The 275,700-nt window shown below is 42.1% G+C and overlaps 13 protein-coding genes across 20 annotated transcripts; 5 read left to right on the top strand and 8 right to left on the bottom strand.

Annotated features, from left to right (window-relative positions):
* Positions 1-215: 215 nt before the first annotated feature.
* LOC310997344 (sodium- and chloride-dependent GABA transporter ine) lies at positions 216-5,582 on the top strand (the record flags this gene model as incomplete). The annotated part of the gene is made up of 13 exons (XM_083987019.1): positions 216-342; positions 715-849; positions 964-1,168; positions 2,913-3,045; positions 3,127-3,261; positions 3,437-3,540; positions 3,658-3,782; positions 4,392-4,504; positions 4,593-4,733; positions 4,852-4,951; positions 5,220-5,320; positions 5,411-5,493; positions 5,579-5,582. 13 exons carry the CDS (start codon positions 216-218, stop codon positions 5,580-5,582), a joined length of 1,506 nt encoding a protein of 501 aa, XP_083843145.1.
* Positions 5,583-6,675: 1,093 nt separating this feature from the next.
* On the bottom strand, positions 6,676-25,308 carry dhrs11a (dehydrogenase/reductase 11a). Its single transcript, XM_083986368.1, has 7 exons — positions 25,111-25,308; positions 9,874-10,083; positions 8,517-8,611; positions 8,050-8,179; positions 7,830-7,922; positions 7,673-7,738; positions 6,676-7,583 (listed from the first exon to the last, which is right to left on the bottom strand). The coding sequence occupies exons 1-7, from the start codon at positions 25,240-25,242 to the stop codon at positions 7,542-7,544; spliced, it is 768 nt and encodes a 255-aa protein (XP_083842494.1). The 5' UTR covers positions 25,243-25,308; the 3' UTR covers positions 6,676-7,541.
* Positions 25,309-26,586: 1,278 nt separating this feature from the next.
* On the bottom strand, positions 26,587-32,769 carry ggnbp2 (gametogenetin binding protein 2). The gene is made up of 14 exons (XM_083986204.1): positions 32,671-32,769; positions 31,663-31,782; positions 31,018-31,098; positions 30,614-30,867; positions 30,082-30,180; positions 29,429-29,542; positions 29,106-29,315; positions 28,826-29,000; positions 28,534-28,722; positions 28,291-28,417; positions 28,043-28,168; positions 27,782-27,930; positions 27,488-27,700; positions 26,587-27,381 (listed from the first exon to the last, which is right to left on the bottom strand). Exons 2-14 carry the CDS (start codon positions 31,753-31,755, stop codon positions 27,178-27,180), a joined length of 2,034 nt encoding a protein of 677 aa, XP_083842330.1. The 5' UTR covers positions 31,756-31,782; positions 32,671-32,769; the 3' UTR covers positions 26,587-27,177.
* Positions 32,770-37,798: 5,029 nt separating this feature from the next.
* On the bottom strand, positions 37,799-39,295 carry pigw (phosphatidylinositol glycan anchor biosynthesis, class W; the record flags this gene model as incomplete). The annotated part of the gene is made up of 1 exon (XM_083987293.1): positions 37,799-39,295. One exon carries the CDS (start codon positions 39,293-39,295, stop codon positions 37,799-37,801), a length of 1,497 nt encoding a protein of 498 aa, XP_083843419.1.
* Positions 39,296-40,304: 1,009 nt separating this feature from the next.
* myo19 (myosin XIX) lies at positions 40,305-55,677 on the top strand. Its single transcript, XM_083986611.1, has 24 exons — positions 40,305-40,514; positions 41,856-41,991; positions 44,124-44,272; positions 44,966-45,079; positions 46,500-46,632; positions 46,726-46,795; positions 46,936-47,038; positions 47,698-47,794; positions 47,915-47,991; positions 48,093-48,183; positions 48,382-48,547; positions 48,791-48,864; positions 48,955-49,076; positions 49,293-49,406; positions 49,693-49,869; positions 49,956-50,093; positions 50,192-50,299; positions 50,403-50,473; positions 50,563-50,642; positions 51,260-51,414; positions 52,232-52,361; positions 53,065-53,150; positions 53,244-53,567; positions 54,171-55,677. The coding sequence occupies exons 1-24, from the start codon at positions 40,482-40,484 to the stop codon at positions 54,282-54,284; spliced, it is 2,862 nt and encodes a 953-aa protein (XP_083842737.1). The 5' UTR covers positions 40,305-40,481; the 3' UTR covers positions 54,285-55,677.
* Positions 55,678-55,843: 166 nt separating this feature from the next.
* On the bottom strand, positions 55,844-57,652 carry znhit3 (zinc finger, HIT-type containing 3). Its single transcript, XM_083987420.1, has 5 exons — positions 57,518-57,652; positions 56,831-56,862; positions 56,674-56,730; positions 56,277-56,354; positions 55,844-56,147 (listed from the first exon to the last, which is right to left on the bottom strand). Exons 1-5 carry the CDS (start codon positions 57,583-57,585, stop codon positions 55,954-55,956), a joined length of 429 nt encoding a protein of 142 aa, XP_083843546.1. The 5' UTR covers positions 57,586-57,652; the 3' UTR covers positions 55,844-55,953.
* A 5,847-nt stretch (positions 57,653-63,499) lies between these two features.
* On the top strand, positions 63,500-70,300 carry vkorc1l1 (vitamin K epoxide reductase complex, subunit 1-like 1). Its single transcript, XM_083986353.1, has 3 exons — positions 63,500-63,697; positions 66,883-66,992; positions 69,223-70,300. Exons 1-3 carry the CDS (start codon positions 63,507-63,509, stop codon positions 69,447-69,449), a joined length of 528 nt encoding a protein of 175 aa, XP_083842479.1. The 5' UTR covers positions 63,500-63,506; the 3' UTR covers positions 69,450-70,300.
* Positions 70,301-74,787: 4,487 nt separating this feature from the next.
* On the bottom strand, positions 74,788-86,633 carry gusb (glucuronidase, beta). The gene is made up of 12 exons (XM_083986791.1): positions 86,350-86,633; positions 85,373-85,558; positions 85,106-85,287; positions 84,056-84,198; positions 83,758-83,945; positions 82,285-82,437; positions 81,698-81,876; positions 81,408-81,554; positions 80,320-80,404; positions 78,520-78,696; positions 77,484-77,619; positions 74,788-76,152 (listed from the first exon to the last, which is right to left on the bottom strand). The coding sequence occupies exons 1-12, from the start codon at positions 86,566-86,568 to the stop codon at positions 76,001-76,003; spliced, it is 1,947 nt and encodes a 648-aa protein (XP_083842917.1). The 5' UTR covers positions 86,569-86,633; the 3' UTR covers positions 74,788-76,000.
* A 29,891-nt stretch (positions 86,634-116,524) lies between these two features.
* On the bottom strand, positions 116,525-125,109 carry ca4a (carbonic anhydrase IV a; the record flags this gene model as incomplete). The annotated part of the gene is made up of 8 exons (XM_083986593.1): positions 124,988-125,109; positions 119,981-120,025; positions 118,943-119,107; positions 118,707-118,852; positions 117,220-117,312; positions 117,049-117,115; positions 116,797-116,960; positions 116,525-116,704 (listed from the first exon to the last, which is right to left on the bottom strand). Exons 1-8 carry the CDS (start codon positions 125,049-125,051, stop codon positions 116,525-116,527), a joined length of 924 nt encoding a protein of 307 aa, XP_083842719.1. The 5' UTR covers positions 125,052-125,109.
* Positions 125,110-127,926: 2,817 nt separating this feature from the next.
* On the bottom strand, positions 127,927-173,262 carry mtmr4 (myotubularin related protein 4). Of its 7 annotated transcripts, none has more exons than XM_083987113.1 (20): positions 173,223-173,262; positions 167,459-167,563; positions 149,995-150,084; positions 145,324-145,440; positions 144,098-144,127; positions 143,398-143,480; positions 142,271-142,437; positions 142,046-142,142; positions 140,018-140,131; positions 139,292-139,491; positions 138,371-138,499; positions 137,714-137,825; positions 137,317-137,512; positions 137,030-137,215; positions 135,789-135,959; positions 135,337-135,491; positions 132,894-134,394; positions 132,637-132,747; positions 132,434-132,522; positions 127,927-130,177 (listed from the first exon to the last, which is right to left on the bottom strand). In XM_083987113.1, the coding sequence occupies exons 2-20, from the start codon at positions 167,459-167,461 to the stop codon at positions 130,000-130,002; spliced, it is 3,729 nt and encodes a 1,242-aa protein (XP_083843239.1). In that variant the 5' UTR covers positions 167,462-167,563; positions 173,223-173,262; the 3' UTR covers positions 127,927-129,999. The 7 variants fall into 7 exon arrangements, with proteins under 7 accessions (XP_083843239.1, XP_083843238.1, XP_083843240.1 ...); XM_083987112.1 differs by having other exon boundaries at positions 167,459-167,566; positions 173,223-173,253; XM_083987114.1 differs by lacking the exon at positions 173,223-173,262 and adding an exon at positions 169,028-169,145.
* Positions 173,263-174,993: 1,731 nt separating this feature from the next.
* On the top strand, positions 174,994-181,650 carry hpda (4-hydroxyphenylpyruvate dioxygenase a). Its single transcript, XM_083986041.1, has 14 exons — positions 174,994-175,143; positions 175,337-175,363; positions 175,572-175,634; positions 176,393-176,497; positions 176,656-176,698; positions 176,792-176,874; positions 177,895-177,984; positions 178,088-178,194; positions 178,799-178,876; positions 179,138-179,300; positions 180,106-180,177; positions 180,324-180,446; positions 180,538-180,654; positions 181,314-181,650. The coding sequence occupies exons 1-14, from the start codon at positions 175,141-175,143 to the stop codon at positions 181,425-181,427; spliced, it is 1,188 nt and encodes a 395-aa protein (XP_083842167.1). The 5' UTR covers positions 174,994-175,140; the 3' UTR covers positions 181,428-181,650.
* Positions 181,651-181,773: 123 nt separating this feature from the next.
* On the bottom strand, positions 181,774-258,317 carry rnf43 (ring finger protein 43). Of its 2 annotated transcripts, none has more exons than XM_083986039.1 (9): positions 256,739-258,317; positions 209,696-209,809; positions 189,213-189,287; positions 188,965-189,099; positions 188,353-188,454; positions 188,062-188,232; positions 187,817-187,940; positions 185,997-187,532; positions 181,774-185,491 (listed from the first exon to the last, which is right to left on the bottom strand). In XM_083986039.1, the coding sequence occupies exons 1-9, from the start codon at positions 256,958-256,960 to the stop codon at positions 185,466-185,468; spliced, it is 2,505 nt and encodes an 834-aa protein (XP_083842165.1). In that variant the 5' UTR covers positions 256,961-258,317; the 3' UTR covers positions 181,774-185,465. The 2 variants fall into 2 exon arrangements, with proteins under 2 accessions (XP_083842165.1, XP_083842166.1); XM_083986040.1 differs by having other exon boundaries at positions 187,838-187,940.
* A 6,239-nt stretch (positions 258,318-264,556) lies between these two features.
* Positions 264,557-266,707, top strand: supt4h1 (SPT4 homolog, DSIF elongation factor subunit). The gene is made up of 5 exons (XM_083986594.1): positions 264,557-264,723; positions 264,965-265,071; positions 265,152-265,207; positions 266,262-266,315; positions 266,422-266,707. Exons 1-5 carry the CDS (start codon positions 264,655-264,657, stop codon positions 266,487-266,489), a joined length of 354 nt encoding a protein of 117 aa, XP_083842720.1. The 5' UTR covers positions 264,557-264,654; the 3' UTR covers positions 266,490-266,707.
* Positions 266,708-275,700: the final 8,993 nt, after the last annotated feature.

The raw sequence follows: 275,700 nt of genomic DNA, 5'->3' as shown, positions 1-275,700 counted from the left end.
AATCTGAGGAGCTTTATGACATGTGTTAGCAAACACAGAGGTTTTCCTCTTTGTGAGTGCTGAAGCAGCTGCATACTGAAGCGTTTCTGCTAAGCTAATCATTAAGGATAATAAAAAGGAGGGTTATATCACCCACAGTCACTTAAATTCCAGTCAACTTTTCCACCGAGCTTGGGTCAAGACGAGCAACACTGTGGTGACAAAAGGAGCAAGACATGGATCAACACCTCAGCAGACCAACATGGAGCAGGCAGATAGAGTTCACTCTGGCTGGCATCGGCTACGCTGTGGGTCTGGGCAACGTCTGGAGGTTCCCCTATCTCTGCTACAGGAGTGGAGGAGGTGAGACAACTAGACAATTCATCCTCAAACAGAAATATGAAACTAGACCCTCTCTGTAGACACTGCATATACCTTGGTCTCTAAATTTGGTCCAAAAGTTCACATAATGTGTTGTTAGTAAGCCTGGCTTAGCTTTCTGACTGCGTTAAAAAAATGCTCAAATTGTCCTATTTTGATCACAAGTTCTGTAATTATTTCTGCACGTGTACAGATGATGGGAAATCTGTTTATGATAATTAAACTATAAAGTTACTAATGACCTGGGTCTTGATGACTTTCTTAGAAGTTAAAGATTAGAGGACACCATAAAACTGTAGCCCTACCCTGCTTTGCTGGCATATTATACGTGACATTTGACTCATTTCCCACCAGGTGCCTTTCTGGTGCCATACCTGTTCATGCTGGTGGTGTTGGGGATCCCTCTGCTCTACATGGAGCTGATCCTGGGCCAGTACATGCGGAGAGGGCCTGTCCACGCTCTGTCTAATGTCTGCCCACTGTTAAAAGGTACCATGTGCCATGAATGAATGTTTCCAGTCACATACATGTGCAACATGGATATCTCCCCCTGACTGCATTATGAAAACATCATTTTGACATCATTTTTTGTCAAACCCGTAGGAGTGGGATTGGCGTCAGTGGCTATCTCCTTCATCATGTGCACCTACTACAATGTTGTCATCACCTGGGCCCTTTATTATCTCTTCAGCTCCTTCCAGGCGCCACTGCCATGGCAGAGCTGCAACCACACCTGGAACACACCTAACTGCACCAGCCATGCCACCAACAGCAGCTACTCCTCCACAGCCAGCCAGGAGTTCTTCAAGTACGTTTCACTGTGTGGGAGAATCCAGTACTGTCTCACAGAGTTACAAACCTACACTAGATAATGATTACGTTACAGCAGGATTATAAAAACAGTGGAATTTGACAGGGGGCTATGTTACTTATACAAAACAAATTGCTGATTGTGTTGCTGGTTGAAAAAAAAACTAGTGGTAGCCTATACATACATTTTACAATGTAAAACTGAATTGAAATTGTGTCTTATCACATTCGTGGGGGAGATATCAGTCAAAGTAATTGAAGTTGAAGGTTAGTGATAAGATGTTGGCAAATAGATAGTGTGAAATGACAAGACACTTTTTTTTTCCTTTAACCTTTTAACTTTATACACAGTCTAATGTCATGTGATGATGACAAGCTGAGTTTCATAATAACTGTGAATTTCTCATTGTGAATGGCTGCTGTTTGGCTGAGAGTGGAACGACAGCTTGTGTTTTCTAATTGGTTTACTGATTAACTTATTTTACTTGAAACATGTGGGAATAGAGTGTAAGTTAACCCAAAATGTCAACAAGACTAACTAATGTTTATTGGTGGTGAAGGCCACACTTTCACACCGACTCCTTTGGAAATCATTCATTTGTGAGAACCCAGTTAGAGAGCTACTACTGTACAGACACAATCACACCTGACTCGAAGTCTAAAAACTCCCAGGCCTTTGGACTGTGGAAGGAAATCCACGTGGACATGCAAAAATTAGTCCTTTTTTTTCGTAAAGCATCAGCAGTAACAACTCATCTCTGCACATCAGAGGAAACTGCTTTGTTTGCGTGTGACAGCAGACTCAGCCAGTCCACACCCTCACACTTTTGGCTCTGTTAGGCTGCAACACTTTTGGTTCATGTCCAAAATTATCGTTTGATCTTAACTATTGTGTTGCAGGGAAGCTAATGATTGAAAAGAGGTTAGAGTCACAATGAGGGCAAATTAGGATAGAAGAGTTTTCATGTTGTGGAACATTTTCTGCATTGAGGTAATGTAGGTCAACATGTTGTATCACTTATAGAAAATTATCTGGAGATGCACAATGTAATAATTTGTCATCCCTGACTAGTGAAAACATTAGTGTTTTTTCTTTTTGAAATTTAATTTACTTTGAGGGTTTGGACAAATTCAAAAGTTTCACCTGTTGGTAGCACAAGATGAGAAGTCAGGGGTCTCAGAGGTCCAGGTGCATTGAGGACCATTAACATCTGCACCAAAATCTGTACATCTTTCTTGAGGATGTTGACTGTATGTGTGAGAACTTGCACCTGCTAGACGATGAAAGGGTATGAGATCGCCAAAATCATTAGCAGCTAACCTCTGCACTTATGTCAAACATTCACTGTTAATATTATACACTGCCATAATCCTAACCCCATCATTTTCATTCAATATCTGGCTCTGTAGGTATTGTTATCCCCAGTCTAGTCACATGACAATTGACCTCATCTGAATAAAATCTATTTTGGTTGCAATCCATGCATGAATATAAGTACATTATGTAGGCTACATGACATACTAGGAGTACCGGTATGTTATCCTTATGGTAATATCAGAGGAAAATACTGGGGAACACCACATTCATTAGCAGTCATGAATACCTGTTTTATGGTAATGAACCTAGATGTTCAGCTGTTTCAGCCTGTGAGAAAATTTTCTTACATTGAAATTCTTGTTTTCATTTGTTTTCATTTCTAACCTCTGCTTCTTCTTCATCTTGTTTTCTGGCATCTTTGAAGATATAAGATGCTGCAGCAGACTAGTGGAGTGGAGGAGTCAGGCGTGCTGCGGTGGGAACTCTTCCTCCTCCTCGTCCTGGCTTGGATCATTATTTACTTCTGCATCTTCAAAGGGGTGAAATCAACGGGCAAAGTGAGGAAAGAAACAGAGAGACAATGAGAGTGAGGAGAAAGTCTGACAGCGTCTAACACATCTCGTTGTGTCTGTGTATAGGTGGTGTACTTCACGGCTCTGTTCCCGTACATTATCCTGATTATCCTGCTTATCAACAATGTGCAGCTTCCTGGAGCATTAGATGGAATAAAATTCTTCATTGTGCCAGACTGGGAAAAGCTGCTCTCAGTGGAGGTAAGAGAGAAGAGAGAGCACTCCAGGAAGTGGAAATAAATAGATATACTGTTTCTGTCTGACCTGACCAGCACGGTCAGATAAAGATTTATTGACATAGATATCATTATTGGTTCTGGCAGTGACCGGCTTTTATAAACAGTTGTTGTTGGATGAACACCCCTCTGTGTTGCAGGTGTGGGTGAATGCTGCAGCTCAGATCTTTAACTCCATTGGGATTGGTTTTGGCTCCCTCATCGCCATGTCCAGCTACAACGCCTTCAACAACAACGTTTTGAAGTAATAACCCAGAAGTCCTCGTCCACTCGCCCCCCCCCCACCTCCTCAGTGCTGATAAAAATGATTTCTGGGCAGTAAGACAGCGGTATAAAGAACATCCTCTCTCTCTCCCCACAGGGACACCCTGACCATATCCATCATCAACTCCCTCACCAGTATCCTGGCAGGCTTCGTCATCTTCTCTGCTTTTGGATACATGTCTCATCTGCAGGGTATTCCTGTCAGCCAGCTGGCTGTGGATGGTAAGAAAACAGTGATAATAAGATTAACTGAGTTGGCTTTGATTTGGAGAAATTCGCCCCTTCCCCTAGTTAGATAATAGAATAAATACTACGTTTTGGTTTATTTAAAGTATTATATCAAGTAATGTATAGAAGAAAATATTTTATCCATGTGAGGGATTTTAATTCAGTATCCTTAGAAGACAGTGTTCCTCTTCCAGGTACTGTACATTTGTTATAGTCATTTTTGTAGTTGAGGTAATCAATAATTCATCAAGCTACAACCAAATGAAATATGAGTCTTAATGGCTAAATAAAATAATCAATAAAAATAATTCAAACCAACATGGTTCAGTGAAAGTTCAAACTGAAAAAAAAAGCTATCTCATGAACCACTCATACTTTACTGCTGTTACAGAAACTGATTGATGTTCTTGACCTTTGAATCAAGAGCAAGTTCTTATGCTGACATGATGCATGCAATGTCAATCATCCATACTCTATTGTAAACGGCCATACAGTACCATTACGGGATGAAAGCTGTAAAAACACTGTCACAGTTTCTATGATTTCATGTCACAGTTCATTCATTTTGAAGGATGTTAGTGCATTGACATGTTTTGTTTCCAGGCCCAGGATTGGTCTATGTTGTTTACCCACAAGCCTTTGCCAACATGCCAGTGGCCCAGCTCTGGGCTGTGATGTTCTTCTTCATGCTGCTTTGCCTCGGACTGGACAGTGAGGTCGGTCATTTTAAAAGAAAAGACAGGATTAACTCAAAAGTTCGTCTACACAAAAATAACACTAAAATAATTTTTCTTCTGTTGCCAGTTTGCAATGATTGAAGTGATGGTGACCAGTCTCTTGGACGAGTTCTATCAACAAATCATCTCATTTTTCAAGCGGAAGGAGCTGTTTGTTCTGGCTCTTTGTGGTGCCGCCAGCCTTTTAGGAATTCCTTGTGTCATGCAGGTATACACACTTTCACTGACTGAGCAACCTCTAATCATATTATCAATCAAACCAAACTGCAACAACTTCAGTCTCATTCCTTCATACCATCCTAAAGAGTGTTCCTCTGTCTGTCCAGGGGGGGATCTATGTTTTCCAGCTGATGGACCATTACACTGCCATAGTGTCCATCATGTTCCTCGCCTTCTTTGAGGTGATAGCCGTCTGCTGGTTTTATGGTGAGCAAAACATGAACATGAAGACCAAGTCATCATTGTCTCACCTAACACCTTATTTGGTGTCCTGTTAATGTGATGATACAAAGTTTCTTGGAAACTAGACAACAGCTCTCTATGATTTATTTAAGCCAATATGTAGTATCCCATTTTAGTTTTCAAAACTACCATGCTCTAAGAATCTGTCAGGTTGCAACTAAAAGAAGCAAAAGAGGCTGTCAGTGTCTGCTAAACCGGCAAAGTGATGTCTAAAGACATTTTCCTCTTGTAGGCGTGAATCGACTTTCAGACAACCTGCAGGAGATGACTGGAAGAAGAGCAAATATCTTCTTCAGACTGTGCTGGCTGATAATTGCTCCTGTACTGATCACTGTAAGTCAGGGAGCTTTTTAAAAATATATAAATCAGCAGGATTTCTATTCTAAAGTGTCACAGCCGTTAATGAAATGTTTGTTTCTGCAGGTTATCCTAATTTTCTCCATCATCCAGTTCAAACCAGCCCGCTACGGGGACTATGTCTTCCCTCCCTGGGCTCAGGGGGTCGGGTGGGTCATTGCCCTGGCCTCCATCATTTGGATTCCTTTCTGTGCAATTCACACATTGTGGGTACTACCTGGCTCACTCATGCAGGTGATCTATATTTAACATTTGCCTTTTCTCCTTTATCAAGTCACTGCATCTAAAGATCATGTTCATATAAACCCAAGTTGTATGTTAATATATATTACTGCTACGCTTCTCCAACAGAAACTGAAGCAGTCCATCATACCGTATGGCCTGGATGAAAAGACAAAAACACCGTATTATGAGAGAGGGGGGACTGGGAGGGACAGTCATCCAGTCATAGCTGTCATCAGCTCCAGCATGTTTGTACGTGAAAAACCAACCGGTCAGACAAACTTCTGATCGTCTACCTCTGAACTTTGCACCACCAGTGCACCATGTTCACCAGAAATTGTCTGTCATCAGTCTCTTAAACCTCAAACTTCTGTAAAAAATTAAACAGAAGTGTACTATAAAAATTATTTACATGATTCTGAAACGTGTTGCTGCATGTCTGCAGTGCAGATAATTTTAAATGGCCATTTTTTTGTAAGCCAGTGACTTTGATTTGAGATTTTGTTGAACTTACTGTTTGATTATATTGTCCATTTTTAATATCTCAGGATTTTGTGGTCAGATACGTGTTTAGAATCTGTTATTGTGTGGATTTTCAACATCTGGGCGGCATTTCCTCTGCTGTCCGCTCTGAACTACAAGGGAGTGGCAACCCAGCTGAACACATGCTTCACTGTTCTTATTTGAGGATTTACATTGAGAAGAGCGCCATCTTCTGGCCATGTATGTTGATACAGTCTTAAGGGTTGACAAATCTGTGTTGAGAAAAGACACAGAAGACTTACCAATTACATATTAGTGATAAAACTATTTAATATTCTCAGTTCAAACAGTTGAACTTCCCATAAAACATAAAAGACTTTGGCCCAATTCGATGTGGCTGACTCATTTATTAGGTCAAATGCAACAGGGCACTGCTGATAAAAATGATATATGATGATGGTTAACAGATGAGTATATGGGTCATGCAACTCTCTTGTCATGTCGTATGAGGTGTAATAAAGACATGCCACAAAGTCCACAGCTTGTGTCGCGTTTCTGCAAAGGTCTGGCGAACACAACACAACACAAGTGACATTTGGGGAACAGTTTTTATTTATTAATTTAATGAGAAAGTTCCACTGAAAGGTACACATCTCTAAGGTATACATGTGCACTGAATTAGTCTCCTCGCCTACATGAGTTGCCAGTGTTTCTGTCTTATAACGCCGCAGAAATGAATCAAAAGTGCAGAAGAACTGAAATTACACAGGCAAAAGGTGGATTATAGAAACCCATGTGCTTATCAGACATCTCTCTCTCATAGTTTTCCTGATTTTCTTATATGGGGCTGAAAACTGGATCGATCCAAACAAGGGTAACTGGATGAGTTTGTGAAAACATATGGTGAGTACAGGTGGGAGGATGGACAGACCTTTGACGGTTAGATACAGTGAGTATGAGACAATATTGTCTATGGTTAGTGAGTATGAGACCATGTCTATCTATGATCAAAAGTTAAAATATTTATGTAAAAAAAATATAAACAGCAATTACTCTTTCCATTTAATTTCAAAAAAGATATGTCATATGACCTACAAAAACAAAAACAGAAAAAAAATGTGCAATCAATGGCATACTTTTCCCTCTGAAGTGATGGTCGTACAGATGACCACATAGCACAGCAGCAACTCTCCTTTGTTATTTGTTCCTACTGTAGTCTGGACTCAGCCCAGCTCAGGACTGGGCGCGATAATTCACAAATACCAGTTTGCTTCATTCAGTAGTATTTTCGTAGTGGTTTCCTAAAGTCCACACCCTTCATTTCCTTGCACAGCCTCCTTAAGGCTCCAGCCCTCCTTGACCACATCCCTGCAGATCCAAAACAGCTGTAGTTGATTTGTTGTATCCCCCTCCCCCCTCCCGTGCCCAGCAGAGGTCGCTAAGGAGTCACCGTGGCTGCTGTCTGCTCCTCCTGCAGCTTCCCGTTTCACTGCTATGACACCTGCTCCACTGGCCTCATCTGCACATCTCCGATCTGATAACGGGAACAAAGAAGATCAATACAGAAAGCAAAACGCACACGAGAAAGGTATGAAAAGCAAGAGAGGGTTAAGAAAGACACACCTGGACATGAGGAGGGGCACTGAGGACATATGTGACTGCACTGGCTATGTCTTCTGCTTTCAAACACTAAAAAAAAAAAGTTGAGACAAGAGGTGTAAGTGATGGAAAAGTACCTGGGTTGTTTTTCATTTTCTGAAACACATCTGGTTTCTCTTACTTTCATACTCTCATACACTGCAGCTGCTTTCTCTGGATCGCTGTTGTGGTGCCGGAAGGCAAACTCGGTCTCCACTATTCCAGGAGATATACACTGCAGAGGAGAGAAATGAGGGAGAAATGTACTGCTTATTGCTGTCACGAAAACACAGTATCTGATTTCAAAGTAAAGACCTAGTGACTGGATTCATGGATGTGACCCAGGCACGCTCTGAATTTACCGTGGCTCTGATGTGGGTGTTTGCTTCTCGCAGCTCTTGTCGTATCCCCTCAGTCAGAGCAGTCACAGCGTATTTCGTGGCACAGTAGAAATGCTCATCAGCACTTGGTACCATTCTGTGCCCACCCATACTGTAGAAGATAATAGAAGAAGAGATATAAGATGTATTTTTTTTGTATCTTCAACCTTGATTGAAGTCCAAATCGAGCCTGTGATTTATTTGTCATGTCATTTTAAAACGCTGACTTCCAAGGCAAGATTTCTCACAACGTCAATATAAATCCAATATTACTACGATGGCGATGCCAAAATGCTATCAGTTTGTCCCATGTCCACCAGGGGCCAGGTGGTGGCTTTGCTTAATGCCCGCTGGATTAAAAATCACTTGAACAAACTGACCGAGGTATTTTCAGATTTATCTATACATTCGCTCTGAGATTTGGAGACAGTTTGCATAGATTATCTTACCTGTTTATATTGATGATGTGGCCATCATCCACATTCCTTTCCTTCATTGATTTGTACGCCTCACGTGTGCAGATAGACAAGGCTAAGACATTCACCTGCAGAGGAGGGTGAAGACGGCAAACTTCATTCAACCGTTCATGTATCGGTCTATCTATTTATGATGCAGAGCCTAATTGTGTTATATTGTGAAATCACATGAAAGGATGCCCTGTGATAACACTATCAGATTAGCCGACTGATGTTCAGTGGGTCAGTGTGTTAGACCATCTGAACCCGCTGTCCCCGTCCAGGCTGTGGCCTCTAATCTGCCCGTGCAGCGGCGATACTCATAGATGGCAGGTTAAAGCCAACGTGGTGTCAAGATAGGGAGGTGACCAAACAAGGTCAGTGTACAGATTAAACACGGGCTAAAAATACACGGCTGTACACATTCCTGTGTGCTGCCATGACAACAGATGGACAAAGCATTACGAACGCAGGACTCTGGAGACTTCAGACTTCAGAGCAGGGGGTCTTCACTGGTCAAGAGCTCAATGAATCAGAATGTAAAGTCCCAACAAGAGAAATGGTTCTGGCTTTCATTAGTGGCCCTCTTCTGTGCCAGCACTTCTCCTCAGAGCCATTGAGGCTGCCTCAGTGAGGGGAGGGGAGCAGGATGTGTGTGTGTGTGAGAGTATGTGTATGTGTGTGCAGCATGGGCGTAATTTATGGGGGGGTTAGGAGGTTTATACCCCCCCCCCCCAAAAAAAAAAAAAAAAAAAAAACAAATTCAGCCAATATAAACAGTCATAATTGGTTAAGCCCATATTCTGCTCAGAAACATAATGAAAAGAGCCACAAGGCCAACAAACAATTTTAAATAGTTGGTTTGTCATATAAAAAGGAGAAAAACGACTCCCAAAAAGGAGGTAATAGTCATATCACTGAGTTAGCAAGTGAACTGTTATCTCAAGTAAGCTGATTTGCTAATGACTAGAGCTAAATCTAGGGGAGGACATTACATATAATGGTGGTAAATGACTGAAATACCTTTTACTACTGTAACGCTTTGTCCTTTTACCAAGGTTAATGATTTTGCAGTTTCCACGCATTAGGACACATATATGCTGACTTTTTTTGCTTATAAAAAAAAAATCCCTATATGGACAGAGATCTTAACCCCCCCCCATTGTTTAACCCAAAGTTTAAGGCCCTTTGTGTGCAGGCCTATGTGTTCAAACATTTCTGCTTTAACTCTTACAGTACCCTACATCCACTCTAACAAGACACCAGTTTCAGCTGCCGATGAGATAATTTTACCCATCCCCATTACAAAGCCTTCTAAGAATTAATGTTTGTGTGTCTGTGATACACCCACGTCGATCATGTTCCTCCAGCCCTCTGTCTTTCCGCTGAGCAGGGGCTCGTTGTGGGCCAGTCCGGCATTGTTGATGCACACGTCCACGCCCTTGTGTTGGGTCTTGATGGCTGAGAACATGGACAGGATCTCCTCCTCATTGGACAGGTCGCACTTGTAAGGGATGAGCGTGCCACTGTAGCCTGCACTCTGACACTCTGCTGCCAGTTTCTGAAAAACACAGAAGACGGAAACCATCAAATATATTTTGTGTGTGCACACACCCATGTTACGATACTGATGGCAGACTGATGCACCGACTTCTCACTGTGACATGCACAAAGGCAAAAGTCATGCATTCATTTACCTTTCCTATTTTATCTCTTTATTGTCTAGACATCTTATATTCTTCAGTGATAAAATGATAAAACCAACTCTCTGCAATGGTTCAAGGGCAGAAAATAATCAGGTTAAATTGTTTACGCTGAATAATTTTTCTTTTCATTGGTTTAGTAAAATGTTTAAACAACCCCCCTGCACCCAATTAATTTTACTCGGTTTAGGCCTGTTTAATCTATTTCAAGTGTTTCTATGGAGCATTTTTATTCTGTTTTGGGCTTTTTAAATCAATTTTAATTGGAATATTAAGCTCGATGTAAATGCACCTACTGTTAGATAAGAGGAAGAAATGATTAACCTGTAGCACAGTAATTAAAAGTCGTAGTCCTCCACCCTACCGACTTAGACTATGAGAGAGCAGCGAGGAGATGCAGCCATAAAATCAACCCCACATCAGTGGAGGGCCAGTCACCAGTGTAACCACAATCACTCCAGTGTGATTACATTGTTTTCCTGATAATACCAAAGAATAGCTTTAACCAAATCCCACCTTTAACCAAAAAGAAAAATCCAAATCATGACCCCAGATGACGAGCAGTGAGCTCCGGGCTGATGGGATGCCTCTGTCTTCAGGATACAGCTGGGCTGAGCCTGCAGCAGGACAAGCGGGCTACACTCCAACCAGGTCAGCTGGCCGTCCACCACTGTGGGGTTTGATACAAACTGACACAGACCCCCCCCTCCCCTGCTAGGCACAGCTGCACCAGTCACCTGATGTCTCATCCTGGGTGCCGGTCAGACAGGAGAGGCGTGGGTGACACAGGGCTGGGCCGGTGGCAGACACGGAGGATGCATTGTCACACACTACATACGTGTGACCAAGAGGATTAAATGTCCAAAGGAAAAACTGATCCTCTAAAAACTTCAACATAAACTTGTACATTCAACAAAACCTAGTGCACCTGTGTTGGCACATTTGGAGGAATGGTTACAAGAACATGAAGTTGCAATTAGATATTTTCAGCAGAGGTAAAATAGCCTGATGGTGCTTACTCAGTCTTATGTGATCTTTATGCTTATTTATCTGACACATCTTCACAACTATCAACTATCCCTTTAATCTGCATCACCTGTTATAAACTGGTCATTACATAATATTAGTTAAATAAACGTGGAGGAAGTTATTATCATTTTCCATACAGATGGTTTTTAGATATTTAAGCTTTCTCTGCGTAAAATATATTTTTAGCCGACTGATTTAACTGTTTAGCCAGTATTTTTAGCAGGCTAAATATAAAAAGGTCAGGATTTATTTGTACCTCTGCCTCTCTGTGGATGAAAGCAACAAGTCCATGCCTCAAATAAGCTTTGTGACTAATGTGGTAAATAGCAAACTGAGGTTGAACAAAGTTGACATGCAATTTACATCAAATGTTGCATGTTAGAGGGTTGGACTGGTCCTTCCAGTCCTGTTCAGCCATGCAATTAACAGATTTGCATAAACCCCTCAACTTTTGAAACTATTTCTTCAAGGCCTACACAACGCCATTTGCCCATGAAGACATAACCACACTTTTGTTTTTGCAAATTTCCTTCTGTTGAGTAGGCTACTGTAGGTATAATGCAGCAGGAAGTATATAATTATTACTATACACAACTCACAGTCTGAAGCACTTTCTGGAGTAAAACTAACTCCTGACAAGAAGCAGCATGATCTCATACCTGGAATTTCACGACGACGTACATCCAGAATTTACATAAAGTGTAAAGTTGTCATAGTGTGGATAAGTGTACATATAGACACTACATTATGCTAATCACAGCTCCTACGGCAGCCGCTCCTTATGGAAACTACATAGGCTATATGCTGGGAGGCCCACTCTTTATGATCACAATGAAAATAGATAAAATGATCACTTTGGTATTTTTCTTAAAAAAAAAAAAAAAAAAATGTAATGTGGGTGAATGTATCCTATCTCACACTTGGTGTGCAGATTTCCCTGCTCTTCCTCTAAGCTGTTTAACTGGGATTATCCAGAGAGAAGGCATTACCCGAATAAAGCTGTCAAAAAGCTCAAACACTGAAAACACTTGTCTCATTTGTAAAGACTAAAACTAACTCTTCTGACCATGTTGTGTAGAGGTGGAGCTCTCCCCTCTGTCCCATCCCTTCACTGTGAGTACTGTGTGAAGGTGTGATCACAGCTCTGCTCCTGTTAAGTATCTGGGCTGCTTTTAGTCCCTGCTCTTAAATTCACACTTGCCTGAATCCCAGGAGGGAGAGGCTTTCAGGCCGGAAGGAGAAGACAGACTGACTAATGGAGGGCTCTTCTTCATTCAGAAAGGACGTTAACGTAAAGGGAAAAGCCAGGCCTGTCTTTTGTTACAGGGAGAGAATGAGTTGTTCTACTCAAGACTTCAGCGGGAGCAGCACAGTAAACAGACTTGTGATCTTGGTCCAAGTACAGGAAGTGTCAGGCTGTGAATGTGGGTGTGTGTGTGTGTGTGAGAATGTGTGTGTGTTCTGGCATCAGCTGTACTGCTGCGGTCAGTACCAGCTCTTTCTGGCCTTGCCTACAGAAATGGCATGGCACTACACTTTTCTGCCCACAGGCAAGTCTGAAAGTGCAGTGGCAGCAGCAATATAGTTGAACATGTTGTCAACACACAATTCATAGTTGAACATGTTGTCAACACACAATTCATTCATCACAAACCAAACAGAAAGCAAATATTTTCAGGTTTTGGCATGCTTTATGTGTATTAGCATCATGCTTAGGGCTGGGTATCGCTATCAAGTTGATTTGATTCCAATTCACAAGGTGCTGATTCGATTCGATTCGATTCGATATTGATTCATTTAGAGACAAAACTAACGTTGCAAATTGTAAAAAGATTAAACTAACCTGACTAATCTAAACTGATGTTATATTAAAAATATTCATGTTTACATTAAATTGAGAAGTAGTTACATTAATGCACATATATTTAACATGACCAACTCCAGAAGTCAACAGTGCAACAGCATGCATTAAAAGATCGATTTGAGGATTTTATGAATCGATATCAGATCTTTCAACTTAAGATTGATATGAATTGGAAAATTGATTTTTGAAACCCAGCCCTAATCGTGCTTGTAAAGCATTACAACCACAAACTATGTCTTGATGACACACTTCCACAGCAGTCCAGCTAAATGAGCTGTGGTGAAGTAAACCTGTAGGGTTAGGTATGTCACAGGACAAACCCACATCAATCAGAATGGACACAACCAATGACATCATATAACTATTTTTCTCTCAAAGCAGCTTGTGTTCAACTACTCGGTGTGTGAGTTTTATTTCTTTATGTTTTTTTTTTTTCTTTGAATATCGATTACAAAATATTTTACAGGCACAAACCTGTTATCATGTCACCTGATTCCTCGGTTACATACTATGGTTTGGTCTTGTGGTTATGAAAGACTGCAGAGACACACAGACCTCTGTAACTCAAATAAAAATCACTGTTTGCAATTACCCAGACGGTCGTGATAAGACCAATACTGAAAGATAAAAAACTCTTTCAATTCTAAAGACAAATCGTGTTATAACAGGTCATAAAGCCTTTACATGCGACAGTAATGGTTGTACATACATACACGCACATGGCACTCTCACACATGAGTGCATGCCCATATAGTTACATTCATGGTCTGTAACCCCTGCGGCGGGCTGTTATATAAGGTCCACAATGCAACGGACATCACTGTCCCACACCATGTTCAATCATTCACCCACTCACGTGGAACTGGTGCAAGTGGACCAGCACAACAGCACTGTGGGGAGTGGGGGGAAGGAAGAGATAAAAATAAAGATGCTAAAGCACTGAAGGCAGACACGCTCCAAGAGGTGAGCCAGATCAATAGTACGAGGCGACAGACATGAGCAGAGACAGCTGAGAAATTATATTTGTCTCCGATTGATTCAAGAGTTCTCCCAGACAAAAGAGGACTTGTATTTTAGGGCGCCGTGCCCTCCTCTTATTCTCAAAAAGAAAACTCAAAAGATGTAACAGACAGCCATTATTCGGCCAGCGTAGCCCCTCCCCTCTTCATCCTTCCTGTCCTGTCTCTTAAGTACCTGTGACACACAAAACAATTTTGCCTGTCATAATGCATTTTCATCCTCATTACAGAGACTGTTGTCCAGTGATCACAGAAAGTGTGCAGAAGGAGGGAGGAAGAGGGGGAGGGAGGGTTGGCAACCAGAAAGTGAAACAGAAGGAGAGAGAGAGAGCGGGAGAGCAAGAGAGAGATAACAAAACCTGAAGCATACTGCATTAAAACTCATGATAACACATTCAGATCTCAGTGTGATTTACATTGTATGAAGGCAAGAGATCAGTGGCAGCGGACAGCCGTGCACGTACAGCAAGTATAAACGCTGAAACGTCAGAATCCTGTGCTTTACCAGAGAGCAAAGATGGTGTTTGAAGCAACGGCAGGAAACATCTTCATTTAATGTTTGAGAAAAGGTCTCAACAACAGTAACACATCCAATTGTGATGCTTCATTCTGCCTTCAAGTCTTATCACTCATGATCCAACTGAACCGCTGTTGTGCGATATAAAAATAAACGAGGAAATTCATGTTTCGCCCGAGCAACTAGTCATGAGGGGGTCAAAGGCGGCGGCAGGCTGTATAACAGAATTGCAGCGCGGCGGAGGGGACGGTTGTGCCATTATCTCTGCTTTACACACTGAAAGACTGCCACTAAAAGGTCTAAAGGTTGAACAGGGCGGTTTTTACAGCACTTCCCTCAGGACAGCCTAATCAAGCCGAGGCAGATAAGGAAAATAATTACACTGCTTGTTAGTAACTACATTCATTGACAGACTTCTGGGGAGTTCCAGGCGTTGAAGTATCAGCCCATAAATATCTGCAATTCAAAAATATAGTGCTGCTGGGTGGTAAGTAAACTGCAAAACACTGTGTATGATTACAAGCACATGACATCTCATGTTTGGCCTGAGTATTTGTTGGCTTAAATGAAAAGGCTTTTATAATCCTGACAGGCTAGAGACAGAGCAGGCAGCCAGGTGTTGTGTAACAGACTGGTGTAACCGGTGCCGTTGGATGTCATTTTCCCAAAGTGATAAAAAAGCAAGAGGCGGAAGCAGATATTTATGCTAAATAAGAAAGTAAATGATGTGAGGGTGACATTTCTGCAGTGCCTCTGTACTAGATTAACTACACAGAGCCGCCTTTACTCCTGAATTCACATGGCTGTCAGATGATGAAAAAAAAAAGGCTTCCCATCTCTGTTGTTTGTAGTTGAAACATGCTGAGGGCTGAAGATTTCCTCTCATGAACCAGCATGAAGCGCATGCCTCCTCCATGTCCTGTCATGTGTTTTTGCTGCACCTGATGCTGGCTGTTGGTAAACTGACTTCGCTCTCAGCAGCACGGGCCTGTAGGTGGCCCTGATGCTGCCTCCCAGACAAAATCGTGATGCATGCTATGTTTATGATGACTTCAGCTCCAAGCACACACACACACACACACACACACACACACACACAAAAAACACAGACACAGACGACGAGTCTCATGGAGACAGCGTTGATCTGACCAGGTCCAAAACGAAAAACCTTTTCAAAGTGGGCCAGCCTGGACCAGGTCTATTCAGCATGTGAGGTTAGAGAAGCCATAAAATGTTTCCAATATCAAACAAACACCCAGCAACAGATCCAATTTGGCTGCCGTCGAAGCCAAAATCTAATCTAATTTGCATACTTTCTTGTCAACCCCCAACCCCAGATGAAAATATTGAACTGGGTGAACTAAAGTTGTCTTTGTGTTTGTGTTGTAGATTCAGAAACTCCTTTCACCACAACGTGCTCTCTTTCTCACGCTGCTCTCTCTGCTACAAATGTACACCCACCATTGTAATTCATTAGAAACACCACTCTGACCAATAAAAGGCTGAGGCATCGTGTTCTTGTAATAGAACAAGTGAAATCACGACTTAAAACCACATGAAATATGGATGTGATGGTGTATACGGACCAGTATTGTGTGGACATGTAGGCTATTTATATTTATTTAGCTAGTTTTCTGGATTTCAGTGGCACACTATGGATCTCACAACTGTCACAAGCTATGCTGTAGTCATCTCCTTATATTCGTATGATTTTACAATTTCAATGTAACTCACCAATTAGGTCTATAGTACCTAACTTAAGTCAACTAACATTGACACACTGTAAGCAAGTGTTTGCTGTACTGATATTTAAAAAGGGGGAATAAGAGCACAAAAAGAGCGGAAAAATTATTATTGTAAGATCCAGATGTAACTATAAGAACGAAGAACCCTGGTTGCTGGGGTGGGTGAAAAAGACTGAGGAGAGGTGGAGTAAAAAGTGGGTTACACTACAATTAGGATCACAGGAGGTTTAAATGTGAAGGTGAGGAATTATTTATGAGCCGCAGTCCATTTCTATTCTAAGTTGTGTCTAAGGCATGATAACTTACCAATGTGCTTATCTTGGGTTCTCCTGGGTATACATTGCTTTATCCACACCATTTGATGTGAATGTGAATTAAAACACAATGTCATAAGCGCAATATTTAACTCATTATATTTGTATATCTTGATATGAACTCGAACTGAAGCTCCCAACCAGTATCTACATGAGTTTATGCATTGCGCTGCTGCCACACGATTGGCTGATTAGATAATTGCATGAATGGGCAGGTGTACAAGCATTCCTAAAAAAGTGCTCAGAGAGCGAGTGTACATCCAGTAACAAGTGCGGGCCTGCTGCTGCTGTTGCACTTAGCAGCTACATGACATCTCCTCGTTTGCACAACAGGCATCTTCACTCAAACACACACACACACACGGAGAGGAGCTTTCCAGCAAGTCTTCAACAGGACAGGACAGGACAGGAAGCACCCCACCTATCATAGCAGGAGGCCAAGGAAGGAACGTCAGCGCCAGTAAACCTTACACCTTGAACGATAAGCCCAGAGAGGACAGCACAGTGGTTGTGCAGGGGGAATGACGCATGGGGGTCGCTGAGCTGTCTAGACAAATCAGACTGTTAACTGTGCAAGACCCAGGTGATCCAGCAATAGCAAGTAATTAAAAACACGTCTGACCCAAGAGTTTTACGTAATTCATAGAGAGCGCTGTGAAATTTACCTGATTTAAGTGCTTTTTCCGTTTAGATTAATGTGCAGCGATTGTGCTGGTGGTGCAGTGCTGCAGTTATACTGGTCTGAGAAATGCTCTTTGACTAATGACTTATGGAGAAAAGAGTAGGTATATCATACCAGGGTTTGAGTGGAGAGGCGCTGCAAATGAAATTAATCAATACAACTGAAATCTTGATATTAGATTTGGCCTGGCTCTTCTACAGGCATCAATCCATCAGTCTTGCACCCACTGCACCTTCCTGTTCAGCTACACAACAGAAAATTTTGCGCAGGCTGTGAAAAACTAGCCAGAAAATAAAAAAAAAATAAAAAAAATAAATGAAGATGAATTTTAAAAACGGCAAATGTAGTGTTGAGGTTAGTAGTTGAAATGAGCACATATTTTGTAATAGTTTCTAAATACATGACAAGAATGTGTTATTTTTAATCAATAACTTCATGCTCAATCCATTCAGATATTCTTTTGGCTCTTATCATATGGGGCAGTGAATGAAAAGGCAGGTGAGTAACTGCTGCTGAGGCTGCAAGCGGTAGCAGCATGCAGGTTGACACTTTGGTTTACAGTATCCTTTGTGAGACTTTTCAGACGGTGGAAAAGGTTTGTCAGCACAGGTCGCCTGAAACACATACCGGTCTGCTCTATATTATCCAGCTCAAAAATGAGAAGCTGATATGATATGATATGTGATATGTGATATCTAATGAGCTGACTTTCATCCTCTTATGTAGATGTTTGACTCAAAGATGTTTTATTGGATTGTGCAACAATACATGTTTTTAATACATACATGTGTTTTTTTTCTACCCTTGTTTTGGCCTTTCAAATCACGTGAACCTATTCTGTAGCCGGATAAAGCAAATGCTCCGTTACCTGCATATGGATAACAGATGCATTTATTCAAATTAATTTCTCATCGATCTATCTGTATGCCATTGATGTCCCTATGGACTGCTGCTTGGAGGATTCATACATGCTGTTATTTGGTGTGCTGCGAACGTTGGTTCTCTTGGGGGCAGAATCCATGGACACACGAGGGATTATTAGTTAGGTATACGGCTCTGTCAGCTCACAGCTCTGATGGAAAACATGCAGTCAGTGGAAAATTTTTCTGTATGGGTAAGACAAAAGCTTGTGAGCTGAAGAGCAAGTGTGCGGGTCAACGCAGCAGTGCAGTGATTTCTCACTCAGCCAACGACCAAACACCAAAAAACCACAATCAAAGTGATGCAAATGTTCAAGGAAACTATATTAAATGCAAAAAAAGGTTGGATTTTTTTGCAATACAATGTGGGTTTGGGAAATGTCCAAACAACCATCGATCTGCAAATTTTCACACCATACTACAGGAACATCAACAAATAAAGATACATAAAGAATCAGGACGCAAACTAAAAGAGAGATAGAAACAGAGTGAGGCAGAGGGTGTGAGACAAAGAGAAAGCTGTCTGACCTGACCCACTTCAAATCCTTTCTAGAGTGAAATCTATTCACTGTGAATAGATGGGCTGCCCAGACACAACCAACAGGAGGTGACTGAGACAGCTTCGGAGTTGTAGACAGAGAGACACTGCCTGAGTTTTGTTGTGTCACCTCAGCTTGTGAAGCATGACTGAGCACCTTTTAGCTCCTTCAGATTGGGCACCAAATCAAAGCTGGTCAGCCAAGGTCTCAAATTAACCTTCTGGCTCACCTGCCAAGGGCTTTGAGTTTTATTTTAGAACTTACTCACTCAGATAAAAGTTGCTTAGGCAAGTTAAAAAAAAAAAAAAGTGTAAAGGCCTCTGCTTTGTGAAGAGCTGCATTAACAGGCAGCCAATCAGCAGCCTGTTAGATAAAAGCTCAATCCAATACTGTGTTAGTCTATAGTTACCAAGTCTCATAACATTGCAGAAACTGACCACTGAGTTCAAATTACATAATCTAAAAAGATTTTACGGGTTAGAGAGATGTTCATATGCAAATCCGCCTTTCTTTAACGCTGAGCTCAATCATTTGACATCAGTAATGATCCTCTCTCTCAGGGCATCTGTTAAGCAGAATCTCTTCCCAATCTCTTGCTCTCTCTGTACAATCTCTCTGTTTTGCACTAGAAAAATCACAAATAATGTTGGTTAAATTTATCTGATCTAAAATTGCAACACCCAAAGCTTTGCGTTTTGACAGACGCCTCTGCCCTGTGAAGCCTCAAAGCACCCAGGAAGTGACAGCTCACTCTATTAAATGGACTTAAAATACTAACACCTTTTTTCCCCATCTAGACAGCTATATTCCATTCACATTAAGCCTCAATTAAAATAAATGTAGCGTGTGGCTCTGTGACTACTTGCAATGTGTTTTGAACAGTGAGCTAATGTTAAGATAATACTGGATTGTTTTTAGCTGAAAAAAGGAAAACTTGTGTATGTAGACTGCAGCTTGATTTGCCACAGACTTTTATACAACACTTACAGGATGAGACAGCTGCAGTCACCACCTCTCAGCAGCGTTACCTGAAGGCAACATCAGCAGCAGAGGGAGGACACAGAGGAGAGGACCGATAGTGAGCTTCACTCACATCAGGAATATAATCTTATTTATTGACATTTTATATTTGTGTCCAGAGAGATATTGAGTACATATGTATACTTCTGGTCTAAACGTTATTGTCGCTGCTGTAGAAACTATCTTTTAAAATTCTTTTCTTTTATTCTTTTTAAAAAAATAATCAGAATTAATATGCGTATCAATAAAGACCGTCGTAAGCCATGTTGTATTTATGAGTTACAATATATGCACAATATTATATAACTATTCCTGATGAGGCAACCTTCACTGTCTCACTGCTGCAACCTCAACATCAGCCTGCAGGACCTTAGGGAAAACCTGCACTAACACTAACACTCAGCATGTGACTGCTGTGCGGTCGGCTCGCCTAATGGTGGAGGAAGTCAAAGCAGCTGTACAGATGCATACACTTCATTATTATTTATAACAACAAGTCATACCATCATCATTGCAATATTGAACTCTGATACTACACACATTACAGATTTCCCCTCATATCGCGCTGGCCTCATACTGTAGGCGCCCCCCTGAATTTGATTGATTATGCGACAGACCCCGCCCAAGCCCAACCTCTGCCTCCCCTGCCCCACAGCAACAGCAACACTGGCATTAATCTCCCCCACACCAGCCCTGCAGAAAATGTAACACATAAAGATGAATTATGAGCTATACTGTAGGTATCTGCTGTATAAAACTTATACTAGCAACCCCAACAGCAAATACTTAAGATTTCATTAGTTAAAGGTAGGGTTGGAGATCCTGGAAAAACAGTTCTACAGTAGCAGGCCACATTTTGAAAAATACACACGTCAAAAGTCCAAGCCCCTTTCCTCAGACTTTTCTCTGAGAACAACTCCGAACAACTTTTTCATGTTGCGGCTTCAGGACACTTGGGTCAATACAGACGAGCAGTATGGAGGTATTTGGATGTTTCATAGTGTGTGTTTTGGACGATTCAAAAAGTGAGCACAATCCGCCGCCATTATATGAAAATCCATAACTCCAAAAGTTATCCAAACCCTTCCTTGGCATGACGGCGAGTAGAAAATTGGTGAATTATCGATTTTGGGTGAAGTATCCTTTTAAATTACTTGGTTGCAATCGGGGTGTGGAGAGGATTTCAAGCAATTCGGTAAACAAAGCCACAGAATAAGATCCACAACCCTACCTTTAAGCTGCACTTGTGAAAACAAGTTCTGGGAGCAAACTGATTTTTACTCCTGCCTTGCTACATGATAGGTGCTATACAGTAGGTATTGTCCCAGCCAAATGTAGTAAAGGGTAGTCTTAAATCTAATATATTTGTTTTTAAATCAGGTAGTATTAAAAGTTGTGGTGATCAGCAGCAGAAGTGCATACTCCCATAACTCTCCATTTACTACTGCTTCACATTGTGCTGGGTAAGCAGATACTATAAACCCACAGATATGAGCTATGTGGGCCAGACCGCCTTCATGGTCCAAGTAGAAAAAAAAAGAAAAAGAAAAGTGACTAGGTGTACTCTTCCTACTCAGTTTGATGTAAGCTCAGACATAAAATCCTCCTAAATTGCAGCAATCTCACAATATGTCCCTCCTCACCACCACTCGACTCAGCTGCTGCAGCGTTAGCTTGTGCTGAACATGTGCGTACAACATACAATGGCGCATTTATGGACCACACTGTCCGAAGCTCAGGGGCCACGTTTTAAACGTTTTCTAACCTCAAAGAATAAATACATTGTGTGTGTGTGCACTGTGAGGAGATTTTTTTTCTTCTCTTCCAGCTAAAGAAAAGCTTCTTCCCTCTGGTTTTTTCACAAGAGTTAATGAGAAGCTGTGTTGCTGCTTCTTGGATGCGGCCTCGCCATCTCCATTCCTGCACAGAGGCCATGGTGACCACACGTCTCTCTCCAGCTCGCTGCTCCCCCGCTCCCTACTACATAGTCTCACTGACAACAAAACAATACTGCTGCCACAACTCTTCACTCCCCTCTGTCCATGTTTTAAAAAACCAAACTGAAACTTATAACATTTGAACGCATTTCACCTTTTCCATCATCGCTGTTTGATCTGGTCATTGAGACCGGCTGAGAATATTGCAGTTGGACAATCTGATCATAAAAGCTGTATTTCCCCACCAAACAATAATAATAAAAAAACACACCAAAGGGGAAGTTAAGAACAAATACGAAGTGACGGACACTTTGCATCCCCCACTAGCAGCATGCCAGGTTTGGCACAACTACAGCAAGAACCCAGTTTACAGCAGAGAGAGTACAATACTGGCTTTGTCCCCCAACTCACACAGACATCTCTCTAAGGTCTTGAACGAGTGATGAAATCTATCGAAGAGAAGAAGAGATGGAAAACTTGTCACTCGGTACAATGCAATCTTTATGTGTACTTTGGCCTCGCGTCAGTTCAATCTAAACTTTAATTTCACATATTACAAACCACGATAAAAGGGCCAGGAAAGATTACAATGGCTGTGATGTAATCGGTTCTTAAATGCGGTCTGACACAATGTAAAAGCCGTATTAAGAATTTAAATGTTGTGACCTTGTTTTTAGTCTTGCACAAGTCACAGACAAGCGTTTAAACTAGCTACAGCAGTTAACTATTGACAGGAAGGATCATGTGACCAGAGTATGAATGGAGGGAGGCTATCTATTGTGCAATTCACACCCACTCTGTGCATGTATGAGAGCATGCGTGTGTGCGTGCTTGTGTATGGTCAAGGTGGGGAAAATACTTACATTTGAAAAACAAGACATGACTGAAATTAGGAGCTTTTTCTTTAACTGCTATCAAGAAAAGAAAAAAAAAAAAAGCAAAACAACATACAGTTCAGGTCTGTTTATGTTTTCATACTTTCATTATACCGTCATCAAAAGAATTCCTGAAACAGATGTTGCTGCCATACTCATGTTGTTGTTATTCTAACTATGTCAACGCAAACTACAGCAGTAGGATTGACTCCAACAGCCACCGCACTGAACCGAGGTGGAACAATGAGTCATTTGATCAAGTAGCTGATCGCCAAAATATTCAGTAATTGTCAACAACAACTAGGCCTTTTTCAAGCAAAAGGAGCAACAGCAGATTGAAAAGAATTTGTCATGGCTAGGTGCATTAGTAGGTGTGTAAAGTGTACTGTACAGGTTGGAAAAAATTAATGATTCATCTGATTGCTACTGTAAAATAATACTGTGTAGTTCTAGTTTTATTCACAGGAGTGAACAAGCATGTACTTAGGTGACATCGACTGTACAGTACAACAACTGAGTATAAAAATATGCCGGCGCTGTTAACAACCCCAGGCATGTCAAGCTCCGCAACTCTGCTTTATGAAAAACACATTAGCTGTGTAAAAGAAGGGGAGGTGGGGGGGGGCTAAACATAGCTGTAGTAGGCATTTTGCAACCTAGCGCTAGAAGCTAGAAGCTAGGCCAACTGTGGAGTGAGTGAGGAGAGTAAAGGCTTAATTATTGGCTGACGAGATAAGCAAGGTGCTGCTGTGCCTTATGTGGCTTACGGACAGTAAGAGCTAGTGGGGTGGGGCCACTGACATTTGCCCTGGAGGAGGCGACGTCCACTTTTAAATCCTGCTCCCATCAAAGTCTCTTTGTGTGAGGTTGTGTGTGTCACAGAAGTTGAACTACAACACCACAACTTAACACGTTCAAAATGCAGCTGACAACAAAAACTTTCAGTCATAATGGGAACAGAGTTTTAAATTAACCAGGCTTGTCTTTTCATATCACAGTGGCTGTGATTTAGGATCATTGTGTTGTAGCTAATTAAGCACAGCTCAAGGGGAGGAAATATGAAATAAAAGGAGTATATCACTTTATATACTGAGATTTATATGGACATACACAGTCACATATGGTACAAATGTAGGTTTTTGCTCTATTGTCCATTATACACTCTCGACAAGACTTAAAGCGTGAGGGTCCCGCCCTGACTGTCTTAAAAGGCCGATGGGCATCCACCGACACCTCCTCTTTGGAAACTGGTGAGGTAACGTGACTCTACCTGAGCAGGTTTATTACTAAACCCTGGCAGTGAGTCAACTGGAGGTTGACAGGGCGACCTACTACTTACTGGCACACAGGACAGCCAGTACCAGGTAGTAGGTGTCCTCCTCCATACTATAAGAGTCATTTAGCTGACACTGAATAATAACTTGGAGCTCTTACTGCTGCTACCCCTGACCTCTGACCTCACAAGAGTATAGGTCAACCAGAAGAAAGTGTTTTATTTTTTAAGAAAAGGATTAATAACAACAGAGATTATTGCAGATTAGGTGTGTGTGGGTGTAGGAGCATCACTACTGCCTCATTTGGTGGGAGGTACTGGACTGTGTGCCATCACATACCACCTCAGTGTTGCATACAAGCCAACATGTGACATCCCAGTCTTTCACCTCATTGTGATTTAGCTTTGATTTACACCTCTGTTATTCTTTATGGTTATTTTAGATCAAGTTTAGTATTATATGTCACCTTTGAGAGACGTGTAGGGGTAATGAGACACTTCTTCTTTTGTATAGTTAGTTATCTAATAGAATAACACATCAGACCTATTAAATCAGGGCTCTGGACTAACTAACTAACTTTTTTTTTATTTAGTAGGGGCACAGTGGCCCCTAACTTAAAATATTAGGAAAGCATGCAGAAAATCTAGGGGCGCACACTGTAAATCGACTTGCAAAACAAATATTCACATTCCCTTTTCGTTCATGATCCTCACACACATTAACCTGACACCAGATTTCAGATTACTTGAGTCGCCTCTGATAAAATAAAATAAAATCAAAACAGCAAATTTACTGGTTGCACATGTGCAAGCAGATGAAAAATTGACTTGCACTGTCTCAAATTTTAGGGGCAGTCTAGAGCACTGTTAAATCCAACAATTAAACAAAGCTACAACAGCTGCTTCCGTAGCCACATTTGTTTTGCTTTTTTTTAATATAAATATTGACCAAGGTCGGGGCCACCACCACAGGTTTAGTTTCTTCTGGCTGAAGTTGTTGTAACAGCTAACGTTAGCTAGCGGCTAGCTCGTTTGTTGAGCTAGCTATCGGACCGGCTTCACACACACACTTAGGCTACTACACACACGCACACTTACACGCACACACAGCTGTTAATGACAATGAGTAAATTCAATAATCATTTGCCAACCTCTATTTTGTCGACATTCCTGGCACAGCCGACGACCCTCATGCCTTGCTGGACCAGCGCCCGGGCTGTAGCCGCTCCGATCCCCACCGAGGCTCCGGTCACCAGGGCAACTCTGCCTTTCCACCGCTCCATCTCCCCCGGCTCTTGTGCACTGCGAGGCGGCGTCCGTCCGTCGGTCCGTCCGTCCGCCTGGTCCACCCGCTCAGTTCAAACTGTCACGGCTTCTGCAGCAGTGTTGTCGTGTGCGATATATTCAAATTGGTGGGATGATATGATGATGATGATGCTGCAGCGGCGGCGGCTGTAGAATTAAAAAGAAACCCTCCTGTCTCAATCAGCGCAGCAGCAGCAGCAGCAGCATCCAGGGCAGCAGCGACCAGCAGTGTGCGTGAGCTGAGCTCGTCGGATCCATGCGCTCCTCTGGATGAAATATGAAAAGCCCCGGAGCGTGTAAATGTTTGGTTCACTTCACCTCCCACTCTCATTTTGAGCCCTCGGGCTTGGAGAGGTTATCTACCGCCGCCTATTGGAGAATACTATAATAGCATATAAATTACTTTGCATGTTTCCTTCACGTGTTCTCCATAATGAAAGCTTTTTACTCAGGAAATTAGATATTTTGTACTTAACTGTCTGTGACCAAAACGTATTAAAACACTAAGCGATTACTTTAACGCATGCTATAACATTAGTATATCAAAGTATGTGATAACATATACATTACTCTGCATGTTTCCTTCATGTGTTCTTCATAATTAAAGGGTTTAGTCAGGAAATTAGATATTCTGTACTAAACTGTGCTAAAACGTATTAAAATATGAATCGATTACATTAATGCATGATATTATGCCATTACTTTTAAAGTAGAATATCAAAGTATATAAATTACTCTGCATGTTTCCTTCACGTGTTGGCATAATGGAAGGTTTTAGTCAGGAAATTAGATATTCTGTACTAAAACATAAAGCCATTACATTTATGCATGCTATAAGGCCATTACTTTTAAAGTGGTATGTGTTTATTTTCCACCTTTCAGGTTGGAGAAAGTGGCTGGCTTTTACGGAAAGTGCTGACATTTCCAATGCAAACTGTAAACAACATCTCCATTGTTGTACCAATTACAAGATAATGTGAAAAGTTGATAATTTTTTCCCTCGATTGTTTTGCTTTTACCGTAAATGCACTCAGATGTACAGATGGTGAAACAGGGCAACAGATGACAGTTCATGTTCATTTTGATTGCTCTTCATTGCTACCATTACTACTACTATTACTTCTTTTTTTTTAAAACTAAAACTCATCCCAGACTGTGATATACCTAGGTATCAATTCAATTTTTTGAATTGATACCTCAGTGTGGAGACGTTTACTGAATGCTGCTCCAAACTCAGAGTAAGAATAAAAGTATTTGTCCATCTTATATCTTCACAATATATATATATAAAACTCTTAAGGTCAAGAAAAAAAACAAATGTATAATGCATACTAATAAATATTCTTTATTTAGTAAATTTTGCACATTGCGCTCTTCAACATCACACCCAAATCCTTATTACAAATGGATGTTTATTCTCTGTAAAATCTTTATATTTAGAATTTCTGTACACATTTAATGGTACAACTTTACAACTACACTGAAGTGTCACCAAAGAGAAACAAAATAGAAAACAGAAAAACAAAAAACAAAAACATAAAATAAGACTCCTAAAATTTATCCCTAATGTCACAGCTTGCAAAGCTTGATTACTGATTCCACTGTGCTTACCCAACAACCCTACAGAAGACCAACAAATAGCTAGGCTTGGTCAAAGAGAACAATTACAGGTGAGAAAGTGGCCAAGAAATGAGACAGGAAGGTGTTGGTATACAAGTGCAAAAGAGAGAGAGAGAGAGAGAGAGAGAGAGAGAGAGAGATGACCAACAGAAAGTAAGAATTACATTTACTTTAAGGGAGTAATGACTGAACAAGACACCAAATTTAAGTCAGAATTTCATCTGTTCTATTCATGTTGCAGCAGTGGTCATGAGTGTTTTTTTTTTCCCCAGGGGAAGATTTCATTAGTGCAGTTAGTTGACACTGGTGGTGGCAAACCACTTTCCACAGACTGGCTTCCTCTGCTCAGTGGCACGGCAGTAGTTGGTGAACTTTTCTTTCAGGAGCTGCCGATACTGGTGGCGGTTGTTGTAGAAGGATTTGTTTCTTTCTTGAAATGACTTTATTTCATCTTGTGTCAGGCCGCTCTCTTCATCCGAACACACCTCTGAATCATCCTGTAGGAAAACGACAGGAGCACGGGAGGTTACCGGAGTGCAAAGATTAACAGCACACTGACTACGGTCTATTTCTCATCATATTAAAATGACATTTCTTACTAACCAGAAGTCCCGCGAGACTTATGTTGGCATCTGAAGGCCCAGGGGGGTCGCTCAGGCTCTTTTGATGTGCCGCCCATGGTAACCGTAGTGCAATGTTGGCAAAAGTGTCACCACATAAGGAGGAAAGGATTTCTTTGGTTCGGCAAATGTGCGCTGGTGGTGGACCGTGGCCTGTTGTGTTCCCCACTGACATACAACCTTCACCCTTTTGTGCCTGCAGAAATACGCATTCTATAATTGGTACACAGCACATCTTTGAATGGTCTGGTGAGAAATATCAAGCTTGTTCTCTCACCTGATCGTTGCATAAACCTTTGCCCTTCCTTTTCTTCTTTTTATTCTTCCACTGAGTGTTTCCCTCGGTATGTTGCCAGCAGTCCACGCAACTGTCTGTTGCATCCTCCTCCTTCTCTCCGGCACAGTGATTGGCATTTGGGTCATCGCCTTCAAAAAGGGTCAACAGAAAACCGACAGTGACTACACTGTGGTGCATGTTTGAAAAATACCCAGAAATAGTTTCAGAGTCATAAGCATCTGAAAGCCACTCGAGTCTGACCTGCTACATCATGGTTGCAGATTCCCTCGGAGCAGGCGACTTCGGAGCCTTCTCTTGATCCCATCTCGCTGCCCTCCATGCTTGAGGAGTAGCCACAGTCACTGCCATTGCTGTGTGGCGACAAGTCTGGAGGAGTATTGACAAACATGGATCATTGTTTGTCCTTAAAATTATCTTGCTCATACTCTAAAACCCCCATGCATATAAAGGTTTAGCAGCTTGTGGAGATTTCCATGTGCAGTCGTTACCTTGTTTGTTGCTGTCTGAGCAGCTACAGGAAGTGCTTCCATTAGTGGCGATGCCCTCCTCGCTGCCGGCCTCCTCGTCGTTGCTAACACAGGCCTTGCAACTGCCGTCCACAGACTCAAGAGAGCCCTGCAAAAGACCAAACAGGACATACAGAAACACTGGTTAAACAGACATCTAACTTGAAAGACGCGCTGACATCTTACATAATGATCGTGTTGATCTTTGCGTTAGTGGGAGATTACCTCATCCAGGTTTTTGTCCTTGTCCTCTGCCTCCTGTTCAGTGATGTCACAGCTGCACTTGTTTTTGCGTCGATTTTTTCGCTTCTGCCGCTTTTTCTGTTGCTTCAGCTCTTTGGCCCGCTCCTCCTCCGACAGCTCCTCTACAAACTGCTCCAAGCGACTGATCCCCTGCATTTTCTCCACTGCCATCTAGGGGCAGGATAACAGATATCATTATCACACAACCTTACCACACTCGCCATCTGATAATCATTTTGGTATTACACCACACACAGGCTTAGAAGTTGTATACCTCAAAGCTTTTTCGTAGTGCATCAATTCCCAAATGGAACAATATCTGCCAGGTTTGCTCCTCTGCCCGTAGTTTCTGCCAAATCCTGTGCAGCCGCTCGTAGAGGTGAATACCCAAACAAGTGAGGACTTCCTCTTGTGCAATGTCAATGGTCTTGGCATGTCTCTCTCTGCGTCTTATAAAAAAAGTACATAATTAACATATGCATACAATTAAAAAAAGCATCAAAGAGCAATAGAAATAGAAATAGAACAGCAATCACTGTTAAACCTTTACTTACTCGTAGCCTCCTGCAAACTCAGGCTCTGCACGGCCAAGAAGGTGAGCGATGAAGTCCGTTTCACAGCACACATGGATGTGGCGCTCGTGGGGGCAACAGCACAGCCCTTCGTACAAGGAGGCACAGTAGCCCTTCTCTTTAGTGCAGTCCAACTCCCCCACCAGGATGTTGTACGCCCGCAGCACTTTACCCTTGCAGTCGGTGCAAAACCTGAAGACAACAACATAACAAGCAATTATTCCACTTCTGGAAGAAAGAAAAAAATTCTGATAAATGTTGGGGGGGGGGAAAAAGAAATAAAAGGCTATGACAGTCACAGTTACCTGTGTTTACGCAAGTACGTCTCCAGCGTCTCTAGGAGACAGGCACTATCAATGAGGACCACCTCATCCCTGCACTCCTGAGACATCAGCTCCCATACATCCATCCAGCTTCCCCTGTCAGTAAAAATACAATTATTACAGACAACCCATATTACTGTGATGACTGTTCTTTTATGGCAGAATTTTTGTGTAACATTTAGCAGACACAAAACAGCATGAGCACTCATTACAAGTGGTGTTTCTGGCCACTTGGCACGTATCAAGTAAAAAGTTATCAACTGTCCAGGAAAACAAAGAAACAAACAAAACAACAAATTGCACAAAGTGATGACTCAGACTCTGAAAACTGGCATTCTGGATCCTGAAGACAGAGCTGAGCCATCTTTCCAAACTAGTGCCACCCTCTAGGGGGGACACAAGCTGTTCAAAGCAACATAAGATGCTACATATGCTGTCTTTCAGTGCAATTTGTAAGAGACTAATACTCTGTACCTCATCACTACTGTATGATTTCATAGAAGACAAGTTAAAGACACTGGCCCTGTTTGCTGGCAATAGTTACCACTTTCACCTCTCAAATACAGACCTTCATGCCATTATGAAAAAACACAACACCACACAAGGAAACAGATGGAACGAGGCGCAATACTCACCCCAAAGGTTTAGGCTTGTGTGTGTCTAAGGAGTGTAACTGGCACCGCTTGTTCTTTTTACTTTTAGGGATGGCATCAATCATGTCATTCAACTTTGGCCTGTAAAGAAAAAAATGTAGCACAATAATTACTGTATTTGTTACTGACCATCATGTCAGTGCCAAGATACTGTACCAGGGCACCATAAAGTACCATATCATATTTAACGCATAGTCTGAGATTCATGTATTTAATCATTCTTGCCATGGTCTCATAGGAATTAAAATTCATTAACATGCATTTGAAGTCTGCTTAAGAGGAGAGCAGAGTGTAGAGGTGTTTCATTTGGTACAGCATTATCCTGATAGATTACTTAAACAAGACCAGAAAACATTTGTTGCTGATATTACAATTTTAGTTTTGGTTTCAAACTAAGATATATTAATATTCATTAAAGCAGTTTTTTGTCTGACCTTTTCCAATACATAAATTTTATCCTTTTTGTAGTAAAAAAAAAAAAAAAAAAAAAAAAAGAACATTTTAGAAATCATACCCATGGATGTAGAAGAGGGTGTAAAGCTTCTTTACATCTGCTAGACAGGCCTTGGTGACAGAGAGCATGCCCGTGGGTTTCACGCTGAGGGGCTCCAAGGCTGGGTTGCCCGATTCAACCAAATGTGAGAGGAGGCGCTCCACACTTCGTCTGCAGCCCACGCATGGAACCAGTTGAAATAATGCACTGTACACCTCTCTGGACGCCACCATTAGAGCAATATTCAAGTCCTGTTGCTTCAACTTGGAGTGATTCTAGAAACCAAGGGATCAAATCTGTCACTACTTTTTCGACAAGTCACATGAAAACCAACCACAATTTTTTCGGCATGCATAGAGTAGCAAAGAAAAGGCCTCCATACATTTGATTAGATACCAGTTTTCACAAAATTTTAATTTTCTCACCTGAGAAAATTGTTTCCAATGAGAAGTGTTTATTTCTTGGCTGTCAACATCCATGACAATGTCAGAAAATTCCATCACCATCTGACAAGATGAGAAAACACAGTTAACATTTATCAGTGTACTATGTAACTATACTAACATGTCTTGTCAACTTTTAAAAGTATATATATATATTTTTTTAGATGCATGAGTAGCAGATGTCACTAATCAAGTCAGGACTGTCAGGATCATTTGTATAATCACCATTAAACATTCCTGACACTTGGTGATTGGGAAGTAGCCAGTATTTAACTGAGGCATGGGGCAATAGCAGTCCAGTACACTATGGAGTAAGACTGTAATGTAATACTGCATCTGCAGTACTGTATTATATCAATAAAAATAACAAGCTGTTTGGATGCCTAATGCCAGATTGTGTAAAGTTCCATCACGCAAGCGTTTATACTGTTAGCTTCTTTTATTAGGCTGTATAATTGATTGTGCACCAACTTTTGCAAAAGTGACTGAATGTTATTTTTTTCTTCCTTGAAACAGGGTGGCACTTCAGGGAACTGATGGACTCCTAATATCTCATGCTCATGGTAGAGTCTATGATCTTAGCAGACATGCTCTTTGTGGTCATTAATATTGAAAAGCCTTGCTTACCGTGAGAGTATCGTCGATGTACAGGGGAATCTGTCTGGTGAGAAATGGGTAGTCATCTTCCCCTTCCCTGCAGATTGCCACCAGACGTGCCATGACTTTCTTCCAGTCGGTGCAGCTCGCCTGCAGGTGACACAAACAAGAGACCCACTGACCATTATCTGACAGCAGCACAGGCCAACTTACACCAGAGCTAACGCTAATCGATTGCAGGTCACTGCAGGGGCTAGCTAAAACATCACCTTGTCACTGCTGTGAAGCCTTTTGCTCACACCTACCTGGCACTAAAACGCTAAACAATTATTGCCATGTGTTAAAAGCTGACAGCAGCTGCTTTAACGTCACTGACACTGCAGCAGTACATACAGTTCTGCCTTGACCCAGATTTAACTAAGCTAAGTTAGCAGAACAACCTGGGAAGCGACGGCTAGGGTGGAAGGGGAGGGAGGGATATTGTCTTAAATATGTTGTTTAAAAACATATATAAACACGTTTTATTTAAAAGTCACCAGATTTTGAGAAAAAGTCTTCACGACTGTGTCTTTGTGTAAAATTAAAAAAAAAAAAAAAAAAAAAAACTGCAACCGGCGGCTAGCCAGTTAGCTCACTAGCTACTTCCAGCTGCTAACTTACTGCGGGTTTTAGAAATTGAGGAAGCCGGTCGGTGTTATTTTGTGCACACAATTAAGTTTCAAATACCGTAACAAATAAATATACATGCATATTAGTGATAATATAGTTTGTCTGAGCCCTGTCGATGCCAGCAGACTTGGCTATCTTATTGGTTAGCATAGCAAAGCAAAGCTATCCCTACAGGAGCTAACGTTAGCCAGCCAGCCAGCCTGGATACGGCTAATATAAAGTTAAAGTAGGTGACTGGCCACTTAGCGACAGCCGCTCTCACCAGCGTCTGTAACTAACTACTGTTTACGACGGGGGAAAAAACGCACGCTGTCACTTTGTCACGATGCAGTCGCACACAACTAACTTTAAGTCAGTGCTCGTACTTACGTGTGTTTCTGAAAAGTTCCCCTTAAAAATAAACAAGTGCGACAGTAGTGAGTGGAGCTGCTACGGTGGCGGAATCTTCATGAGTGTTTTCACCTTTGCCCTGTGACGTAGTCGTGACGTGTTAACGCGCGCGGCCTCGAGGGGGCGCGTGACTGATTCAGAATTTACAAAAGTTACTTCATTGATCCCCGGTGGGAAATAGCCTAAATAAATAAAATGTTATTACTAAAATAAATCAGAATATGAACAGAATAAAATAAGATAAAACAGAAGGGACGTTTTTTCTTTGTTACAAACTCCTGGATAGCAAGAGAAATCCACACAAATTGACATAGATACATAAAATAGTATTACTAAAATAAAAGCAGAATAAGAACAGAGTAAAATAAGATAACACAACATAGAATACGAATAAACAAAGAGCCTCCGACGTAGTAGCTGGCCTCTAGGGGGCGCGCGACTATTCTTCTTCTTCTTAGTTTAGTTTAGTTTAAGTTCAAGTTTATTTGTATCAGGGACAAAATGTACAAAATATCATTAGTCTCGAAATGCATTGTACGGGATTTTGCTTACGAGCTACTTTTATCCGTGGTCCCTGGGCAGGTGAATTCTTCTTGTTCTTGTTCTTGTTCTTGTTCTTGTTCTTGTTGTTGTTCTTCTTCTTTTGTTCTGAGTCCGATTATTACCAAAGACGGTTTATAAACCAAGACTCCCCCACGAGGAGTGCAGCTTCCTGGACTCGTGGGCTTCTGCACGGCCACGCCTGTTTAGAGAAAGGTCGAGCCGCAGCTGGAGGCGCTCTCACCCTCCAACCCACGCCCCCCTCCAAACCACACCACCTCCAAAACACGCCCACTAACGCTAACCCTATCGCTGCGTGGTTTGGACGTGGCGTGGTTTGGAGGGGGCGTGTTTACGAGCGACTTGGGGTGTCGTGGGTGGCTGCAGCTAGAGTGCCTATAGAGATTTGCCTAGTATATCTCTCTATAGGCACTCTATCTGCAGCTAGATTAGCCCTAACCAATCATAACGAACAGGGGCGTGGTTTGGACGTGGCCTGGTTTGGAGGGTAAGGGTGGGGGGGGGGGGGGGGGGGGGGGGGAGTTTCGAGTGAGTGGCTGCAGCTAGAGTGCCTATAGATATATATAGTCAGATATGCCTATCTCTCTATAGGCTCTCCAGCTGCAGCTAGATTCCCTTTTTAGGCATACTCGCTGCAGAATGGGGGGGGGGGGGGGGGGAGTCAAGGTCAAGTCCTGCCTAGAAAGCATAAGCTAGAGAGTAACGACACCACCATTGACTCCCGTGTTAAGGGTTTTGCGCCCCGAGTGGCAGGATATGGGTGTTGCAAAAGCGCCCAGAAAACTCATTCACTCCAATGCATGTGTTTTTAGGTGTCAGGGTCAACATGTGAAACATTAATGTAGACAACAGTTGTTGTTTTTTTTACTAGCCTATGTGTTAATATTCATCTGTAAAGGATCCACGATGATGCTATTAACGTGGGTGATCTATAAATGTCATATCATATATCATTGAAAATACCACACTTGCTCATTCACCAACAATGCAGAGATGTCAGTTCTTGGGCGCTTATGCAACACCCACGTTCCGCCATAGGCGCTTCCACTGAACCAACGTGTCCTTACTCTCTTCTCCAGTGCTCTAGTCAAAGACGGTTTTATGTTTGCTCTAGTCCTGCCCACTTTCCACCAGAGTCAGCCCCGCCCACCAGAGTCAGTCCTGCCCAGTTTCCACCAGTCAGCCCCGCCGATTTTTTTTTTTTTTTTTTTTTTTTTTTACTTTATTGCAAACAAATGAATTTAGAAGCAAATCGAGCAATAATCCCTTTTTTTGTGAAAATACTTTTAATGATTAAAAACAAACAAACAAGAAAACAAGGGTTAAACACAAACAACTTATAAGTTTGTGTCCTTGTTTTTTTCCACAAGACCTTCCTGCAGCTACAATGGCCGACCAGGGCGCCGCCCATAGACCGTATATAAAGGAGGCGCCGCCATACAGCCAAAGACGGTTGGTCTATGCTCTTTATATAATACATGCTGATACAGCCAATCCATACCGGAAGTCTCAAGCGGAAGTTAAAACACCGCTCCGAGCTAAAACAAAATAAAAGCATGTACGTTTACGTAATAATTCTATGGTTTTTTTTAACATGTTTGACTGGTTAATTAACTCTGCAGTTTATAGGCTACTGTAAAACTCAGAAGATAGAAGCCTACAAGTTGTAGATCATGGATAGGCTATAACTTAAATATCAACGTTATAAACACACACACACACACACACACACACACACACACACACACACACACACACACACACACACACACACACACACACACACACACACACAGTTTGTAACCGCAGTTGGGTCCCTCGTTGTTTTGTTTTTTTCTTGGGTTTTTTTTTATTTACTATAGCCTATGTAAACACACTAGGACAGATGGACGAAGAGATCTCGTACACAAATAAGCCTAAAAATATTTATCCAAAAAGAATAACTTAATATTCGTATCATCATCAATAGCCAGAAAAAAAAGCCCCTGTCCTCTCCCCGATGGATATCTACTACTTCTACCTAGCAGGTTATGATCTTGGATCTTTTCTATCAATGGGCCGGCCTGCACCGAGTAGGGGCGGCGCTGACTCTGGTGCAGCTCCACCTCTGTGGTTTCGCAGCTGGCGGCGACGGTTGGCCACGCCCATTTAGGAGACAGGAAGTGTCCATTTCCATCATGGCAAAAGCCTCTCATGGGCCATCTTGGTAAATAGAGTATCTTTGGAATTACTTCATTGATCCCCGGAGGGAAATTTTTCTTAGTGAGATAAATAAAATGTTATTAGGTTACTAAAATAAATCAGAATATGATCAGAATAAAATAAGATAATAATAAGAATAAATAAACAATATAATACTATAATTCACATAGCCTACATGTACTTGGCGTTTTTATTTATTTATCATTTTAGTATATATATATATTTTTGGGGGGCTTTTCATGCCTTTATTTGATAGGACAGTTGAGAGAGACAGGAAATGGGGGGCTGAGAGGGGGGGGAATGACACGAAGGATAGGGCCTCTCGATGCGGGATTCGAACCGGGGTCGCCTGCAGTGAGGACTACATGGGGCGGGTGCTCTACCAACTGAGCTAAAGAACGCCATGTACTTGGCGTTTTTGATTTCAGCTTTTATGTTTAGCTGAGTTCTTGGTACAACTAACTTCTATCGAGATTTGAGTAGAAAAAATGTTTACCGGTAGTTTAGTTTAGTTTATTAATTTAATAAGGGACAGTGTGCAATTACATTAATCATTTGCAGGAAAAACATGAAAAGATGGTTGCACCAGATTTAGCTCACATCTAATTTCCATCTGTAGTCCCTACACATAACATAAAAATGATAAAATACACAGAATACACAGACCACAAGCTACTATACGAAGGTGAGGCACAATTAGACAATAGACAGCACTTAGACAATATCGAAACCTGTATGAGGTAGGCAAGGTGCAAAGTGCTCATAGCAGCAACATGTTGTTTGTTATATTATGTGTGGTGGGCAAAGTGCAAAGTGCTCATAGCAGCATGATTATTCATAGTAATGATAATAATAAATAAATATGGTAATAGTGAAAATAAAACATAACAGTTGCAACAGTGGCAGACATACCAACGATGGTACAAAAAAAAAAAAAAAAGACCAGCTATGGTTATGTGACAGATGTATCTGTGGGACAGCCTGACAGCCTGACAGCACCATCTAGTGTTGGCAACTTTGATGAAAAAAGCCATTTCTTTGTGGCAAGACAGAAACTGCAATAGTTTTTGTTGATCTTCAGGTCATTAGGGAGACTGTTCCTTTCACCAATGGCCTTAACAGAGAAAGCTGATTTGCCAAAGGTTGATTTTCAAATTGGAATTTTACAGTCTCCACTCGTCGCAGATCTTAAAGCTCTTGTTTTTTGTTCTGAGCAAGGAAGGACACATTTTTTCAGTGGAAGAGGAGCTGTATTATTAATTATTTTATGAACAAGGCAGATGTTAGATAGTTTGTACAGACATTATCAAAACTTAGTAGGTTATGTTTGGCAAGCATGTTACAGTGATGGTGCTGTCTTGGTCAATGCTTGCCCATAAAGAGACCTGATTGGATTTAGCGTAGTGTGGTTGGCCTGAGACCAGCATGGCATACAGCATCTCAAGTAGGGAAGTATCATGGCATTGAAGTGCATTTTAGCAGCACAGGATGTTAAGGAGTTCCCGATGTGACGGAAATTCATGAGGTTTAAATTCAAGGCATTTTTTTGATGTGTTTTTTAAAGTTCAGATTAGAGTCAAGCAAAGTGCTGATGATGGTATTTGGGTGATGAGTAGAAAGGTGCCTGTTCTGTTAGTTTGGTAGATAGAAAAACACAAATGCAACACTTAAAGCAGAAGTAAGTGATATATTTGTGTTAATATAAGTCTTAAATAGTTATATCTTCCGACAGCAATCACTTACATAGAGTGTTTGGACCGAAACACGGGTCTGTCAGTCACTCTGCTCTGCTCTGAGCCGAGGAGAAAACATTTATCGTATCCTACAGTTTTTATCCAATGAGGAGAGAGAACGGCATGCAGGGCTGTGTGTGCAGCCAAGGGACGCCGTGAATGTGGTGACGTAGGGACGAGGACTGTTATGGTGCGTTCAAGGAAACTCGTATTTTTCCGACCTGTGAAGTCGTACCAGTTCGATCTGGTACGAGTTCACCGGTCGGAAGTTACGAGTGGCCGTTATAGTGACTTTCACAGGTAAAACAGGTCGGAAAAACACGAGTGGGTTGCCTGGAACGCTACAAAGTCGTAAGTTGTGACTTGAAGCTGTAATTTACGATTTCAAAAGCCTGCCTGGAACGCAGCATTAGCGAAAACGACCGGACCACTTACTTCTGCTTTAACAAAGTATGATTTAAAATCCATATTTATTCAGATTAATCATAACATGAAATTCATTTAAATAAACATTATGTACAATATCTTCAGCATTTCAAGTAACATTTTCTCAAAACATCTGAATTTACAAAAACAAAAGACCAAATCCATACACTTTCAGAGATGTAATTTCACCAGAATTTCACTGTAATTCCACAGACATGTAAAACATATACTGCACAGCAATTCGTGAACATGTACAACAGCAAAATACACACTGATGATGAAGAGCCACAGCTAATTGTGTCCACGAGTGAGTTGGTCAGTCCTGTCATGACATTGGCAAGTAAGAAAAACAACAACTGATTCCTGCTGATAGCTTCGACCAGGCAGAATTTTTCAGTTTCATCCGTTTCTCTGTCAGAAGCCGAGTCTGATTGTTTTTTATGCAAACGCCACGTTGAGGGCACATAGCGACAGCCTGACGTTCTTTTGGAAAACAGTACAATTATATCAACAATACCAATACTGGAAGCAAAAAGCAAAGACTGAGCAACAGTCCAGATGCAGTAAGGTAGGTTAGATAAGCGGCGAGACACAGGCTCCACTAGTGTCTGACATACATACAGAGCAGCAAACAGCGCAGAACTAACAAAGAAAAGGTTAAAAACTACTATCACCCACTCCTTTACAAGAGACCTTGGCTTCATCACATAAAGTCCAACTTGAACCCCAGCCAGGTAGATGGCTAAATAACCGGCTACAGAGAATATACCCTCTTTGTTTGCATACAGAAAGCCCTTTTCTCTTTCATTGTTGTGGATGATGAACTCCTTCAGCCCAGATTTCTCCAGAGTGAACTGGTAAAATCCGCTGATCAGAAGAGAAAACAGCCATGACCAATTTTTTATCGGTAAAACAGCCAGCAGCAAAGAAGCCAGGACTCTAACGACGGCAAGTGTGAAGAAGAAATTCCAGTGGGCGCCATATTCTGTCACATGCTCCTGGTAATCGATAATTTTGATAGACAGTAGTCTTCCCATACCGAGAACAACCAGTGGCCAGACAGATACGAACTGCTTTGTGATGTGACTTAGCTTGAATCCTGAGATGTTCCTTCTCCGTACTTCTGGACAGACAAGAGCGTTTGCAAAGACGTATATTCCGACACCAATGTCCATAGCCCCGGTTCCATAGGCTTCTGTCTTGCCATATCGCCTTGGAAAGATACTAAAGTCTACAGCAAGGATGCAAATAGCTGTTTCCACATTTACAAATGCTCTAAAAACACTCACAAAGGGGACCTTGCTGAACCGAACATGGCTCTGAAGGAAAGCGTTGACGATGTCCTTTGGGTGATGAGTTGAAGACAGGCTGCTGGTATGGTAGATATAAAAACATGCACAAGCTGAAACAAAGGCGAAGGTGATGATCACCTGGGGAACAACACCGCTCAGGACGGTGCACGAGAGGACGAAGGGGATGATAAGCACAGAGAAGTCCAGGAGCAGGTGAGAAATCAGAGGCAGTGGCAGAGGAAGAGATCTCTTGGTCTGAAAGTAGAGGATGAAAATCAGTCCTCTGATCATGAAGAACTCTGGCAGGAGAAATGTGACCAGTCCGACCTCCTCCAGACTGGTCCCATTGAGATCCCTGACAAAGGCTTCCTTCAGCTCCTTTCGAGACATGGCCTGCAAACAACATACAGTAATTCATTATTTAACTGAATGAGACACTAAATTAACAGACAAACTGGATACTCTGGTTAGCACATAATGACAGCATCCATGTTAAATAAATAAGGACAATGCTACACCATTTGATTTTGAGTGATACAATTGTGTGTTTTTTTTTCCTATCCAGCCTGAGCCAGGGGAAGTTTTCAAATAAAGACATCAAATAATGAGCACAAATTAAACGTTTTAGCAGCTTTCTTGTTCTTAGAGTCAGATATGTTTGGGATACTGTCCAGTTTCATTTTCAAAAGCTATAAATGAGCGATATTAACAGTACTATTACCTGATTTACGTTCAATCTGCAGTACGATCTTCTATATAAAAACACAGTTGTGTAGTTTCAAGGAATTTACCACGGGTTTGTCGTTTAGGCGTGGGACAAAAAATACCTGTTCTACAGCATTTCTGTGTAGTTTGGAGCTCAGTAGATGCTGTGTTTAGAAAAAGTCTTAAGCATGAAGCTACATGAGTTGAACATGGATGTAACGGAGTTGAAGCAGTTGCTCGCTTCCGTGTTCAGTTTCATGACGCGTTCAAGGCAGCTCGGATTTCTGACAACTTCCGACCGAACCGGGACATGTGTTTATTATACTGTCTATGGGTTTCCAGCGTCCTGTCTGTTAACATTAGAAAAAGCACATTTTCAATCTTGCATCATTAGGAGATTAAGTTTTATATCAATTTCAAGAAAATTATAAATGCAGGGTGACTTTTAGCGTGTGATTCGCGACTTTTACACTATACACAAAAGGAAAACGCAACGTATTGATATTGAGGTCATTTCAGATGTTATGTGTGTAAATAAAAAATACAGCAAAGTTTTGGAATAAGAGTTAAATAAATCTGGACAGTGGTGGAGGTGGACAGCTGGGCCCATGGAGCATCAGGAGGACGGGGCGGGATCCGCGGGAATAGCACATGAGTGACTCAGTCAGTCGGACGGCAGGAGGAGGCAGAGGCAGTCAGGACGGGAAGTTGTTGTCCTTGAGGATTTTGAAGTTGCAATGGAAAATGTTGACGTTCGTGGCCGCAGAGTAGAATAACCCCAACTCCGTCTTCATCTGATTTAAAACACGTTTCTTATCTAAAGGTACCGTCTGTTGTTTTAAAGCAGACACGAGAGTAAAAGGACAAATCAATGAGTTGTGCGGACGACCGAGGGGGAGCCGCGGTAAGTTTGGGACACGGGAAGACCCGACCACAGTTTCGCAACTGGTGGTTTCTAAAAGTTTCTTTTTCATTTTATTTTTTAAATTTGGTGAAAACTAACAGTAAATAAACATGTTTAACTTTTTTACCTGTAGCGCCGTTATCATTTTCTACCGGTTCCTCGTTTTGATTGGTCAGTTCATTTTCAAACGCTTTGCAAAATGTATTATGAACCAATACCTGTGGCCGAATAGCAATAACCGTAATCCGACGATTAATGCGCCAGGATAAAAATAGGACCGAAAATGCGTGGACTGAATGACGCTAGGAGTGACTAACCTCATAATATTTAGATAATGCCTTAAAGTGGTTTAGTTGTCATTCACTACACTGCTACATACTCTGCTGCAGTTTGGTTGGTGAGCAGCATCAAGAAGGTTGGAGGTGTCATAAAACTTGAGAAACTGCTTCCCTAATTAATGTCTTGTTTATTATCTACCTGCACATGGTTGTTCTACTTGGATTATTTAAGATTTAGACACTTTCTATAACATCATAGTGCTGCATGAAACTTTGTAATGTTGATTTTACTATAAGCCTAGGTGTGTTATGTGTGTGTTTGGTTCTCCAGTTAACTCCAGCTCATTAAGACCATTTAAATTGGTTTTAAATAGCCTCACAGAATGATGGGATGTAGGCTACCTGCTATTGGATTAATTCTGTCTGAACAAGTTCATCACCTCAGACTGTTGACAGTCCTCACTCAGACAGGCTGCAGGTTCATCCAGATCACGTAATGCTGGCAGGAGAGGGTAGACTTCATTTGATGGTCTGAAGTTACTGAATTTCTTTTAGATATGTCACACTGATCAGTAAATAAGACCATTGTAAAGCTTCTATGATGAATCAGTGTAAAAATGAAAATGTAAGAATTATACTCACTTCAGAATCATAATCTGTTATGATGCTCGACAGATCTAAAAAAAACAAGATTAAAACGTGTGCATCTAATCGCTTTGAAGTGAAACATTTTAAAAGCTCTGTGACCCAGAAATATGTTTCATGAGTCAACAGAACATTTGACACTTTGATGCACAAACAAAGATTATATTAGTGTGTTGCTGCTGCTGCTGCTGTAAGTCTGGAGAGAAGAGTGTGTCCTTTTGAAAATACTGCAGAGTGGCAGGTTCAGGCTTGATGTGGACATCAGAGGTAAAAGAGGTGTTGATATTGGCAAGATAACACAGAATTTAACAATTTCCCTTCCTTCCATCATGATCTTGATCTTGATCTTTAACGTTTTGTTTTAGTGTCTATAAGAAAGTTTAAAGCACCATGTCCTCACATTTGGCTTCATACACAGGTGAAGGGATTTGTCCACAAAGAGCCGTCCCTAAATGATTCACTGGATGGAGAAATTCAGGCTTTCCTCACTGATGAAGACCAACTCCACACGTATGATGACCTCACTAAAGTCAACCCTGTGACACCTACAACAGGTAACTAGTGAGCAGCATGGAGGACACTTGAGACTGTAGATGCTCCAAAGTACTTTGGTAACATGATTGTGGTAATGCTGAATTACATTTGAATAGCTCTTGTAGCTGATCTCTACCATTATATGCCTGCATGCATTAAGTGTTGTTTGATATGTTGCATAAACTTTGCCTTTATTTACAAATACACAGCCAGTGTTTTCTAGCTCATGTCACCTTGGACTGCAGCCAGGGTACGAAATTAAGAAAATATTTTGGGGGCAATTTTGGCCCCCACAGTCCAAAAAGTGGGGGCATTTTCAAAATATTTGGGGGCCATTTCATATATATATATATATATATATATATATATATATATATATATATATATATACACACACACAAAAACATAAACTAAGCTATATAAACACCTATCATAGTCTATATAAACGTTATAAATAATGGGTTATATAAAGTTATGGTTGGTCAATATTAGATATTAGATATTACCAGTAATATGAGAATATCACTGGTAGGTAGGGCTGGGCGATGTGGGGGGGCTGTTGTGAACTCAACAGTCGTTCTGGGGTGAGCAGCCAGGGCCGTTGTATAGGGGTGAAAGGTGATGATAATTCTAGGGGCCCATGCAGCGCCCAGAAGGCCCACAAAAATCCCCAGTAGTCTAATCTTTGTATAACTGAATTATTCTGCATAAGACCCTGACTAATACTCATAGTAGGGGTGTGCATTGGCACTGCCCTCACGATTCAATTCGATTACGATTCAGCAGGTAACGATTCGATTCGATTCTCCGATGCATTGCAATGCATCAAAATTCTACTGCACTCAACACAGCAAATTTTTCATCAGTCATGAGATATTGAACAAGAGATTTTATTGGCTTCTATGTGTGTATTATCACTCTCCTGTATCTTTGACATAAATGTCATGAAATAAAATTGAATGGTATGTATTGGATATGGCATTTAAATCACTTCTAGGGCTGCCCCCAAAAATTAGCCTTCGCAGGAAAAAACAAACAAACCTTTGGAGCCGTGTCTCAAAATCAATATGAAAGACTATGGGGCTTTTATTTTGAAGGGCCAGATACAGGAAGTCGTGACACTTGTTGTTGTTTTTTTACACGGCACGGCAGGTCTCTCTCTCTCGCTGCATCAGAGACCCCCTGACAGCCTGAGCTCAGTCACTCACCCTCCTCTACTGTGTTTATCGGTGATAAACGGGCATACTGCCAGTAGTGACGGTAAAACCAGACCGGCTCGTTGAATCTCGGACCCAACACGGCCGGACTCATGAGCGTTAATTAATTCTCAACCCGACCGCGGGTGAAAAAAAAAAAAAGGAAAAAGAAAGCCAGCGGCAACACTGTTACTGCTGGTGCTGCCGCTTAGCAGCTACAGGCTGCGCATGTCGTTGCTCCGGAAATGCCCCCGGAGGTAATTTGGGGGCAATTTTGGCCCCAGGATCATGATTTTTGGGGGCATTCTTGGTCAAATTTGGGGCCAAATGGCCCGTGGCCCCCGCTTATTTCCGACGCTGACTGCAGCACTTACTGTGTATTATTTACCCACGTCAAGATAAAAATCTGCTCGGATGATAAAAAAAAAAAAAACTAATGTGTGAATGTTTTCTGCTCAGCCAAAACGCTGCAGTACACACAATGCCAAGTATTATTCACGTGACAGAAACAAGGGCTTGATTTACTTCACTTTTTTTCTCCACAAAACCCAACAAATTTAGTTTTTTTCCTTATGCATTTGTTCTATGATTAGACCATACTCTAAAAACTAGTACTTCATATTTCAATACGTTGCTTCTCAATTCAGCCCGTGGGGAAAAAACACAACTGTGCAGCTTATTGACAGCAGAGGTCAGAATAACAGCATAGGATTACTATGGTGTATTTTCTGTAAAAGTCTATTGTGCTTATTATGCTTCACCTAATTATATTATTTTATGTATGTATGTATGTCAAATCATTTTATTATGTAAACATTTCTTTTGCCATTTTAATGCTGATGCCTTCTCTGGAGTTTTTCTGTTCCTGCCTCTGGTGGTTATCAGCTGGCCTGTTTATTTTAGTGTTTTATATAGTATCTAATGATATTTAATGTTTTAATGTTTTCCCCTGGCAGTGCTGAAATGCCTGCAGGCCAGGTACAGTGTGAAGGTGTTTTACACCCATGCTGGCTGCACCTTGGTGGCTCTCAACCCCTTTCAGCCAATCCCAGACCTCTACTCTCTGGATGTGATGAAGGAGTATCACTGTGCTCCTCAGCCCCAGGTATTTACAACTGCCCCACTGTCATGCAGCTAACCTGTGAACATTTCTTCTTTGGGTTTGGATGAAAGTGCAATAAGCAATATTGTGGATGGTGAATAGTTAGGCTGGGGTGGCTACACTATAAGAGTCTGGCCTTTTTAAAGGGATATTTCCTGGAGTTGACCGATTAGATACCATGAGTTTGTCAACAAGTTAAGAGTAATCATTATTTCATCAATACGCTTTTCCTCCAGAACAATTATAGTATCATTGTCAATTTCTTTGTAAAATAACAACATAATACCACCAATAACAGTAACACCTCCCCCCTAAATAATAAAAAAAGAGGAGGGCAAAAACTTAATTCAAAGTTTGAAAAAGTTATAAATAAAAAAGGAGGTATAAGGAGGAGGAGGAGAGCTTAAAAGAACTAGTCAGAAAGTGTCCTGAGGTTGCTCACACAGGCAAGGAATGACTGTCATCTGATAGAGAAGTTTTCTGGGGAGTGAAAATGTATCAGTATGTTTGATGTGTAACAACTTTGCAGGGTTTTATGGTCACTTCAAACATAAACTCTGCTCTGTTCCTCATCTGTCTCCTTTAATCAAGAACAGCGTCAAAGTCAAACTCATTAAACTCTGCAAGGCGCCGGCGGTTCAGCTGGAGGTTGTGAATGCCCGGCATCTTAATAAGTCTGTACGTCCTTGTCAACAGGAGTTCAAACCACACATCTTTATTGTGGCAGAGGAGGCCTACAGGAACGTCAAGGGTCAGCTGGAGCCAGTGAACCAGTCCTTGGTGGTCAGCGGTGAGAGCGGTGCTGGAAAGGTAAACTAACAGAGAGTGTGCCATACCTACAAGCATTAACACCACATACCACACCAGTCAGGCCAGTGTCACAGCGTTTAGACTAAGCTGATTAGAGGTTCAAAAAATGACTTCTTTCAAGTCTTTGTGTGATTCATGTCTTGTAAATTATTACTGTAAATCATTACTGCATTTTTGTAAGCAGAATGCTGGTCGGTATTCTTGGCTGTTGTTCTTCACCCAGTTCACTAGTTCACTATCTTAAAAGTAGTTTGGATGTTTGCATGTGTTGGCACTTTCAGCTTAGTTGACATGGTGTGGATTTCACAGGAAGTGAGTGGTTTGTTTTGAATAAACAGAACCTGACATGAGGATGTTACGCCTCTGATATCATTGTTTTTTTTAGTAACTTAACTGCACTGGTGACAATTTAGGCTACAGAAACATCTGACTGCAAATACTAATTGCTCACATTTCATTGGTTAAAGCAGATATCAGTGGAATGTTTTTGTTAATATAAGTCCTAAATAGTCCTATTTTCCGTCAGCAATCACTTACATGAAGTATTTCAGCCTAAACACGAGTCTCTCCGTCACTCTGCTCTGCTGTAACCCGAGGAGAAAATTTTCCTTGTGGGATACAAGTGTTATCCAATGAGGAGAGAGAACGGCATGAAGGGCTGTGTGTGCAGCCAAGGGATGCGCGTGAATGTGGTGACGTAGCACGAGGACCAATTGATGCCTGACAAGGGCGGGGGCTGCTAACTCATGGTGCGTTCAAAGAAACTCGTACTTTGTGTTTTTCCTTCCTGTGAAGTCATACCAGTTCGATCTGGTACGAGTTCACGGGTCGGAAGTTACGAGTGGCCGTTATAGGGAACTTTCACAGACAACAGGATGGTAAAAACACGAGCTACGGGTTACCTGGAACGCTACCAAGTCGTAGTTGTGACTTGAAGCTGTAACTTACGGTTTCAAAAGCCTGCCTTGAACGCAGCATTAGCCGAAACGGCCGTGAAGCTGATATCTGCTTTAAGCGAGAAAATAAGAATAATTCACTAGTCACGATGCTGCTGTCTGATGATGATGGTTGATCTCTGGGGAAAACATTGCAGCAATTAGCATCTGGTAAAGAGGATTATGCCAAAAAAAAAAAAAAAGAATTATATGGGTAGAGTTGAAAATTAATTGGCAACAGTTTTGATAATTGGAATATGAAACAGTATAATTCTTTACACAATTTCACATTTGAGATTAGATGTAGAAACAGTAAAGAGATTCATCAATAAGTTTCAATAACTCTTGTTAACTACAGCAGTAAAAGGACGTGATCTCAGGAAATTACTTAGTCTCAAGGTTAGTAGAAAGAGTCTTTAGTTGTCCAGTGATTTGTTTTCTCAGGCTGGGGTCTAACTCCTGGTGAATGATTTGTTTCCACACAGACATGGACGTCTCGCTGCTTGATGAAATACTACGCCACTGTGGCAGCGTCCTCCTCGGTGGTGAAGAGTCAGGACACGGTGGATAGGATAGAGAGGAGGGTGCTGGACTCCAACCCCATCATGGAGGCTTTTGGTGAGGAAACAAATCGCTGGTGTGTAGTTGTAGTTGATGTGGGAAACGACAGAAGCGCACACAGTCGCTCATCAGCTCTGTAATCCTCATTAGGCAACGCCTGCACACTGCGGAACAACAACAGCAGCCGCTTCGGAAAGTACATCCAGCTCCAGCTCGACAGGTACCTGCTGCTGCTGCTGCACCTCCTCCGTCAGATTCAGCACACGTGATAACATCTGCCACATGGAGTCGCATCGGATTATCAAAGTCAGCAATATGTAATTTAATCTGTTCAACATGTTGTTTTCTTAACACCACAAGATCTCAGCTGCTGGTCGGAGCGTCTGTGCAAACGTATTTGTTGGAGAAGACCAGGGTGGCCTGCCAGCCGGCACATGAGAGGAACTTCCACATCTTTTACCAGGTGATTTTTAAAAGGATAGTTCACCCAAAATTCAAATTGCACTCATTATCTACTCACCCTCATGTCGACTAAGGGCTGGGAGAAGTTTCAGAGTCCTCCGTGCCCTCTCTGAGTTACAGGGGGTCTCGGCATAGCAGTGCATGTCCATATAACTGTTGCAAATGGATACCAACTGTCTTCGTAACAAAAAGACACATCAAAAAACATCCAAATACCTCCATGCTGCTCGTATGTAGGAAGAGGAGCTTCCGCTACAAACAAGCTTGAAATATAGACATATTTAATTTATTTCGGAACAATTACGCATTTCGGTGCTTCAATACAAGACGGACATTACATACAAGCACTATGGAGGTATTTGGATGTTTTTTGGTGTGTCTTTTTGTTACGAAGAAAAGTGGTATCCATTTGCAACCGTCATATGGACATGCAGTGCTGCACGGAGCCCCGCTGTAACTCAGAGAAGCCACGGATAACTCTGAAACTTCTCCCAGCCCTTAGTCGACAATAGATAATGAGTGAAATTTCAATTTTGAGTGAACTATCCCTTTAACAGACTACAGCCTAAAGCCCTACTCTGACTGAAGCTCTAATAAACCAAAACTCATCTGCTAATGTGTTTATCCTAATGTCAATGCTGTGATTGTGTTGTTTTTCAGATGATAAAGGGTGCCACAGATGAGCAGAGAAAAGAGTGGAAGATGCCACATGGCCAATGTTTTGCGTGGCTGCCAAATGCTGAAAAAACTGTGGAGGGTTGGTCTATTTTCCTGTACATTTTGTTTTTTTTTCTATTTATTTGTTTTTAACAAAGCTAACTAGTTTTTCCACTATTTAAAAAAACAAACAAACAGAAGTTCATTTCATGTTTTGCAGAGGATTGTTTTCCTGAGACTGTCGAGGCAATGGTTCATCTGGGCATTTGTGCAGAAAGGCAGAGACAAATATTCAGGGTAAGATATTTGATCTCCAACTTTCAGTGCAGTTTTGTTTGTCGTTTTTGAATATCTTGATTTCTCATAGGTTTTTTTTATTTCATTGTAATGCTTTACAGATAGTAGCAGGGATTCTGCAGCTTGGGAATGTGAATTTCTCCTCTTCGACGGATGAATCACAACCTTGTAACGTAGAGGAACAGTCCAAAGGTATTGGATATGATTCTATGTAAAATATTTCAAATAACTTGCTTAAAATATCAGTTTCAGTTGACATTGAAAGCTGATATAAACACGATATCAAAGATCCCATACATGTTGTACTTTTATGTGTCATGTTAATTGGGAAGTAAATTCCACAGCAACATCAACAAACACGCTGCTAACAGCCTCCTGCCTGTGTTGCAGACTTCTTGCAGAGGACTGCTGAGCTGCTGTGTGTCCCTGCTGAGGAGCTGCAGACGTGTTTAAGAGTGAGGACTCTGAAGGCGGGGAAGCAGAGTGTGCTGAAGCCCTGCTCCCAGGCCGAGTGCAGCATGAGGAGAGACTGCCTGGCCAAGGTCATCTACGCCCAGTAAGAACCAGGATTTGATCATCACAGTAATGCAGCCGTTTATCAAACTGCGATGGTGCTGCTACGTGATCATGACCGCCCCTTTCTGTGTTCGTGTGTTGTCAAACACTCCTTTCCACCGAACACTCAAATGTGAAACCATCATGCCTTCTTGTTTTCACTAAACAATGAGGAAGATGTCTGATAAATGATATGCACTTTTTATTACCCTAGAAATAAAAGCGTCTCTTTTTTTTGCTTCAGATTGTTTGAATGGCTGGTTGCATTCATCAACAACAGTATGTGTGCTGACAAGTCAACATGGTGCAACTTCATAGGTAAGAGAGCATGAGTATTTTTGTGACTATGTTAAACATCTTGCGTTTTTCCTTGAACTCACACAATCCTTTCCTCTCTGTTACCTTCAGGAGTTTTAGATGTCTACGGGTTCGAGTGCTTTCAGATCAATAACCTGGAGCAACTGTGCATCAACTACGCCAATGAGAAACTGCAGCAGCACTTTGTGGCCCATTATCTCAAAGCCCAGCAGGTTGGTGTGTTTCCATGCAGCGAGATCTCAGCAGAGCCACAGGTCCTCCGATGCTAATCTGCTCTCTGTGTTGATGTCCAGGCCTCAGTCTAATGAAATATCTTATCTCTTGAAAACAAGAACTTGCCACCCTTTGTGAAATAATGTATACAGCGAAGAGTTGGGTTTCATCCTTGAATGAAATGAAAATGAATTTGCTTCTTCCTGTTCTCCCAGGAGGAATACGTGTCAGAGGGGCTGCAGTGGTCCTTTGTCAAATACCAAGACAACCAGAGCTGTCTGGATCTCATCGAGGGGAGTCCTGTCAGCGTGTTTTCTCTTCTGAATGAGGTATCCTGCTCATTTTCTTCTTGTTCAGTTATTTATATTACTATAGTATATTATGTTATTTTTAATTTTGCATCATTGGAATCACATTTTTTAAAGTTTTTTTTTTCTTTTTACATTAAAACCAGTTGTATTTAATAAAGATGTCATTTTTTTGCAGCCTTTTTCAACGTTTGTTATTACCATGAATAAGAGATTGCAATTATTCTCTTGGTTTGTTATTGTGAATTATGAGTGTGTATCTATAGTGAGACGCTGTCATACATCTTTTTTTTTGCCTGTTCTGTAGGAGAGTCGTCTCAACAGAGCCTCAGACTCCAAGATGTTCAGGGTTCGCTTGGAGAAGGAGCTGTGCGATAACGTCAACATCAGCTGGGACAAGTTCAGCAAGGTGCCGCACTTTGCTGTGGCGCATTACGCTGGCAAAGTGAACTACCAGATACAAGGCATGGTGGAGAAAAACAAGGTGAGGAAAGCTTTTAAACTGCTTTTCAGAGAAGCCGAACACTCTGGTCCATCCACTCATCCTCCACGGGATGTTTTTTGTTTTAGGACCCGGTGCCACCAGAGCTCAACAGCCTGCTTCAGAAGTCTGGAAACTCACTGCTTAACCAAATATTCACCGACAAGGAAGCTGAAAACCTGACTTCGAAGGGGCTCAGTAAAGTCACTGTGGTCTCCAAGTTCAAGGTGGGAAACGGCTAAAGCCTTTTTAACCAGAGTTACTTGTAGAGTTCCTCCTGAGGGGATTTACTCATGGCACTGATGATGTTAACGTGTGATTGTAGAACTCTCTGGAGAGCCTGATGAAGATCCTCCACACAACAACTCCTCATTACACTCGCTGCATCAAACCAAACCCAGACTGCAAGCCACTGACCTTCAAAAAGGAGGAGGTAGATGTTCTGCAGATGTTTAATCATCTTGTTTTTGAGAGCCAATCCTTTATATATTCACAAGACAGAGGTGTTTTCATGGATGTCTCCTGTCTGCTGTCAGGTTATCATGCAGCTGGAGGCCTGTGGGATTGTGGAGACCATACACATCAGTGCTGCTGGCTTTCCGATAAGGTGATATATACATTTCCTATGTTCAACTTTTAAATATAACATTTTGTTTCTTTTTGGATTTTTATTGACTTGTCATTTTTGTTGTGCAGAATTCCTTTCAGAGGCTTCCTGCAACGTTACGAACTCATTGCAAAATATTCAAATTTCAAGTCGGAGACTCCTTATGTTGGTAAGTACACTTTGTGGCTGCGTCCATAGTATATAGTCAATTTTGGCATGCTGACTGTGGACATAGATTGATTTTCTCTCCTCTCTTCAGGTCTACAGGTCTATTCTTCTTTCCCTTCACTAGTCCTCTTTGTATATGCTCTACTCTTCTTGGGATCTTTTCAATTTGGTCTATAAAAACAGGATTTTCTAACAAAATTTACAACTCCTTATGAACTTCGAAGGTAAATGCATGTACCTCTGACTGTCAGCTCTCGCTTTGCATGTTGTTAAATATTATCTAATGCGTTTCTTTTCTGTAATTATTCTTGATCTTTTTGTCTTGACCCCACTGTTCAGCAGCTTTTGTGTTCAATGAACCTGCTCACTAATACTGAATGCTGCCAAATAATGAGTCAACTCTCTCCATCTCTGCTCTCACTGTTTTGATGTGAACTTGCATGTCTTCAGGTTAAATAAGAAACACTGAATCCACACTAATATGATCCGTTTATGGACCCTGTGCTGTTGTCTGTGTGCTCTCAGGCTTCATCCACTGAACACATTTACCTCACTGACTAATATACTGTTACTGCTATCTGGGGACAGACTGAAACTCTAGTGTCCTCTCCGTCTCAGGTTTGGAGGCTGACGATGACGGTCTTCAGCGTGAGGTGAAGAAGCTCCTCAGGGTGGTGCTACAAAACCAGGCTGTAGACCCCTCACACTGCCTGGAAAAACACAACTCCTGGGTGCACTGTGGAAAGACTAAAGTTTTCCTCACCCAGTCAATGGTCTGTCATTTACATAAAGTCATTTCACACTATATAAATATACTTTTTGTATAGAAATTCATAGAGAGGATAGTTCTCCCAAAATTGAAATTTCACTCATTATCTACTCACCCTCATGTTGACTAAGGGCTGGGAGAAGTTTCAGAGTTATCCGTGGCTTCTCTGAGTTACAGGGGGTCTCGGCGTAGCAGTGCATGTCAATATAACGGTTGCAAATGGATACCAACTGTCTTCGTAACAAAAAGACACACCAAAAAGCATCCAAATACCTCCATAGTGCTTGAATGAAATGTCCGTCTTGTATTGAAGCCCCGAAATGCGAAAGTGTCCCGAAATGTGAAAGTGTGTCCCGAAATGCGAAAGTGTCCCAGTTCATCCAAATTTGACGAACCGGGAAGAGGAGCCTCGAGAAGCTTCCGCTACAAGCTTGAAATGAAATATAGACTTATTTAAGGGCTTAAATACAAGACGGGCATTACATACGATTAGCATGGAGGTATTTGGATGTTTTTTGGTGTGTCTTTTTGTTATGAAGACAGTTGGTATCCATTTGCAACCGTTATATGGACATGCACTGCTACGCCGAGACCCCCTGTAACTCAGAGAAGCCACAGATAACTCTGAAACTTCTCCCAGCCCTTAATAGATAATGAGTGAAATTTCAATTTTGGGTGAACTATCCCTTTAAGTCAGTCTAGTCATGTAACTTGTAGTAGGTGTTGTTAAATGCTGTGTCACTGATCAGAGCGGTAAAGCTCTGAGTTAGCACCCTGATCTTATTTTTGGAGGACTGACCTGTCTGACCTTTGTCTCGCAGCTTGATTTGCTGGAGGATCAGAGGAAGAAGATCCTGTCTCGGTGCGCCTTCTCCATCCAGTGCTGCTGGCTGCGGTACCAGCGCCGCAGACGCCACGCCCGTCGGAAGTCTGCCATTGTGATCCAAGCAGGTAAACTCTTAATACCCCTGGCCCCTGGCCCCCGGGCACTGCAGAGTGCAATCAGCTGTGGCCCTATCCTCCCGCCGAGAGACCGATTGGCCAGCAGGAACCAGCTGGCGGCGTCTGTACACAGTGTTTGCAGGCTGACACTGTTTATCCTTTCAGAAGCAACAGAAGCGGCCACACAGAAAAGCTCATCTGATTAACCGTTAATGGCAGATGTTCTTTTGATACTTCCCTCTAAATGGGTGTACTCAGAAGTTCCCCTCCACTATGAGTTAAACCAGTGTTTTTCAACCTTGGGGTTGGGTCTCACGTGGGGTCGCCTGGAATTCAAATGGGGTCACCTGAGATGTCTAAGTAATTGATTAAAAAAAAAAGAATTACTGATTTTTTAACTAATATTCTTTTTAAAATTATGATTTAAAACACCACACACAATCTTAAACAACTGTATTGTATACTTTCATTTTCTCAAATATAAATCGAGTTCAAATAAAATGCAGCATATAGAAATATCTGAGCTGGCGCATCTTGATTGACAGCTGCGATCACAAGACTGCACATGATCGCGGCCTCGCCAGAAATTTGGGATGTCAGAATGGGGTCACGAGCCAAAAAAGTTTGGAAACCACAGAGTTAAACCAACTGTGCACAGATTAGACTTGCAGAATGAATGGCCTTTTTAGATGTCTTAATAACTGTCTTGCAGCGGTGAGGTCCTGGTTGGTCAGGAAGAAGGTCAAGAGGTGGAACAAAGCGGCGACAGTCATCCAGGACACCTGGAGGAAGTGGAGGGTGAGTTTTTGAAATCACATATTGTGTTTTTTTGCTCATTCTTCAGGTGATAATAAATAAATATAAACAATGGCTGTTGTGTTCTCGTGACAGGCTCTATTGAAATCCGTGGCGGATGCAGAACTGGATGATGCAAAGGACCTTGTGCAAGAGGATGTGCCAGAATTAACCCCCGTTGTCAGGGAACGCGGCTCGGTGCAGCTCTCCAGCATCCAGGAGCCTGTCACGGTGCGGGGGTGGCCCATGGGCCTGGCTCTGGCCTCGGCCCCCTCCATCACCGTGTCTCTGTCCGCCACGGGCTTCCAGAAGATGATGTCTGTGATGGCTTCGCTCAACCTGCCCTCCAGGAGAGGAGAGTACAAGGTGGAGACCAACCAGTGCACACAGGGGGTCGCCTCCATACGGGCTCAACCCAAGGTAAGCAGGGTATCCGCGGGGTCTTGAAAAGTATTAAAAGGTGATAAATCAATTTGGGGAAAATTAAGACCCTTAAAAAGTATTAAAAAGTCTTTTCACGACTTTATAAAGTCTTAAATTTTGAAGGTTTTTTTTTCAGAATTAGCTGTCCAAGAGTTTGAGTCCTAAAAAACATTGTAAAAGTGTGTGAATTTATTCATTTAAAAAACAAGTAAGTAAAAAGTAGATTTTTTGAGTAGAGTTTTTGTTTTTTGAGAGTGGAGCAATGTTTTTTTTTTGATAAACTTTGTCTTATCCCAGCCTATTTTGAATTCTGTAGCATCATAGTGGTCTATAGTCTTTATCACAAACTAAAACTGTTACGTTAAAAGTGTCACTGATGTAAATGGTTACAGCTTGAAGTGGCGGTGAGGTATTGAAAAATATTGAGAAGGTCTTGAAAAAGTCTTAAAAGGGTATTGGAATTAACTTCAAGATTCCTGTATATACCCTGGTAAGAGCACACCCGCACAAATTCAGTTCAGTCTTACTTTCTTGTCAGCAGGTTGTTTTTTATGATTTATTCTATTGAGATTAAATAGTTTTTTTTCCATTTCCACACAGGGATCTGTAAAGCTGCACTGTCAGCGATCTCCACTTCTTTATGCTGACAGGCACCCAGACCTGAAGACTGACGTGACAGGGTTCAACGAGATCCTTCTGGAGAAAACTCTGTGAAAATAACATTAAAGGCTGATTTCATGGTTCCAGGTAAAAGATAATCTGCCAGTGAGGGGACACATTATGCTGCCATTTTGCTTGTTTTGTATCTGATTTAAGACAGAAAAAAAGCAATTTTATTTTAAGGTTGCCAAAGTTTATCTTACTCAGTGTTACACAAGGTTGTAAAAAATCTGCACCATTGCATGGAGATTATTTTCAACCTAATGCGAGGTCAGTTTGTCACAATCTTGGCTTTATTATCCGTAATCATCTGCAGGAGCTTTTTGGTGCCAGATGTTTCAAGATCATCTTAAATGCAAAATCTCAATCAGTGGATTTGTAAACAACACTACCCTCTACATAGATAAGGCAGGTACAATTTTTCCACCACCTTTCTAAACGCTACATATTGAAAACAATGAATAGGGGGTGTAAAGATAATCATACCACTGCAGGGACAAGAAAAGCACATATCTTTGCCCCTTTGTGATCACGATCACAGCACCTTTTAAAAACAAGAGAACTGCAGGATTTTGTCTCATTATAGTGTCTCTGAGAAATCTGATTGTTGGTAAAAGTATTGGGCCTTTGACATGTGCCTTGTTTGATCTACACTCAAATGACAAATGGGCTAGTACAAATATCAGTATAAATATTTATTTAAGGTGATTATTTATGTGATTTGTTTTTATATACTGTATGTATTTTGGGGGTGTATATTCACAGTGGTGATTCAGTTGCAACTGTGACAGGTGATGGGGGAAAAATGGCAATTAAGCAAGTATTGCACATGTAAAGCACATATTGCACAATTAAAACCACACACCTGCTCACTCACTGCAACAGACAAGAAAAAAAAATCATGAACAAGCAAACGCATCACTGATGTGAAACAGGGAAATGACGAACCCAGGTTATTTCGTATTGCTGCTTATACTACGTAAGCCACATGTTTGACTGGACAACTTTCTCTTTATGTTTCTATCAGCTGCAGTCCAAAGCTATGCAAGTACTGTGTAACACACCAAAGTCTTTGTTCACTACAGTGTTGTGTGTGTGTGTGTGTGTGGGAGAAAAGTTGATTGTTTTTTTTAAGCTGACATGTTATTTTCACTGACAATTTTGAGATTCAAGTTTTTTATGATGGAAAAAAAATACTAAACATGATGCATGTAACTTGTAACTGTTGTTTATGTTCTTAGCTTTTGGTGCAACACACCCACAGGTTCAGCTCTTTTGACTCCTAGCATGTCTTCATTGGCTTAGTGAATAGTTTCATCTCTTTTTACTCAGCTGTTCACATACATGTGCATGCATCAGGATCATTGTTCTGTTTAATCTGTTTTTTGTCGGGTGTACCAAGGGATCTGTCTGCAAATTTTGATAATATTTAAATGACTTCTTGAAATAAATGTGTTGTAAATTCTCTGATGTACACATTTTCATTATATCTTGAACTGTTTCTGCATGTTATCAGGCATTTCAGTGAGGAACTGATGTTTTTAAAAGGTAAAACATTTATTTAAACACAGTATACTGTACACCACATGAAATACATGGCATAGTGTGGCTTATTGTAAGACATCATGTGTGTGTATATATATAGTATATACAAAATAATTTTCCTCTGCAAAAATATCAAAGTAACCTGGTTAAAGAAAAAAATGCTAACCCAGACACTATTTTACAAATCACGGGCATCATCAGATTTTGCTCCATTTTCAACAATTTTCAAACACTGATCTGCAAACTCAACAAACAGAGGCTCCTGCATTGCGGCTTTCATCACGTCATTTTTGCTGTCTGCACTGTCAACAGAGCGCAGTAACTGTCTCAGATGGGGGTTGCAAAGAAGATCTCTCAGCTCTTTGGACTGCCCTGTAGAGGAAACAAAACATGAATTGACCACATCTGACACATTATAAAACTTGAACGAAGGAACATTTGCCATGGTTAGAAGTAGATGAAAGGCAATACTAGATCCTTGATCCAATACTAGATCAATACCTAATAGCTGCAGCTTCTGCAGAGGCACTTTGTCAATGATGTCATCTTCACGCAGAAGATCATCAACACTCCATGGCTCTGCAAAGACAACAAAAGCAAATGGAGCATTTCACACACAAGGTTGAACTCTGTTGATATTTCAAACACCGTCTGTCAAAACAATTGCTATGATTGAATTAGATTATTATTTTTCACCACCTTAATTTCATCCCTTTCAACTCACTATCCAATCCTTGTAAAAGGTGGATACTAGTAAGATTGGTGACAAGTTGTTGGATAAGTATTACATATTACCATAATAGCCTAATTTAGTCCATGTTGCCCACACCCATCTATATTTTGGATACACTTCTACATAGTGACACATAGAGGGATTATGTGAGAACTGGCACCATACCTGTTTGCTTCTCTTCAGATTCAGTGGATGGGGGCTGTTCAACAGGAAGGCAGGTGTCTACGGAGAGAAGTAAATAAGAAGTTTAATACAAGTTTACTATTTTCTTCGAGCATGTCAAACTTCATAATGTTCAAAGATTGAGACGAAACTAAGATACCTTTATGCCGCTTGTAACAGCCAAGTGAACAACTGCAGGGGGGAAAAAAAACACCTGGATTATTTTTTCCAAATAATGTATATGTTTCTATATTTTCAAACACAGATTTCAAGTAGAATTTACACTGGTGTATCCAAAACTAAAAGTCAATGTGAAATGATCAAATAATCGATCAAATTTAAGGCAATTAACTTTCACGGAATGATCATGCTTGTGCGTAAAAATTGACCCACAACAAATCGCGAAGCGGTTTGACCCGCACAGGCTGCCGTCACATGTGGTGCTCTAAATAAATAGTTTTCACGTGTTATAATAACAGCCCTCCTTTATTACTACAACACCGTGGGGTGGTCTGTATGTATATATACATTTAATTACAGAGTTCCTCATGTTGTCAGTCACTGTTTAGAAGTCAGTCATGTGTTTTCAGACGTAGCTCAGTGCACTGTACGCACTTCTCTAGTGGACATGCTTTTTTTTTTTTTTTAGTGCTAGCTACTGCTAACTTACTCGTCTACTAATCGGAACAACTGAAATGATTAGTATTCTATTATATCAGATTTTGTCTTAAATATATAAAGAAAATTGTTTCCTTAGCTCAGACTTGTAGCGTAAATAAGACATTTAGCTAAAACAAAGCTAACCGCAGATTCGTTAGCTAACTTGTTGACACTTGAAGTCACTTACTATCTTATTTTACAGCCTGGACATCTGTATTTTGGTGTCTGTTCGCTGCAAACGCTGCATAGCTGCATCTTCGTTGAGTGGACGACGAATAAATCCTTCAGTTTGTGAATGCTAGCTGATGGTATCACATGTGTGATGAACAGGAAATAAATATTATCATTTCCGGCTGGATCGACCCTTTCAAAATAAAATGTGGCTGAATTCCGTTAGGCCAACAATGATCAAACCCACACACAGCAGATGAAATGCATGTAAACTTTTCAGCCCTCATTTATTTAACTTTCTACTTACTACAGTTTGGTGTCCGGGTTTGCATACCGCTCCTCATGATACACAAAAAATATGATCCTACTCATTCCCCCAGAGAAAGAACTGACACACAGTAGGGAGACATTGAGAATAAAGGTCAGGAAGAGAAATGGTTGTGATGAAAAATGAAAAAATGAAAGAGATTGAGGGATAGATTCTGCAATAACAAACAATAAAACTGTGACAAGGTAAACCAGATGTAGAAGTAGTTTTCATTCCACTCTGAGCAACACAAATAAAGGAATTTAAGTCGGTTTAGCAGTTAACACAACTTTTATTGAATTAAAATACATATAATACCTTTAGTACCCACAAAACTGAAATTACTATTTCCATCCATACATCTCTATATATATATATAAGTGTTTATCAAGCACACACACTACTGACCTATATAGCTCAACACAAACTATTCTTGCACAGCTGTAATTTGAGAGTAGCAGGTCTTGTTTCAGGGTAGATTGTGGAATGAGGAGCCGTCTCGTGACCAGTTACTGGGCATATTCCCGCTGTCAGAGCGCTCCGTTCACTGGGACAGGACAGGAAAGGCAGAAATCCAACATGAATCCAGATCTGTGGAAATCAGAAATAAATCGTCATCACACATCCTGCATTTAAAGGTATTTTTTTTATGATAAACCTGCAGATTATTATTATTATTATTATTATTATTATTATTATTATAAGTCATTTTTGCTCCATAAAATCTTAGAAAATAGTGATATAAATATATATATATATATATATGTCCATTATTATTTCCCCAAACACATGTTGACATATTCTACCTGTGTCTTTGGCAACAGTGACCACAACAGAGCAAAGATGTTTTAATTTAATAACACACAGTATTTATTCAGATTCTTTTAATACACTATGTCAGCATGAGTTATGGTGACAACTAATCCAATTTCAATGTGCCAAAAATATCATCAGTTATAAAGGCTGTGCAAAAATAAAAATGGAGGATGGTTTAAATTTACCCTGACACAAACAAAGAGGTGGACTCACTCAACATCTGAAATGCTTGATGCATGGCTCTACTAAGCAGAGAGTTCACAAAAGCAGCCATTGTTCACCTCACATTTATGGATGTCAACTGCTGCTGGACTAATCTGCAGGATGTCGTTATGTAAATATCCAAATGGCAGGTACAGTAGGGTTGGTTTGTTTTGTTTTTTTCTCTCTGGTTTTTTTCTACCACAAGGGCCAAGGGTTGTGCAAACAAGACTTTAAGCTGCGAATAAAGACATTTTCCCACACAACAAGGATGAACTATTACCTGTAAACATCGAGTAAAACCATCAAGACGACGAGCTCTTGGTTCTCCTGCGTTTCATTTCGCTGTTGTGAAATTTCTCCGCGATCTTCCTCTCGTGTCCCGAGGGGGAATGGCGGTTTGTGTTCAGCTCGATCTCCCTCTTGGATCTCCCTTTTCCACAGGCATGGCACGAGTATTCAAGCAGGTTGTAATAGTCGTATTGGTCGTAATGGGCCTCTTCGAAAGAGACAAATCTTTCCATATCTGTCGCCATTTGGAGAAAACAGGAGTAAGTTACAGCAGCTTTTCTTCCCAGACGAGTCTCAGCAGTGAGAGTAAACAGATGATGTCACCCTGTGTTTATATACACGGGATCACGTGACCGCGGCAGCTGTGCAGCTGCAAGCTCAGATTCAGAAAACAAAGTAGCCTACACGGAGTATAGTTTTTATTGAGTAGCCTACATTATGGTATTTTGTTTTGTGTTTTTTTGTAATTTGAATGTTTTTTTTCATCTCCAGAATTAGCTCCAACTCGTTTCGCTTATTAATCCTGATCATTTTCTCATCACCATGCTCCACCCCTCTTTTTTGTTTTTATGTTGTTAATGTTATTGTTATATTGTGTGTAGTATACAGGCTATGAAAAACCAAACAGCATTCATATTAAACCGGTGGCTGCAATTAAGTGTGCAGTAATAACACAGTCTAACGTGTCATCTTGTTGTTGTTACAGGAAGTTTGAGGGCGAGTCTATGGAAATATATCCAAGGAAGTTGCAGCCATAGCTCTTCATAGCTTGACTGCTCTCAGTTGCATTTTGTATGTATCCTCACCTTTTACAGTCTATGATCCTCACATGTGTTTTTTATGTTATGTGTTTATTTATTTGTTCTATTCATTGAAAAAATAAAATAAGAACAGTTTAATACAAAAAATGAAAACTTTTCACCCCCTTTTTTTTTCAAGAAATCTTTTTTTAAATTAGATGATGTAAAATAAATGTAAAGATCATAACAGGCTACAGAAAAGCTGTGCTGTACAGTGGCATGCAAAAGTCAAAATGTATGTTAAGAAATTCAAATTTCATCTTCCACTTGCTTAACTGTTCACATTAACAGAAATTTTGAGAAGGGTTGCCCAGACTTTTGCATGTCACTGTAAATCATATGCACTTATTAATCAGTTAGATGGGTGCGCCCTGCTCCAGGCAGCTACTTGTAGGGGAGACTGGGGATGGTTGTAACAAAGGGATGGTTGTAACAGCATCACTTTCACCAATCAGAGATAACATTAGAGTTATGTGATCAATATCATGTGTACGCATTCACTCCCTGACATTTCATGTGAATTTGCATGGCTGTGTCAATAAGTGTGTAGGTTTTACAGCCCAAAAAACACTTTTTTTAGGTCAAAAACTAATATTTTGGACCAAGCCTATAATTTTGACTAGTATCGATACCGTTGAAGTTTGAGTTAGGTAACTTGAGATAAGATGAAAGAGCAGGTTCTTAGGTAAAATATGAGTCATTTCATCTATGTTTATTTTAAACCACCATGGTGGTACAGCTAGTCAAACAATGGCTGACAGGTGTGGGGATGGTTGTTACACCTTTTACCTTTGTTGTTTTATTACTGTAAGTGTCATTAAGACTTGTCACCATCTTTCCTGGGATTGATCTGCTTCTGACCTCCTGTTGAAGGTTTCCATTCATACATGTTCAGCATTCACTGGTATTATCAGAATATGTTCTTAAGGACAGCTTTCTAATGTTAGGATCCCTCTTCCTTTAGCTGTCAGTGATGAATTCTTTTTGTTCATACTGAACCATAGGAAGATGCTTTAGTGTTGGAACATGCACAACTCAAATTTTCTGGAAATCTTATCTACTATATGTGATTGTGAAAATTAAAAAGCTGTTAGAAACACATGATCTTTGTGAGCTTTACAAAATATTCACTGAATACGTTTTTTTTTTCTCTTAAGCCGGCTGGTTTAGAGACACGTTTCCTGACTCTGACAGTTTACAAAACATTGACTTAGTTGTCGAAACTGGCTGTTTATAGATGCATGTTTTTTTGATTTGGTCTCAGTTTTTAGTTTTTAATCTCACTGTTACAATTTACCCCAGGCTGTCGTACAACCTACCCTGGTAGTGGGGTAGGTTGTAACAGTGGCACTCCTTGCATTTGACATCAAATAGTGAATTCTGTGATATACTTTGAGAAGTTTAGGGCGTTGCTATTTGTAGAGGACAAATGAGGGTACTCGAGAGAGCCCTACCATGAACACTCTGCAAGTTATGGGAGCTGAGGCAAAAAGTGTTACAACCATCCCAGGTCTCCCCTGCCCTACTGTTGTTCCATTTTTTCTTGCTGCTTTATTGACAACAACACAGGAATATACACATGGATGAATACAGACAAGGATAAGTGTATACAACATAAAATCATAAACACGCCAGGGAGTTTAAAGGGGACTATTATGCAAAACTCATGCACTTTTCCATTGCTTTAGTACACTTATTTGCATCTGAAGTGCCTCCCAATCCGTTAAGCATAAGTTTCGACAACTAAGTCAGTGTTTTGTAAACTGCCAGAGTCAGGAAACGTGTCTCTAAACCAGCCGGCTTAAAGCAGATATCAGCTTCACGGCCGTTTCGGCTAATGCTGCGTTCAAGGCAGGCTTTTGAAACCGTAAGTTACAGCTTCAAGTCACAACTACGACTTGGTAGCGTTCCAGGTAACCCGTAGCTCGTGTTTTTACCATCCTGTTGTCTGTGAAAGTTCCCTATAACGGCCACTCGTAACTTCCGACCCGTGAACTCGTACCAGATCGAACTGGTATGACTTCACAGGAAGGAAAAACACAAAGTACAAGTTTCTTTGAACGCACCATGAGTTAGCAGCCCCCGCCCTTGTCAGGCATCAATTGGTCCTCGTGCTACGTCACCACATTCACGCGCATCCCTTGGCTGCACACACAGCCCTTCATGCCGTTCTCTCTCCTCATTGGATAACACTTGTATCCCACAAGGAAAATTTTCTCCTCGGGTTACAGCAGAGCAGAGTGACGGAGAGACTCGTGTTTAGGCTGAAATACTTCATGTAAGTGATTGCTGACGGAAAATAGGACTATTTAGGACTTATATTAACAAAAACATTCCACTGATATCTGCTTTAAGAGAGAAAAAAAAAAAACGTATTCAGTGAATATTTTGTAAAGCTCACAAAGATCATATGTTTCTAACAGCTTTTTAATTTTCACAATCACATATAGTAGATAGGATTTCCAGAAAATTTGAGTCCTTACCTGAAAATTTAGATTTGTGTATGTAAAATTAGGATAAAATAATTAACAAATTAATCAAGTAAAATTGGGAATTTTTGTTTCTTTATCAAATTCAGTCTCCCAACTGTTGTTCCTTTCCTCTTTTTTTTTCCTGCTCAGAAGACACAGAAGTATACACATGGATGAATACAGACAAGGATAAGTGTATACAACACAAACATACAATCATAGACAGTTAGGGGGTTTAATGGTGACAACAAGACAGAGAGAGAAAAAGAAATACGTATTCAATGAATATTTTCTAAAGCTTACATCATACAGCTTTTTAATTTTCACAATCACATAGGCTATAGAGGAGATTTCCAGAAAATGTGGCTTTGTGTAGCCTATGTATATATATATATTTTTTTAAAATAATTAACAAATTAATCGAGTAAAACTGGGAATTTTAGTTTCTTTATTAAATTCAGTGTCTTTAAAAAAATAAACTTTATACAATACCGTTGAGCCAGGGGAAGAGAAAGAAATAAAAGTATAAATATACAGAGAGTATATAAGTAGTATGTATAAAAAATGCATTGAAAATCATATTAATATAAAAAATATTATCCAAAATAACGTTTGTTTTTAAAGCCTTTGGCATTTCTTGTCCATTTATGTGGGTGCTGTATTGATACATTTCCTTTAAAAAAAAAAGTGTAAAATTTGGTTTGCTGTCAGTCCATTTCTTTTTGTGTATATTTGTTTTCAAAGTAAAGAAAAATGTCCCTTTCATGCAGATGTACTGAATGTCCAGTTTTCTTTTCAATAACATTGTGTACATTCAAGTGAAAAAATAAATGTGCAATAGATTCATACAAGCCACAGAAATCACATGAGTATTCAATATCAAGTTTAAATCTCTCTATTGTTTTGTTTTTTTGCTGGATACATTTTATGTATAATTTTATCAAATTCAGTGCCCCTGTTGGTTGTTCTTGTTCCTCAGCTGAGCGGCCAGCCCCGCCCCTCACGGTGTGGCACGTCCTGACGCTTTTCCACGTCGCTGCTCCGTCTGTCTGTCTCACAGGCGGCGAACTCGCTGCGTATGTTTGCGTGCGTGTCTCCAGCCTAGGCCAGCAGAGAGTGATGGCGGCGCCCGTCCTGAGAGTGTCCACCCCTCGGTGGGAAAGAATAGCCAGGCTCCTCGTGTGCCTCTTAGGCATATTATTGTCTCTTTATGCTTTTCACGTCGAGAGGGAAAAGGCTCGGGATCCGAGTTACACGGCGATGTGCGACGTCAGCAGCTCCATCAGCTGTTCAAAAGTGTTCAGCTCAAGGTAATTTGAATTCAGCAAAGAGCGCCGACAGTGGCGCTCAATGATGAAGCTGGGGCTGCTATTGTGGCAATCTGGGGAAGGGCTACCCGGCTGCCCCCTCCCTTTGCTAACCATAACTACATACAAACATGCATACATAACATGCTGTGAGCTGGATGCAAGTTGGAATAGTTTGTGTGGGACAAGTTAAGCTGTTAGTTGGTGTGTCATTTAATAAGCAGCAGCAGCAGCAACCAGCCAGCCACCCGCTATCCAGTTAGCTCGGCGAAGCTAACGTGGCTAACCGTGAGCTAACCCCCTAACCCATGTTACTGTACATTTCTTTAGCCTGTTAGCTATCAGCCGTCAGCAGCAGAGTTTTAAATTATGAGGCAGTCATATCGTAGCTGATTGCTTACGTTGATTTGGCCCCGTTTGGTTTTTATTTACGAGTGTGTGTAAGGATAAAAAACATCTGTAACACAGCAACTTGAGCACAAAAGTTACAAAAGGTAGCTCGCCCAGACTGACGATATTATGTGTGTGTGTGTGTTGGTTAACTGGATGAAGCCATTCATTCATTTCATTCATTCATTCATTCATTCCGCAGACCTAAACCTAAACCACAGTTTACTGAAGTGGTTTGGTGTTAATGTTGATAGTTTCTGAGGCGGTAATGTAACTTTTTTAAAAACCAGCCAGCCTGCAGCTCACTGGAGCTGTCATGCTGCTGTCATTAGCTGTCATGCTAATGTCACTTGCACTGCAAAAGCTAAGGCACTGGCTGGCAGACTGGCAGTCATTGAGTCCAAGGGGTTAAATCCTACTACACCCTGGCTCTTACCTAAAGGGACAGTGCATACATACATACATACTGTACATACTGTGGCTGCTGCTCCAGAGGTCAATGGAGGGACCTGTAACATTGTGAGCTAAACCTGAATGAAAGTTTCTCTGCAGCTTAACCATCACATATTGAGAAGTTGGTCCAGCTGCACAGATAAAGCTGCTGCTGCTGGAGGTTTTTTTTGATTTACACTATCACTTCACTTTGATTCACATTCAGATTTTGTATTAAGCCTTTTAATAACTGAATTTGCGGTGATGCCAGCTGCACCGTGGGCCTGCAGCTATAACTGAATAAAGTGGATCTCGCCTCTTAAAAGTCGCCGAATGAATAGGTCTGTGCAGGTCTTGAACACGTACGTATAGAGCAGGAATGTGACCTGTTTAGGACTTATTACATATTTGTTCAATGAGTGGATGAATTGCATGTAAGAGTGTCACCGTCAATCTTGTCACCCAAAGTATAAGGTGTTAACCATTAGAGTAGTTTTGTATTTAAAGGGACTGATTTCAAAAGGAATCATAAAAGTTAGAAGAGTTAGGCTAAATCTAAACAGTCCTGGTTTGCACCAGTCTTTATCTCTCATGGGACACAGATAATATCCTATGTTTGGCAATGCTGCTTTATTCTATTTGTTTTGAATATTTTCTGCATGTCTCCTCAAGTGTTTGAGATAAAGCATGAAACATTAGCCTGAATGTCTGTTGTAGTAAGTTATGTAGTTAGTTAATTGATAAGCTTGAAATTGTTATTTAGTACGTGCAAGAAGACTAAGATAGCACAAATTGGTAAATGAAATGAGGTTGATAATCATCAGACGCCAAGAGATACTATCACATCATCTTGTTTTTTCTTTTTTTTTTGCTTGTATTGTGGCTTTTAAACTTGTAGCATTCCTAAGTTTTACAACTATTCCTACCAAATATTTGATTGAATTCAATTTAGAGGTTGATTGTGGTTCTTAAGACAGTTACTCTGAGGAACAATACAACATGTTTTTGCGGTAAATGAGAGGAAATTAAAGTTATTGAGTTAGTGGAACCAACTTTCTTATCTGCATGCTCTTGCTGCTGTGTAACCTAACATTAGACATGGAAACTTTTTTTTACAAATTCATACTGAATTAATTGCAGTCTTCACTTTAAAATAATAACAATATAACAAACATAGTGTATAGTGTTACACCTACATTAGCTGCTTTACATAAATAACTATGATCAGTGTGTGTTCAGGTAGTTTCAAATCATCTTCTTACTATGATGAAACTCTGGACCTTGCTCATTGATTTATTGGACATCCTCTCATTCACTAATTACATTCACTTTCGATATGTTATCTTATACTAGAAATTACATCAATGTAAATCTTCTGTCTTGTACTCTGCTGTGTTTTTCCTTGAAAAAACATACAAATGTGTTGCAACAAAACTTCAGACAAACAGTCGGACAAAAGCTTTCAGTTTTATCAGAAGAACTAAGTGGAATATGAGACCTCATGTGTGTTGCCTGGTTGAAAACTATCAGTGTGACACACAGCAATGGCATTAACAGGTGGTGTCAAGAGAGAATAATTAACTTGGTATCACAGTCGTTTCACCACTCAAACAGACAAATTAAATGTCACCCACTTGAGACGACACTAAAGACTTCCTAAATAAGAGAGTCAAGCAGTTATGGTGTCAACACTGGATTCATGTGTGTGATTATTCAGGTCGCAGTAATAGCAGTGTTAGTTAGCATTCGTTTTGTCTAGATTGGTTGAATCTGGCACATATATATTAGCGACTTGCCAATCCATCACTGTGAACTGTCTTCATCAATTTCTCAATTGATCCACCGGCTATTTCAATACATTGAGAACTAGCAAAACTTTCCCTTGTGGTCGGTTCTCTCTCTGCTGAGTGATTTGATACTTTTCATAGTTTTATATCATTGTAACTCATCATTGTATTAGTTTGGATTCAGAGAAAGAGTTTGTTTTGTGAGTCAACATCTTTAGACAAAGTAACACGTCGAGAGTAAATAACAAGTCATTTGAGCTCTTGTTCATCAGTTGTACACAAAAACGGTTGTCTGTAAATAGTCATTTGTCTATCCAGGCCAAACCTCACCAACCTGGTATTTCAGGTTCTTCTAAAAACTTGGGAAGTATTTCAAGGAAGTATTTTATCATTTGGCCTTCAATCTGGTTGCTGTCAGTTTTTTTTTCATTTTGAATCATTCAGTATGACTCATTGGGATTTGATAGTACTCAGCTATAAACCTTCAGCTGCACTTTTCCAATACATTTCTGCAATAAAGTTGTAACTTCTTTCCTCTTTGCTCTTTTTAAAACATTTTTTATCTTGCTGTCCTGTTAGGTGGGGTCGAGGATTTGGACTCTTGGGCTCAATTTTTGGAAATGACAGTGCACTGAACCAACCCAACAGTGTCTATGGGATTGTCTTTTATGCCTTTCAGCTCCTACTAGGTAAGAAGCCATTTTATCCTGAGTAATCTGTTAGTATTGCAAATTCAAGTCACAAATCTCCCCAGCTATTGCACTGGTATTTAGTGCTGACTCAGTACTTGGCCTTTTCTCTGTCAGGGCTATATTTGACTAAACCTGACTCACATGACGTTGTTGGCATCACATTATGCCATGTATGAATATGATTATATAGTTAGGTGAGAGGCTGACTCACTTTGAAGCTCACCCTGCTGAACTACAGTCGACATCTTGTGTTCTTCAGACCAAAATCTTAATTAAAGTGTGTCCAAGGAAATTTCCGTAGGTGGAATTTCATGATATATTTAACATAGAAGAATACATAATACCTTCAAGTCACACCTTAAGACACACCTCTTCAAAACTGCCTACTCCCTTTAATCCCAATAGTTCATCCATCCGTTTAGCCACCTGTATGTTCTGCTTGTTTGCTATTTGTATATTTATTATTTGTATATTTTGCTACTGTACTGTTCTAATGTTATCTATGTGTAAGGCGACCTTGAGTGCCTTGAAAGGCGCCAACAAATAATATGTATTATTATCATTATTATTATTATATTATTGAATGGCCCCATCACTAAACGTATATACCGGTCATGGGTAGGCTCTATAGTGTGGGGATAAAGCTTGAATTTTATTTATACAAACTGTCACAACATTACTTTTTCATTACTATTTATCGGAAATTTTCTTGGACACGCTTTAATTGATTAATATCTAATGTAGAAATTATATATTAGTCCAGTGATAAACAGGCCTTGTTTTGCTGAAGCTACATTCTGCTTTAAGTTTGATGCCCAGATAGTAATACCGTACTTGTCTCAGTCTGATTCATTATTTCATATTTCTTCCTATGTTATGATGTGTTGTAACTCGATGGTTCCTCTATAGCCACCCCTCCCCTGATTACAGTGATGGTGTTGCTGACTCAGTCATGCTGCGTTGACATGTTTCCCTGCCGAGTGGTCTGAAGACTTGCCTGGCCACCTGGCGCTGGCACAGAACAAGAGGTTCTTTTAGCCACAGTAGTTACCACTCATTTGACTGACACAATAGCTGCCCAGTTAAGCCAAACAGCAACGGCGGGTCAAGATTTCCATATTAAAGTCAACGCCACCCAGTTTTCAGAGCCTGGATTATTCACAGCCTTGGGACTGTCCAATATTTGTGAGTAGGCGTTGCTCCAAAAATCAGCATAACCACCAAGGCCCTAAATTCTGATCACTGGCACTGAACACAGCTGCGGAGTATTGTTGGAAAGGATTTCGCTGTTGACCCAAATTTTCACAAGCACATAACATTAACAGTTTTGTTGAACCTTTTCCCAAGACAATCTGTGCTGCTCCTGTACTGTACACTGCAACCAGACAGTGATAGAATATATGATATCTCTTTGGATAATCCAGCAAATTTAATTAGACTGCTTCATTACACTGATCTAGATATCATTAAAACTTAAATACAATACAATGTGTCCATGAACCAGTCCTGCTCATTAATTTTTGACATCGCCCCCACAATGGAATAATATACACTCCGAGATATCAATAGTTGCAGGAAACATCTGTTACAATGGAGACATTTATCAGCTTTAACATTGTATGGAAAATATTTTTGTGTAACTAGACCCTAGAAGAGAGCAGATGTGTATCATATGTTTTTATTTCCCATGGTTTACACTGTGCTTTCATTTTTTTAAGAAACTTTTTTACAAATTTATAATGTGAAAAAAATATTCTAATTGATCACAGTGAGCAAGATGTGTCGTCACGTCACCACGCTCACACATATGCAGTTTATTGATGCCCTTTGGGGTCATGAGGCAAGTGGATTAATACAAGGAAAAGTTGAACTGGGTACTTAACCAGTACATTACAGTTTCCTCTCAGGTATGGACCAACCGTGGCTCATACTGTTGAAGTCAGAGAGGGAGGACGAGGTAGATGAAATAACTCTAGCGTGTTGAAATGTCACCACAAGCACCAGCAGGGAGGAAACGCGGCCTTACAACTATGACTGCAGCTCATGTGACAACAGAATAGTCTGACCAGTCTATTCAGCGTCTGGGCTGAATGTCATCACGAGGAGGCTGATCGTATAAATAGAGAACTGTTTGAGGCCAGAAGACTCATCAGGTTGCCTGATTGTTTCAAGGTTGTGTCTTTTTTTTTTTTCTCCTAAAAGCCTTAGTTTGTGTTTCTCACCGTAGGAATGACTGTCAGTGCAATGGCCGCCCTTATTCTCATGACGACATCCATCTTATCGGTGGTGGGCTCGCTCTACCTGGGCTACATCCTCTACTTTGTCCTAAAGGACTTCTGCGTCATCTGCATCACCACATATGCGCTGAACTTCATTCTCTTTATTCTCAACTACAAGCGACTGGTTTACTTGAACGAGGCCTGGAAGCAGCAGCTGCAGGCCAAGGAGGACTAAGCTGTCGAGAACGGCAAGAAAAGTACGACAAACAAACAACACACAAAAAAAAAGAAAAGAAATGTGACCTCTGAACATTTGACTTGCCACCAGGAGACCTTGCTTCCAAACAATGTTTATTCTGCTGTGTGTTCAAAAAAAATGAAGAAATTTAACTTAAATGTTGGGCCTGACATCTCAATGTTGATTGCAAACATGGAAGGATTTGTAAGTGAAAGGTGATTTTTCTTTTAATTTCTTTTACCTTGTTTAACATTGTACTCACTTAAGGAGGGGACTGGCTATGTGTGCGTGTGTGTGCATGAGTGTGAGTGTGCGTGTGTGAGTGTATGAGGAAATGCAACAACCCAAGCAAGCAGAGGCAGAAGGCCACAATACAGAACGATTGAGGACAGCTCTCTTTTGAACAAAGGATCGCAGAATGGAAGACAAAACAGGACGTTAAAGGGGTTTTACTTGAAATGGTTAGAAAGGTCCTATTACTGCACAGCAGATCTGCACTAAAAACATGGAGCCGAATAATGGGTCCCACAATTAGAAAAAAAGAAACACTTGTTAAGGTTATCGTACAGTTTGCAGCAGATAAAGTTCAATGGCAGGGCGGGGGAACAAAAACGATTAACATTTATACAGAATTGTTTTTTTTGTTTTGTTTTTTTCATGTTTACACTTTGTAGTAGGTTTTGTTATTTTGAAGAGGACCACTAAAATAAACACGGGACAATGTGAGATATTGTGTGTAGATCAGTCAGGTTGTTTGTTTTGCAATTCTGTAAATAGCTGCTGAGCAATATTCCAGGCTAGATTGTGAGTTAGTGTTGACACAACCTTTAAGGTAAAAAAAAAAAAAAAGAAAGAAAAAGAAAATGGAGCGGGGGGGGGGGGCGGGGGGGGACCAACAGGAGAAAACGTCAGTTCAATCTGGAACAAAACGATGTGATGGAGGTCACAGGGAGGTGGAGGAGTCTGAAGATGTGCCCTCGCGACATCTTCTGTTCTGCCACCCTGGTCAGGCATGCAGTTCAGAGTCGTGTGGATTTCTTTGTTGTAAGTGGTAACCGTCTCACCTGAAGCCACCGACACAAGTCTTTTAAACGGAACCGCCGGTTCTATTCACCAAGTTTGCATAAAGGTACCCTCACCCTTATTTTCAGTTTGGTTATTGTGTGACAAGCATTCCTGACCACCACACAAGTGGGATCCATAAAGACTTATGTGCCTAAAGGAGTGTTAAGGTGAACTTCCTTTTTTTTTTTTTCTTCTTCTTCTTTTTCTTTTTTTTTTAAATGTTTCCTTTTTGGGGGTTGGGTGGGTGGGGCTCATTTTATTGTCACAGGTCCAAGGCTTTATTTTTCTGATCACAATTTTTTGTAAATTAAGATACCAGTGAAGTGTTTGTCCCTCCCTAACAGAGTCTCATGAGGTAGCAAAAGGCTGCTACACTGTGATTGTCTGCTCAAGAGTAGAGTGGCCTGGTGGCAGAAGCATCTCTAATCTTTTCTGTTTCTCTTGCTTTAATGTTCATCTGGCTTTTTGTTCACTGTCCAGGCCTGTATGCATTCGGTGTCAATTGAACAGTAACAGTGATCTCGCCAAGCTGAGTTACCGTTCATTTGCAGGACGTGAACAAAAACTTGGAAAATGTTATACTTTGTTGACACGAACGGTCGAAGATTCAGTAAGAAAACAAAACAGTATGTTTAAGCCATATGTGGAGTTCGGGGGAGTTTTTTTTTTTTTTTTTCCTTCTTCTTTTGCTCCAGTAGCAATGACATCCAGGCTGCTGATGGTCACACTGAAGCTTTCATTAAGCGGTTGATCTTAGATAGCAAGGTTTGTACAGAGATGGATCACAGTCCGGGGGAAAAGCAAGCACAGCTCGTACTGGCTCGGCTGGAAATTCACAATATTGTCACTTCAGTGGCAGGGTAGGACCATCGTCTCTCTTCCATCCAGAACCCACTGATTAAAAGTATCCTACCTGTCAGATGCATGGTACACTATCTCCTGGCTTTAAGTATATGTTGGCCATCGGACAATCTTACACACTGTCAAAGATCTATAACAGTCGTAGTAATAACTGTAATAATGTGATTCATCTGTGGTGTTAAACCAGCTTGTTAATAGTTTCCGTCACTGCTCGTCTCTACATGCCCCTTCATGTTTTAATCGAACACAAGTTCTCGCTATAGACGGCTGTTTTATAGGGTACAAGACTCAGACTGTGAGCGTACTGATGACGGCAGCAGTCGGGGAAGTCATTTCAGTGACATGCTTTCTGTGAGACATGATGTCATCAGTTGGAAATTGAGGTGATAACTTCATTTCTGGGATATTGTCAAAGTGAAATTGTTGATCTGTGTTTCTTACATGTTGTGACCCATTTACTACTTCTCATACATACTGTAGGCTGTTTGACGTCACTGTTGACCACTTTCCAAAGCAGATTGTTTTTTTTATTGGTGAAGTGGTTTTTCCTACATTTCATTCAGGCAAGACAGGGGTTTCCATTTATTTAACCCAGGGATGACGTAACACTGTAAGAGACTGGACATTTCCATCCCTCAGTGAATGTCGTTTAAACTGTTTTTTTCAGGTTGTTCAACACTTGTATAGGGGTTTCTGATAAATGTGATCGATATGAATGCTGATTACAAGAGTAACTCCGAACCATCAGATTTGCTTGATTTTCAAACTTTCACTTCATTCATTTATTGAATTATATACATGCATTTCTACTCCGCAACATCTGTAAATGGACTTAAAGAGTGCAGTTTCTCTGTGAACAAACCCTAAATCTTTGCAACCTGGATTGTCATGCCATATATATATATTTATATATATATATAAACCCACCATGAGCCAGTAGCTGTCTGTAAGAGAAACTCGTGAAAAACACCATGATTTGCTTTGGAAATTGGTTGCCAGTTGGGCGACTGGTTGGTGACATGTTTGGTAGTAAAGTGGCAAAAACATGTGAAATCTCAGTACAGTCTTTTAATGAACTGCATTGTCCTCCATGTAACATTTTTAAACGTTTCCATCATGTCTTGGCAAGTCATTTTTAAGATCTTCCTTACACAGTATTGCCTGGTCAGGTTTACATCAGGTTATTTTTCATCTAAACTCAGAATGAGATTCCACAACCACAACACTGTTTTGTGTTTGTCCTTTTTTCGGGGAAATCCTGTGCACTCACACATAAGTCAAGTCTCCTATGGATTCACTTGCACAAGTCAAAGTTTTTTTTTTTTAAATGTAGAACAGTCAAACTGACATTACTTGATAGTTTTTTTTTTTTTTTTTTTGGCCACAACTATGGGCCCTGTGAGTGTTGACCATAGAACTGACAAGGGTACATTAGGTAGCCTACAGTATCATTATGTTAATGGTTCCCGTCATATGCAAAGCCTATCACACTAGTTACTTTCAAGAGAGGGTTAAGGAATTTGGATGTTAAATGTTTGGAATCTTTTGCTGGTAAAAGGATCACCATGTTGTGTGATGATTTAATGTGAAAAAGGTCAAAAGGACTGATACTGCATTTTCATGAAAATTCATTTAGGCCCTGAGGTATAACTGCCATGTTAGTTGCATCACCAATGCCAACAAAAGTGCCTTCTGTTTGATCACTAGGCCTTGAGCCAAAGACGAGCAACAGTAATAGCCTTGTAAAACGAAGAATGGTAACTGTAACAGGCACTTCTGCTTGCCTTCCTTAAAAATGCAATTGATAAATTGGTAATTCCCAAAGATTTAATATCCAATGTCAGTCAGTGCAAAAATCCATTCAGAAATTGCCAGACAAAATGCCCTGTCAAATCAATGGCCGTTCCTTTTTTCCTTCCTCAAGTCCACTATATAATTTTGATCTTTATTTGTCTAGCTAGGACATGTTTGTTAGCTAAAATTACACTCTGTTAAACTACATTGATTGTATTGTTCTTTTTCATCATTAATTATGCCCTTTAGCTGTATAGACTGTTAACATTCTGGGTTATTTTAGTTAAAAAAATAAAACAACAACAAAAAAACGTTGAGGGGTTGGAGGGCTAGGAATCCATGTGTCAGCATAAAATGTTTATTAAATTTCTTTGTGGAGGAAAACTTACTGGGTTTGCTTCTGTATTGCCAAATATGTTTTAAAATGCTGTATTTTCTTACATGGAAAAGTGTTACAGGAATGGTAGGAGGGTGCGAAAACGTAATCTGTTTAAATCCATCTTATCTTAAGGGAAAACTGTAGAAAAGGTTGACATGAGTACATTTTTAATTGTGTCATTGTCATGTGGAAATTATCTACCATTAAAACATTCCCTCTGAAATGCCCATGTCATTATAAGTTATTTGAAATAAATTAAAAATGTTGAGTTCACAAGTTCGTCTTAACCAGTCTTCAGATGCTTACAAGAGAACAGGAGCAGGTTTAGTTTACTGTAATCACTCCTGTTCATACTGGCTGTTAAGCGTCCTCTTTCTAGGAAAAAATGTTCCGCAGTGTTAATATCTGTGTTGCCATACCTCACAGGTCACTAAGGAAACTATCTGTTAAAACAAAAAACTAAATTTGACTCTAGAAATAATAAATGAACGCTGTCCACTCAGTCTTACCAAGTGACTCACTCATCAGAAATTCATTTTATCTTAGGATAAAGTTCAGACGTCATTGGAAAAGAACAAGGTCTATACTGCAGATTCTGTTCCCAGCTCTTCCACTGGATATTGTGACAGGAGAAATTATTACTCAAGAGAAAAACCTGCTTCGATGTTGATATAGGTAGCGACTTGTTATAATACATGCTTGAAACACTGAGATCTCAATCATTAAAGGCTATGGTCCAAGTAGAAAGTTCAAATATCAACCTGGTTAATCTGGTTCCCTTAGCATTTGGATTATTTATTTATCTTTTTAAAAGAACAACCTTTATTTCAACTGAAGTCCATGTGGGAAACCGGTTAAACTTATTGTAGAAGGTTTGTTACTAAGTATTGTATCTGTTTTTTGTTTTGTTTTTCATTAGCAAAGAATAAAACGTTTCCAGTATTGAGGGATTTAGATTGACTAATGAAAATCAATACTGGCTGCAGATGCAATACATTACTATTGAACATCATCCTCCCATGAGCTGAAAACATTAACACCAATACTAAAAACATTCAGTGTCTCTCCAGTCACCAAAAGAAACTAAACCTTGATGTCAGTATCAGTGCTGGTACTTGTTGAGTTCATTGGATTTGTTTTGTTGTGTTTAACGACACATGAATACAGTTATGAAACACAATTATTGTGTAAACAGCTGTAACAAATCTAAACAAAGCAAGGCAAAGGAAGAAAAAAAGTGATGCAAAAGGTGTTTTATTGTTCCTCACATGTTTTGTTAAGACACAAGATTTTCATCAAATGTTGTGTAAGTGAATGAACTCCCAGCAATGGGAAATACAGTAGAATCTGAATATTTGACCAGCAGTAACACAAAGGTCAATCATGTAATGAGGCCACGAGCAGCAGAGTCACTGATAGTGACGAGTCTGATTAGAGTCAGGCCACCATCAACAATCAACATGTCACTTAAACCTCTAGGTTACAATGTGGTGTCCAAAAGTCTGAAAACACCAAGTCACAGTGATTTGAAGAAACATCATCAAGACAGTGAACGTTCACTTCAATGTCCTCGACAAAACTGTTCTTTGAGCCATGTTGAAAGTGTAAAAATCTTTTTAAACACTCAGCAGAACAGTTTCTCTAATGCCTTCGTACATATCAAAATAGATATTTCTTCGGTTGATTTTCATATATAAAAATAAAGCACTTTTCTGATTAGATTCAGCATTGTAATCTACTAGAACATTACATGTATACACCACTTTAACATTTTTTTTAAAAACACAGTCAGGTTGTTTGCACAAAGCCCAGAAATGACAGATTAACATTCATGAAAACAACTTCTAACACTGGTGTTATATTAAACTCTTGAAACTCTTAAATTGACGTCTTTATGAAAGAGAGGGTTTCCTTCAGCACAGAGCAGGCATTGTGTCTTCTTTCCTTTACAGTGTCCTTTAAAGTAACTGGTTAAGTCCTTTGTCTGCCAGGTGAACGCACATCACCTGACAGGAGAAAAGGTCAGAGCTAATCTCTGGGACTGAAGGATTTGATTGGTTTTTTTTTTTGTCTTGACCTTTTTATGACAGCAGTGGAAACACACCACCTCACAAATCTATGTTATAATATCCTCATAAATTACCACAGGTGATGTCACAAGGAAACCAATCACAATTACTATAAATTGAGAAGAACCACTTGAGGCTGACTTTGATCAGCTTTAAAATTTGTTTATAAATTTCCAGATTGCTGGAAAAACTGAACATAGTGTTGGTGGTTGTTTTATGCAGACCGCAGGAACAGCATGGCTAACTCGTGTTTTATGGTGGTTTGACCTGAGGTGCACACACGGAAATGGGTTCGAACTAGGAAATCATGTGAAACCGACACTTTTTCCACAAGGCATGGTCTGTCCTGGACCGGTCGCTCCAACAGAGGCAGGCAGGTGTCACAGTGAGCAGGGGTACTTGGTCCAAGGTGGTAGTCTGCCCGTCTCATTGGCCAGTCTCCAGTATCTCTCCTTCAGGATGTATGCTGCTGCTTTGGGCTGCCTCTGCCTGCTGAAAACCCCCTTCTTGTTCCCCACCACGCGGGTGATCCCTGCAAACAACAACAACAAGATGGAGCAACGAGAGCCTCGTCACGCACACGGGACACAAGATACAAAAAGAGCCCTTTGTGGGTCAATACGCAGATCGATTAATGTGTTAGGAGGAGATTCGTTTTGAAAGTGAAGCGTGCTGCCTCCTGATTGCCAGAACCCGGAGCGGTAAATCTATAGCTATAAGTAGACATACTGCTAAAATAGCTCTGTCACTGGGGCGTTCGGATGTGTCGGACCGGGGGACAAGCCTAGAAAGTTGGCAAGAAATCAGCGCTGATGTTCGCACACTTCTGAGATGCCACACTGACACCTCATGTGGGGCGTCCTTGGCGAGATGTCCACTGGTGCCAAGTTGATTTTTCCATTGTAATAAAGACAATTTTAGATATAACTTCATACAATGTCTCTAATCTGATGAAAAGTAGTACTTTTATATGATCAATAGATCCTGTTGTTCTCTTTGTTTATACATCATTTTGATTATCCAGTTGGGTGTGCTACTGGGATTTTCACATTTTTATTTGCACAAATATCATTTAGATAACCTTGTGGTGTTCACAACTTTTGTAAGAAATGCTTAAAGAGACCCAGAGGAGTTTGCTTTTGGTTATAAAAAGAGTCTCATATTAATGTGGATGAATCTACATTACCCACACTTGTTAATGGGTCCATTTTCGATAAATATATTGTTTTGTCTATATTGATATTATTATTTGGTGGTCGACTCGCCCAGCATTTCCTAGTTTCGGTTTCGCGGACGCTGCCCGGCAGGTCATGGGAATAACGCCACCAGATCGCTAGTTGGCATCGTTTATGGTCGGAACTACGACGGTATCTGATCGTCTTCGAACCTCCGACTTTTGTTCTTGATGAATGAAAACATTCTTGGCAAATGCTTTTGCTTTCGTCCGTCTTGTGCCGGTCCAAGAATTTCACTGCGCGCGCGGAGGCTCATGGGAAATGTAGTGTGAAAACAGTACTCCTCGTAGTCCCTTTAACCATTGATGTCAATGTTTTTGATATGGAATAATGATAAGTTGTTAATATATATATACAGTATATATGTAATTTTGATAACCTCACAACAGACAAAGCTCAGGTTGTAAAAAAACCAAGTGTCTTCTGACTCCTCCACATCCCTCACAGTGTCATTGGGCGCCGCAGGTGTTATCACCATGAGGCGTTCGCTATCTGGATGCTCTGACCAGGCTTTTTCTTCCTGTGTGACTGTTAAGCTACTTGATTGGTGTTTAGCGAAGAGTGTGGGGAGTTTTTCTTTGTATATACACTGGGAGAGGTGACTGTGTGCGGCTCTGCGGCTCTGTACCTTGTGCAGTCATGAAATCAGCAAAGTTCCAGATGAGCTCGCCGACGACGTACTGCTTCCTCTTCTGGTCGAACACGTCGTGGTAGTTCTGCAGGACGACCCTCTGGTACTCCTCAGTAAACATCATGGGTGGATCCTAGAGGGAGAGAAGAAAAGCTGCCGCGTGAGCAAACTGAAAGAGTAAAATATAAAGACTGTGTCACAGTTGAATCTAGGGATGTCACGATTACTTGTTTTCACAATTATTCGTGGTATTAAACGGCACAAATAATTGATCGTAAAGATTCCTAAATACCATCACTTTCTGAAAAAAGATTATGTCGGAACCATATCGGCAGATGTGCGCCAAAGTAAGGAAGATGCACAGATACTGGTCCATTTATCTAACGTAACACTGAATTGGTAGGAATTTAAATGTTAGCGTGTCATTTATAATTTTAAAATATTATTAAAATAAACTTAAACATTTGGTATAGATCAGGGGTTCCCAAACTTTTCCAGGGCAAGGCCCCCAAATAGCATTAACTTCTGGCTGGGGACCCCCTTTTGGAAACCCACTGAGTTTTGAAAACAGTTAGCAGTTAATGGTCATGATGTCATGAATGATAATTTGTCTGGCAGGCAATTAGAAAGAGGATTTGCTTTTGAAATATATTTCAAAACATATGGAAAAGTAAGTGGTCTTAAATAATTGTTGAAATATGTAGTTAAGATATTTTTTCTTTACATAGCCTATGTCAGAATAAATGTGCAAATATGTAGGCTACTGTAGTCTATGACAATTAATGAGTTAAATATTTCGAACACTTCCCCCCGTGGGATTAATAACTTGCCCTATATTAAGAGAATGTAATTATATTTTGACTGTATTTGATTTTATACATTCATAATGTTGTGAAATTTATTGATGCATAATATACGTGATAATTGTAATACTGTGATTATTTCTCTGACAATAATCGTAACAAGAAAATCTATAATCGTGACATCCCTAGTTGGATCCAGTCACTGAATGTGTACGTTGGTGAATCCTCACGTTGTGAAGCCCCGGCACTGCGTCTGCTCCGTATTCACTCTGGATGATGGGTTTCTGATACTTTCCATACCAGTTCTCAAACTGCGTGTTGAGCTGGATGGGGATGACCTCCAAGTGTCCCGGATCATGGTACCAGGAGAAGTAGCTGTTTACACACACCACATCCACATAGGGAGCCTTGGGACGAGAGGCGAGACAATACATGACTTGTAGAGATACTGACAGTGCAAAACAACCATGACTTTGACTGTGATCAACAATTATGATCATAAATTACAAGTAAAGGCCGAGTGATTTTCCTTTTGTGGATCTTTGTGGATCCGGTTTTCACTGAGAGTGTAGCAGCAGTAATTCGATTCGCCTTGAGAGAGACAATGTTTGAATTGGTGCATTCAGAGGTGCTGTACTCACACAGCCAGAGGCATTTACAAATTACAAACCATTGCAAACTAATCAGTGCCTTTGAGCTACAAGCATCGACCTACAAAATCCTTTCTTCACTGGACAGGAATGTGAAAAACCCTCAGGCATGTCAACAACTTGGTCAACAAACGCTACAGAATTTGAACTGATAAAACTTTGGCAACTCGACTTTTACTTCCTTATAGTCGATCGGGCCCCTTATCTGGCTCACCACAGGGCAACATGTTAAACTAAAGTATGACAACATTCAGTCAAGTCTCCTGCAGCTCTGAGAACAGAAGTATATTTTGCTTTTTTTTTTATTCCAGCAAGCTCTTTTACACACGAGTGGTCTCTCTTAAAATGTGTCAAGATAATGTGGCTGATGCTATCAATGAAACAAAAATTTCCTGAAAGGCTGTCGTCATCTAGTTGTCACATTGTGTATTTAAGGGCACCAATCAGGATTTGGTATTCGAATCACAAGTTGTGGCGCCATTTGTTAGTGTTGCAAGCACCGTCTGTCAGATCTGATCAGACCACGTCCAGATCAAACTGATTAAATGAGTTCAACTTCACAATAGTGACAAGTTGAACTTGGCTAGTTATGTATTCATGAATCTTATGAACAATTTTTTTTTCTAGTGGCCGAATACACAGGATTAAAACGTCTGTCATCAAGCTAGTGCATGTTGCATTTGCTCAAAAATTTTAAAGTTTGGTAACCCTTTAATTTACAGGCCACTAATTACTTGCTAATGTCAAGAAATAGCCAGAAATAACAATTAATTGCGCCATAATGTCTAGAAATAGCCTGGAAATAATGGTTTCATAGTAATGTCAAGAAATATAGCCAAGACATAATGATTGATTGCATAGAAATAATGGTCAATTGCAAGGACTTGGTGGAGAAAAATTCTGGCCTTTCCCAAAAAAATTCAAAGCATGAAAAGCATATGTAATCTTTTGCCTTTTTGAAAAACATGCCATTACTATGAAATTACCTGTTATTTCTAGGCTATTTCTTGACATTACTACACAATTACCTGTTATTTCTTGGCTATTTCTTGACATTATCACATAATTAGCAGCTTGTAAATTAAAATGTTAACAAAAGGTTCAATATCTGACCATAAAACACAAATAGTTAATATCTCACGGTGTACTGTGTCACACCTGTAACCACTGCACCGACACACCCTGAAGTACACATCTACATCAATCCAGCCGGTAACTAAGTTTGTGAAAGCAAGATTTGCAGTGGTTGCCAAGTGGATTTTAACTCTTTAACTGAAGAACAAAAACGTGTGAAATGTGCATGTAGTAAATGAAACAACCGATGTGCTGTGCAGGTTTTTTTTTCCACTTAGGTGTACTGCAGACACTGGAAAAACTCACCCCTTTGTCCCTGGCATAGTTACTGTCAGTGATGTAAGTGACAGGCCGGGTCGAGTCCAGAGCTTTGGTGTGTGTTATCAGAGTCCTGTAAGGAAACAAAAGGTGACTGAGTAATGAATGTGCAGCTTGGGGAGTGTGCATCCTGGGATCATGTGCATTACAATAACAGGATATCGAATGTTCACAACAGTTGCACAAAAACACACCATGCAGCTTCAGTGAATTTGAGTATATGGCAGTTTGACAGGTTCAGTATTTGTTTGCTCTGTTTGTCTCCCTGACGCCTCGGGCGAGAGCCGAGCTCCAGCTGGTAGTGTTCAGGGCGTCTTCATGACGACTCTTGCTGCATTCCAGCCATCGGAGTAAAAAGGGAGAGGCCCTGACTGACAAACAAACCAGGGCCTCTCATACACACAGTTACATGCTTTGGATTTTTTACAGGTTTGGGGCTTTCAGGGGCGTCCTGGTGGCACAGATCTTCTCCCTCTACACTGTCAGCTACATATCCCATAACAGCATAAAACTTCCAAGTATATACAGCTCTGGAAAAAATAAAGAGACCACTCCAAAATGTTCTTAATAAATCAGCCTTATCTCTACATGTATGGCAGCCATCGATTCCAGTGTCTATTGAACTCCAACACAAGCACACATCACTCTACTTAGCTAGAACCAAATCATATTTAATGAGGAAGAAAGATTATAAATATTTTTTTTTTTAAAACACTGCTGCGATTAAAAATTGGGATTATTCCACCAATTTTGATTTCTAAACTCTTCCTAAATTTAAAAAGACCAGAATTTTTTTGTTATTTTGACTTGTTGCCATTTTCTGCAAATAAATGCTTTAAATGACAATATTTGTATTTCCAATTTGGGAGCAATTTTGTCAGTAGGTTATAGAATTAAACAAAAGTGTTCATTTTACTCAAACACATACCTATGAGGAACTGATCATTTTGAAGTGGTCTCTTAATTTTTTTCCAGAGCTGTATATATATATATAAAAAAACATCAGTCACTTTGTGTTTGCACCATTATTTGACACTAGGTGGGTCAATTTAGCGGAGCGCTCAGTCAGAACTCACTTGAAATAATATCCAGCAGGGGGCATCTCTGCAGCGGGCTCATTGGCTACTGACCACATGACCACAGACGGGTGGTTCTTGTCCCGACGCACGAGCTCATCCATGACATCCAGGTGATGAGCCAGAGAGGCGTTTCCAAAACTACGACTGGACCAGAAAGGCACAAAAGACACAGCACACTCTGAGCTGACTGACAGATATACAGTACCATCAAGTCTGTAAGGATGCGTCTGACAATGGATGCGTTGGTCAGTAACAGATCAAAAGAAGGAATGAAGGATGGCACTTACATGTCTTTGATGCCCACTCCCGGGCACTCGTCTATCACTACGATGCCATGGCGATCGCACATCTGCAGGATCTCCTCAGCATAGGGGTAATGACTGGTGCGGAACGAGTTGGCCCCCAACCACTTCAGTAGGTTAAAGTCCTTGACAATCAGCGGCCAGTCCAAACCTTTACCTCGGATCTGACACGTACGATAAAAAGAGTGGATTAGATCACTAAACTGGATCGGATTTATAACCTTTATTTATTCTCGAAGACCATTGAGGACGGTCCTCATTTACAATGGTGTGTCGAGAGAATAACAAATACAGCAAAGAAGAACAAGAGTTTAGATAAAAGAAAATATTAGAAAACAGCTAAGAACAGTGAACAATCATTATCAAGTACAATTAAAACAATTACAATCCAGTGAAATCAGGTTTGAGACAATTTTGAGCTGCTGTACTGATGGGAGAGATTCTAACTTTAACATTTTCTGCAGATTGTTCCACGTGTATGTGTTGTAAATGTCATGAAATGTCTAAAATTTGGATAATTGTTGCTGCTTGGTTTGTTAGTGAAGCGTTTGGCTCCCTCTAGTGGTACTCACATCAGCGTCCTCGTGTTTATTGACTCCGTGGAAATAGAACGGCTTGTTGTTGATGAGGAACTGGGTGCTGGTCACCTTAACAGTGCGAATACCGATCGGCAGAGTGTACACATCTTCATACGTTGATCTCTCATCGGCTGCCATTAAGCGAACCTGGAAGTGACAGTTTCAGAAACCTTTATTTAGAGGTAATTGTGCTGAATGTTCCTCTGGTTAGGAAGCTCCTTCACAAGTTACACCTCCTGTATCTGGAGGGGAGAAATTACTGTAAGAAAAACAACCAACAAGTGGCATTATCACCATTTAAAGCATGTACAGCACACACACGTCAAAATCAAAACATCACTTGACTTCACATAAACCAAGTGCATGTAATTAAAGAAGCTGCTCTGATGCGGATCAGATGAAACATCGATATGTGTCATGTTTCCAATGTCTGCTTGGTGAAAGATGTGAAGTTCAGCATGACACATTAATCAAATATAACTGAGAACATCTGGCAGCTGCCAAATAAGTAGAGGATGGACATGGACGTGTCAACAGTTTATGAAGTAATGAAGTAATGAAGTGAGAAAGACTGTGAGAAAAACTGTGTCAGGAACGTGTTGACTGCTGCCGGGTCCTGCAGCAACTTGTAGCTCTTGCATCTGTTTACACGTCAAAACCAGCTTTACGTTTCTATAACAACGGTCCTGATCTGCTCTCAGACATGCCAAGGCAATGCAATAACTATGTAACTGCACTGCATTTAATGTAGTGGCATATGAAGCTTATGTTCTTTTACACTGTGACATTTGCACTGAACTATTTCATTCACTTTCTAAGTATATTGTTCATTTGAATAATTTTGATGATACAAATAAATTGTGTGTAATTTTATCTGGTAAGCATTGCATCAAGGAAGGTGCCAAAGCCTACCACCTCATCCTTAATAGAAGCTTGTCTTTTATGAGTTCCGGTTTCTGATATAATTCATGATACCATTGTATACATTTTTATTTTGGTCTTTTTTTAAAGACTTTTTAATGTGTGTCTCACAACCCTTTTTTGAACGGAGTAGTGTAATTTTTAATAAACTATGTTTATTTAGGCATTCCCCCTGTACCCTTATGCATTTTCTATTTTTATTGTGTTGTGGAGTGACACCTTAATAAAGGTTGTCTATCTATCTATTTATGAATAAATGTATGAAGTAGGTTTATTATCATTATTGATTCATAATCCAGTAAATGTCATAGGAACAAATAGTGACATCATCTTTTATTAAGGATGAGTAACATAAATTCATGATGACATATCCTTTGTTTGAACACAAGGTGGAGGATGAAGTGTTGTGATCTACATGAAACACAGTTTACCCACACTGACTATAATCAATAAAATAATCTTTGTGAGCACTCTAACAAACCCAACACCGATGCATCTGAAACTTGTATGGATGAAAAATGTACATAAAACAACACAGGTTCTTACCTCCAGAGTGTACAGGTAGCCTGGATTCTCGTGCATCAGGTACGGCCACCACAGGTTGACATCGACCACTTTGAGAACTCCAGACTGGTCGTTGGAGGAAGCCACACAGTGTCTGTCTTTGTCCATCAAAGTGACCTTCACTGTGGATGTGGTCGCACCTTTGACTGATACTTCATATTTAACCAGACCTAAAAAAAACAGGGGGGAAACAGTTGATACAGATGATATTCACTCACTTTATGAATTTTAGTACCATCACCACTGAGTTGTGTCACTGTGTTTAGTTGTATTCATTTACCAATGTTATCCAAGAAGTCCGTCACTACAGTGATGTCATTCACATACGCCTTAGGTGTGGTGTACAGCAACACAGGACGATGTATCCCGGCATAGTTGAAGAAATCAAAGTAGATGTTTTGCACAAAAAAACCATCAGGATACCTGTTGAGCAATTAATGTTTTCTTCAGTATTGTTAGTCCCCACAGACAGAAAACTACACATTTTAGAAGCACAATTCTCTGGATAAAGAAACACAAACAATAGTTAACAACAATGGAGATGAAATAGCAAATGGAGCTCCATGGATCAATCTTGTGTTATGTAAACTGCAAATATACGTATTTATCTAAGTTTAAAACCCTAAAACATCAGAATATTTTTATGACGGTGTTGGTCCATTGCAATGTTTCACAATAGATTATTGCAATACTCTTGGATATTGCAAAAATATTTAGAATGGCAGTAATATCATATTGGGGTAAAATCATATTGTTAGGCCTCTAGTGATTCCCACTCCTGAAAAAATATGTAGTCAGGGGTTCAGTCTAATGACAGCAGATATCGGTGATGTGACCCATTGCAATGAAACCAATGCAGATGTCTCTGGACAATTAGTTGATTAGATGATGGACAAAATTAATTGAACTATTAAATTTAATTATCAATTTTGTATTTTCTTTCCCCAAAATGAGTAAAGCAATTAATTGATTCATTTAATCCAGGTCTTGAAATGGAGTATAATAAGCATTCAGAAGCAGTCGTGCTGGGTAATTATTGTGGGCACTTTTTCCACAATTTTCTGAAATATCATTGTTGTAGCAATGAGTCAGCGATCATGAATATTGTTTGCTGATTGATAATAGCAATGTGTAAGGTTTGCATTTTGTGAAAAAAAAGAAAAAGAAACAGTAATAATTTTTCAAAATCCCTGGTCACCTAACCCATAAAAGATTTTCTAGATCTGAATCAAAGGTTCCTACATGTTGAAAAGGTCATTAAGGTGAGAACACTAATGAAGCTTTTATACGACATCAGTGTCCTAATTCAAACTGTAAAGACTGAGGTTACTTGGTGCGGTCGTCCAGGTGCTGGATGCTTCCTGGAGGGAGCGTCACCAGAGTCAGAGTGTTGTTGACAGCGATGGTGATCCTGCACGGCACAGTCGGGTCCTTGCGGATCAAACTGCCAATCTCAGCCTCAAAGGGAAGATGGCCGCCATCATGTTCGGTCACTTTCACCCCGTTCACCCACTGCAAAGGTAAAGAGGGACGTTAAAGAAGCAGACAACTTTTATTTTTCCAACTGTGACTGGACTGATTAGGAGTGTATACTCACCACCATGGAATAATAGTGAGCACTTCCCACTCGGAGAACAACTCGTGTTCCTTCATCTGCGACCCAGCGGGCAGGGACCACGACCTCTCGCTCGTACCACACCCAGCCAATGAAATCTCTCAGTGCAGGGTCCTGGGTGATGTCGTTGTAGCTGGCAGGAACTGGCATGTCAATCACTGGGCCGGTCTGCAGAAAATAAAACAATACATGTCAGTGAAAAGGCAGTAATTTTCTTCCAACAGTGCAGCTGCTGTTCTGTCGTGAAACTGCACATTACTGTGATGATAAGAAGCAACACTAACAGTAACTCCATAATAATGACAGGGAGTTGTTTACCACTGTATTCACTTGATCTTAATTAATCTATTAGATCCTGGCCTGGGGGTCATGACCTCATAACATAAATCTGAGAGATCACAAGATGATCAATTTAGATTTTCCACTATGTATACCTTCCTTGCTCCTCCTATAATTATTTTCTTTCTCTTTTGAGAAGCACTAGCAATTTTTACATCTTCATACCTAAAAAAAAAGTTAAACACTGAGGAGAAAAGCACAGATCATCATCACTTCTCCACACTAAGAAGACGTCACAGACTGATTCATGTCAAGAGATCACAAGCCATAAAAGTTGGGATGATGGGATCATTGTCTTATATATCATGTTTAAATAGTCTGTATTACCTTGAATCTGCTGAACTGATAAGATGGTAAATAACAGTCTTAGAGGACAGTTTTGACTTTCTATTAAGTTTTTATCTCCACTGATATCACTACAATAGTTCTACTGTGTACTAGTTACAATATTAGTGTTAATCTGTGCAGTGAGTTCTTCCAGACTTTGTTTGCTTTGCAGTGATTTCGGCCTCTACACTGTGTGCCTGCAGCTGGTTGACAATTAACATATTGGAGCCTTATTGAACTTTTTAAACTGCGACCTGTTTCACCACTTCCCCACTGTGTCCTGCTCCGCTCACCTCTGCCAGGCGACTTTTGTACCATGCCCTCTCGAAGCCCTGGTTCCTGTTGGGGGACTTGTCCGCCCTGAAGCTCCACAGTCCGCTCAGCTCCTTCCGCTCTCTGGACGAGGATTCCCGGGGGAAGAGCATGCCGCTGTCCAGCAGAGACACCGCCTCAAACACGGAGCACAGGCCCAGCAAGGCCCCGAGCAGCCACGGTCTGCCCGCTGGAGACATCCTGGGACTGGACGATGTGTTTTCTTGTTTCAGTGCCCAGGAAGAAACACACTGCGCGGTTTACCTTGCTGAGTCAGTCACATGATTTGTTCCACACAGTCACGTGACCGCTGAGGCTGCTGCTGCGTTCAGGTCTCGCGTTGTCTTCCAGTACAGTCGGAAATTTCCAAACTTGGCACGAAATCACCGTTTGTTTAAATACATTTTAAACCCAAGGTTATTAAATGTTTAACATGACATATTTAGTATATGAAGAGTTGATTTGCAAAAGCAGATAACTCCGTTTAAAAAAAAAAAAATTGAAAAAATTTAATTATTAGATTTACACCAGGTGATATCAGTCAAACCAAAGTTGAGTGGCGTTGACCAAGGAGAGGAGATGCACAAAAACAGATGCTTTATTGCTTTATTGAAAACAACACTATGTAAAGAATAATTCAAAAGCATCAGCTCATTTTTTTCAAAATGGCACTTATCTGCTTTTGCAAATGAACTCTTCATATATTAATATTTTTGAATATTTATATTTTAAAGAGGATGTTGGCTACCAAAGCATCTTGTCCAAAAAGCCCTGGTCTTGAAGGGTCAATATTATCAAAATAACTCAAAGAGGCGAAACTTTTATGAGAAATCACATAATTTTTTTCACCACTTAGTACTGCACCAGTACACAAGTGACACAAGATGGCGCCAGACACATGTACATTAGTGTAGGCCTAAATGGCAGTAGCCTACACAGACTGATGCCTTCAGTGACTTTGGGTCTAACAGCGCCTCCTCCCCATCCTCTACTTTCTCTCCAGCCCTAAAAGACCATGGATGGACTGGTGATGATGATGAACATGCTTTGTGGCCAGGGGCAAACGTCTGCTGTCCACCCCCTGTTTGTGAACATTTTGTAATAACACGTATTTAAGAAAAGTACTAAGACAGGTTATAATGTAGGGCAGACGGATGGGGACCCTTGTCATTTGCCATTCCCCCAATCTGCCTCCCCCATGTGCTGCCATCTGTCTGCCAGTGCTTTGCTACTGGTGTAAAATGACTGTATTGTTACTTTCAAAAAAATGAGGTCATATTTTCACCTGTGTTTTGAGCAGGTTTATGCAAAAAGTACTGAACAGATTTGCACTGAAGTTGCAGGGGTGGGGGCATGGGCCAGGGAGGAACCCATTACATTTTGGGGTAGATCCAGATCATTTATTATGAATTTGGTTCCTCTTTTCTCTGAAGTCTGGTGTATACAGTTTGACGTTAACCTTGGCCGAGGTCTGCTCTCTCTGAGTGGCCTTAGTTGTCAGTTTTTTGGTGGCCCAGTACGGCTGAATCATGAGGGAAATAGCCACCATGGGCAAAAGTGTGTCTGGAGAGACTGGTGTCCCATATTTTTTTAACATCGTCGAGAAAGAGATTTCAAAATAACCTAATTTCGATTTTTGAGAATAGGATTAAAACCCAGAAACACATCATTCTCATCATGTACAAGTTTACAAGTTGAGATTGATTTATACAATTTATTGAACAATAGCCTATTATCATAACTGGGGGATTCGGGAAACTGCTTAGGCCTCCTGGTTGCCTTCCTTGCCTATACTTGGTAGGAGGAAGTGGAGAGCGTTGTGTCTGTAATATCCATCCCACATATCCTGATCCCAGTTATATATGGGGAAAAATGGATGGATGGATGGATGGATGGATGTTTGACATAACAGAAAAGTTGTAATGGCCTCAACATTGTCAATGGAAGCTATCCACCATCACCACTAAAAGTGTTGCCAAAATGTCAGGCTATGAATATTCCACAATTTCTATGTGACTAAAATGTAACTTATCTCATGAGTATAAATTGGAGTAAAACATTTTCTTCTCAGGAAAACAGTTTTTCCTTGTCAGGTCAGGGACGATCAGTTTCAGATCATGGTCATGGTAACATCTTGTAGTACAGGCTCCTGCTTCAACTTTAAAACCCCTTGACACTGTCTACCACTCTGCTCTCAGGTTGTTACTTGTAACACTCATCACTTCATCCTCTTCTAAAGGTTAGGTGGTCCTCATTCTCCAAGAGATGTGATTTGCATGTATATTTGTTAATTTACAAATGTACAAACAAGGCACTGTATCTCTTGATACCTCTCTGTCTTATTGAACTTTAATTTATTTTTGGACCTGTTTAAATCGATTTTATCATGACATTGATGATATGAATATGATTTATTTTATTGATGTTATTTTTTTTAATCCTCTCATCAAAATAAGTGTAAATTAGGACTTTATCCTTAATGATTTTAAAGAGAGACATGTATATACTATAGCACACATGGAGCTGACCTTTATTTAACTACTGCTGTGGAGCAGTAACTTGTTGCATGCAGTTTGTCTTCAATCATTAGTTGTTGACAATCTTAGGTCATGAACTGGATGTGTATCCCCCTGCCACACTTCACCCAGTTTAGTGCACAATGTAGGCCTACAGGAAATTTTCTCTATCCAGGTATGTTTACAATCCCAGAGCAACATGAATTTGAGTATGTTTTCTTTTCCCACATTATTTCTTAATCCCTGGGGGAGAGACTCCTCCTCAGACTGTTGCAGCCTGGAAGGCAATGCACTTTCTCTCTATTATTGTTTGTTTCTTGCTACTATTTCTTTTAAACCACACAACCCCCAGGGCCCTTCTCCAAAAAGGTTTGTTCTGATTTATTTTTCTGTAGCTGGAAAACTATTCCCAAGACACAAAGGTAATCAAGTCAAGTGAATTTTATGTTGGAATTTTTTTGTTAACATTATTCTGTCTGGAACATGCAGAGTGAAATTTACTGTGAATCTAATGCACAAACAAGACAGATTTGTAATAAAGTGCTTCAGAGAGTGACTCCAAACTATCCACAGCTTTATATCTGCCTGAAATTAATGGAAGGTTAATGGTGAGTTCAGTGTTAATTTCCTGTCTCAGGTCATTTTCCCAGCAATTCAGTTGGTATCTTTCAAAATAAAAGATCTTTTGGTCTATCTTTGGAGCTATCAACCATCCTTTGGTTCCCACTCATTGTCAGCGACGTCTTGTTCAACAAGACTTTTGTTGGATGGCAGAATTTGATGGCAAAAATCAAGTGCAGTCAAACCAGGAGAGTTTGTTTAGTTTTGTTCTAAAAGGATTAAATCTTAATATCACAGCCTCACCAAGCGAAAGTCTATTGTTAAAGGTGAAACATGTTCTATGACCTTTACAACTTACAATGATCTTTTGACAAACCCTGCATGGTTTCCACTTTTCTATCACTATTCATTTGATTTGAGAGACACTGGTACATTTTTGAGACATCCATGGAGAGGTTTGGGAAGATGAAGTGGGACAGGTTGGTCCTACCATGCTTCACAGAGCAACAAATGACCCGACTCTCAGTATCCATCCACAACCTGTTCACTCCTCACATCACTCTTGTTTTTCTTCTGGGCTGTTTCCTTCAACCTGCAGGCCCAAGCTCTTATTCTGCATAATTTGTTTCCTATTTCTCCAAATCAACTGACAATGTCACAAAAGTTTACAGCTCTATCTCAGTCACGACAACATGACACATCTGTTCATCTCTCATCATCAAACCAAACGTTCAAGGACTAAAAGAAAATAAAGAGCTGAACATTTAATGAATATGTGTTGGATTTGACCTCAGACTTTCACACACGATGAGTCCATACAAAAGACACTCACAACATTTAGAGGAGTTGTGGAAGACAAAAGAGGTCATAATGTTGTCTGCTGGCAGAGGTCATGACAAAAAAGGGCTTCACTTTGAAAGCATCTTAATCTATTTATACCTGTATACTTTGGTTGCTTTCTGTCACAATAAATTACATCGATTAAAGTGAATTTACCAGGATCACATCAGAATGTATTTCACTCATTGAAGATGAAGAAACAACCCTGGCTGCAAAGGAAAATTCAGCAAAAACTGTTGTCATCCTTTTGATGTTCAAGTTATTTTCAGTTTTGTTCCAAACATGACACATCAACTTTGTTTCAGTCATCCCATCTGACTCTGTCATTTTATGCTGTAGTTATTTTCATAGTTGACCTGCTTCTTAACTTGTTCTTACTTTTTTCTGGTTTGTTTTTCATGTTTTGTTTTTTTTCCTGAATAAATTTGTTAGTTAGCAAAAAATAAAAAGCAGTCTTGCAGTAAAAACAGTTTTGAGAGGGTGTTCATTCATGCATTATTGATAAGTAAGCAAAGGGGAGTGAGGGAGCGGGAGACGGAGAAACAGAGAATAAAGGGGGACACAATTCTCCAAAGCCTGAGATTTTGCTGATAGGCTTTTCACAGTCTGTGCCCCCACACTACTGGTACATCAGCACTGACATGTTCAGATGCGAGGAGCAGTCACAGCCTCAGCTCTGACTTCTCACTCTGGTTTAAGTAAAATAAGTTGTTGTCGACCAAAGACACATGCGACTTACAAAAGCACGACATGCAGATCTGGAAAAAAGAGCAGAGACAAAACAAGCTGAGTTGAAAGAACAGAGCACAGCAGTCTACCCAAAGTACAAATAAGACTTGCACACTATGATACTGGTTAATAATCGGACATCTTCTGATAACATTCAACCCTTGATTAGGTTTGAGCTCGGTTTCTTCAGTGATGGCTCACATTCAGTGAAATGAAAGAATTATTAGAAAAGTTATTTTTCTGGTACAAAATCTGTTAAATGCTAAGATAACTTCAGGCATTTTTCTGTTTGTTTGATAAATGTATTTATCTATTGATCAATAAAGAGATAACATGTAAAGTGAAGTGGACAAAGTCCCAATACAACATTATTTTCACGCCTCTGTGAAAACTTCTTCAGTGTCAACATTTACTGCGAGGTGCGCTTCAGCTGTTTATATGAATATCCATTTATCTGAAACCTTTCAAATAATAGCGACCCCGTTATGACAGAGAGCAGCTAATTAACTTGCTCCAGAGTTGTGCGGATGTGCTCATGTGTTTCCTATAGTGCTCTCCACATCCTGCCTCTTTCCATTGTCGACAGAGTCCAGGGGACCGGTCCAGTCTGTTTGGACAAACATTGTTTTGATGGCACGTCTGATAAGGACTCAGAATGAAGTGACTTTGCTCCTGAACCTTCAAACCAGTTTCTAATCTGCTGAGAGACGATATGTCTTTATATTTATTTGTCTGTTTTTTTTAAAGAGACGAAATAAAGTGCAAATAAAGTGCAACGGTGAGGAAAAAGGGGATTTGTCTGCACTGTGCCTTCGTGTCTTACTCACCAATGTCAGTCCAAGCAGAAGGAAGGAGAGTTTCTTTGGCTCTCTGCTTGTACTACAAGTTGTGCCCAGTGACCATGTGTTACAAGGTGAAACCGGTCATTGAAGCAGCTCGCTGCGTGTGTTCTCCCCCGCTCCACATCCTCTGTGGAGGCGGCACAGTGCTTACTTCAACACACAGGATGAGTTTAAACACCTGAAGTAATGTCAGCAGCTCCTAATTGATATAACGAGAACATCTACTGCAATAAAAAAGCATCATAATAATACAACCTAATGAGGGAATACAGTCATCATGTGGTAAAACACTGAGCATAATAGCTCCATAACTCTTTGATAGACATTTTAATGAGGCATTACAGCTAATTTTAGTCACTAGATTATGAGGTGAGTTGAACATTAATAATAAATGTGTAAATGTGTTGCCAAACGATCATAAGATGCAGGAAGAGGCGGGAATTCAGTCAGGTATGATCTGAGTCTTTTATCTGACCTTCCTGCAGTTACACACAGCAGGAATTTGATCCAAATCCAAAGAAGAGGTTCATGCAGTGTTTCATGATATTGCACATTTCAGTTGTGTAATTATTTGTTTTTTCAGTCTCGTTGCATAATATCAAAGTGCTATATGTTGTCTTGGCACATGATTTGTCTTTTTTTTTTTTTTCACTTTGTGTTACTGTCTTGAATGTGAGGCAGAGAGAAGCCCAAATATGGGCGTAGATTCACTGTGGGTCCAGAGAGGCTTATAGTCAGATAGCACTAGTGGCAGATTGGCTGAGTGGGCGCATGCATGGCAGAGTAGGAAGTCATCCCTTAAGTCCCACTGCGCCTCCCTGTGTGCCAAGGTTTCACACTGCTAATGCCCAGGCTGTGATCAGGAGCCTGCAGAACCACCACCACCACCACCACATCCTCAGACAAGATCTGCTCGCTCCTCTGCATTTTATTAATTGCTCCTTTTCCTTCAGTAAATGCAGTGTTGAATTTCAGGAGGTGGTTATCTGTGGTTTTCAGCTTGATTAGAGTGGTTGGCATCTGTTAGAGTGTGTGTCTACGTGTTAGATCTGGTCGTTTCATTAAAAACCAACCATAAGCATTCATGAGGTGGAATTATTCTGTTGTGAATGAACACATATGAAAAAAGAAATCCCTCCTCCTCCTCCTCCTCCTACATATGACATAACAGCAGACTGGTGCAGGCTGCTCCCAGCGGACACAGTAACACAGATGCTTCTGACATCACAGTGTGTGAGATGACAGCGCCTCAGCTGCACAGCCACACAGACCCGCTCGATCGATTTTAATTCCAGTTTGCAATCCTCTCCCTGTCCAAACAGGGCGAAGAAGAAATACGGCATGATGTCTGCTGCTACTGCATCTGACCCTCAGACACAGGGTCGTTTTACAGCACAGAACCGCTATATGGATTACAGCGGTTTCAACATCTCAGCAAAACTCTCTCAGCAAACAGCCTCAGTATCCTGTTGTTTGCAAAATCCTGTTGTCACTGCTCTACCTGTGTAGGTGAGCAACAACCCCAGCTAAAGATTAACTGTTTCCCTGCAACTTGTTAATGGCCATCATCACAGGTCATGTGCCCGGAGCTGTGGAGGGAAACGTAATAGCTTTCACAGGAGCAGAGGTCAGCGACCTCTTTCAGTAGGTTTAGATGCCTCATCATTTTTAGTCACAGGAAGCAGGTTTGTTACTATTTGCTGTTCACACTTTTGTTCCATTCTTGGTTGATTAATAATGAATCACATGACTGCATAAGGAGTTGTTTGCATTAGAAACAAAGCGCTGCAGATACTAATCATGCCCCATACATTCTGAATGAAATTCCTTCCCCTCATCAGCAGGTTTGTTTTAAGGGAATAATTATGGATGTTGGCAGCTTTGGTTTTTTATATTCAAACACTTTGAGAATAGAATATGCATCCTGATTGGAGGCGGGCGATTCCTCTCCATCTCTTCTTGCCAGAGTGGCCGCACAGTGCATAAGAGAGGGAGGCTGAGCTGGAGGGTTGAAGGAGAGGAGGATTGGAGGAGGAAAGATTGAGAACAAGCATTTCCTCGCGTCTTCGCCCATTGTTCTCATGTGGATATCTGAATGCTGAATAATTCATAGCCTGTAGGAGGTGAAGTGAATAATGAATATGTGCAAGTGATTAAAGGATATATGCTGATGAGCTAGAACGAAAGAGTGAGAAAGAGAGAGACAGAGAGAGGGAGCGGGAAAGAGGAGAGGGCTTCCCCCGCTGAGTGATATCTCACCTGCTCCATCAACAGAAAAAACACACACACAATGCTCCAGTACATGAGCTAAAATAGTACACATACATTTCATTGTGTACAAAGTGTTCAACCTATACACAGTCAGCCAGATTTTGCCGCCTGCAATCACAATCACACCATAACACGTCCACGTCCACGTGTTCTTCCTGATGCATTTTCTCCCCAAAGCTCTCTGAATACCCATTAAACTGTGTAAATGGAGTGAAAAGGAGAATCCATGTTTAAAGATGGTGAATAATACATCGCCGCAGCATCACGCAGAGCTGTGTCTGCATGCTGGGGTTTCCTGTACAGGAAGGGGAGCTGGTGCATCTGAGGTTTAGTGCTACCTCGCCCCAACACACACTCTGTTTGTTTGTGTGTGCGTGTGTGTGAGTGTGTGTGTGTGTGTGTGCGAGCATGCAAATGAGTCTCTGTGAAGCTGTGCGTGTGTCTGCACTGCTGACACATCTGAGCCCATGCATGTGTGGTTGTTTTTGCAGAACATGGGTCATTGGTTCTGGTGTTAAAAGTACCTCCTCACATCCACCCACGCAACACCCACCGTCAGGCACAATATTCTAAATATACACCGTCACATGTATGTGGAGAAGCAACACACCCCCAGGCAAGACAAAAGAGCATGCTGCACTTTAACGTAAAGCGATGTAGGAGGGATGTTCATGTGTTGGTTTCATTGAAGCTCTGGCAAAACACCAGGGAGCAGCTCGGCATGTGAATGTGACTGTCGGGCCATTAAGTCAGTTTTTTCTCGTATGCGAACGTGTTCAGCAGCATGTATTATGACAAAATGAGAGGTGTATCTGGCAACGCCTTGTGCAGTGGAGTGAATTGATCTGTGCTTATTTGAAGGCAGCGCTGAGGATTTCCCTTTTTAATGACGCCAAGCAGCTGGGTGCCCATTCAGCAGGGGCTACAGAAATAAATCATACTCGCAACACACAATGCAATGAAGAAATATGCAGGTGTACAGGATTTCTGATGTGCAGTAAAGCTTAGATATTGCGTGTTTAAATCCACTGTTGCTCAGAATGAGAATAGTTGTGATGTTCATGATGTGAAAATAACTGCAGTCAATGTAAAAGGGATTTTTCCTGTAATGGAGGCTCTGCTTTAAATGCTGACAGGAGAAATGTTGTTCAGAGGGGGTTTTAGAAGGATCAGTAGTTTAGAAAATGAACTCAAACAAAATCAAAAAATATTCATAAAAGCAATCAAATCAAAGCTGGATTTATAATTGGATGAATAAAACAACAAATGATGATCAAGAAATAAATAATAATAGATAAAATGATTTGCACATTTCAAAGGCAGGCCCATTATTGACTCTGCTTTCTGCTCTGGTTTGGTTTGATATCTCAAGCCTTTGGCTGCTATGTGCTTCTTTCTCTATGCTCTCCAGCTTGTCACTAACATTGTCCGTCTGATGTTTGATTTTGCAGAAAACAGCTGTCTGCTGCTGAACAGGACAATGATGAGATCAGTGAGACTGAACTTGAAGTTGAGCTGAAGTCTGTAGCTGTTACGGCTGCTCATTGTTCATAGAGTCATGGCTGAAACCTGCAGTATCTGTGGTGTTTTCTAATGTGTGTGTTGCTCGTTCTGATTGGCCCAGTCTCGACAGAGTGGAGGTTCATGCTCCTGGTGTGGGTCAGTGGTCAGAGTGGACCGACGTCCTGCGGTCCTCAGCTGAGAAAATAAATCAGTGTTGAGTGTTCCCTCTTTTCTTGTTTTGAATCATTAAGGCTTAAAGCCAACATGACTCCTCAGTCACATTCCTTCACATGACCTGCTGGGAAAAATACATACAGTACGACTAATCAATGATTTCACAGTTCACATTTGAATGGAGAGAAGTGGGGATGTATCAGAAGTAGGATTACTGGACGAACGCAGGTGAATAAGCAGCACTACTGGCAGAGCTCTGTGTCATGAGCATATTTCCACGTAGGCTACCGGTCATAGTTGTGAGAAGGAGAGATCATAGTTGTTTTATTTGTCACATATTTCTACGGTCATGACATAATTTGTTATTAGAGGAGTGGTAATCCGGAGTAAATTCTGATCAGTGTTTGGTTCCTTTACACAATCGAACACTCAACTTCCTCTTCCTGCTTTGTGAGGAGACTGAATAAGAGGCAGGCGCTGCAGGAGAGCCCTCACCGAGAGACAGACAGAGAGGATGTCTGGGGAGCCATTTCTCATGAAACTGCACACACACACATTCCTTTGCAGGAAAAGGCACATGCCATAGAATCGAGGTCTAAGTATTAAGGGGCTTGCGTGGCAGCAGGTGTTGCCTCATCAGTCAGCTAAGTGACGTCTATCTACACATTTGAGAATTAACATATGATCAAACATGGCTTCCTTAAGGTGAGCCTGGCCCCCTGTGTTTTCCTTTTGATCTAAGTTTTAATGCTACGCTGATTACTACGTGGCGACTGCCTACATGTTTTAGGAGTTCTAGTGATACAGTTAAGGCGTTTCCCTTCTTTTGTAAAAAATCAACCCATTAGCTTTTGTGATGAAGCCTTTTATTGGTGGCATACGTGTCACTCTTCAGCAAGAATACCCTTGTGACGCAATTAAATTCTCACATACACCTCCGCAAAGGTTCGCTTCCTGTATCGCTGCCCATGCATTTATTGTTTCTGGCATCAATGTCGCAAACTATTTCCCAGCTCTTTCCTTCTGCTTGCATAAACAATTAATCAGTGTTTATGATCATATCAACACAGAGGGGTAGCTCCGTCCTCAGATGTCGGTGCCAGCACACTGCACACATGTAGCCGGCCGAGGGTCCCTGCAGAAGGGGTTTTAAAGTCAGCGTGTCCCAGACGAACTCAATACCTGTCTGGCCTGACTCAGCAGACTTATTCTCCCTCCCTGTTGTATCCTGGTGTGCTAAGAATGGTTCTGTGCCATGACGTGACACGGCTTTGGTTCCCATTGTCCCAGGGTGGACAAGGTGTCTCTTACTTTTTCCTCGTGGGGACTTTTGGGAGGTTTTGTCACACAAACTGGACCACTGCACTTTCCTGTGCTTTTCCAACAGTCCTCACATCACGCCTGCTGATGGACTGTACAACACGTAGCCATGGATTCACTACAACAGTAGTTGTTGAAAGAAAAAAAAAAAGACTCTGGGAAAGTAAGTGGGAAACATTCTCATTATGCTCAGATTTAGCAAAGTGACCCCACCACCACCACAGGAATTTGTGCCGATGCATTCTCCGTCCCGGTTTCTGACTCAGTGACACACCCTGACAGATATTAAAAGAGACATGAAAGTGATGTTTTCAGAAAATTCTTCCATGCTAAGTCAGCACCTCAACAGAAGTCTGCTCCATTAAAAATGTTGAGCCAGGTTTGTAGAGGTTATACAAGTCTGCAGGAAGAGGAAGATGCAAAAAAAGAAAAACACTGGAAAGAAACAAGACCAAATAGAGACACCGTTCAGCACTGGCTTGTAGATAAGACTTTTTTTTTATAGCTAGATTTGAACAGAAATCACAGTTACAGATTGCCAGCCACTGAGAAAATAAATACTGCTGCTTCTATGTAATATTACCAGTGTACAAGAAAGTATAAAAACTGTATGAAAATAACAAATCAACATAACAAAAGTCCTTGATACAGATCAAAATGATTGAACACTGATCCTATAGAGGTCAATTTAAGGTTGTGCAATCTGGACTACTTCGTCTTCTAATAAACTTAAATAAACAATGACTTTATCTGACACGATAACATGCTGGTCACTACTGTACATCAACTTGAAGGAAATCTATACGTGATGTTAGAAACAAAATAGGTCACTCCAATATATAGAGAGGGGAAGATTTCTGTGGGACAGAGTGAGTCGGCCTCCTCACGTACCGTCGGTGTGGCTGTATGATGTGGTCAGGCCAACGTGGGGTTTAAGGCTGAAGGTCTAGATAAGGTTACAGTGGCAGCGAAGTTGAGAGGACGATAACCATGAGAGAGTCGTGGCCTTGTGCGCAGACCACCACCACAATAAACAAACCATGGTGAAACATCTGGAAATGCACAGAACAGGCTTTAAGTACAACAGTCCTGTCACATATCTAATCAGATTAGTGCTTTAATCAACTGCTTTTACTCAGATTTAAAAACAAAACAAAAGCAAAGTTACATCCAATCCAATGCATTTTATTTATAAAGCACATTTAAATAAACACAAAAGTTTCCAAAGTGCTGTACAGTAAAATAAAAACCCTAAAAAGGCAAAAATACTAAAGATAAAAAACACAATAAAACATAATGAATAAATAAATAGACTGTCCACCCCAGATAAAATATCATCATGATTTTAATTACACATTGATTCCTCTCAGTCGTCACTTTCCCGCACGTGTGATAATCTTACCAAGGAATATGAAATAGGCAGATGACGCATTGTTTGTCTTATCTCCAGTTCTCTAACTCATTCACTTCCCCCTAAACTGAAAACAAACAATATTCTTGGTGTCTATCTCACATCCTCTCTCTCTGGGATGGGTGCATGTGATGTCACTGTCCCTCACCCGTGAGCAGCTCCTATAGAGACTCATCACCTTTGTCATCCTGTGTGGGCTCGGCTCGTGACCTGGGCCCCCCCCCTGCACAGAGTGTGTCGAGACCTGTGGGTCGGGGTCAGCAGTTCAGGTCTGTACCATACATCTGCAATGAAACAAACTTGATGAGAATTGGACGATGTTTGGGCGGGAGAGATAATGGAAAATATCACTTGGGCGTCAATCTCCATAAGCTGTTTGATAATATGTGGAGGTCATATTCAGGCAGAGGCCCACGCAGCGCTGATGAAGGATTTTCTTAGTCACTTAATCAATTTTCAGTGTTAAACATAGGGTTATTATTATAAGAGTCATAAATTACAAATAATTGCTTAGTTCATGCTAAATATAAATATTGAGGCTTGGAAATTATTACAGTTTGTGAACCACTTTGTCTATTTCTTTTGAAATGAGCTAATCAATGAATCAGCTAGATCCTTTAATGAACCATTCGAGCACACCCAAAATCCTATTTTTATCCTTCTCGTGCAACTGCAGCTCTGATTATGTATTATGATGATATATTAGAGTGAAATACCCATGACTCTTCATTGATCATTTACTGACATTTATAATGACTTGTTAGAAAGTCATTAGGTCATTCATAATAATTAATTTCCTACTTTATATTCCAGTTCAGGTGTTACACATGCAGTAAATTATAGCCCATCCCTGTCATTCAGAAAAGGGTTCCTTCAAAACAGTAACCAATCATATCTGAGGAGTGAATTACAGTAAATCTTAATTTCTTCAATATGTCTGTAGCCACAGCAGGACTGTGAGCTACGTGCTAATGCCAGAATACCGATGACCTGATGATGGCACTAGATGAAAAGCTAAGAAACCATCACTTATTATAGTCATTAATATTCATCCCCAGGGAGAACAAGAATGTCTAAATTGAATTTCATGGCAAGACGATTCACTCAAGAGCACAAATGATGGTGTTGAAGAAAAGGTCAGGGGATCACCAGGATCCTCAGATCTTCTACACTTTATCACATATTCTTGATAGGTATTTACTGGCTTAACTTAAAATTAAGTGTTTTAATTTTCTATATGCAACTGTTCTCATCAAAACCTCGGAAAGATAATGTGCCTTGTGTTGTGCCATGCATATTTGGCACAATAAAGCTGCTTGAATTCTTTTATCATTTAAATAAAACCATTAATTAAAACCTTAGTGCCTTAAATACAACTGTGATCAGAAAGTGGCAGAGAGCTACTGTACTTTTTCAATGTTTCATAAGCTGATGTCAGTGGGTGCACACAAGTGCTCTGAGTCATGTTCATCAGTTTCTCTGTGGAGATGTTTTTCTCAGTGTAGTGCACTAAAAACCGAAAAAAATATTGTGATTAAACTGTAAAAAGCCGGCGGCTGCTGCAATCGGGCTCGTGAGGAAATGAAGTGGGGAAGTAGAAGCTGTGGAGCAGGTTGGCAGACTTCCAGCTGCGGGAAAAGATGTAGACAAGGATGGAGGGTAAACACAAATGTTCCTTGTCTCACAGGCAATTAAGCCCATCTAATTAAGAATTCCATCTATGGTGAAACTGAAATTTAATGAGCTGCTGAGATGTGTAAATTGCTGCCGGCAGTTATTTCATCAGAGATGGTAATGAAAGAAAACCGTTCACAATGTGACGCCCCACCGACTGACACGGAGTCTATACGCTTATACCAAACAACTGATGACATCATCTGAGTCAAAGGTCACGGCCAGGGTGAGTGAGGCAGCCCCCCCCGCCCCCCCTCCCCTCCATCAGTGGCGCCCCTGTTTTTATAAATAAACAACAACTCATTTTTTCAGCCAGTGACAAAATCTCATCCTATTCTGGAGAATAATTCACGGCAGGATGTGCAAATGATAAATATTAATAATCCAGGGGCCCGATGTTTTGAGAGCCGCTCATCTGGGAGAGAATTCAGGATCAGAAAAACCCAAACATGCTTCAACAAATGCCAACATGGCTGTGGGAAAATATTAAGATGTGACAGATTCAGGAAAAGTGATAATTTTTGTATTGGTCTGCACCAAATAGTTCTGGTTGTTTACAACTTAATCTGGTTGCTGAATGATCCCTTTAATAGTCGATTGTTGAAATATGCATCTGTTTATTTTAAAGGAAAGTCAACAGTAAAGATTTACCAGTTTGGTCCCTCCCAAAACAATAAATAAATCATTGACATGCGAAAATATTTGTTTAATAATAGATGATGTTAATGATATGCAGTGGGCTTATTAGATGTTTTAGAATAACCCTTCCACATTGAACACAATGTTTCCATTCTGTCATTTGGATGTGTGAAGTTCAAAGTTCATACTCGCCGTTGCAGAAAAAACAAATTCCAACCACAAGTTTCATTTAGTTTTTTGATCATTTGAAGTATCAGTTTCAACATCGACACTTCAGTTGACAACTGGACTGAGAGAGAGTGTGTGTTATGATCGACAGCTTCAAATCTCCTCAGCGAGGTGTTAAGGTGAGTGGCAGCTGCTGGATCGGAGCGGGGGGCATGTGGCAGAGACGAGGTGCAGACCAACCAGGTGACAATGAATGTGCACTATGTAATATGACAAACAAACAAACCATGTGGCCCACATTTACCATGAGAGCGTATATCAACCTCCTCTATGGCCATTCAACAGGAGACCCTGATCCTCATCCTGCCACCAGAATTACATTAACACATTTCAATATAATTAACAACATGATTTAAAACTAATTCACACATTGTGTTATCTTGTGTTTAAATGAGAAAACACACTTGACCCCCCGCCACCATTAAGCAAACACCCAGTGCCTCCCAGAACCTGTGAACGGTCCTCAGGCCCCCTGTGGGGTCCTCAACACTTTGGAGAGGAGGCACAACAGCAGACACAAGCCTGAGCTCAAAACTTGTATCTCATGTTACAATATCTGTAACTTATATGTGATGTGTGAAGACAGAGTATTACAGCCACATTTAGAATTTTTTTTACAGACTTAAAGCAGATATCAGCTTCACGGCCGTTTCGGCTAATGCTGCGTTCAAGGCAGGCTTTTGAAACCGTAAGTTACAGCTTCAAGTCACAACTACGACTTGGTAGCGTTCCAGGTAACCCGTAGCTCGTGTTTTTACCATCCTGTTGTCTGTGAAAGTTCCCTATAACGGCCACTCGTAACTTCCGACCCGTGAACTCGTACCAGATCGAACTGGTATGACTTCACAGGAAGGAAAAACACAAAGTACGAGTTTCTTTGAACGCACCATGAGTTAGCAGCCCCCGCCCTTGTCAGGTCCTCGTGCTACGTCACCACATTCACGCGCATCCCTTGGCTGCACACACAGCCCTTCATGCCGTTCTCTCTCCTCATTGGATAACACTTGTATCCCACAAGGAAAATTTTCTCCTCGGGTTACAGCAGAGCAGAGTGACGGAGAGACTCGTGTTTAGGCTGAAATACTTCATGTAAGTGATTGCTGACGGAAAATAGGACTATTTAGGACTTATATTAACAAAAACATTCCACTGATATCTGCTTTAAAGAATAAAGTTATAGATTTATGACAATAAAGTGGCAATTTTATTTCCTCCAAGTCTGCCTGGTTCTTTCTGTGGAATATATGCATTTTCTTGCCTATTCTTTTCAAAGTCCTGATGACAATGTGGTGCCGATGTGCCAAAAGATTAAGTATCTCTGTGTTTGTGAAACCTATACTGAAGTACAACTTAAGTATAGTACAACAGGTTAAAATGACTTTATTCTCCTGAAACTATGACTTTATTCTCGAAGTCTGTGAAAACATTTTTTCTCAATGTGGCCCTATACTGCATCGTTCATGTGTCCCTAGGAGAAGTGAAGAGGACCTTAGTTACAGGGAAACTGGGAACCTCACACACAGACACACACACACACACACACACACACACACACACACATGTTTATATATAGTCCTTTACCTGACTAAAAGGTGAATGACTGTTATTTATGAATTTTACATGTAGTTTTCCCTGTGTTTGTCCTGGCGTGGCCCCCGTGTGTGTGCACGTGCGTTCAGTACAGTGGAGAATGTGCAGAAGACTGAAAACCTCTGGATGGATGCAGCAGGATGATAAGTTCAGCACCTGAATAAGTCATAGAAACACACACTCTGTATATCCTTTTATAGCCTCTTTCATATATATATATATATATATATATATATATTCAGTTTTTTGTGTGTGTGTAAACTACATGAGAAGCAGGATGAACAAAGTGATCCTGCTGTATCAGGATGGAGCAGTGAAGTAAAGCCGAGCTGCTCTCTGAGTGTTTCTCCTCTAAAATCACTGCTTTTTAATCTTCCAGCAGAAGTGTTTCCCGCCCACCCCCCACCCCCCTCGTATGAAGATGTATATCACATAGCGAGTGTTTTACACCAGTAACTTACGCTTGAGGCCTCTGTGTCTTATTGCGTTTGTGTGATCTGAGAAATCCTTCCCAATCAACAGCCACGCAGCTATCTGATGCTGACAAAAGTTGTCATCTGCACACTATCAGCCAGGGCAGAATGAGGACACCCACTTGCAGCTGATCACACAGGCAAACAAACAAATGCGGCTTGGGGTATATGTGGAAGGGGTGGGGTGGTAGATAAAATGAAACGCAGAGAGGAGCTTCACCCTGTGGGGGTTCCCGCAGAATCCTTTGAAAAGTTCTCATTCCCAATCAGCACAAAGTCAGCAGAAGCGAGGGGAAAGTGAAGCCCCCTGTCCCCTTCAGGGCCGCAAGGGAAAAAAAAGAAGGTTTGCATGAACTTAGAGCGGACATCTGAGAAGGCTCACAGTGTCCCAAGCTGGACGGCAGAAGAACTAACTGCCAAGTGTGCATGTTTGATACGAGGTGATAACGCCATTTGATATGTTATAATAATAGCATCATGTGTGCCTGGTTAAAAACATAATGAGTGACAGTGTCATATTCCAGCCCTGCAGGACACAATCCACCACAGCACGTGCCAGCTAATTTGCCAACTGCGTTGATTGGATTCTTGCATACATATACATGCAGCACTGCTCTGTGTCTCTGTGTGTGTGTGTTTTTGATTGACTTGGCCACAGGAACAATCAGTAATGCTACCCTCTAAATCCTGCCGATGCGTTCCCTTTGAAACCAGAGTGCTTGTCTAATTCAGCGTAAAATTGAAGAAGTTGAATATGATCTGCGCCTATGGGCCGTGGTGGCACACAGAAGCTCCTGAACCTCATTTGTCTGTCTGATGAGGAAGCTGTTTCTTGTTTTAATGGATCGGCATCACGGCACTCATGACGACCTGCTGAAAGCCCGCTAACAGGAAGAAAAAGAGGTGGAAGTCTTTGATATTTCCTCTTTCCTTCCTCTGCTGTAAAGGCGTCAGACGTGAGTCGGACCAGTGTGCACTTTTGGCAGCCGCCGAGCTACTAAGCAACGCTATGGCTCCTTTGGGAAAGTTGGTGAGGTGGTGTAACAATATATGGAAGATATTTCCTCAGCTTCTGGAAAGGTCAGAGGAGAGGAATGACCTGCAGCCGGCGGTTCATTACAGCCTGAGGACAGCGTGGAGGAGCAGAGGAAGAAGAAAGACATTTGTTAACATGACAGAAGTCTGGCAGCTTGAACCATATATTCCCTTATTTCACTTACCGTAATACATTTTATGGTTTCTATTCAGGATTCAAATGACCTGCCTACAGGGACACACAGCAAATAATACAGCATGTAATCTGGCATTACCATCACCAGTCACTCTCACTATATTATGGCTGTATTGAGTTCCTGCTGATGCTTAACCTAACACTTCCTACTGCTGCCTGTTCACTTTAAAAGGGTCTGACCTGGGAAACACTTGGTGGCTTTTATTGTGAAGAAGTTTATTTAAAAAAAAATGCATCCACAAAACCAGATGTGGATTTACTAATTCGGGAAACTGTTGTCAGGTGTCATTAAAGCTAATTTGAATCTGTGAATGCAGTTTAAGAGAGTATTTGTTAAACCTGGCAGAAAATGATCCTGAATTGTCATGGTTTTTGTTTCTTGCTTCCTGTTTTACTTTGAAGTTTAGTTTAGTTTAGTTTAGTGTCCTGTCTTCCTGTGTTCTCCCCCTGTGACAACCTGATGTGTCTCACCTGTGTCTCATTTCTCCCTCATGTTGCCTATTTAACCCGTGTTTTACCATTATCCTGTGTTGGTTAGTCTGTGTCCATGCCCTGTGTTCCTGAGTCCCGAGTTTAACAAAACCTTTTTGTTTCACCTTACCAGTTTTTTGTTTTGGTGTCCACTTCTCTTGTTACCCTGACATGCATAAAAGTACACTCTAATTTTGAATTAATTTTTCTCTGTTTGATTTTTTTTTGCTCACAGCATCTCCAACAATATATATATATTTTTTTAAAAAGGGAAATTATTTTCTTTTGTATGTAAATTGTACTGTATATTTTGTCATATTCATTAACTCCCACCATTGTCATTATCAACCTTTATTTAATGGGGCAGAAATTGCTGAGACACATTCTTATTTAAGTAGCTCATTAACAGATTTTTGCTGATATTACAAAACAAAACAAAACAAAACAAGTAGCAACTAAAATTGATTACTGGCCTGTTATTGATGAATAGTGATTATCACCTCATTGAATATATTCACATCTACAGGATCAAAATAATTGGATGCCCAACACGACAAACTTAGAAAGTATCGTTGCCCGCCATAATTGCCTCTTTTTTTTTTTCTTTCCATAGTCTTATTTTCCAGGTGGAGTCAGTGGAAAATATTTTGGGACTAAGAAAACAATAATGAAAAGAACAAAGACACAAACAAAAACTGGAAGCTAAGAGTTCCTCCCTTATAAATTGAGCCTGATTAATTCATTTCATACAAAACCTCTAGAGGACTAGTGTGTCATGACGTGACTCAGACCTCCAAAACACAATCCCCTGTGACGCAGGTCTGTTGGACGCTCTTCTATCCTGTCTTTGACTCATTTCAGAAGTTATCCACAGTTCATTTGTGGACCTGAGCAACACAATAACAAACAATGACATGTGATGAAATCATGACATGACAAAAAAACGTGTAACTCATACATACTTTCATACCAGCTGAACTTATTGTATTGGGAAATTTCACTTCTCTCGAATAGCTGATGGAGATTGAAATTAGCAGCTAATGTTAGCTAGTAGAAGAAAGACAGACAGACTGTGATAATGGCAGCTAGACTCAGATGTTTCTGTCAGGAGATGCTGAAGACTGACAGACTGAAAGATCATGAATTTTGTAATTCAAATTGTGCACATGTGTGTAAATAGGCAGTTTGCTGTCATGTTAGTTTTGATATAAGGTGATAGACTATTATGTGGGTTGACAGACAAGTCAGTCCCCAAATACATTTAAAGTTCATTCTGCATTTTCAAAATGTAATATTTAGGAATCTAGTACATGATAACTCTTTCTTTTCACCGGTACGGATAACGATAACTTCCTGTTTCTCATAACCGATGCCGATACCAATTACGATAACATTTTTAATAGTTTATATACACACCTGAAGTTAAGAAAGGCTAAGATAAAGATGAATTTAACATTATAGCTCTGCCTCTGACTGAACACAACAATATAAATGATATCACAACTGTAATCACAACACAAACAAGAACGTTTATGACTCCTCAAAAATCAACATTGTTATTGTTTCAAATTAACTTAGGGGGCAAAAGGACTGAAAATGAACAAAATCAATGCAATATTGGCTAATTAATTTGGCACTAGTAATATAATTATCAAGCTTATCTGCGTATTTGCCAGTAATTATTGACCAATAAATATCAGCCAATATCGGGCCGATAGTTTTGTGTATCACCAGTAACATTTCTAAAACTTAAATGTCAGTGTCATTCATTAATGTCAGTTTCAGTTGCAAACAGAGGAATATGTCTGGATGAGCAGATGTGCCAGTTGTGTTAGCATTAGCATATTTGTTGTTGTTGTTTTTCTTTGAGGTAATGTAGGAGATTATTTTTGGATTATTCTGTTATATGTATTTAAGTGATATTATGTATGGGTTATTGAAGTTTCTAATGGTATATTTGTGTTTATGTTTTGTATGTTGTCATTATTTTGAGTTTGATGTAGAGGATATCCTGTATCAGATATATTTTCATTAAATTTCATTAAAATTATCAGATCATACCTGCAACATACAAGCATACACACATGTCAAGAGCCTGAACAGATTGATTGTGTATGTGTAAAGTGGCACACAATGTAGAAACAAAGACGAAAATAGCTCACAGATATGTTGTAGGCTGAAGCACCATGTATCTATTTCTTATAGGTCTTGTTACTGGATGGCTGTGTGTAAGGTACATGATGTTGTTAACCAGTGACTTATTCTCTGTTGTCCTGCAGGAGGCTGTTAGCTGGATGTCCTGGGTCCTGTTTGCTTTGTAAAGGTAGTTTCAGAATAAATCCACCTGAGCTCCTGCACGTATACATAAAATGAATATTCACATCAGTTTGGACTGAGCAGAGCTCTGCACAGAAAAGTCCAAGGACGTTTCCGTCTCCTGTCTCCTTGTCCTCCATCCTGCAGTTGTCCTTCTGTCTGCACATGGTAGCTGTCTGTGTCTCCTTCCTTCAAAAATATAAATATTGCTTCTTGAAAGGAACAGAGTTTTTTTTTTTTTTTTTTTTTTCTCTGCATCAAACACTTGTTTGATGATGGACCGAAACATGTCCCTTTTTAGCCTCTTTTTTTCCCCCCACTGTGGCTTTATTTGCATTCAAAAAGCAGCCGAGCTCTGTGTGTGGGGGAGAGAGAGGGAGAGTGGAGGGTGTGAGGCAGAGTGCCAGGATTGGCTGCTGGGTAGGAGGTGGGTGGCGGGAATAGGAGAGAGGGAGGGCAGAGTGTCGTGATGTACCAGCAGGCAGCAGCTCCTCTGTTGTCGTTTTGACTGGTCAGAGTGACTCATGAAATTCAATTTCACAAATGTAAATTGAGAAAGTCTCTCACCCCCCCATGGCGCCCGGGTAAACAAGGCGTTCCACCGGCGGGGACACAAATCATGGCGCAATACCAGAGGGGTGGAGTTAATTGTCTTCACAGTCAAATAGGTGCGTAATCAAACACCCTCATGAGTGGATTTGGGAATTCGATTGGTAGCTATTGTTTGGGTTCCAGTCAAATATCCTGTCCAGAAACTGTGCTTTGGACAGGATACGCAACCTCTCTGGCCCTTGGCACATTTTTGGGAATCCATTGGAATAAGTCATAGAAGAGAGCGTAAACGGGGTCAGATGTGAAAACAGGTTAATGTGTGTGATCACAATTCGGATTTCACAGCAGTTCTTCAGAAATCCATCTACTTAAGAATTTCGAGCCTCTCATCAGTTTTCACTTTTTTACAAGACCCCTCACCCCGTGCTCTTGTCTGTGCCCTGAGAACAATGCTGCTGGTGGTCGAAAATAGAACGACTTTGCCGCGTTTTCCTCTGGCTCTTTGTTAGCACTGGTACTTAAGGCACCTTTGTTTCTGTTAGAGGGGGACCGTGTGTGTCACTCCGGCCTGAGCCTTCTTCCTGTTGATTGACGCCACCTTCTAAGTCTGCGCTCAGGTCACGATGGAGCGTCATGTCCACAACAAAAGTGTCCGTGATATCATCTCCCAGGGGACAGATATTCGACAGTTTGTCCCCGTTAGAGGCAAATTTACACAGATAAGATTTGCTTCAGGTGGACTTTTCATATTTGTGTTGGGACTCTCAGACAAAGCCAGCACTTATCTCATCTTATCTCTCACTTATCTATGGGCATCTGGAAACACTTTAGCTCTTTACGACCAAAACGTACCTCCTTTTCAGAGCTGCACACCCTTAGAGATTTAGGCACCCTTGATCACAGACACACACAATAGTACAGTCTTATCAATATGTATATATAAACAACTATCCTGAGGGCTACGCTGGGTTACACCACTATCATGTTATGAAATGTGTCAGCAGTGACAAAGGCGTTTTTCAAGGACAGAATTCAAGGTTTTCTCCCGACAAAAAGGTTGACTGGTGACTCTATAATAATAATATGAGTGTGTGAGGATGTTCTTCACTATGTGTTTAGGCCATTTTCATCACATGTTGTCAACATAAAGACTCACATTCTGTTCATACACTGTCTCTACATGACAGATTTTGTCTGTGTAAAAGGGCATCTGTGTGCGTCTACATACCTCTGCAATGATGCAACTCAGCCAAAACACAATAATACAACCTCCATCTTTATGAATAAAGACAGGAAGAACAACAAAGAATTGTACTTGATTAATGGGAGAGGTGATCTTTTCCGGGCCGGTAATTCCTTAAAAGTTTGCGTGGGCATGTGAATATTGCTTCATAGTGGCCTAAATCACTGATTTGAACCCATTACGTACACGTTTTGTGACTTGTGAGAGGATAGGGGAATTAAAATCTCAACACCTATAAACATAACTGTGTCCACCCTGCTTTTCCTGAAATTCACCATATCTGTCAATCCATCTGAAATCCCAGACTGTGGGGTTGGTTGTATTTATATTTACCACTCAGGGGGGTTGTAAAACAACTTCTGACTCACATCCTAGACTCTAGAGCTGGCGCTTTCCTCCACATCTTTTCATACACCTTTTGCATGAACCACCATCCACGGTGGGCCACACTAATCCAATGCTCCTGAAGGGATTGCTGTGGTTAACTTGTTGTTTCAGCTCGGCTGTCAGACCCTCTCTGCTGTACCGACTCTCATGAATCAGACTCACAGAGAACTCTGTATCCTCAAAATCACTTTTCTACACAACTTAACTGCAACAGCAAATGCATTTAATAGCCTAACTAATTTGAAATGAATTTTATTTATTTCGAACATGTAAGCAAATATAAGGCACACGTTTGTTTGTAATAACATAAATAAGTTATAGAAGCAGGAAGCAACAAAAACATTGAAAACAAAAGCATAATCATTATATTCTATATACATATTCGAAAAGGAGGGAGAAGAAGCAGTGGCTCTGCTTTAACTGCATCCATTAAATCTTCTGTGGCTGTAACAAGGATATTGAACAAATCAGTTAAATGCTTTTTTTCCCCACCAGAGAGTCTGATCTTGCGGTGTAATATTCACTTGTCGTGACTACACCATTATAAAACTTTTTTATGGCTACAGTATGTTAACACTCACAGCAGTTATTATGGTATGGCTCAACTTGGTAAAAAAAAAAGTATTTAAATTCTTTTCACACTATCTTCTCCTCTCTCCTTAACCAAAGCGCTTGTACCCAGGGGGCAAAGCAAAAAAACGGACACGGAGCGTTGTAAAAGGTTTGACACCAGAAATGATATCTAGGAACTTCAAGGATTAAAACCTGGGTGGACAACCCGGTCAACTAGCTGCTGGAAAGCTACAGGGGCCGAAACCCCTTTCTTGGGTCATTTTGCTGGCGAAATGATGTAAATGCAAATATTTAGGTACTACAATGGCATAAATAGTCATACAACTATAAAATTTGGCAGAGAGTATCTTGACACATAGGGAGAGGCACGAAAAAAAGATTCTGGGGTTTGTTGCAACTCGATTTTAAGATATCACCCTCAACATCCCAAAAAAGTCCAAAAAAAGTACTGTTCGCCTGACAAATTCTCATGAAAATTATAATTTTTCAGCACTTCATGGAGAATATGTATGCTTAACATGTACATAGAAAATTTCCTTAATTCATAAGCTTCCATTTGAGTCCAGGATAGCCTTTCTATCTCAAAAGCCCCACTTGCTGTGGCCAACGGTCTTCTCTATCTATCTGTTCACTTTGGGGAGACCAGAAATAGAATGGTTTCTGATCATGCCAGTTAACATGTAGTTTTTCACAATAGGTGTTGCATTAGCCTGTAGCTTTCCAGTAGCTAGTAGAAAGGCTATCTTGGACTCAAATGGAAGCTTATGAATTAAGGAAATTTTCTATATACATGTAAAGCATAGATATTCTCCATAAAGTGCTGAAAAATAATAATTTTCATGAGAATTTGTCAGGCGAACAGTACTTTTTTTGGTCTTTTTTGGGATGTTGAGGGTGATATCTTAAAATCGAGTTGCAACAAACCCCAGAATCTTTTTTTCATGCCTCCCCCTATGTGTCAAGATACTCTCTGCCAAATTTTATAGTTGTATGACTATTTATGCCATTGTAGTACCTAAATATTTGCATTTACATCATTTCGCCAGCAAAATGACCCAAGAAAGGGGTTTTGGTCCCCTGTAGCTTTCCAGCAGCTAGTTGACCGGGTTGTCCACCCAGGTTTTAATCCTTGAAGTTCCTAGAGATCATTTCTGGTGTCAAACCTTTTACAACGCTCCGTGTCCGTTTTTCAAAAAACTGGGATTTTGCCCCCTGGGTATTGTGTCGTCTAAAGCCTATGACTGCAGGTCTGAATCCTGTGTGTGGTGTGGTGTGGTGTCCCCTTGTGTGATTCTGTTCCCCCACAATACTTTGTTTGCTGTTGCACAGAGGACCAAAGTGTATAGGCAGGATGCAAACCAGCCCGGCAGATAAAGATCCCAGTTCACTGTTGGACTGTTCTGTTCATGTTGACCACGTCTGACCTCAGCTAACTGCAAGCTCGGATGTCATTGAGAGACACACTGGTGTGCTTGAGCAGGGATAACTAAATCCAATGACTACTCATTGTTCTACAAAGCTTTATTCTGTTTCTCATTATCTTTAACAAATCTGTATGTAAACTGATGTTCAGTGCTGTGTACAGTAGATAGATACACACTGTCCACATTGATGGGACATAGGCTATGTGCTGACTGTACAAGTGTCTGTGCTGTGTGCTAGCTGGCTAACAGCTAGATTTACTTTTTTTTTTCATGTGCTTTTCCTTTAATAAAAGTACAAATTAACTCCTTGTGCTACTTTGACAAGAAATGAGGAAATTAATATTGGACTCTCTTCAATCGCTTCCTCCAGATTCATATCCCAGCGTGAAAACAAGAGCAGCAGGGGGCGCGGGCTACGAGCTATCTGCTGCTACATCACCTGGAAAGAGGGGGTTATTTTCCACTGCTGCCATTATAACTGACACCTCTGTGAGTTTTTTTTATCACCAACAGCACAATGATCAGGTTAGCAGTTTTATGAATTAGATTAGAGGAGAGTCACAAATGCCTCTCGATGACAGCTTTGGTGAGATCGCAGCATCCATCAACAGGCTGCGTGGGATTTATTTCAAGCTTGAGGTGCAGGAAGTGGGGACATCGCTGTAAAGGTGACTGCTTGTTTTTCCTCTTGCCCATGCACATGGACAAAGACCGGCCCAGTGACCTTTATCTCCAGCTGGCTATCTGATGGGCTTCTGTGTGTGTTTCAGGGTGGGTCACTTTCAGTAGTACGAGGATGCCTCTGGTTCTCCCAGGGAGAATGGTGCCCTTTGTCCCACAGACCCCTGGGACAGAGAGCATTTGAGGGGAGATTTGAGAGTTAGTGAGGTTGTGTGGGTGCTGTCTGTTGACTAGCAGACCAAGGTATCACTGCCAGTTTTTAAAGGGATAGTTCACCCAAAATCCAAATTTCACTCATTATCTACTCACCCTCATGTCGACTAAGGGCTGGGAGAAGTTTCAGAGTCCTTCATGCCTTCTCTGAGTTACAGCGGGGCTCCGTGCAGCACTGCATGTCCATATGACGGTTGCGAACGGAGCTCACTTTTCTTCATCCAAAAAGACACACCAAAAAACGTCCAAATACCTCCATAGTGCTCGTCTGTAATGTCCCTCTTGTATTGAAGCCCCGACATGAGAAATTGTTCCGAAAAAAATAAAATGAGTATATGTTATAAGCTTGTTTGTAGCGGAAGCTCCCAGCACTGCTCTTCCTGGTCCGTCCAAATCTCGCGCGATTTGCATTGACACCCAGTTCACGGCTCCGCAAATCGCGCGAGATTCCGGCAGAGCAACACTGGGAGCTTCCGCACAATGTCTCATGTTCCCTTTCATTTGTAATTTGTATTGTATTTTGTAATTTATTCTGTCCCCCGCATGTGTTTTTTCATGTGGTGGTCGTGTTGTGTTATATGTATTAGAGAGCAAACCAAGACAAATTCCTTGTCACTGGTTGACATGGCAATACATTTTCTTTGACTTTGACTTTGATTTAGCCTACCAAACATGTGACAAACTATCATATTTATTTCGAAGGCAACATGGATGGTCATATTGATGTGTATGTGGTCTGAAATTAATGAATAAAATCTTCTCAAGAATCCTGCTGTCTGTGATTTTTTTTAAGGAACTACTAATGTAAAGATGAAGATGAAGAAATGAAAAACCACTCATTATGTGTCACTTTAGGTCATAAAGGTTAACTACTGGACATGTTATTGAGTAATGATTCTGTACTGATGAAGTAGCCAAACTAGTTCACTAATCATCAAGTTGTGATTAACTTTCTATAAAATTTGATCATGAGTTAATGAAGAACTGATCATTAATAGTTCCTCAGTAACTACTCCTCTGAAATTTGATCAGGGGTTCCTGAAAAACTGACCATTAACTAATAGTTAATTAATCAGTATTTCCTCAGTAACTACTCTAATTTTGTGTACCTTAGTTCCTCAGTAACTACTGTAATTTTGTGTACCTCAATTCCTCACTAACTACTCATTAGTTCTTCATTAGTTCCTCATTAAAGCAGAAGTGAGTGATCCGGTCGTTTTCGCTAATGCTGCGTTCCAGGCAGGCTTTTGAAATCGTAAATTACAGCTTCAAGTCACAACTTACGACTTGTAGCGTTCCAGGCAACCCACTCGTGTTTTTCCGACCTGTTTTACTGGTGAAAGTCACTATAACGGCCACTCGTAACTTCCGACCGGTGAACTCGTACCAGATCGAACTGGTACCACTTCACGGTCGGAAAAATACGAGTTTCCTTGAACGCACCATAACAGTCCTCGTCGCTACGTCACCACATTCACGGCGTTCCTTGGCTGCACACACAGCCCTGCATGCCGTTCTCTCTCCTCATTGGATAAAAACTGTAGGATACGATAAATGTTTTCTCTTCGGCTCAGAGCAGAGCAGAGTGACTGACAGACCCGTGTTTCGGTCCAAACACTCTATGTAAGTGATTGCTGTCGGAAGATATAACTATTTAAGACTTATATTAACACAAATATATCACTTACTTCTGCTTTAACTAATAGTTAATTAATCAGTATTTCCTCAGTAACTAGGCTACTGTAATTTTGTGTACCTTAGTTCCTCAGTAACTACTGTAATTTTGTGTACCTCAATTCCTCACTAACTACTCATTAGTTCTTCATTAGTTCTTCATTAGTTCCTCATTAACTACTCTAATTTTGTGTACCTTATTGTAAAGTGTTACCGAAATTAGAATTTTGGGTGAACTATCCCTTTAAGCATCCACCCCTTGATCCCCAGTGCCCTCCTGATGCTTCATCGAAGAAGCAATAGAAGCTGGAGCAGGGGAATGAACAGGAGGCTTTCATTCAAGCTTTTGTGTGTACTCTTGTGCTGTCTCCCTATAAGTCTGTCAGTCACAATAAGGCTTTTGATTTCTTAATGATGGGGGAGGGTGGGCAAAAAAAAAAAAAAAGGGTGAAGGGGGATGTAAAAAAAAACTTCAAAGGGTGAAGAAGTTTTCTAAAGCACCTGCAAACTGTCTCAGAAGCAGGTGGCCTCAGACTTTTCAGCGTGTTTGTGTGACTCTTGTGGCTTTGATAGTGAGCTGCGGACGATACAACGTTCTCCTGTTCACTTGTGTGTGTGTGTGTGTAAGTGTAACTGGCCAAAAACAGCCTCTATAACATCAGGAACAAGTCAATTAGAAAAGGATTAAAGGATTGGGAGCCGTGCGTGTTCTCAGGCTCTCGGGACAGACTGAAGGGGAATCAGACAGGAAAGTGAGAGGCTCCTCTGTGTGTCTGAACCCACAGACAGACAACGGAGCCAACAGGGTGTATTTTCTAATATCAGTTTCCACAGTGCAGAGATGCGAGGGCAAGACCGAGAGTGAGGCAGGCCAAACAGTGTTTTCATCGTTGGTTCAAACCACTTGAACCGAGCCCAAAGAAGCAGAGGAGACTCCCAATAAAAAGGCATGTAGGTAGTTTATTGTTCAGATGGAACACATTCTCCATATTATTTTTCAAGCATTACAACCTGACAATCTTATACACTTTTAACATCATAAGTAAACTCGATTGGTCATGAACAATTTTGATGCTTCATATATGCATTCAGCACGATATAAACTTTTGCAATACATAAATAACAATAACTGTGCGTCTCATATCAATATACACATTCAATACATAAATACATGTGTACAATGACACAGCATAGAAATATAACTTGATGCCTTATGAAACAATGGAAAATACACAGATTCCTTGCCCGATCATCACAATAAATCTTGCTGGAAAATTGCACAGATCTCTCACTAGAATACATGTTGAGTCCTCCTGGATAAATGAGTGAGAACTCAGTGGGGTGTAATTCACAGTTGATAACATTCAGTGTATCTAACACCCTGTAAATGCAAAACCATGAACACAGTCACATGTTCTCAAGACAAGCTCACTGAACTTCACAGGTCAACAAATGGGAGATGGAGTGACGTTGGCGTGTCTGTGTGTCTGTGTGTGTGTGTCTCTGTGTGAGTGTGAATTTGGCAAACCGTGTGCGTGTGTAGCTCATAGCTAATCAACATCTGGAGCATCAAGACATGCTGATCCATGCGAGTGTTTGAGATGCATGAAAATAATGATGTTGGTTTGAGAAGAGAAGTGACACTTTATGTGCTGGTAGATTTTTTTTTTTTTAAGTGTTGCTGTTTCCTCCTCACGCTGCCGATGCTCCTTCTTCCCTGAGCCGTCACTCACTTTATGATCCTCTATTAGCATTAGCATCTCTGAAGCTTCATCCTTTGTCTCAGGTGTCAGTATAGCCTCCGACCCCGGGAGGAGAGAGACTGCAGCTCTGGTCACAGAAGAGCATGCACACCTCCCTCCCCTCCCCTCCTCTCTCTCTTTTCCTCCCCCTCTTTTCCGCACCAACTGCTGATGGAGTGGCTGCGAGGGGTTCACCTGAAGGCCGTGCCGTGTGGTGTGGTCCTGGACTTTGATAGAAAAGCTCAAACTGCTGACTCCTTTGACCGCTGGCTTTGAAATGGAGCTTGTTTTTATGACTCAGTTCTTCTATTAATAGCCCCATGCTGTTCACATGCCCCATTGAGAACAACACATCACATGCCGGGTCGTGGGGCTGGCAGCGACGCTCAGCGCAAACCATCGGCAACTCACACTGACATTAGCAGAGACTAAATTTACCCGACATTGGACAAGGTGGATGAGGTTTAAATAATGTGTGCAATGTTTGTGTGTGTGTGTGCTGGTGTTTATTTGATAATACTGTGAAAAATTAGGGCATGTCTAAAGGGTCTAGTGATGAATTCAGCTGTCACTTTGAGTGCTTGGTTCCTGCTTTGCTTTATGGCACATTCATAATGTTGAATTAAGACCTACTTCTTCAATATGCATGCATGAATGCTGATCAAACCCTTACGGCACCTTTCGTAAGACGTTTCTGAAACGTCTTTGTCATTTGTGTCATAAGGGAGGAAAACCAGGTGAGTCGTGCCTGCACTACGATGTCGTTGATCATCTTAGCAACCATGCAATGAGGAAGTAACAAACCGGGGTTCAGCTGAAGAGTGATACAGAACTTATTGTGTTCACGGACGTTGCAGTGCAGCACAGGACGCTTTGATCTAGTTGGGGCTGGAAAGTCCCAAGGTTGTGGCCAGGGCAACGGCAAGGAGGGCCGAGCTGGCCAGGATCACCGCACTTCCCGACCGGTACACCTTTCGGCCATTGAGGGGTTGGACCGGCCTGAAAGTACCAACCATTGGCTTTCCATCATGGAACTGGAGTTCAGAGAACGCCTTGAGCTGGAGGGACAAAAGATAAACACACGTGTTACAGTCCAGTTTCCTTGGCAAACCAAAGACGAAATATTGAACAAAAGCACTTTCATCCTAACCTGATCCATGCTCAAAGGGATGGGATGCTCAAATAAGGTCCAGATCACAGCCTCGGTGCAGCCTGGGGTGGTCAGAGAGCCCTCATAGCGGTAGTAGGAGGTCAGATTATGTTCAGCCGGGATCAGCTGTGTCAGGGAGATGCCCGACAGAGGAGTATTGGCATCTGACGACAGAAAAGCCACATATGAAACTTGCAACAATATCTTGCAGCCATGTATTTTTTATTACTTATATTGAACCTCAATACCTACTTGTAGTATTGATTTTTGTCAGAGCCTTGATGATGGGGTCATACTTTCGGTTTGCACTATTGGATGGCTGAAAATGAAAATAAAATCATTTAATTTTCATTTCAAATTGAAGCCGGTTGTATAGTAGCACGTTTAACTTAATTCAAGCAGCAAAGAATCAAAAAATGTTACCTCATAGAAAAACCCAAGGACTGCAACACCTTGTGAGTCGCGTAGCGCTGTGGTCAAATCACTGTATTGTTGCTTCATGTGAACAATGTGCAGCTGTGGATAACACATCGCCAATATTACAATGTGTTTTGTGCAAAAAGCTGAGTCAAGTTTTCATTGTTAGCTCGACACAAATAGTTAGCAGATTAAAAAAAAAGAAAAAAAAAGCACATCAATAAATTGATCAACTATTGTCTGTGTAATCAAAACCTGATACAGCTTGTTTGTCTGACTATAGAGCGCCATTGTTTTCCACACCCATGAACCACACTGTTGCACTGGTCAACATGTTTCCTCATTACAATGTATAACGTGTGCACTGTTGTTTATTTTGAGTCATTCCTTTGTAAGCTGTCCCTCTGCCATAAACACTCAATGATGTGTCAAATCCGCTGCTGAAAATAGCCCCCCCCCCCCCCCCCCCCCCCCCCCTCCACGACCCCCACCCCATACAGCACTAACTGCAGTTTGAGTAACATCAGGGCCCAGCTGTTTCAAGAAAATAACGAGTCTTTCTTTAATGAAAGCCAAAGGTTGACGTCTTCAGTGGGAGCGATTGGGCTTGGAGCCAAGAGCCACTGTGTTATAACTGTTGGATATTATGAACAAACAAACAAGCAACACATAATAAGTGAAGTAAATTGTTGTATAATATAGGAAAAATATGATTTAAACTTCCTACTTCGTGTCTACTTAATGTTAAAGTAAAAAAAAAAACAGGCCTTCTTGTGATCCACATCAATATATCCCTCTTTAAAGGGATAGTTCAACATTTTGGCAAATTGGCCCATTGCCATAATCGCTATAGTCATAGCAGTAGGTTCGTTACCTTTAATTGTCGGTGTAAGCTATTTTTAGAACGGCGGAGCGGAGCGGCAGGCTGCTCAGAGCTACGCTATGGAGGCTAAGGGAATTTCTTGGTTTCCCTCATCAAACTCATCAAATACACAACCCAACAACTCAAAAACGCTGTCGTGGACAAGTTGTGAGCTGCACAATCACCACGCTATGAGATAATAACGGAACGTTACGAGACGGAGCCGTTTTAGAGGTAAATTCATGCAAAACCGCTGATGTGCGTTGCGTTCAGGGACAGTTTTTCAGCAAGCAGACTCTGTATTTACCCTGTATTTACCTCGAAAACGGCTCCGTTTCGTAACGTTCCATTATTATCTCATAGCGTGGTGATTGTGCAGGTCACACCTTGTCTACGAAAGCGTTTTGGAGTTTTGGGATTTTGTATTTGATGAGTCTGATGAGAGAAACCAAGAAATTCCATTAGCCTCCATAGCGTAGCTCTGAGCAGCCTGCTGCTCCACTCCACCGTTCTAAAAATAGGTTACACCGACAAATAAAGTTAACGAACCTACTGCTATGACTATAGCGATTATGGCAATGGGCCAATTTGCCAAAATGTTGAACTATCCCTTTAACAAAGGCTAAGATACCTCCATAGGGTACTGCTCCCCATCGATGGTATGTTCGGAGCCAGGCCCTCCTTCAGTGCCCCAGTGGAGGTGGAACTGGACGGCCTTGTAGGTGTCCGGCAGTCCTCCACCTGAGACGGTGCTGAGATGAGGAACTCCAACCTGAACTGGTGGACACATACGCCAGAGATCAAGAGTTAAAACAGCAGCTTGAAAGCCCCAGTGACTTTTACATGTTTAATAGAAAGTCCACTCACCTGAGTGGCCGTTGTTCTTGATTAGGCCTTCGAAGGTTCGCTGGTAGCTGTCGAACTGGAAAGGAGTCAGACGCTCATCTTTCAAAGTCTTCCTGGTGACCACGTTGATGGGCGACTGCTTTCTTCCTCCACAGTCGCTGTTGGCATGGGTCCACTTCTCTGGTACTGAAACAAAAACACACCAGTTGGACTGATTGCTTTCCATTGAATTTAGGTTTTAGATTGCCTTAAGGTCATATTGTGTATCATGATACATTCAAACAATAGTTTGAGTCATTCAATGCTCATTCAATATTCAGTTTTATCGGCAGCCAGAGATTCAAAGATGATAAGACACGATCAAATTAATTTCATAATCATAATCAGTGGTGAGAGAGCCTTGTGTCCATCTGTGACCCATCAGGGACTCATTCAGCCTCCTCAGCCTTCTACGTTTTTAGATTCCTGGGATTCCGCCACATATCAACTTTGTAACTGAATAAAGTTACTGGCAAGTTTTGAAAAAAATTGGTAGAAAAAAAAAATCACACCCGCATCAACCTGCTCATTGATTTTATATTATAAAGCTATTAAATATCTTAATATCTTAATTGTCTTAAAATAATTGTGTTGATATGTTGGTAACCGTTTCAGACTGATTTTATTGTTATCTCTCTGCGAGTGACAGTTACACAATTCGTACTTAGAACACCACAGGGATCAGTACTAGGTCCTTTTCAGTTCTCCGTGTTTTTTTTGTTTCAGCTCAGATATTTCAAAGTATAATATGAAGTTTCGGTTTCATGGAGTCTGAAACATTTTCTACAGTCCATGTTCTTCTTATGTTGTGATTAGATTTGTGTAAGCCCTTATATTATTGTCTGAACAGGAGCATCCTGTCCACACTTCACTTCACATACTGGTATAATCAGCAACGCTAAACACAAGATCCGGAAAAGGAATGTGTTTAAACCAAAGACCTAAGGATTTATGTCTTTATCTTAATTATATGCACGTTAGTACACTTGATAACTATTGATTTTGTCTTTTGTTACTTACCATTGCACGTATGTTCACAGGTAAACTGGGTCTGATAGCACCAATCTGAAACACAGAGAATGAAATCAATGTTGTCAGCACAATGTTTTGATTGACAAAGTACTGGCAGTCGTTCACTTCTGTAAATAGCAAATAAGGAAAAGAGCATAAACACACACTCTTGTTTATGTGACTGGACACTGTCCAGCTAGATTTTTATGTGTATTTACAAATGTACCATTTTATTAATAGTTTATTATTTTTTTCTTTACTGCAAACAGTGAATTGTTCTCCCGGTGGTTTAAGTCAACTGTTATTCCAGACCATACAAAAACGCCTAACACACAGGAACTGTCTTCCTATTCACAAAGACGCTGGTGTTTGTGCTTTATCTTTCCGTGCTATCAGAATAAACAGAGAGCCAATCTTTTGCATCGGCAAAGTCCCATTCTCACATGTTTGTCAGAGGGTTTATTAATATTTCACAATTGGTTTGCATGTTTCCACCCTGTGCTCAGAGACAAATATCTGCTGCTATCTCTCAAATCAAATATTTATGAAAAACACACATACCATTGAAAAACTACGGGCTGGGTCTCCTGCTCTGTCATTAGAATTGTATGAGGACCTCTCCTGGTGTTTGTGAAGGAAGTCAGTGCTCATGGTTTCTTTGCCATGTTGGTGAGGCTTTTCCTCCTGTTCTGGCATGATAATGGGGAGTGAAAATAAACGAAGCAGGGGGGGCAAATATTTGCAAGGCGGTGGTGGATGGGTGGGTCTGCAGTAAACAAAATGACTTTTTTTGGGATTTGTTTGTGTTTATTTATTCATATGCTTCTGTTTCAGGATGTAGCTACATGTGTGTGTTAGAGGAACGTGAGCAAGCAGAAAAATAAAACCCAGACATCTCTAATGACAGATGCTGAAAGGATTAGGATCCCATGTCAAACCTTGACTCATGTTGATTTGCAAAGTCACTGTCCTCAGAGCTGCAGCACTGAGACTATACAGCTGAAACCATGCAGCCTTATCATAGGAACATTCAGGACACCCTGTGAGTCCTACAGACACTAGACCCAGCACTTACATCCCTTATCTGTGACAATGATATAGTATATATATCAGTCATCAGGTCATGAGTCATGACCTTGATAGAAAATGATACCTGACAAACTGCTCACATTTAACTCTTTCACTGCCAAAGACGAGTTATCTCGTCTTAGCGAATCCAAGCGTAGTCTGCCAAAGACGAGATAACTCGTCTTAGCGTTTTTTTAATGGCAACGCCATGTTGAATGTCTTGCCCTACTCCTCTGTGAAGATCAGACTTGTATCATCAAAATAAAGTGCAGAAAAACACATTTGGATTGAGAGATATAAAAAATATAGCGTGTTTCTCCCCCCTCACGGAGCGGAGCGGGTGTCTGACTGCAGCGGCGCCGCTCCGTGACTCTGGCCGCCGGTGAGAGCTTCGGGGGCGGCGGCGGGGCTCATGGCGGCTCGGCAGCTCGTCGAAGCTCCGCGCAGCTCCGTGATACAAAGCACAAACGTTAGTAACAACAACCCCGTTGATCGCTCGTCGTTAGTCCTCAAGGGCGTTTGGAAAGTCGCCAGATTTTGCGAGAAATCACTCGGATAGCAGCTTGAAAATCCCGCGATCTAGTGTGGATGAGGAGCGGAGCGGACGGCGCCGGCGAACGAGACGAGAGCTAAAGATGGTGTCTGTCTGTTGTGAGCGTCAGCGTACTGTCTGTGGCTGAGTTCAGGGGGCACGTGACGTCAGCCAGAGCTGTAGGCTGTGTGTAGATGTGTGTGTGAGACAGAGAGAGTGAGAGAGACTGCTGCCTGCTGACCAGAGGAAGCTGGATCTGATCTAATGCGCCGTGTTTTCGGCTACAAAAACCTGTCGAACTGATCCGCGCACACGCGCACACACACACACAGACAGACACACACACACACACACACACACACACACACACACACACGTCACGTACGCACATACACTAAAAAAAGGAAAGAAAAAGTTGTAACTCAAAGAAAAGAAAGAAAAGAGGCTGCAGTAGTGTGTGTCAGTAGCTAAATGTTTTGTTTTTTGTCATCAAAAGTCATTTGTCAGTGTTGATTTAGTTGTTGTTTACAAGAGAACAACTGTACAGATGTTGAGGCATCACTAAAGCAAAATATAAAGGAGCCAATTGTACTGGTCCACCTGAAAATGACAGCCGACACAAAAACCTCTTTTTCTCAAGATTTTGGTGCCAGAATGGCATTTTGGGCTAAAGTAACTTATATTCAACCACCAATTTCACAAGACTGGAACAAGATAGAAACAAACAGGTTTTTTTTGCTGGAAAGTAGAGACCCTCATCTTTCCTTTGATGGGTTGAATGTGTATGTAGTAACAGTACATAATATATGGTGGGTCTACGGAAATCAGTCAAAAAGCTGGAAAATGCCTGGCAAGCTGGAGGAAGCTGCTGTGAGAATGGCTGGCAGTCAAAGAGTTAAGGTTTTGATAGTGTATGCTTGTGGTGTATTGTAAATAATAGCACTTTTTAATCTAACTCCACAAAGTTTCACAGGGGGAAATATTTGAGACTACTTTTCACCCCACTACATTTATCTATCAGTTATAGTTATATTTTAATTTTCCACCCAAACATGTGATCACCCTGTGTCGCTTTTTTTGTATTATAATATTGTTAAAAGTTAGTTTCATCTTCCCTTCTGCACTACTATTCACAATTCCCCCTTTTTTTAAACAATGCTTTCACTGAAATGATAATTTCAATACAGAGCATTTATTTGTAAATGAGTATTTCATGTTAATAAGGTAAATAAGCTGCAAACTTCCTCCATCGCTTTAAGTCGGCAAAACCTTTTATTTATTTATTTTACGACTCTCAATGGCTCATTCTCGTTTCGGCCAATCAGATTTCGATCCGCGCAGTTCTCGACCAATCGACGCCTGTCTTTGATCTTTTGTGCCGCAGCGGAGCGAATGAACAATATGGATGGATTTCTATTGAAGTGCGAGCTCCGCGAAGTGGGAAAACTGTCAAGAAGGAAACAAAAGGCAGCGAGAGGAAAACTAACAGCTTGGCAACAATGCTGATCCACGCTGCTGTGTTGTGTGCACCGCTCTGCAGCTCCTCAACACTTCTCTAACTCTATAGGGAGAGTTCAAGGTCCCCAAGGAAATCAGAGAAAGTTTCGTTATTTTGGAGCTAATAACGCACACGGAGGAGATGATGACCAGGTCTCCTCCGTCTCTGCACGTTTTCTCACATGCACATTCTTGGCACGAAACTTTGCCCCCGCTGCGTGCGTCCAGCTGCGGGTCCTGCAGCTCCGCGTGCCGCAGCTGCCCCGAGCAGGGCTGCACGAGCCCAGGTGCACGCGAGAGGAGCATCCGACTCACTGAATATACTAGAGACCCACCTGGGTGTCACAGCGTTTTCAGTTTGTGTCTGTGTCTGTGTGTATTGGTGCTTTTCTTGATGACTAAACAAACACTAGAAGAGACAATAACTCACCCGTGAATGTCGCACACTGATAATTAAGTGGAGGAGTGTTAATGATGTATTTTAGAGCTTTTAATTAGGCTGCATTAGAGGCGTTTAGCAGCATCGTGTCTCAGTCTGAACCGCAAACAAATGGGCTGCGATCCATCCATAATTTATTCTCCTGTGTTCATTAGTCTGCTGATGATTGCATGTGTCTCTTTAAGAGCTTAATTGGACTCTGTGGGGTTCTTGGGTGTCATGAAAAAATGACCATGAACCCAAATACGACCTCATTTTAGACCCAGACGGAGGAGATGGATTTGGAACAAATGAGGGAGCGTTGGTGAAATTTCCTCTATGCGCATTATTAAAGTTCACCTATATGACTAATGACAGCGCGCGAACCAAAATAGCCTTGTCGTTTGTTCAGCAGCAGCAGCAGCAGTCATGGCGTCTTGCTAATTTACTCCATGACAATGTCGCGCTGCCAAACCGCGGGGCTCTTAATGTGAAATTAACGCCTCGGAATCAGCCGCTGTGAGTTTGGAGACATTGGCGCTGCGCAGCCTGACGCGTCTCTCTGCTCTGCGGCAGCGAGGACGCGAACGTCTGTCATTGGCTCAGTGCGGAGCTTGAGCAGGTGCGAAGAGAGAGAGAGGGAGGGACTGGGGGGTGGGGGGTTCTGAGGGGGAGTCTCAGCTCGATGTGGTCCGCCTGCTTCAGTCGGTACTGGCTCAGCTGATGCAGGACCACCGTGCCCTTACGCAGGGAGCAGGGAGCAGGACGCGGGATGAGCTCCGTCGGACAGAGGCAGCGGAGCTCCGGCGCCTCATCATCCTCAGTGGTGATGGACAGGGCAGGTGGAGAGATCCACGGGGGCGGTTTTTTGGCGCGTGGGGAGCCTCGCTTCCATCTGTGGCTCATCAGTGGCTCCGTCATTCATCCTCCCTCAGCCTTTCGCTCTATTTTTGGGATTTCTACCTTTTTTTTTCTTCTTTTTTTCCCGCCCTCTAGATTCCTGCAGGGATTCCGCCACATATGAACTTTCTAATTGAATAAAGTGACCGGCAGGGTTGGAAGAAAGAAAATTGGTAGAAAAAAAAGAAGAAAAAAAAAATCCTGCCCGCATCAACCCGCTCATTGTCAAGCTCCCTGATGCTTCGATTTATTTCATATTATAGAGCAATTAAATTAGTTATCAATTTTTTGTTATATATGTAAAATCACCATAGATTTTGATCAGAAAAAAGAAATATAGGAGAATGATAGAAAAGACGGACTGAAATATTTTTCTTTTCTTTAAAAAAAAAATAGTATTTGTATATTGATATTTAAAAAAAAAAAATCACCATATCCAATTGATTATCCAAATTTTCCCATAATATCTGCAGTCTATATTTGGGACATGGTACTTAATCTATACAAATAAATATAAAGCCATATTTTTTATAATGATAATAATAATTACTATTATTATGAACTATTTTCCAGAAGCCTAATGAATGAAAATGACTCTCACCTCCTGCTCCTGTGCACACGGTCCAGAGGGATGCCAGGAGGACGGGCAGGATCAGCGGCTGCATCTTGGAGCGTTTCTGTCTCGACCGAGTGAAGCAACACAACACAATGACTTGTTTTTTTCCCAATGTGGTCGCATTCTTGCAGGGGGTCTTATACTTATCTATCAGCATACCCCAGGAAAGAAAGAGTGGCCCCTCCCCCTTCGGGCATCGCCTCCAATAAAGCTTTCCACTGATAAGAGCTCCAAGGGGAGGAGGAGGTGGAAGAAGAGGAGGAGGTGGAGGGGGAGGAGGGGGAGGGCGGAGGGGGCCCCTACATCAATGGGCTCCTGGTGAGAAGGACCCAAACCTAATGCAATCATTACTATCATGGTGTCGATAGGCGAACACTTCCTGGTGACGTGAGAGGAACTCTGGGAGAAATCAGTGTGGAGTTAATGATCAATGCGGGAGGCTGATGGCTCCACAGGTGAAGCAGCTACGGTGGCCCCCAGGGGGTTAAAGAGAGAGGGAATATTATAGGATGAGTGGCCCCGAGCCTGAGAAAAATCATCTGATTCTCTCACTGCACATATAAGGTTAGAAAAATAAAATCATTGAATTCCACAGTCAGTCCCAAATGAATCGGTCTGTTCCCGCTCTTCACTCGAGTTATTTGCTAAACGACGAGAAATATGTTTTTATTGCTCCATAATTTAATCAAATGGAATTATTTTATATGTGCATCATTTTTGTCGAATTATTAACTGTTAAAGGGCATCGATTGAAACATTAATGAGCTCAAACTATCCAAGTAGCCTGCTCATTATACAGAGCAGCCCTGCAGTTAATGTTATTAATATTCAATTAGATCATAATGATTGATTGATTAATGAGTAAGTGGTGATGAAATGTTTCAGTTGGTGAATGTGGAGCTCATCATGAAATCATGTAGTTTAAAGTTTAACAGTGATCAGTAGATTAATCATTACAGATTAATCTGAGATAATGCACCAAACTTGTTTTTATTCTGAAAAGTAGCAGCTGTAAAGGAATGCAGTAAAATAAATAAATAAATAATGAGTAGAAGCATAAAGTAATATCATGAAGAACTATAAGTGCAAGTAAAAGTAAAATAAAAAATATTCTTATGTAGGATACTTGAGTAAATTTACTTTATACACATTTCTTCAAAAAGTATTAATAATACATATTTGGTGTTTAAAATAAGATTTTGTGGGTTTTAACATGACATTCACACACAGAGAGCAAGTGTGTTTGAGAGAGAGGGAGGGGGAGGGAGAGATATCAGGTGAAATTTTTAATAAGGTTTATTTTCCAGTCTAGTTCACCTTGTCGAGAAAACCTGTCCAGTCAGTGCAAAGCTTTGCAAAAAAAAAAGGGTGAAAAAAAAGGAAAAACAAATCCCACAATCTCTCCTGAACTTTTCCACAGAAAAGTTGGAGCAGGTGGAGGCCTAGAATACTCTGGGTCTGAATTATTGATCATGCTGAGTGAGTAGTACAGTGAGGGGACACTGGCAGGAGGAGGTTTTCCTAAATACATGAACCAGCTTGCGTTGCTCTTCTTGAAGAATTTTTGAAAGAAAGTATGAAGGAAACTGAACAGCAGCTGCTGGTGGTTTGTTAACATATTATCTTCATATAAACTCATGTGCATGGGTGTGTGTGGCATAACAATGCCAGTTACACTTCCACCCCTCTATTATTTTCCTACATCATTGTCACCTTTAGCACAATTCTCGGACAGGATATAACTGTCGATTGATATTACGAGTAGGAACTTTACTCATTCTTTACCAAAGATCATTTAGAGATGAAGTGATTCATAACAATGGAAATATGCAACACCCCTTTTGATATGACTGGCTCATATTGAAGCCCTTTACAGTCTATGGTTGAAGCACTGGCCTGTGTTTTGCTGATGGGAAAGCTCCATCTGGTGGACAAATTGGAAATGGAAATTCATGTGTTTCTCCCAGGCTGGAACATGGAGCCTTAATGTTGAAACCTTGCATTGTATGTATTGAAAAACCTTATTTAAAACCATTAACAATTGCAAATTAAAAAAATTAATGAAATGAAAAGATGTAACAAATTCTAAACAATAAAAAAGCATGGTTTACAATCTTGCATTGGTCAGTGGTCAGTCTTTCTGTAGGCTACTGATGTACAGACGCTCTATGCTGATTGGCTGTTGTTCATCTTTAAAGCACTCCTAGCTAGGCAAGTGTCTAGATGTCTCCTCATTTTATCCCCCGTGTGCCCATCACTACGCTCTCATCATAACAAATAGTTTCTGCTGGAGGTGCCTCACTCTCAAACAGACCTTGGCAAATCTGCCTTTTCCTTTGCTGCTGCACACTCCTTGAACATGTTGCAAAGTACCTTAAATTGGTTTCTCCATCATCCTTTAACCTATTTAAGCACCTAGTTAGTGAATTTTGTGAATTTGACTTGACTGATTAACTGTTATTTATGCAGTTGTATGCAGGCCCCATTGAAAATGAGGGTCTCCCACAATGGGCCCCAAGTTTTAAATAAAGGGTTAACTAAGAATTAATGCTAAGGTGAACTGTGGCAGGTTTCTCCAGTGGATCATTTTTAGATGAGAATGATTCTGGATTTAATTTTAGGGCCTTTATATGCAAATTAAATTAAACACACTCACCTCTGCTGGTGGTTTAGTCCATCACTGAGGTTTATTTTAACCTCTGTCTGTTCAGCTTGTCAATCTTTGCTCTGGTCTTCATCCATCATTCTTCACATCATTTACACTCAGCTGTGTTATCGGTTCATTTCTACATAGACCATCTTCTTCTGATTTATTGAGCTTTACGTTCTGGTTTCTAATCTTCTCACTGTGGGCATGAGGAGAAATAGTCAAAATAAATAAATAAATAAACATATATATGCAGACAAGGAAACAGGTCCATGATATAATCTTTTATTTTAACCCATGGGATTTAACTTTTACAGTGCATTTCTTTACAACAATTATTCATTAAGTGACAGGTTTTAGCCACCACTACAGATCAGATAACTATGTATGTTACATTTCTGAGCTCCTCTTAACAGATTCTGACTTCATGAACACCTTGTGAAAAAAATCCCAAATATTAGATGAAGGAATCCAGACAGGTTAAAGGATCAGTGTGCAGGGTTCAGTGAGATCTACTGAAATGATTTGTAATGTGATTTCATTAGTGTATAATCACCTGAAACTAGGAATCGTCAGGTTTTCATTCAGCTTCCAATGAGCCCCTCATATCTTCATATGGAGCGGGTCCTCTTCCACAGGCCCTGGTCATGTTGTAGCGCCGTGTTTCTACAGTAGCCCAGAGTGGACAAACCAAACGTTTGGCTGTAGAAAGGGCCACTTTGATACACTTTTATGAGTTTTCCTTTGGAGAGGGAGGGGGATTCAGTTGGTTGCAATCTGCACCCTTGTTTTCTAGATGGCACTAAATCCTACACACTGGCCTTTTAACTAATTCAGCGACGTCCGATCATCCACTGAAAATGGTTAGCCTCATTATCAAACTGAACCATTAGTTAATCTTTAGTTGTCTCAGTGTTATTAAGCAGCTAACTATCTGTACCATTAAAACATACAGAGAGGTGGCCAATTAGAAACCTGCTGCCATCCATAAGAAAGAAAAAAGGCTTTAAAAAGAGACAAAAACAAAATATGGCACTATTGTCTCAAGGAACAACCAGTAGACACAAACACATATTTAAAGGGGACTGTTGCCAACCCCCCCTGAACAGAACGAGAAACTCTGAGCACTTTGTTCAGTCTTCTCTCAAGCAGTCTCTACTGCCAGTTAGCAAATCTGAGAGGTCGTCGTCGTCAGTCAGATGGACATCAAGCTTTAAGTGGACATTAAGCCATTCATTCTCAAGCATCTCAGCAGAAAAAAAAACCTTGAGGACATTCCCTCTTTATCACATCACAGAAATCCAACAGTACCTTCAATTGACTTCTTCTTCACATCGGAAGATGAAGACATCACAGAAATGTGCAGTCTTCCAGCATCGCCACCTTCTCTTTCCTCTTGACATGTCAAACACACATCCCACAAAAACAAACAACGCGCAGCATTGCATCTTTCTACCTATCTATCTCCGTCTCTGTCTCTGTCTCTGTCTGTGCACATCCCCCCAGAACGTCTAATGTTGCAACATAGCTATACTGGAGAAAAGCATTGATAAAGACAGAACCACATTGACTGTGCATATACATAATTTTGAAAACACATTGCAGCAATGAACACATATACAACCCACCAAATGCACAAGAACATAAACTCGATCCAGTTACCCATTACGTATTACATTCAGGCTCTAAGAAAAAAGATGCGATGGCAGAGTAAACAGCAGATTTCTCCCTTTTGCTCAAGTTTGGTCTCAGTTTCCCTCAAATACACAACAGCTAGTAGTGCACAAAATAAGAATACAAAATTAGACTTTTAAATACTGTAGCAGCAATTCCTTTCTTTTGAAGTTGAAAGCCTCCAATAGTACAGGTAAAGGCTTTGGAGTTCCTGACACGTGGAAGGGTGAGCGATTGTCCTCTGAAGTGCGAGACAGTGTCTGTAAGGAGGGTGCAGGTGTTTGGTACTAAAGGTAGGTGGACAGGTTGGATGTGTCTCGAACAGGGCACCGCTAGAGGGCTGAGCCGTGTGGAGGCAGCAGGACGCCGCGGCGCTCCGGGCTGAAAGAGTCTTTTGAGCAGAAGGGGGTTTGTTCTGAAGGAAAACCTCCCACTGCCGAGTCGACACGCCTCCATCAAGACTTCCCCTTCCCTCTTCGCCACCACCCCTCAGACAGTCTCACAGTGCAAAGCGAGCCTCCCAAAGTGTAACAATTCCTCCTCACATTCACACCCCCAACCCCGCGGCCGAAGCCACAGCAGGCTGGGGTTTTACAACGCGGGCGCTCGGCTCCAAATCCGTCCAAAAACGAGCAGGACAGAGAGCCGAGGCGGGCCAAGCTACGCGACGCTGCTCTCAGCTGGAGGCTGTGGCGATGGCCTTCTTGAGCTGCTGGCTGCGGATCTCGCGGGTGCGGGACTCGAGGAGCAGGTCGTGGCAGATGTTGCAGACCAGCACCGGGTCGTACAGCTGCTGGTCTGGGATGGGCAGCTTCAGATGACAACAGTCTTTACAGAAGACATTGCCACAGTTCCTGAACACAAAAAGAAGATCAATTTTTAAGTCAGATGATGGAAGATCTGGTGAATCCCAGAGGGAATTAATATACTGTATGTAATATCAAACAGAATCATCTCTTATATGTTTTGAATGTGTATCATATAACTTAAAATATTAAAATATTGGTAACACTTTACTTGACGCCTATCTCTATAACACATTGTAACCATACTTATAATGAGGTATAATGCAGTTATAACACTGTATAACTATAGTTATAAACACTCATAAATGATCATAATACTTTATAACAATAAGCATAACACACTATAAAGCATTTAATCATGACTTATAAGGTTAGGTTTTATAATACGTTATAATTGTTAACTCACTGACAATGCCCACATTTATAATGCATTATAAATATAGTTATAATCTGTTATAATTGGCTTATAAACGTGTATAACTATCATTATAAACACTCATAAATCACACAAGACTTCATAACAATAAGCATAACGCATTATAGAGCATTATAACTCTATTATAATACTAAGACCTTATAAGCCATTATAAAATGCTCTATGATGTCTTATGCTTATTGTTATAAATCCTTATGATAATAAATGAGTGTTTATAATGAGTTATACACATTTATAAGCCAATTATAACACATTATAACTATATTTATAATGCATTATCGATGTGGGCATTGTCAGTGAGTTACTAACAATTATAACGTATTATAAAACCTGACCTTATAAGTCATAATAAAATGCTTTATAGTGCGTTATGCTTATTGTTATAAAGCATTATGATAATTTATGAGTGTTTAAAATTATAGTTATACAGTGCTATAACTGCATTATAACTCATTGTAAGTATGGTTATAATGTGTTATAGATATAGGCGTCAAGTAAAGTGTTACCAAAATATTGTAATATAAAATATTTATTAGTGCTGATTGAGAATGCAAAAAAATACTTTATACATAAAAACTGTTCAGCAGCAGTAAAGCTCCACTTCTGTTTAAGGTGTAACTTTACAGCAGAGAGTGACTTTATATGATGATATAAAAAACTGCAAATTTTAAACTGATTCAGATCAAAGAGTTTTTACTGATTATGTTTCCTTTTGTTACCATTTAAAAATCAATCAGATATTTCTTATAAATGTCAATAAAAATGTCTCAGGTGATTCTTACATTAACAGATTTAATACATTTCAAAACTATGATGTTTGGTAAACGAAGAATTAAAAGATATTTGAATGCGACGTGCACTCTCGATTTTTTTATTTTCTGGATCGTTACAGACAGTAATAGTGATTGTTGCGTTTTGTCCATCCTCTTCGGATTGGCGCTCTGTCTGTGGACGTTCCTTCCTTTTTCTAATTTGGGACAACTCAGTCTCAGTTTCTCGGCGGAGCATATAAATAGCTCCCTGGCTAACCGAGGGCCTTTGATGCTGAAACCATGGGCTGAAACCAAAGCTTGGTTTATTGCTTTGAAAAAACAAAGCCAAGTGAGTATTTGAGTTGCAGGCTGCCTCTCCGGTATCAAGGGGAAAGGGAGGAGGAAAGAGGAACAATACAGACCCCATGCTGTTGTTATTAATTTATCCTCCAATAAATTTGAATCTACTGAGAACCGGACAATGAGGAGAGACTTAAGTTAAGATGTGATTATTGCTACTGTGCTGGTTCAATGTTTCACATATTGCTGTTAAAGGATCAGATTTTTGATCTATTGGCTAGAAAAAGAAAATGATAAATGATGATTTGCGGTCGTGGTAACTTGTGATGCCACTATAATTTAAAATTTTAAAGTGTCTATAGGCAAATGCAAGAAATAATCAAAAAGTGGACCGTGAAAATGATATAGTATCGTGAGTGACAATAACCGTAATCTAGAACATCACAGTCCCCAAAACAACACTCCAGCTGCCTCATGAGCTCTGAGGTCTGGTCGGTAACTGGTCAGCCATGAATCATAAAGAAGATCCACACTGAGACTTTTATAGTTAACAATTTAATCAGGACGTTTTCCTCTTTGAAAACAAATCCAGAAACTTCTCTCAGCAAACTCATGCGGACGAGTGCTGACTGAGTCGTCTCCAACAGTGATTCTCTGCGCCGCAGTCGCTGTGTTTGTGAGCAAACCAAAATAAACTCTTTGATATTTAACAGCCAAGCTGTTTCTGATACCTTCATCTATTTTGAGGATATGTGATGTTTTACTTATGTTGTGTTGTGTGTTTATCAATGCAGGAAAACCACGGCGAAGCCCCACCTGCAGTGGTGACGTCTCTTGGCTATCCAGAACTCACAGTCACAGTTGAAACAATGGGAGGCCATGTGGTCGGGCACCCACCTCGTGACCTACACACAGACACAGACATCACGATCAGAACAGTGTGTGCTCAAAGCCATACAGGTGAGGGGGAGGAAGGAGGGAGCGGGTGGAGAGACAGAATCTATTAGAGAGACGCTGACCTCTGTGTCCTTGGGCTCCACTCGGTCCCAGCTGCCCTCAGACAGACGGTCCTCGCTGTGGGTGGACAGAGAATCCTCCTCGTTGCTGTTGTCCGACTCCCGCAGACACGTCTGACACGGAGAGAGCAGGGTGAGATCAGAGCAACAGAATATGAGAGGAGAAGATAACTGGAGATTATCATGATTTACTGCAGAAAGGAAAAAGATACTGGGACCGGCATTACTGTCAAAGCTGAAAACAAAAAAAAAACACTCACAATGTCGTCCTCGTAGTCGATGTCTGGCTCTGAGGGAGGCGTGCCGTACTGTTTACTCTCCAGCCTCATCTGCAGCTGTCGCACCTGCTGCCGCAGCACCTCCACCTCCTGCTTGTAACCCGCCTCGATCTGCCGCAGTCGCTGCTGCACGGCGTCCATGGCCACCGGCAGCCCGTCGTCATCGAGGTAGGCCGGGGCTTGGGGCGGCGGCGGGGAGCTGGAAGCAGAGGGCGAAGAGTAGGACACCGGTAGGATCTGGTGGCCCGCGAGGGAGTAGCTGCTGAGGGCGGCGGCGGCGGCGGCGGGGCCACACACGCCGATGTAGCCGGCGCTCCGGGCGGCGGACAGCCATCCGGCCTGCAGCGGGCTGCTGGGACAGCACAGCGCCTCCCTGCGGCAGCACTGGGACCCGTTGGCGAGGGCGAGGCCCTGGGAGCGCAGCAGCTTGCTGGCGAGCCGGCGGCTGTGGTAAGCGTTGGGCTGCAGAGCTCGGGCGCTGCTGCAGGCCGACTGGACCAGACCCTGGACGCTCTCCCAGTGCGAGCCGAGCAGCGACAGGTCGGAGAGCTGGCTCTGGGAGATGAGATGGCGAGCCGCGACCTGGGCGCAGTCCACAGGAGCCGCTGCGACCGTTAGCAGGCGCTCTCTCGCTTTCACTACGTCTGTCCTCATCATGTCCTCTCTGTCCTTCTGAGGTTGAATCTCAGGCTGCGACTCAGGCTGTGACTCCTCGTTGTTTAGATTCTGGATTAGATCCTGGTCGGCGGCAGTGGGGGGCGGGCTGGGCGGAGGCTCCTTCTCATCCGTCAGCGTCTCGGTGGAGTCCTCCATGGGAAGGAGTGATGGGAGCTGCTTCACGGCGAGCAGGCCTGCGGGCTCTGGGAGGCCGTTTGCTTGGCCCTCGTCGTGGCCGTTAAGCAGCAAGGTGGGGGTTGAGGTGGGCGTGGCGGCGGCCGCGGGTTGCGTGCCGTTGCAGGGGAGCGGTAAGCACGGCTCAGATTTATGAGAAGGTGACGTGGTGCCGTCAGCCTCAGTCCTATCGGGGCTCTCGGCCTCGGGCGGAGGCGGCGGCGGGAGTGGAGGGTTCGTGATCTGAGGCAAGGCCTGCTGAAGGACAGGAGCGGGGAAAGGAGTGTGAGCGAGTGCGACGTCCTGCCCGAGCGGGACGGGGGGGAGGGGCAGCGAGGGCAGCGGCTGCGTGGTGAGACAGGGCTCCTCCTCCGGCACGTCTTCGCAGCTCTCTGCGCCCGGACCGTCCTCCGGGCTGACGGCAGGACTCTGACGTGGAGGCTCCTCCCCCTCGCCGTCGTCCAGTCCAGTGTCGGGTGGGAGTTCCTCGGAGCGGTCGGCGGAGGTTTCCTCCATAGCGTGCGAGGGCTCCAGGGCAGAGCGACCCTCCTGGCAGTGCTTATTGAGATTGGGGTCGCTGGATGTACGAGTCAGGGGCATCCCGTTCTCAATAGCAGTCAGCAGGTTGTCCATGGAGCGGGTCTTGGGGAGTCTGGAAATCAGAAGCACATGGGGATTTAAAGCAGAAGTAAGCGGAATATTTGTGTTAATATGTCTTAAATAGTTATATCTTCCGACACCAATCACTTATATAGAGTGTTTGGTCCGAAACACGGGTCTGTCAGTCACTCTGCTCTGCTGTAAGCCGAGGAGAAAACTTTCCTTGTATCCTACAACCTTTATCCAATGAGGAGAGAGAACGGCATAAAGGGGCGGTCCTCTCTGTGTGCAGGCAAGGGATGCGCGTGAATGTGGTGACGTAGGGACGAGGGCGGGGACTGCTAACTCCATCTGCTGACAAGAAGTTAGCCAAAACGACCGGATCGCTTACTTCTGCTTTAAAAGGTATAATATGTAGGAATTACCCCCATCTAGCGGTGCGGTGGCATATCGGAACGTATTCATCAGTGCCTCCGTCCTTCCTCACACTACACAGTGGTGACAGTTTTAACAGCCGCTACCTGGAAAACTTTCTCTCCGAGCCGACAGCTCTGGTGAGTTTCCGTGGTTACCTACGGTCACGATGCCACTGAACGTAAAAAATGGCGATGCAACATGGCCGCCTCGGTTCGGTGCGTCGCCCACTTACGTATTTATAACGACTTGTAACAACTCATTCTAAGGTACGAGAAAGCTTTCATTTGTATGCAGGTGTGATTCGACTTCAGTGAAACATGTATTTATGAAAGCAATATTTAGATTTTTGCTAATAAAAAGCCAAATAAGTTATATACTGGGGCTTTAATTACTCCATGTGCAGCAAAGGCAGTGATGCACTTCTCTATTTTGGGCTCTAGGGGGCAGTCTGACTCTCTGTAGGAAGTGATATTTGATTTCATACAAATCTCTGCCCAGGGACCAGGAGCAGTAAGTACAGATACCGAGAAACAGATCAGAGGTTGGATTTTTTTTTTTGCAGTGAACAACAACTTACCTGTCCAGGGAACGGGAGGTGAGTTCATCTCCTGTGACATTTGGGGGGAGGTAGAGCTCCATAGAATCATCTACAGCGGTGCAGGGGGAGGAGGTGGGCAGGTAAACAGCTGTCCACAGCTGTAACGCCCGAGTGTGGCAGACTGGCTGCAGCACCTGGCAGACAAACAGGTGACGGGGGATGTCAACATATGGTAATGATGGTGCCTATGACTCAGTGGGTGGCTGAGAAAATGGGATAGATTTAATCTCAGGTTTAAAGCTTTGACCTAAAACACAGTTTGGAGATACCATCCATCTTTAATCATGACACTTATTCTGCAAAGGATCTCAAAGAAAAGTAAGATGAGACATTTGATATTAATACTTCACTGGCTACTTGAAAACCTCCAGCTATTGAAGTGGCTGCTCTACTACAAAGGAAAGAATAATACTGTAAAAACCGGTAGGTACCATGTCGTGACTGGGGATGTAGAGGAAGTTCTGGAAGTTCTTGTTTCCCGTGCGGAGCAGGGACCACACAGAGCAGGTGCGTTTGTAGATGTTCCTTGCTTCCCTCTCGCGGGCGTTGTTGCACAGAAACGTCCCGTAAAGACACGAGTATGTGTGCTGCACCAACTTGACCTGGACACATGGAAGACCAAACATTAACATCACATGCATTTATAACAACCCCTTGGTTAGCACTTTGCAAATTCAATACAACAGACGTGAAATTATAGAATTCATAAGCTGTGTCTCAATTCAAACACTTCCATGAGTACACTGTCATGTAGTATACGATGTACACTATGTATTTACTTCTGTAGTTTGCAAATTTCAACAGTTAGTGTCGTCTCAAATCGAATACTGTCGTTGTGCAATTACTGGAACTAACGATCACAACGGTTGCCAACGTTGTCATCTTCTTTTTTGGACACTACTGTCGCCCATCAACACATCTACCGGCTTGTTTTGTTTGTAATATAATTATAATATAATAAGGGATCATGAATGCCTTACTTTAAAAAAAAAAAAAAAAAAAGTTATTGCTTGTGTTGGCCACCTGTTTAATGCGAAGATAGATAGATAGATAGATAGATAGATAGATAGATAGATAGATAGATAGATAGATAGATAGATAGATAGATAGATAGATACTTTAATAATCCTTCACAGGAAATTGCAATTGTTACAGCAGCTGTGCACTCAATCATTAATTCATTGTAACAACAGAAAATAAAAAAACAGATCAATCTAAAGAATTACAGACTTATCTACAATATAAATGTAGCTAAATACACGCTACCGCCGCGTCAGCCGGCTCCTCCTACTGGCGGAAAACAGTGGCCTAGCGGTATGTTGATTTATTATATTCTGTTACGTAGCCATGACGGAGATCATTGAGGGTGTGAAGTGTTCATCGTTCCACACTCAACAGTGCACCATCCGGGTTCTTACAGTACATTGCATTTTACCATACTTGTCAATGTGAATGCACTTACACACTCAGAATAGTTAGTGTAAGTATGGAAGTATTCAAATTGAGACACAGCAATAGGATGTTCATTCTACATTCTATTTGGCCTGAAATGATGTAAAAAAAAAAAAGAAAAAAAAGAAAACCTCTATAAAAAGTGAATTTAAAGCGGATTGAAAAAAAAAATCATCATCATAAAGACAGAGAAGTGAAAAGGTGCCGGATGACCACCCACCAGGAAGGCCTCGTTGAACTCAAACAGGCAGGGAAACTGTTTGAGCAGCTGGTGAACACAGTCCAGCCACTGCAGGAAGACGGGACACTGCTCGCTCACGTCGTCAGCGTTCTCCTGGTGGCCACAGCGGTCCCCGAACTTATGGCCGTAGTCCAACCACTCGGTCTCTACCAGCACCTGGAAGCCCTGTGCACGATGTGGCCAATCAGTACTGAAGGTCAAAGTATCACAGAGCAACCAAAACTATGCTTAAACCTAAAACAATGTGTAAACACCCAAACTCTGACCTCTAATGTTCGGTAGTAGGGGTCCAGCAGGATCTTGGCAAGGGCTACTATTTGGGGAGTGCGGTCCCACCCGTCTGAACAGTGCACCAGGACGGGGCGGCCTTCCCTCTCCACCGCTCCACACACCAGGGTGGCGGCCTTCAACATGACTGACAGGTGCTGCAGCCAACGGGTGCTCTCCAGTGCTGAAAGCCAGCTGGAAGCACAAGAGTGGGCTTTTTGTAATGTGCAAGTACAAATCTAAACAGGTACTTATGTGTGTGTGGCACTACAGCGCTGTGGGGTGAAGCCACAAAAGTGTATTTGCATGTGTGTTATGTGTGTCTGTGTGGGTGTGTGTGTGTGCAGCGCAAACGAGGGCAGAGCTCAGAAAGAAAGGTCAGCTAGATCGACTTACTTTCCTGGATCTGGGATCTGACTGCAGACGGTCCTCAGAGCCTGGAAGCTGTTGCGGATGGCGTGGATGTTGGCCATTCCCATGAACATCACCTCGCAGTTGGGATAGTACTCTAAAAATACACAAACATAACCGGAGTTTGTTGACAGGAATGTTTCAGGCACTTAGGAGATGAAAAAATAAGAAGTTAGTGTTTATTTCATGTGTTTTTTCACTATGTGTTTCATCACTATGATTCCAAACGCTGGCAAAAACACGGTTTGCATTAAAGTTGCTTTTTTTTTTTTTTTTTTTACATGAAAATGGCCTAGATTTTTATTTTATTTTATCCTCTTATAAAGTGAATGTGGCAGATTTCTGAATCTATTTAGACCCCCACCAAATGTGGAAACTCTAGCCTTTAACTGAAGTTATCTTCTGGTGCATACAAGTCTAATATTTACTCTCTGTTGACCTTTGTTTTTTGGTCTCACTCTCAACCAACGTCCAACATCCAATGTAACTTTCAACAGCAACAACAATTGTCTGTCTGCTATTCAGTCTGGACAGAGGCTTCAGAGGTCTTTTTTAACTGTTTAACTGTAATGTATTGCAGCGAAGGATTTAAATGTGATAAATAAATCTGAATGCTTGACTTTTTGAAAAGTTCACACTAACCTTCACATTCACAGCCTCCGCCCTTGGCTCTGTTGGCCACCGCAGCGGTGTACGAGCGAGCGTCCAGAATCAGTAGCTTCTGTGGCACAGTGTTGTCGTCGCAGCCGGAGCCGCCTGTCAGCGAGGAGTCTGGAGAGACACAGGTTTGGAGGACAGAGAGGAGATGTTGTTATTGTTATTGTGATGAGAGGATGGCGTTGTGTGAATCGAACTGCTGGGCACAGGAAGAGAGGGAAAGTGTGAAAGGAGAGAGAGGGAGTCTGAGACGTGCCAGGGACATGATTAACAGAACATGACTAATTGTAATGACTGAAAGTCAATAACCCATGATGACAGGACTACCATTGTTGCTATTGGTAACAATCACAAATGACCAGCTGTCAGCGGCTTCCACAGAGACGGACAGGTAATTAATTACTCCGAGGGTACGACTGATCAACTTCTCTGTGCACTCGCTCGGTGTCGCGCTGTCACTCACTTTCCGGCCCGTTGTTGTGCACTCGGTGACAGAATCACTGAGACACGCACTTCACTCTGCAAATCCACTTTGTAATTTCAAACACTGGCATCTCATGTTTTAAAAATAGAAAGTGCAAAAATAAATAAATAATAAAATAGAGTTGTTTTTCAGTTTGTCCCTGGCAGCTGCCCTACTTAAGAACTGTGCAAGTCACATTCATGGAAAGTGGATGGAAAAATGAGCATCAATGTGATTTATACAGCTAAATAACCTGCTTACAATTGTTTTGTTTGGTATTTTACATTTAGCATGAATATCTGGTGACAGACAACAAAATGAATGTAATGTAATGATGGGAATAATCTCCTTCCCTCTGAGTTGTGTGGACATTTTCACAGATAATCAGCCGTCTGACACACACACACACACACACACACACATGAATCAAATGACAGATTTACCAAAGTCACTATCTGAGGAGTCGGGAGCTTCCCCACGTTGCCGGCAGGCTGGCGCTCCACAGGTCCCCTTGGCTCCGGCGTCCATCTGACAAGCTTTGGCGATGGATGTGACCAGGTACTCGTCGTCCGTGTTCCTCCAGCCCCACCAGCTGATCTCAGGCTGGCTGCAGCGGGCGATGACCGCCCCGTTCTTCTGATGCCTGCAATTCAGCGTTGTAGAGTCAATAAGCTTGGAACACAGAGCCACAATCGATCAGAGAATCTCCATCATATCACTCATTCCAAGCAAATGTTAAGAACTGGCTTGCAGACACCCAAAGATGTGAGCACTGATGTTGATATTGTTGTCCAATGTGAATTGTTGTCCAAATGTGTATTATTAACGTGGACACACATCACCTTGTTGTAGTCCAAATGTGTATTTATTATGTATGTATTTACGGACAGTTAGTATGTGTTTGTGTCTACCCTATGTGGTGCAATATTTTTTTCCATTGTTGTTCTTTTTAAAGGTTGCCTTGTGCAAACTGGCAAAGGGACAATCGATGAAAACTAGCTTTTTAAGCTAATTCGAGTGCATTTACATGTGTGTTTTTTATACAATGTTTATTAAAGTGCATTGTCCCTTTCAAATAAACGAAACTGAAACTGAGAGAGGACAGGAGGAGACAGGAGAACAATGTGTGGTTGTTGTGTGTTTGTGATGGTGTACCTGTGAAAACCTACCTGTAGACCACCACGGGGATCCTCTTCCAAGATCTAAAGGAAGCCACGCTCTCCAGCTCCTTGTCGGTGATCCATATTGGGACGAGGAGCTTCTGTGGGTAGCTGGAGCAAAGCCTGTGGACAGGAAGGAAGGGAGACATGATGTTAGAGGAGGAGGAGGAGGAGGATGATGATGAGACACCATCTATAAATAAAATAATACAGTCAGTCCATTCAGAAGGACTGAGCGAGCGGTGCTTTTGGTGTGCAGCAAACACACATCCTCCAGTCCAGAAACAAGTGTGTTCTGGCTTTCAGGGTCACCGCTGCATCGCTTTGCTCTCAGCGCTCAACAGAAAACAAATCACGATGTGCTACTGCCCAACTCCATCTGTCTCTGGCCTCGTCCTCCTCTCTCATGATGCTCTCGTCAATTTCTCCTCACCTGCTGACTGACTGTCCAAGGAGGGAGGGAGGGGGAGAGGCAGAGTCTGTGTGTGTGTGTGTGTGTGTGTGTGTGTTTGTGTTTGAGGGGAAAGTGAAACAGTGTGCTGAGTCATGGGGCTCAGCAGGCTGCGGCTTGTTTAATTAGCCAGTTGTCCTGTGTGTCTGTCTCCCTCAGCAGGATGTGCTCTCTTGGGCCCTTCGAGCAGACCGACCTTTTTTCTTTTCTTTTTTTTTGCAGCATTTATCTGCCCAGACAGCAAAGGAGACGAGAAAGTCTGATACTCTGGACGCATAGACACAGTACATGCATTATTTCTGCTTGACTGAGTGCTACAATTTTATTTATTTGTCTCCGTGTCTGTGTCTGTGTCTGTATATATATGTGTGTGTGTGTGTGTGTGTGTGTGTGTGTGACGGAGAGGGCAGATAAGGCAAAGTCAAGTGCACATGCTGTTGAAGATATTTAAAGGAACAGTCTGCTGGAAATCTATCTTTTGGGTATTAAATATTCATTAAGCCTTCAAAGAGGACCCAGAAAAATTGCCGAGTCATTTTTGGAGCACGGCAGCTGTAGTCAGTTTTGGATTCACGGCAGCTACAATGGAGACGAACGAGAATGAGCTACTGTAAATCACATTAGAAATATGTCAACAATGCATCAAAAATGTCACAGAAACTTGTCAAACCACCCGTACACACACATACACCACATTTCTTTCACCAGTAAATGACTAAATAAGCTGCTTCAGCTTCAGAGCTCGGAGGAGATGACACCGCAGTAGTATTTTCAGTTGCTAAGTGACGGCTGGCTTCATCGTACTGATTTGGATGGATTAGTGACTGATAAGTGAATCACGCTGCAGAAGTGTTAGAGAGAAGTTTTCTCTGAGTGTTCGGACACATCGTGACACATTTCTGTTGTCGTTACTCTGGGTAACCGCTGGAACGCAACCACGCTGCTGTGAATCAGTGCCAAAGGTTTCACACTGTGAAAAAGGGGATGGATTTAATGAATGCTGTCACTCCTGTTATATTAGCTTTTTTTTCTTTTTTTTTTTTTTAAATTACATCAAATTTAGGGATAATAATCCTCCATGATTTAGAACTAGGGAGATCTATAATTTTGTCCATAATGGTTCACATTTAGCACCATTAAAAGCATCCTGAATGAGTGATGGCAAATCCTGTTTGCCTTATATTTATCACACTATCAGTTTGATAAGTACCTTTGATGCTTAGGAGAAGTTCAGTGGATGTAAAGGCTTTTATTTGTGATGGGCATTAGAGATGTCCTGTGTCTGTGTGTTTGGATTTGACCAATATACAGCTGTCAGAATGAAAATTATTTTTGACATCGGAGGATTTTTAAATACTTTAATTACCTTTTTGCTCACACAGCATCATTGCCGCCCTCCCGTCTATTTCCCAGAGGATCTGTACAGTTTAGTTCTTGGCCTACTCTGTCACAGCTTGCAGAAACCTTGTTGATAGTTCATCATTCGTCCTGGCTCTAACCACCGACATGATTCCTGATAAATGTTGTGTTCTATGGCTTTCTGCTCAGACAGATGTGTCGTGCAATTTGCAGGTAGTCTGACATACTTGTAGTTGCAGTTTATGTCCGACACTCTCCAGTTGTTCTGCGTGTCGAAGCCCATCCTCTTGACCTCCATTTCCATTCTCTGGCGCACATGATCATCTGCACGCACACACACAGCATGGAGGAAGGGGATTACGTTAGAGTACACAATCTCAATGGCACAACTCTTTTAAACTTATGCTTCAAGTTCAGTATTGATTATTGTGTGTGTGTGTGTGTGTTCGTACCTGGGCGACAGAGATGGACGTGCTGGTCCTCATCGTCGGCGCAGCCTCCCAGACACCACGCATGGTAGGCCAGGGCGAACAGGTCCTCCAGTCTAGATGGGTGAGCGATGGCTCGGTTCAGACGCTTCACCCACTCCTGGCACTGCTTGAACGTTGCAAAGTGGCATCTGTGGTGAAACCCAGTGTGAAGATTAGAAAGAGTAGTGAAATGAAACAAAATAATATCTACTTATAACTTCTTGCAGTGGTGTTTGAGAGAAAAAACAAAGGAAAACAAAACAAAACAAAACAAAAAAACAGCCTCCTTCAGATGTCCTGTGATTACCCAGCCTTTATACAAGGGAAACAATGTGGCGGCTTAATGATGAGGAACCAAAACGCTGCTGGCACATCTGCTGCTGAGAGTGTGAAAGCTCATAGCAGCAGATGAGAAATTCAAAATATTTTTTTTTCTTGAACTGTTTTATAAAAAACACTGGAATTATATAATTTTATAACTCTAATGGCTCTGGTAACATGTGTACATGTTGATCAGCAATTAGTTATAGCTATGACTATCTAGATATGACTATCTAACTAACCTCTTCAAGGCCAGACATAATTGAACAGTTGGATTATTCATTCAAATTAACTATATTTACTGTATTTCTCCAGTTAACAACAGCATTCATCTGTCTGCAGGGTTAAAGGGATAGTTCAACATTTTGGAGTTGTTTTAGAGGTAAATTCATGCAAAACTGCTGATGCGCGTTCCTGTCGGGGGCAGTTTTTCAGCAAACAGTCTCTGCATTTGCTTCGAAAACAAATCTTGTCTCGTAATGTTCCATTATTATCTGATAGTGTGGTGAATGTGCAGGTCACAACTTGTCCACGAGAGCGTTTTGGAGTTGTTGGATTGTGTATTTGATGAGTTTGATGAGGGAAACCAAGAAATTCCCTTAGCCTCCATAGCGTAGCTCTGAGCAGCTCACGGCTCTGCTCCGCCGTTCTGAAAATAGCTTGCACCGACAAATAAAGGTAACAAACCTATACTGCTATGACTATAGGGATTATGGCCATGGGCCAATTTGCCAAAATGTTGAACTATCCCTTTAATACTGTGTGTGAGCGTGAGCTGCTCCTCTTACCTGACAACTTTGGAGTCTTTGCAGATGATGTGCAGCTGGAACATATCTCTGCTCTCCACACTCTCTATCAGCCGGAGAGGCACCTGTAGGGGGAGACAGAGAGCTGGTGTGATCAGCCTGACGGCCCACTGTCAGGAGCAGAGAGCACATCTGCAGAGGTTACCACCCTCTGGTCCAGTACAGACTGAATCCAGGCTACATAGCACAGCTTTAACCTCACTACAGAGCAGAAGAGGGTCTCCTCTGTGCCTAGGCGTCTGTTATGATACCAATAAACAGCTAGAAACTTGGTGTTGATCACATGATTTCCTGCGATACTGTGTGCGGACTGATGTGTTAATGAGGGCACAGCCAAGATCTTCAAAATCCCATGCAAATTCATCTGTTGGACAAACCTTGAAGCAACAAGGTGCAGAGGTGCGCTTTGAATAGGAAAACATAAATATTTGAAGCCATATGGTGGAAAACACAGCCTGTTTTTGAGGACTCAGGGTTAAGGAACACACTGCACTACAATCATTTAGCAAGGCGCTTGCACAGAAAATTATTATAATAAAACCAGTCACCACTCGGTTGAATGTATATTACAATTTGCGCTCAGAGCACTGTAATCGTGTAGAGTGAGGAAGAGCTGAATGATTAAGCTGTCTAGACTGTGGCGGAGCGGAGGGTGGCGTTTTTTTTATCATATGGTACTCACAGATATCTCATTGTCCACACCTGGGTAGGTCTAAAACACAGTGACACCATGGAGCACACAGAGAGAGAGAGAGAGAAGGAGGGAGGGAAGACAAGACAAGGAGGAGGAAATGGAAAAAGACTTTTTAAACCAAAAAAAAAAAATTCAGGAGACCAAAAGGAAAAAGATGTGTTAAAAAAAGGAAAGAAAAAACATCAAAGAGGATGAAAGATAACTGAGTGGATCACGCAGTGTGCTACTTGCAGCACATGACCGAGCCAAATGGAAATCATGGAGAGAAAGACAAACATGGACGGGAGCAAAGGGCAAGAAAACAGCTTAGAAGTAAAGGGGAGTTGGGGGGGGGGGGGGGGGGGGGGGGGGGGGGTTGTGAAGGGGAGGGGTGTGGGTGAGAGGTTGCGGCCCGCTGGCATTCATACAGAGTTCATTCTGTGCCGCTGGGGTCAAGGCAGGACGCTGCCCAGTAGGAAACCAGTTCGATACTCGACTTTTTAAGCTGGTGACGTTTGAACTTGCTGCATAAATCTATCAGACTCCCCTGCGTAGAACTAAGTCAAGGTTAGAGAGGCGTCCTGATCATCCCGGAGATCTGCCCTCTTCCCCCCCCCTCCTCCTCCTCTACCTCCTCCTCCTCTAACTCTACAAATCCCTGTCATCTTTTCCACAGGGATTCGGCTTCTGGAATAAATGACAGGGATTTGGGATGAAGGAGGAATTTCGCTGCCAGTGAATGCAAACAATTGGCCTGTTTGTGTTTGAGCAGGGGGCCTGACGTCAGCAGGAGTGAGCTGGTGGACATCAGTGCCAGTGGGGGGTGGGGGGTGGGGGCTTTTGGAGCAGAGATGTCAGATTAAAACCTCTCCTGCCTGAAGATCAGAGGGGGCCGCCCCGCCACTCCGGTGGTGGCTCAAACCTCGGGACAAACAACTTCACGCCAACTGCTCTGGGATGTGACTAAAACCACTTTTTATGTGCGCCTTGTGTAAAATACTTGCAGGTTTATTTGCCTTGTTAGCCCAATTATATGTTTATAAACTTTATATGGGGGAAAGGGAAAAAGCTCGAGTGTGTCCAAAAGGAAAAAAAAGAAGTTATAACCTCTTCTCTCCTCCTATTGGCTTCTGTCGTGGCGTGGCATGGCAGCGGTAGTGACACTCGTGCCATCTGGACCAAAGTGAAAATTTTGTGGTTCTGCTGTGTGTTTATTGTCTGTGACGTGCACTCACGTTGATGACAGAGTCCTTGAACTTGATGTGGAGCCTGTAGTTAGAAATGGCAATGATGGCTTCATCGGCACGGCCAAGATATTCCACCCCTTCCCCCTGAAGAACTGGGAACGGCACCTGTACGGACACAAGCAACCAAATGTTTTAGTTAGCGCTGTAAAAACATTACACCGACACCTGTTTATAGTCAGGCTTTATTATGTCTGCTGAGTGGACAATCATAACAACCGTATCCTTTTTTTTTTTTTTTTTTTTTAAAGCTGTGCTCAGTGTTGTCCAACCTGGTTATGATTATCTGAGATCTACAAAACTCCACATTAGCTCCACATAGCTCCCTCCGGCTTCACTCGGGCACAATGGTTTCTACTAACACGCTGCTGTTTGTTTAGCAGCTAGGCTACAGTTTATAAGACGTGTGTGTTTGTACAAAACTTCATGACAATCGACTCAAAAGCTGTTGAGAGATCTCACTTAAATCCCAAATATCCACATCGCTGTGGTGAAAGATCAAAGGTCAGTAGGACACATCCATCAATATCGGCACAAAATCTTGTGTACTGTAAATCCTTAGAGTAGGTGCTGATATGTAAAAACTTTGACCTACTTGTTGAGGCATAAAAAAAACACCATCTGGATCAAAGTGGTAGGTAGACACTGGTCTCCTTTTAGCCACACTGCTAAAACAGCTAAAACACTTAACTAAATCAACAGATTAGCACTGAAATGCTTGGTGAGACTTCAAATAATAACATTGAGCTCAGCATTCGAGACTACATTTTATTTAGGTACAGATCAGTAGAGCTGCTTTGTTGTGAGACTTTAACACTGATTCATTTTTAAACTACTATTCTATTCAACAGAAAAAGGTTTTTACCAAAAGTATAAAAAGCACAACAACAGCAACAACTGAAAGGAGGAAAAGCGGAAATGAGAAAAAGTCTGTGCATGTGTTACTGTCCAATTAGTACATAATGCTTTTACAGAAGGACCTTTGTGAGTGCAGAGTGCTTGTTGGTGAGGCTGAATGAGCAGGAGACAGGAGGCAGGACGGGGAGGGAGACAGTCTCCATGGTGCTGACGGTACAGTGAGGGATCCCAAACTGTCCATTAATGGTCTTACTTGGACCCATTTTATTAGAGACACAGCCAAGCCTGGGCTTTTGGCTGCAACAAGACCATTACATTAAGATAATTGGTTCCCAACAAAGGTTAAAAGAATGCATTTTTCAATTCATTCTGCGGCAGGGCATTAGTTTTCAAAAAAAGGCGACCGCGGCGGGAGAAAGACAAACAGCTCCGTTTGCCAGCATCCGAGTGTTCTCACATAAAAACTATAAGATGTTCGACTTATTTCAGAGCCGTCAGTTTCTCACTGAACACTCTGGACTCTCAGCTCTGAGTTACGGCGCTGTTGACTTTTCATTTTTAATCACCTTGCATGAAATATTTCTCCTGGACGATGTGAAGCAGTAAAGCCTGTTTGGAGATATATTAACGCTCAGACAGCGCTCCCTCCCGTCTGACAAAAAGAGGATTGTGTTATGCCCATTCACTTCCCACTTGGGTGACCTCCTCACACTCCGGTTTCTCTTAGTCATCACTGCTGCTGTTACTTCTGGCTGCTAAAAAACATAGTCATAATCACCGGGGACCGCGAATTATGACCCAGCTCTCGTTGTTTAGGTGCTGGTAGTGAGGACAACAGTGTTGCTTAGAGACAACATTACCTCATCCTGCATTAGCATGCACTGCTGAGTCACACCGAGGAGGACCCAGTGGTGCATGTTAAAAGAGGACATGCAGCCAGGCAGATGGGGGATTATGGTGAGATGTCAGCAAATCAGGCTCACTTGAAACAACATTAGCCAACATGGTTAAAAAGCACAGCCTTGGTAATGCAGGGTCCACAAGCTGGATGTGACCCACGGACCGATTAACACAAGACAACATCGAAGAAGAAATATTACATATTAAAAATAATTGCTTGTTTTTAGGGAATATTATCATTTGACAAGAGGTTATAAACTGACAGTACATTAGCATCCATGACACTTGATCCAGAGAGCTTATGTTAAAAAAAACAAAACAAAAAAACCCCTGACATGTATCACTGCACCTGCTGTTGTTGCTCATCCATAACTGAAAATGTGTACGTGAGCCTGGTCGGGAGGCTTGATGAGGGAAAGAGTACAGCTTAAGCTGGGAAATGGAGCACGTAGTATCTGCACTCAGACGCCATCGGAGCCAAATATAGGCAGCGGTCCCCTTGGCGCCCTGCACTAGGACTTCTAAAAAGCAGAATATTTAAAATGCTATGGCTGGCTGTAATTCAGACTGGTAAAAAAAAAAGAAAAAGGTGAAAACTGAAGCTGTTGCAACTGAAATAAAATGATGTAGATGTAGAGCTACAGTCTAAAAAAAAAGGAGGGAAAAAAATTTGAAAAGCATTATCAGAAGCATTTTTGAATTTGTCATGAGTCAGGGAGTGTAGCCAGTTAGCATTTAGCGCTGTTGCCTGAGCAGCAGCTGAAATGTGAACGTGCAGCTAGTGAGCTGTGTGAGCTGCTCTGCTGGGGAACAGACCCAACGTGTCCTGCTTAGAGTGCCATAGTTAACGTGCTGTTCAGACTGGGAGCTGCATTAAACAAGCTGTGCTCCAAAAGTAGGTGCATGAGTCACCGGCAGCAAATGCAGCAGAAGATACTGTGTCACGTTTCCTCTATGAAGCCTTCAGGATCAGAATTATAGAAAAAAAAGGAGGAAGGGAGGGGAAAAGAGAGAGAGGGAGCGCTGAAAGACCCGTGAATAACACTCTCTGACTTGTGAGTCGTGACTTCCGCTTGGAGCAGCCTGTCTGCGAGGACGAGCACGTGTGCAAAAATGCACACACTCACAACTCCAAGCATGCACCGCGGCTCGCATGCACACACGCACAGCGGCGGCGGGGTATTAAATATGGTGGGGAATGCCTACAATTTGCCTGCAGGAGAGCTGAGCTAAGAGACATCAGCTGTCAGTGAAACTATGAGGCTGCACAAAGAGGAAAATACAAAAAGCAGAGACATAATTGTGTGACAGGATGTGTGTGAATGCAGGGGGAGGGGGGACGTGAACGACTGCAGAAGCTGAAAATGCAGCAAGGTGACTAAAATGAGAGCAAGTCTGACGTCCCCTCTGGCTCCTCATCTTAAGATTCAGCCTCAAAAAACTTTGTTACACAACATGTTACACGTCCACTCCAGTCTTCACACACTGCTACTCAGGAAACAGAGTCCTTTTTCAACAATTATAATATCTAAATTGATAATAAGAATAAGAATCATCCAGAACACTTGTAAATAGGCTGCTGCACCCTGCAGTTCACTGCAGCCCGAGTGGAAACATGGTCCAATTGAAAACCACAAAACAGAAACAACAGATAGCGACCCCGGGCTGAGAAAAACCCTCCTCCCTCCACTTTTCCTTTGTCTAGTTCTCCAGACACATGATGCTCGGCTCCATTAAGCATCAGACAGACACACCATGGAGGGCACAGTGCAAGTTGCCCATCACTATTTTGCTGGTGGCATCTTAACTGTGGAAGAGACTTTACAAATCTCTCTCACTTCACTGGCTTAAATGCTTTTAGCTGCCCCGTTCCTTTATCTGCTGCAGCGACTTCTTATTTTAGTGGAGCAGCGTTGGATATTGTGTTTCCTCCATAGTCCTCAAACAGAAACAAACCTCTCAAGTTAATGTTTTGTTTTACTTAGCAAAATTCTTTAAGGCGCTGAGTAATGGTGTAATTTCTGAGGCAGATAACGTGTAAATAATGACATAAAACAGGGTTTCCAACTCTTTCCAACTTTCTGATACAGAGTCAGTCATGTTGTATGGGTGATACTGTTTATGGTCAACCAATGCAGTTTGGTGTTCATAGGACATGTAGAGTATCAAACATATGAGAAACTACCATTTTCATATCAAAGTGCACATGAAATCTAGATGTAATCTGGTTTATTTTCGTTTCCTTGGTTTAAATAGCAAAAAAATAAGTATAACACACTGGTCGACTGGAGAATACCGTCAATACAGGGCAGTTTTGTTGCTGTTCATTAATGTAACATGCTGCTTATTATTTTTCTGCCACATGTGTAAAAACCTCTGCTACCACAGATGCTGAATGGTGATGAATCATACTGTACTTTCGGTCTTTACTGTACTCTATATACTGTACTGTCCACACTAAAGCTTTGTGCACATTCCCAACTTCCTGTTTTCTCCTAGGTCATGTCACTGCCTTGAATCTCACTGTAGGGGATTGAGTCAAAATCTATCAGTTTCTTTTAGAGGAGTGCTAGTCTTATCTGTACAGAGTGTGGGTGGCAGCTGCTTTCAAATGCAAATATTTGGTTATCCACCAAATTGGCAAATTATTTTTTTTCCATATTGAACACAGATAAAAATAAAAGCATGGCAGAACGATGACGAGAATTTGTTCCTCTGGCCTCGGGTCGGCTCCGCCTGGGTGTTTCACAGCAACGCTTCAACTCTGCACATGCTCCAACATGAGGTCATATCTGGAAGTTGTCTTGGCTTCAGTTCTCAGACATGTAGGTTGATGTCAGGACAGATGGAGATTGGGACTATAGCTGTAGTTTTTTAAGGGCTGATGAGGACTATTCATCTCACCTGAAGGCTTTCATCCTCCTTCACCAGTTCCTTCTGGGGGAACAGGTCCTTGGCCTTGATGTACTCCAGACTGGGAGGCCCCTCTTCACCCTGTCACACACAGACACAACGCAGAGGTCGTCAGATAAATACTTCTGACATATTGAGCTAGTACAGTTTAGTGACAGCAATGTCAGACCACAAAGAAGAGCATTAACGTCAAACGCAAAGGTCACACTCTGTGTTCCGTATTGAGCATTTATCAGTGTGGCAGGATGCACGCCAGGTGAAATTTCACAACCCTCACCGACATCTAACTCATCACGTAGCAGATTAAATATTGACCACAGGAGATCCGAAAATTCGCTTTTTAATAGGCACACAACCTTGTGCTGGGTCAATGAGGCAATCTATCTTAAATGTTTGCCATCTGATCAGCATAATGCACCGATTGATCGATAACGATGCTGTAGGAAGAATAAGACTTTTATGCATGTTTTATGTTTGCTTTGGCTCAGTGCCGGTTGTTATTGCAGAGGCAAATGATAGACAGAAGTGGGCAGCAGATACCAAAGACCTACGTAGACTTTGTCACTGGGTGTTGAGCAAACAATGATGCTGGGTCTTGGTTAAGTATTTCAGACAAACATGAACTTTTTTTTTTTTTTTTCACGAGGCGCTGCCATTGAGAGAGACTTTGGATACCCTATGACCAAATACAAACTAATTCAATGTGACGTTTCTACGGCGGCCCGGCTGATAAATTCATGCAAATGGAGCCTTATCAAGTGCACACCTGTTATAAGGGGAGGTTGACTAAAATTAGACCGCAACACCTCAAGAAGCAGCGCGGGGAAGAATGAGAGAGGAACAAAGGGGGCAGTCGACCCTGTCCTTGCAGCTTATGTGCCAGCGTCCTCTCCTACTGAGCAAACACTTACATCAGGTCATACTTCAATCACTAAAGAGAGAGAGAGGAGTGCAAAACGTAATCATATGATGAAAGTGGAGGACATGCACATGCCCTTTCCTCTCTGTGTAAAAAAAAAAAATCCCCTCCATTTACATGTATATCAGTATCCTGATTTTGAGTGTTGTTCTTGTTCGGCTGGTATTTGAGATGTGATTAATAAAAAAAAGGGAACAGCTGCTTCCTGTATATTCAATATGTGACTTTTAACATTATCCAGATTTTTGATCGCCTGATACGACAAGAGCAGGCACGTCCTCCACTCCTCCAACCTCCAGCCCGTCGTCTCTGTTATTTCTGCTGCAACTGAGTCACCTCAGCGGTTCGGGGACGAATCCACTTTGGTTTCTGGCAGACTGAACGCAGCTACCTTTAACTGCTCTGCAGGGTCTGGCCTCTCCAGCTGAACGTGAACGTATGTTGATGCCGTCTCTTCATGGAAACAGATGCTGAGCCCTGAAGCGGCACCAGAAGGAGGCAGAATGAATTTCAGCTGGGGTTCATTTCAGTGGAAACAAATACACTGATTTTGGGCTGGGTCTCTTTTCCGAGTCCCAGGACAAAGGACATGTCACATATTTTAGCGGGAAACTCCCTGATGTCCGACCATGCAGACCTCCCGCCATGTTTACAATCATTACATCTGTCATCCAAAGGTCCAAGCTGGCGATTAAACCTCATAATAAGCATACCACCCATTGAGCTGACTGGTAACAGATGGAGGTAGTGTCCCTGCAGTGACAACCCATTTCCTACAAGTAACCGACATTTCACGATTTCTAGAGCATTATAAGAAAATGACAGCCACAGCAACATTCATCAGCTTCCCTGACAAACATTTTGACAGACTCTGGATCAGTGCATATCTAGGCTCAGCAAAATGCTCCCCAACACGTCAGATGCGCATTTAAATGAGAAGGAAGAGAAAACAGTGTTACTTCTCATCATAATTTGTTAAAAGTTTACCAATTTCAAATGAAAAAATGTTGAAAAATGTACGAGTTCAGCTTCTGGCGACAAAGATGAAACTGTTTCTGCGCCTTCAAACCTTTTGAATTAGATTTTTTGCTTTTGTCATTTGGTTTTTTGGTCTTCTATATTTGGATATTCAGAGGGTCGGTCAGACAAAACAAGGTGCCAGGGAGATGCCATATTGGGCTCCAGCAAAACTAAAAGGTCATGATATTATAGACAAAAGAATCAATCATGAAATTTATTAGCAGATTAGTTGATAATGAAGAAAATTATCGGCTGTAGGTCTAAGACCCAGCGAGGTACAGATCCAAATCCTAGAGTCGGCTGGATGTAGGATTGTTCCCTGCTGCTGCCTTTGTATCGATGGCTTGTTCTGGGCATGGGAAGTTTGTGTGTGGGAAAGATTAACACAGTAAATCACTTCACAAATCCAGGCTACCTGCTACTTCTTCACCATAAATTGTTTCACCACTGAGCGCAGCGCACAACCATCTCTCACTGTGAAGTGTTGCATTTACCGCGGAACCGGTTGTGTATTTCTGAGAAGAAAATACTCCACTCAACATTAAAGTGCCTTAACTTCAGGCAGCTGAACTAGTCTGAACTTCTCCAAAATCCCTCGGCCACTGCAACGCCACTAATCTCTTGACCTCCGACCTGAGGCTGCCTTCGGGCGACAGGCTGGTGAGACAGCTGTGCATCATCCATTTTACTGATTTTCACCTGAGAATGGGCGGACCATGACAGCGGCCATCAGTCAGAGGTACCGCTGTGAGCGCTGGGTCATTATAGTTTGATCTAACACGCTGTTGCCGGGCAGTCTGAAGCACCACCATCCTCCTCCGTCCCTCCAGGCACAGACCCGCTGGCTCTCTTTGAGGGAATAAAGTTTATTGTGGTGTGTCAGACAGCAGCAATAAAGTACCTCAGAAACTCTCGTTATAAAGCTTCACACTTTAAGATTCAATGTCAATCAGAGGAGAGGAGCTCAATACTCAATAAAACACACACATATCTCCATGACTTCAGAAGACACGACTTACATCCGTTACCTTTGTACCTACAGCCATCAGACTGTACAACAGTGCCTGAAATCGAACGCACACACACACACAGGTCCCAGCTGTTTAATGACACATAGGATTTTTTAAAATCTTTTATCTATTTATTATATTTATTGTAATTATCATACATAGAACACTGATACAGCAACCTTTTTGTGTGTCTTGTTTTGTATCTTGTGTTGTATTGCCACTGCAGCACTTTGAATTTCCCCCTTGGGGGATTAACACTGCGTTGAACTTCAGAACAACTCGGAAGTCGGAAAAAAACGAGCTCCGAGTTGTCAAAAACGAATTGAACGGCGTCGAACTCGGAAATTACAGGTCGGAAACTTTGGTATCATTTCAGAGCTCAGACTTTCCGACTTGACGTCACGACAACATCAAAACATGGTGGACCTCGTCTTAAACTGATAGAATTTAGAAATTTTAAGTTATTTGTTGAGGTTTTAATGCATTTTTTTGGTGTATTATTGCAGTAGGCTATATAAAATATGTTTATATTAAGCTGTTATTGTTGTATTGTGTGAAATTGTGGTCCTCATAATGTGACGGAAATAACGTTTAACTGTTATCAACGCCATAACATTATATGTGCACTCATCTGCGGCTCTCCTCTCTTCATTTGCCTCCAAAATAAACTGCATATATTTTTCGTATTCAGCTATGAGCTACAATATGCCAAACTTCCTTTGGGTATCCATGTTTTTTCTCTTCCGAGTTCCTGCAGCGTGAACGCAATGATGTCAGAAGTTGGAAATTTCCGAGTTGGGAATTCCGACCTCCGAGTTGTTTTGAATGCAGCATAATAGAGTCCATTTCTATTCTATTCTATTCCGTTCCGTTCCGTTCCACCTGAAGACTAACTTTAACTTTAACCATAACTACTGTACCTGCACAACTTTAACTTCAACCACTTCCTAACCTTCAGAATTTGAATATGTGGACTTGACTTTAATCCCAAAATGAAAACCATGCATCCAAATGTGTAAACAGAATTAGGTTCCACAACATGAGTAATACCTGGGCTACACACATGCATATCAATAATCCATCCCCTCTTTTGTTCCAATACATCTGGCGCTGCTCTACCTGCTAGATACTTGGCATCGTTACCTCAGTTCTCTCTTGGAGCTGTCCTGACGTTGCGCTCCACAGAGGCCTGCTAGAACACGGTGTACTCTCAAGGCAAAGAAAACAACAACAAAAAAACAGCTGAATTAAAGTTGTGTGGATGTCGTACTGCCCCATAACACTATACATGCCAACGTTGTCGGCGTTGATCATGAAAACATCACAAGAGAAGATGCTCCCTGTTGTTTGGCTGCCAGGCAGCTGCGATAGACAACACAAAGGACTGAACGTGTCAGGTAAAGTATAACGTGGCCTGGGCTCCATTACTGCACAGGCAGCGTTAGGAGGAAGCTCTCCTGCAGACAACTTTGATATTTCATCTACACAAGTGCTTTCTTGCTTAAAAACAGGACCTAAAAGTCTGTCATTACATCGGCAAACAAACACAAGCAGAGAGGCACTTCAGTCTTCTGGGTTTTTTTGGTCCATTGCATGGTGTCCAGACAATCAGCTTACAGAAGATTAAAGCATAAGAGAAATGCTCTCACTTCCTACCGACTCACAAAGATGGAGCACAGCTTGTCCTGTGCCAAACACGTTTTTGCTTTGTCACTGCTGTGAGCCTGCACACCCTCCCCCACCTTTGTCCAACGAGCAATCAAAAAGCAGGAGCTGACAGACATGCGCACATGTACGCATCGCCTCCGTGCATCTATCAAATATAAATGTCAGGGGTTGATAGCACATGTAATATCTTGATAACGTGTGTTATTGCCATATCAGCCAGCAGCTGAGTGGATAGCTCTAATGTAGCTGATTGAAGTGTGTGTGGTGAGAAACATGCAGAGCTCATTTACACTACACTACATGACAAATAAAGTTTTAATCGTTCTAGTGGAAGCACGTTTGAACGACTGTGTCCAGGGGGAAAAAAACCCCAACTATTTCCAGGAATTTCTGCATGTGTGTGAATGGAGGAATGAGCAAAACTGACAGCGTGAAGGTAGAAAAGGTAGAGAGAGATTGAAAAAGACACTGGCACAGTATTCATGAATAAGTGTCTGGTTGTCATGGATACGACCACCTCTTTTTAGAGCCCGAGTCCCTCTCTCTCTCTCTCTCTTTCTCTCTCGCTAAAGCTTTGGGAAACAATTTGCTGTCCTTACTCACCAGATTATTTACTTAATCTGACCGTGGCTTTGTCCTAGAGTTGTGCAGATTAGAGAACCACTACATGCTGCAAAGGTGACCTCCTGAATATGTGGGCTACATCCCATCCACTCGTGTGTCCGCCGGTAGTTATACTTGCTGTTTATATGACATATTAAATACAGCAAAAACACAGGTTAGGATATTGTCTAAATCACAAACAAGAACAAACTAAATGAGGCGACACAGAGTAGGAAAACTACAATGGCAGATGGAAGAAGAGGAAGCAAGGACAAGGCAGAGTGAAGGTCACCAAATATGATAATAAGAACAACAACAACCAAAACAAAGATTTTCTCCGCCAAGAGTTCAGTCTAAGCAATTGGTAAATATCAACGATGGCAGAGTGTGACGAATCTCTTTTAATGCATCTCTCCGTCGCTGCCGTCTCTCCAACTTAATATTTAATAAACCACCGTCTTCTAAATGATCAGTCCCATTTTAGGCCTGTGACACGCTGCGCTCCAACATCCAACAGGAAACTAAGGCTTTCTATCACTAAGCAGAAGTTGTGTAAAAGTTTAAAGGAATAGTTCACCAAAAAATGAAATTCGGGAGGCCGGTTCGTAGTCCAACGAAAACTTTATATGACAGTAATAGCATCCGACACAAACAGGTCCATAAAACTACACAAAAACCTTGAAATATTCCTCTACACCGCTCGTCCGTGGCAGTCCATCTGCAAAGTGTCCTGAAGCGATATAGTCCAGAGTTTACCCGAAACAATGTCATTAAGGTAAGTTCGGTCACGTCTACCTGCAACGTGTGAACGCGAGAGCGCGCACCAGGCAACTTCAATACAGGACTGTTTAGGCTGTAAAAATGTCCTAAATGACGTAGTTTTGAGTAAACACTGGACTATATCCCTTCAGGACACTTGGATTGCAGCGGACGAGCAGTGTGGAGGAATATTACAATCACTTTGTGTAGTTTTATGGACGTTTTTGTGTCGGGCCCTATTACTCTCATATAAAGTTTTTGTTGGACTACGAACCGGCTTCCCAGGTCTCCAGATGCACTTTGAGGAATAAAAACTACTCCTCATCAGCATGAGGGTGAGTCAATAATGACTGAATTTTCTTTTGTCTTTTGGTGAACTATTCCTTTAAGCTACAAAGTTGAAGTTAACTCTCAGTACTGTGCCGGTTCCTCAACAACAAAAACATACACAAACATTAGAGGATGCCACTGGTAACAAGAGAGATTCTCACATCATTAGGATGTAAAGAAAATAGATTAAACAGCAGAAGGAAACTCAAGCTGTGGATGTGACAAAACACAAAGTGCTAGCTAAGCAACACTCAACTCAACACTTTTCTTCTCAATTAAAAAAAAAAAAAAAAAATCCATCCTGCTCTGTGTCATATTGCTGCCTCTAGTCCTTTGTCAGGATGCTGTGGTCATGACGACTTCCTAAACGTCACAACACACCGACCGTCACCTGCTGTGTCCTTTTTTTTTTCTTTCTTTCCACATCTGTCACTGACTTGGGTGTCGTGTAGAGCGATGATGAGGCCCGACACCAGACTGTTCACAGGTACAGATCAGATGAGGGTGCAATAAGGTAAACAGCCTGAAGCACATGCCCCCTCCCAAAAAAAAAAGAAGAAAAGCTTTTGGCTGTACTTACACTCTTGATTCGTTTAGCTGGTGGGTATAATAGAATCTGAGTCATGGAAAAATCTTAACCAATTCAATTAAGCTTTTTATGGCTCCATTTAGTGCAGACAACATATCACAGAGGCAGATAAACATGATATATTGGAACAGCAACAGAGGGTGTTTTTTTTTTCCGCAGCTGAAACACAACAATAGCGCCGCCGTTGATGATGATGATGATGAAAAGTTGGCAGAGTCGTGCGGCTCTCTCTTCCACATGAGGAGACTGACAGGGGCTGTGATCCACTGAAGTAACACAGGACCTCCTGGATACTAAATTATACAGACACTGACGCAGGAGAGGAACTGCTGACTCAGCTGCACTACAGACGTATTAAAGAGAGATCATAAATTGTGTAGCGCCTGGTCACAACGTCAATGTCTGCTCACAGAGAAAAGAAAAGCAAAAAAAAAGAAGAAAAAAAAAGCAGCTGCTCGTTTCACTCTCCCTGATCGCTCAGATAACTTGACAATGCTTTCTCTGGAAGAGCTAGTGATGGAAATTACATTAGAGCCGTCTCAATATTATTACATCCATTGTTGCTGACAATTTTAGCATTACACACAAAGCATTTCTCAGTCAAATGTCATCTATACATAGTATGTCCTGTTCATGTCATACCATGAATCTGCACTCTGCCTGTTGCACAGCTGACATTAACTCTTCATGGTTCAGCTTGTGGTCATCTTTTTTTAAACCGATTTCTGCTGCCGAATACTAGTATCATCTGATCGTTTTAATTGTGTAGTTGTTATTCTTTATCCTAGGCCTGCCATATATGAGCAACATGTGCGATGACACTGTTCAATATTGTGATGACGATATGACTTGCGATTACAAAGCAAATTGCATATTAACCATACAGTACCTGAGTCTTTCTGTGTTAATCGGTACCGTGCTAATAGATACACTGAATAGAATAACAGAAAAATATTTTGAGCATACTTTTTTTTGAACAAATTGAACATGAGTAATCAATCACTTCTTAACAAAACGTTAATTTAACCCTCTCCTATACTCATCTCATTTTAGGCCTTTTGTGATGTGTTTTTATCGTGCAAGTTCATATCGCGATTACGATTAATCGGTCAGCCCTAATATTAGTTTTTTTTGGAAACAAACTTTTGAAATTGCAATACATCATCTTACCCTTGTGAAAGAGGTCTTGATCTCAGTGGGTCTTTTATCTGGTTAAATAAAGGTTAAATGAAAATAAAACTTACTGTTACCCAATATGTTGAAGTATACCATATCGTCACCCTCCTCCTGGGTATTGTATCGCCAGATTCTTGCAGATACACAGCCCCATTAGAATCAGAGCTAATAAGCAAATCTTAACATGATAAAATAATAAACTGAAACAATGAACCTGGTAAACTATAACATGTAAGCATTTGTCACTGTGAGACATTAGCATTTAGCACAAAATACAGTGGCAGGGCCTTCAGGATGGCTCTAGTCATTGTCTTGTTATGAAATACATCATTGGTATCTGTTTGCTTAGATCTGTTTCATACATTTTTACGCATTGTATCCACTACCCAGGATTGGATTTAATTTCAATCTAACAACACATTATTTGAGTGTGTATTTTGAACCATGGTGCTTACCAGGTGCTGGTTTTGTCAGGCTCAGAAAAATGCAGGACAGAGCTACTGTGTCTGTGCTGTTTTTACAAAGTTTGGAAGGGGAAACATGGATCAATACTGAGGAAGAGAAGACAGATGACTGTGGACTGTTAAAATTTAAAGGAGACTCGCTGAAAGTTGGTAAATAAATGGGCCCGGACAAATCGGACATCACTGAAAGGTCAGTCCGTCACTTGTGAATTATCAGTTTGATTTGACCCTAAAAAAGGTGTGAGACTGAGACCGAGACCGACTTGTCTTGTTCCTAAGCCGTCAACAACCTTTCCACCATCATCATCATCATCATCATCATCATCCGTCTCCAGATTCAAACTCAGACGAGCACCTGCTCCACATCAGCCATCTCCAAAACCATGGCCGCTGCTCGATGCAGGTTCTCCACTGCAGCGAACAACACTACACAGCTCTCAGGCTGCAACAGTACAAGTGCACAATGTGCTCACTCCCAGCAGCACACGTTTTACACGCCTTACTCCCCCCCCCCCCCCCCTCTCTCTCCCTCTCTCTCTCTCTCTCCTCCCTGCCAATCAATGCACCGGCGGCTCAAAGCACCTCCATCCAGAGTTAAGTAATGACAGCAGTAAAAGTAGCTTTTCATCACCACACACATGAGAAGCCGCTGAGGTAATTCAATTATTTGTATGTGGAATCAGTGCCGGTTATACTGCAGCGCTCACGTGTGACGACCAACCCCCTCCCTCCCTCCCTCCCTCCCCCCCTCCCCCACTGATTGGCAGACACACACACAAGACTATAGAGGTAGAGAAGAGGGGAGAGGGGAGGGCCTGAACACACACACCCATCCATCCATCGCAAACAAAAAAAAATGAACGCCGAAATAAATAAAAAAAAAAAAAGCCTGTTGACTTACGAAGCAGTTGAGCATGGAGCAGGACACCCTTCCTGCGAAGCTCATGTCGAGGAGGAGCGGCAGGGCTGTGCCAGGGTGACACGCAGCCTATGGAGCAGCAGCACGACCAGAGCACGAGGAGCCGGCATAACCATTCTTCTTCTCCCAGCCGGAGCCTCTCCCCCCCCACACCACCACCACCACACGTCCACTCCGAACCCCTCTCCCTCTCCCTCTCCACCCTCCTCCTCCTCCTCCTCCTCCTCCTTCTCAAGAGGTGCTACAACGGGACAACGCGCCGGTCCAAGTTCTCATTCAGGAGCCGACCCCACCCCCTCCAAAAAAAAAAAAACGCTGCCAGAGAGAAGAGAGAGGGGCGAGGCGAGCACGCCGGTGTCAAGGCGACAACCCCTGTTGCTCTGCTGAGAGAAGGATATAGTCCGAGGTAGAAACAACAACAGCAGCAGCAGCAGCAGCGGTCCACCCTGTCGGCTGAGCTGAAAGTACAGAAGAGGAAAGCTGGGAAAGGGATGAAAAGACTGCAGATGTGCGTCCTCAACTGTAGCGAGTGGATGAAGAGGAGGAGGAGGAGGAGGAGGAGAGGGGAGGGGGTGGTGGGGGGGTGAACTGCGAGAAGAGAAAGCAGGAGAGAGAGAGAGAGAGAAAGGAAGATAGAGGGAACTGCCTGATGCTAAGCTCCTCCCTCTGCATGCGCATCTACCTCCCTCTCTCACATTCACATGCTCGCACACACATAGACCTCTCCCCCCCTCCCCTCCTCCATCTCCCTCTCCCTCTCTCATCCCTTCCTCCTCCTCCTCCTCCTCCCCCCCCTCTCCCTCCTTGTTCACCCTTCACCGACATCTCCTCATAAATACGCCTCTCCCTCAGCGATGAGGCGGTAAAACCTGGAGCGTACCACCGGCAAACCAGAAGATGCACCGACTGTCATGCACACACACACACACACACCATCTGACATCAACTGCAGCACATACACACACACCGTCTGCTCATAGCTATGCTGAGTGCAAAAACACAACCACACACACACACAGAGACGGAGAGCGGGGAGACACTCCATCCAGTGGTTGGACGGTATCCCATCACAGAAGCGTTGCATTGGCAGCAACTGCTCCAGTGCAGGAGGAAAATACGTGGCAGAGGACAGAGGAGGGAGGGTTTCTGAGGAGAGCGAGTCTATGCGGAGATCTCTGGTGACACAGCACTCTATACACACACACACACACAAACACAAACTCTTCCTCTCCCCTCGTCTCTAAGTGTCTTCCTGGCACTGTCCCACACACAAGTGCAGCACATCTCTGCCTCAGTCTCAACACCTTCCTCTGCTTTGAAAATCAGGGAAGGTCATTGGATGTGTGTGTGTGTGTGTGTGGCGTGTGCAGTCTCCCATATGCACTAGACGGGGACACACACACATACACAACCCCCCCTCTTGCCCCAATCTCCTCTACGGTGGAGTCGTGACAGCCACTCGCCCTCAACTGTACGACCCCACGTTACATAACACACACCGTAGTAAACACAGCATCGGCTGGGGACAGAACACCCTGCTATTGTAATGGGATTAATTTTCACATGGGGGAACGGTCCCATAAGGAAATTCCAACATGGAAAAGTCACATTTTAAAGAGATGGATTCTCATGGGGTGGGGCGGTTTCAAAGTCAAGTCTAATCCACGTAAACAAACCATCTAATGCAGTGCATTTTTATATTAAAAAAAATAGAGACTTTGTAGATAATTCTGCTGGTAATCATTCTTCCTCATGACTGCCAGTCATCTTCTTAAAGGTCCAGTGTGTAATAATTAACAACATCTATTGGCAAAATCTGAATATTTGTATAAGTGTATAATAGCTATAAAATAAAATGTGTTTGGTTTTCGTAGCCTTATAATTATTCTTTCACATATAGCAAGGGTTTTGCTTTAGAGAGCGTTGCCATCTTGCGCCGCCATGTTTGTACGGCAGCCCAAACGGAAAACCCAGCCAGCAAACGCTGGATGCGCTGCTGGTTGATAAGTTTCGTTTTTACTGAGGAGGAACTATGAAGAACTCAGTTGTGATTGAAAAGCACAGAAACCGAGTCGACTGTTGTAACTGTGTAGTGGAAAGGGGTGCAAAGTAATGGTAACTGGTAGTGGAAACCCTGCTTTACATTGTTTTAACATTAAAGGTGTACAGAAAGGGCCGTTTGTCCTGTTTGTCGCGCCGAGTTGTCACGAGTTGCCGCACGAGTTTACCCAAGTAAGGAAAACAAATTTGATTGGTCATTATCGAGCAGGCGGGATATTCAAAGCTTGGGGCGAGACCGAGCTCGGTGTGTGTTTGCGTATCTCAGACGTTTGAATGACGGATGACGGATCCAATATCAGTGGCTGATGAATCGTGAGCAGGCTGACGTATAATCCGTGCGCCTGCATTATCCAATGCGGAAAAAAAATACCACACTTTCATCCCGGATTTAATCAAAAATAGAATTTTGCACAAAGTTTGGCCTACAACGTCTGATAGATGAGTTATCACACTAATGTTAAGATCCATAGTGGGCTCAAATTCAATTTTCTTTTCTGTACAGCTTTTCTTTAAAAAAAAAAAAATCATCATTCTGAAGGTGTGGTTGCTTTTATTTTGCCATGGTGGTGCGCCACAATCAATTCCATCCATCCATCCATTTCTCTAGCAGAAACCCTGCTTTCCTCTCTTCTCTGAATCCATCCTGTCCCACATGCCAGTTCTGTGGAAGACAGTTGTAGGCTGATGACTGGAAGAATGGCCTTTAGCACCAGTTTCTCCAGACACTTAGCAATGATGGAGGTGAGTGCTACTGGTCGGATTCAGTTCTGAGGGTTTTTTGGGAACTGGGATGATGATAGAAGTCTTCCAGAACTAGCATGTGGGACAGGATGGATTCAGAGAAGAGAGGAAAGAGTACTGAGGCTTATCTGAATTCATCCTGTCCCACATGCCAGTTCTGTGGAAGACTTCTATCATCATCCCAGTTCCCAAAAAATCCCGCCCCCCAGAACTGAATCACTACCGACCAGTAGCACTCACCTCCATCATTGCTAAGTGTCTGGAGAAACTGGTGCTGAAGGTCATTCTTCTAGTCGTCAGCCCACAACTGGACCCACACCAGTTCGCATACAAGGAAAAGAGGGGGACGGAGGATGCTGTTGCATGCCTGCTCCATACCCTTCTTCAACATCTGGACACTCCCGGACACTTTGCCAGAGTGAATTTCATTGACTTCAGTTCAGCAACATCTGGTAACCAGCAAACTTCACAGTCTCCACATACCACCTCCTCTCATCCACTTCATTTACAACTTTCTATGTGAATCCTGTGATCATGTGCACCTGACATCATTGTTTGTACTTGATAACAACTACCCCTGACCACACCCTGACCCAACTACACCAAGAGGGCAACACAGTAAAAAAAAAAACACAGCATACAACACTCTGTTGCCCATTTTTCCCCAGTGGTGCAAGGACAATCATCTCCTCCTCAATGTCACCAAAACCAAAGAACTTATTTTTGACAACCATAGAAAAACCACTCCTCATGAACCCATATGAATTTCCCCTCTGGGACAATAAATCATGAATCTGAATCTGAAATGTGCATCTTTTTATGTCAAGACCAACAAAAATGAAATAAATTATGGTATTAACAAAAATGATTGTTTTTGTGGGATAAAAAAAAAATACTAGGATAACTTTTCCAAACTGCACATCACACAGTTGTAGGTAAATCTCAGCGAGACATTTCAGCGTGTTGTTCAGCCTCAGTGCTGATGCTTATTGTCCCTATGCATCCAGCAGCATGATTCAGTATTATTGGCCTTAGGATACTCTAAAAATATAGCATAGTTTATTTGTTTCCGGCTGTGGATCTTGCTTGATTTTCAGAATAAATTGCAAGTATAACGTGCAAACGAGTGTTTCAGTGGAAATTATCTGGCATGCCTCAATATATAATGTTCTCAAAAATTCGCAAATTTCAATGTTATTCTGTTCTACGTTGCCCACACAAACTGCCTTTTAACACAAAACAATGCAAATGTCATGCAGACTGAAAAACTCTGATTGTCAACAAGTCGCTATTAAAGCGTCACACACTCTTTACAAGTTGATATATTAGACCAGAGATCGATTTATTGCAGGAGCATTACAGTCATGTGCAGTGTGACATTTATCTCATCAGATAAATGGACTCATGCATCTGCTGCTATAAATTGCACTTCCACAAATGAAGCAGAACTGTACTGAGAATCATTTTCACATCTCATGATAAACCCGTGACTCATTACATTTATTTTCCTCGGGCAAAATGAAGAAGTGAAATGGCGCATTATGTATTAGGGAAAATCCCAAGCACACCTGCTTTGCACAGGCTGGGCTCATTAATATACCGTATGTTTAAATGTTCATCAGTGCATTAAATACTTTTTGGGAATGATTTTTGGTATAACCTCAGCAGGTTCTCAAAATTAGACATGTATTTGTGTTAACTACATGTCAAATACACCTGCTATGGCATTTTATGTATTGTATATAAGCTATATATGCACATACGCAACAATAAACTGAATCAAGTGTACAGCTCAGGTTGTCAAAGCATGTTCCAAACACTGGGCTTTAAACTCCCCCTTTCTGCCAGAACAGCCCCGCCCGAACCAGCCACAAAAGTGAGCACCAGATTTGGCCTCCTGTGTCTCACATTTTATTTTAGGAAAGGAGGGCAGCGAGTCACCAACGCTGAGTGTCGACCTACAAGTTAACACACACAGCTATACAAGTAAGATATAAATAAGACACAAGGCATAAGGAACGGCGTCCGTATGGAGATAAAAAACACTATCCAGACAAAAGTTATGTTTGCTGCATTTCACAATATGATCTACAAGCTATAACCTGTGATTATTCTACAATCTGCAGTGAACGACATGTGTTTACTCCATCAATTACAGTTATTCTGTGGGTAATATGACTGCAGCACACAGGCTGGAGATGTAAAATGAGTTTTGTTACACTGAGCTGTGACAACTCTGACCTAATAGCCTGAAGCAGGATTTAGCTTAACATAATGCATTAAAAGCATTAAAATACAGGCTGTCCAATATATTGCTTCCAAATGCTCGCCCATGCGACTCTTTTTCTTTTTTTTTCCCCTTCTTGTTTTTGATTGGCTGCCAGACATCCATTAAAAGTTGTACATCAGAACATCTCAAACAGGCTCCGACTAAAGGAGACCTACATAAACACACTGAATAAAACAACAGAGTTACCATTATCTGAATCAAACGAAGAGGAGGAGGACAGGGAACCAGACACCGACGGCCGGGCTGAGGGAACCAGAGCGAGGACGAGAGCCCCTTTAAGGAGACTTGCATTCAAATCATTAACAACAACAACAACAACAACCACAACCACCTGGTACGAACACTCTGGCTTTAACTTACACCCACACTGATGGCTACTGGCGTCTAGTCAGTGTGTATTTAAAACGACAACACCAACAAAACCTGCACACACATCCAGGTGACTTAACCATTATGTAAGTAGGTGACATCATACAGTATAGGGCAGTAACACGGTAAAATAAACAGCCATCTTTGCATGCTGCTGGCATAATAACTTCTCTCTTGCTAGTAGTACAACCTCTAACAGGTAGCATTACAGTTCATTGTGGGGACCGAGGGCAGGGTGAAATAACCCCATTGTCCTTGTTTTCCATGATTGCATTATCCTGCTAACAATATGGCAGCATGAGTGGACAACGGCATGAACCCAATACTTCCCGTTTTGTTTGAGCAAAAAAAAAGCTGAAGGCTGGGAGGCAATTAAACACTGCACCAGAAGATGGGATTAAAAGGATCATGTTACCTGTGGAACAAACTGCTGGAACAAATGTCCCACAATCCTACCTGAGAAAATGAAGCCTTTGATCAACAGCGGCTAAGGACAAGATATTACAAGCAACTTAAAAAAAAAAAGGATCCACTAGTTTGAAAACGGAAACTGTAAATGTTGCATGTTGCAGAAATCCTACCAACGTAGTAATTTCACTTTATATGTGAATCCTGTGGTCATGTGCACCTGACATCATTGTTTGTATTTGATAACAACTACCGCTGACCACACCCTGACCCAAGGGCAACACAGTATAAAAAAAATAAATAAAGGAGAAAGGTCAGTGATAAGATGCTTTTCAGAAACGCATAAAACTGTACTTCAAACAGGACCGGCTCAAAGTCTGCATTCTCATTTGATGTGCCTCAGTGAGCGCATTATTTGTTCTTCCGATCTGCCATCAATTAAGCCCAGAGCTCAACCGTGTGTCCCACATAAAAGGCCGAGGGGCTGGGCACGCAGCCACGGTGGCATTCTGTGGACCCAGTTGACCAGAACCTGGGGACACACACATCCTCCTGGTGCACTTCCTATCTCTGTCCCATAAAAAGCTGCATGGTGGCTCCATTAGTTTCAAGAGGAATTTGTCACTCATCTGATCATTACTTCCTCTCTCATGGCAGAAGGCCATTCATTGTGAGTCCAAAGAGAAAGATCACATGGACTAGACACATTCTCAATATTCTGTGCCTGAATTGTTGATAAATATGCGTTTAACACCTAATTTGAGAAGCCTTGCACATCGGGCTGCATGTCAGTAGAGTTGTGAACTATGAATAGTGTTGCATCTTGCACATTACATTTGCTTAGCTTGACTTTAATCATAACCCCCAGGCCCGGAGCTGCAGCATGATGGGACAAACCAAACGCTCGTCATGCATACAGCAAAATCTGATGCTCAGCAGTTCTGTGGAAATACTTGGATTCTACCAAAAGGTACATGTCGCAACTTGAAGACAATTACTCTCTTTTTTTTTTTGCACAGATATACTTCCATGGTAAAGTTACACAATACACTAAATTTAGCCCTATTTTGGACTAAACAGCTGGTGGCGTCCACTAGAGGGCAGCCAGGACAGATCTCTCTCCGGCACCTTACTAACATCTTGGTCCTCTCAAGAGCTGCACTCCACTCTCCACACCTTCTCCACTCGACTACAAGCACAACATGGAGCTGCACGGAGACACATGTGGCAGGCATCAAACATTATCTAACATCTGTTCCCTGCTACACAGCATTTACTGAAGCAGGAGCACGTTCCTGAATGAAACAAACAGTGCAGTAAAACTGGGACCCTGCAGAGAAAACCACTCGTGAAGTTTGGAGAGATGCTGCCTGCGGTCGATTCACTTTCACTGACTCAAACCAGTGTTGCACAAATCCCTGTTTAGAGCTGACCATGGCTAATTTGTTATATCCAGGTATTTAACGTGCATTATCCATTCAAACTTTGTACGAGCACCTTGAACAACCAGCAGGAGTCGCTACTGCAGCAACAGATGAACGATCCCTCACCGGCTTCCCACCCAAAAATATGGCCATATGTGTTTGTTGGAGGTATTGTCTCATGCTGCTGTGATCACAAAACTGTTTTGGTTTTAAAATAGCCGACTGTTGGCCACTTGGTTATCATAGCACAGTGAATAATGTCTTTAAGTTTCTGCATTTCCAAATAGAACACATTTCATTACTAAAGTGGAAGTTGTGAGTGATATTCAGTTCTTCATTATTTCTAAAAGAGTAGTATCGTAAAGGCTCAACATGTGATCACTGATAAATAACTTTAAGGAAGTAAATACATTAAAGAAACTTCTGAATTGTTTAAATAAGCCTAAACCGGATGTGTACCCGTTCACACAGTGACAACAGCTGGAGAAGTGTATTCTGTAGCAACACCCTGCTCTTTGTTTATGCCTGTAACAGTGTTGTGTCACTTCCTGAGAGTCCTGATGCCCCAACTTGCCATTTCACCTTCGACCCAGGAGTTTCAGAGCAGCACCTTGTTTAATAACAACAATCAGGAATCTGCAGCAGAGTGTGTGTGTATATATAAACAAGCAAGTCCCCTCCCCAGTAGTAGTGTGATTGGCTCACCATGCTGCCAGCCAGGGCTGTAGACAGTTGGTCTGGGTGGGTGCTCCTCTGCAGATCCCTCCCTCTCCTCCTGCCTACTGGGCTCTGCTGTGCCAGCGACGTCTCCTGCTAACAGAAAAACACATTACCCTCAGACATGAGGTCTGTGTGTGTGTGTGTGTGTAATATGTGTGGGTGGTTGTGGAGTGTGCAAAGTGGCAAATTTCACTGATTCTCACATTCTTTCAGGCATTTCAGAAGGTGAAGACAGTTTATACGCCCCCAACACACACTTTAATTGATCACACACGATTAAAAAATGTTGAATTGAGCGTCACCTCGAAAGCAAAAGCAAACTTGTATTTGTTTATCATCCCTATACAAAAATCTTATTCATTCAATTTAGTTTCACTTCACAGTCATCCACACCCCAAGTAGTGCCACCCCCGCAGTTTAAAAGAGCCACTGGTCTAAAGTTCAGCCTTCAGAGTGAATGCCGGCAGTAAAATCATAAAACTATCTAATTGTCAATTATTCACTTTATCGAACTGACCACGGTGCCGCGGCCCAGCAGCTCCCCGAGGAATGTGGGGGCATACAGAGAGACGGTCCAACTGGCTGCCTGGGAGAAGAAGCACTCTCTCTACAAATCAGGTCAAGTCAATGTAAACACACTCCACACATGCAGTTGCTGCAGAGTAGACAGACGTGCAAGCACAAGCATGGAGTCCGTTGTCACAACAGAAGCCTCGGGGTCAGATGAGCTGAGCGGAGCGGAGCCGAGCTGACCCGACCCAATGGGAGAAACTCTTGATTTACAGGAAATGCAAACTGAGACATTCCTGATCCGATTATCAGCAGCCAAACAGATAAGTGAGGGAGGAGCAGGCACCAGAAAACGTGGCCAAACTCCACAACTTCTCCACAGTCAGCAACGCACACCACCGACAAGTCCCCTGGTGGTGGATATCCTGAGCTTCTCACAACATGATAAAGAGGATCTGAAATTCACTCTAATACTGGATATCTGAACAGAGGCACTTGTTGCTACTGTGGCTGCACACACACACACACACACACACACACACACACATAATAAAACTAGAGGCTTAAACCGTCAAAATAAAAGATGAGAATCAATGAGCAGCCAGAAACCAAACACTTTATTCACTCACTAACTGTATGAAAACTAACTCTCATACGGTATTGCACTGCCTTCTCTTCCTGTGCGTATGTATGCAAGCTCAGTCAGGAAGCAGCGGAGGACACTCAGTGTAAGTTTACTACAAAGACAGTAACGCACACACAGACACACACTCACACAGTCGACCAGACTAAACATAGACATAGTGTTCACATGGCTCCTTGTGTTTGGAAGAGACTTAACAATAATACTGATTACAACCATAACACTTCAACCTGAGCTGAAATGCTCACTGTGCAGTGTCATGTCACTTCCACCCACTTGGTTTTTTTTTTTGTTTTTTTTTCCAGACACACCCCCTTTTGCACACAGCTCTACAAAAAGAAAGAAAAAAGAAAATACTATTCGACTCAGAAAATACTATTCTCAACATAACCCTCTCTTACCTGTGCAAAGCGCTGAATCAAACTTTTGGCTGAAACTTCTCTCTACCTTTTAAGCTTGAATGAAAGCTCAATGCCTTGCAAAGTAGCAGTAGTCTCGTCTCCCAAACACGTACTGGTTGTAATCCAGTGCATGACATACCTCCCTCCCTCCCTCCCTCCCTCCCTCCCTCCTTCCTTCTCTAGCTCTGTCTCTATTGCTTACTCTTTTTCCCTCCCACTCTCTACAGTAAGTGCCAGGCTTCTCAAAATGAAAGAGGCCATACTACAGGGCACGGACTCTACACTTCACCCACCTACGGGACACTCATGACTCATTTCATTGAAACGGATGACTTCCATCGTTAATCAGTCATTAAAACGTTGCCGGTCACCGGTCGTAACTGCTTTCTCAAAGCAACAATATAACTTCCAAAGGCAATATGAGTCACCAATTAATGTCAGAAGATTTAACTTTACAAATGTTGTCCTTAAAATGCATATGCAATTACATAAGGGTGAAAAAAAAAATCTGATTTTAATAACATTTGATTCAAATTTAGCAGAGGAACCAATCAAATTAACAATAAAGACCAACATTTTAAAGCTGCATTTAATCAGGGGCAACAAGTCAACAGCAGCATGTCATATTATTGCCATTAAAAAGTTGTTCGAGCTCACATGGTAGCTAACAAGTGTTCGCTAATAACTTGAATTGCCTGTTGTTGTGATTATGACCTTTAACGTCCAGTATTCATTCACCTCAGATTTGGACCCAACCAATCCCTAAGAAAAATACCTGGAGCTCAAATAGGAGAACTAGCTGATCCCATGCTACTGTAGGTGCTCACTTTGTTTGCACTGTTAGTGTGCAGCTGCTGGTGAGTGGACTGATGAGAGATGAGACACTGAACCAAACAGTACATCTGTGGTCTCTGAATCAAAACAATGAACCAAGAGAGGCCACAAGCCCAGCAGCACCGCACTGCACCGAGACTCTGCAACGTTAGTATTTATCCATCCAATTAGTGCACTTCAACTGTCAATGTTTTCAAAAAAAATTCTGGGCAGGTCCGAAACTGGGTGGATTAGTTTATGCAAGAGATCACTTTGTCTAAAAATAATCCGTCGTTTCTTTCCACCCTTCATTCATTCTTAAGCATGTGAAAACACAAAATACAAGTTTGTGTTCAGACTGCAATGATTTGGAATCATTTTGTTTTTACAAAGATTTTAGGGAAATTTTAATTAGCGAAAGAAAACTGATTGTAATTCAACACTCTAATGACGTCTCCCGTGTCAGGCTGACACCAGTTTAGAGGAAATGCTTGTGGAAATTAATAATAGACTGCTGCTGCTTAGGTGCCGTCATGTTTGCATTGTGTGATATTTTTACAACATCATCAGTCATCTTGTCAGGAGACCAATACTGAGATTTCACAACCTGTATGGTGAGAAACGTGAGGAGAGAAATGTTACTATTGATCCCAGGTATCCACCCTCCTCCTCAGTATGATCTTGTTCCTACAAGTCAAATCCTGTCCACAGGTACATCACCACTGTGGCTGGTTCTGTTCCTGACACCCTGGTTCATCAAACCAAAAATTAATTTCATTTGTAAAGCCTTGCTGACTCTGTGATAATTCCCTGTCTGCTTTTTGCTCAGTGAAGAATTCCCAAATATAATAACAACTTCGATTAAATCAATATCACCAGAAATGTGTCTCTGTACAGATATAACACCAAAGTCTGGGTAGTTGGCAGCATTGTCATGCTGTTTTGATGCCTTACGTTGAGAGTTATTCACATGTTTTTTGCAAAGTCTTGTGCAACTCAAGCCCTATAAATACTTTTCTGAAGTAGAGTATAGTCTAAAATTGGCACAATTAGATTAAAGGAGACTGATCATGCTCATATGCAGCTGTATCATTTTATTCTGGGACTCCACTAGAGTAGCTTTGCATGATGAATCACTGTTTTGAAAAGTCCTAATTTATCTTGGATTGACTGTTGTGCAGCCCCTCACTTATTACTGAAATATGCAATAGAAACTCAAGCCTCCTTAAAATACCAAATTCTTTTCAACGGACAGACGTCCAGCAGCCAGCTGATGTGCAGCACCCTGTTCTTGTGAGCACCATAACATCCCATTACCAGCGTGGAGGTGCTGAAACAAAACTCTAAAATTGAATAAGTTGTTACTAAATGTCAGCGACAGAACAAAACTGATTAACTGTCTGTTATTTGTATACAGAGGGAATTTACGTTTGCGCAGAAAAATGTCTATTCTGCAGGACCACAGGCTGAAACAAATCAAACTCTTCTTGGCCTGAGCTCTTATAATCCGACAGTGTGCCAAACTAAATGGACATTATGCAAATGTGTTGCATATGATGTAGAGGACAACCCAACAGAATCAGATCAAATCAAGAACTGCTCGGTAAAACTAAATAAAAAAACATTTAAATGTATTCAATGCCAGATTTTGTTACTTTCATCACTCGATGTGATGGAAACTCTAGGGCCAGTATCCAAAAAGCTTTGGATGTTATACAGTGCTACACCACAATGTAATTATTTAATATAGTAGCTAATCCAGTCCTGCAGGTTCACTGCCATTCCATACATTACTTTGAGGTCATCTCATCAAGACGTAGGACATTTTTTTGTACAATGTAGCTGTGAACTTGTTGAAGTGTGAATGCTGGTATAGCAGCTGTGTACAGAGGCCAGCGTCAGACTGAAGAGAAACAGGAAGAGGTGACCAGGTGAGGACAGATGTTTGATACCCAGTGACGCAAATGGTGACGGAAATAAAACAGTATGAAAGACAGTTCGAATGATTTAAATCGCAAAGAGAAATCAATTAATAAACTCACCATCACATTCAAATCAACATGACACAACTGTGTCAATAATGTTTGGCAACGAACATAACAAACATAGCTTCTTATTCTTTGTTTAAATTGACAGCTCAAAGACAGGTATAGGCTATAGGTGTTAGCATGTATACAGTATGTAGCCAATGCACTGTTATTAAAGCATGCACACTCATTTTCCAGTTTTGTGTTTGTTTGCACAGTCAAAATGAAAGCAGTCTAACACACAGTATATCTGACCTTTATGATGGTTACCATGTGCAGAACATGATTCATCTGTTTCAGACAGGTGCTGCCTGATACAGCTTTATGATCACTTTAAGCCGCTGATAGACCATGTCAGATAACGTATATTTACTCAGAGGTGATTGCAATATTAGACTGCATTATTTTTAAATAGGTCTACCAAATCTACTGGCAAAAACAAAACAAAAATATCAATAAAACGCACAGGAAAGGACAATTTCTTCTCTTCTTTTTGTTCATTTTGCTGTTTAAGCTGTCAACCTGGCTGCCTTACATGTGCATGCATAATATGGCTATGAGGCATATTGATCTTTTTTTTTTTTTTCACATTCAATAGATCAAATTGTTAACCAAGAAAATAATCCCAACAGAGGCAAATAACAGTCTGGTTACAAACATTTGTATGAAGAGTAAAATTGGCTGCCTGGTACCTCCTCATCTAGCTTTATGGACTTCAGCGCTTGAGCTGGCAAAGCCTTACAGTATTCACACAATGAATGCCATCACTGTTATCTAATAGAGAGAAGCTATTGTCACTGATTAAACTAATTTTGCAGAACCAGTTTGTTTACCTGGTCTGTATAAAAATTTTAATAAAATCCCAGTTCAGAGGGGGGGACTCCAGGGTGATTCCAGTGACCGGAATAAAACAAATCACATAAACCATTATATTGTGAGCTCCCTGGGAATAAACAGGGGGATGTTTCTGACTCCTGACTGACAACACAACAGGTGTGAACCGGTGAGCAAAGTTTACAGACATGTCACGGGTGAAAGTGAAAGTGGATGACAGCCCCAGTAAAACACTGGTCCTGTGCTAAGGAGGCGACTACATGACAAACCGAAAGTGTCTGAGCGTGTGTGTGTGTGAGCACTGTTTGCACACGTTAGCATCGGGCTAGCTACCGGGATAGCACCACTACTGGAGGTTAGTGTGTAAAATCTAAAAAACATCGCTTAGTCTCCCACAGAAAACGACAAAACGGCTCAGGGTTCACACGTCCAACACAACTCTGACAGTCGGACAACATGTCACACACAAAACATTATTCACAAGTTACACAGTTTTTAAAAAATTAAACCGAGTTACTCACTCAGAAACAATCAGCTGACACAACGGTGACTCAGTAGACTACACGACTTCCGCATTCTTGTGTGATGACTGCAGCGCCGACCAATCGCCGGCGAGGAAACTGAACGTTCTAAACCAATGACGGTAAAAGAATTCTTGCCGGCCAATCAGCGTTGGCGACGGTTCCAGCCGGTGAATCGCACACACCCACAGCCGAGCCAATCAAGTGGCAGCGAACTCCAGGAGCGCACCAATAGAAAATCACAGCGCGGCACAAACTGGGCACACACACACACACGTACTCGGCGGGGAAGTGTGGTGTGCACAGGCGCACGTACTTCTGTCAGTCATAGGTCAACACACCGTGAAGCCTCATAATATGCTTCAAATTTCAAAACTGATATGAGTAATATTGAAACAGAATCTTATTGGCAATATAAAAAAGGGAAAAAATACCCCCAACATAAGCCACAAGAAAACGAAACCAAAAAGGAGAAGCAGGAAAGGGAACTGGAGATAAGTTTAAGGGTCAGTGCTAAAGGGCGATGTGCTCCAAGATATCACATCAAGCCAGCTTTATCTCCCCCGCTTAAAGAAGCTTAAGTCTTTAGGGGATAACTAAACAAAACAAAGAAACAAAATAAATGGCAACGTTTTTGATAAATGATTCGTAATAGTTATTTCAATTAAGAAAAAAATCTAATATTTTGAAATTTCAGTGTTTCCAATGTAATGTTTTTTTTATGAATAAAATTAAATATCTGAAAAGAATATTTAAATACTGCTATTTTTGTCTGTTTTCTGACAGTAGTTGTCCCCCAAATACGATCATCCCTCATTTTAATTTGTACCTACCATTTTTCAATAGTCAGCTGTAAATTTTAGACCTGTGCATGGAAACCTCAGGAACAGCTGCATAATTTGCATGACTTTTGTTCTCACTCCTTGACTGACAGAGGAATGTATGTAAACATGCATTGGACATGCCTGTGCAGTTTGCTGCTCAGACACTGTCCATCAGCCATGGGTCTGCAGCCGCCTGGACCTGACCTCACATGCAATGCATAAGTCATCTAATGTGAATGGTTTTATAACCCCACATCAGGTTATCAGGCCTTTTTTATATCAACAAATATAGTTCATGTGGCATGTAGCTGATAAGGTGTTAGACCCTCATTAACACGTGACATGATCACAGCCTGTTTTTTTAATTTTTATTTAATCCTTCCTTCAGTTCATGAATCACCATGTAAAGGAGATTAATGGCTCTTAATTAAATATATATTTACTCATGAAATAGGTCATTTACAGCAGATAATCAGTTCATATGCAGATAGAAAGTTCTAGCACTTTACTGACCCTTCAGTAGCACATGGTTGGTCTCTATTGCAAACAGTTTTTGCTCCCCCTGGTGGTGGAAACCAGAAACTTGAAAAAGGGAAGCAGTTCTGGACTGGTGTAGGCTACTGTAGGGCATTTTTGCTCCTTTATTTGATCTTTGGCTTGGTGCAGCACTCCCACTTCACATTATTATTGTTTTTTTCTTGCTTTAGTGAGCTTCTATTTTATTTCATAAAAAAGTTCTCCGCCTGAGTTCATCACACGTTCACCTGAGGTCTATCAAGTGTCTTGGGAGACAACGTCCCAAACATAACTTGGATGTAGTGTCTGTATTTAATCACTTTTCCTCCACTGAGGTTAATGTGTCTATGTTTCTATGACAACAGAAGCTCTGAGGACTGATTGGACACTGGACCCCCAGTGGATGCAACACTGAGCTCGAGTGCAGCAGGAAGTGAGGAGGTGTTCAGGTGGGTGTATATTCCAAAGGACCAATCACAGCTGGTCATCAGGTCAGTACTTATCTGCACGCCACTGGGACAGAAACTGATTTTGATCTCTTTCTCTCCTCTGGACTGAGGCCCATCTTTAATCCCACCATGGTAAGAGACTCCACCATCATCAGAGTCAGTTATGATGAGCAGGTGTGGGATGTTAGAAATTTTAACAGTGGGGTAACTGAGCGGATAACTGGATCTTCAGAGGATAAGGACCAATGAAGTCACTTTAGAAATAGATAGTCTCAGAACATGCTGATAAAGTTATAATGACCTCTGTATTTTCCTTTCCTTTTAGACGAGCTACACAGATAAAGGAGAGAAGGTAAGATTAAACTTTTAGACAGAAATCTGATGTATTACTGTTAACATTGTAGCAGGAGAAACCCTGAATCATGTATAAGTGGCTGAACATTACAGGGATAAATTAATCATTTTAAACCTAGAGTGAACACAAAGTTTCCTCTAAAACACACAAAACTGACTGCATATTGTAAAATATACCGTTTTTCTATTGTATGTTTGTCTTTTAGCATGAAAAGGGAAGGTTTGTCAGGTTTCATCATCTCACTTTCTGGGTCGGCAATGCTAAACAGGTCAGTATGCAAACACTGACGTATGGCGATACGTTTACTTTGTCATCTCTGTCATTTTCATGATCTCAGCGCAAGTCAACGTTTTATAGACAGAAATGAATTTGAAAATATATTGTGGTTCTATTTGAAGAATTGTTAAGATGTCAGTATTTACTGAAATATCAACAGGTTTTAGTTTATTAACTACATTACAATTGTACATTTATTCTCTTCGTTTAATTCTCAGCCTCTCCAACCTACAGTCATTGCTTATTTTTTCCAGACCAATTGTAACTGAATAACAGACTAAGTTCACATTTAAAGCTGAAACAATACATTTATATCAATGAACACAAAAAATAATATTCAGCTATACTGACAAGAATTCAGTTTTCAAGAAGAAGTTACAAACTTACAACTACTTTGTCATACATGAGAGTAAAGTTAATATCTTAGGTTCTTTGAATGTTTGTTCTGAGAAAAACTATGTGAAGACTTCAACTTTAGTTTTGGTGAAATATACAGGGAATTTGTTAAATATATTCATTTAATATACAATATTCTGACAATTATATGCAACACAATATGATGAGATGATCAGACTAATGTAAAATTCAGCAGAATGACATGTTTTAGCAGAAAAATACAGATATCTGCTTTAATTTGACATGGATGAACTCCAGTGTGTCATAGTTTCATACATTCTACATAATATGTTACCTCATTGAATCATTAGTAAATATTTTTCCATTAAAGACTGAAGTGTGATCCCTTTGCAGGCTGCCTCCTACTACTGTGATAAGATGGGCTTCGAGGCTTTGGCCTACAAGGGTCTGGAGACGGGCAGCAGAGAGGTGGTGTCTCATGTCATCAGACAGGATAAGGTATGTGGCCTAATCCTCTGCTGATGGAATCAATAAACACTCATGAGTGATTGATGTTACAGTTAATCCGTGATTTATGGTTCACTACAAAAATACAACAACACCCCCCCCCCCCCCCCCCCCCCCCCCCCCCCCCCCTTCTCTCTCTCTCCTCACAGGTCATATTTGCGTTTGAATCTCCACTAAATCCTGGAAATGAAGGTAAGTTTCCTCATCAGTAAACACCAACTGTACGAACACAACACCAAGTGCATACATAATCTTTATCTCTACATGTTTTTAATCTCGTCTCAGTGATGGGAGAGCACACGATGAAACACGGAGACGGGGTCAAAGACATCGCTTTCCAAGTGGAGGACTGTGACTTCATAATCAAGGTAACGCTGACACGCAGCAGGACCTGTGTTAGTTTGACACTGATGTGCAGATTGATTGAGTCACACTTTGCATTAAACTGGCCACACCCCACAGGAAGTAGAGTTTGACTGACATGTAATTGCATGAGGCAGAGATCATTTGCATATTATTTGACATTCATGGCCAGTGTATTTTTTTTTGGAAAATGATATTCTTTCTGGATCTTTCCATCGCACATAGTTATACATTTATATATAAAGAGGCAGAGTGGAAATAAACTATTATAAGTAAAAGTCCTACATTCAAAATAAAAATACTCACTATGTTTCAGAATAGTGTATATAGATTATCAGTATCATTACTGCAACGTTGCAGCTGGTGAATGTGGAGCTCATTTTATAACTTTACATGTTTATATGTAGCAGGAAATGGAGATACTTAAGTAGAGTACAAGTGCTGTACCTTTAAATCAAACTTACTGTAGAGTCACTGCAATACTTAAAAATATAATATAAAATAAGATTTGAGTCCTATTTATTACTGCTTTTTTAATTATTCACTTCTATTGCATTTTATGAAAATCTAAAGTGCAGTTCTGTTTTCCTCTGAACTGTCTCAGTGCGTTTTGCTGTGTCAGTTGCATATCACTCCATGGGGTGAGCTAAGGGTGCACTCGGTGTGTGTTGAAACAGGGGTAAACATGCTGCTGTTGTGACAGCCTCTACTACAGTGCAACCTTGATGTCCGCTGGCTCATTTGAACTCTTTAAACTCAGCCAAGGTCGGGGCAGAAGGTTTGGGTAAACTCAGTCTGTTGACCCTCAGGTGGTCACAGTCAGACACACAGCTACCGCAAACTTAATTCAGAGAGCATCATCTTCTAAAATATGTCGAGTGGTAGATCTGAGCCCCTAAGAGCAGTGATGTTCCTTCTCCAGCCACTGGAGGGCTTCCAGGAGCTGCCTCACAGTCAGAAACACTGTTATATGTAAAAATGCTCCTGTAATTTCTACACTGATCCCAACACTGCTCCACTGACAGAAAGCGAAGGAGCGAGGAGCTGTAGTCGTGAAGGAGCCGTGGGTGGAGCAGGACAGCCACGGGAGGGTCAAGTATGCTGTGGTTCAAACGGTAACGATAGAGTGAAAGCGAACTTTTGAAAGCCTAAAGTAAGTTCACACAACTGGAAAACAACTGGAGATGAATAACTGTTGTGTCAATGTTTTGTCCTCAGTACGGAGATACAACACACACACTCATTGAATACCTCGGACCCTACAAAGGCCTGTTCCTCCCCTCCTACCGAGAGCCTCTGTTTAGGGATCCTCTGTTATCCAAACTGTGAGTCTCTTACATAACAATGTTTTACTTTGCCACCAAATGTCATAAGGTCAAAGGTCAAATGTTTTTATACAAACGTTGTTATATATTTTTGGCAAACATTTAAATGCTTGCATTTTGCATCATACCTCACATGTGATACTACTACTTAGACCCTTTACCTGAATACTCCAGTGCAAGATAATCCAAAGACCTGCATTCAAAATGTTATGTCAGTAAAAGTTAAGCAGAACATTTTCTGATACCTTATTGACATGGTTTTTTATTTATTTATTTGATGTTTTTGGCTTATTGCTTCAGTTATCTCATCTTAAAAATATTAGATTACTTTTGGTGAAATTTGACTGTGTCCGCATTTTATTCCTGTTTATTGGGTGGTGTCTTTTGTCTTTTTTTTTCTTTATAGTAGAAAAAAACAGACACTGAAAAACTTTTATGTTTTATTGCCTGTCACCCTCCTTTGAAAAAAAAAAGAAAAGCACATTGCCTTGAACCACACAGTTTTTGGTGGATGAATGAATGAGTACATCTAGGTATTGTCGAAATCTTTTGCTGAACTTTCATGGAAAAGTACACACCCAGAGTGTTTTTCTCTTCTCTGCAGTCCACCAGCAGGTTTGTGCTTCATCGATCACATTGTGGGAAACCAGCCAGATGACCAAATGGTGCCAATTTCAGACTGGTAAGACTCCTGTTCGATAGCACACACACACACACACACATGAACGGTATACACAAAGGGGCAAAAGGACAAGTAAACACTCTGCAGACGCCCAGGGTGAAACGTTCGGCCCTGGCACGACATCACTGGCCTGTGAGACGGCCACCGCAAAGGAGTCACTGTGAAGAGAGGATGCGATGCACGTTCAGTCCCCAGATAAGGTTTGGTTTGATCCTTTTTAGCTTATCATCAGATTTTGTGTTTGTGTTCTCCAAATTCCAGGTATCAGAATTGTTTGCTGTTCCACCGGTTCTGGTCAATAGATGACAAGCAGATCCACACACAGTACAGCGCCCTGAGATCCATAGTGGTGACAAACTATGAGGAGACCATCAAGATGCCCATCAATGAGCCTGCCATCGGGAAGAAAAAGTCGCAGATCCAGGTGTGACTTTGGCACTTTTGGCTTTATCACAGTGGTTTCTTCTCTTAAAGGGATAGTTCACCCAAAATGCTCTCATTATACTCACCCTCATGTCGACTAAGGGCTGGGAGAATTTTCAGTCCTCCGTGCCTTCTCGGAGTTACGGGGGGGGGGGGGGGGGGGGGGGTCCGCACAGCAGTATTTGTCCATATAATGGTTGTGAATGGTGCTCACTTTTCTTCGTCCAAAAAGACACACTAAAAAACACCCAAATACCTCCATGCTGCTCGTCTGTAATGTCCCTCTTGTATTGAAGCCCCGACATGAGAAACTGTTCCGCCGGTGAGTGCAAATCATGCGAGATTTGCACTGACACAGGAAGAGCAGTGAACTGAGACACTGGGAGCTTCCGCTACAAACAAGCTTAAAATATAGACTTATTTAATTTTTTTCGGAACAATTTCTCATGTCGGGGCTTCAATACAAGAGGTACATGACAGACGAGCAGTATGGAGGTATTTGGATGTTTTTTGGTGTGTCTTTTTGGACAAGGAAAAGTGGTATCCATTCACAACCATTATATGGACAAATACTGTACTGCTGCGCGGACCCCCCCATAACTCAGAGAAGGCACGGAGGACTCTGAAACTTCTCCCAGCCCTTAGTCGACATGAGGGTGAGTAGATAATGAGTGAAATTTGAATTTTGGGTTAACTATCCCTTTAATAGACAGACAACGAAGGGCTGAATGAAAAATGCCAATAGACCAGTGGTGGGTTTGTGAATGTCCGGCCTCACTGTGCTTTGTGCTTCTCCCTCTGAACAGGAATATGTGGACTATAACGGGGGACCAGGTGTTCAGCACATCGCCCTCAACTCGTCAAACATCATCCAAACCGTGAGTCTCCCGTCTTGTATCATCATCAAAATTCCAAGTTAATCCACATAGACTTCGCCTTCATCTTTTGCACAACCTCCTTAAAAGTACAAGCACAGACTCGTCTCGTTTTTTTTTCTTTTCCTGCTCTTTTTGTCTTAAAACAGATCACGAACCTTCGAGCCCGAGGGATGGAGTTCCTTGAAGCACCTGACACGTACTATGACAACCTGCGGGCGAATCTCAAAAATGCCAAGATCAAGGTGAAGGAGGACCTCAACCATTTACAGGTGAGGAGAGGTATTATTTCAAGTGTGAAATTATTTCTGTCCTTTTTGCCACCCATGTGCTAAAATATAATCTACCTGTGTCTTCTTTAAGGAACTGAAAATCTTAGTTGACTTCGATGACAAGGGCTATCTCCTCCAAATCTTCACCAAGCCTGTGCAGGACAGACCGACCCTTTTCCTGGAGGTCATTCAGCGGCACAACCACTTTGTAAGTGACCAGTTAAGCAAATCTACTACTAGTGTGACTGGTAAGCTTCAGGGTTCACGTCTTTTGCTACGCTCAACCCCTCTCTGACTGGGGTTTACAGGCCTGTGGTCTTGTTTAAAGGAGCTGAGACAGAGGTGCCTGAACACCTGTTTACGGCTCCCACCCAGTGTGAACAGTCTAACAGCAGCCCACTTGTAAAAGCTCGGTAAATCCATCACAGGTACAGATTAAAAGGCTCACTGCTTCACAGCGAGGGGGATCTTTGGATTGGGTTGCGCCCTGTGGCACCTAATTTATAACACCCAGCACCCATTCTGCATGTCAGGACAGGCACATCATGTCACTTTTCCAGCATTTCAGCAAGTCTACAGATGTGGATACAATGCATGAAAGTGAGAAACTGAATCTCTCGCAGCAACCACCAACTCTTGATCTTTTGATTATCTATGAAAATATTTACATGATTAATTTGCGAGCTGTCGGCGAGCTCCCGGCTCCCTGTGAGAGTATTTTATCTGCCGTTTGGGAGCCGACATCAAAGTGTCGAACACCCTCGAACGGTGTCTGGGAGAAGATCCCCAGAGCCATAACAAATGACACAGAAGAAGGCAGATCTCTCTGGGTAATTAGCCATCTGTGTGTGTCTGTTCTCCGTCCAGGGCTTTGGGGCAGGAAACTTCAAGTCTCTCTTTGAGGCCATTGAGAAGGACCAAGACGCCAGGGGCAACCTCACTGTGCTGACACCCGAAGGGCAGGCCAAAACCTTCAAATGATCCACGCACCGCCGCTGCTGCCAAACCACACTTAGACTGTTATATATGGCTCTACGTTTCAGAGGCAATCAACAGCACCCACCGCAACTACAGTAGTATATCAAACACATGTACAGGGTGTTGAATATCTTCATGTGACGAAGTGTAAGTGCTATCAGATATGCTTTAAGCTGTCAGTGAACTGCGTGCTGTATGGCTAAATAAAGAAAGTCATGTTCATGTGGTTCGGTGTGTCTATGTTTAAGATACAAGGCTATAGATATTAAAGGAAGAGTTCAACATTTTGAGGAATACACTCATTTGATTTCATGTTGAGAGCTAGTATTGATACTCTCATGTCTGCACAGTTCTTTTTCATATTTACTGCTTAGGTGGTAGGTGGTCTCTATGCAAAGCTAAGCTACCATCTGCTTTCAATAGCTTCATACTTTATGAGCAAACGTGATGAGAGCAATATCAAACTTCTAATCTAACCCTCAACGAGTCAAAACGTTTCCCCCTTTAAACATGTTGTTTTAAATGCAGAGATCTTTTCTTTTGTCTTTGCTTATAAAACACGTGACTTTAAGTTAACATGAAGATGTCATTATCTACTCTGCTCCAAGTCAGTCAAGCCACCAGTGAAATTTATTGGATCGTAAAACACATCTGTGTCATTTCACAACCTTTGCATTCATAGCCGGGGGTTTTCTAGGCCACAACCAATGAATGTAAAGTTCTAGTTTCTCGTTGAGTATGTGTATGTAGCTCTCTCTGCCATAAGGGGCTTCATAATTCATCTTCCATGCCCTATAAATACATTAGTTTTATTACAGGATATCTTTTTTTTTTTTTTTTTAGCTCAGGTGAGAATTGAATCTCTACAGCAGTTTACAAATATCTACTGAGGTTTTTCTTTTCCTTCTTCTTCTTTTCTGTGTAATTTGATTCAGAGCCAGAGGGAGTGCATCACAGAGTTGTGAAATAATGCAATTCACACACACTAGAGGTGCTTCAATCAAACAGGTTTTGTCTTCGCTGTAATATTTTTTTTTATGTCATCTATGTGTCATCAGTCTACTATTTTTCCATTAGTGGTAATGCTCATGGTGAAATACAAGCAGACAGTAAATAATGTTTAAACTGTTCCTCAAACAGCACATTATAGACTTTGTACTACTTCAAATACAAGCTCTGCAAATCCCGAGATTTGAATGGTTCAACTATTCCTGACTGCAGTGACCCACAACCACAACTCATCCAACACCATGTAGATTCTCATGCAGAAAACTGAACTCCACACAGAGGTTTTTATTTCAAAATAATTTATTTGCATATACTTGGAATGAAGACAGGTTGATATATCTGTGATGGCACTGGTCAGTTTCCATATAGGAACATTCGGTCTATACAGAAACCACTCTTTCAAACCTGGACAAAATGGATAAATATATTAGTAAATAAATATATTAGTGACATGTCACTATATTGAAATGTTCTATTATATATAAAATACAACACTATTTCATTTCTGTTTTTGTTGTTCTCTTTTTGTACACAAAGTATCCAAAATATACTGATATATCCCCTAAAGTTCTGGAGGGATTTTTACTCTATTAGAAAAGTTTCAGCTCATTATTCTTGCAAAACATAAACAAAACAAACACAAAAAACAATGCAAAGAGAAAGATCTTGTGTGGATGAAATCACATCAGATATTCTGTGGCATCACCAAATGCTTTTTTTTATGTGCTGATAGTTTTGGGATTGTTTTGAATTAATACTATGAGATTTGAGTTTCTTTTTCTTTTTCTTTTTTTAATATAAAATCTACTGAAGCCAAAGTGCTGCTTGTAATTCAGTCATTTCCATCTCAGAGACTGTTTGGCAAGAAAAATAACAGACAAGGAAACTGATGCTTTAGCTAGAGGACGCTGTGTGAGGTATCAGTCTGAGGAACTGCAGGTGAAAAGCTCTGCATGATTGTCCAAAAATATTGAGTCCAAAATGATTTCCACTTCGATTCTAGCACGTTATCTCTTGTCATTTAAAAACAAAAAACTTTCATTCTGAGATTTAAGGACAGGGACGAAGCAGGAAAAAGGCACAACACATGTTAGAAGTTCACTGTGTTCAAGATTTTGTGTCTTTGGTTAGACAGGTAAGAGCTTAGTGTGTCAGGAGTCTCCTGATTTGGGACACTTTGAAACAATAAGGCACATGTGAGGCGTTTAGTAAGTGCTACTGGTTACGCTGCAGCACCCACGAGCTCCTCGTCTGCTGCTTGTGCGAAGCTAAACTGTGTGCGCAGTCTGACTGCAAAGAAAAATCCTTTCACATTTTCACTGAGCCTTTAAGGGAAAGTCCACGCTAAAACAGAACTCCTCTTCCTCTGATCTGGGATTATTAAATCTAGTACGTGTGAGCATGAAGATGTTTGTGGTTTAGCCAAATACAAAAGAGACATCTTTGATGTATTTTAACTGCACAGTTGAAGTGGACAGAGAAGTTTTCTGCCAGATGGTTACATATTTCAAAAAGAAAAAAGAAAAATATGATTTCATTTCTGGTTTAAGGTGGATTTTCCTTCAAGTGCCGTGAGCTCAAAAGCAGGGACTGGTAAAGCACATTTACCACAACAAAGGATATTTGGGGCATTGTTACTGTAACTTGGATTAATTCTCCCCATCTTTCCAGTGTTTGATTGTTCCTGAGACTTTTCTCAGACTTGTAAGTGTGAAATCATGGGAAATACACACCAAGCTTTCATTAAACTGGTGCAAATGCAAACAGACTCAGCGAATGCTTGAAGACTGTCAGGTGTACCTAGCATGGCTTTACTCCAGTTATATTATCAAAGTCATTTTTCTAGAGCTTTAGTTGCTAATAGACAATGGGAGGTTGTGTCCTCTTTGGAGGGTAATGGGACATTGTGATGAATTGGGCATCAAAGGAGCAGAGGAAGGGGTGTGTTATCCTTCTAATGAGGCCTTTTCACTCTGCACAGATCAGGGGGTTAAAACAGCACTGAGGTCAAACATGTGAAGTAACCACTGGCAAGAGAAATGTCAAGAACGAGACAATAGCTTGTAATGACGATGACATAATTCAGTCAAACCGGTTCATTTTGAAAGGCTAAAAAAAATACACGCTACAAAAAAAAAAAAAAAAAAAAATCCAAAATAAACACAAACATAAATGTTAAAAACAGCTGCCATTATTGAAATAATGAAAACAAGGCCCATGCACGGCTCAGCAACCTCAGTGAATGCTCATTGTTTGAGGGGCTGAGCATCAACCTTTCTCTCCATTTGGGCAGGTCAGACTGCCAAGAGGATCATTTTGAGTTGAGTTTACGGGAGCTACATGGTTGTGACATACATGGAAAAAAAAAAAAAAAAAAAATTACTACAGCAGTACCTTTAAAGACCCCCTGTGTGAGGCATGTTAAGAAATCTGAGCTGAGGTAGGCTGGAGGGTAAAGCTTCTCTCAGCTGAGACTGGACTCAGCGAAGGAAGACCGAGATCACACTAGTGAAAGTTAAGTACCTCTAAAATAAATCAAGTTCTTTTGTAAAAGAGTGAGTGACGCACAGATGGAGTCTCACTTCATCATCAGGGCTCAACACCCAAAGCAAGGATCATTCGGTAGTTGTCACTAAGGAGCATGGAGCTTGTGATATCATGTCAGTAATGAATATTCTTCTTTATAACTGACTGGGAGAAACACAGAAAAAAACTATTTTCCCCCTTTTATGGTGTATGAAGTGTTTCCCCAGCTAAACATTGAAATCATTCTGTGTGGTGAAACATTTTTTTTTTTTTAGCATAATCTAATCACAATAACTTCACTTTTTAATAGCAACCCAACTGACTCAGCTTGAAAGCGCTTTTTTTTTTCAGTGTGTGAGCTTTGAATCCTGGTGGCAGCCGGGGAATCGTCTGAACGAAGGCATTGCTGGTGGAATCATGTGGAAGACATGAGAGCGATCAGCCAATGAGAGGCTTGTCCATTCTGGCTCCTGTGTAGCAGCGTGATAATGGGGATGCAACAAGTTCTCACACACCAGACTCCTCTTCTGATCCTGTGGACACAAGAACAGATCAAATCAGCATCAAAGCATAATAATAATAGTACTAATAAAAATAATAATAGTGATAACATAAAAAAGAAGAAGGAATACATGAGCAGACAGGTTAAAAAGCCCACGGGTGAGCATGATGTTATTTGGAAGAGAAATGAAAATGATGCAATGATCGGTTATTATTTCCAACATTTCAGGTCCACCCACTTACAACACAAACCCTGCATGTAGCTTCACTGAACCAGAAACCACTGCTAATCTCACATGGTTTACACTCTGCAGCATGTATCCAATGCACACACTGCATTATGATGCTGTCACACCTCTTACTTACACATTGTACATATACACCATTAAGACTTCAACCACCTGTTGCTTTCTTTGTTGTACTGAGCATGTATTTCATTGACTGCTATGTTATAAACCAACAGAAACCAGATTAATCCATTAGGAATAAATACCTGGTCATGTTGTTCAAGACAAAGCAGTGGGAGGAGACACTCACCCTGATTGTGGTGTAATGTTTGGCAGTATAAACAAATGTCTGTGTTGCAGTCAGCAGAAGGCCCGTGGTGGAACCTGCAGGGGGGCCTGTCCATAGAAGTCCCCGGCCCGAGGAGCTGAGGCTCCGAGCGAGCCTGCTGCACCCGTTTTTGCCACACAACGTGGGCCCCGGCACAGCAAGGCCAGTCCTCCATCCCCCCAGAGTCCAGAATGAGGGGAACGGGGAGCAGAGCGGGGTGCAGCTCGGGAGGGGAGCAGCAGAAGCCCGGGCCCTGGCCGTAGTGGATGTGGATGCTACGATCGTCCTGCAGGTCCAGGCTCTGGTGGAAGCGGACCGTGGGGCCGTCGAGCACGCAGCCGCTGACTCGCCCGAGAGGAGCAGGAGGGTGTCCGCGCCCCTGGTGGCAGCAGTGGGGTGGGAGCTGTAGGGGGATCGGGGACATCAGGACAGGAGGTCCTGTGGGGCTGCTGGGGTCCATGTCCGGACACTCTGTCGGCCCCGGGCCGGGCCGGTCTGTGGGCTCTGGCTTTGGACACTGGCAGGGACTGTGCTTAGGAGGGCAGACAGGTGAGTCTCTGTCCAGGACAAGAGCAGCAGCAGCAGCAGCAGCAGCAGGTGCAGGTGCAGCTGCAGCTGCAGCCGCCCCCTGCTCCTCATCTGAGCCTCTGCTCGGGCCCTGGCTGTGCTCCCCCTCCTCGTAGTGGTGGTGTCTGTGGCGGTGGTAGTGGATGTGGCTGAGCACAGTCTGTGGCTGCTCTTCAGCACAGCCTGCTTTGTTCACTACAGAGTCCAGAGACCTGGGCCGGGCCTGAGCTCCAGCCTCCAGGCTGTTTCTCCGCGGGCCCCGACCAGGACCTGGCGCATAATACACAAATGGATCATAGTCACTACTCAGAGAGCTACGAAAGGTGGACCAGCTGCCATAAACCCCCTGTAGGGAAATGTCAGTACAGTTGAGAACTGAGTCACTGGAGGAGCCATGACAGGGCCCTGAGCTGGAATCGCTGGCCGGCCCGTCGGCCAAGTATCCACTACGCTCCGTGTGGTAGCTGCCGCCGGAGCAGCTGCCCTCGTCCTGCCGGCTGTGGGCCGGCGCTCCGCGGGTCTGCGGAGGGACAGAGGTGGCGTGGTGCAGTCTCGAGCAGGACGCGCTGCGCTGGGTCGGACAGGACGGGCGATAGTTGTGGCAGGGCCGACGAGGGGTGTAGTGGTGAGTGGACGTCCTGCAGTTGCCTCCGATCCTGTGGGGCCTCCCGGGACCCTCTGCGGGAAGACGGTACCCACAGCCGGAGCCGAGCGGCCGGCTGGTGAGGAAACGCAGCGTCTGAGTGTCCATGGGAGAGGAGCCGCTGTAGTGGCCCAGAGAGGGATATGGTCCAGAGGGTCCACGAGGATAGTGGGGCCTCATCGAGAAAGGGACAGCATGCTGAGGGAAGGGGTGGTTGTGCGGGCTGCTATAAGGCTGACGGTGCAGGAAGCCTTGGCTTTGTTCTGGACTCTGCTGGAGTCTGTTCCTCTGCGGCTGCCGCTCTGTCCCTGTGGACACAAAGCAGCAGTTAAAATATAGTTAGTTAGAGGACTGCAGGATTGTTAGAGTGAACTTCAAAATGGAAAATGTTTTCTTTAGCACATGTCACAGTCAATATGAAGTGAAATGTGTAACAGATAACTGTTTCCAGATGGTTAAATGATCATAAAGCATCTCGTTTTGAAACATTCCTTCGTTTGCTGAGAAAGAAACTTCAGAGTAACTTTTAGTATGTGAATGCAGTTGATGAAAACAGACGCAATGTGATGACCCATCATCAACAACACTTAACTGGAAATATGCTTGTCCTCACCCATGATGTTGTGCATGCAGAGGGGGCAGGTGCGGTGCTGCAGCAGCCAGGGGTCGACACAGTCTTTATGGAACTCATGAGCGCAGGAGATGATCCTCAAATGCTGGGGACACAATAACAGACGGAGGTAGATAGATTTAAGGATTAAACACAAACACATTCACATTTCAATAACTAACTAACTAGATGTGTTTTTTTCCCACTCGTCCTCCTCCTCCTCTTACCTGACCATCCTGGAAGTCCTCCAGGCAAATGGCGCAGACTGGGCTTGAATTGGAGCTGCTGGCCGACCCCCAGGCCCCTCGGTGGCGGTGGGAGCCCGAGCAGCCCTGAGAGCTGTAGGTTTTGGTCTCCAGTCGATTAATGGCCCGCATGGTCTGCTGATGGACAGAGTCCTGCACACGCAAGAAGGGGAGAGTTAGAAAAAGAGGTTTGAGCGATCTCCAGTCGAGCTTCTGGATGCAAATGACATTTTTTAAAGTTTACTCTTCTATCGGTGCTGCTGCTTAACTCACCCAAGTTCTGTTGGACTTGCATTTGTAGCGGAAAGCAAAGATTAAGACGATGGTCAGAATAGCCAGGACAATGGTGAGCAGGATCCCCACGTCATAATGTGGCTAAGGAGGGAGAAGAAATGGAAAAGGGAGCAAATGTTATTATAATTTGTATGTAGGCAATACTTCACTGAGTTTTAGTCATAAATTAACAAGGAACAAGAAAATCCTCTTAGGGGTTTACATGAAAGTCAAAAACACCGCACTGCAAGAATGACTTGGTTGTTTTAGAGCTCAATAAATCTACTAAATGTCCTTTAAACTTTATGCCCGTGGACCAATGGCTATCAAAACCCCCTTATGTTCTCTATGCTCGATGGCCCATTTGCATCCTTCCGCTTAAGCTCACAATAAAGTCTGTGTATTTCATACCAAAACAACATTAAGTACAGTCGCAAGCGGCCTTTCTGCTACCATGATGTGAAATTTCACCACTTTGCACACAGCTTCTTTTCTTCTTCTGCTCTTTCCCAAAGCAGTGTCTTCTTCCTCTTCCAGCCAGTACGAAGAAAATCACAGCGCATGAGAGCTCATGATAGATGCGTGTGTGTGTGTGTGTGTTTCAGTGCTCACCCATCTTGACTGCTCCACCATGATCTCGATACGGACTTTGGCCTCCTCGTTCTTGTTGACCAAACCCATCAGCTCCTCAGCATCCTCGGCCTCCACCAGCACGACAGGACGCGGGAGAGAGTCTGTTTCTCGTAGCTGGGCGGCAACCGAAGCAAAGGAGGAGCGTTAGGACCAATATTGTGTATGCTGCTCATTCATATATCATATTCATTCAACTGTTGAAGTTGTGGCTGCACCTGCACACTCACCTCAGCTGCAGCATTGGCATCATCACTGACATCAAAGATCACAGCCTGAGCTCCTTTATCCAACGCCATGCGAGCCTGAGGGAGACGACACAGGAGAGGATTTTAAATCTCTCATATTTAACTTTATTTGCATAGATACTGGACACCTGAGCAACAGAAAACATCTCCACTTCACAGGCCAGTTTATACAGTGGACAGTTGATGAAAACAACCGTCTGTGTTTTCATCTTCAGACCCATCACTAGGGGGCAGTCACACCACAACACCAAAGAAAAAGGGCTCCTGCTGCCACTTTTCCACCTGACTCTGGCAGCCAGGACACACTGACGAGTAAGTGTGTTAGCATGAAGGCCACAGCACCAGTTCGGTGCCCCCTTTTTTGTGAAGTCGGAGAGAGTGACTAAATGAAAGAGTGGAGCATTATCTGAGAGAGTGAAAAGCAAGAGGGAAATGGTGAATGAAAGAAAACGGGTGGGGTGTCACACTGACATGCAAATAAGGTAAATTTCCTATTCAAATGTGCCACAGGTCTTCCAGTGTATTTTACAGTGTGTCATTTTGAAGCTTAATAGTTAAAAAGGGATCTTCTCATCAGGAACGGTGACACTTCAGTTGATAACACACAGCTCAGGCTTTAACCTATACTGTTGGGCAGCAATGCACCATTTACTTCCTTTAATAATATCAACTTAGAAATATAGAGATAGTGTCATTCCTACAGCTGCAGTGTGTGGTTTTACCCCTGTGTTTCTTCTGTTCCTGACCAGCTCCTCCATGACAGGCGCTAAGTTGAGCAGGTTTTTGAAAAAGGCTCTCTCTTTCCGTGTTTATGTGTCCCCGCATTGGCTCCGAATGTTGTTTGTGTTATCAAGAATGCAGAAATGCTTTCGCGGCGGTCCTTTTCATCAATATCTCACCACATGCTCTCAAGTGTCTGGCATCTGCCAACACTTAATGAGGAGGAGACACAAGTTTAAACACCTAATCATCCAGGTCAAACACAACACTAAACAGTGATTCCAAGCCTACAACTCACAGCCCAGGGCAGGAGGGTGTGTATACTGTGAACTCACACACACAAAAAAAATTCAGGTAAAGGCTTCACTCAGTTGATCCATCATTCAGGTTAATGAGAAACCTCTTTTGCGGAGCGGTGGCATTGATCCGGGATTATTTTTTTTTAACACTTCAAAAAGAGAAAGTCAATGTCTGACAGGGAAGAAACACACATTTCCTGTGTATACAGAAGCTCGCCCCTGCTTCATTTATGTGCCACCTGGGAATCTGTGTGAGGTTTTTTTCATTGCCGCACAGAAGGTAGGCCTACTCAAAGCAGCGCAGTATCTGTGGTCAAGGAGAGGTCAAATAAAAAATTAACACATCGCCTCTGATCTAGGCTTCCCGCTCTTGCGCAGCTTCTTTCTGTTTCATCTGAGCAGTAATTGTAGTACATGCATAGGCTTAAATGGGGTGTGGTCACGGAGGAGGAAAAAAAAAGCTGGATCTCTGACATGTGGGAATTTGCTCTACCTGGGGTTCAAAAGTTCTCTAGTGCCCATATGTCCTCTAATCGTGGTAATAAATGAGGGAAAGCCTGCTCTTGTGGTCCAACACACACGAGTTGCAAATAGCCCTCCACAGTTCAGACTAACAACGGCCAGCTCAAGAATATACCATACTATATTTCTCAGATGACTGCTGCTGTGGTCTTATTATATCACAGTATTAGTAGTAGTGGCACCACAGTGTGGTCACCGAGACGTACGCCTCCGCTGAGCCACAGGACTGGACGAGGCCTGGGAGATCTCATTACATGATTAACAGGAGATATATTTAACCTTTAATGCTGCAATGAAAAGCGCAGGTCTGACGCTAACAAGACACTTAAAGGACTAAACGCCAGGCTAAAGCGTTTCAACATCCAGGTTTGTGTGAGAGTCGGACCTGAAACAGACAGACGGGCTGTGGTCGGGTAAACACCCATCTTCACGAAGGGGGGGGGGGGCAACTCCACACATGCAATTAAACAACATTTGGCATTTGAGTAAAAGTGATTGCAGCATCGGAAATGACTGTGGTTTGCAGAGTTATACTGCAAAGTCGTCATCACTGAAAGACTAACAAACAACGAACACATGCACCACAACAGACTGCTGCTACTTTTAACACTGACGGAGGGTGTGGACGCGTGTGGGCGATGTTTTGTCAGACAGAGTTTAACTGCAGAGGATGAGAGCGGCAGAGGAGTCGTTTCTGCAAAAAAAAGTGAACTGTCACAAGCATAAACAAACCTGAGGGCACAGAGCCAGGAAGAGGCACCGTGAGGTCACAGACACACACACACACACACACATACAGGTACTCACTCATCACACAGACACACACAGCCCCTAACATACAGACTTATCAGGGCAATCTTATATTCAATCAGTTATGATGACATACCACAAGTGAAACATAAAAAAACATCTAGAGTCTCAGTAAGTCATGACAGTGTGTCTGAGCCAACATACACAACACTGCAGCTGAATGAGATCATTCATTTTTATCAATCATAACTTCTCCTCCATGTGACACGTCAAGGTGTCTGTGTCCAGAACAGGAGGCTGAACACCTGAAGAAACTTGTACAAAATGTAAATACAAAGGTCATACATGCTTCAGACAACTATCACACTGTAATTATGACTTTCCTCTTGCTGTGTCACCCTCATCTGACTCAGTCTGTTCCTTCCCACTGGGCTTCACCGACTGTATTTTTTTTTTTTTTTTTTTTGCTAATGGTCCTCCACGTGTTCGCAGTGAAGAGTTAATTCCAAAAACAAGTGTTTTATTGTATTTGTACTGACTGTACTGATCTCTGTGTGAACACTTCTCTCAAGTCATTGTCAATATAGCACTTTACTAATGTTTAAAGCCAAATTTAACTTGTGTTTTAATCTGAAATTTATAACTGCAGCTGTGTTTATTTATTCATGGTGCCTATTCACTGTATTTGTATCATTGCATTTATTGTATTCAGTATATTTTATCTTATTCTAAAGCCTGACCAGGGACAAAGACTGCTAGAAGCTAGACGTCTTATATGCATCGCATTTTCCCTTTTTTTGTGGCAATGTTGTATGTATCGTCCCTGTTAAATAAACATTAAAATAAATAAAACTTTAAATCACAGGGCATAACACACATGTGTTTCCTCCCAATTTTGTATTTTAGTATTTAATATATGTTTTATATGTTTTTTTTTGTACCCAGTTGCTTTAGGTTCGACCAAATCAAGTGCTTATACTGTAGAAGGTCATAATGTAACCTGTCATAATAGAAAAACTTCTATGAGCAAAACCTGTTGCACTAAAACAAAGCTAAACACCTTCCATTGGAAGTAAACTCAAGTCAGTGTTTCTTTTATAAAAGTATTTTTTTCCAAACAATCTCCATCCATGCAGCCTTCTGTGTAAATATGAGCTGAGGACACTCAGGTTAGTTGGCTGTAAACATACTGTGCACCAAATGCTCCTCCTTACTACCAGCAGCAGCAGCACATACTGTAGCTATCTACACTATCAACCATAGCTCATCTTGCGTAAACTCCAGTAACTCCAGCCACTGATCTGCCCTCTCCAGCAGTGGGTGGCCTGCTTGGGGCCAGCCAGCGCTGTTTGTTTACATCCCTGGTGAAGTGCGGTGTGTGAGCCAGCCAGGCCTGGCATCACAGCCTGTTCTCCACTGGGTAGATGCAAAACTACGCCACTGTGATGTCTTTATTATTTCACATAAAAGGGACGGGCCAAGCTTTTCCCGTCACCTGACAAGATCGTTTCGCCTGTTAACGTCTCGGTGTTTGTCATGGGATTAATGTGGTGCGGATGGCACAGCCAGGCCAGCGGGGCCGTCGCCTTCATCTGCAGCCATGTTCCAGTGTAATGGAGAGAAACAGGACAGTGCAATATTGAGAATATCACACACACGTACACACATTCAGTCATGCCACGGAGAAACATCTGCTATAGTAGTTGAACATCTATGATTACAGAACTATATTCAGACTGACCTAGTAGCTTCATAACCTTTGACTTTTGACAGTAGATTTTATATCTTAAAGAGAGCCAGTGAGATCTTAGCAGCCTTTAACCTGCAGCAGTGACCACAACTTTAACCAGCCACAATACAACAATTCAATCATCCACCCTCATTCTGAGGAGGGTATCAAGAGAATAATCCAATTTGTGGCTGGATTTCAGTTTAAAACAAGACAGAACAAGAAAAGAGGTAAGGAAATAGCATCTTAAAAAGCACATATGTGACTAGGTGTCTTTCAATCAAAACAATAACAAAAGAGTGGGATCCGGGAGTTGTCTCCATCCCTTCATCAGGGTGATTATAATTGGTAAAAACTAAATAAAGCAGCTTGCATAAAATGTGAACTGGAATAACTGAATTCTTTGTTTGTTATTGTAACTTCCAATAAAGTTAAGAAGAGAAAAACAACTAAATAAAGCAGTAGCACATCAAAAAGTTTTTTTTTGATGACATTTACTCAGATTCTTACTCTTGTCAACTTATGATCCAGATGTCATCATTCAAGTTCTGGTTAAAATACATATTTACAAACCAAAGTATGAGCTTCTGAGTGATTCAGCAGTACAACCAGAAAAAAAAAACACTTTAATCTCAATCAAAATTTAAACCTGCCAGTCAGCATGGTCGTCTTTATTTTGAAAATCTGGCCCATGCCAACATACACTCTGATAGAAACCTTTCCTTGCGCTCTGACAACGCTCCAACACTCCTAAACATGCTACCGGACTCCATTTAACTCAGTTTGACTCTGCAGGGCTTGTGGGGACCCGGTTGGTCTGTTTTCTCAGCGTGACTATCCACATCATTCAGTGCACAAGTCAATTATAGCATAGAATAATATGTGTGGGAATAAGAAGTGAGAGTGAAAGAGGTAAAGAAGAAAAAAAAAGGGAGAGAGAGAGGGACGGGGAGGGAGGCGAGCACGCTGTGGTGCTGCTGCATTAAAGCGTCTAATGACAGACTACAGAGCTCTGGGCCTACAGGTCTGAGGCCGAGACTCTGCTCTGTCATTTCTCCTGACCGGCACGGCACACTGGAACCATTACCGAGGCACTGGGACACGCCGCACGGCTAAATGAGGAGCAGACGGGGGGGCGGGGGGTTGGTGACGATGATTTGGGGGAAGGGGAGGGGGCACATAACGACACATATCAGGTCTGAGGTCAGTTTTACCTGTAACACCGAGGGAGACAGACACCAGAATCAGCTGTTGGTGAACACCGCCAATGTTTTCCTTGTTAATCATCATCATAATAACAAAATGGGAAATGAAAGCTGTTTGAAAGCCAAGACTAAGAGTTCAGTGGTAGCAAGGTCAAATTTAAATTGTGACCCAACGGTGGAAAGCTGAGGAAAGTTATTATAATTCATTCAATCATTGTTGAGAGGTTACAGTCTGGACTGACGTGGGTGAACCACAAACCGACCACAAGTTTTTCATGTACCTGAGTGTGTTTCTTCAGCTGAAAGCTCTTTGCTTTCCCTCGTGTCATTTGTGTGTGTTTTCTTTAACATTAAGTTATATTAACACTGACAACACAGCACAGAGATCCAACATTTTGGACCTGATCTAAAAACCTACTGACTATTTACAACAAAGACCTGTTTTAAAAAATGACTGTACTGGATTTATGTACAGAAGCAGTTCATGAATTTAAATGTCGTAGGTATGAATAATGTATGGTTTGTATGAAAAGCCAATGAAATTAACCACAGTGTTGGACAGTATTAAATTTACACATGGATGATTTTGGTATATGTCTTTTAATCTTTTTAACTGCTGTCACATGTCATATGGCGTATGCAGTGTATTCAATATTATTTATTTCTTTTCCCAACATGGGTGTGGGAATAGTTGCTATATAGTTGTCTTGATGAACATTTAGAGAGTATTTATACATTTCTTAGACAATAAACTAGTTAAGAATATACTGAACAATAATAAATGAGAGTCGTAAAAGTTTAAATTCTTGCAGGGACTATTTTCTTCCTACTCTGACATGTTTTTGTGCCAAGTGTACTTGTATAAATGTTGAAATAGTTTGGTAAATTACATCAAAAATAACCAAAAGTACAAGGCCTTGCTTTAAATATTGTTTCCCTATCTTTGAAGCTGTGTATTTAAGTCTAATTGTGTGTGAATAATTGCTGTATGTGTGTGTGTGTGTGTGTGTGTGTGTATGTGTGTGTGCTGTGTGATTGCCGGGTGCTCGCCACCGGCTGAGCGGCAGTTAAGTTGGTTGGAGGAGGGAAGGGTGTGGCCCTGCTGGGTATCCATTACTCACAGGGGTACTTTGATGTGGGGCCGCTGGAGGGGGGAGCAAGAACTGAATGAAGAGGAGGGGAGGCAGAGGAGGGGAGGGGAGGAGGGGAGGGGAGGAGGGGAGGGGAGGAGGAGGGGAGGCAAGTCAGGGCAGGTGAGCAGATTCTACACTCTCAGGAAAAGTATTGAGCCTGAGGGGGGGTGGGCCTGAATCACACACACACACACTCCTCCTCCTCCTCCCTCTACCTCCCATTCATCCTGGCACACACACACACACACACACACACACACACACACACACACACACACACACACACACACACACATAGAAACACTGAATCCAGAACCTGGGCTTGGCCACCTTTCTCTTGCAGAGGAAGAGAGACATACTGGAAAAAAGTTATGAACCTGATCTGCCTGTCTGGAGGTAAGAGAGGTCATTTAGAGAACTCACAGTATTGAAGTTCACCCCTCTCTCTCTCTCTCTCTCTCTCTCTCTCTTTCTCTCTCTTCTTCCCTTGTCTCTCGCCCCCTCTGCACTGGCTGCACTGTGTGACACACATTTGAAATGCAAAGCACAAGTTGACAGAGAAAGACCAACGCCATCTGATACACTATCAGTTTGCTTAACACATCCTCGAAACATCAAAGGGCCGGGCAGCGAGCGCACCGCGGCCGGGGGGCAGATGAGACGGATGTGGCTGCCGGTGACAGCGGCGATGATGGAGCAGAGAGGCTCCGACTCCATCGCACACACACGCCAACATGTGACCTTACGTATCGCTAGTTGTTTAAAGCTGGGTGGTGGAGGAGGAGGAGGGGGGATGCGAGCCTGGATCTGATGTGTTGACCAGCAACTTTGACGCTCACAAATTAACATCTTGTTAGTTTAATCTGTACAGGAAACAAACCAACTCATAAAACCACAGGCTGTTTGTTTTGACTCACCGTCTGGTTCTACAGTAGCTTCAGCATGAGGGATGTGACAGAGGTATCGATCTTCTCATCTAACCCTTCACAAAAAAATGCACAGTTCCCCACAGTGACAAACCAACCACTGTGAGCTCCTCAAGCTATCCAGGCGAAACATAGATACAAACATATACATAATATGAACTATGCAAATCTGAAACATAATGAAGAACGTGCATGTGCATTGACATCTTCCACAATGTTGGACATTTTGTACTGACTTTAAAACATAGGGGCTTTATTATGTAAACATGTATAATTATTACATTATGTAGCCTACTGCAGGGTCGTAACTAATTTAATTAGTATATTTGCCAGTGAATTATCATGGGTACATAATGTAAGAGGCCATGATGATGCAAATAAGCTTAACATGTATTTATTACATTTAATTAGGCCTAACTGTTATTACACAGATACTGAGAAAAATGAGAAACCTGATGTTCACAAAGTGTCAACTCCCAAGATATTGAACTTTTGTGATGAAATATGAGAAATCTCTGTTCTGAATGGAGATTTTTGTCCTCGTGGGTGAGATGGTAAGATAGTTACAAACCCATCTCGTGCCACGATGAACTGGTAAACATAATTGTGTCGGCCTACATAAAAAAAGTTGCCACCGAAGAAAGGATTCAGTTACAAACAATGAGTGTCAGATTTGTCTTTAGTGAAGAGGACTATGACAGATTCCTGCCACACTGCGCCGTCACTATAATTAACTAAAGCTGTGTAAGCATATGAAATTGTTCCAAAATTAATAACAGTGGTGATTATCATGACATGCTTTAATTATGGCAGTATTTGACTCTAATAGGTATAATTAAGTAAACCACCTAGGTAGACAACAGCGGGAGGAATACAGAGAGGGAGAGTTAGATCCCTGGATGTTCGGGCTCCTCTGATCTCATTCGGGAACACAAACACGCTGAACCCCACCTCTAACGCTTTCTTCTCACGTCTAGAGAGGGCCCTTTGTAAAACCTCAACTGTGAGAGCTGCCACATGAGAAACTTGCCCGATCCCACAGAGGAGCCACTATCTCTTTTATTGTTTGTATTGCACACAATCAAGAGATTCAGGTAGGGAATAAGCCTCCTTTGACTGGGAGAAGACACCCATTTTTGTAGGCTTGGTATCGGTATGTTGATACATTCCTGCAGCAGCACTGATGAAGCAGAGAAAGTGTCCTGAATTATTTCTCTCAGTTTGTGGCTGGCAGAGGATTTTTTTCTCTCTTACCAACGGGCGGCAACACAGAGACTCAGGGGAAGCCAATTAGAGGGCCTTTCCCGGCCTTTTAAGAGGCAGATAATGTTCTTGTTTTCATAAAGCATCCTGTTATTTAATCAGGCCTGTAAGTGAGAGCCTGACACCCCTCCTATAGTGTACAGCAGCCTCCCTCCTCTCCCTCCGCTGCCCCCCCGCTACCTCCCCACCATCATTCCTGGCCTGAGCCCTCCATCTCATTCAACAGCTCTTGTAAGCCTCCAGGAATTCATTCTTGGAACAGGCCGTGCAGTAAGCCGTGTCTTTCTGCAGAGCAAACACACATACACACACACAGCCAGCGCAGTGATAACTGAAGACACAATGGCTGTAAATGAGGGAAATCTGGACACATATGAAGTTCAAAAAAGACTTTTGTTTGATTTCAAATAACAGGAATACCACACGCTCCCCGCTGTGGCACCGCTACGATTTCACAACGACTGCAAATGATCCAAATCACATTTCACTCAAGTCAGTGTGACGTTTGTTTATGAAAATAAGACCTACCGCGTCTTTGACATTTATGGTAGCTATTTACATGCAGAGATTTTACTGGTTCACACCTCAAGGCCTCTACATCCTCATTAAATACTGATACAGATGTTTTTATTTTACTTATTCAAATGATTGAGGAAGCAACAGAAAACCATGTAAATCATTCATTGGCAGTAGTGACTTTTTCACAGCCTTTACACCACAGTGTCAAAACATAAAGACTGTTACAAGATCCTGAAGTCGATATGTTCATGAAGAAAAAAATACCAAAATAAAAGTATGCATCACACAGAGCCGCCTCAGTGTGTTATATGGTCTGTACTGTCTTATTATCACTGATGCAAATTGTGTAGGTGAAAGATGTGGATTTTTATTTTAAACAGTTATACTGTGATTTGTTTTCCCTTCAACAATGTAGCTATTATGTATCATGCATAATAAAATAATATAATAAAAACCAGCAAAGTGATGACACAAGACAAATGAACATGATGATTTGCAGGATCCTTATATAAATCCACAGCGGAATGAAACAGCATCAAGCTCAAGTTAAGTGCAAGTAAATGACAATTCTGCTGAACTACTCAACAACAGTTAAAGACATGAAACTAATGTGACTACTTAAATAACACATAGCCACAGGGGCGCTGTGTGCTAAATACTAACAGAAGTATGCTCACAATGTCAATTACAATGCTGCTAATGTCACGCTAAAGTCTCAGAAATGTTTAGCATTTTACCATGTTAGCATGCTAACATTTGCTAGACAGACAGAGCCCAGATGTTGTTAGATCTGCAGGTTTTAAAGTCACAGTCAGTAATGATCCGACCTGCAAGGTGGCCTAGTGGGAATAAGCTCAGAAAACTATTACAAGTCCTCTTGAGGGGAACATGAATGTGTGAACTCAACTTCACAGCCTTCATTTAACTTTATCAAATGAGAGTTGAAGCGTTTTGTCCGACTGACCCCATAAGGTAGGCTACATCACTGGTGCGGCCTAAAAATCTGTTACCAAACTCTCTGCTGGCTGTAGATTTAGTGCTAGGAGCGCATGCAACATGCAACATGTGTGCATACTTGCACACAGCTTATGTTGTTGCTCATTTTGTAGGTCACGTAGCCACTGATTGGGAGGTTTACACACTATTAGTCAACTACAACTGACCACTAATTCAATACTTAGATTCTATGTGCTATAGACGGCCAGGCTTGGGCCATAGGTACCTCTGCCATTAAGGTGTTTGACAATGTGAAGGGTGTAATAACTCGCTCATCCCCTCTCACCTTGGCCAGGTGTAACCTTGTGTTTCCAATGTATCAGTCATTTCAAATTAACTGCAACTTGATGTTATTACTGCAGCATCAATTGGAAATGTATGAAGGGACACTGGATTTAAAAGCTGGTGTTCACTCACTTCCTGAATGTACCTGGTCTGTAAAACACTATTTTTATACAATGTGGTTCAAATATTAAATCTAATTAAATACTTGATAGAATTAAATAAAAACATTCAAATCTAAAGCATGGGGTGAACACCTTAGCAAGTCTAAATAGTCTCATTGTATCCTGGTGAATTACATACTGTAGAAGCACACTGTCTGCCCTGTGAATCTGTTTTGTCAAACCCATGTTAAAAGCCAGAGAGGGGGCACTTGGCACTAATCTACCTGAGTCAGAGTTAAACAGGTTCACACTGCAGAGGAAAAACAAGAACTCACTCCCTCACTCACTCCCTGCAATGTTGGACTCACAATACCTGTTTGCTGGTTTGCTTTAAACTCTGGGAGATGCTTAGTGCTCTCTTGCTTGCCTGGGGAAGTAGTTATTGGTAACACAAACCTGTCTACTTTCCACTTCACTTTAAGCAGCGTGCCCTTGCCCAAGCCTGAGGCGAGCCAGAAAAAAAAGAAGAGGTGAAGGTAAAAGAGACAGAGGCAGAGACGAAGACAGAAAGAAAGAGAAGGGTAAGACAGAGCAGAGGGAAAGTGAGACAGTGGAGGGTGAAGAGACAGGGGGAAATGTCTTTTTTTTTATGGGAATGTTTCACTTAATCTCATAAAGGCAGCGTGAAAACCTCCATCTGTTTGCCGAGCAGTTCAAAAGAGGCTCCACATGCCTCCGCTTGCTGCTATATAAAAACAACATTCTAATGTAGATCTTAAAGAGGGCCAGCGGCTCAGCCTGCACAATGAGAACTGGGATGAGCCAGATGAACCGATGGAGGATGGGAGGGTGGAAAGAGACTTAGGTAGGTAAACAGAGGGGAATGTGCGCAGCAGAGTGGGACTGGCCATAACAGAAAAGGAAAGGAGAAAGAAGTGAAAGAGTTAAATGAAAGCAACAAATTTTCCTGTCAACAGTCCTGTTTCTGAGCCGCCAGACCTGACCTTGAAGCGTCAGACAGACAGACAGACAGACAGACAGGACCGGAGTGGGTCGCCCTCTGGCCTTGCACTGCCACTCCTCTGAATCAACCCATTCACCTCTCCACCTCTCCGACTCTCCCGTGCCTTCTGTTCCCTTCTCCTCTCCCTCTTCATGTTTCACCATGAGGCTTACCATTCGCCTTTGTCATTAATAGAGGAATGTCCTGGCGAGAAGGACATCTTGTGTTTTATTGTGGCTCCTGAGCGGGGATTCAAGGGCAGCACCTTCACTATTCGGGGCTCTGCGAGGACAAAACTCCTTCGCAGTTAAAAAAAAAAACCTTCCACAGTCGGTGCAGGAATCATTCATCCCCCAGGCTGAGGAGGATATTAACAAAAATCCAGCAGATTAGTGATAAATGCAGGGTAACGGATAATTTTTCTTATTTTCTTACAGGGTGCGTGCGGCTGCGGTGTGATGTCTCTACACTCAGGTTTTCCTGCACACCGGTGCCTCTGCACTGCACACCTCCAGGCCTCCTCTCCCCATAGCCGGGGCAAGACCAGGCCCGATCCCATCTGCAAAGCTATTCTGACGAGCCACCCCTCTAAGAATCTCCAGGGTTCAAACTGCTGGAAGATCAAAGGACTAATACTGCAGTAATCATAAGTTACTGCCCTATGAACGCCTCATTCATCAGGGAGAGGCAGCTATATAGTACTGTTGTAACTGCAGGGCCATTAAGCACTCATCATATGATCCTATTTGCCATCCCCATGTGGAAAAACATCTCCACACTCTTCCTCATTGGCGTGGCTGCAACCAAACCATCACCCCCCCCTCTCCCCCCACCTCCACCCCCACAACCTGTCCTGCAGCCAGCTCAAGGTGTCTCCCAACCCTGTGGGATGGCGGTATTTTAATAACAGAAATTTGGCACAGGACTGTATCATCTGGGCTCTGTCTCTCTTTATGAACATGACACGGCATTCTATTTTTGGGTTATAGGATTTTTCTCTGCGATCGTCTGCACGCAGCGCTGACAACAGTCTGATGAAACCCTGACCTCCTCACGCTCCCTTTGAAGTGACAAGAGAGAGATGTGCCGCCCTAATATGAATGCCTTGAGATGCATTCTTGAATACCAGGAGCAGTTCTGCGAGAGGTTGTTGGCGTCCTCGCCCTCAGGGAACAGATAAGCAGCCGAGCTACACAGACACTCACACGGGCAAATGCACAGCATGTATCCACGTTTGCATGCATGCATGCACCTATATTGTATGTATTTATTCTAGCTTCATTGATTAAAAGATGTGTAACAGTTGAGGTTAGGAGCAAATTGGCTCATCTGAAGGTCATAAGGTGAAACTTTCAACGTCTAGGTTATTTGAACTTCAATGAAATACTTAACAAAAAGCCATCTCCTGAAACAAGAAAGTTTAATGATTGAAATTAATTGAATTTGACAGGCAAAGACACTGTGCAACTTGAAAGTGGGAGGTAAGAACGATAGAGAGTTGATGACTTGGCCCATTTACCAACACACCACACATGCAACAGGTGGAACGTGCTTAAAGATCTGATTGTAGTAATTAGCAGCCAATCTGCTGTCAGTGTTATACTTCATTCATTAGACATTTAATGGCGCAGAAATGTAAACAAACAACGCTGCAGCTGCAAGTTATAGCCTCCAGCCTAACTGATTATCTCCTACACTGGCTGTCGGTACAACGTATGATGTTTTAGAGTTAATATTATATGGGATTATTGTTGAAAAGAATTATAACTCTCAAAGATTCAGATTTCCATACAGCACTAAAGTCATTTATCATCATTTCAAGTCACATTTACAAGTTAATATTATTATGAAAGTGATATTCCAGCAGCTTCTATTTCAGATTGGCACTTCCCACTGAGCGGCAGTGTAGACTTTTCACTGTTTGCGCATTAAAGTTTTGTGGTGACGCTGTTGACGAACTCAAACGTGGCTGCAGAATCAGAGAAGGCCGTGTTTGCTCGCCATGCTTCCAGTAACCATGCAGAGCCGGTGTACAGCCCATGTGTCACTGGCAGTGAGGAGAGAGAAAAAAGGAAGAGCAGAAAAGTGAGAAAGGGGAGCAACAAGCTGCTAATCACCAGTCGCTGGGAAAAGACAGCCAGCATCTCAAAGCAAACAACACACCTTCCAGCTTCTCTCTACGTTGTGGGGAGGACGGCAAAAGCTGTGCCATCAGCTCAGAGTTTCTGTTTAGCTTAGCAACGCTGGCGAGAAACCCGACAAGACATGCAGACGAGAAACTGCGGCCACAGCTGGGGCGTGTTATGCTGAAAATATCCTTAAGGAGCAACACGCACACACCTTTAGGCCAGAAGATTTTTACTAAAGGTGACAGGATGAGTGGAGGGCGTGAAGCTCCAGAAGCTCAGACTCTCTGCAAATCACTCACGCCTCATTGGTGGGCTTGATGACAGCGCTGAACGGAGCTGAATGACAACAATGCTGCAGGTCAAGGTGACATCTGTTTATCTGTGACCTGTAGGCCTTTCTAATCTCTGGAGTTTCGGGTCTCACTTGTGTTATGATCCTCTCAACCTGAGGACCTGCAGTTTAAATGCTCCTTGTCACCTGCAGGTGGAAATGCCCGTGATTGATTATGAACAAACTAACCGATATGCTCGCCTGCTTGTGTTTGCAGCAGCAGCCCTGGGCCAGTGCAAGCTGTTTAGAAAATGAAGGAATGCAGTGGTGGTGAGATCTTTCCTTAAAAATCTGCTCCGTGGTAAAATATGGCACGTAATGGATTTCAATAGCCCCCCCTGTGGCAATGAGTTGATTTAACCTCTAATTTCTCTCTCTCTTCTTCTCACCTCATTGCTCTAAAGGTCAAAAAAATGTCACCAAGCAGCCCATCCCAGCATATACCCTCTGGCAAAGAAAGTAACCGAGCTGCGCACCTGAACAGACAAATTGAGGTGAAGACTTGTTTTGCTTCACACAGGTCATCAAAACCACTGATCCAAAAATGACACCATGTTTTTTTAGATGCAGACAAAAAGTATTACACACATTCCCATTGAGGAGGAAGATTTTTGTTATAATGTATTCCTGTAATTGTTGAGCAGCTCCCAAAGTTATCCCAAGTTAACAGTCTTTCCACAGAGTTTGTGTGAAAAGTGAGAAACTGCTGCACAGTGTATCTACCGCCCCGCCCCGGTCTACACACAACCGTCCATGTCTGCAAACTTGCATCATAACCAGCTGGTGACCTCGGCGGGAGCCAAGTTTCCCTCAGATATCAATGCACTTGGGGAGTAGAAGCTGGACACCTGACATCAACAACACAGCAGTATGAACACAGCATTTATCTGCAGCTAATGAGCAAAAAAAAAAAAAAAAATCCTCCTGAAACTGTGTACAAGCCCTCCCCAGACAAGCTGAGATGAACAAGGTGTATTTTGGTGGCTGGAATGTGAATAACATTCCTGTTACTCACGACTCTATCTTGTCCAAAATATTCGTTGGCCGCGTCCCATGGGAATGCACTCTCCCGCTTGTGTGACGACAACAGAAAACTTATCACCCTGTTTTCCTGGCCTTGGACTCGTAACATGGCAGATACTTTACGAACATCAATGGCCACCGGCTGCTGATTTTCACTCTCAAACTTTGTTCCAGATTCCACCATTTGTCTTGCATTGGGCTGCTACACTACAGTCGCTCATCACGACAATTTTTTTTTACTCAGATACCGTGCCTGAGTAGATGTCTGGACTTTCCTGGAGTTATTCTTGATGAATTCCACAAACAACAGGGCTGACGACGAACCAAAATGACTGTGTTTTGGGTTGGAAACGAGGAGTGTCTGAGAAAAAACAGAGTTAACCTCTAAGTGTAGCTGATCCCTAAAAGGGTGGAAAGCGGCCTAATAAATCATACAAATGTGCATAAACTTTTTATTTTTAAACTTTTGATTTCTGCTTTTTAATTTGATGCAGCTCTCATCCTCATCGTACTGAACTTGTTGTGAGTTTTACAGTGATGAGCAAAAAATGATGATTGAAGTGAGCTAGCCAGTTGCCATTGTGCTCTACTGAAGGAAAATTAGCAACATTAGCATGCTAATGTGCACAATGACAAGGGGCTGGTGTTTAGCAGAGACAGTGTTTGCTGTGTAATGTGATAAGTTTGTCGCTTTTTAAATTGAATAAATGTGCTACTACCACAAACTTTGTGCATGTGTGTGGATATGTAGGCTATAAAACAATGTGGCAGCAGCTCTGTCAGAGAACTAAAGCAGGCTGCAGCTGATGTTTGCACAGTTCGCTGTGAATGAGGCGGTTATGATTGTGCTTGTGCAGGATGGTGGATAAAGGAACCACCTAACAAAGGTGCCCTTTGTTTGACTTTTATTAAAAAGCCTGTGGCATCTCTTTTAATACAATACAGTATCTGCATCGTAGGGAAAATACCTCTCCGGTAAGAACACCATCTATCTCAAAGACAAAATAAATACGGCAGTCCCCGTAGACGGGCTAATCAAACTGCAAATTACATCATGGGTACAGTAGGAGCCATAATGAGCGTACTGACTGAAAAGAAGGCAGTCATTAGGCTGCTGGACTCAAGGCTAAGTACTTCCTACTGAGTTATCTCCACGCTGATATGGTGAGCTAAGACAGCACCTAACTTTAGCAGCAGAGGAAATGGGAGGGAGAAGCTGTGTCGTCAGGGTCAAACAGGCACAAACAGAGGAACGTGGTTAGTTAGTCTTGTCTTTTCTAAAGAGAGAAGGAATGACGCAGAGCTAAAAGGAGGACGTGTCTGAGAGGCGCAGCAAAACAGAGTCTCTAAGCTTCTAAAAGCAGGAAAAATATTCGGGACACTTGTCAGTGCTTGAAATAAAGGGAGGCTTGAAAAATTTAAGCCCAGAGCTACTTCTACATCACTTTTGAAGCAGTTGCATTCAAGATAAAATGATCAAAGCAGTGTAAACCTATCTGACAAAGAGCATAAAGAATATGACCCTCAGGATAACAGGAAGAAAGGGCTTGTACCTTTCGCTCAGAGGACTGAAAAACAGATTCTGAAATGTCCCCACGTGGTTTTGAAACTTTTTATGCAGTGATTTATGGTTCATCTCATATTGGAAACAGTAAAAATGCAATGGTGTGTGCGTTTTTTGTATGCTTCAAAGATTAAAGAGAGTAATCTAAGGTGCATGCAATGGTTTAAGAGGTGCACGGTCCTTGTCGGTCGATTAGCAAAGCATGGCCAAGGTTGCAAAAGTTCGAGTCCAGCTTTGACTAAAAGAAGAAAGAAACAGAGAGTCATAGTTTATCCCTTTGAAGACAACCATGCAACTGTCTGGCACAGACAAGCAAATAATGAATTTTCTTGGGAGACAAATCAAAGCGAACCCAGAAGTCTGCTAACACTGACGCATTTCATACCGGCCAAAATGTCCATTGTGTACCTGCTGCTTTTTGCATTTACTCTCAAAAGCTGAAATATCCCCCTTTTTCCAGATGTTCCCCTGTGTTCCTCCTCCTCGACTTGTCTCCGATGAACTGGAGACGTTGGACTCGGCTACTGAAGGAAAAGGAGCCAGAGGCAGCTGCCATTGCATTTCCAGCCCCTGTCTTTGCTAAAAAACAGCAGGCAGGAATAGCCTGAGGTCAGTGTCACCCCCTACAGACAATCAGACACGAGAAGACAAAAACATTGTCATGAGGGCCGTGATTTATTCCTCCCTTAACGGGCTTCCCTTGTTTTCAAGCACTTCCTGTCCCTGGGTTTACTCTTCCTGGCCTGGAAGTTTAGGCCACAGTGGAAGACAGATTTGACCACAATTGGACCAGTTTTTATGAGTTGTACTGGACAAAGTAGAAATATTGTTATTCATTCTTTAGTTACTCATTCTACAGTCCTGGCTTTTACATTTGGTGTTGTAATGCTGGCACCTGTTCCTCAGGGTGTGTGAGCATAGTGGATCAAATACTCATTAATATAACTGATATTCATAAATAACATTTTTGGTTAAATGTTTTTTTTTAAGTTATACATTTTGTAAAATAACAAGAATGGGGTTGCACTTGGGTGCAAATCTTAGGGCTAAATGCTAATGTTATGTTTATGTTTATGTGATGGTTTAATATTGACCATTCTCACTATCTCCAAACTCATTAGCCTACATCCTCTTACCATCCATGAATAACAACTTGAGCTGATAATATCTTTAGTATTAGATAAATACTGCTCAACAGCTTGATTCAGAGTAATTATATCAAAGTTTCATATTCACTTTGACAGTCTCATACCATAATGACTAAATCCTTTTCAATAGAAATAAAGATTTGGGGGATCTCAGATAGTTAAAGCCAATATGCACATGCATGGGCATGTATTGTACACATGAGAAAACAGGATCACTGTACAATTAGGTCAAAACCATTTTTATCTAAGAGGAGCGAGCAGAATCAATAACCTCGGCTTTCTTTGAGAGTCAACAAGTTCAGACACGGGCCAAAACCTCAATGACTGTGAGAGCTGTTTTCTCAAAACCATGGCATCTTATTGATGATGTTATGACAGCGTGAGTGACAGAAAGTCAGCTCAGTGTCTCGGAAGGCAGGGATTATTTATTCAGAAGTAAGGAAGCTCAATGTGGAGGTAAGAGTAGCTTTCCAGGGCTTTAGTATACTGTAAACAGAAAAGCCAGGTTGGCCAGTGGAAGGCAAACACATCACTTCCAGTGTAGTGTAGTACAACATGTTGGCAGAGAAAACCCGTGGCCTCTGCTTGTGTTGTGTTGTGTTGTGTAATGATGCAAAACCACTGGAGTGGTGGAGGGCTTTGATTCAGGCGTTTGCATAGAGAGAGCTGTTTCTGAAACAGAGATTGGTAATAACTGTACAACGTAAAGCTATGGCTACTTAAAAAAATAACTAATTTTATACATTTATCGTCATGTTAAAACTAAAACATGTGAGCACCATCACCCTGGTGTTTCACATCTTAAATAAACTGCCTGGTCTGAATATGTGTGTCTCTCCATGTCAGCCCCTGTGATAAACTTAGTTAGGTTTGGCTCCTGTCCTGTGCATAGATGCATTAGCCATTTAGTGAATAAAAACATACATACAATTAAGAAAATCAATGTTGCACCTAGTTGCAGGCTAAGCTTAGGTATTGCTTATTGATGGACAAAGTGTCAGGTATCTGAAACTGAAATCAAACCTTCGCCCCTAATAGATTTTAGTATAATGACACCTAAAATGAAATGCAGCTTTTTCATTTCACTAACAAGGCAGTAGTGTGTGGATGAGGGTCGTACCAGGAGGGGGCGATGGTTAGAGGCTAAATGCACTAACTCTATTTGAGGGTATTTGGAGAAAGGACATGTTCCTCTATAAATCTGAAGATGTTCTTTACTTTCAAAGTAAGTTTAAAGAGCAGCTGAGACACCCTGAAGCACCGTCTTTAACTTTAACATGCAGTAAAACGGGTGTGGAGCATTAGAGAGACGGGCCAAACTACTGCAAATCAGCAAAGGAATCTCTGTGCGATGCCGGGGGTAGGAACCTCTGAAAACCAAAATAAAAACAAAAGGATAACAATGAAACCTTATCCTTTCAAGGTTTTGAGCTTTGTTTTGTTTGGTTTACAGTCTATTCTGAGTATATGTGGTGCAACACGAACCCTCTGTGGCCATCGAAGTATCTATAGATCAGTGAGGCGGGCTTCAATCAGACTAAACTGTAAACAAGTCTCATTCAGAGAGCATGACTGACCCAGGGCTGCACATCGCAAACCGTCTGATTCATCCTCTTCAAAAGGCCAAGAGCAGACTCCTCAACAGCTGCATGATGAATCCCCAATAAATCCACCACAACCAAAAGCTTTGAATCTCACTGAGGAAGCGAGGATGCAGGTGGCTGGAGTGGCGTTTATTGCATCACATACTTTCCAGACGACCGAAAACAACAAGAAGGACCCTTTTCCCCTCCCATCCTTCCTCCCTCCTTCACTTCTCCTGATTTCAAAGGCGATCAGCGGGGAGGGAGAAAGCACTCGGAAGCAACAGCCTTTTGTTAATGGGTACTTTTGCATGAGGGAGAGACGGTTTTTTTTTGTTTATGGGACAACACAGTGTTGCCATTAAGGCTTTAATCAAAACTGTTTTCTGGAGTTAGCCTTGAGTGACACCCCGTCTTCCCCCGTTTGGTTCCCACTGAAGGAGCAACAGGAGGAGGAAGAAAGGAGCGGGGAAGTGTGGGAATGTCTCTCTACGTCGTCGCCACGGTGGGCAGCTCCTAAACATGGCTTTAAATTAGGGGAAAAGAAAACACAGGCTAAAAAAAGGCAGTCGCCTAACTATACTCCTGCCTGCTAATTTGTCACCACTTGAAAAACGAGGAAAAAATAGCAACAGTTTTAAATCACACTACTTTAAAGTTAGGATATGCCAGCCTGTGTGTGTGTATGGTAGAATACTTAAACATAAGGGAGATTTAGGTCAACTCCATTGCAGTTACACATACATCTAAACCATTGTGGGTGGAATCTATGGAGCTCTGGCTGCATTCATATTAAAGGGAAGCAGAAATGGAGAACACCGAGCGTCTGGTTCTGGCTGGCTGGCTGACTGGCTGACTGACTGGCTGGCTGGGATCGGACCAGTGACAGCTGGGACTTGAAAGCCTTACATCCAAAGCCAGGGCTCACTGCCACTTGCTACATAGCAGCGCAGAGCTAAGCCCATCCCCTCCTGTCCAAGCCGTCACTCTGAAAAGATCCCCGTCCCGAACAAAACATTACGCCGCTGCCAAATGATTCCCTCTAAAACATCTTCTCTTTAAAGTCTTAATCCAAGAGCGGAAGGGGTGCTGGAGAGGAGACAAGATGGCAAGATGGTTTATCTGTCTGCTGCCATGTCTGAGAGGGGAAGGGGTCACAGAGAGGGGAGTTTCTCAGAGACTTTAACTGGTAAGAAATGCATGAAGCACTCAAAGCCCCGTCCGGGTGTACTGTACCTTATCCAGCAGCGGCAGACAGCGGGGTACCCTGTGCTCCAGTTTGACAATGGTGATGAAGTCACTCTCTTGTCGTTCATCTTCACTGGTGTTGCACAGAGACAAAGGGTGATACTGCAACGAGAGGAACAGAGAGAGAGAGACAGAAAAAAAGGGTTATGAGAGGAAAATAGGAAAGTAACAGAAATTTAAAACAACACAGATGTTTCTGGTGGGATCGTTTTTCTGGTGGCGAGATTGAGAGGAACACATTTCTTTTCTTTTTTTTTTCTTTTTTCTTTTTGCCATGCCTGCTGCGCTTGAGCTGTACGTTTGCAGTGTTCAAGTGAGAGAAGCATGAATGACAAGGTAAACAAACAGCTCAACAGCTCCTGCACCTCCTCTATACAGTATCACATGAACTGTTCAGTAATTCTGCCATTGGAAAAATACAAAACAATAAATGATAACGTATAGAAACACATTAGTAAATTAAAACTTTAAAGTGGGTGATATTATTACAGCTCTTTATTTGATTTTATCTATTATTAGGTTTAGATTTTTCCGATTGGGGGGAGATATAGACCTATTTGCAAGTTTTCTGTGCTTCTGAGTGTGCTCTCTCTCTTTCTGGGACACTTGACAAGAGCTTCAGCCATCACTACATTTACAAGACAAGAGGTTATGATGGTCAGTTCAGAAGGGAAGGGTGTGACAGAGACAAGAGGTAACTATGCAGTAACCTCTGAAACATGAAATCTGGTTCCAACAGTGTCATGTTAGATGTTAACTCTTGTTAAAATGTCCAGTTTTACAGTAGAAATACACATCTTTACAGCCTGGTACCAATGCTATTCATTAAAACAGTAATTGGGGAATTAATTTTAAATAAGCTTAAAGTCATGCACAGCGGACGGTGTGGCCATTTTGAGTGACAAGGTGGTAAATGTATGCTCCCAACAAATCAATAAGCACCAAAGTCTCACACAATCTCTACACACGCCCCATAGTTGCCCATTTTTGGATTAGCTGAGAATGTGGCGGAGTCAGGGACTGCATGCCAAGATGGCGACGGAGCAGCAGCCCACTCTGAGCTTCATTACTCCCCTTAAAAAACTAATGAGATATATCACATCCATTTTCATAATGCAATTTGTATATTTGGGGATGGCTTCTCACCACTAGAGACTCTTGGGAAGTGATGGCTCAAGTATATACAGCTGTTTATGCAAATACAATAGCTAAACTTTTAAAGGAGGAAAGTTATTTTTGATAAAATGTTTGTAGAAAAGATGAAAGGCATTTGTCCTCTGATGGAGGGAGGTGGAGGTGCGTTAAAAGAATACAAACCAGTGAGTCATAAGAGGCAGACAATGACCTTTATCTCTTGTATCCATAAATACCAAAACCACCTCATGAAACCTACTACAGTATGTGACCTTGAAATATCAAAGATTGAACCCAAAGGACCAAGAATTAAAATGACCATGTTCAAGACAACCTTTCAAACGACAGTCTAGACAGAGAATCCAGAGTTGGTTTTCACACCGTTCGAGAACAACGGTCGACTTGAATAAAGCTTTTATGTGTTAAATTAAGGCGTTTCCTTCCCAGTTAAAATCAAGAGGAAAAACTTTGGCACCCTACAAAATCAATTACATGGATGGCAATGTTCACTCCCACTCAAAGCCTTGAGGATTGAAAGAATGAGAGATAGTCTTTGTTGGAACATTTGATCCCCTCTGAAAGGGAGGAAATTCGTAGCTGCTGAAAGGCTGCATTTAAAAGCTCAAGGGATAGCAGCAGCAGTGTTTCCAAGTTACAGACAAGCTGTCACGGGTACGAGGGGTTGCACGACAGTCATGGAGGGAGCACACCACTCCTAAAACACCCCCTCCTCCTCCCTGTGCATCATCGATTTCCTCACATACAGTAACATCAGAGAGAGCAGAGCACCCACCACCATGATGCTCCTACAGTAAATCAGTCCCTTGTTACAGCTCGGAGAGATTACCCTGCAGCACCCAGTCTCTCCGCTCACCCACACGCCAGTGCAGCGGTCCCACCCTGCCCCGCCATGCCCTGCCCAGTACGGGCCCGTCCTGGTCTGGTTCTGCCCCGGTGGGCCTCTTCATGTGGCTGTGGGCTGAGTTCATGGGGCTCCCCCTCATCTCACCCAGCGGAAATCCCTAAATTAAAAAGACCCAAGGGTGACATCAACAGCTGGCACCCCGGTCCTGGAGAATTGACGTAATGCGCTGCAAAGGGCTGGTGCATGTCTGTCAGACGGAGGGAGGAGAGGAGAGGAGAGAGAAGACTCAGGGGGGGGGAGCGTGGAAGGACAGCAAGATAAAAGAAAATGAGAGATGAGAGATGAGGTGTTCGGTCAGAGTGAAGCACCTTGTGAAGAACGACTGTGTGATGCAGGCGAATCACAAACCACAGGAGGCCTAATAAATACGGCGAGTATAAACAACACTATAGATGATGAATCTCACTGGGAAACCAGAGACTTTTTGCAAAAATCAAAGAAATGTATTTTTAAAAAGACTTTAAAATGGTGTGATGCTGATCTGGAGTGAATTTATTGTCATAATAACCTTTAAACTCACACACTCGGACTGCACAGTACAACCCCAAAGTCATGTGTTAGGATGCTGTTGGAAAACTACAACAAATAAGCAACAAATGACCGAAATGTCCAGTATGTGTATTTCAGTTGTAGGAACAATTTTCAAATACACACTTTTACACTTTTTACTAAACGTCAGCTTTGAATCCACCAAAATCAATACAGCTGGAACATGATATAAGTTGTCAATAGATGTATAGGAGAGTTCATGATTGAAAAAAGTGTAATGAAGACAGGGTGAGGTTAACATATAGGTGCTAAAACGCCATGGAAACAAATCCAAACGCCCTCTCTCTAGATAAAGGTGAAGATGCCCTGAATAATGTTTTTTAGTCTCATAGTGTCTTCTCAGCGACGGCCCCTGTTCAGGAGGGAGGGCAGCAAGACAGCATGAACCCCTGGCCTGGCTGCATGCTGCTCTGCCAGCTGCCTCTACCAGTCTGCATTTACTAGGCCCAAATTAAAGGCCTACACTTGAACTTGGCCCTTAACAAAGAAAAAGAAAGAAAAAAAATCCTTTAATGACACTATTTCACTGATGCCATGACCTCTGCTCTTTTTTGCTATCGGTTTGTGGGAAATTCAGGGAGAGAGCTACATTTACTCCGAAAAATCAGGCTACTACTTTGAAATCGCAATGCTTATTTGAGTCTCGAGGCTGACTTGATTGTGTTTGAATCTCGCCTGTGATATTAAAACATGTTGATGCACGGGTCTGTGCAATCATATCTAATAAAGCAGATAATAATCCCAAAGCCGAGCCAAAGAAGCTTGGGGGGGGGAGCGGCTGCTTTTAGTTTCTCCTCTGGGTTCCTGAGGCTCTGAGGGCAACCACCTCCATGGTCACAGCGTCTATGTTTTGCATCGCTGACAAGACTAAGCATTATCTTCTATTTTAGATATGCCCACACCACTTACATTCAGATGGCTGTGAACACTCTCCATGTGCCACCATTGGTGCCATCTACCACTTAGGAACACGCTGCCGCTGGACTATAAATGGCAACTAGGACAGACAGAAACGTCTTCATTTGGTTTTTGTATGGCCCTGAGAAAAAGGGGCCTGGGAAACCAAATCACTGAGTCTCCATTTCACAGGGACTAGAAACCACAGGGCACGCAAACAGTTCCCCACAGACTGTTAACAATGCTCACTCCTCCGTTCCGCCTCCTCCTTCTCATCTGTCTAGATCTGTTGCAAAACTGACGAGGACATGTCCCTCGGTTTCTTTGTAGCCACGATTAAAGGCATTCCTTTCCAGCTCAATCAAAGACTACCCCAAAAATATTCCGAGGCAAGAATCTAACAGCCTCAAAAACAAATACATGGACAGAAAAAGGGGAAAATAAATAGTAGCTGCGGTGAGAAGTCAATAATATTTTTTTTCCCTGTGTAGCCCTGCAGATCTTCTTTTTTCATCTGCCAATAATCAGCAAGAGAGTTTTCTAGTTCATCTGCTGCCAGCAGGGAACCAGGCCCAGGCAGTTATGTCAGTGTCTGTTAGAGGGGGAAGCAAAAGGAGCTTGCACCTCTCATCAAGCTCCCACCACTCCACTCCGCTCCGCTGCAGCCGCTCAGGTCAGGAGGCTTCTGTTCTGAAGAGCTATTGGCTGAAGCGTTAACATGCAACATTATCAAAAAACGGAGCAGACTGGTTTAGTAGGAGATGAAAGGAATACGTACAGTCTGCGATTATTCTATCACACGTTGTAAATCAAGACTGAAAGTGACGACGAGGGCAAAAGGCTTTTTTAATGGAGCTCTGCCCGAGGCCTGGAAAGTCTGCCAGGTTAGTGCGTATCAGGGAGGAACTGAATCAACTCCACGACGTGCAGGCTCACACACACACACACACACACGCAAAAACATATACACTATATATGTTGATTCCCAGATCCAGACTCTTAAATCTTATAAAATATGTTTGTCTCTCACAATCTCTAGCAACGCCAAGCACCTGTTCAGAGCACGCACACACACACATGATCGTGGTACATCTGCCAAACTTCACCATATTTTTAGATAATTGCTCCAAGTGAAAAGTGTGGAAAGTGTTTTTTTATTTACATAATAAATCAACACTTCCTGACTCCTCATATAATATAATATGAAGTCATCATTGCAAAATAATTATCTGTTTTGATTCTCACACACACACACACACTGCAGGTTTGGGGAGTCATTTGGCCTCATACCACAACAGTAGTTTTGTCTATCTCAGTCTCCCGCCTCTGAAACTATAAATCAAAGCTTTTTTTTCCTTCTTTTTTTTTTCCTTATTCATTTTGGCAAAAGTTTCTACAAGGGCAAATTTTTTTTTTTATAGGCACAGGAAAAGCGGTTGCCAAAAGGAGCAACAAGACCGCAAGTAATAGTTGAAAGAGATTGGTATCTGGTTGCCCGGGTTACTGGGCAACACTCAGTGAAGATCCCTGCACAGATTTGTATGTAATTGTTACGGGATGATGGAGCCCGAGGTGACAGGGCGGGTTGATATACTGACCCTTTGCACACATCAGGCAGTGAGTGTGTCCAAACAGCAACAGTGCTTGATGGGTTTGAGTAAGAATGTGGGTTCATGAGTGAGAGCACAGCTACGTATTGTTGCCCCAGGCGCTTGAGCATGTGCTTGCATGTGGACATAGTGTGTATGTGTGTGCATGAGCACGCGCTCACTGGAGCAGAAAGTCCCTCCGTGGTCCCGCACAGCATCCGAGTGTGTCTCTAAAAAATCTCGGTGGTGACTTCAGAGGGGGGGTGGGGGTGGGTGGGGGTGGCTGAAAGGCTTCTCTCAAATATCACATCCGTCCTTGGACCGATATTCAAGCGACGCTGGCTTCCACACACACGCTGCGGTCCGGCTCTCGGTGCCACAGATGACACAGATACACACTCCTCATACCACACTCCTCCATCTAACAGTCTTGTATCTCATGACCCTCTACACTAAGTAGATTTACATGAAAGGCTGCTATAGTGATGCCGGATCGCCTGCGCGGTGCCAGGGGAGCGGAGCAGAGGGTCTTTCTCTGTCGGAGCATCTGGAAAAGTGGGCTCAGAGGCCCTCGCCTTCTTCTTCTCCTCCTTCTCCTTCTTCTTTGCAAATGCAAACGAACAGGACGCATTACTGCTTTTGGTCCTGTCAAAACAAAAGGCGTGTCATCTTTCCTCTTTGCTTTATTGACAGTGTCAGCCCCATATCCAGTAACGGTTACCACAGAGAATGACTTGGGGGAAACGTGATCCCATAATGAGGCCCAAATAATTACCAGCAGCCCCAAATTTGCCCGGGCGCTTTCTTTAAGTAGGAGCGCTTCCCCCCCAAACTCCAGGCGGAGTCGGTCTGTCTCTCTGTTCTATAAAAGGGGATTAGACGGAAGAAAAAAAAAAGAACCTGAAGAGGAGTTGAGTCTTAAAGAGAGGGAGATGAGGAGTGAGCTGAGTGCTTGGAATACCAAATGAGAAAATAAATGTCACATCTTCTTTCTAATGCTATATATTCCTGCAGACAGCAGCTCACACTTACTCAAATCCATCCTATCCTCATTTTTCTTTGCCCTCCTAACGGGCCACTTCCTTTTTTTTTTTGAAGAAGGTTTAAGATTTCATCATAACATACAGCACCACAGTTTAACTGGGATGAACTTTAGAGACAAAGACACAACTGAGCTGGAAACAGTCACACCTGTAGTTTTTGGGTCAGTGCCAGAACTGGATTTTAGAGGTCATGCTTCACATTTACAGTATCAAATGAAGGCTGTCCATGTGTTATATCCCTCTATTTCTTGCAAATTTCATTGCTGCAAAAGTTTACTGACGTATCAAGTGTTAAGAGTCACTCATCATATAAAATGCACTACACTGTAGCTGCAGTGGTATTACCATGGAAACAGTTAAAAGATGGAGCCTTGTGCGCTTTGCCCGTTCCCGGCACAGGTTCTGCGGTCTTACTAACACAAACGCACACGCTTATGCATACACACACACACCTAAACATACACACAATCAACAACTCGGGCCACTCCATCAGCCTCAGGCCAGCGCTGCTACGCTATACATTTCAAAGCCCTGAGTTAAACATAAACACAGCACTTCCCTGTCATAACAAGTCAGTGGTTTGGTAACCCAGCAGTTTGTTAGTATTGCAGTGATCCCTCTTCCCTGTAGACACGGGGGCCACATCCACACGTCCTCCAGGCTTCCTCCGGCCCGTCCCTGGCCTGCAGGACGACTCGCACACTCTCTCAAGTTCCACAACATCAGTCAGAGAGAAAAACCCACACTTTTCTGCACGTCAATCACTTAAGGGTTGGGGAACTTTTAGGCTCTGCGACATGGAAAGAGATTAGCCAGGGAGCGACGAGGAAGGGTGTTCACAGAAAGGAAAGACACGACAGAAGAAGGAGCGACACAGAGAAAGAAACAGGGAAAAATGGAAATGTGAGGTGAAGAATCAGAGGGGACAAGCTGTGTGCCTTGAGCTTATATGGGAGAATGTGATTGACTTTGATCTTTTGGCATTTTATACTGCATTTACAGTTTTTAGTATCACTTTATATTAGTAATTCAATACTCAACGAATCCAAGCATTAGCCAAAAGTTGTTCTTCATGTAAATTGGTAAAAATTTGCAAATTGTTTTTGACCTTTGTCACCTCCTCAGGGTAATATGAGCTAATCAGATGGATTGGATCAACCTGAGGGTGGCGCTACAGGAGCAGCAGGACATCTGAGCAAAATCCATCCCATACAGTATACCTGCTGCAACATTTCAGTCCAGACCGAAACTGGTGGACGGGACAAGCTGTCGTCAGATTCACGCTGCTACCACAGTGAAAACATGTGCGCTGGCCCAGTGAGCTAGGCATATTTAAACATATGTAAACTGATGATGTAGCTGTTCAGAATAAAACTACTGTCTGACACGGGAAAGTCACACACAGAGTTTCACTGTGGTTTCCTTTTAACGAGAGACAGGTGCTTTTCTTTTTACACGCTTGCACGTAAAATAAAAAACTGTAGGCTGCTGGGGGTGTCTGTAACGCCCCTCTTTATTTGGGAATCCAATCCCATGTCCCCCCCCTAACATGTCTCCTTTTGTGTCCTTTGTAGTTCTTAAAACGAGGGGTCAGGCAGGCCGTATTATGACACATGAGAGGGAGCCATGTTGCTCTTTCCCTTCTTCCTCCTGCTGCTTCAGCTTTCCAACTGTTGACTGGAAGTCGATTCATAAAGCTGCACAAACCAAAACACAGCTCATGGCCTGAACATGAATGCCACCATACATACAGTACAGTCAGTGACATATCCAGCCGGTGAGCTCATGACGCCCCCGTGTTGAGAACAGCACCGGTCTGAAACCTCTTGATGTGCACAGCTGCCGTTTAAAATCAATAAAGGAGTGAGGAGCAAACACGGAGATGTGTTCAAAGTGCAAAGTGAACTGTTTTTTAATTGAGTTATTAATAATAGGCTCGTGATATAAACATTGTGTAAAGACTTTGATTATGTTTGATGTATAAACTCTGGCATGTGGCTCTGTGTAATAGATCATAGATTAGATTGTTTCTCATCTTGTCTACAAGCTGGCAGCGGGTGTGGTTCACCTGTTGGCTGCTGAAGCTCAATTTAAAAGAAATAACTCCACACGTCTGCAGAGGAATGTAAAGCTCTGTTATTGAATCGGGGCTTGCGTTTGCACCATAAATCATTCTCCTGAAATGCCCTCTGAGGCATCCCCATCCGCACAGAACAAATGACAGACCAAAATGACTTAATCCGTCAACTTCCTCCGTCCTCACCCTTGATTCTTTTAACATCTGTCCCCAAAAAGCATGTGTACTTGCTTTTACACTGCGAAGGATTGCCATACAGTACTAACGAGTCATGGAGTTGCATGTTCAGCCTTAAATCTCGTTTTCCTGGAAAGAGGATCTCCCCCGCCATAAAATAAATCAGATTGCTTAACTCGTCTTTTAGAAAATAAACACCCAGCGTCTACCATAAATTTTATGATATAGAGGAATGGAGGGTATTTGAGTTCAAAACTAGATGAAAACACTCGTTCAGGTGGGTGTTTCTGCTACACGGTTGTACCTCCTACCGTTATACTTTAATGTAAGATGTCTAATTTAATGCTGAGGAGGATTTCACGGAAAGAACACATTTCTCAACTATCCCACAGGGAATCCCATAATCACCTATGGCCAATGTCAGAGAGACGCAGCCATAAAGGCAAAGGGGGAGTAAACACAACAGCTAAATTAAGGGCTTTTCTGTGTTATTTTTACTCTTTGTTGCTTATGTGACCATTTTCTACCCAGGCAAACACACGCATACACACACACACACACACTGCATCCTTAGCAACCTCACCAGTAAATATTCCCCAAAACATCAGCAGAGGCAACTCGTCTGATGTGGCCGCTGACTGCTTGCAACACACCTTGTAACTGGCAGCATAATTGTTTTCTTTGCCGTTCGCTGTATTTCGATTTGGCCCTGAGACATGCAGGCATCAAAGCAGCCTGTCAGGATTCGCTCTCAGAAGCTTCTCAACACAATTAAACCTGCCCACATGTTTCTGTGTGTGTGACATCACCGAGATGCGGGCTGATATTTGTGTGACTATATCCGAGTCTTTCAACGGTGTTAGGGTGCTACAGTGTCTTTCCTTTCGTTCCTTTTCCCCCTTGCTGGTGGGGGTCTGCAGGCTCTGACCCCAGCTGGGTCCCTTCTTGTTTTAATGGCCAAATGGAGCATACAGTTGTGTGTACAGAAGTATGTATGTAGCCTACTATATGGGGAGGGGGGGGGGGGGGCAGTGGGGGTAAACGTCGGTGGGCACGGAGCCAGGAGCACGGAGCTCCTTGTGGAATGCCATGGAAAAATGAGACAGAGGAATGCAGACTCCACTGAGCAGTGTAAACAGGCCGGGCTGGGAGAATGCTGCCATGCCACTTTGAAGTCCCTTCATCTCCCGATCACACACACACACACACACACACACACACATGCACACTCATGCATGCACGCACTTGGCTGCTCTGTTTTGTCATTTAAAAAAAAGAAGAAAAAAAAAAGATTTTAAATAGTGAACAGTGAGTTCTGCCTTGTCGGGGTGACGACATCAACACGACCTCAAAACACAGCATGTACAGTATGTGTGCATTTTCAGTCCTGCACACACACACACTATTTATTACTCAAACACAGATGCACTCACTTCAACACATGAGCACACACACATGCCATTAAGCACGTCCCCCCCCACACACACACACACATACACACACTCAAAAAACATATACAGGAGCTCACACCTGCTCTCCCTCTGCAAGCACGACACTTCAAGGCTTCCGGCCCGGCTCTGCTGACAACAGTGAATTTTTATGAGGCGAGTCCTCCCCATGCAGCTCCTCCAACTCCCTGCCTCCCTTCCTTTTTCTGTCCCATCCACCCCTCCGTCGTCCTACTTCAATATGGTTCTTTCAACATCTTTGTTGAGTGTGCGGCAGTGATATCAGGCTAAGAATGCCTCCAGTGTAGACAGTAGACACACAGGCACCGGAGCCTCTACCTCAGCGTCTGAGCCAGCCGGCTGAGGAATCCACTCAAGTGGGCAGGTAAACAGTGCTGCCCTCTGGAACGCCACTCTCTCTAACTACCAGCGAGCGTGTGTGTGTGTGTGTGTGTGTGTGTGTGTGTGTGTGTGTGTGTGTGTGTGTGTGTGTGTGCGTGCGTGCGTGCGTGAGTACGAAGGTGAGACTGTGGACGTGAACAAGCTCTGTGACCAAACTACTGCCTATTAGTGGTGTGTGATACCGTACAACCTTGAGGGTTCACAATGAACCGGAGTCCTGGTTCAGTAGATATCAGTGTAGTAAGTGAAGTTGCAACGCACATTTGCAGACTGGGATATAGAACGCTGTTGATTTCTTGATTGTTTGGGTCCCCTATTTATAAGCTTTCTGCTTCTTTGGGGTTCCCTTTCATGTACATCTGGCTTAACTGCTCATCTGAAAGACATTTTTCAAAAATAAATAAAATATCTGAATCTGAAGAGAAACACCCGATATTCCCATTATAGTTTTTGTATGGAGATGTAATACGAACCAAAACAAAAGACTATTATCAGCATTAGTCCGACTCAATTATTATTATTATTATTAGTTCACATTATTTACCAAACAGAAGGAGACAGGTGATGAAACATGTTCTTGGACTTCATATATCCTCAAGGGAGATCGGAAATTTAGTTAAATACATTTAAACTACAGATAATCTTTAAACTAAAACTAAATGTGAATATTTGTTTTTAAGCCTTATTATTCCAGGTGTAGCTTTGCTGAGAGAAAAGTGATTATGAGTGAATGAGTTATTATTTTTTATTATTACCACACATATGTATATTCACACTTCTAGGACCAGGTGGAGGTTAGTGGCCTTTACTCTTGCTTGCATCACGGAGCAATAGCTTGCTATAAAACTGTCCTGTCCGTCAGGCTGTGGATGTTAATGGTCTTACGTTTGTAGAAAATAAAGACATTTTCATGACATTCGTCATCATTATTACTGTCTTAACCACTGCTGTGCTGATCAAGAATTGCATACTGATGAGCCAAGCAACTGAATGCTTTTACAAATTTATATTAATGTGATATTGAATTATGTATTCGCTCTGTGCTTCTCATTTTCATTTGTCCATGAATGTGTCTGTGGCTGAACAGGCCCGACTCGACTCACTGATGAACCTCGTTCAGCAACAGCCACAGACCGGCTGCCAATTTATTGGCAAACTTTCTTTTCCATTTTCCTCTATGTCGTTCTCGTGTCAACCTGCACACTATAATTAAACTGCATTAGACTCTAAAGACTGCTATTATTTAGTGTGCTCAACCAAAACAAGCAATAAACCAAACAGAACATCCTGTGCTGTGTGGTTTGGGATAATGTCACTACATGTACACTAACACCCTGGCTCCATGCAAATCTAAGGCAGTCAGACACAGTATATGGTAAATATTAGGCCGTCTGTCACTTTTACAAACAGTCACGTTCAACTGAATTTAAACCGGCACAGAATGAGTTCAAACACATCTGAATGCACGGCCTTGCTTGTTAGTGTTATCCGCCATTTTTATGTAACTGTTTGGGTCACCGATCGATTTATGGTACGTGCAGTTATAGCTCACGCTGCAAAAATGCAGTGCAAGCTTCTTCAAATTATTAGTTTTATCACTCGTTTTCTGTTAATACTTTCTTTTTCACATTCAAATGATTGGTTGAATTTTTCATAAAAAGCGACAGCTCCTTGTAAACACAAAAAGTGCTTATCTTCAGTGACGGCTCCGCACTCAAAAAACCGCCGCCGCCGCTGCGCAACTCTCAGCACATCCATATACACAGTCATAAAATTCTCCAAAGTGTATATACACATAAATCACCTGTCCTACTTGGAAACAGTATGTAAACAGTACACACGCAGACACTAACAAAGCAAAGTTGAGCCGTGGCTGCTGCTGTCTGCTTGTCTGCCGTTGGCGGGCTTTCGTTTTCACAGAGCTGTGCCACCTCAGTAGGAAAAGTCTCGAGCGTCTTTGAACATGGGCGCACAGTCCTGCGGCCGGTGGGTGAACTTCAACGAGCGTTCACCTACTGTACTGTCGTCCTGTCTGGGCGCCAGTGGAAAATAAACTATTTAGATAGAGCGACATCTAAAATATCCTGCAAACACATCCTCGAGGGAACAAAATGGCTTTTGCGCAAATGACATTTATTTAGACATCACTCCTCATTAAAATATATTTGGCGCATAATTACAGAAGGGGAAGCGTATGTTGAGTGTATTGAGCCAGACTCAATCTGCCGCAGACAACAAAACACAAGGCGTCCTTCTACCACAGCAGCAACATTATGGTGCAGTACTTCCTACTTTAAAGAGCAGCCTTCCGCTCTCCCTCTGTACTCTGTGGGATGAAAGGTGGGAGAGCCCGGAACAGAGTGTGGCCTGTCATCACCGCTGCGCTGTCATATCATAGGGAAGCTTTTAAATTGGTACTTCTGCTGCCTGGCAGGGAAGGTCTGCTGGTGTTTTCTGGTATAGCTGCTGCTGCTATAGATGAATCTCTTCAGCAGGAACCGTTCTGTCTTGTGATTGAGGGGCCAGCAGCCGCACCACAAGAAGGCAGCTGAGCGCTCCACTACTGAGAGAGACCTTGGTCAGGAGGCTAAGGTACATAAAACCCCAGCAGCAGTTCATCTACCTCAGCCGTGCCTTTTACTCTCCTCCTCTTTATCCTGGAAGCTCTGGGGGCCTGCAGACAAAACATTCCTGTTTTTCTGCAGATTCTTGGCAGCTGCGGAGAAGAGAAGGCCTTGCACATTTTTTTTTTTTTTTTTCATTTTACTATCATTGGCTGGAATTCATCGTAAACAGAGATTCGTGTTGTGTCCTCTGTTAGAAAATAGAAGGTATGTCCGTCACAGAAAGTGTGCCTTCCTTACTTTGCTACTGTCTCTCCGCCTCTGGCAAATGACTAAACCAGTCTGGGGTCAGATCCAGGGAGCTCCTTAAGTCATTTCCTGCTGGAATATTTAGTTCAGACTTATTTCACGGGGTCACTCTCTTCACTCCTGAGTCCTTTCTTCTGGGTCCCATCAAAACATTATCTTTTCTGTCCCTGCCTTGTCTTTGTGAGATTTATCACTGGCACTTCCTTGAATTGTAAACACCAGCAGGCTTTATTCATAATTCACGGACGCTGCAGACAGAGTGCAGCTACCAAAGTTGCATAGTCACAGAGTATAAAGTATTTACTGATACACACATTTTTGCATTGTGGTTCCTCTCTGTCACTTGATTCCAGCGAGGCGAAAATGTTTAGCCAGGAGGCTGTCATTCAACCTTTACTTTGGTAAGTAAGACACCACTCCCTCTGGCCTGCTGCTCCCTATCTACTGTTGTTTGGATTTATCTGGAAACTATGATGAATAAAAGAACATTAAAACAAATATAGATAAGATGGTTGTTGACAGAAAATGAATCGGAAACTATTTGATAACTATTTAACTGTCGTTCTACTTAGTTTCTTTCTTTGTTTTAATGTTTTGAGTTGAGTTTACTCTGAATGAGCAAGATATAATCGTTGCTTTTATGAAACAGATTATTTTTCATAACAACAGTGAACTGTAACCAAGAAAATAATCCGCAGATAAATCAACAATGAAAATCATAGGTTGCAGCCAAGGAGTGCAGAATTTCACTTTGGAGGCAGGAACGAAAACACTTGGCACTCAAGCCAAATCCAAATTACAGCTCCCATAATGAAAAATATCTTCTGTATTGTTCCTTTGAGCCCCTCTGTAATTGTTTACCTCAACTCTATTAAATGTCAAGTAGAGCGGGAGTGGGAGGGCTGCAGGTGAAGTGGCTCAGATTTTGGCAGATATACAGTATCTCATTAGCCTATAATAGTTTATCCAGTCCACTTTAAGTGATGTTTTATTCATTTAATAAGTCCTTATCAACGTGTAGTCTAATCAAATTGTACAAATTGTCAGTCATATATTCATACACTGAGTTATTTTCTGGTTGAGTCATGGTAGAACAAAAACTTGTCATGCACATTATTTATTCAGATATCAGATGTTTAAAGCAGAAGTAAGCGATCCGGTCGTTTTGGCTAATGCTGCGTTCCAGGCAGGCTTTTGAAACCGTAAAGTACAGCTTCAAGTCACAACTTACGACTTTGTAGCGTTCCAGGCAACCCACTCGTGTTTTTCCGACCTGTTTTACCGGTGAAAGTCACTATAACGGCCACTCGTAACTTCCGACCCGTGAACTCGTACCAGATCGAACTGGTACGACTTCACAGGTCAGAAAAACACGAGTTACGGGTTGCCTTGAACGCACCATAACAGTCCTCGTCCCTACGTCACCACATTCACGGCGTCCCTTGGCTGCACACACAGCCCTGCATGCCGTTCTCTCTCCTCATTGGATAAAAACTGTAGGATACGAGAAATGTTTTCTCCTCGGCTCAGAGCAGAGCAGAGGGACTGACAGACCCGTGTTTCAGTCCAAACACTCTATGTAAGTGATTGCTGTCGGAAGATATAACTATTTAAGACTTATATTAACACAAATATATCACTTACTTCTGCTTTAAGTCAAACTCCACCCGTACTTTCATTTTGTTGTATCATAGTATTCAGTCAAGTAAATATAATGAGTTGGTGGTTAATTATCCAAAACTTCAATAATAACATGTTTTTTTTTTTTTATCAACACATTGAGGTGTGTTGTCAGAATATGGAAGAAGAAGTATTGAATCATTTTGTCCTGTATCTTTTTTCAATGGCATTCCTCAGTAGCACAAAGGAATTCAGATTTCCATGGAGGCATTCTGCGGTTAGCGCCTATGGGTAAGTCCGCGGGTCTACGACAACCAACAGGACCTTAGTGACACACGGTCCATTCACCGAGACAGATCAACTCATCTTCACAATACAGACCTGGCTGTCCCCCCGGCAACCTGATCCAGTCTCCTCCTAGAGTCACTCAGCAGCCTCACATTAGACCTTTACACTTCCTCTGCTGGGTCTCCTTCCTCTGGCCCTCAGGGTGTGACAACCATGGGTATCCATGAGTCCTGTGACGGTGTGTTTGAGTGTATATGTGTGTGTTTGTGTGTGTGTGTGTGTGCACCGAACACAAAAGAGAGTGACCTCATGTGACATGAAAGGAGACTCGAGAATCCTGTCTCAACTGGAGTCAACTGGAGGGTCCACAATGCTCACACTCCTGCAGTTGCCTGTAAACTGCCACCTGAGCCAAGTTCATCCACTGAACCGCCAACGGCACAAAGACAGAGAGAGAGAGATTGAAAAAAAAAAAATCCGGTTTGCTTTTTTTTAATCCCAAATTCTGTCCGCTTACTAGTTTAGTGGTAATTGAAGAGTAACTGAGAAGACATGATGTTCTCCTAAGCAGCGGGCACAGGTGACAACAACAATGTGGCAATAACTTTTCCTGCAGCGGTGGGTAGGTCTGGGGGACGGTTTGTGGCATTTACTGCCATATGAGGAGGAGGGACTCGGAGCAAAGTGGAACCAGAATTTCCTGATCCATTTTTGTGTTGGAACCTTTGTAGACAAGCCAACACATCTTCTCGGTCGAGTGCACACACACCTGCACCCGGCGGAAAGGAGGAGGAGGAGGAGGAGAAGAGGAGGGAGACAGAGACAGAGAGAGAAAATAAAAAAGCAGTGGAACTCAAACTGTAGACCACAGTAAATAACCGCATAAAATTAAACTCCTGGCAGGGAAATGATAAAGACTGAGGGGGAAGCACAGCGTTCCCTCACATATGTCCATTCAAGCTGTGCTGCTATGTGGGTGGGCTGCAAATCAGTACCAGCTTTTTACAGGCCTGTCCCTTAGAGGAGGCAGCGCTGTGTGGCAAAGGCCAGCTGCCACTCTCCCAGGCTGCACTCCAACTTGCTCCTGGTTTTAACCACATGACAGCCAAACCAACGGCAACCATGACCCTTCAGATTACTCGCCCCCGAACCCCCCACCCCCTCCCGCTTGTCACGTCCTTCCCATTCCCATTCACACCTGCAGGATAATGGTTAAATAACAGGGCTGTGGATTGGAGGGGTGGGGGCACCGGCATTAAGCTCTTTAATTAAACAGCTCAAAACAACCTCCTATGGGTGTTTCACTAATGCTAATGTTCATCTGCTTCGTTTCCCTTCACTTTGGTTTGTCAAAATATATAGAAAGATACCAAAAAAAACTACATAAACAAAAAAAATGTAAACATATAAATCATAAAATAAAAACAAAAATGTTTCAGGGAGTTTCTAATGCGAAATTTAATATAAAATCACTTCAATCATCAGTTATTTTATTGTAAAATGTTTCATCATGCAAGTTCACACTTCCTATTAAAGTCATCAGACAGAATACGAGGTAAATCTCCAGACTCTTGTGTAAAAATGTCCATCTTTTAAGCAAAATAAAACTTTACTTTTGGCCTCTACAGCTAATTTTCTCCCCCATGACAACTATGCAGGGGTTAATTTTTTATACAACTAAGCCCATTTAATTTCTATTAAGACTTAAAGTTCTCCAGAAATGTGGGTGTGCCACTGTGAATGACAGGTGGGTAAGTGTTTGCTTGCCACAAACTGGTATTCTCTGATATCTTGGCTCCACACATGCGTCACTTCTTCACCCATTTTTTTCCACTAGCCAACAGTGGAGCAGCCCCGGTCCGGTCCGGGGGCATCAAAGCTGCCCCATCTTAATATAGTCATAATGTTCATAATACAGGTTTTACTAAACACATAAAAGCACATAAAGCACTCTTGCTTTTCTTAACATAATTCCTCGAATGTGACAAAAGGTCTCATACTCGCTCTTTGAACGCACTAATTCAATGTTTGTTTTCTGCCCTACCGTCTATTTAGTTTAATTGACTCCATCTGCCTTCATGACGGTGTGACTCATGGGATTCAAGTCGCTCAGTAATTGCAGAGGCATTAAATCTAATACTCATGAAGCGTTTGGTAAGCTGTAGGTGTGTCACCTTATGCATTTCAGTATTCAGACCAGTCCCTTCGCCTAGAATGAACTGCAAATCCATATCGGCAGACATGCGTGATTCAGGCAGATTTTTGAGTCAACCTGTCACCCTGCCAGCTTATTACCACTGTGAGCCTGCTGTGAGTCATCCCGATAGCACGGCCTGTTCAAGCTAAGCTCAGGCTGAATTACTATGAACTTAAGTGGTTATCTCTGCGCTCTCTGTGATTGTTGGCACACAAACACACTTTGCACCAATGTGCCAGCTAAACAGGTTAACAAAACAGTGAAATATCATTAGTTCTGCTGTCCTACTTCAGAGCCTTCATTAACAATACCAAACGTATGTTCTGCTAATTTATTTGTTTGATGTTGATTATTTAAAATGCTGAGAGCTTTGACAAAACAAGCCTTCAGTAGGTTTTCCTTCTTCATTTCTGTGTATATTAAAGCAAATTTTTTTTAGAAATATCATCCAGACACTAAAGACGGTGGTTGGAAAATAAAATGGTCAAGGGGTTTGTTGACAAAGACCAGAACTATTCTCATGTTGTGTTACTCAGTGCTGCCTAGCCCTGGGGTGTCTTTCATGTGACGGATGTTTTATTGGGAGTTCTTAATTCCTTAAAGTGGGACACTCGAGAGTGACTCGGCACCAATTTGCTTCGCTGGAGGGAGGTCTTAACCCGGCCTTTGTTCCCTCTCATTTCAGAGTAGTCGTTTATTAATTCATTATTATTTAAATGGATTTTTTTTTTGTGAAAACCTTATAGGACTCACATCAGTCGAACCGTCGAGACCTCCCACCAGGAAAAGATTTATCACCACCTCCCCCTTGATGAAAGACTTCACAATAAAACCCCAGCTGCTCGAACTGAATACGGGAGCTCGTCATTTATTTTGATTATTAAAGAAACAACTTTCATGACTCTTTCAAGTAGCAAAGAATTCACATGTAAAGTGAGGTGGCTGGGAAAATCTTTCAAGAAACTTCTCCGGGGGCTGGAATCAAGTGCAGCTATAGATGATACTTCCACTTTCTGTGGGGGCGAATGATGCTGGGCATAAAACACGTGTGTGCTTCACATTGTTTTACTAATCCCAGTGGGAATGAATGAGTGGCAATGAAAAGAAACAAAAGGAAAACCACAGTTGGCTGATGAATGAGATACTTTCAAGCAGTAGAGGAGTTGTTGTAATGTAATATATACTAGACAGAGTTGACTTAAAATACACTGTATGTATGTGGCTGGTGTGTAAGATAAAGGATCATCCATGAGTCCGTCAGACAAACATCTGTGTCTCCACTAGTGCAGCAGCTTCCGAGCCCCCTCTCCCGCTATTGGTGGTTTACTTTAGACATTCCTCCGACATGCACACGTTTTACAGGCACAAAAGCATGAAAGTCTTCGATGTTTTCGAGCGTTGAAGTGATGTTGGCAGTGTTTTATAGCGAGTGTGTGTTTGTCTCATTATGTGTGGACCCCACAGGGCCCCGACAGTTCTGGTAAAAGGAGACGGGGACTGTTGCCTCGGGAGAGATGGATGGGCTGGGGGAGATCAGTGGAGCAAAGGGTGTGAAGGGAAGGTGGGAAGGGGAGGAGGGGCAGGGGTGTGTCTCGACACGCAGCCCCTCTGGGAAGACGGGCAATGACATCCACAGCAACATGTTGTTAAACGTACCCAGGAGCTCAGATGCTGATCACAAGGGAGCGCCGTATCAGTGCCCCCCCCCCCCTCCCCCCTTGATCACGTTAGGCACCGCCTACTTGGTCAGTGAGTTTGTTGACGGATCAGTTGTGAGTGAGCTATACCAAACACTTTCCACTTTTACCACAGGTGCAAATGAAGTCATTTCCTCCAAAGCAGCAACCTTGACTGACTGTGGGCGTGATGGTGTTGTTGTGAAGAGCGTTTTCAGGGGCAAAGCATTTAAAAACAAAAACACAACCACCACCAAAAAAAAAAAAAAAAAAAAAATCCAACAGGATGCCAAGCTATGTGTCTGTTTGTGGCTGGTTTGATTCAGAAAGAGCAGAACAAAATATAATCCCTATATTCCTCTTTGAAAAAAAAAACAGCGATGGGGAAATATTTAACATAGCTGAGGTTGAATTTAGTGGAATAAACTACAAATCTCGAGGGGATTATAAAAACCAACTGGCATGTGAAGCCCCTATCGTCTGAGGAGGAAGTGGAGTCAGCCCAGGGTGTTTTCCACATTACATGCAGCCCTAATATCAAAGGAGATAACAATTCCAGCTGCGTCGCTGTTGCTGCTACACACAGGATCATCTGGAGGATTCATCCCCCGGCCGGTGGCTGCAGGCCCCCCCATCCACCGCCGAAAAACACACTCACATCCACACACTTTCAGGAATAAGTGTAACAACAACAACAACAAAACATATTTTCGTAGTAAGTCTATGAATCAGACGGACAAAGCTACACAGAGGCTGAATGGAAGGCACCTCTCACTCCTGGCTTCCTCGCAGCAGGGGTGTGGAGCACAAAGGAGGGGTAAAAAAGAGAGAACAGTTGCACTTCTGAGTTATATCTTTATTCCCAATAAAGGCTGTAGCTCCCCTTCAGCTTAATTAGAGGCTGAAGTTGTTGCACGCGATGGATCTGGCCTTTGGCTGCTGCGCTCTTTAGGTGTGGATCTGCTTAGAAGTACATAGTGTATTTGGCCCTCCAGGCCTATCAGGGAAAGGAAGGGCAGGTAGATCTGGCATGAATCAAAAACAGGCCTGTCAAGGTGACAGACCCCAAAGGAGAACAAGATTGATGGGAGAAGCATCCTGTCTTTGAGGTGCTGAGTACAGTGAACAGCGCGGCTAGAGAAGAATAGCTCGACATCCCGGAAAAAGATCAACGCCGTTACGCCGCTCTCGTGTATGTTCATTAAAAATGCAGCTAAAACTTGCCTAAAGACTGGAAACTGTTGGAAACTGATAGCTTGGCTCTATCAAAACATAACACAAATGACCTACTAGCAGTGATAAAGCTCCTTAATTAACATCAACACACTATCTCCTGGTTTAATCCACACAAAAACAAGTTGTGGAGTATTTGTGGACAGGGCACAGCATGCAGCTTCCTGCAGAGACTGTATATATCATACACTACACAAGGTTTTAAACCACTAACTCCACCACATGAGGTCAAAAAAGCGAGATTATCTTCAGCCAGTGTACAATATCCGTCCTTTTAAGAGGCGGTAAATCTGACTGATAATGTCACAGGAGACGTGATTGATGTCATTTCAGTGGTGACCTTGTTATCAGATGGTCCATAAACAGACCAGGAAATCATCTGTAACCGTTAGGGTCTCAAATAGCACATCAAAAGTCCACAGCATGAAAAAAGAGGCTAAACTGTGTCACAGTCTTTCCAGAGCTAAAGCAAAGCAGCATGATTTATTCGTACCAACAAAACCCAACTACAATGGCATTATTATTATAATTTTTTTTTTTTAAAGGAAAACCATTAATAATGAAGTATCTGTGGCTTATTATCTTGAAAAGCGCACTTCAAAGTGAACTATTTTTGACTTTATCCACAAGTATGGATTTGACTGTGCAGTGAGAAACAAGTTGGGAATCTGTAAACATGGAGACCAACCGGCCCACAGAGAGAGGGCACCAGAGATCACTCACTCTCTCCCTGTTGCAGTCAACACAGCCAAACCCAGTGTACAGTTAGAGTACAAATGGATTCTGGCCAGTGAATCCCTCTGGGTTGTAGGCTCACTGCACTGCTGCCTGGATTCATGTTAGAGACAAACATTATGCTCTGTAGTGTGAGCTATAGCACATATAGCAGTATATTGAAGCTGTGAATGGAGCTGTTTGTCTGTTTTCACAAAGAGCCCATTTAAAGATACAGTACTTAAAAAACCCAAACAATGATGTATTCAGACAAAATATATAATTTACACCACTGAAATAAAATCTTGACATTAGGCCACTTATTTTCATTGATTCAAATAACTTTTTTGTTGTTGTTGTTGTTTTCATATTTCCATGCTTATTTTGAGTTATGTCGTATAAAGCCTTTTGTGGCTGCAGGGTGAGCTGTATGAGGGCTTTTTGTACAAAGTTTACTGTATGTGTAAAGCTAGATAAACTGCCTCAAGCGATGTCACCTTAGTCAGCATTGCTTAGGTCTGAAAACAGAAATGAATCTGAGTGGCTCGAGGCTACGTTAACTGTTACTTGTGTAAAATACATAAATGTCCAACCAAACTGCCATCATTCAAGAAAGATTGTGGGTATTGTAAAAATGTAAAAATCTGGTGCCTGCAAGTAAGGAGCATGCATGGAATAAAATAAAAAGATACCTCTGGTTTTTAGAACAGCTGGAAATAACAAAATATGTATTGAATTGATAAAAATGGAGGCGATGAGAACGCATGTGAACTGAAAACCGGAGCGGTTAATGATGGAGGTATTTAATTACTTTAAAGGCTGATTGACAGCCGTGATATGTTGAAAACAGAGACATGTGTCATCATATTCCCTGTCTTCCGTTCATCACTCATCTTTCACAACACAACATTTGCCATGTATCATTCCAGGAAAGTGGCCTGGAGGCTGGGAGTAACAAACAACTGAAAAAAAAAAACTGAGGTGATGAAACAGAAGTAAAATGCAACTGAATCGAAAACTAGAAGGATCATTAGTCAATTTACTTGATTATATGAACTGAAATAAACACATGAAGTTTATTTGAAATGGCTCTGATAACCTGCCTGACTGTTATTGTCTATTGTGACATTTATTGTTTATATTTTTTTTTATCATGCTCACCCAAAATGTGAAACCGCACTCACTGATGAGGGTTTGGCTCTAAACTTACTGTGGGCGTGCCGTGGTGTCCCATTGACATTTTGCGCCATATATACACTGTACTGTAAGAGACTGGTGCAGTGAAAGTTGTAATTCAGGTTGTGTTTTCTCAATGTAACACAGGCAAAAGGAGATTATAAAATAAAGTGAGTTCTGAACAAAACCTGCAAATTTCAGGTTTTCTTCTGTAGTGCAAATAGAGGTTACAGATTCAAACTGTCTAAACTAAAAAATAAAAGATATTTTCTGGCAGTTGCCATGAGAAAATGACAGTTTTCTTATCCCCCCACTTCATATCTTTACCTCATCACCCTCCTCACTGTGCCCCCTCTGTTTCATCTCTCAGTGAGGGGAGAAACACCACCGGCCCCTGAGTACAGTATAGGACCTTCCTATGAACGAGTTTATTATGAGGAACAGTGGAAAAATAAAAGCTTGCCGACAACAGACGAGGGAGAAAAGAAAGAAAAAAACTTGCACATAAAAGGGCAGTGATAAGCGAGGTAGATTGGCGATAAGAGACAAAGACTGTACATGCAGAAACGCGCCAAGACCAGGGAGATGAGGGCCGACGATAAAACACACCGAGCTGAAGGTGGCGAAACATAAGCGCCTGAAACAGAGAGACAGGAAGGGAAAAAGACTGAGATATAGAGGGCGAGTCAGAGAGAGATTAAGGGTGAAGATGGAAGTGTATGTGTGTGTGTGTGTGTGTGTGTGTGTGTGTGTCTAACAGTTGCACCTGTGAGCAATCTTGGGTTTGTCAGTGTGCTTCGACAGGCATCTCTGTAGGCTTCGCTTCCTCTAAATGGGCCAGATGAATATGTAATCTGTGCTCTTTCATCCTGATCCTTTATTTCCACCCTGGCCACTTACAGCAGCCCGCTCTGCTGCTGATCAGAGCAGCATGAAAACTGCACAGGCACGATACGCTATGCGCGAGCAGCACAAAAGACAGGCCACAGGGTCAAATCTTACTATGTGTGTGTACTCACTGTCCTTTATAATGCACACCCCTCTATATATCCCCAAATGTGCAATATGAGTGAGACAAACTGCTGAAAAGGGGCCGTTAATGGCCACTTGAGATGATGATGTCAATGCTGATTAATACCAACAACTCAACTATTACTTCCCCAACTGTTCCCAACATGAAAGAATGGTTTCTTTGTTTTAACCAGACAATTATTTCTGTAATATCACAAATTTACAAGTTATTCAAGCCTAATGAGATCTTTTTTTTTATCACATTGAAGTTGTTTTTTGGTCAGCGATCTGCTTCTGAGACTATGACTGTATTAAATCCAGTTTCAGGTAAATGAAACTCAAGAGGGGTGGAGGTTGTGTCTGGGATTTCACAGTGCTCCTTAACAGAGCTCAATGGAGCCTAACAAAAGAGACTGCAGATGACTTCACACATTACGTACTGATTTGGGCGATGTGTAATACAGGGGTTGCAAGACATCACCTACATCCGGGTAAGCCTCAGATTTAGTTAACAATGATGAGGACTGTGGGGCCCTCAGCTGATATCAGAGATTATTTATGCACCAAGATCAAAAAAATGACATGATGAGCTAAAATCACTGAGCCACAAACAGAGTCACACAGCAGGAGCATCAAATGATCAAAGATCTTGTGGTGTTTTGACTGTCAGCAGCATCTGCTGGCCCGGCCCGCGATCGTGACAGAGGGCTCAGTGGAGCCCACAGTTAAAGGTAGAGTTTACACTGCAGCTTGATGTTGTCACATAGTCCAGCATGAAAACTGTATAAGTAGATTATATGGGCCATGGAAACAAGCAACACATCACAGACATAATATGGAAGAACCACTGACATCAAATGGATTGCTGAAATATTTCCACAGAGGGTTACTTTCACTTCAAGCCAGTCTTTCCTCTACTGTAACTCACTGTCCCTCTCCACCGGCATTTGCTTTTGCATGGATTCCCATGTAAGTAGATTAGGAAAGCACTCTTGTTTTCGTGAAGACATTGCAAGCTGTCTGCTGTCCGTCAGTCCACATCAAGCACATCCAATGTGTTGGCCTCCGCCTCCTCCTCCTGTTAGATACTGAGGCCAAAGACGGGCTCCATGCCAAATACACCAGATAGTTTTATCCACAGCTGCAAGCAGGCGGCCAGCCCAAATAACAATGGAGTCCACTCATTAAAGCTAGCCTGACTCTGACAATGACACAGAGGGAGCGAGTAGGAGCAAGGAGAAACCTATCAAAAGAATTACATGAAATCCTGACAGGAAAAAAAAAAAAATCTGATACAAAAATGCAAATATCAAAAACAGCATTCATGCAGCAAGTCTTGGACAGAGACCTGGAGTGAAACAGCAAGATTGTTTCTGCACGAAGGAAAGAGTAATGCAGCGTGTGATGGACGGGACTTAAGAATTGACATGAACTGATATCAGATGCAAAAGATATCTGGTTTTGTATCCTCGGGCTATGCAGAGCATGCCTCCCACGTGCGGAAATGAAACCAATCTCTCCACTCATGAGCACCACCCTCTATGATCTGTAGCAACACTGTGATATCAGTCTACAAAATGCTTCAGTATTTTGTTGCCATGCATGATGTAATTAAAGCAAATGTTCACAAGAGAGACAAAACTCTCTTAGACGGATAATTCAACTTTTAAACAACTTGTGAACAAACAAAATGCCGGGAACTGTTTCTCAAAGCTGTAAACAAACTGGTGTAGTGATATTATCACAGTCAAAATTCTTGCTTTCATGCCCAGAAAGTCTTTTTTACATCAGCAGTGCAGTGTCACTTAATACTATACGGAAACCTAAACTGATGGCTCCAAGTTCAGGGCTGGGGGGAGAGAGGGAGGGAAGTTGTTTAAAGACTGTAGCAAAATATTTTTGGATTAATGATGTACCAAGTTCAAAAATCAATAAAGATATGCGTAAAAAAAAAAAAAATACTATACGGAAACCTAAACCGCCCATAGTAAGAAAAAGAATAGCCTAATGCTTCACCCCTATGGATGCCCATGCTATGATAAAAGCAAGAGTAACAATAATAATAGTTGTTCATTAAATTAAGTGAATTATGGTTAGAATGAATAAACTATGACTTTAACAACAACTTAAGGCACAAAAACAGTCTACCCTCATGCTAACACATGAGAAAAAGAAAATAAGAAAGCTACCATTGCTACCATTTCTCAGGTAGGCCTCTATAGTGTTTACCCTCAGGACAGAGGAAACAGACACTGATGGAAATGTCATTAGTTTCGAGAGCATTTCGCCACAAAAAGCAAAATAAAAACAAAATGCTTAAAACGTGACTGCTGTTTCAGTATGATTGCGGTCGAAGCTGTCAGACTGAAAATGAGAGCGAACAACATGGTTAGCATCAGCTGTAATTATATTTCATTTTCTATAGGCTGTTATTCTCCGCAGTAGCATTCCTGCAAACTGTGTTTGATTAGCCACAACTTCAAAACAGTCTCTTCTCTTACAGTAACATATGAGCTGGCCACAGAAGCCTTTATTTATTCCGAGGGGTCCCACCAGCAGCCTGTGTTTTCTCCAGGAGACTCTAACATTAGAGACCTCAGACTTCTATTTCTGTCATATGGTTAACTTTTACAGAATTGTGCTCTGACAAGCCATTGGCTGCCAGATCTGTGCGTTTGTGTGTGTGAAGGAGGGAGCGCAGTGCAGTGCAGTGCAGTGCAGGCAGCAGTGCCATGCTGGGAGCACGGTTAGCATGTAGCAGGAGGGACATAGTTTGGTGCTGTGCCGAAGTAACCTGAAGCCCACTGGTAAGGGCATTTCATGCTTTCACACGAGCCTGGGCTGTCTGTGTGTGTGCGTGTTTGTGTGTGTGTGTGTGTGTGTGTGTGTGGAAGAGGGGGGTCGAACATCGAGGCGAGCATATAAAGGAGGGCTGGGGAGGCCGGCAGAGGGCGGGCAACAGCTGGCCTTTCATTGACATGCTTTGAGTACTGGCAGTTAAGATTTCACTCCAAAGAGGGGGGCAGTGGACACTGACATTGTTCCAGCAGGAGCCTTTACTGTGCCTGGAAAAAAATATAAATACATATATATAGGAGGAACAGAGGAGCCTGGAAGAGTTTTTTGGGGAGGTGGGGGGGGGGGGGGGTTTAAGTGTCAATAGGGAGAAAATGATGCTGCCTCTTTGGAAAACAGAGCTACTGGAAGAACTGAAGCTATCGCCACAATGACAGTGCGTGCGTGGTTTTTCTTTGTAAGCGATCCGACTGTGCCACAGCTACAAGTCAGTTTGGTAATTTTCCATCATATTGTTGAAAATGGAGATCAAAAGTGGGAGGGACCATTGGTTCTCAGTGTTTTCCCCTATCCTGTCGTCCCATTTCAGTTTTTCCTTAAACAATATAATCAATGTTACTTAACATAGAAATGCAGAACTCTCTAATACAGCAATTGAATACGTTTATGTAACAGCAAACTATTTCAATCGCTTCAACTTTCTGTTTTGTCTGACATTTCAGGTCTAAAGCAGCATACATGATATGATAAATGTATGACAAAGCTTTGTGATTGTTGGATATTTCTTGTCTGAATTTGCTCGTTCCTCCGTTACTCGTTTACGTCTACTTCCTAGTAATAAAATTGATTCCTGAAAGCAACAATATCTCCAAGAAGTATCAACAGCAGAGTGGCAGAGTGGTTGCAAAGCCTCCATCACAGGCGGTATCTTCTAAATAAAGACCAGTATCAACACATGCACAGTCTTTACAAGTAAACTGTATTAGGGCAAACAAACTACTCCAGATGCATAACACAAGCAATTAAGTGGCACATTTTATAATATCTAAACAATCTGATTAAACATCAGTCTTGGAATAAAGTGTTTTTTTATTCTTCCACTCTGTCAACACTAAATGATTCACATGAATGCTGATGACTCACTGATGACGCACACACGGCTTCATCAAAATAAAGTGAAGTTTCAAAGCACATTTGTTTATTCAGCCGTGCATTCATTAATTGATAATGATTAGAGATAAAAATAGAATTCTTGTGTTAAGAATTTATTTGCGAAAACAAGAGACGAGTGTTTATCCTCTCAAAACACACTCACAACACCTCAGTTCATTCATGTGCACCGTGTTGTTGGATTCAGTATCGAGTGGAGTACATATTTTGACACCCCATGGAATGATTCCATCTTGTTATTTTTAGCCGCGAGCACAGCTCATCCATCATCCAGCAGGATGGTGAAGTGATGTGTGTCCCTGTCCATAGCTGCCATAGCGCCCTGAGACCCAGCAACCTGCCCTGTCCCGTCGCCCCCAAAGAACTAGGCCACTGCAGTGAAGACATCAACATGCTGATTGTTGGGACTCCAGAACATTTACCTCATCTTTTTTTACCCCCACCCCCATCCTCTGTGCACCGGGCCAGTTTGGTTCCCACACTCCCCTTTCTGTAGCAGGCATCACTGCTCCCCCCCGGCCTTGCCCCCACAAAAGGGCCAATGAGCAAGTGATGTCACCGTGCGGAGGCTCGGCGCTCATGCACAATTTCACATGCATGTGTTGTCACAAACATCAAGAACACACATTCACAAAACCTGCTCCGTGGATGCCACCACCCCCCCACCTCCCACCCCGTCCTACAATGTCACTGTCATTTATCTGATTCATTCTGCAAACAAAACTGATTCACTTTCACAACATGTGCAAACTCCACAGATGATTATGTGCCCATGTCGCCGCCTGACATTTATCAACAGTAACTTGAAACTTTTTTTGTCTAATATTTGAAAATCTAAACACCAAAAAGTGAATAGTTTTACTGTCATTAAAGAAAGTGCACGGTGAAGATGGCGCTGTGTTTGTAAGTTAGAGGAGGAGGAGGGCACTGAAGAACATTTAGCTAGTATTTTCTAATGGTTGCCAAAATCAGATCATGTGATATTTGTGTATTTCAGGATGGTCACAGTGTCAGATCAGGCTATCATAGTTATAAATTCTCACATGAGACATGGAAGGAAGGCTACACCCTGAACCTCGACCAATTGCAAAGTGTCTGGGATGGTGCCAAGGACGACTGCACAGTTTCACCTCACAGTTCCAACAACAAATTTTTATGAATGAAACTTAAGCTGAAACCGTATCTTCTCACTTGGGGGGGGGGGGCACTGGGTTTTGTCTTCATCCTTCCAAGTAAGAAACAGGCTGAGCCGAACACACACAGAATGCAGAGAGTGACTCTGCATCCTGTGTCACCGTGATTAATTGGGTATAATGCTCCCGACCCGAGGGTGAACAGTCACATGGTTACACTTTCACTGAGATGAAATAAAACATTGTTCCATCTATGTATTTAGTAGAAGAAACTATCAACCCAGCGAAGGCGTTTTTAGCTGTAGTAGCAGCAGCCTCACAATATTTTCAATTTCAAGGGGAACAGCATAAGCTAACCACATTATTTAGTGGGGTTAGAGGGTTAGACGACAGCCTGTCAAGGACTGGAGCATCCACCGTGTGCGAGCCAAGATGCTACAACATCAGAGTTTAGAGTAACAGCACTTTATTTGGGCTGGAGAAGTTTACATTCCAGCTGCTCCACTCAAACTTGCTTAAGCTTGTGTTACATTTGCCAAACACATCAGTTATTCTTCAACCTTCAAATTCTTTCCTTTTGTAAAAGTGGAGCACACTGTTTGAAAGAGGCAGAGACGTAACCAGAGTGTCGATGGTCCAGTCATGTTTATACTGAGCATCCAAACCATTCAAGGACTATACGCTGGAGCAAATAACAGTTTAAACTGATTCTTATTTATAATTCTATGGTGTATTATACCCTAATAGTAGGACTAGCAGCTGAATGCTGGAACATAAGAACTATCCTATTCTTTACTTCAATGCCTTTTAAAGAGATCATCACTGTTTGTCTGGAACATGTGGTTTTAGCTTCTGTGATGTAGGCGGCCATCGTATGAACATGTATATTCCACATGAATCAACCTTGGACTTTTCAAGCAGCATACACATACAGCGAACTGGTTAAAGCCAATAAAATATTTCACTGACAGCAGTTATTGATGGATTCCAGTATTTACTACAGTATGTATGTCCTGTGCTATTGAGGGGGGCAGGGTTTAGAAACACGTCACATTTAAGCTTTTTCCCTATGTCCCACATCTGTTGGGCCGGGCTAATATCAGGCATAATGTGGTCTGAATCAGGGATTATAAAGACTTCCAGGTCAATTCAGTAAAAAACTCAGAAACTTTGCTAAGAACTGTCAGCTGCTCTTCTTTATCCTCACGCTCAGGCACAGCGTTGCTCTTGTGGCTGCTTTATTGTCGTTCCAGCCCCCCTCCTGGCTTCTCAAGCTTCTTGGCAGAATAAAAGGCCTCTCTGATCAAAGGACCCACAGACAGGTTCCAACTGAAAAACCTGCAGCTATCAAAATGGTTTGTTTATTCTGCATTGCCATGACAATATCAGATAAGAGATCTAAAAATATAAGGGACCAAAAGAAGCGGGTAGACGATGACAGAGTAAAGCGTGCAGGTTACAATGAATCTGAATCTGTGCAGCGGAGGAAACAGAGGGAGATAAAATGGGGAAATGCCTGTTTCCATTGCTACTGGATACAAACAGTGGCAACAACAACACAGGTCTGGGGTCAGCTCCTAAAGCCTGTGCGTGTTCTTATTCGTCTTCCATTCAAAGCAGAATACCATACATAAATACTACCTAAATACCATTATGCTATGCATTTTTCACTAATTGAATCCATAGATTTTGGCATTGCCGACTATTTCCACTGCTGGAAAAACAAACTCTGATTGTGGTTTGAAAATAGCTGATATAAAGAACCTTTCATCTATTTACATTAGATAAGCTGCGTGAATAACAGCAAAAACAGCGAACAATGCAAAGTTTTCCAAGCCGTATCTCAAGTGCAGTGAACAAAGGACAGTGACACTTGCAATAATGTAAGTTAATGCATTTGCTTTTGTCAGAACTGTTAAACAGTTTGACAACCTGCTCAACAGCAACTCCTAAAATCTCCCTTTGCAGCATTCACTGCATAAATGTTGGTTTTCTCCTATATGACATGTGAAACAGACTCAGACACAAGAGGGGAGAACGGCATAGCTGAAAAAGCAGGTCACTGTGTTTCCACCATACCAGGGCACAAAGCACTCGAGAGTTAACTGCGGCGTTAGGTGGGGCTGAGAGGGAGAGCTCGCAGTGGGCTGCGTGGTGGAGCACACCCCTGACCTAGGTGGCCAATCATCAGCGGGGAAGCTGTCACACTGAAAAATGATTGACAAACCACAGCTTTGACTGTTGGTGAATGCTAAGGAGGGGACACGTACTGCATACCCATGCAGCTAGGGGAACATAACTCACAGCTAGGGTTGCCTCCCATGTCTCCAATGCCTCCCATTCAGACCACAGCCATGCAATACTATACCTGCTAACAAGGCGGCCTGACATTCTGCCTCCACTATTTACTTTCCACTGTATTTATGATCTCTTGTCTATTCTGGAGCCAACCCGTCTTGTATTCCCTTTGATTTCGCAGCACATTTCCTTCCGTTAAAATGGTATTGCTTTACTGTGTCAATGATTGCCCAGCTCTGGATCTGAACTTTTGAACCTGGGAGGCAAAGGCACTCTCTCTTATATGGTGCACGGAGGTGAGGCATGGAGAGAGAGGGCTCTGGGTTGGGGGTTAACTCGTTTACGATTCGCACCATAAAGCTTCCTGAAAGGTTGGTCAGGCTGAATAAGCAAGGATATATTAACCTTTCACCTTTTCCAAACACCGACAGTGTAGAGTCACAGGAAACGGCTGAATGTCCATGTGTGTATTTTGGGTGAAACTGTGTACATGCCACACAGTGTACGTCGTCAATTGGCACCCAGACATGTCTTTCTCCTCCTAAAAAAGCAGGTGTTTGTGCAAGCTGTCCCCCGAGAGACAGCCTGGCTACGGTGTTGTGAGATTGTTCCCACCTGTGAAGATCAAATATGAGACATTTATTATACAGGGGGGACTTATCTACTGCTCCCTATCAGATCGGCTATGTAATGGAGAAGCCCTGAACGGATCCACTTTCACTGCCCTGAAAGGCCCGAGAGGTGACCCAAAAGAAAATCATTATTTGAGAAAACAAAAGTGTTGTAGGCGTGGAGGAGAAAAAAACCTCTGAAGGGTACTGCCCTCTCTCCTCCCTGCTCGCCATGCAGACTGGAACCTCTGTGTCGCCGCAGCGCGTTATTGCGCCCGTTGTGTTTGTGTAGTCTAAGTAGTGTGTGGGTGGTGTGTTTGAGATCTCACCAGTCACCAATTTTCAAGTTGTGGCTAATGAGACTGTTTAAAGCACTAACAGTCTCCAGGAGGTGATGAGTAACCATATATTTTACACATAATTATGTACTGGCAACAGCCTGACATTTAAACTGGGGAGTTGTAATTTAACCATATTGGGGACTATGCATCATTGTGCACCTTCTATTATCAAGTCTTTAGCAACACCCAGCTGTAAAGTGCTGCCACTGTTTGTCCTCTGGGCACCAACCAGACACCAGGGTAAAGGATGCCGGCCTTCTCAAAGTCAAAGCTGGCTCTCCACTTACCCGTCCCTCAGCAAAGGTCTCATGCAACCACCAGCTCTTGCCACCGTGCTTGTATGCAAACAGTTATATAACTAACTACAAAGAGCTCTGCGCCACAGCGAGACACAAATCAAATGGGATTACTGCCCACTGGCACACAACATAAAACAGGTAATATAATTGTAGTCAACGCCTGTAAAATCTGTAGCTGTTGTGTAACTCCCAGCTTTCGAACAGCGTATGACACAGCGCGCTGGCGTGTTAATGCACATTCACATGTTGAGGGCAAATAAAAAGTGCAGCTTTCTTGTTCTTGAGCAATACTATCGGTGACGCTGCATAGATGTCTGGGTTTATCCACCGACGTGGGAAAAATAAGAACAATAGCATGATATTCTGTACAGGTATTCATGGTCCCCTGAGGGTGAAGCCTATTGACCTTTTGTGATACTAAGTGCCAACGGCTGGTCAAGTATCTTAACATCAGGAGAATCTGACCACATTTGGTGATCCCTCGCCACCATGAGGTCGAACATTATCATTTTTAATTAAATAGCTCATTGACTGCGGTGCTGATTGCTGATAATCATATCGGCACATCATCAAGGTCACATAATGATTCATTATGTAGCTAAAATAACTCTGCTGCTGTTGTGTTTCTTAATCCTTTTCCTCCACAACATTAAAATCATGGATGATAGAGCAGAGGGTAAACACCCCAGTGCTTATTAAAAGCTGCAAAAGGTAAGGCTTTGATGAGAAGCTGGTTGTCTCCGCGGCTTTGTCAGGGTGGAAAAGGCCAGGACTTCCTGCTGTGGGGAGGAAGTGAGCTCGGGGAGAGGGAAGGGGTGGGCGTTATCTCTCCACATTAGCAGGCTCCACTGAACCAACAGAGAAGCACATGGCCCGAGGGGCATCTGACATCACACTTTCAGATACAGTCTGTGCCACACACACACACTTCAAAGCGCTTTTATATTTACATATCAATTATGAAGAATTAGATTCCAAGTTCCACACTTCAAAGTATGATATGCTTACATGCCATCAACAGTGCCATGTGTACAGACAGATCCAGGCTATGGGTGAGAGCACCTGGCTCAAATTGGATAAGGCAGCCACCTGATCAAATAAGCGGCATAATACACTATAATAGGAACAAACAGACACATATTCACTAGATTCAGCTGGCTGCTATCAGGTCGTCTGGCCTACATTTGCTTGAAAAACTTCTAATAATAAATACAACTCATACATAAGTGTATTTTTCATACACTCACTCTCTATGCGATCCAAAATTAGACCGACAACAAGGCAGCCACGTATCAGTGTCAACCAACAGGGGGCATGACAAATACATAACCCTATGAACTCTAAATCTGGTTGATGATATTTGATTCACATGTGCCCAATGTTATTCAGTCTTCAGAAGTGAAATGAATCACTTGTGACACGATGGCACGGAAATCAAAGACACAAAATTCACTCTACGAAAGTTGAGATGCTCTGTACAGTAAAGTCAAGAGTTTTATTTGAAGCATGCACACGAAATTATATCAGAACAAGTCAAACATCTCGAAACAAGGGCGCTATCTGTATCTGTGATCATCTCACACACACAGGTTTGCGGCTCGGCTTGGCGTATAACTTTCGTCAAGTTCTCACAGCGTCTCGTGTCATTTCAGGCCCAGCTAGGTTTCCCGCCTGCTGGCCTCTCCACCCCTACACACACACACACACATACATGCTCCCATTTACCTAATCATCCCCTCTGTATAGCTCCTGCTCTCCACTCACCACTTGTCAGATTGTCTTTGTGCTCATATCCAAGCTGTGCAGACCTTAGTTTGCATACCTGCCTGATTTTTCCTGCCTACGTGACTTGGATCCTACCTGTACTGTAGCCGCTGCTTCTTTGTACACTTTACCTGCCATCACTGACTCTGCTCTGCTTTTAGGTCTTGTTTGTCTTAGAATATGATATTAATAGTGCACTTACTGTAAGCTTCATTGCATTATTTCATTATACACTGACAACAATGTTAAAACATATCTTCTGATCTTAAAATAACTGATTATTATTTCCTCAAATAAAATGTTTCTTGTGATCATCATCACCAACAAATTGGTCAAAATTCGTGGCCATTCTTCACCAGCGTCTAAATGGATTAATGCGGATAAAGATTCTGTCCCAGTTGGCTTATCCATTATTTTGGTCATTTGACTTTTGAGTTAATAAACTGATGTAAAATCTGATTAGCTGATCAGTAGTGCCGTCTTCTTTCTGCGTCTGCTTCCTTCATGGACAGCCTCCATCAAAATCAATTGGGCGGTCAGACAGGATTTTGCCAAACCATGAATTAAAAGCCATGACAATCATAATGTTTGATATCTCATGATAGCAACATAACGGAGCCTTTGTCTCGCAATAATGGGCTGATGAAATTGTCTAAATGTGCACAAAATTGAGATTTATCAGGAATAATTTAATAATAAAGTCATGATAACAATGTATTGGTAGTGAGAGCAAGTTCCAGTCTTGTGTTATGGTTTTACAAGGTGAGGTGGTGCTTTTGTTTACATTTGGATCACAGACAGCGCCTATTATGATATATATAACTGAAAAAGAAATTATCAGCAGCAACTTTGACAGTTTTATCATTAAGATGAGGAATCACATTTAAAATACTACTGATAGCCAATATATTGAATCAATATAGGCTCTCTTATGACTTTTATGTGTCACATTAGAGCAGCAGCATTATTAGGCTACAGATCAACAGGTTCTGTGAATAAAAGCTAAAGCAGCTCCTTTAAAACACAGTTTTTACAGGTTGTGGTGAAACAGCCCGTAGAAAATGAGAAAGAAAATGAATGCAAACTTATTATAAAAAAAAGAAGTGTGAGTGGGTGAGGTACCTACTACCTGCCAGGGACAGTTTAACTAACATGTGCATGTTCAAGCAGGGGGATTAGAAGAGAGAGAGTGAGAATGTGAGGAGGCGGGAGAGAGAGGGAGAGGGAGAGAGGGGGGGGTGAGAGATGGGGAGACAAAGCAGGAGGGAGTGCTCAGATAGTGCTGCGGTGCTGTGGGATAGGTCTCGAAGCAGAAACTGTGGCTGTGGCCTTTTTGGAAGGACTCCAGGGCTTGTAGTGCAGGTCTCCTTTGATAATGGGCCACAGTATGTGTAAGAGTGTTGGGCTGCAGCCAAGGTACACAGCCTTTTGGTAATAGTTAACAGAGTGGGCAAACAGTGGAAGTCAGCGGCATGAAGGTAGGTCAGGGAACTGCAGTAGACACACTGTATATACCCCACCACTCCCACCCCTAACCCCCCCCCCCCCCCTCTCTCTCTCTCTCAGATAGGTCTTGGCCCAGCTCCTGTGGCTCTTAGGTTTTGGACTGGAGCTTCATAAACATGCTGTTGACTCAAATGGGACAAAATGTTGTAATGAGCACTCAACAGGACTTTCTTCATAAAATACTCCAGGATGTAAACAAGTCCTCTGACAGGGTCACAGGATCTAACGGCCCTCCGATCGGGACTGCTTTGAAAGTCTCTTCATTCCCACTTTCATGTGATGCAAACACTTTTCAGGAATTTGGGAGATAATCATAACAGTGCGGCGTAGAAGCACTGACAGATCCATAACTGTGAGAGGACGAAGGTGCTTTTCATTTCCACCGTCAAGTGCTGTGAATACACACAGAGATATAGAAGACACTGAATAGACTGGGGGGAACATTCCAAGCATGTACAAACACACGTGAGTAAAATGGAAAGAATGCACAAAAGGATTAATTGAACACCTACTCGGAGAGGGCGAAGATCAAAGCTATGGACGAAGCTTCAAAGTAATGAATCCCTCCATTCTGATTCTGATTCACTACACATTTTCCCCCCTCGTGCTCTGCTGCTTTACTTCCATGCTGTTATATACATTCACAAAGACTTTAAGGCCTCTGGAAAATAAGATTTTGATTCAGTGACATGAGTGGAACATTATGTGTCATCTGTGTGTCCACGACTATTAGTGGCTGACCGTGTCACATCTCATTTGGCAGAGATCATAAATGTTATGTTGTTTCTTCTCCCGCAAATGTTGGCTTGTCTCGGTGATTCTTCATGGTCGGGTTTACTGGTGGTGGAAGACATGCTACGCTTATGCGTGTAGGTGTGTGTGTGTGTGTCTTTCTTTCAAGTAGCCCCGCAGTCCCAGACAGTCCAAGGACTCGGAGAGTGGTAGACATGTCATTACCCAATCCTCTGCCAACCTGCTGCTCTAATCTCAGAGTGAGCAGACCAAACACCAAAACCACACACAGCTCTGCTTTAGTCTTCAGAGCTGGCTTTCAGGGCTGCTCTGGTGTAACGCTGTGCTAACGCTAACCTAGAGCCCAGAACAAAGAGCAACACCATGCTCCGCACCACTCCCCCACAGCAATCTGGGGGTTTAAATAGCAGGCTGTGAGGGAATGAGGCTTGGCAGCTCCAGTCACCGACAGACCATCTCAAAAGTAGCACAAAAAAAAAGACTCAATATGACTCAATGCAGCCCTAAAAAACAAGCCTCGTTAGCTGTCAGGTACTACTTGCTGTTTTGGAGCGGCTCCCACACGGGAGGTTATCAGGTGAACGGCCCTGATGAGACATCATGGCCCTACTCGCTCAAACACAGACTGCCTTTTGATCCTCCCGCCTGATTCCAGTCAACTTCTGCGCACCAAGGGCAGCTGACATTGAAACAGCAAGGAACTGTTTTTTTTTTTTTTTTTTTAACTTGGAGGCTGCAGGAGGCATAAAGTTGGACTTAATGTAAACACTCAGGTTATGTAACCCCTGTATTCTGCTGCTCTATCATTTCCCTACAAAGTCCCCGGGCTGCGGTCAAGGCTATTTGAAGAGAATAATCTGAAAGTATGCTGCTGGCATGGAAACGCCAAGATAAAGTAATGCATATTTTGCTCAACAATGAGATCATTTGTGTTTCCCACTGCCGTTACTGTTAGCTTTACCACACTCCAGAGGGTTAAACAAGAGCAGAATCGGCGACTGTCCCAGCCTCTCTCAGAGGAGAGAGCACCCTAAACAGCAGTCTGTCAGCATTCTTGCTGGGTGCCAAGGTATTTACTTTGGACAAGAGAGGGAGGCACTGTGAGGGACTGCTTCTAATTAGGAGCAGCCAGTCAGGAGGTCATGGCCAATTGGAGCGGGTCTCCTAGATACACAGACCTCTCCTCAGGGTTGTTGGACAGCACATCAAGCAAAGTCTAGTTTGGGTTTAGTTGCTTTTGGAGCGTGCAACAAGGTCAGCGCATGGCTGTGCTGAATCAGTCATTCCACCTGGGGTAAGACTAATAAACGGCTGGTGGCAGCATTGTTGTCGCATGCTTTAGAGGAAGTGTCCAACTGTTTGAAGTGAACAGAATATAAAGCCCTAAAACAGCGTTACAGTGCCTATGGAGCCAATGAAAACACTGTTATAAAGAGCACACGGAGCCAGAGAAGTTTTCAGGGCTTTACTCCAATCCATATCATTCCCCTTCCCCCTTAAGCAAATGTGCATTTTATTTCTCTCTGGGACATAATCTGTGACAAAATGAGTTTCCAGCTGTTACTTGTCCTCTGTTATGCTTGTTTAAGGATGCTTATTGGAGCTCCTCATGCCTCCACATGTCCAGAAGATAAATTCTAATTATTTTCTGATAAGGCGTGATCCAAAGGGGGCTGTATAATCCAGACACACCCCACGGTAATCAGACCTGATCCAAAACACATTGGACCCAAACAGACACTAGAAGAGACAGAAAACTGACACATAAGCAGCATGATTCACAATCAATTAACCGACAGCCACAATCACAAAGAGTAATGTCCTTTGACTAATGCAATTTGTTTATATGCTTCAAAGGCTCATATACAGAAAAAAAACCTTCTCTACCAGCAACAAAATAGCCTGTAGCCACCCAACCAACTTTTCAACCCATTTGATATCCATCCGTGAATACATTTCCTGAAAATAATAATTTCACAGCACAGACAGAGTCAGACCTGTGGCGGCAGAACTAGATCCTGCCCGACCCAGTCAAACTAGTACCCCAGTTCTGGGCTGGATCTCAGTTAACATGGCACATAAAGATCTGTACTGCTACGCACAAGCGCCTGAACATCTCCCCTCTGATAAAGACCTATTTAGCCAGCTGGATTTATGTGGCTTGGATCCGGACCACTGCCCTTTAGTGCAACATTCACTCTAATAAACACGTAGAGGCAGGTTGAGAAGTGGTACGGATGGCAGTAGACAGACAAAATGTGCGAACATGCATATGTGCATATACAGTGGCCATGTGACGCCGGCTCAGATTCTCACATCAAGTCACATGGATCTTTTTTTTTTTTTTCTTCCTCCTGCAACTGTAAGTGCGCATTTTCAACAAAAGAAAACTCCCTGAAGGGAATGAGGAAAACTCTTCTGGCAGGTGAACAGAGACCAACACATCAGTTAAACATACCACTGTGGCAGATATGCTAACCCTTTGTCTAATTCAAAAGCATCCAATTTTCATTTAGTCCGACTGAGAGAGCAGCCATCTATCATGCTGGCAGGCATGTGACTGGATGTATGATGATCAGTCATGTTCACAGAAAACAATCATTCACCTCCGGCTCACACAGTAGTCATTAAGAAGAGGCAAGCAGCTACAAAGGGTCGAAAAACACAGCTCTCCTTCGAGCCAGAGAAGAGAATGAAGGTATTTTTCCATTAACACGTTTTTATTCCATGATGCACTACTTGTCCATACAGACTAGAGATAGTTAGTTCTACCAGGAAGTTACAGCTACGTTGTTTGCATCAGGCCGTCGTAAAACAGGAACACACACAAAAAAAGTGGCTTTGGAAGTTGTGTAACTAATTCTGTGTAAAGCAACTAACAAGATACAGATACATCCACTTTTCCTCCTTAATAATCCATGGAATCAAACTCCTTATACGTGCTGCACTGGAAGTGTACCATTACTCTGCTAAGTGCCTACTTACCCACAAAGGATTCACAGGAAATGATGCAAGCATGTAATTTCATTTCATTGATCTCATCCTCATTGTTTACTGTCCTCTCTCATAACCCTGCTGCTCGTTCACATTAAAAAAACATTTGATTTTTATTGAGAAACAGTCACAAGAAATGTTGCAAGTTTTTGAAAGCTTTCTAATGTGCATGTGGTGTTTCCAAAGAAGTAGCTGCTCAGCACATGGGACTCCTTATTACCCCTAATGTTGGCTAACAGCAGCAGCAGCACACACAGTTCAACAATTTACCCTTACAGAATGGGATAACTGTAGAAAATGTGTGGGAACAACAAGGACATACAGTAAATAAAAAATATCAATTTAGATTAGTATGAAAATGGAGAGAATTTAGAAAGTTGGCCTCTGGTGAGCAGATAGCTAAAATTGAAGAGCGTACACATCTACCTGGCTTCAGTAAAGCACCAGCTAACATGAATAAAACCAATAGTGGGTGGCATGTGGCCTTCATAAGAGGGACAGCGTGTTACACCACCAAAAAGCTCATAATGAAACATAGTAAATATTTGAACAAGTTTGAAATAACTTGTGACAATCTTGGTAGTGAGACGTTGACATTATCAGAGAGTGTATACAGTTAAATCTAACATTGTGTTAAGCTTTTCTATTGAAGTGAATCAAACCTTGCATTGGAGCAGGGAAGTATGAGGACCATTATCGCAGATAACACTGAAGCCTTTCTGAGCAGAGGGCAAAAAAAAGTCAGAAGAGGACATGCTGTTTGTTGTTTGGACGTGACCATGTGACTTCTGGAGACATAAAGAATTTTTTTGTCAGCAGCGTTATCTCCCTGGTTCTGGGGTTACAATATGGCTTTTGTAGTCATGCAGCAATGAAAGATCTAAGTCACTTTGATCCCGCTTAATAGAGTTTGGTAAATGATCTCAGTATGGGAGCTCCGCCTCCTGTGCGCACACACACACACACACACACACACACACACACACACACTGGACACATTCACAAAGGCCGTCAGACCGTCACACAGGTGAAAGCTCTTCTTCTTGCGGATCGTTGAGCCAAGCGTTCAAGCAGAAAAGTAGAAAATTTGCTTCCACTCAGAAGACTGCTCTGTGCTCACTATACAAATTCGGCCTTTCTTGACAATATCACCGTGCAGCTCTGACACAAAGTATCTGTCGTAAACACGATAAGTTTTTAGCCCGACATGCGGGAACTACAAACTTATGGCCATTTATAACACATGAAATTACATTGCTGGGAGGTGCTACTGCTACATTTGCCAAAGCGGCGAGCAACAAAGCCATACAAAAAAACATGTCTGAGAGAGTGACTGAAGGAGCCACAGGGAGCCAGAGAGAGGGAGGGAGTTTGTCAGAGAGCATTTATCTGTGGTATGGTGATGACTCTTTTCCTCCAACCTCTCAGCAAACTAAGCGCTTCCTGCCTTTTGAGTGCATGTAGCCATTTTTGTCCTTGAAACTAAAGCACATGCAATGAATTATGACCATTTTAAAAGAGCCATCAAGGAACAAGAGAGGGCAGGTTGGAGGAGAGGAGGTGAGAAGGAAGAATTTGAAGCAGCAATCCAGGAAGAAAGAAGGGGGCTAGATTAGCAGAGAAATGAGAAACTGCGGAGAAGCACCGGAGCCTTTGATGTTGGACGGAGCAGAAAAGGCTGTTCCTGCTGCTACAGCCTGCACAAGAAGTTAATGACTGACTGCACGATTAAGTCAACACTTACACTATCTATTGAGGCATTTGGCTGAAATGAACAGAACTGTCTCATGATAAGACGGCATGCACAAAATGATGACAAACGGTGGGGAGTTCAATTCAATGCCACAGTTCAATCTGTACATGTAAACACAAGCACAGAAGAGACAAATCAACATTCAACAAACTGTATGTGCCCTGTGAAAAGACTGACTATCTAAAGCAGCGGTTCTAAAAGTGGAGTCTGCGACCTCCGGGGGTCCCTGTCATTTAAATAAGATTAGATTGTATATTTTAAAAGGACATGTGAAAACGTCGACCTGCTGGTGGCACTGGCTACAAAGTGAGATTCATCCTCTTGCCATCATAAAAAGTATCATGGTAATCCATCCTGTAGTTGTTGACATTTCAGTCTGAACCAAAGTGGTGGACAGACCCAGAGCCAAGCTGCTGGCGTGGCTAAAGATAGGAATGATTGTTTGATTTTGATGTGTTTACATTTGCTAACTTTGTCTAAGATGCCTCAGAGAGAAAGGAAAGTGTTTAATCAGTATCAGATTTACACAGTGTTTACTTTAGTCATTCATGAATATTTATGTAGAAAATGAAGGTTTAGAAATCTGAGAAAACAGAATAGTAAAGTTTCGGGGGGGTTTTTTGTAGAAAGCTTCTGTTTGGAAAATGAATGTCTCCTGGTTCTGGATCATATGAATTTGCGATGTCGTGTAATCCCACGCAAGCCGGGTATACCCAATAAAAGCTTCCTTTATTCATACGACAACTGTACAAATGGGGAAAATGTAAGCAAAGTTGTATAACTACTTTGATAAACCTATCCCTGTGATCATGACCTTTCACCTGGGGGAGAATGCATGAACGGACACGGCCAACTTTCCCATCAGTAGCATCCAAAATCTCCTGCCATATGGTGCAATTGTCATCTGTTGCAACACGGTTCTCTGTAAATCTCTGTAAATGTGGCCTTGATCCCCAGGGAAGGGATAGCTTGGCCTCCACACCCGCTATGGATCAGCAGGCTTTCCTATGTGCACCCACTGGATCGGTTTCAACTGGAAAGAGACAGGTGCTTCAGTTGACCTGCACTGTCGGGACAAATTCAGAAAAGGTCACACAGGATACCCAACCCCCCCGGGAGTACAAAAATGCCAAGTACTCTCAACTATTTATCACCGGATGTTTTATGTAATTGAATTTCACTGATCCTGAATGCACCCCGGCCCCCGACTGGCCCCCGACTGGCCCCCTGTCAGGTACGGTGACATCAAAGGAAAATATAGGTATCTGTGCGTATGTGTAAGTGTGTGCGTATTCTCTTTCATGGTCAGCACTGACTCATTCCTCTCCATTGTGACGGATGCGTGGCTTCATAATGGCACAACTTAAAAGAGCTGCACACTGCTCCTTCAATGCTCTGGTGGTTTCTCTGAGGGGACAGACAATAAAAGCAGCTCGAATGGAAGAAAGAGACAAAGCCTGCATCATTAACATTTCATTTCAGTGTGTGTTTATGTGTGTATTCTCCACTCCGCCACTCCATCTGCGACCAATGAAGTGTATGAATGTGAAAGCACACACACATAAACAGCGGTGGTGTGGGAGGACAAGCCTTCACTTTAATGTGAAATTTTGTAATGCTGTTTGTTTCTGCTGATCTTCTCTTTTCTCTCGTCTGTCCTCTCCAATTCACCCTGTCTGTGGGCCGGTTCAAGGACAAGTCCGAGTGGTAATGCCTTTACCATATACTGCATTGTGCGCATGTGTGTATTTACTGTGTGTGTGTGTTTGCATGCTCTACATGGGCGTGCTACAAAGAACATGGAATAAGGTATGCAACTCTTTTGCACAAATATGTGTGTGTGGCGAGTGGATGAGTGAAACAGTGATAGTGTCAGAGTGCACAGTGAAGTAGCACAGGCCTTCCCTAGTTACTTGCATGAGGAGAGCTATGAAAAGTAGACAAGAATGTGTTGTATAACATTCAAGAATTCCAGACCTGGTCTAATGACTTAAAAAGAAGGGGGCCGGCAGGATTAAGAGACTTGCCATGTTTCCCTTACCTGCCTCTCCTGTCTTCCTTGTGCTGTTGAGATGTTAAGGAACATCACAACAGCCATCTCTTGTGGAAGAGGGTGGACAGGACAGCGCTAGCCCCTGCTTCCTGTGCTGCAGGCTGCGGCTTTGTCAGATCCCTGCTCAGGAGAAACCATTAGTCCAGAGCTTGTCTGATAGCTTGGACACACATGGGGGTCTGCGTAAGGCAAGAGAGCCAGAGGCAACACAGAATTGTAGTCTCACATCACATGAGGAGGGACATAATAGAAAAGCAATAGCAGGCAGGCTGAGCTGAGCTGATGACCATATGGAAATACAAAAAAAAAAAAAAAGGACAAACACACGGCGGATCTGTGCGAGCTGGCCGTGAAAGGAACGCGAGCAATCTCTATATCAAGAGCAGCGAGCATGTTTCTGATGTTGGGCGCCGCGTTTAAAAGTCGACGACTGACCCTGAATGTCCTCACTTTCTACACAAACAGCACTTAATCACAGAAAAGTCGGCCTTCTTTTTAACAGATGCTGTGGCAAAGCAGGCGGAAATTGTGAGCTTATAGCGATTTCATTCATTCCTTTATTGGACTGCCAATGTCACCGAAAGCCAGATCAGATGAATGGGGACGTGATTCTACTGCTGTGTACGTTGAAGGTCTCATATGGTGTCCATACCGGTGGACAACATGGCGGCGCTTTGCGTGCCAGACATGATGACTGAATGTAAACTGAGGATTGCACCAAATTCAGAGCAGGCCCGTTCCCAGTCTACTACTGCTGCTGCTGCTGCTGTCACTAACAGTGTACAGAAGACACAAAAACAGACCTCAGTGAGTGGATCTGTTTGCCAAATGTGGGAGTTTATTACCTGCAACTTCCAGATTCATTAGCAAGTAAATAATAGAGGAGATTCAAGTTTCAGCAAAGCCCAGTACTCCTATATTAATCCATTTTACTGTCAACATTCACAATTCATTCACATCCCCATAACTACACATATAAAATCCTCCAAAACCTAAATGAATTAGATGTTGTTTCCGGACATTCAGAAAGCTACAGGCTCCTGCTGCAAAACATTCAACATCTATATGTTCCAGATACAAACTATATGCGCCGCAGCAACCTCAGCAATGTAAAGCAGCGAGGAGCCCCGAGGAGTCCTGCACAGGATGTTATCTCATCCAGGGAGATAGGAAGTATGGACAAGAAATCTAGAGGGAGGGGGAGGAGTGGGCCCATATGGGAAGTGCAGTGTAAACAGTCTCGGTTTTTAATCATCCCAGCTCACGTTCGGAACTGGACTCGCTTTGATGTTCTCCCTCAGCGCCCCCTCCGCCCTCCCATCCCTCGTTCCCAAACGGCCGTACGGAGGGCCAGGCGGGGGAAACGTGCAGATAGTGTCCTCAGACAGTCAAGGGAGGCATTCAGTACTTTGTGGGACACTGAGAAGGGAGACGAAAGAATGTGAAGTGCAGAGTTAACTGGTGTTCAGTCAATTGCTGGGCCTGCCTTAATTATAGCTGATGTATTTAAGGGAGCTCTCAAAGGTCAATTCAACATCTCAAAGTACAAAGACCCAAAAATACAGCGTGAGGAAGAAAAGAAAGTCAAGATGGCTTTAAACTAAAATAGGTAGAGCTTTTATAATGTCCTTTAATTGGGCACAATGCCTGTTGGAGGTTAAGCTTCCAACTCCTTCTCCAAACAGAGTTGACAATCCTGTCAAGTTTAAAGTTATCCCATGAGCCTTTGCACTTCTCCCAAGGTCTCTATGAAAGATTTGTTCTGGAGGAGGGTGAGAGAGTCAAAATTCCTCTGTATTTGTATTTGTCCAAATAGTGCTGGCCAGACCCCAGCAAGTGTTCCAATGAACGTGTTCATTCAGAGGACAGGGCATACTTCCAAGGAGATCACAGTTTAATAGATCAGAGGGAGATACGTACCAAAGCAAAGTCTCATGACTTGAATACACAGATGAGGACTAGGGGACTTTTTCTATACCCTGCCCTGAGTTTGTTCCTTACATGCATTAGCAAACAGGATCTTGAGGTATATACATAAAAGAGCCGCTGTAGCTCCTGCTCCACCTTTACTAAACTTAATAATGGCTAAAGGCGATAAAATGTGCATCTGTACTTTTTTACTGGCAGATTAAAAGGTGAATCTCCCTGAACCAATAGACTGGGAAAGTGTCATCAAACCTAATTTGTTTCTATGGTTAAACAACACATATTAATAGGCTAGATGGTTATAACAGGGGAGAAAGAGGACAAAAACATGGTCAGAGAGTTTATCTATGGAACTCATCCACTGGAAGACAAGAACATAAAGCGGGAACTGTAAAGCAGCCTGCAGAGGCAATGAGGACCTGTTGGAACAGGCCTAAACTGCAACAAAGAGCATCCTGCAGCACAACACCACCTCTGTGCACTGTGGGAACAGCCCGGGAGGAGAGAGAGAGAGATTGACAAAACTATACCTTTCTAGCTTTGGACAGAACCACAAACAAGCAAACACAGGCACGGACTAAACCAGCTCTACTGACTTTTTAACCTGCATAAAGAAAAAGAAAAAAACACAGATCTTATCAGCAGAGGATTAGACTGTCGCCATCTGACAATAGCAGAGATAAAAGTATTAGCCGACTATGGCGCTGGTGCACTTTCCTTCACACCTTTAAGAAAATAAAGCTAATACTTCTCAAAATCTTCGTGCCACATCACCCCGTGTGCCAGTTTACAGTATGTGCACCCTGCACAGTACGTTGCAGAAGATCTGGTGACAGGGGGTTAATTTCTTTCCGCGCATTTACAGCAAATTTATATTGAGTCCTACTAATCTGCACAAAAAGTTTACTAGGTTTTATGGGAAAAATTAAAGAAAGCTGGAAATCCCAGAAAGGTGGAAGTGTCTTTGATCTCAGCTGCACTGTGTGTTGCCAACATCCCACACAGACACATTAAAGTCAAATTGTTTTAACTGGAGAAGGAAAACAGGAATGGCTTTTCATCGTCCCTAATACTGGGCTTTCTCCATGGAGAGGCCATGTAAATCCTTATCAATTATGGCAAACTGCAGCATCTGGCTCGCCATTCACCGAACCTCCCACACCTGGTGAGTGAAGAGAGACAGGATTGTACAGTACCTCACATCTGTCATCCTGTTTCTTTGGAAACGGCAAATAAATTGACGCAGCCAGGCTTTATGGCCCGGGAACCTTAATCCACTCCTGAATCCTAACTATGCACAACTGAATAGGCTGCATACTTTACATTTGCAGCGTAGTGACACGATGTTTTCTGAATGGTAAATAAATAAATAAATAAACACTTTTCTTAAATTAGTTTTGCACGAGTCTAAACATGATCAAGTCGTGCTCTTTCTCAGTCTTCAGACACTCTTTGGTCTTGAAAATGTTGAAAAAGCATATGATGCCATAAATAGTTAATACAAAAATAAGCTGTCACCTTACAAAAAGATACACCCACAAAACCTGGCAACCTCAACAAAGCCCATGTTTTTCAGGCAAGTAAAAATAGACTGAACACAAACTAACCTCAATAACACCTGTATGTCATCACTATTGTTAAAGGAATTTAGATATTCTGTCATCACATGCTGAGTGCTGAGTGGAAAGGGCAGCATTGTGAGCAGCTCTTGGAGAGATACGGAGCGCTGTAACCCATGGTCACTACAGTATTTTGGTAGTGTGCAGCAACAAGTACAGGTGCTAACATCATTTGGTTTATCAGACAGTGGATGCTATGTAAACTGTTTTTTGGGTCACTCCACAGAGGGATTGATGCAATGACAGACAGGACAGCATGTTCTGAAAACTAATTGCCAAATTAGTGCTGTTTACATGGAGTTCTTTTAATCTAAGGACATTAATGTTGAACTATTTCTCTCAATGGTCAAACAGTAGTGGAGATAGAAATAAACCCTGTGGCTTTCTAAAAGGCATCCTAAGGCATAACACCATTTAAACATGTTTTCAATGCTCCACTGTGGGAGAACTGCTAAATTGTGTTATCCTGGTTTAGGGAGGAATATTTTTGATTATCTGCCCATTTGTGCAGCTAGTGGGGCAGTAAATTATCTTCTACAATAAAAGAGCCAAGGAGAAAGTCCCCTGGGACAATATGGTTATCAGAGCAAGGGGGTGGGGTGGGGTGTGTGGGGGTAAATGTATATCAAGGCACCAGAGATGCCAAGTGGTAAAGCGGTCCTTCAAATACAATACATGGGCCAAGACACAATCTTCCCACACTACTTTAGTCTGAGCAAAGTCACTGAGACTCTCTCTTAACAGCTTTATAACCGCTATTCACCTCACAGGGGAGCCTGTAGAAACTTTTGGCTCGTGAAACAGCTGAACAACTCTGACAACAGGTGCCCACTCGCACCCCTTAAACCGTACCCTCCAAAACCTGAGACAACTCCTCTTTTTTTAATTATTATTTTATTTAAAGGTAAATTTAAGATGAATGGTGAAAGAGAATGGGAGGCCCTGGTTGGGTAACAGCATGTTTGTACTGTTTTGTGCAACCTTACCTGCATTAGTTTTCCCTCCGCGTAGCCGGCACTTCCTCCCACGAACAGCCCTTCCAGAGTGATGGGCTTCCCCGTCGGTTCGTTCTTCAGCAGTGTCACCTTGATGACCGCTCGGAGGGCCGGCCGCTCGGACTCCAGGCCCGGCTGGCCCAGCACCACCTGCAGGGCCGCCATGAGCAGCCACGGCCAGAGCCCGGCCAGGCGCCGCTGAGGGACGGTCATGGCCTCGGCTGTAGCGGCGGTGCCCGGCCGCACATGGTGGACTTCAAAGCAGGGGCAAAGCACCACGGATAAACAAGAAAAATATCTATGTACGTCCCACTTCTTCTTTCCGCCTCGACGACTAGTGCGAAATAGATACAATCCAAACCTTTAAAGCTGGAGGACTGCCAGCATAACTCAAACTCATAACTCAAACTTCCATTCAGCACCCAAAGTTAATATTCAAACGCTACACGTTATAGAAATGCGTAGGCTATCTCTCAGTGCCCACATGGAGCCAGCCCCCCTTCTTTACAGAAATTGATATCTTTCAAGATAAAAAAAAAAGAAAAAAGAAAAGCTATAGTGAACTTTTTATCCAGTGTCATTAATAAGAGTGGCTGAACATCGCTTGCACAAATGCACCATGAAGACACGTTGTGTTGTGCTGGAGCTTGAAGTGTGCATTGGTTTCCAGCAGCCTGGTCTTCATGAGACAGACAACAAATGTCCTCATTTGTAACGTGTTTGCCTTAGAGTTGAACTGTTGTATCCTCTCCCAGAAGGGCAGATCCTGGCAACAATGTATCGATCTTCATCCGTATCCGAACTACTACTATTATTATTCTCTCTCTCTCTCTCTCTCTTTTTTTTTTTTTTTTTACTACGGTGTATAGCAGTCACTGTGCCTTACAATCACATTTTGCAAGCGAACAGGAGTTGACAAACAGCGTCAGAAGGCAGCACGTCCCGTGGGCCCCACATTTTCTGGATAAATCCACTGAAAAGGCTGGAAAGCGACGACTTGAACTTCAAAGGCTGTGTTACAGGTTGCCGCCGGAAACTTATAAGGCATGTTAACAGATATGCAGTGCCAGGCGGTTGGGTAATATTTTACAACGAGGAGTTGCGAAAAAAATAATCCTTAGAGAAGTTAAATTCAGTACTCCGTGTTATCTTATTATTAACCAAAGCAAATGGACCGTTGCCTTACTTCACATACAACTTGGTAATTATACTGGGTCCGAAACCAAAGCGACTTCTGTAACAGACCCATCAACTTATTCTCAACAGTCGGCACTCATTTAAACATAGGAGTCGCTGCTAAAAAAAAAAAAAAGGAAAGAAAGGAAAGAAAAAAAGAGAAAAAAGGCATTCCCGAGTTCAGTGCCTCCGCTGCACTGTGAGAAATTAGATACCATCCTCCTGAGAACACCGAGGGAAAATGAATCGTTTATCAAAAATCATAAACGAGAACGGAGAAGAAACACTACACAAAGTACGGAATAAAAGTGTTCAAAACTCCTGGTGATTCCCATTTAAAGTTGATAATGTGGAGAGACACAGTGTACAGTTATGACACCGTCCCAAAAGTCTACCTCCCGGACTCTCTTTCGCTCCCCTGGGATCTCATTGACAGTCTCTACCTGCTCACTGTCCTGCTGCCTTCAAGTGCTGTCGGAGATTTCGCTTGTCTAAACAACTCCGGACTCAAACGAGCAAAAAAATACTTGGGAAAATGGGAATTTGTGCCACCCGTTTAACCATGGTGAAAGAGAAGTCATGTAAACCATTAAGTTACATGTGTTTCGTGTTATTAAAATAATCGTGTTGTTAGAAAATGCGAAGCAATGGTTGCAGCTGGCATTCACGCTTCAATTACTTTTTTTTTTTAAATGAACTTTTTACAGGATGTGTTTTGTTTAACAACATGCACAGAAATGTCACAGATGGAGAAAAACAGCTATAGAAATAAAGCATTTGGGGCTTCCGGGTAGCACCTGAAGGCAGCATAGATGCTGAGGGAGGAGCGGACGCACAGTAGCAACGCTGATCAACAACGAGTGAGTGGCTCCCTCTAGTGAACACAATCATACACAACCAGAAGCCACTCTACACAGCTGCAGTGCTGAGTGACAAGACACTGAAAACAAAACCATCCAGCTGCATTATGGGAATTAAATTCTAATTTTAATAACAATACTTGTATACATGTGCATTTAAAACACTTAAATCACAAGTTAAAAAATACTGCACCTACACCTGCTACAAAAAAAAAAAAAAAAAAAAAAAAGATGGTGAAAATACCATCACCTATGGGTCATTACTTAAAAGCAAACAGTCACTAACTGATTTAATAATATCAACATTTTCATCAGATTTAATATTTTCTCCCCCATTAGTTTGTCACAACTTGTTACGACAAACCAGTTATTATCAAAATGTAAGCGAAATGTGCATATTAAATAAAATGGGGAGATACTGAGTTTAAAAATGTATGAATTTACTTTAAATTACAATTCTTTAAAAACCATCACATGTTAGCAAACATGTTAGATAAAATTGTGTAAAAATGTAGATAAATATAAGTAAAGCCTTACAATTTATTTAAAAAATGTACCATGGTACAAGTAATTCTTATACTTAAAACAATAAGTATATCTTTGTATTTTCCAAAGCCACTATATGAATTATACATTCCAGTACTTTAAAGAAAAAAGATTTAAATAAGAACACACTAACACCACAAATATTCATTCAGAGAATAAGGTCTCATTCTAGTGAAACTTCACTTTTACACATGACATCCTCAAGACTCTGTCACATGGCAAATCAACATGTTGATATCTAAAATGAGAAATACAACCAATTGTCAGTGAACCTGCTGCAGTGATGACTTGCAAACATACATTCAAACTAATTTAACTCTGAATGTGCTGCCTAACAGATTAGTAATATCTTACCTACATATTTGGTGTACGTCTTCAGGAGCTGCTGTTCTACGCCTGACTAGGATCAGAGGGAGAGACGCTAACTTTGACCTCTATGACCTCCGTGTGCTTTGCCTCATCACTGATAACCTTTCCAGGGTACAGAGAAAACCACAGCAAATAATGTACATGTCTTCTGCTAAGCTGGTACACATTTTGTAATGGTGTGCATACCATAGAAAAATAAAACTACACTTCATTAATGAATATTTAAAGTTGATTAAATAGCCTTCAGCTGATCTTTCCTGGCAAAGTTTCTTGCCTTCATTAGAAATCAAAGTAAACGTATTCAGAAAATCTCCAGTGGTGAGGCTTACCTCAAATATGTCGTCCTCAGGCATTTGCTCAGGTACTGAAACCACTGATTCCTCCTCCTGTCTAATTGCATCTCTATTGGCATTGCCTGACACTGCCATTATAATGGGTCCAGTACAAGGGTTAGCTTTAATCACACTAGCAGGGCTGTAGGACATCATGGGGTTGGGGATGTTGGAGGGCAGCTCTGCCACAGGGCCTGGCCTCTCTGGGGTCGGAACTTTAACTAGGCAGCTATTGGGTGGAGTCTGCATCACTTCATCAGCAATCTGGAAAACTGTATCCAAGTTGATGTCCCCTCGTTTCACCTCCTGGTTTGCCTTATTCTGTAAGTCCTGGTGTTGGTTCCCATAACACAACACAGTCACAGGATATCCTCCCTAAAGAAAAGTACAGGGTTATAGTATCCATTCTCTTTGATTGATAAAAGTAAAGTATTGACAAAATTCATCGTAACTGATTGCAAGACAGAGTGAATATAATTTACCTACCTGGTAATAACCATGGGGAGGGAATGGCCCTGTCGGAGTCCCACCACCTGCCATGTGTGATGCCACAAGGTTTGGATGGTAGCACTGCCAAACTTCAAGAAGAACACAGAATAATATTTTACATCACAAAATGTTTTTTTGTTTATTAGGAGCCTACATTTTGCATTCATATAAAGTGTTGTGAAAAAAAAAGCTAATGTATGTCATGCTCACCTGGGGATTGGTAGCGAGGCTGATACTGTGCATTTTGTGGTACTGCGGTGAAACTTGGATTTCCATTGTTTGCACGGACCAGTAGGTCCTGCTGAATGTGCACACCATTAGAGCCTGGGGCTCCGCCGCTGTACTGGTGGCTTAAAGGTGCTGGTATCCCTTTGTCAGTAGCAAAGACAGAGGGAGAAACTGCCGTCCCGTAGCCCCTTATCAGGTAACGTGGCGGGACTGGGGTCCCACTGTGTGCTGTCATAGGATCAGCTTTACGTGGACAATAAGGATGAGCTGATTCCTGATGTGGAAGGCAAGGTACTGAATTACCTGCAGAAACAGGAAAAAGTAAGTCATGATAGCATCCTTTTAGACAGTGGTTGATATTTAAAATAGTGTCCTGATACTGACTTACAAGAAGAAAAAGTTTATGAACTCTTTGGAATCACCTGTTTTTCTGCATTAAGGTGATCTGACCTTTATTCTCGGTTAACACAATGTAATTAGGCCAATATCAATTTCAAACAATTATCTATTGTGTCATTATTGACACACCCATTAAATGTTCACAATGTGGGTGCTGTGCCGTGCGCCAAAAGTAACTGAACCCTTGAGTGTAATCACCAGGCAAACACTCTCTGGCACAACAACCCTCAAACAAGAGCTTCCACCAGCTCCTGGTCAAACCTGCGCAATATCCATGAATCTGAGCTGTCCCGGCCCAGAAGCAGCAAAGCAACAACTCATGATTCTCCCTCCTCTTTACTAAACCTTTGGGATAATGTTTTCATGTTGTTATGCAAGTCCCATTATCCACCATACACAGCAACATAGTTTTGTGTGGTGCTTTTGGGGTGATCTAGATACTTTCTTGAATACTTTTTCCATCCTACTCTGTGAATTTTAAAAGGCATTTTCAATATGGACAAAAATAAGACAACAGTTTGTGACATTCCTTAAAATAGATGAATTTGTTCATTGTTCATGGTAACCTGGATGAAGCACTGACAATCTTGTAGGCCTAAATTCTACACTAAAAGTCCATTTACAGTTTTCTTGCCAATTTAAAACTGCAATTATATGCTGGAAAAAGATAGCTCTTTGATGATTTAAATGTCCAATTTGTGGGTCACTAGCAGTCCTGAATAAATTGTTAAATTTTATAGTAATATTTCCTATCCCACAATAATAACAAATCATGCAGTGGTACTTGCCCCGTTTCAGACATGTGCCATCACCACCTCCACTGTGTCTCATGTATCGACTTGGGGGTCGGCAGTTCACATTCAGACCAGCTTGCATCTTGGCTTTGTTGTCGACAGTGAGTCTCCTCAGGCTCGCGACAAGTTCGGGGTGGTTCCGCTGGAAGTTTGGGTTGTAAAAATGATGATAGGTCCCATTGTCTCCTCCGCTGCCACTGTTTCGTTCTTTAACATTAATATCGGCCTTCCTGAAGCCGTACAGGTTGAGCTGACGGACAAAGCTGGAGAAGTTGTGTGTTTTGAAGCCGTCTGCGTTGTCCTGGGTGGCGTTGGAGGGAGACAGGATCTGGGCCTCGAAGAGCTGTTGATCGATGATGACAACCTGGCCCAGGCTGTCCCAGTGGATTGCTTTATTGGCCGGGTTGTTCACCAAACGCCAAAGTTTGGCAGGGAAGTTGTTGGGATTGATGCTATCAGGGAGAGAATCGTCACCGACATCCATCATCATTTTTTATCTGTAGAAATGGAAACAGAGTTGGTGAACAAGAGCTGAATCACCTCACCTTAAAATAGCATGCAAACTATCACCTTGCACCTGCACTTCAGCACCCTGCACACGGACCTGACACTTTTGCACGAGCTTTGCTCTTTTTTTTCCTTTTAACTTTAGTACTTTTAATACTTTCCAGAAGTATTTGGTTATTCCTCTCTCAAGCTGTCCTTTTATTTGTTTATTTAACTAACCAATCAATCAATCAATCAATCAATCAATCAATCAATCAATCAATCAGCCAGCCGTTAACTAGTTAGCTGGCTAATCCACCGGAACACATTTGCTACAAGTTACATAAATATGTTGTAGTTTAGCATAACATTGCACACTTTGATAGTTAAAATATATATATTTTTAAATTAGGTAATATACTGTCATAAGGAAGCTGCCTCGACATTACCGGAATTGACTTGTAAAAAATATAACTCAGTAAATTCCTACCTGAACTAAAAGTCACAGAAAATGCTAATTTTAACGTTCGTGATTGTCAGCATTAGCTAACGTTATAGCAATAACTTACGCCACCGACAGCTCTGCAGTTAGAAATATTTTTTAGCACAGTAAAGGTGGTTTAGGTTAGATATGCTCTGACGTTGCCTTCCTTCCTTTTTGGGCGGTAAGATTTTACCAAAACTAAAATTAATAAATAAATAAAAAACAAAGACAATCTTACCTGGATAGCCACAGAAGACCAAAAGCTTGTCCTGTTCTCTTAGAACCGTTGGAAGTTCCCGAACCGTTGAAAAACTGTTTGAGTCCAACGTTTAATTCGGAGCCAACGGTCACGAACGTCCAACAGAGTTCAGCTATCAACTGTTTTATGTTCTAATGCAGGTTTGTCTGTCCACTCAAACGGCACAGACTGGTGGAGGGGAAAGTGTTTATAAATACTTATCTGCTTTTGGTTGCCTAAGTAGAAAAGTGCAGTGACTTTCTGCAATTCACAGGTGCAGATAAAAAAAAAAATTGTGTTGTGTGTGAAGGCTAGGCTGTGACATGCAAAAGTTTGGGCTGCCCTGGTCATAATTTCTGTTAATGTTAACAGAAGATGAAATAAATGATCTCCCAAAGGCATAAAGTGATAGATGACAAATTCCCTTTACATTTGAAACAATAGAATTTTTCCCAATTTTTCAAAATGACAGAAAAGGAAAAGGGCCCACAGCAAAGGTTTGGCCATCCTGCATAGTAGCACCCCCTTTCTATCACAGAAATAGCTGGCTGAGTCTGATACCTTGGTCAAAGTTATCTGAGAGCCTGGGTTTCCCATTCTTTTGCAGGGTGCTGCTTTGTTTCCCTTTTTCACTCTAAAGTTGTAGAAAACAAATACACTGATATTGCTTAAAATATTGCAAAGGGTGTTTGATGTTTAACTTGCCTTTTGGAGATCATTTAATCTTCCACTTGTTCACATTCATCAGACCTTTGCATGCCACTGTAGCCCATGCAAATGTATACCATCAACAGACAAATAAATGCATTTGAATGACATTGCTGAGTTCTAAATAACATAACAAAAGGGATTGAACAAAGGTTTGTAAAAGGTGAAATTAAAAATGTACTTTAATGCCAGTTTGGTTGAAATTATATTTGTATACTTTTATTAAAGAAATTAAGTAAAAGCAAATAAATGAAATTAATGAATGAATGGATTAATCTATACAAGCCAGCTCCATCAAATAAATACTGAAAATAAACCACAACAAAATTCAATGAAATTAAAACATTTTTTATGAGACTGCTCATAATCAAATGGTAGTGGATTAGTAAACACCCTAAATAAAATTTAATTTTAGTGAAGAGTAGGATACAATGTGTGATCCAGAGAGAACTTTTTTTTTTTAGGCAAAAAAAAAATGTGCGTGAATAAAAATGTTGTGTGGATGAAGAAGACCAAGTATACAAGTAGCTAACTGTGCAAAACATAGATATAGAAACGTTTCTATATCTATGGTGCAAAACAGTTCAAGCCTAATATAAGCACAATCACAATCCCTGTAACTGAGCTCATTGCTGCATGATGATTTTTACCCAGGCGCTCCACGCGGACACCTCCGAGTTTCTCCTGAAGGTCCTCACGGGTGACGTAATCACCAGCGACGGGAAAACACATTCAAAACATTGACGCGCTTGGTTGTTTTCTATTTCTCTCGTGTTTAGTCGCCTTTTTCCCTCTAGCATGGCTTTGGAAACCGTCCCCAAAGACTTGCGACATCTGCGAGCGTGTCTCCTGTGCTCACTGGTGAAGGTAAATTGTGAACAACTGCGAGAAAGAAACCACCGAGCTAGCTTCTGTGCTAACATGTAGCCGCTCTCTGTGCAGCGTTATAATGTGTCTCACACAAGAAGTGAATAGTTTACGTGATGATTTCATGATTACCGTACATTTGTTTCCTGGTGTCATTTATGTACTTTTAGTATTGTGCTTTTGTTAATTGCCCTGAGCTCGTGTAGCATCACCCGCTCACTCACCTCCTTGTGTTTCTCAGACCATTGACCAGTTTGAATATGACGGCTGTGACAACTGTGAGTCCTTCCTCCAGATGAAGGGGAACAGAGAGATGGTTTATGAATGTACAAGTTCTTCATTTGACGGGTAAGTATTGACAGATTATTCCCAAACTTTCAAATGTAGTGTTTCCTTTTTGTTCATCGTTACTATCCGTGTGTCCACAGGGTGATCGCCATGATGAGCCCGGAGGACAGCTGGGTAGCTAAATGGCAGAGGATAGGTGAGGATGTGCTCGAGGCAGCATTAATCGATTTCTGATCACTAGGAGGTCGAGGCACCCCCACCCAGATGTTCTTTGCACAAACAGCTGCTGACTGTTGCTGGTAATTGGGGTGGTGAAGTAAAGAAAAATGTGTCCTTAAGATGAAAACAAACTGTGTCAACAGAGGCAAGAAAAATCAAAGTTGTTATCAGTAAATATTGAAATAGCAGCGCAGCTTTAAAGTCACCTTAACCCAATGATGTGGAGAACAATCTTAATTTAATCATGCCCGGTTCAAACACTGGTTTTTAAGAATTGTCTCAAGTCACTTTAAAGCAGAAGTGAGTGATATATTTGTGTTAATATAAGTCTTAAATAGTTATATCTTCCGACAGCAATCACTTACATAGAGTGTTTGGACTGAAACACGAGTCTCTCAGTCCCTCTGCTCTGCTCTGAGCCGAAGAGAAAACATTTATCGTATCCTACAGTTTTTATCCAATGAGGAGAGAGAACGGCATGCAGGGCTGTGTGTGCAGCCAAGGAACGCCGTGAATGTGGTGACGTAGCGACGAGGACTGTTATGGTGCGTTCAAGGAAACTCGTATTTTTCCGACCGTGAAGTGGTACCAGTTCGATCTGGTACGAGTTCACCGGTCGGAAGTTACGAGTGGCCGTTATAGTGACTTTCACCGGTAAAACAGGTCGGAAAAACACGAGTGGGTTGCCTGAAACGCTACAAAGTCGTAAGTTGTGACTTGAAGCTGTAATTTACGATTTCAAAATCCTGCCTGGAACGCAGCATTAGCGAAAACGACCGGACCACTCACTTCTGCTTTAAGATGAAAACAAACTGTGTCAACAGAGGCAAGAAAAATCAAAGTTGTTATCAGTAAATATTGAAATAGCAGCGCAGCTTTAAAGTCACCTTAACCCAATGATGTGGAGAACAATCTTAATTTAATCATGCCCGGTTCAAACACTGGTTTTTAAGAATTGTCTCAAGTCACTTTAAGTTTCAATCATCATGCAAGTTTTAACGGTTTTGTTTATTTTTCGCTCCGTCCTACAGGCACTTTCAAGCCAGGTGTATACGCAGTGTCAGTGACGGGCAGACTACCACCAGGTATGTGATTCAAAAATATTGCAAGCCCTACACACACTTAAAAAATGAATGTCTGGCTGTTCTTTTGTTGTGTACTTTGCTAATTTGTTGTTTCCCCTTTCTGAAGGTGTGGTGAGAGAGTTGAAAAGCAGAGGAGTGATTTACAAGTCCAGAGATACAGCAGTGAAGACTTAAACCCAACTGCCTCCAGTTCACATCGTCTGTTTAGCCACACTTCATACTGCAGCACCAACCCCCGGAAGAAGTTACATCTGTGGGACTGTTCCATTGTTGTGTTTTCTTTTTCTTAATTATTGTTATTGATAATTAGAAATATTAGCATGGGTGATTACTGCTGAGAAAGGTGGATATTTTGTATTTTCTGTCTTTGAGTTATTAAGAAATAAAAATGTTTTATATGAAATTGGGATTTTGTCATAATGACATCACTCTTTTTTTGATTCCCATCCTTCTGCAACGAGTGACATTTACTCATTCGATAAACATACGTATTCAGAGTCGACCATGCACCGTCCAGTAAGGCAGATATGTTTAGGGTGACGCTGTCCTAAAGCTGGTACTGTACCTTGGTAATTCCCCTGTAGAAAAACAACTCCCATACCGGTAATTCCTTGAATGAACTGTAGAGATCACAAAAACTGGAGAAACCCCATAAATCGATGATTCATTTGATTAAACTGGTGTGTTGAGACAGATAGTTCCTCTTTGCCTTGAAGAATAACATACTCAACAGGATGAGGCAGACTGCAGGATGACGCAGCATTCAGTCACTGGGTGACCACAGTCACACTGGAGAGGAAAATGGTTGAGTTATATTAATTCACTGTTGATTATTTAGAAAGCTATATAATATAACTGACAAAGAGAGATTAAGTCAGGAGACTAGCGCTGATCAAAACTAAATTATTTGGTATTTAAATCCAAAAATATAATATCACTGATGTGGGTTTTGTCGGTTCTGCAGAAACAGGTGCATTACAACATACATACAGCATTGACTCAGCCATACTAGTGTCAGTCCAGTGAAATTGTTGCCTGTGATTTTCAGTTGAACATATGCCAATGAAACATTCCTGTACTTACTCATCTTGACCACAAGATGGTACTTTTTACTGAGCATTTCCCAACACACAGAACCACTCTCTGCCAGTAGGGGGAACTAGAAGCTAAACCTTCAGTGGAGTTAAAACATCCTCACTCACTGAGGGTCAGAGTGAGTCCATTTAAAAATTTAATTTCAGCTGCAGTAGCGGTAGCTCTGGCTACTGTTTCATTGTACAATAGCCTGTACAGAATAACAGGCTCACAGGTTATAGCCATCCTGTGCTGCTGTGTATTATTAGGTCTGCTGTTGGATTGTATTACCGTATAGGAGGAACATTTTATCGCCAGAGGGGCCAGAGCCAGGCATCATCTGATTTCACTGTAATCTGATGGAGTGGGGTAATGAACACAGAGGACTCTTTAATTGTCTGCAAGTGAGCACAGCCAGCTCGTACTGTTGTCATATCAGATGCTGTTAGTGGATATTTCATTGCACAGGCAGATATTTTGTTGCAAAGGCAAAGCTAGTGAAACCACTCTGAAGAGAGTGAGAGAGAGAAAAAAGAAATAGCTCAGATTATGGTTTAGTGAGGTGGAGCAGATGGCTTCATCTAAGATCATCTATCATGCAACAGGTCACAACTCACTGCTCATAATAATAATTTCTTATCAATAATGCCTGCCTAAAGAAGTATGCAAACATACACAAACTATATCATAAATGAAACTACAACTCAAGAAAAAAACAAGACTGTAAATACAACAGATAAACCTTACACTGCCTGCACTGACGACTTTACTGCAACATGAGTAGATTGTATCATATGGTGATTATGATCGTGTGGATTGGTCTTGGCCCTTTTGTGGGCCATGACATGGTTGCTGGGTTTCCATCACGGTCACATAGGATGACTTCACATAGTATTTTTATATACAGCCTTTATTTTCAGCTATTGGTTACAACAGTGCGTGCAGGACAACAGATATAGAGGTTTTGTTTTCCTGTCTCTTCATCCTTTCAGTTCACTCCTAACAGTGAAAAACTCTACTGAAGGACAGGACAGTGGTGTGAGGAAGTATTTAGAGGTATATTATATTATATTATGAGCTGGTGAGCTGGAGCTGGTTAGACTTCAGGTGAGAAGGGGGGTACCTCCTGGACAGGTTGCCAGTCTATTGCAGGGCTAACATATTCAGACAGACAACCATTTACACCCCCATTCTACTGTACTGTATGGGCAATTTAGAGTCACCAATTAACCTAACCTGCATGACTTTGGTTTGTGGGAGGCAGCCGGAGTACCCGGAGAGAACCCACGCATGCACAGGGAGAAGGTTCGAACCCAGAACCCTCCGCTGCACCATATTATATTATATTATATTATATTGTATTGTATTGTATTGTATTATATTATATTATAATTCACTGTGGATAATTTAGCGAAAGCTGTGAAGCTATAGTGCAGATAACTGACAAAGAGAGATTAAGGCGGGAGACTAGTCTAGCACTGATCAAAACTAAATAATTTTGTTTTTAAATCCAAAAAGGTTTTGTAATATCACTGTTGTGGGTTTTGTGGCAGTTCTGTAGAAACAGGTGCATTATCACATATACAGCATTGATACGTAATTACTTCGTCAAAACTGAAAGACACTTTAACTGAAAGTAATGCAAAAGTTATTTGAACTTTTAGGGGATTTTCTCAGTTTGCTGCCACAATGAGGTCAAAGTTCAGAGAATCCGTTTTTTTTTTTGTTTTTTTAGCACTTGTATTTAGTCCTTTATTTTTTTTCTACATTCATCATATTGATTTATTTGTTGTTTCATTTTGCTGACTGCTGTCATGTAAAGGACATGATGACCACAGTGGAAATATGCTGATGACTTTGTGGTTTCCCCAACAATATATAGACATTATTGTGTGATATATGTTTCCATTGTGAACACTGTGGGCTGTGCAGTGACAATGGAAATGACAATGTTGTTAAAATGAATAGTTTTATAGCTAATTTCATTTGTGAAATTGCTCTCAGAGCACATGAACAATCTTCAATGGGGTTTTGGAAATATATGAATGAAGTTTCTTTATTGATATAATAAAGTCCTGAGACTGAAACATGGTTCTGAATCTGGTTCTCACTGTGTTTGTAAGATGTGCAGCTCCGCTACCAGATGCATTGAGAGTTTAAAGTATGAGTAGCTGGTTGTCCCTGGAAGGGTATCTATGTATGTATGCCCTGTACATACGGCAAAGTATATCTCCCTCTGTCTGAAAAGAAGCCGTGAGTGAGTTTTTTTTTTTTTACATAATCTTACATAAATCTACAGTGAATTTTGAACATACAAATGATCCTTAGCTCAATCAAACAAATAGACACAGCAACCATTCACATTTTAAACTGATCATCATGATCTTATGCCGCCTGCAGGCCAACTATCTCCTAAATACAGAGCCCAGACCTACACTTTCATTTTGAAATTATTATATCATTATATTATCCACTTTATTTCAAATCCACAGAATGTGAAATATTTCTCATTTGTTCCACCAGAAATGGGGCAGAGATGTTTTGAACAGTGGATGTGTGGAGGATGGAGACAGTTGATAATCAAATAAACCACAAGTGTCTTTGTCTCCATGTGGGTTTGTAACAGTGCAGAGCTGGGTGCATGTTTAGATGAGACCAACATCCTTTAGCAGTTCAGCTCCGCCTCTTTCATGCTATGTAACCTTAAACAATTCCATACTAAACCTGAAGCTTATATCACTTTTTTCCATGTCACCTGAAGCTTTGGGGCCCTAGTTTGGTCTCTTCAGAAGAAGCTGAAGTCATTTCACGAGAGCTGCAAAACTAAAAACAAAACCGAGAACTGGTGCTGCAAGACACCACAACCACAGGCGTAGTCAGGAAGGCTTTCAGCTCCGCCCATGCACTTCTCATCTACACATCAAGTGTTCGTCGCCCTTCATTTTCACATGCACAGAGCTCATCTATTGCGGCCCTCATTGGCGCGCGCGATTGCACTATTGCTTTTGACCTTATTTGGATATGTCAGGGCTTTAAGCCGGAGGGAAAGCATCAGATCACAAACTAAGGTGTTGATTTGCCTTTTGACCCCCGGTTAAAAAAGAAAAGCAAGCGGTTTCTTCACTTCAGTCTTGAAACGTCTCTGTCTGGCGGGGGATAGAGCGCAGAAAGAGAAGTAAAGTGTCTTTAAATGGACATTACCCACACACAGGCCTCACACACTCAAACTGATGTGTTTCATAAGGCTGACAAAACTTCCTCTCTCTGACAGTCCAGGATGCAGCAACAGAACTGAGAGCAGCTCGTCATATTTAAGGATTTCAATTCCTTTTAAACAGGGGGGCATCCTCCACAGTGTGGGCATGTGCAGATGGATGTGTGTGTAACATGTGGTGCTCAGAAGATCCTTTATTTCAGTACCAGTGCAATGATGTAAAAAAAAAAAAAAGAAAGAAAGAAAGAAAGAAAGAAAGAACTTCATTAAGTAAGAGTGCTGCATTCACATACTCCCTGAGTGTATAAAGTATTATCAGCTAAATCTACTGAAGCAAATAAAAGCACTTATTCTGCATATTCTGATACTATAGCTATATACTGTGGTGATATTAGATTAATACTGAGGCATCAGTGTGCAAACAGCATTAGATTGTTGTAGCTGCTTGAGAAGCTGCTTTAATCACTTTATCTTGTGACCGCTTCACAGGGTCGCAGCAGGAGTCTGAGGGTCATGAGATGATTAATTTGGGAGGAAATAAACTTTTGACAATATTTGTGCCTCAAGAATTTTTAATCGGAGCCATCCTCTTCAAGTTTATTCATGTAGAGAGGCTGAGAGAAGCAGGTAAATGTGCTGATGTTGGGCTTTGTCTGAAGAGCATGATCATGACTATTATTTTGAAAGAAAACGTTTTTTTTATTTTATTGATTTAATTATATTTCTAGTGATTTACCTCACTAAAGTTTTGCACAGTTTATAGGTGTGTTTCATTTCTCCTTCTATGCTGACTTGCTTCCTGTGGCCTCATACTTTGATAATCTGATAACGTGATGAATCAGACTCAGAGCGTGTGCCGATGAAACAGTGAGATTCAACGTGTGGTGTGTGAACGAGAGCACGGTGGAAGTGGCACAGAGGTGTAGAGGAAACAGGACCAAGGGGCCCAAACCAGACACAGGTTGACATTAATGGGGTCATGAACCAAAACAGATTTCATCTAAAAATGTAACCGTGTGTTGTATATTTAAGAGCTTATTAATGTCAGATGTAAACGAATGAAGCTAGGAGAAATAATGAAGCATAAGAAACAAGTACCTGAGAAGTGAACTTAAGCACAGCGCTTAAAGTAAATCTACTTTTCACCGGTGCTCTGCAGAAACCGGTTTAGAGCAGCTCAGGCCTCCGTGTGGAGCTCGTATAGGCCTGGGGATGATCTAAAAGCTTCTGGGTGGCTCGGTGGTGTCGACACCCGGCTGTGGCCTTAGGAGGAGCTTGGAGAGACACAAGGCAGGGAGGGGAAATGGCTGCCAGCCCAGATAAGGTCTATCACAAGAGGCAGCGCAGGCCCACGGCTTCAGCGCTCTCTCTTCTTCTTCACACGGGGAGTTTGGATCACTTCCTCACTGGCACGTGCACCGATGACTGAATGCTACGAGGGGTCATTTGGCCGGTTGGAGGCTGGTGCGCTCTCTCCCCTCACAGGGTTAGGGATTAGCAAAATGCAGGGCAGGGGTCAGGAGATTGGAGGGTTAAAGGCTAAAATGATGTGTGGCTGTTAAAGACACCATATGCTGGATCTTTTCAACACGTTTTCATCCAAATAGACATGTTTTATTTGTAACTGGAGCATCAAATGGGCCTCCGTGGTGTCAAAGCACACACGCAAACACACATGCCCTCACAGGTATTGATGTCAGAATGACGTGCACTCCTTTTCTCCCAGCAGGAGCAGATGTCGTGGGAATGCAGATGTAGTCCACAAAACCATGTCACATTATTCTATACACACACACACACCCATGTTGTAAACAGTTCCTGGTGGGAAAGTGTGTACACATGTGAGAACTAGGTACAGTCACTCAACTGTCTTTGTACTTTACTATCCATTTAAACATCCAGCCCACAAAACTTCCCAGGGAAATGTTCTGCTGTTTTACCCCTCTACCTGAAAGCCGCTGCATTTACTAGTAACTTCTCAGCATGAAGGGAAAAAAACAAAACAACACATTGCCTTTTTTTGCCTGTGTTCTCTGAGAAAACTGTGTCAAGGGTCGTTAGCAGTTCCATCAAAGAGACAGAGAGAGAGAGACAGATTTCCCCGCTAAAATGTCTGACAGGGTTTTCAATTCAATTAACTCTTAAATGACTTGATCAAGTATTTCACAAAACAAATCAATACAGTAGCTTCAGTCCAAAGTTCAAAATGTTTCCAGGGGCCGTCACCTAAACTGGAAACCACTGGACTAAACTAACTATTGTAACTTATAATAATAAATAAGTCGCAGGGACTTTTACTTTAAGTTTCAGTGCATTTTGCCTTTGGTATTTTTTTTATTTTTTTTTTTTTTTACTGAAGTAGGACTTTACATGCAGAACTTTTAATTGTAATGAAACATTTTTAGGTAGTTGTACTTTCACATCAGCAAATCTTCTGTCCACTTCATTCATGTTCACTAATTATAGCTTCTCTTTTATTATTACTATTACAATAACTACATCTCACCACATTGTCCTTTTTTATCTGTGTGTGAGAACTGTGCACATGAAAAAACATTATCTGCTCATTAGAATCCATTCATCCACTGTATAAACAGTAACACAAGAGAGATGTAAAGTAAAATGTTGTCTTCACCATCACTTCACTTCATTCACTTAACTTATATGAGGATATATGTGCAGCCTGTTTGCTGAACTATTAGACCTGTAGGCTGCTCTCTGCTGCTGTGTGACACCTCCAGTGACTCAGAGACTGAGGTGCACAAACTGAAGCTGTCAGTGCATTATATTTACTTAATCTTCCTCTTGTACCAGTTTTCAGGTTTTTAATGAATAAAGTACCACATAAATTTGTTTATAGCATCAAGGCTTTTTGACTTGATGACCTGATTTAAGACTCGGGTCAAAACCGACCCCAACACAAGAGATGGTAGCAGAAAGCTGACAAGAAGAAGGTTAAATTGAAGACAAGGGGTATACTGACACAAACACCAAAATATATTAAAACCAATATTTTCATGGATAAGGAAGCCTAACAATGTAACCAAGAGAAAACACCGTTGATGGTAGCAGAAAGCTAACACAAGACAAAGGTTAACATACGTGAAGCACTCTGAGCCAAATCTATTTCAAGTTTAAAACATAAAATGAATCATCATGCAACAACATAATATGCATTATTGAAGTTAATTACTGATATATTAACATGTAAGGATCATTCATATATTGTTCTCTGTTGTTACTACTGGGCAGAAATGCTTCATATTTTACAGGCTCATCATGGTTTTTATGTAAAAGATGAATTTGTTAAGTGAGTGGAAACTAAAATAGAGGTCAAATGGTGAAGTAGAAGAAGAAGTGCTGCAGGTGAGAAACTGTCCTTAGTAACTTTCCATCACTACTCGGACACACAGGTTGTCACCTCAGTGAGACTCACGCTGATGTTTCCATGGCGCTGAGCCTGAGCGGTGCTGTAGTGTGGACCTGATGTGTGGGGACTTGCCCGGCTCCCCTCCAGGTTTAGCGTTCTGAGAAATCACATGGTTACTGTTGGACATTTACATTTACATTTACAAGGAATTGAAACCTGTGGCCTTTCACTTTTGACAACCACCAGTAAGGTGATGGTAACCATAGCAACAAAAATGCAAATAACTCTCCTTAACGTATCACTTTTTCACTTATTTTTTAGGTCACACTACAAAATTCCTCACATGCCCGTTTGTAAAGACAGCGTCCCTGACTTTCTCAATCTACATGAGATCACATCTGTGTTGCATGAGGCTACAGTTACAAATATGGACCTGCCCTTGAATGATGCATTTAGGTGTTTTACAACTAATCTCAGTTTCAGTTTGAATGGATTCTTGGCCGTTTTTTTGACTTTCTGATGTGATGGGCTTTATGGGTCTATTTCTGTAAAAAGATATTTTTACTCACTCATGTTTAACTCACTAACAGTAATTGTAGCTGGGTGGGGTTGTGTGTGTTTGTGTGTAGGGGGTCTTTGCTATTTCTAGTCAGATTATCAGTGAAACCATTTCTACACAGGAACTGGTCCCTGCACCCATCAGGTGTTTGACATAGTTAAACAGACCTTCAGTCACCAGGCCATCTGAGAATTAATTCAGGATGTGTAGGCTACTACATATATCACACACAAGTTACACAAGTGTTAATAAACTGAACCTAATGTGGAATAAAACTGTAAAAAAAAAAACCGGTGCAAATGTGTAAATGGAAGCTCACACTTGTGTTGAAATCTCCCTCCACTTCATTCTGGGTTTATTACCCAACTTCTCATTGCACTGCGTCTCGACCAAACTGTATGAAGCTACATTGGGTCTAGAAGAGTGTAGATGACATCATCATGTCTGCAGCTCGGCATCATGGCCATGCAGACAAAAAAAACAAAAAAAAAACTGAGCTGAAGCTTTTAAAGTTTTTGATTTGAAACTGAGGAGTGGACTGAAAAGTGAAATGATTAAAAGGAAAGTTCAAGTGTTTGCTGCTAAAAATCTGACATGTTGTTTCCTGGGTTGTTTGTGTCATGATCACAAATGCAGAGTTCTCCTTCTTCTTCTTCTTCTGGGGGGGAAAAAAAATCTTCAGAGCTACTGTCGGCATTTTTAAAAAAGCGCCTGCAAGAAAGCAGAGAGGAGGCGGAAGAAGAGAAAGAGAGCGGCTGTGACTGTTAGACCTCTTCCTGTGGTTACATCACGTGGTTGTGGAGGGTTCAAAAGGAGACAGCCTCTTCTTCTTCCTCTTCATCCACTCCTTGGACAGACAGAAGACACCTGTCAGGCTGCGGACAATCGGCACTTAAAACTCTGAAGAACAAAAGTGAAGGTTGAGGTAAAGTATGATGGAGGGCCGTGTCTTTTTAATGCTGAAGTCATTTTGCGACGACATGGAGGGAAATGATCGAAGGTATTTTGTGTCAGATTATGGAAGATAAGTCAGCTTTATCTTTCTTTTTCTTTTTCTTATCTGATGTTTTCTTAAATGATGTTGAGTTAAGAGTTTCATTTGGAAAAAAAAACAATTCACTTAAGACTGAGAAGCTGAAACTTGAGTTTTGCAACTGTCTTTTTTTTT

This window comes from Trachurus trachurus, assembly GCF_905171665.1.
Source record: "Trachurus trachurus genome assembly, chromosome: 14".
NCBI lineage: Eukaryota > Metazoa > Chordata > Actinopteri > Carangiformes > Carangidae > Trachurus > Trachurus trachurus.
This window is presented reverse-complemented; position numbering and strand designations above follow the sequence as displayed.

Coding starts and splice junctions, on each gene's coding strand:
- myo19 (XM_083986611.1), top strand. CDS start 40,482: ATGAGTTGTGCGGACGACCGAGGGGGAGCCGCG. Junction 48,548..48,790: donor GCCAAGGTCATCTACGCCCA/GTAAGAACCAGG, acceptor TTTTTGCTTCAG/ATTGTTTGAATGGCTGGTTG. Junction 51,415..52,231: donor TTTTCCTCACCCAGTCAATG/GTCTGTCATTTA, acceptor TTTGTCTCGCAG/CTTGATTTGCTGGAGGATCA.
- ggnbp2 (XM_083986204.1), bottom strand. CDS start 31,755: ATGGCACGTCTGGTGGCAATCTGCAGGGAAGGGGAAGATGACTACCCA. Junction 28,723..28,825: donor CACTACGAAAAAGCTTTGAG/GTATACAACTTC, acceptor TCCTGCCCCTAG/ATGGCAGTGGAGAAAATGCA. Junction 28,418..28,533: donor AGGACAAAAACCTGGATGAG/GTAATCTCCCAC, acceptor GGTCTTTTGCAG/GGCTCTCTTGAGTCTGTGGA.
- hpda (XM_083986041.1), top strand. Junction 175,635..176,392: donor GGGTCGGCAATGCTAAACAG/GTCAGTATGCAA, acceptor ATCCCTTTGCAG/GCTGCCTCCTACTACTGTGA. Junction 180,655..181,313: donor TTCAGCGGCACAACCACTTT/GTAAGTGACCAG, acceptor TTCTCCGTCCAG/GGCTTTGGGGCAGGAAACTT.
- rnf43 (XM_083986039.1), bottom strand. CDS start 256,960: ATGACCGTCCCTCAGCGGCGCCTGGCCGGGCTCTGGCCGTGGCTGCTC. Junction 209,810..256,738: donor CGGAGGGAAAACTAATGCAG/GTAAGGTTGCAC, acceptor CTCTCGTTGCAG/TATCACCCTTTGTCTCTGTG. Junction 187,941..188,061: donor AGGACTTCCAGGATGGTCAG/GTAAGAGGAGGA, acceptor TTGTGTCCCCAG/CATTTGAGGATCATCTCCTG.
- znhit3 (XM_083987420.1), bottom strand. CDS start 57,585: ATGCAGCTATGCAGCGTTTGCAGCGAACAGACACCAAAATACAGATGT. Junction 56,863..57,517: donor CCAGGCTGTAAAATAAGATA/GTAAGTGACTTC, acceptor TCCCCCCTGCAG/TTGTTCACTTGGCTGTTACA. Junction 56,148..56,276: donor GCAGAAGCTGCAGCTATTAG/GTATTGATCTAG, acceptor TTTCCTCTACAG/GGCAGTCCAAAGAGCTGAGA.
- mtmr4 (XM_083987110.1), bottom strand. CDS start 164,843: ATGCAAGTCTCCTTAAAGGGGCTCTCGTCCTCGCTCTGGTTCCCTCAG. Junction 135,960..137,029: donor AGTTCAACGAGGCCTTCCTG/GTGGGTGGTCAT, acceptor CCATGTGTCCAG/GTCAAGTTGGTGCAGCACAC. Junction 130,178..132,433: donor AAGAGACGTCACCACTGCAG/GTGGGGCTTCGC, acceptor TTTTGTGTTCAG/GAACTGTGGCAATGTCTTCT.
- vkorc1l1 (XM_083986353.1), top strand. CDS start 63,507: ATGGCGGCGCCCGTCCTGAGAGTGTCCACCCCTCGGTGGGAAAGAATA. Junction 63,698..66,882: donor TCAAAAGTGTTCAGCTCAAG/GTAATTTGAATT, acceptor CTGTCCTGTTAG/GTGGGGTCGAGGATTTGGAC. Junction 66,993..69,222: donor TGCCTTTCAGCTCCTACTAG/GTAAGAAGCCAT, acceptor TTCTCACCGTAG/GAATGACTGTCAGTGCAATG.
- dhrs11a (XM_083986368.1), bottom strand. CDS start 25,242: ATGGAGCGGTGGAAAGGCAGAGTTGCCCTGGTGACCGGAGCCTCGGTG. Junction 7,923..8,049: donor ACACCCACATCAGAGCCACG/GTAAATTCAGAG, acceptor TCTCCTCTGCAG/TGTATATCTCCTGGAATAGT. Junction 7,739..7,829: donor CAGTGTATGAGAGTATGAAA/GTAAGAGAAACC, acceptor TTTTTTTTTTAG/TGTTTGAAAGCAGAAGACAT.
- gusb (XM_083986791.1), bottom strand. CDS start 86,568: ATGTCTCCAGCGGGCAGACCGTGGCTGCTCGGGGCCTTGCTGGGCCTG. Junction 81,877..82,284: donor ATAAACACGAGGACGCTGAT/GTGAGTACCACT, acceptor CGTACGTGTCAG/ATCCGAGGTAAAGGTTTGGA. Junction 80,405..81,407: donor CCTGCTGGATATTATTTCAA/GTGAGTTCTGAC, acceptor GTTTCCTTACAG/GACTCTGATAACACACACCA.
- supt4h1 (XM_083986594.1), top strand. CDS start 264,655: ATGGCTTTGGAAACCGTCCCCAAAGACTTGCGACATCTGCGAGCGTGT. Junction 264,724..264,964: donor TCCTGTGCTCACTGGTGAAG/GTAAATTGTGAA, acceptor TGTGTTTCTCAG/ACCATTGACCAGTTTGAATA. Junction 265,208..266,261: donor AGCTAAATGGCAGAGGATAG/GTGAGGATGTGC, acceptor TCCGTCCTACAG/GCACTTTCAAGCCAGGTGTA.